Here is a 288358-nt window from a genome sequence, read left to right as displayed (position 1 = left end):
GTGCCAGAAATTCAGGCCAGATTCACAAGAAGGCGTGGAACCAGGGATATCATTTCTGATGTCAGATGGATCTTGGGGGAAAGCAGAGAATACCAGAAAGATGTCTACCTGTGTTTATTTACCATGCAAAGGCATTTGGCTATGTGGATCGTAACAAATTACTGATAACATTACGAAGAATGGGAATTCCAGAACACTCAATTGTTCTCATGAGGAACCCGTACATAGATCAAGAGGCAGTTGTTCAAACAGAACAAGGGGATCCTGATTGGTTTAAAATTAGGAAAGGTGTGCATCGGGGTTGTATTCTTTCACCATACCTATTCAATCTGTATGCTAGCAAATAATACGAGAAGCTGGACTATATGAAGAAGAACAGGGCATCAGAATTGGAGGAAGATTCATTAACAACCTGCATTATGCAGATGACACAACCTTGCTTGCTAAAAGTGAAGAGCGCTTGAAGCACTTACTGATGAAGATCAAAGACCACAGCCTTCAGTATGGATTACACCTCAACAAGGAACACAAAAATCCTCAGAACTGGACCAACGAGCAACACCATGATAAACGGAGAAAAGATTGAAGTTGTCAAGGATTTCATTTTGCTTGGATCCACAATCAACACCCATGGAAGCAGCAGTCAAGAAATCAAAAGGCGCGTTACACTGGGCAAATCAGCTGCAAAGGACCTCTTTAAAGTGCTGAAGAGCAAAGATGTCACTTTGAGGACTAAGGTGCACCTGACTCAAGCCATGGTATTTTCAATCGCCTTATATGCATTTTTTTTTATATGCATGTGAAAGCTGGACAGTGAATAAGGAAGACTGAAGAATATTTGTTGTCTTTGAATTGTGGTGTTGGAAAAGAATATTGAATATACCATGGACTGCCAAAGGAAAGAACAAATCTCAGAAGAAGTACAACCAGAATGCTCCTTAGAAGCAAGGATGGCGAGACTGCGTCTTACATAATTTGGACATGTTGTCAGGAGAGATCTGTCCATGGAGAAGGACATCATGCTTTGCAAAGTACAGGGTCAGCGGAAAAGAGGAAGACCTTCAATGAGGTGGATTGACACAGTGGCTGCAACAATGGTCTCAGGCATAACGATTGTAAGGATGGGGCAGGACCAGACAGTGTTTTGTTCTGTTGTGCATAGGGTAGCTATGAGTCAGAACTGACTCAACAGCACCTAGCAACAACAACCACCACCAGGAGAAGAGTAAACCAAAGCCATTACCACATTTTTGGAGGGATTATGGAGATTACTGCCGCCATCAAGGACTTGAAGGATGCAGGGGTGGTAATTGCCATCACATTCCCATTCAACTCACCTATTTGGCCTGTGCAAACAAAAGATGGATCTTGGAGAATGACCATGAGTTATCAAAAACTTAACCAGGTAGTAACTCAAATTGCAGCTGCTGTTCCAGATATGGTTTCATTGCTTGAGCAAATTAATAAGTCTCCTGGTACCTGGTATGCAGCTACTGAGGTGGCCAACGTCTTTTTCTCCATACTTGTTTTGAAAGACCACCATAAGCAGTGTGCCTTCAGCTGGCAAGGTCAGCAATACACCTTCATTTCCCTACCTCAGAGGTTTATAATCCCTCCATCTCTATGTCTTAATTTAGTCTGCAGGGACCTTGATCGCCTTTACCTCCCACAAGATGTCACACTGGTCCATTACATTGATGGCATTATGCTGATTGGACCTAGTAAGGAGGGAGTATCTATGGCTCTGGACTTATTGGTAAGACATTTGCATGCTAGAGGGTGGAAACTTAACTCCACAAAAATTCAGGTGCCTTCCACCTCAGTGAAATTTCTAGGTGTCCAGTGGTGTGTGGCTTGTTGAGATATTCCTTCTAAAGTGAAGAAAAAGTTGTTGCATATGACCCCTTCTAAAAAGGAAGCACAGCACTGGAGGGCCTCTTGGATTTTTGAGGCAGCATATCCCTTATTTTAGTGTGCTACTCTGGCCTATTTATCAAGTGACTTGAAAAGCTGCTAGTTTTGAGTGGGGCCTGAAACAGGAGAAGGCTCTTCAATAGGTTCAGGCTGCTGTGCAAGCCAGTCTGCCACTTGGACCACATGATCTGAGGATCCAATGGTGTTTGAAGTGTCATTGGCAGATAGAAATACTGTTTGGAGACTTTGGTATTGGTTAATCACAGCACAGATCCTTAGGACTTTGGATCAAAGTCCTGCCCTCCTCTGCAGATAACTACCGACCTTTTGAGAAACAGCTTTTGGCTTGTTACTGAACCTTAGTAGATACTGAAGGTTTAACTATGGGCCGTCAAGTCACCATGTGGCCTGAGCTGCCCATCATGAACTGGGCATTGTTGACTCACAGAGGCATAAAGTCAGAAGTGCACAGCAGCACTCCATCATTAAATGGAAGTGGTATATACGGGATCGTGCCTGAGCAAGATGCATAAGGAAGTGGCCCAGATGCCCATGGTCTCCACTCGTGTCACATCATCTTCCATCTCCCAGTCTGCACTTATGGCCTCATGGGGTATTCCTTATGACTGAGGAAGAGAAAACTAGTCCCTGGTTTAGAGGTAGTTCCAGGCAATATGCAGGCACCACTAGAAAGTGGGCAGCAGCAGTAAAATCCCTTTCTGGGACCTCCCTGAAGGACTGTGATGAAGAGAAATCATCCCAACGAAGAGAACATCTAGCAGTGAATCTGCTTGTTCACTTTGCTTGGAAGGAGAAATGACCAGAAGTGCGCTTGTATACAGATACATGGGCTGTGGCCAATCGTTTGGTAAGATGGTCAGGGACTTGGAAGGAATGATTGGAAAACTGGTGACAAGGAAGAACGAGGAAGAAGTATATGGATAGACCTCTCTGAATGTGCCAAAGAAATGAAGATATTTGCATTTCTTGTGAGTGGTCACCAAACGGTTATCTCTACAGAGCTAAATTTTAAAACAAGTGGATAGGATGACACGTTCTGTGGAAACCAGGCATTCTCTTAACCCAGCCACTTCTGGCATTGCCCAATGGGCCCATGAACAAAGTGTTCATGCTGGCAGGGATGGAGGTTATGCATGGGCTCAGCAACACGGACTTTCACTCACCAAGGCTGACTTGGCTACAGCCACTTCTGTGTGCCCAATCTGTAAGCAACGGAGATGAATACTGGCTCCCTAATATGGCAGCATCCCTTGAAGTGGTCAGCCAGCAACTTGGTGCAGGTTGATTACATTAGACCGCTTCCATCATGGAAAGTTCAGTGTTTTGCTCTTACTGGAATAAACACTCTAAATACTGATTTGCCTTCCTGGCACTCAGTTCTTCTGCCAAAGCTACCATCCATGGACTTATAGGATGCCGTATCCACTGTCATGATATTACACACAACATCACCTCACAGCAAATGAGGTGCAACAATTGGCCCAGGCTCATGGAATTCACTGGTCTTACTATGGAAATATGGAATGGCCTTAAAGACACAATTACGGTTCCAGCTAGGTGGCAATACTTTGCAGGGTTGGGGAAATGTTCTCCAGGAGGCTTTATGTTCTTTAAACCAGCAACAATATATGGTGCTGTTTCTCCCATAGCCAGGATTCATAGGTCCAGGAATCAATGGGTGGAAATGAGAGTGGCACCAACCCACTATTGTCCCTAGTAACCCACTTGCTGAGCCCTGGTGGTAGGTAAGAGCTCAGCTGCTAATCAGAAGGTCAGCGGTTTGAACCTGCCAGCCGTTCCTTGGAAACTCTATGGGGGAGTTCTACTCTGTCCTATAGGGTTGCTATGACTTGGAATTGACTCAACAGCAACCAGTTTGACCCACTTGCAAAATTTTTGCTTCCTGCCCTCATGACCCTATGCTTTGAGAGTCTAGAAGTCTTAGTTGCAAAGGAGGGAACACTCCCACTTAGAAACACAGCACAGATTCCATTTATCTGGAAGTTAAGAATGCCACTCGGCCACTTTGGCTCCTCATACCTCTGGATTAACAGACAAAGAAGGGAGTTATCATATTAGCTGCTAAGATGGATCCTGATTGTCAAGTGAAAGTCAGACTGATATTATATGTCGGAGGTAAAGAAGAGTATGTGTGGAACGCAGGAGATCCCTTAGGGCATTTCTTAGTACTACCGTAACCTGTGATTAAAGCCATTTGTAAACTACAACAACCCAATTCTGACATGACTACTAATGGCCCAGACTCTTCAGGAATGAAGGCTTGGGTCACCCCACTAGGCAAAGAACCATGATCAGCTGAGGTGCTTGATGAGGGTAAACGGAATATGGAATGAGTGGTGTAAGAAGGTTGTTTTAAATACCAGCAATGACCATGTGACCAGTTGCATAAATGAGGACTGTAATTGTTACAAATATTTCTTCCTTGTTTGTATTCATCAAATGCTTTTGTTTTCTTCACTTATGAAATATAAGATGTAAACAAGGCTAGTGCATTTTCAGTTGTGTGCATGTTAGTTGTATCGTGTTAAACTCAAGCATGACTTTATAATTGGCTTTATTTAGAGATTAAGCATGGCTTAAGGAAATGTGTACAGGTGCCAAGTTGACATGGAGTGGACTGTGATGGTTAAGGTTGTGTGTCAACTTGGCTTGGCCATGATTCTCAGTGGTTTGGCAATTATGTAATGATGTAGTCTGGCAGTTGTGTGATGATGTAATCACTTCCATGATGAGATCTGCTATGAGCAGCCAATCAGTTGCAAGGATGTTTCCTTGGGAGTGTGGCCTGCATCCAAAATATATTTATATAGGCTTTCTGGCAACGCTTGTTGGCTTTTGCTCCCTCTGGATCCTGCATCCAACTTATCATCATCTGACCTCTGGTTCCTGAGAACTTGAGCCAGTGGCTTCCTGTATTTCTGTATTGTATTGCTGTATCGCTGTATTGTGTTGTTGATTATTCATTAGCCCCTGAGGCTACGTGAATCTGTAGAAACCTCCAGGCTGACACCTGACCCATGGACTTGGGATTTTCCAGCTTTTACAACTGCATGAGCCATTTTGTTGAGATAAATATCTCTCTATATATCTACCTATACATATGCTTTATATATATATGTGTATATATATATATATATGTGTATATATATATTTACACATATATAAACTATATATATTTACACATATATAAACTATATATGTATGTGGTTATGTATAGATATAGATATATAAATATAGATATATGGTTTTGCTTCTCTAGAGAACCCAGCCTAAGACAGATCATATCTCAAATCAAGGGAGTACAAAGTAGAATTCTTAAAAAAATGTTCTTGAAACAACTGGATAACAGAAAAAGTAAAATTGGATCCATACTTCACTCTGTGCACCCATGTAAATTGCAAATGTTGCAAAATTGTATCTGGGATCTAAATGTGAAAAAAATTGTAACCGCACAAGTGCTGGAAGAAAATATGAGTAAGCCTGTCTATCATTTGGAGTGAGACACCTTCCCTAATTATGACTCAATATTCAAATTCAGAAACAAGACAGAAAAACAATAACCTTATTTTAAAAAAGGGAAGATATGTCAGTAGAGAGTTTATACAAAAAAAAAAAACCAAATGTGCAGCCACCACCCGTCTGTCAGTGGAGCTTCCAGATTAAGTTGGAGTAGGAAGAAAGGCCTGGTAATCTTTCAGAAATCAGCCGTTGAAAACCTTATAGGCTACAATAGTCTTATCCAAAACCGATCATGGGGATGGCACATGACAAGGCAGCGTTTTGTTTTGTTGTGCAGGGGGTCACCATGAGCCAGCGAATGACAAAAAAAAAAAAACAGCAACAACATATGAAAAGATGTTCAACCTCACTCAAACTAGGAGAAAAACAAAACTAAATGGAGATAGCATTTCTCACCTGTCAGGTTGACAAACGTCCAGAAGACTGACCACATAGTATGTCTGAGAGGCCACAGAGAAGCAGGCACCACAGTATTTTGGAGGTGGTGATGAAAGAGAAGGACGTTGGACATTATCAAGCAAGACTACACATGCCTTTGCCCTTTGACCCTGCAATAACACTTGCAGGAATCTGTCTTAGAGATGCACTTGCAAAAATGTGAAGTGATGTATGCACAAGGTTATTCAGTACAGCAAAAGACAGAAAATAGTCCAAATATCAAATGAACTGGAGACCAGTTGAATAAACTGTCACCACTATGAAGCTATAAAAAGGCAGGAGGAATCTGGACAGTGATTATGTTGAAGTAGGTTTTACTTTTCCCTTAACTTTTATATCTGCAGAACATTTTTCACAATAAAAAATTAAATAATCCCCCACCCACCAGAGATTGGCCCAGAGGGAAGTACAGTAGACAATTTTTTTTTTTTAATCAATTCCCCTGAGGGTCCGTTTCATTAATGCAAAGATTTGAGGGTGGCCTATGAGTCTTCAGGAGCTTGCAACACCCTTTCCTGGTGGCATAGTGGTTAAGTGCTACGGCTGCTAACCAAAAGGTCAGCAGTTCGAATCCACCGGATGCTCCTTGGAAACTCTATTGGGCAGTTCTACTCTGTTCTATAGGGTCGCCATGAGTTGGAATTGATTCGATGACACCGGAGTTTTTTTTTTTTTTGAGTTTCTAACATTTGAAAGCCACTGCTGTGTAAAGACTCATGCCTGGATACCCCACAGAAAAATATTTCGTTGCCATCACAATTCTTTTCCACTCTTCAAATTTATTAGTTTGGCCACCCTTCAGACTGCTGTTGGCCTCATTGCTCTCCAGCTGGTCTTGTCCTGGGCTGCCCGTTAGCAGCCACAGTTCACTGCCAGTGTGTTAGCTTGTGTTTTGTCTTCTTTTTCATTACTGCACAGTCCCACAGCCCTTCTTCCTGGGCCCTTAGGTAGCCAAGCAGACTGAAGATACAATGTTACCAAGGCGTGGCCCAATTGCTGGCTGCCTTTTCACAGACAAAACACCACCCAGCACTGGAAAGCAAGCTTGCAAATCAATAAACAAAACTAAATGTGGTTATGCAGCTGCCTAGGAAAAAAAAAAAAAAAACTAGAAAGTGCTTGGGAAATGGTCAAGTGCTAATCAGATGCGAGGTGTGTTATGTAAGAATATGAGCCACATGGCTCATAGCTTACTCCACCCAACCCACAAACAATATGAATAAGTGTTTCTGTTACAGCCCAAGCAGACTTCCCCTATGCTTCCCAATTCTCTATTTCCTTCCCCAAGTTAGCAGAAGTAGATGGGAGGTAGAAATTTTAGCATCCTACAGGAATTCTCCAACTAACTCACTTTTTAAAAATCTTGGCACCTTGTGAATCTACACACACTTTTCTGCATTGAAGGTATAAAAAAGACTCTGAAGGCACAGTAAAACCTGCTTCTTTCAGCCCAAGATCAAAATTCCTTAAGCTCAGTGCCAGGGGATGGTGGGGATGGAGGTGAGCTAAGCGGTAGGGGTGGGGTCTTCAGGTCTGATACCACTGCTGGGAGAGACCAAGCCTGAGATCTTCCTCTCTTGCCCTCTCCTTCCCCAGCTCCCTCTCAGACTGGGGTGGAGACAGATGGCAAGGGCAATGAGGTGAGCTTTGGGCTTTAGGGCAGATGCCTTTCTCATTCTACCTGCCACCAGTCCCTCACCCCTGCCCCAGTGGGCCATGCCTAGGGCTATACCCTAAGTCTTGTCTCATTTCCTCTCTCCTGGGTAGTTATTTTCTTTCATTACCCTCTCTGACACACATACCCCCTCATATCTTCCCTTTAATTTGCTTTATATGTTCTCGCCAGAAAACTCTTTAAAACTCAGCTTCAGAGTCAAAATTCCTTAGTATTCAAAACTGTTTAGGAATCATGAAATATTCATTTTCCATTATTGGATAAATAAAAAATAAGCAGACGGATAGCATCTAGTTGTTCAGGATTTAGCAAAATCCACCCACTCCACTGAGGTGGTACAGCATTTCCGAAGAAGGGCTGTAGCTATTCAAATTTAAATGCACATTCCCTTTGACTGAGAAACCAGCTCCAGGAATCTGATCAGTACAAATAATTCACCCTGGGTACAATAGGTGTAAATGTATGGTTATCGTCAGGTTATTCTCAATAGGAAGCCAGTCAGGATGATCCAAAAGCTTATCAAAAGTGAAATTGTTAAATGCGTCTTAGAGAACACCACAGAGTTAATACAAAGGGTCAGACAGGCGATATGTCCTGCAGGAAAGCTGTCCTGTATCGCACACCACCGTCCCATGATAAAACTCATAGCCACTATTTATGTAAGAAAAACTTACACCCTTATGGGGAAGACCAGACCTCATTAAGTCCTTTTAGTGGCATCAAACACTGAAACAATTAAGGGGCTTCATCCCCTTGTATAATAATAATTAAAAAAAAAAAATTTATAACGTGAGTGTAAGGAAAACCAACAAAGTTTTGCTTTCTCCTTTTACCTAAAACGTTCTCATTTTGCAAGCTGAGCACCAAGCACATGAGTCGCCTTCTTCCTGAAAACCTAGGCCTTGGGGAGCAGGTGGCAAGCCTGTGGGGGGTGGGTAAAAGAGGCTTCAGCTTTTATTCTATGGTTTCAGTGTTGTTGGGATGTTTATAATAAGCTTATATCATACTTCTTTTGCAGTTTAGTAATATATATTTCCAAAGATCCTGTGCCCAGGTCCCACGTTTATCTCAATCCCCCACCCCAGTGCTGTCCTAGTCAGACTTCTAGGATCTCACAGATAGCCTTACAGGCAACAGGGGCCCTGACTCACCAGGCCCAGATGCCTATTCTCACTCCAAAAGACCAAGAAGATTTCAAGATTTTACCTTAGAAAAGAAAAAGCTATACCTGGAGGCCAACAAAAAGGGAAAAGTTACAAAAATACAGTGGCCTAAGGTTCACTGTATCGGGCACAGCAGACACCAAGCAGAGCAAGGGTTAGATGGGAATCAAGAGTGACAAAAAGAGAACCCAGGAACTTCAAGTGCAGACTAGGAACTAGGTATTTCAGTGACAATATGAGTAATATATTAAAACACGTAAAAAGGCCAGTTCTAAAGTATCCAAAGAAAGAAGTTTGCCGAGGATCAATTGTGGGTAAAGCATGAGGGGAGCCAGTATATGCAAGAAGGGTAAACAATCATCTGGAGCAACAACTGCAAGTATTAAAAATGCAAATTAAGGCAAAAAGTACAATCTTATACTGATACATTAGCAAGCACATAATGATGAAAGCCCCAGGCTAGTGAGGCTTCATGGACTCCAGTGGGTTGCTTTACTGCTGCACCCCTGTGGATCCCCAGTCTTTTCCCCTAGCCCCCCCAACATCCTACACCTTTCCTGGTAGGTGGAGAAAGCAGAAACATTGACGTCTTAACAGACACTATATGGTGACATAATATTTTTTTGTTCACCAAGGATGCTCACCACCCTGTCTGTCCCCACGGCCCTTCTCCCATTTCAGCCACGACCTGGAAAGCCCTGTCTGACTATCTCAGGGAAGGTTGGCAGGACAGCAGTAGGGACCTAGCTTGGAGTTTTCAGCATCTGAATTGCAAAAGAAAGCAGATTGAGAGAGGTCTTGGAGTAGGGCATGTTAAGGGTGACTCCTGGCCCACCCCACCCTGGACTGGACAGAGATGCCAGAGTCCAGAGAGAAAAGAGAGGGGCAGAGGGCAAGCAAAGGAGTTAGACAAGATGAGGGATCCATGCAGGCCAGGCCAAGGGGGTGGAAGGGAGAACCTTGGCGTTTCTCTCGCTCTCCCCCAGTCTCTTCCTGGGTTCTTCTTACCCTGGATTGTTTTCCCCTTTTACTTTGCTACGTCTATGTTTGTTCACCCACATTTCAGTCCCAGCCCTATCCTCTCAGGCCTGCTGTCTCCTATTCCCCCTAACCTGTAATTGCTTTATGCTATTATTCTTATTACTTGATGATGATTGTAGTGATGATGTGTGTGTGTGCACCCGCATGTGCATGTCTGCGTTAAATTTCTCAGTCCCCTTTCTCTACTATCTCATTCATTCACCCTTCAAATATTCATCAACCCCCTACTGTGTGCCAGGCACTGTTGTAGGCACAGAGCTACAGGAGTGAACAAAACTTACACAATTTCTATCCTTCTGTTCTCACAGACTTCATGGTCAAAAAGTTTGGGGTGGGAGTGGTATACGGTAAACAATGTTGACACATAAACCCTAATGTCAGGATGTTATGAGTGATTTGAAGATAAATAGATCAGGGAGAATAAGCAGAAGGGAATACGCAGGAGTGTCCTGGGGGTCCAAGGAGCAGTAAGGAGGTGGTGTTGCTGTGGAGGAGGGAGAGAGGGGTGGAGAGGAAAGAGGTGAGGCCACACAGACACGCAGAGGGTAAACCAGGCTGGGCCTCGTGGACCACCGGGGGCGAGGACTGTGGACAGACAGCCAAGAGGAGGAACCTCACCTGACTCATGTACTTCAGCTTACCCCCCTGCTGTGAAGGCAGCCACTCTAGTGGTGGTTTGGGGGTGGTGAGTAGAAGCAGGGAGACACCTCGGGGCTATTGCAATAGCGCAGATGAAAGGTGATGGTGGCTAGGACTAGGAAGTGAGGTAAAACTGAGGCATGTTGGACTCGGTGTATTTTGAGGGCGGAAACTGTAGGAGTGTTGGTATGCTGGATATCGGAGATGAGAGAAAGTCAGCTCTCTCCCTCTCTTTGGGGTCTTCTTACCTGTTTCACTTCCTCTAAGTTTCTCTTCTCTGCCCCTCTTTTCTTTTTTTTACTCAATAGATCATAATGTGGAACTGAATTAAGTGTTATTTGTTAGCCTTCCTGAAAAAAGCTTCACACCTTCTTAATTTTAAATGTCGCTTTTGAACATATAACTCATCCAAAATGAAAATAACAAACTTACTGTTGTGGAAGGATTGCCTTTTTATTTATGTGTTGCTCCTTTTTTTTTTTTTTTTTCCCTTGGTGTGCCAGTAATCGTTTTTCTTCTTATTTTTCATTCTAAAAAGATTTTCTTTCCTTATACAAAAATGAAAGGTATTTTTATAACTGTACATTCAGGAAGTGAAAGCAATGACCATTCAGGTAGCAATGAACATTCTATCACCCAGACTGTAGTTTCTGGACAGAGTCAATTCTTGTTATTCATGGTTTATGTTCCATAAAGTTGTGGCAAACCCTGAATTAGGGAATACTTAGCCATTGTTCCTAGGACAAATACAGGGTTTGGTTCCTGCAGGCCCCTGATCATAACATTTCCATCAACTGATCAATACATAACTTTGTTTTATGTATTTCTGTTTAGAGACATCTAATATGTATTTCTTACAAATAATTACTTATGTGCTGTATTTCTTTACAAAAAAAAAAAATTAGCCAAGAGCAATTTAATATTTTCTAGACCCTGGATAACAAGACTGTACATTTCTTTGGCTTTTGGCCTTACAACAATGCTGTCCACTACGCTTTTTATTTTTTTAAATCCATTATCATCTCATGAATCCACAAATTTAGCTGTTTTTCTGTAGCTTCATCATGCACTATAGATACTACTTTGGCACTTACTGGAACAGTATGATGTACAGATTGACAAACGCTCTCTTCCTTTTTCTGGTTGTACCATATTGTTAATTCAATAACATTGAACTCACCACCAACAGCACTGTAACTTACGCCTGAATGAAACTTATCTAACACATGTATTTTCTGCAAAAGTCACATCACAGCCTTCTTGTGCTTAGGAATTCTAGACAGCTCTTCAACACTATGTTTGAGAGCTATTTTAAACAGCAAAACCACCAACAAAAAGCACCAAAAAATTTTAAAAAGACATTTTTTTACAGTATGACAGCTGAAACAGAAAGGCAGAGCATTGACTTGTTCAATCAAAATTGGGAGCGTATTAACCAAAAACCCAACCCGTTGCCATGGAGTCGATTCTGACTCATAGCAACCCTATAGGACAGAATACAACTGCACCATCTGGTTTCCAAGGAGTGGCTGGTGGATTCAAACTGCCAACCTTTTGGTCATCAGCTGAGCTTTTAACTACTGTGCCACTAGGGCTCCAGGACTGTGTTAGATGACTCATATTTTTCACCGTTCTGTACATGGCAGCAAATGAGTATAAAAGCACTGTGAGTATTGATTACGGGATTAGAAATAAATTTTAGCAAGTAAACAGATTCTCAAATACAGAACCTTTGAATAACAAGGACTAACTGTATCACTTTCCACACTGTAGTCAGGGCTCTGGGGAGAAATGGCTTAGTCCAGGCTGAAGGAGGGAACGTACCTGATGAGCCCGGACATCATGTTACCAAAAGATTAAGGAAGCTGTCAAAAATGACTACCATTTCAAAAGACTCAAGAACCAACTCGAGAAGACTTCTCACTGCAGTGGGAGACAATTGGAGCTTCAAGATAATGACTTCAGTAGATTGAGGTACATCAGATATGTCGAAATCCATTAACTCATTGAAATATAAAAACAACCACCATTGGGGGATGCTATGGAACCAACTCATTCTGCAAACTAGCAGACAAAAGGAAATAACATAGCATTTACAAAAGAAACGAACTTGAACGTCAAAGTATTAGGAGAGGTCCTTAGGAAGGATGGTTCAACCTGGAGCACTAACAGTAGCAGTTAAACTTGGCTAAGCAGACTCCAGGACCCAAAATGTCAATGTTTACAATTCTGCATATCACAACAGCATTAGAGTGAGGATATACTTCACAACCAAAGGCTGCTTCAGAGCGAGGGATCCAGAGAGGTCAGGGGCAGGCCCCTTTGTCCTCCCTCTAAAAGGGCTGTGGCCAGATGAACTTTCTCTCTAGGATAAGGAACAATTTAGCTGAAGAGACATGTGCCCAACAGGCTGATAGATAAATGAGAAGCCAAGGTACAGAGCCAAACTGGACAGGTGAGATGCAGAGAATGACAGAAAATAAGGCCAGGTTGCAGAGGCAAGAAGGAGCAAATCCTGCTGACCTAGAGGCAGTACCTTGTGCTAATGTGCCTTAGGTATCTTGGTTTATCTTGGTGTATCTATGCAATGGAGCTGGAACAGGTCAGCCATCTCCACTTGGCAGTCAGGAATTAAAACAAAATAATTTTGTGCTATTGTGAAGAAAAGAGATCTGAATAAGAGGTTCTTGGCTTCATCAAGCCATTTAGGCCAATTCCCTCCTGGGAAAATCACATTTGGGCACCGTATAATTCAAGAAAGCATGCTGCAGCCTGTCCCTCGCAGCTTTCAGCAGAAGGTAGGTCTTCATCAAGCATGGAAGACAGGATTCAGGAGTTGCCCAGGGAAGTGTCTGAGTTGGACCAAGCAGAATGACACCAGAGGAAGATAGCAAATATGGGTGGTATGTCTTCTAATCTTATTAACAACCTATGACGACACAACCTTGCTTGTTGAAAGTGAAGAGGACTTGAAGCACTTACTGACGAAGATCAAAGGCTTCAGCCTTCAGCGTGGATTACATCTCAACATAAAAAAAAATAAAAATCCTCACAACTGGACCAATAAGCAACATCACAACAAAAGGAGAAATTGAAGTTACCAAAGATTTCATTTTACTTGAATCTACAATCAAAACCCATGGAAGCGGGTGGAGCCAAAATGGCAGAATAGACAGACGCTTCCATGGAGCCCTCTTTACAATAAAGACCTGAAAAAACAAGTGAAACGAGTATATTTGTGTGACAAGCTGGGAGCCCTGAGCATCAAAGGCAAGCTTAGACAACGAACTGAGGGGCAGGGGAAGGAAGAGGCCATTCAGAAGTGGAGAGGAGTTACTGGACCTGAATTGCAGGAAGCCCTCAGGCACCATTCCTGGAGTGGCAGCGGCAGGCTGGTCTTAGCGTTGGGCCACAGTTTCCTCAGGGAGAAGCAGCCAGCCACACAGCCCACTCACACCTCCGGAACTTGAGGAGAAGGGCGCTCTCGGCAAAAGCTAAGTACTTGCGTATATTTTACCTTGCCTCCCCCCCCCACTCCCAACCCAGCTTCAGCGGCTGAATCCCTAGGCCTGAGATAGACCCTGGTGAGCCCCTGGAGCCGTTCTCCCAGCCTTGGGGAAGGAAAAAAATGCCAAATGGGGTGAAAAGATAATTTGCTATCTCCTTATTAACTGGGAGAGCTCAGGACAGAAGCGACTCCTGTCCAGGCATAAACCGTCCATGGACCTTGAGCACCTGTCCCTTCTGCATGGACCTGTGTGGGCCTATTTTGGGAGAATAGGCTCTTGTTGGCAAACTCCAACCATTTCAGTGGTGTGGTGGGGAGGTGGGTGTTTGGCATTTGACATTGCTTTGCCTATTAAACAAGGTCCTCACCTACCCAAAACAGGGACCTAAGGACTGGTGGCTCCACTTGGGTCACCCAGCCACCCACGACAGGGGCCCAGGGATAACTGGTACCTCCCAGTCCTTACAACAAAACCTTTGGGTGCCCATGGTCAGAGACATGTTTTCCTCAGAGACACTTGGGGGTTGGTTCTCAGCCCCCTGCCTTGTTCAGAGTGTGACCCCTGCTGCAATCAGATACGGGTATATACACCAATCACCCCTGCCCCTCTAAGACTGTAGGACAAAGCCTGTACCACACACTTGATATCAGCTACCTGGAAACCTGAGCTGAATTCATACAAGAAAACTGAATGGATTCCTAGACTGATATACCTGATAACAGCTCTAGCCAGCTGGCGACAGGATACCAGAGCTCCAAAGGTGAAAATAATCAAGCTAGCTCACTCAAGCAACCCATAGGGGTATACCAAAACAAAACAAATCAAGCAGCTACGACACAGTAAGCAAGCATAAACTAATACAATAACTTATAGATGGCTCGGAGACAACAGTCACTATCAAGTCACATAAAGAAACAGGCCATAATCGCCTCAACAGGCTCTCAAAACAAAGAATCCAGGGATCTTTTAGATGAAAGTGCATTCCTGGAATTACCTGATGCAGAATGCAAAAGTTTAATGTACAGAACCCTTCAAGACGTCAGGAAGGAAATGAGGCAATATGCAGAACAAGCCAAGGAACACACAGATAAAGCAACTGAAGAACTCAGAAAGATTATTCAGGAACTTAATGAAAAGTTTAATAAGCTGGAAAAATCCATAAACAGACAGCAATCAGAAATTCAGAAGATTAAAAATAAAATTACAGAATTAGATAACTCAATAGAAAGCCAGAGGAGCAGAATTGAGCAAGTAGAAGCTAGAATTTCTGAACTCAAAGATAAATCACTTGGCACTAATATATTTGAAGGAAAATCAGATAAAAGAATGAAAAAAAAAAATGAAGAAACCTTAAGAATCAAGTGGGACTAAATCAAGAGAAATAACCTACTAGTGATTGGAGTACCAGAGCAGGGAGGGATAACAGAAAATACAGAGAAAATTGTTGAGGATTTGTTGGCAGAAAACTTCCCTGATATTGTGAAAGATGAGAAGATATCTATCCAAGATGCTCATCGAAGTTCACATAAGGTAGATCTTAAAAGAAAGTCACCAAGACATATTATAATCAAGCTTGCCAAAACCAAAGATAAGGAGACAATTATAAGAGCAGCGAGGGATAAAAGAAAAGTCACCTACAAGAGAGAGCCAGTAAGAAAAATCTCGGACTACTCGGCAGAAACCATGCAGGCAAGAAGGCAATAGGATGACATATTTAAAAATCTGAAGGAAAAAAATTGCCTGCCAAGAATCATATATCCATCAAAACTGTCTCTTAAATATGAAGGTGAAATTAAGACATTTCCGGATAAACACAAGTTGAGGGAATTCATAAAAACCAAACCAAAACTACAAGAAATACTAAAGGGAGTTCTTTGGTTAGAAAATCAATAATATCCAATAACACCCCAGACCAGAACACTGGGCAGAACAACCAAAAGTCAACCCAGACAGGGAAATTAAAAAAAAACATAAAACAGAGCAAGATAAAAAAAAACAAAAAAGCCCAACACAGGGTAACAGTGATGTTATTATATAAAAAAAGACAACATTAAAATAATAAAGAGGGACTAAGAAATGTAATCATACACCTTCCATATGGAGAGGAAGATACGGCGATACAAAGAAATAAAAGTTAGTTATAAATTTAGAAAAATAAGGGTAAATAATAAGGTAACCACAAAGGAGGCAAATTATCCTACTCATCAAAATAAAATACAAGAAAGAAATAGACTCAGCAGAAACAAAATCAACAACGAATATGAGGAAAGGACAATATGTAAAGAAAATCTCAGCACATAAAATCAAGTGGGAAAAAGAAGCTGTCAACACACAAAAAAAGACATCAAAATGATAGCATTAAATTCATACCTATCCATAATTACCCTGAATGTAAACGGACTAAATGCACCAATAAAGAGACAGAGAGTGGCACAATGAATTAAAAAACAAGATCTGTCTGTATGCTGCCTACAAGAGACACACCTTAGACTTAGAGACACAAACTAAAACTCAAAGGATGGAAAAAAATATATCAAGCAAACAACAATCACAAAAGAGCAGGAATGGCAATATTAATTTCTGACAAAAGAGACTTTAAATCCATCAGAAAGGATAAGGAAGGAAACTACATAATGATTAAAGGGACAATACACCAAGAAGATATAACCATATTAAATATTTATGCACCCAATGACAGGGCTGCAAGATACATAAAACAAACTCCATCAGCATTGAAAAGTGAGATAGACAGCTCCACAATAATAGTAGGAGACTTCAACACACCACTTTTGGTGAAGGTCAGGACGTCCAGAAAGAAGCTCAATAAAGACACGGAAGATCTAAATGCCACAATCAACCAACTTGACCTCGCAGACATATACAGAACACTCCATCCAACAGCAACCAACTATACTTTCTTTTCTAGTGCACATGGAACATTCTCTAGAAGAGACCACATATTAGGTCATAAAGCAAGCCTTAGCAGAATCCAAAACATTCAAATATTACAAAGCATCTTCTCTGACCATAAGGCCATAAAAGTGGAAATCAATAACAGGAAAAGCAGGCAAAAGAAATCAAACACTTGGAAACTGAACAATACCCTGCTCAAAAAAGACTGGATTATAGAAGACATTAAGGATGGAATAAAGAAATTCATAGAATCCAATAAGAATGAAAACACTTCCTATCAGAACCTTTGGGACACAGCAAAAGCGGTGCTCAGAGGCCAATTTATATCAATAAATGCACACATTCAAAAAGAAGAAAGGGCCAAAATCAAAGAACTATCCCTACAACTTGAACAAATAGAAAGAGAGCAACAAAAGAAACCCACAGGCACCAGAAGAAAACAAATAATAAAAGTTAGAGTTGAACTAAATGAAATAGAAAACAGAAAAACAATTGAAAGAATTAACAAGACCAAAAGCTGGTTTTTTGAAAAACTCAACAAAATTGATAAACCATTGGCCAAACTGACAAAAGAAAAATAGGAGAGGAAGCAAACAACCAGAATAAGAAATGAGACGGGCCATACCACAACAGACCCAACTGAAATTAAAAGAATCATATCAGATTACTATGAAAAACTATACTCAAACAAATTTGAAAACCTAGAAGAAATGGATGCATTCCTAGAAATACACTACCTATGTAAACTAACACAAACAGAGGTAGAACAACTAAATAGACCCATAACAAAAGAAGAGATTGAGAAGGTGATCAAAAAACTCCCAACAAAAAAAAGCCCTGGTCCGGATGGCTTCACTGCAGAGTTGTACCAAACTTTCAGGGAAGAGTTAACACCACTACTACTAAAGGTATTTCAGAGCATAGAAAAGGATGGAATACTACCAAATACATTCTGTGAAGCCACCGTATCCCTGATACCCAAACCAGGTAAAGACACCACAAGAAAAGAAAATTGTAGACCTATATCCCTCATGAATGCAGATGCAAAAATCCTGAACAAAATTCTAGCCAATAGAATTCAACAACATATCAAAAAAATAATTCACCATGACCAAGTGGGATTCATACCAGTTATGCAGGGATGGTTCAACATTAGCAAAACAATTAATGTAATCTACCACATAAATAAAACAAAAGACAAGAATCGCATGATTTTTATCAATTGATGCAGAAAAGGCATTTGACAAAGTTCAATACTCATTCATGATAAAAACTCTCAGCAAAATAGGAATAGAAGGAAAATTTCTCAACGTAATAAAGGGCATTTATACACTAGAAAAAGAAAAATACAAAGCCAAAAGCCAACATCACCCTAAATGGAGAGAGCCTGAAAACATTCCCACTGAGATCGGGAACCAGACAAGGATGCCCTTTATCACCACTCTTATTCAACATTATGCTGGAAGTCCTAGCCAGAGCAATTAGGCTAGATAAAGAAATAAAGGGCATCCAGATTGGCAAGGAAGAAGTCAAAGTATTTCTATTTGCAGATGACATGATCTTATACACAGAAAACCCTAAGGAATCCTCCAGAAAACTACTGAAACTAATGGAAGAGTTCAGCAGAGTATCGGGATACAAGATAAACATACAAAAATCAGTTGGATTCCTCTACGCCAACAAAAAGAACATCGAAGAGGAATCACCAAATCAATGCCATTTACAGTAGCCCCAAGAAGATAAAATACGTAGGCATAAATCTTACCAGAGATGTAAAAGACTTATACAAAGAAAACTACAGTACACTTCTGCAAGAAACCAAAAGAGACTTACATAAGTGGAAGAAAATACCTTCCTCATGGATAGGAAGACTTAACATTATAAAAATGTCTATTCTCCCAAAAGCGATCTCTACATTTAATGCAATTCGGATCCAAATCCCAACGACATTCTTTAATGAGATGGAGAAACAAATCACCAATTTCATATGGAAGGGAAAGAGGCCCCCAGGTGAATAAGGCATTACTGAAAAAGAAGAACAAAGCAGGAGGCCTTACTTTACCTGATTTTAGAACCTATTATACTGCCACAGTAGTCAAAACAGCCGGGTACTGGTACAACAACAGATACATGGACCAATGGAACGTAATTGAGAATCCAGACATAAATCCATCCACATATGAGCAGCTGATATTTGACAAAGGCCCCAAAACAGTTAAATGGGGAAAAGACAGCCTTTTTAACAAATGGTGCTTGCATAACTGGATATCCGTCTGCAAAAAAATGAAACAAGACCCATACCTCACTCCATGCACAAAAACTAACTCAAAATGAATCAAAGACCTAAATATAAAATCTAAAATGATAAAGATCATGGAAGAAAAAATTGGGACAATGTTAGGAGCCTAATACATGGCATAAACAGTACAGAAAACATTACAAAGAATGTAGATAACTGGGAGCTCCTAAAAATCAAACACTTATGCTCATCCAAAGACTTCACCAAAAGAGTAAAAAGACTACCTACAGACTGGGAAAAAGTTTTTAGCTGTGACATTTCTGATCAGCGCCTGATCTCTAAAATCTACATAATACTGCAAAAACTCAACTGCAAAAAGACAAATAACCCAATTAAAAAATGGGCAAAAGATAAGGATAGACACTTCACTAAAGAACACGTTCAGGTAGCTAACAGATATATGAGGAAATGTTCACGATCATTAGCCATTAGAGAAATGCAGATCAAAACTACAATGAGATTTCATCTCACTCCAACAAGGCTGGCATTAATCCAAAAAACACAAAATAATAAATGTTGGAGAGGCTGTGGAGAGATTGGAACACTTCTACACTGCAGGTGGGAATGTCAAATGGTACAACCACTTTGGAAATTGATTTCGCGCTTCCTTAAAAAACTAGAAATAGAACTACCATAAAAATCCAGCAATCCCACTCCTTGGAATATATCCTAGAGAAATAAGAGCCTTTACAAGAACAGATACATGCACACCCATGTTTATTGCAGCACTGTTTACAATAGCAAAAACATGGAAGCAACCAAGGTGCCCATCAACGGATGAATGGATAAATAAATTATGGTATATTCACACAATGGAATACTACGCATCGATAAAGAACAGTGAGGAATCTGTGAAACATTGCATAACATGGGGGAACCTGGAAGGCATTATGATGAGTGAAATTAGTCAGTTGCAAAAGGTCAAATATCGTACAAGACCACTATTATAAGAACTTGAGAAATAGCTTAAACTGAGAAGAAAACATTCTTTTGTGGTTACAAGAGGGGGGAGGGAGGGGAGGTGGGAGAGGGATATTCACTAATTAGATAGTAGATAAGAACTACTTTAGGTGAAGGGAAAGACAGCACACAGTACAGGGGAGGTCAGCACAATTGGACTAAACCAAAAGCAAAGAAGTTTCCTGAATAAACTGAATGCTTCAAAGGCCAGCGTAGCAGGGGCAGGGGCCTGGGGACCATGGTTTCAGGGGACATATAAGTCAATTGGCATAATAAAATCTATTAACAAAACATTCTGCATCCCACTTTGAAGAGTGGCGTCTGGGGTCTTAAATGCTAGCAAGTAGCCATCTAAGATGCATCAATTGGTCTCAACCCACCTGAATCAAAGGAGAATGAAGAACACCAAGGACTCAAGGTGATTATGAGCCCAAGAGACAGAAAAGTCCACATAAACCAGCGACTACATCATCCTGAGACCAGAAGAACTGGATGGCGCCCGGCTAGAACCGATGACTGCCCTGACAGGGAACACAACAGAGAACCTCTGAGGGAGCAGGAGAGTTGTGGGATGCAGACCCCAAATTCTCATAAGACCAGACTTAATGGTCTGACTGAGACTGGGAGGACCTCAGCGGTCATGGCCCCCAGACCTTCTGTTGCCCCAGAGCCAACTCTTCAGACATGGATTGGACTGGACAACGGGTTGGAGAGGGATGCTGGTGAGGAGTGAGGTTCTTGGATCAGGTGGACACTTGAGACTATGTTGGCATCTCCTGCCTGGAGGGCAGATGAGAGGGCGGAGGGGGTTAGAAGCTGGTGAAAAGGACACAAAAAGAGAGAGTGGAGGGAGAGAGCAGGCTGTCTCACTAGGGGGAGAGTAACTGGGAGTGTGTAGCAAGATGTATATGGGTTTTTGCGTGAGAGACTGACTTGATTTGTAAACTTTCAGTTAAAGCACAGTAAAAATTATTAAAAAAAAAAAAAAAACATGAAAGCAGCAGTCCAGAAATCAAAGGACATATTGCATTGGACAAATCTCTTTAAAGTGTTAAAAAGCAAAGACGTCACTTTGAGGACTAAGGTGCGCCTAACCCAAGCCATGGTATTTCCAATAGCGTCATATGCGTGGGAAAGCTGCACAATAAGCAAGAAAGACTCAAGAAGAATTGATGCCCTTGAATTACAATATTTTCAAAGAATATTGAAAATGCCATGAACTTCTAGGAGAATGAACAAATCTGTCTTGGAAGATGTATAGCCAGAGTGCTCCTTAGAAACAAGGATGGAGAGAACTGTCCTCACTTTGAACATGTTATCAGGAAGGACCAGTCTCTGGAGAAGGATATCATGCTAGGTAAAGTGATGGTCAGAGAAAAAGAGTAAGGCCGTCAACAAGATGGATTAACCCAATGGCTGCAACAATGAGCTCAAACTCAGCAATGATTGCAAGGATGATGCAGGACTGGTCAGTGATTCATTCAGTTTTACACAGGGTTGCTATGAGTAGGAACTGACTCAATGGCACCTAACAACAACAGCAATATGTCTTCTAAAGAGTTTTCTGATTTTTACCTTATTTTTAAATTAAAATGTACATTCAGAAAAGTACAAAAATTTTTAATGTACAATTAAAGGATTATCACAAAGTAAGTACATTCATGCCAAGAATAGAACATTGCTAGCAGTGCATCTTCATACCCCTTCCCAGTCACTGCCCCCTCTCCTTCCTAAAGTTAACCACAAATGCAAAATCTCATGTAAACCACATTCTATCCAGTTATAGAATATTTACATAACCCAACAAAATTCTGTTGTGACCCTTTCCAGTCAATCCCCCCACTCCAGAGTGAACCCCTGTTCAAAATTTTTTCAAGCTACACTAAAAAAAATTAGTTTTGCCTATTCTTGAACTTCATCTGAATGGCATCATGCATTATGTAGTCTTTTATGTCTGGCTTCTTTCACTCAGCATAATGTTTTGAGAGTCATCTACGTTATTGAACGTATAATTTTTATTGCTGTATAGCATCCCATTGTCTGGATAAACCACATTTTGTTTATCCATTCACTAGTAGACATTACAATAGTTTCCAGTTTTTAGCTATTTTGAATAAAGTTTTAATGAACAGGAGTTTTTGTGCACGTATATTTTTATTTCTCTAGAGTAAATGCCTAAAATTAGAATTGCTGTTAATAGGATCCCAAACCAAATCAGTTGTCATTGAGTCTATTATGACTCTTAGCAACCCCACAGGACAGAGTAGAACTGTCCACAGGGTTTCCAAGGATGTAATCTTTACAGAAGCACACTGTCACATCTTTCTCCCACAGAACACTGGTAAATTTGAACTGCCAACCTTTAGGTTAGCAGCCAACCACTTAACCACTGCGCCACCAGGGCTCTTTGATAATAGGGTAGATAATGTTTAATTAAATAAAAAAAATTATCAAATCTCTTTCCAAAGTGGTTGTACCATTTTCACACTCCCACTAGCAGTGCACGAGAGTCCTAGTTGATCCTCATCCTTGTCGACATTTGTTGTCGTCATTCTTTTTCATTTTAGCTATTCTAGTGTGTGTGAAGTTATATTTCACTGTAGTTTTCATTTGAAGTTTCCTGATGATTAGTTAGGTCGAGCACTTTTTCATATGCTTATTGTCTGTCTTCCTTAGTGAGGTGTCTGTTTAAGTAGTTTGCCCATTTTAAAAAATTGGGTTATTTGTCTCTTTATTATTGAGTTTTGGATTTCTTTGTATTTTCAGAATATAAATACTTTGTCAAAAATTTTGCAAATATTTTCTTTTAATTTGTTATTTACCTATTCTTTTTCTTAACGGTGTCTTTTTCATGCACAGAACTTTTAAATTTCAATAAAGTATACATTTATCAACATTTTCTTTCATGGTTATTGCTTTCTGTGCTAAGAAGCTTTTATACCTAAACCAAGGTTGTGAAGATATTCTTATGTGTTTTCTTTTAGAAGCTTTATACTTTTAGCTTTTACATTTAGATCTATGACATATTTCGAGTTATTTATTTATTTTTGTATGGCACGTCTTAAGAGTAATTAAAAAAATTTTTTTCCTCATTGTTTAAGCCCCACTTGTAGAAAGAATCCTTTCCTCATTGAATTGCATTGGTGTCTTCGTCATTTTTTTTTATTGTATAATTGTGGATGTATTATGAAACTCTCTGTTCTGTTACGTTGCTCCATGTGTCCATCTTTATGTCAATACAACACTGTTTGAGTGCTGTAGGTTTGTAATAAGTCCTCCAACTTTATATTAATTTTGGTAAGTTGTGTTTTTCAAGGAAATTGCCCATTTTGTCTGATATGATGAATGTACTGGCATAAAGTTATTCATAATGTTTCCTTATTACATTTTTAATATTTATAAGTTGTGGTGATAGTGTAATTTCATTGATCTCCCTCTATCTTTTGTGTTATTGTTGCCATGTATTTCAACTTCTCCTTATTAAATTTCCACTTATACACAGTTAGACCACTTCATATTGTCCAATAGATCAATGAATCTGTACTTACTGTTTCAACCATTTTTCCCTCCTTTTTCATGTTGGATAATTTATGTTTACCTATTTTCATGTTTACTGAATGAGTCTGCTATCTTCAATCTGCTGTTAAGTCCGTTCAGTTGAATTTTTTAATATATATTGTAGTTCTTAGTTCTAGAATATCAATCTTTTTATAGTTGCTATTTTTATGTTGATATCCCCATATCTAAATCCATTATGACCTTGTTTTCTTTTAAGCCTTTGAACATATTTATAATAACTAATTTAATGTCTTTGTGTCCTAATTTCAAATCTGAGTCATAAAGGTTGGTTTCTATTGACTTTTTTTGGGCGGGGTGGATCTCCCTTTAGAGACTTTACTGTTTTCTTCTGGTATGCAGTTAATTGACTGGTGGTTCAACTTCATCAGTTGAGACTTGATTTTAGATGTTGATGTTGTGGGTTTAGAGTAGCTCTTACTCTTTGAGGGATGTAGATGTAATTGTGTCTTTAGAAGGCTGGTGCTTCAAGATCATGAGGAACATGTTAAGACTGGTGAATTCCATGGGCATGGGCATAACGCCTCACTTCATTCGCTGTGAAGTGAGCCCCTTGATCCGAAGCGATAGTGTGTGGGACACTACAATAGTAGATAAGGCATTCTGTAAGTGCACAGATGGTAGTTTTGGCAGAAGCATTGAGTGAAAGGAAGGCAAATCAGTTTCAGAGTAAGTGTGTCTATCCCAGGAAGAAAAAAACACTGCCCTTACCATGAGGGTAGCAGTTCAATGTAATCAGTCTGCCACCAGGTTGCTGGCCGATCACCTTGAAGAATGGTGCCATATGTTGACCTCTGCTGCTGGCAGATTGGGCACTCAGCAGTGGCCATAGCCAAGTCAGACTTTATGTATGGAAGTTCATTTTGCTGAGCCTATGCATAATAACCCCCATCCCTGCCATCATGGCCACTTTGTTCACGAGCCCATTGGGCAATGAGAGGAGTGGCCGGGGAAAGAGGGTGACTGGTTTCCACGGAATGCATCATCCTATCCACAAGGTTGTTAGACTTCTCCCTTGCTGACGTCACCCTTCGGTAAGCAATCACACAAAACATAAATATCTTCACTTCTTTGGCCCATTCAGAGAAGTCTATCCACATACTTTTTCCCTCTACCTCCTTGTCACCTATTTTCCAATCACCTTCTTTCCAAGTCCCTGACCATCCTTCCAAACCATGGGCCATAGACAATGAATCAATATACAGTCGCACATCTAGCCTGCTACTTATAAGGTTTTCACTGGCTGATTTTTTCAGAATTAGACTGCCAGGTCCCTCTTTCCAGTCTGTCTCTGTCTGGAAGCTCAGCTGAAACATGTCCACCAATGGTGACCCTGCTGGTATTTGAAATGCTGTTGGCAAAGCTTCCTGTATCAAAGCAACACACAAGCCACCACAGTGCAACAAACTGACAGACTTGGTGGAGAAGATAAAGCACTTAGGAAAAAATATAACCAGAAACACAAAGGACCTATTTAAAGAAAACTACAAAACAATACTGCAAGAGACCTACGCAAATGAAAAAACATATGATTGCTAAAATGTCAATACTACCCACAGCGATCTACAGATACAATGCAATCAAAATCCAAATTCCAATAGCATTCTTTAAGAAATGGAGGAACAAGTCATCAACTTTATATGGAAAGGAAGAAGCTCCAGATAAATAAAACATTACTAAAAAAAAAACAGAGTAGGAGGCCTCATAATACCTGATTTTAGAACCTATTATACAGCCATGGTAGTCAAAACAGCCTGGTATGGTACAACAGACATACAGACAAATGGAAGAAAATTGAGAACCCAGACGTAAAGCCATTCATCTATGAGCAGTTGATATTTGACAAAAGGCTAAAGTCCTTTAAATGGGGAAAAGACCGTCTCTTTAACAAACAGTGCTGGCATAATTGGATGTCCATCTGTAAAAAATGAAACAAGACCCATATCACACCATACACAAAAACTAACTCAAAATGATCTAATGACTTAAATATAAAATCTAAGTGATAAAGATAATGCAAGAAAAAATAGTGACAATGCTAGGGGCCCTGACATACCCAAACCAAAACCAAACCCATTGCCATCAAGTCGATTCCAACTCATAACAACCCTATAGGACAGCATAGAACTGCCCCATAGAGTTTCCAAGGAGTGCCTGGCAGATTTGAACTCCCCAACCTTTGGTAAGCAGCCGTAGCACTTAACTGCTATGCCACCAGGGTTTCCCCCTAACATACAACATAAATATTATATAAACCAGAAGTAATAGTGCACAAACACCAAAAGAGAAACTAGAAAACTGGGAGTTCCTAAAAATCAAATACTTACATTCATCAAACTTCACAAAAGAGTAGAAATAGAACCTATAGACTGGGAAAAAATTTTTGGCTGTGACATACCCAACAGAGGTCTAATCTCTAAAATCTGCAAGTTACTTCAACACCTCAACAACAAAAAGACAAATAACCCAATTAAAAAATGGGCAAAGGATATGAACAGAGACTTCACCACATAAGACATTCAGGAGGTTAACAAACACATGAGGAAATGCTTGTGAAAATTAGCCATTAGAAAAACGCAAATCAAAACTACAATGAGATATCATCTTACATACAATACTGGTGCTAATCCAAAAAGCACAAAATAACAAATGTTGGAGAGGTTGCAGGGAGATTGGAACTCTAGTGCACTGCTGGTGGGAATGTAAAATAGTACAACTGCTGTGGAAAACAATATGGTGCTTACTTAAAAAGCTAGAAATAGCAGTACCATACTATCCAGCAATCCCACTCCTAGGAATACATCCTAGAGAAATAAGAGCCATCACATGGATAGACACATGCACACCCATGTTCATTGCAGCATTATTCACAATAGCAAAAAGATGGAAACAACCTAAATCTCCATCAACAGACGAATGGATAAACAAATTATGACACATACAGACAATGGAATTCTACACAACAATAAAGAACAATGATGAATCTGTGACACATCTCGCAACATGGATGAATCACAAAAGGACAAATATTGTATGAGACCACCATTATAAAAGCCCAAGAAAAGGTTTATGCACTGAAAAAAAAGCCCTTTGATGGTTATAAGGGAGGAAGGGGAAATCAACAGATAGTAGAGAAGTGGTAACTTTGATGAAGGCAAAGACAACACACAATATAGGGAAAATCAACACAATTTGACCAAGGCAAAGTCATGGAAACTTCCTAGACACATCCAAACACCTTGAGGGGCTGAGTTAATGGGGCTGAGGGCTGGGGATCATGGTCTTAGGGGACATCTAGGTCAAAGGGCATAACATAGTTCATAAAGAAAATGTTCTGTGTTGGTGACTAGCATCTAGTACTTAAAAGCTTACAGGCAGCCATCTAAGATATATCTATTGGTGTCATCATGTTCAGAACAAAGGAGAATGAAGAAAACCAAAGACACAAGGAAAATACTAGTCCAAAGGACTAATGGACCACATGAACCACAGCCTCCATAAGCCTGAGCCCAGAAGTCCTAGATGGTGCCCAGCAATCACCACCAATAGCTGACAGGGATCACAATAGAAGGTACTGGACAGAGCAGGAGAAAAACGTAGAACAAAATTCAAATTAAAAAAAATCAGACTTACTGATCTGACAGAGACTGGAGAAACCTTCAAGACTATGGTGCCTGGAAACGCTTCAATTTCAGAACTGAAACCACCCCCGAAGTCTAACTTTCAGCCAAAGATTGCTGTTGTTAGCTGTCTTCAAGTCAATTCCAACTCATAGTTACCTCATGTACAACAGAACGCAACACTGCCCAGTCCTGTGCCATCCTCACAATTGTTGTGATGCTTAGGCCCATTGTTGCAGCCACTGTGTCAATCCATCTCATAGAGGGTCTTCCTCTTTTTCGATAACCTTCCACTTCACTTAGCATGATGTCCTTCTCCAGGGACTGTTCCCTCCTGGTAACATGTCCAAAGTATGTGAGACAAAGCCTTGCCTTCCTTGCTTGCAAGTAGCTTTCTGGTTGTACTTCTTCTGAGACAGATTTGTTCGTTCTTTTGGCAGTCCATGGTATATTCAATATTCTTTGCCAACACCATAATTCGAAGACATCAAATCTTCTTCAGCCTTCCTTATTCATTGTACAGCTTTCACATGCATATGAGGCAATTGAAAATACCATGGATTGAGTCAGGTGCACCTTAGTCCTCAGAGTGACATCTTTGCTTTTTAACACTTTAACGAGGTCTTTTGAATCAATTTGCCCAATGCAATGGACCATTTGATTTCTTGACTGCCGCTCCAATGTACATTGAATGTGGATCCAAGTAGAATGAAATTCTTGAAAACTTCAATATTTTCTCTGTTTATCATGATGTTGCTTATTGGTCCAGTTTTGAGGATTTGTTTTCTTCATGTTGAGGTACAATCCATACTGAAGGCTGTAGTCTCTGATCTTCGTAAGTGCTTCAAGTCCTCTTCTTCTCTTTTGGTTTTTTATTTAACTCCAGGTCTTTGCACATTTAATTATAATACTTTACTTTGTCTTTTCAAGCTGCCCTTTGAAATCTTCTGTTCAGCTCTTTTACTTCCTTGTTTCTTCCATTCACTTTAGCTACTCTCCATTAAAGAGCAAGTTTCATAGTCTTTTGTGACTTCTACTTTCTTTTCTTTTTTTACTGACTTTTTAATAAACCCTTGCTTTCTTCATATACAATGTCCTTGATGTAATTCCACAATTCGTCTGGACTTCGGTCATTAGTGTTCAATGATTCAAATCTATTCTTGAGATGGCCTCTAAATTCAGGTGTGAAATTATGCAAAGTGGCGCCCTGGTGGTGCACTGGTTAAGAGCTCAGGCTGTTAACCAAAAGGTCAGCAGTTCAAATCCATCAGCTGCTGCTTAGAAACTCTATGGGGGCAGTTCTACTCTGTCCTACAGGATCTCTATGAGTCGGGATTGACTCGACTGCAATGGTTTATACTCAAAGTCATATTTTGGTTCTCATGCACTTGTTTTAATTTTCTTCACCTTCAACTTGAACTTGCATATGAGCAATTGATGGTCTGTTCCACAGTCAGTACCTGAAATTGTTCTGACTAATAATATTGAGCTTCTCCATCATCTCTTTTCACAGATGTAGTTGATTTGATTCTTATGTATTCCATCTGATGAAGTCCAATGTATAGTCACCATTTATATTGCTGTAAAGAGGTGTTTGCAATGAAAAAGTCGTTGGTCTTGCAAAATTCTACCATGAGATCTCCAGTGTTGTTTCTACATCATCAATGCCATTTTTTCCAACTACTGATCCTTCTTTGTTTCTACCTTTTGGATTCCAATCACCAGTAATTACCCTTGCATAATGATTACATGTTTGATCAATTTTACACTGCAGAAGCTGGTAAATATCTTCAGTTTCTTCATCTTTGGCCTTAGTGATTGGTGTGTAAATTTGAATAATTTTAGTATTAAGTGGTCTTCCTTGTAGGCATAAGGATATTATGCTATCACTGACAGTGTTGAACTTCAGGGTAGATCTTGAAATGTTCCTTTTGCCAACGAATGCGATGTCATTCCTCTTCAGTTTGTTATTCCCCGCATAGTAGACCATATGATTGTCTGATTCAAAATGGCCCGTTCCGGTCCAATTCAGCTCACTAGTGCCTAGATATTGAAGTTTACTTCTTCCTTTTCATTTTTGATGTCTTCCAATTTTCCTGGATTCATCCTTTGTACATTCCATGTTTCATCTACTAATGGATGTTTGCAGCTGTTTCTTCACATTTAGAGTCATGCCACATCAGCAAATGAAGGTCTCAAAAGCTTTATTCCAGCCATGTCATTAAGGCTGACGTTACTTTGCTCTTTCCCAGTCGTATTTCGAGTGCCTTCCAATTTCAGTGGCTCATTTTCCTGCACTATATCAGACAACATTCCACTGCTATTCATAAGATTTTCACTGGCCAATTTGTTTCAGAAGTAGACTGCCAGATCCTTCTTCCTAGTCTGTCTTAACCTGGAAGCTCCCCTGAAATTTGTCCACCAAGGGCAACCCTGCTGGTATTTGAAATACTGGTGGCATAGTTTCCATCATCACAACAACATGAAAGCCACCATAGGAGGACATGCTGACAGATGAGTGGTGGAGCTAAAGATTAGACAGGCCAATTAAACAAACAGTAACACAAGTGAGGAAAGTGCTGCTTAGTTCAATCAAGTATACTAGACCGTATGCGCAACACCTGCCCAAAAGCAAAGACAAGAAGGCAGGGAAGGACAGGAAAATTGGAGGAGTGGAGACGGAGAACCCAGGGTAGAAAAGGAAACGGGGAGAGTGCTGACACATTGAGGGGATTGCAATTAATGTCATAAAACAATTTATTTATAACATTTTTGAATGAAAAATTAATTTGTTCTGTAAACTTTCACCTAAAACACAATAAAATTTTTTTAAAAAAAGGCTTCTGCTGATTAGGTTCAAGTGCTACCTTCGGCTTTGTCAGCACATAACCCCTTGAGTCTAGGATTTAAAATGCAATCAGTAAACCCAGACAAGAAATAGATGTGCAGTATTAACGACACCTGCCATCTGATGCAAGAGATCCGGGTTAGATTGTAAATTCACGTCACGCACAGCCAGGACCCGTTTGTCAGTGTGTGGCTATGATGCTGAACAGGTGTCAGTGAAGCTTCCAGACTAAGATGAACTAGGAAGAAACATCTGGTGATCTACTTCAGAAAACTAGCCAGTGAAAACCCTATGGATCACAACGGTGTGATTTGCAACCAATCATGGGGCTGGCACAGGACGGGGTAGTGTTTTCATCCATTGTACATGGGGTCACCATGAGTCAGGGCCTGACCTGATGGCAGCTAACAGCAACAAGGCATGTGTTTTTCATGTCCAGGTTGTCTGCAGCAGGATGCAAGAATATCTGGGACCCATAGCAGTCAGAGAATGAGGAAGAAGTTCTGGTTGGTAGCTAGAGAGCAAAGGTAGTTGGCAGATTTATGTTACTTCTCATCACATACAGGATACCGAACAAGCATGCTGATGTAACTCCAACAAGTCGTATTTTACCTGACCCACTAACCCTGCCTTTCCTCATCTCTCACTGCACCCCATCTCACACTCTGAATTCTAGATGTACCAAAGTTCTTGCAGAGGCACACACATATTTGAATATTTTACCCTTGCTAAAAACACTCTTTTTGCTGTGTCCCAGTTTTCCTTCTGTTTGGGAAATTCCTGCTCTTTCAAGACCTAGTTCAAGGATTACCTCTTCTTTGGAGCCTTTCTTGATCACTTCTTTAGATAGTATTGACCTGTCTCTGGCAGAAACTTATCAGGTTTCTGTCACTGCATTGGCAATACTTTGAAGCACTTAAGTGTTTACAAGTAGGAGAGGGTAAGATATAAATATGTTGATTTTCATGATTTTCATTTTCTGCTCCTCCATGTATGAAACTTGATCATATAGGAGCAGAACTGATAGAAAACCAAAGACAACCATGCCAGTTGCTGTCAATTCCAACTCATGGTGACTCCATGTGTTGCAGAGTAGAACTGTGCTCCGCAGGGTTTGTAAGACTGTGACCTTGAAGATAGTCAGGGCTTTCTTCCAGGATGCCTCTGGGTGACTTCAAACAGCCAAACTTTCAGTTAGTAGTCACACACTTAACTGTTTGTGCCACATGGGTGTTCATGCCCTTGAATCATCCCAAACCCCTTCTACACACTGAATAGGGATGATCTGAGCAAGCAACGGGATACTGAGGAAATTACAGTGTGTGTCTTCCAAGGCTTGGTCACACCAGACATTGTAGTTCCTGCCTCTCTTCTTCTTGGGTCACTTGATCTGGGGAAGCCAACTATGCCATGAGGGCATTCAAGCAGCCATATGGTGAGCTCTGCATGGAGAGGGTGTGGGATGATACAAGGGCGTGAAGACCGGGAGATGGGGATCAGTCATTGGGGGCCATCATGGAGGCTGATCATCACAACACTGAGCCCCTGTGATCTCACCAATGGCTTGCATCCACCCAGGTGTTCCTTCCTTATACCAGTCACCTGCCTCCCTTCACTCAGAAATAACCCCATCATAAATTTCCTAAATTTTACATTTATCATTCCATTGTTTTTAATGTATGATTAAAAAAAACACTTTATTTTGATGTAATTGTAGATTCACATGTAGTTGTAATAAATAATTCAGAGAGATTCCATATACCCATCACTCAGTTTTCTCAGATGGTAACATCTTACTTAGCTGTAATACGGTATCACAACCAGAAACTGAACATTAATATAATCCACCTACTGTTCACAGATTTTACCAGTTTTACATGCACTCATGGGTCTGTATGTGTGGGTGTGTAGTTTCATGCAATTTTATCACATGTATAGATTTGTGTGACCACAATCACAGTCAAGATACAGAACGGTTCCATCAGAAGGATCCTTCCTGCTACCCTTTTATAGTTACAGCCATCGCCTTCACTTTCCCACCCATAACCGTTGGCAACTACTAATCTGTTCTTCATCTCTATTATTTTGTCATTTCAATAGTGCAATATTAATGGAATCATACAATATGTAACCTTTACGATTTGCTTTTTTCACTCAGCAAAATTCTCTTGAGATCCATTCAAGTTGTCACGTGTATCAGTAGTTATTTGTGGTATTCTATGGTATGTATGTACCACGTATAGTTTGTTTAACTATTCACCTGTTGGAGGCATTTGGTTTGTTTTAGTTTTTGATTATTATGAGTAAAGCTGCTGTGAACATTCATGTAGAGGCTTTGTGTGAACACAGGTTTTCCTTTTTTTGGGATAAATGCCTAATGGTGCAATTGTAGAGTCATATGACAAGCACATGTTTAGTTTTGTAAGAAATGGCTTTACTATAGACATGAACAGTTAGCATTATTTTGCTTAACCTTGTTAGCCATTTGTGCTCTGTAAAAACATTATTGTGCCATATGTAGTCTTCTGTAACTTACTTTTTCATCTAACATTGGGTTTCCAAGATATTGTTGCACATGGCTGCATTCCATTCGCTTTCAGCGTTGAGTGCGTTTTTCACTCGGTGACCGTCATTTTGTGAACAAGGTGTGCCATCTTATGAATGAGGGGTTCAGCTGCATAAGTTTTTGGGGGCACATTCTTAGGCCTGGGGATGCTACATTTTAAGGATTTTGAACATTCCGCTTTCAAATGAAATACAAACTGTTCTACAAAGTGGTTTCACCAATTCTCGCTTCCACCAGGGATGTTTAAGAGCTCCTTAGGGTTGCTACGAGTCGGAATCGACTTGAGGGCAATGGGATTTTTTTTTGTTTGTCTTTTTCTACTCAACGTCTTCTCAAGTGTTGAGTATTGTTTAACTTTAATTTTTGTCATTTAGAGTTTTATTATTTTTCTGTCTCCAAGAAAGAAGAGGGTTTGTGTGTGTGTGTGTGAACTTATATTCATTTACTATTTTAGCTACTTTATATTCAACTTGTTGAGTTGAAAAAGTAAATCCAATTGGAACTAGTTTGGAAAATGCACAAATCAACAGGTTAACTTGACAGTGTCGTCATCTTTATAATTCGAGTTTTTCCACTCAGGAACACTGCCTAATTTTCTATTTTATTCAGGTCTTCCTTTATCATCTTTAGTAAAATTTTAAGTTGACTAGGCATATAATTGCTTGGTAAAATACAGGGTCAGCAGAAAAGAGGAAGACCTTCAACGAGATGGAATGACACAGTGGCTGCAACAATGGGCTCAGGCATAACAACGATTGTGAGCACGGTGCAGACCCAGGCAGTTTTTCGTTTGTGGTACATAGGGTCACCATAAGTCGGAACTGACTCTACAGCATGTAACAACAACAGCAGACATGTAATGGTATATTTCTCATCTGTAATACTGGGATAAAAATTCTTCCTGCCTCGTGGATGGCAAGGAGGAAGGAAACAATGACTAGAACATGACTAGCATGTTACCTGCCATGTGTTATGTGCTCTACAAAAGTTAAATATTGCTAACACCAAGTCCCTTGGGTATACCCCTAGCAGTGGAATTGAAGGGTCATATGGTAGTTCTATTCTAAGTTTTTTGAGGAACGACCACTCTGTTTTCCATAAGGGCTGTATCATTTTGCATTCCCACCAGCAATGGATAAGTGTTCCCATTTCCCCACACTCTCATTAACATTTGTTATTTTCTGTTTTGTTTGTTTGTATTTAATATTCTTAGCTATCCTAAGTGGGAGTAAAATGGTAGCTTATTGTGGTTTTGATTTGAATCTCTCTTATAGCCATCAGCGCATCTTTTCTCGTTTGGTGGCCTTTTGAATGTCGTCTTCGGTGAAATGTTCATTTAAGTCCTTTGCCCATTTTTTATTGGGTTGTATGTCTTTTGGTTGTTAAGTTGTCAAAATTGTATATATATTTTGGTTATTAGATTCTATCAGATATATAGTTTCCAAGCATATTCTCCCAGTTAATAGCTTGTCTTTGCATGTTTTTAAAAAAGCCTTTTGATGAACAAAAGTTTTTAATTTTTAAGAGGTCCTATACCATTTTTTTTATACCATATAATTCATATAATTCAGCTATTTCACTGTTAGGAATATACTCAAGGGACTTGAAAGCAGTGACATGAACAGACATATGTACACCAGTGTTCACTGCAGAACAATTACAATAGCCAAAAGGCAGAAACAACATAAAGGCACATGGACGGATGATGAATGGATAAACAAAATATGATTCATACATACAATGGAATACTACTCAACCAGAAAGAGAAATGAAGTCTTTATACATGCTGCAACCTGGATGGAGCTTGAAGACACTATGCTGAGTGAAATAAGTCAATCACAAAAGGATAAACATTGCAAGACCTCACTTATATAAAAAGACAAGAACGGCAAATGTATAGAGACCTAAGTTTCATAGTGGTTATCAGTGGTGGAAGGGAGGGGGAGGGGGATTATTGCTTATGGAGAACTGAGTTTCAGTTTACAGTGATGGAAAAATCATACTGATCTAGGATAGGGTTGCACAGCCGATTAATGTAATTGCTGTCAATAAGTTACACACCTGTGAAAAATGAAATTGGCAAAAGTGTGATTGATATATATACAACAACAATAAAAATAAAGAGCAGCTGCTGAGGCTGGTTACGTACAATCAAACACTTCATGGGATTTGGTTTCTTGGTTTGGAAGTTTAGGGTTGTGGTTTCATGGGACATTCCAGTTAATTGGCCTAGAAAAATGTTTAGTGCTTTTATTCTACCTAGTTTGCTGCATAGTGTCTGAGGTCTTAAAAGCTTGCAAGCTGCCATCCAAGGTACAACAATTGGACTCTATTTGCCTGGAGCAACCGAGGAAGAAGGAGAGTCAGGAACTGGAGAAGGAAATGGAATGTGGGCTAACCGCCTCCATGAGCAACTGCCTACTTTGTCATGAGACTGGATGAACTGAATGGTGCCAGGCTACTGTTTCTGAACATTTTGATCAAAGATTCTACAAGAGAATTCTGATCAATAGAGAGAAAATGCAGAACAGAATTTCAAATTCTCATGGACTCTAGACTTTCTGGAGCCACGGAGGTTGGATGAATGCCCAAAACTATTGCCCTGAGATAAACTTTAAACCTGAACCTTAAACCAGAATTATCCCCTGAAGTCTTCTTAAAATCAAAGAAGAGTTTAGCTTAACTTGTAAAAATGTTTGCCTTGAGCATTGTGCGCCTTTAAGAACTATCTGTATAGGATCAAACTGGCCACAGCCACTGGAAAGATTACATAGAAAACTTAAGGAGCAGTGAGTTTATGTTAATGGGAAAGGAACCATTTGGAAAAGCAGGGTGAGAATGATTGCACAACTTGAAAAATGTAACCAATGTCACTGAATTCTACATGTAGAAATTGCTAAATTGGTGTGTGTTCTGCTATGTATATTCTCAACAACGCAAAAAATAAAATAAATTTAAAAAATATTGCTAACATCACTGCTGTTTATTGTAACTTTTCATGTACATCTTGAACTGATTTTGGTTGCTTATCTCTTGGTATTTATGTTATCCTAATTATTTTTCCATTACATTTTCTAATTGTCTATTGCTTGTATATCAGAAACCTGATGATTTTTATATTTTTGTCTTATAACTGGAGCACCTGGGTGGTGCGAATGGTTAGTGAGCTCACTGCAAATTGAAAAGTTGGTGGTTGGAGTCCTCCCAGAGATGCCTTGGAAGAAAGGCTGGTAATCTACTTCTGAAAAATCAAATCATTGAAAACCCAATGGAGCACAGTTCTACTCTGATACATATGTGGCTACCAAGAGCTGAAGTCAACTCGACAGCAACTGGTTTGGTTTGGTTTTTGGATCTTATAATTAGCTACATTACTGACTACTAGGTAAACAATCACAATGCTGCCAATAGTGATAAATTTTGCTTCTTTCTTTTCTGATATTTAGCCCAACATTTGGCCTGTAGTTCCTCTGCAATTCCACTTCTGGTATTAACAGCAGGTTTTGTTAGCCCTACAGAATGAATTGAGAAAGTCTCAACAGCTTTCTATACTATAAGTATAAATATACTATAATGAGAAGCCCTGATGGTGCAGTGGTCAAATTGCTCAGGTTTTAATCTATCAGCCACTCCATGGGAGAAAGATGTGGCAGTTTGCTTCCCTAAAGATATACAGCCTTGGAAACCCTATAGGGCAGATCTACCCTGTCCTACAGAGAGTCACTATGAATCAGAGTAGACTCAACGGCAGTGGATTTTTAAAAAATCAGTACAGCTTTCTATACTACATTATAGGTATTATAAGCCTAAGTACTATAATATAGTATAATTATAATATAATAATTATAGTATTATAATGTAGTATAATATAAGTGTTATATTAACCTGTAAACTGTTGGCATGGAGTCGATTCTGACTCATAGTGACCCTACAGGACAGAATAGAATTAATTGCCCTGTAGGGTTTCCAAGGAGCGGCCAGTTGATTCGAACTGCCAGGCTTTTCATTAGCAGCCAAACTCTTAACCACTGAGCCACCAGGCTTCCAAGTATTATAGTACTATATTATAGTAAGTATTAATATAAGAACTGTATTAAAATAATTAACTATTTTGAAGTTTCAACAGGCTTTGTAAAATGTTCTCCATTGTATGCTTTCAGAGAATGGGTTTGTGAGGACCATCTTAAGATCTGGGAATTGTTAAACTATTCAAAATGTCTACTTTTTTCTCAGGCATTTAAAATTATATTTTCCTGATTCTATGAAATAGGAAAAGGAGATATATATATATATATATTTAGATGCCATAGAGTCAGTTTTGACTCGTAGGGACCTATGTACAACAGAACAAAACACTGTCAGAACACTATCAGGTCCTGTGTCATCTTCCCTATTGTTGCTATGTTTGAGCCCATTTTTACAGCAGCCTTCCTATTCGTTGTCCAGCTTTCACACTCATATGAGGCGATTGAAAACACCGTGGCTTGGTTCAGGCACACCTTAGTCCTCAAAGCGAAATCTTCGCTTTTGAACACTTTAAAGAAGTCTTTCACAGCAGATTGCCCAACATAATACATCCTTTGATCTCTTGACTGTGGCTTCCATGGGCATTGATTGTGGATCCAAAGAAAATGATACACTTGATAACTTCAATCTTCTCTTCATTTATCATGATGTTGCTTATTGGTCCAGTTCTGAGAATTTCATGTATATACATATATATACACACATATATACAATGCATATACATATGCATTTTGTGTTTATTATGAAAAGTATTAAATGATGAGATAATTTTCTTTCTTTCAGAAAACAAGTGTGAGCCATTGACTTTCCGAGCCTTTGAATATCTGCAAATGCATTTAATTGTCATCATAGTTGAGTATCAATTTGGCTAATATGGAAGTCTATGTTCAAAATCTACTTCCCTCATAATTGTGACTATATGTTCCCGTTGTGTAATGAAGATGAATATTCATCCATTGAATACTTAATAATAGTCCACTGTGTACAGTCACTTCTAGGCACAGGGTACACAGCAAAGGACAAAGCAGATCCATCCCGGCCTCGTGAGAAGTGGATAGAATAGTGGGGTGGGCGGTGCAGGAAGACTGTTCTGGGCCTAGCAGTGCCTTCTGTTGGGGTCTCTATTTCCTTCCTCTCCTGGGTCTTGACGTCATCATTGTCACTGCCCTTTTAGCTCTCTGAGGCTTTCAAATATCTTTTTTAATTTTTTGTCTGCCTCTTCTAAAAAAAAAAATTTTTTTTCTTTTTTTATGTCCTCTCTTGATGTTGGTCAAATTTAACTTGCCTGTTTCTGGTCATTGGCACAATCTGTCCCCTTTAAATCGCATAGATTTTGAGAGAATTCCCTAGAGACAGCGCCTACATTTGTAGACTCTTCTATGCATTTCCTTTTCTTCATCCTTGTGCGCTGCATTCTGAAGGAGTGCTTCAGTTTGATCACCCAGATGACAAATGTTGCCCCTCTACTATGTTTTCTAAAAAGATACTACCTGCCATGCTTTTCACTTCCAAGAATTATTGACTTTTCCTCTTTTGCCTCTTTTCCACAGCAATTTTATGAATATGCTGGTCTTTTGGATTTCTCTGAGGAAAGTAATTTTTTTTTTTTTTTTTTGTACTTTAGATGAAGGTTTACAGAACAAACTTGCTTCTCATTAAGCAGTTAGCACACATACTGTTTTATGACATTGGTTATCAACCCCACAACATGTCAACACTCTCCGTTCTCAACTTCGGGTTCCCTATTACCAGCTTTCCTGTCCCCTCCTGCCTTCCAGTCCTTGTCCCTGTGCTGGCGTGCCCCTTTAGTCTCATTTTGTTTTATGGGCCTGTCTAATCTTTGGCTGAAGGGTGAGCCTCAGGAATGACTTCATTACTGAGCTAAAAGTGTGTTTGGGGGCCTACCCCTGGGGTTTCTCCAGTCTCTGTCAGGCCAGTAAGTCTGGTCTTTTTTTGTGTGTGGGTTAGAATTTTGTTCCACATTTTTTTCTCCAGCTCTGTCTGGGACCCTCTGTTGTGATCCCTGTCAGAGCAGGGTAACCAGGCACTATCTAGTTGTACTGGACTCAGTCTGGTGGAGGTTATGGCATTTGTGGTTCATTAGTCCTTTGGACTAATCTTTTCCTTGTGTCTTTAGTTTTCTTCTTCTCCCTTGCTCCTGACAGGGTGAGACCAGCAGAGTATCTTAGATGGTCACTCACAGGCGTTTAAGACCCCAGACACTACTCACCAAAGCAGAATATAGAATATTTTCTTTATAAACAGAAAATAATTATGATTTTTAATGTTATTTTCTGTGTTTTTCATTAGCTGTGCTCAGAGAGGAAAACTTCACCTCTGTGGTGTGTACTTTCTTTCTTTGATGCTTCTAGTTCTAAAATAATTTGGCGACTCTTGACTGTAAGTTCATATGCATAAATGTGGACACAGATTCAAGTTTCCTAAACCCAGCTGCATGTTAAAATTGCCTGAGGAGTTTTTTAAAAAAAAATTTGTACTCAGGCCTCATCCCTATATATAAATGGTCTGGGGACAAAGCTTGAACATTGGTATGGCTTTCAAAGACTGCCTAATGTGTAGCCAGGGTTGAGAGCAACTTGTCAGAACAGTCAGTGCTAGCCCTGGAGTGGCTTGGTTATCTCATCATCTCCCCAGCTGCCCCTGGGTGATTGCTGCTCCCAGGCCTGCTCTCGAAGATTTTGGGCTTTCTTAGAGGATATGTTTGCAAAACTCTTTTTTTTTTTTTTAATATTCTTGGTTACTTACACACATAATGTATTTGCTTATATTTGTTGGATTTCACCATCATTCTACTTTCATTTGTTTAATTTCTTCCAGACACCCCTCAATAACTTCTGACGATATCTTTTTTCGTCTTCTGAAGATGCTTTACCAGTTTTCCTGTGTAAGTATGTATTTATTGCTCACAACTATATATTTATCCTTAATATATATATATATATCTTTTTAAGGGGAATTTGGTTTGGACGAAAGGAAAGCATCTTGGCTTCAGTCTGTAGCATTTGACATTCTGGGATTTGGACAATTACCATGAATTGAGCTTATTGGGATCATTGGCAAATTAATATATCTAATTCCTTGCGGCTCTATAATTTGGTAGTATTTGAATGAATTTTAATTCTGATTGTCAATTAATGGGTAGCATCTGTGCTTCTTCATTTACAGATTTCAGAATCTCAAATGCCCTTTTTAGAAGCAATCACAAGAGTAACTGTTAAACAAGCACTGTCTAGTTGAAAGTCCCTGGGTGATCCAAGTGGCTAACACACTCCGCTGCTAACCAAAAGGTTGGAGGTTCTAGTTCACCCAGAGGTGACTCGGAAGAAAGCCCTAGTGATCTATTTCTGAAAAAATCAGTCACTGAAAACCCTGTGGAGCACAGTTTACTCTGACATACATGGGGTCATCATGTGTAAGAACTGGCTTGAAGTCAACTGGTTTTGTACTTGTCAGGTTGAAAAGTTATAGCCTGTGATTCATACTTAGCTCCTAAGCGTTTATTAAGCAAGAGTCATACCACCAAAGGAGCTGATTCCTGGCATATGAAAGCTGGAAGCAATCTTGATGATCATCTCATCCAATTCTCTAAGTTTTCCGTGGGAAAAGTAAAACTCAGAGTTCTTCTATGCACTCTATTGACACTCTACCTCTGGGTAAGATCTTCTCACCCTGGAGCTGTAGATCATAGGAACTTCTCCACCTTGCGCTAGTCTATAGCCTTGCCCTGGTCTCTTCTGTAGCATCCCACTGCAATCTTGCCATCTCCACTTCAGTGTCGAATAAGCATCTCAAACTTAACATGGCTTAAGCTGAGCATTAGATTTTCACACTCAAACCTGTTCTTCCCAAGTCATTAATTAAACCCTTAGGTTTAATTTTTTTTTTTTTAATTTTTATTGTGCTTCAGGTGAAAGTTTACAAATCAAGTCAGCCTCTCACGTAAAAACTTATATACGCTTTGCTACTTACTCCCAATAGCTCTCTCTGTAATGAGACAGCCTGCTCCCTCCCTCCACTCTTTCTTTTTGTGTCCATTCTGCCAGCTTCTAACACCTTCTACCTTCTCATCCCCCCTCCAGAAAGGAGATGCCAACATAGTCTCAAGTGCACCTAATCCAAGAAGCTCACTGCTCACCAGCATCCCTCTCCATTCCATCGTCCAGTCCAATCCCTGTCTGAAGAATTGGCTTTGGGAGTGCTTCCTGTCCAGGGCCAACAAAAGGTCCGGGGGCCATGACCACTGGGGTCCTTCTAGTCTCAGCCAGGCCATTAAGTCTGGTCTTTTTATGAGAATTTGAGGTTCTGCATCCCACTGCCCTCCTGCTCCCTCAGGGGTTCTCTCTTGTGTTCCCTGTCAGGGCAGTCATCAGTTGTAGCCAGGCACCATCTAGTTCTTCTGGTCTCAGGATGACGTAGTCTCTGGTTTATGTGGCCCTTTCTGTCTCTTGGGCTCATAATTACCTTGCGTCCTTGGTGTTCTCCATTGTCCTTTGGTCCAGGTGGGTTGAGACCAATTGATGCATCTTAGACGTCCACTTGCTAGCGTTTAAGACCCCAGAAGCCACTCTCCAAAGTGGGATGCAAAATGTTTTCTTAATAGATTTTTTTATGCCAATTGACTTAGATATCCCCTGAAACCATGGTCCCCAAAACCCTGCCCCTGCTACGCTGGCTTTCAAAGCATTCAGTTCATTCAGGAAACTTCTTTGCTTTTGGTTTAGTCCAGTTGTGCTGACCTCGCCTGTGTTGTGTGTTGTCTTTCTTTCACTTAAAGCAGTTCTTACCTACTAATTAGTGGATACCCCTCTCCCACCCTGCCTCCCTCCCCCCTCTCATAACCATCAAAAAATATTTTCTTCTCTGTTTAAACTATTTCTCGAGTTCTTATAATGGTGGTCTTATATGATATTTGCCCTTTCGGACCTGACTAATTTCATTTACCATAATGCCTTCCAGATTCCTCCATGTTATGAAATGTTTCACAGATTCATCACTGTTCTTTATTGATGCGTAGTATTCCATTGTGTGAATATACCGTAATTTATTTATCCATTTGTGGGCACCTTGGTTGCTTCCATCTTTTTGCTATTGTAAACAGTGCTGCAGTGAACATGGGTATGCAAATATCTGTTTGTGTAAAGGCTCTTATTTCTCTAGGATATATTTCAAGGAGTAGGATTGCTGGATCGTATGGTAGTTCTATTTCCAGCTTTTTGAGGAAGCGCCAAATCGATTTCCAAAGTGCTTGTACCATTTTACATTCCCACCAGCAGTGTAGAAGTGTTCCAGTCTTTCCATAACCTCTCTAACACTTATTGTTTTGTGTTTTTTGGATAAATGCCAGCCTTGTTGGAGTGAGATGGAATCTCATTGTAGTTTTGATTTGCATTTCTCTAATGGCTACTGATCGTGAGCATTTCCTCATGTATCTGTTAGCTAACTGAATGTCTTCTTTCGTGAAGTATCTGTCCATATCTTTTGCCCATTTTTTAATTGGGTTATTTGTCTTTTTGTAGTTGAGTTTTTGCAGTATCATGTAGATTTTAGAGATCAGGCACTGATTGGAAATGTCATGCCTAAAAACTTTTTCCCAGTCCGTAGGAAATCTTTTTACTCTTTTGGTGAAGTCTTTGGATGAGCATAGCTGTTTGATTTCTAGCAGCTCCCAGTTATCTACATTTTCTTCTGCATTGTTAGTACCGTTTTGTGTACTGTTTATGCCATGTATTAGGGCTCCTAACGTTGTCCCTATTTTTTCTTCTATGATCTTTATCGTTTTAGATTTTATATTTAGATCTTTGATCCATTTTGAGATCATTTTTGTACATGGTGTGAGGTATGGGTTTTTTTTCATTTTTTTGCAGTTGTATATCCAGTTATGCCAGCACCATTTGTTAAAAAGGCTGTCTTTTCCCCCATTTAACAGATTTGGGGCCTTTGTCAAATATCAACCACTCATATGTGGATAAATTTATGTCAGAATTATCAATTCTGTTCTATTGGTCTATATATCTGTTGTTTTACCACTACCAGGCTGTTTGGACTACTGTGGCAGTATAATAGGTTCCAAAATCAGGTAGAGTGAGACCTCCAACTTTGTTCTTTTTCAGTAATACTTTACTTACCCGGGGCCTCTTTCCCTTCCTAATGAAGTTGGTGATTTCTTTCCCCATCTCGTTAAAAAATGTCATTGGAATTTGGTTTAGAATTGCACTAAATCTATAGAGTGCTTTTGGTAGAACAGACATTTTTATAATGTTAAGTCTTCCTATCCATGGGCAAGGTATGTTTTCCACTTATGTAAGTCTCTTTTGGTTTCCTGCAGAAGTGTATTGTAGTTTTCTTTGTATAAGTCTTTTACATCTCTAGTAAGATTTATTCCTAAGTATTTTATCTTCTTGGGGGCTACTGTAAATGGCATTGATTTGGTGATTTCCTCTCCGATGTTCTTTTTGTTGGTGTAGAAGAATCCAACTGATTTTTGTATGTTTATCTTGTATCCTGATACTCTTCTGAACTCTTCTGTTAGTTTCAGTAGTTTTCTTGAGGACTCCTTAGGGTTTTCCGTGTTTAAGATCATGTCGTCTACAAACAGAGATATTTCTACTTCTTCCTTGCCAATCTGGATGCCTTTTATTTCTTTATCTGCCTAATCACTCTGGCTAGGACCTCCAGCACAATATTGAATAAGAGTGGTGATAAAAGCCATCCTTGTCTGGTTCCCAATCTCAAGGGGAGTGCTTTCAGGCTCTCTCCATTTAAGAGAGTGCTGGCTATTGGCTTTGTATAAATGTTCTTTATTATGTTGAGGAATTTTCCTTCTATTCCTATTTTGCTGAGAGTTTTTATCATGAATCGGTGTTGAACTTTGTCATATGCCTTTTCTGTATCAATTATAAAATCATGTGATTCTTGTTTTTTGTTTTATTTATATGATGGATTACATTAATTGGTTATCTAATGTTGAACCATCCATGCATACCTGGTATGAATCTCACTTGGTCATAATGAATTATTTTTCGGATATGTTGTTGAATTCTATTGGCTGGAATTTTGTTGAGGATTTTTGCGTCTAAGTTCTTGAAGGATATAGGTTTGTAGTTTTCTTTTTTTGTGGTGTCTTTACCTGGTTTTGGTATCAGGGATCTGCTGGCTTCATAGAATGAGTTTGGTAGTATTCTGTCCTTTTCTATGCTCTTAAATACCTTTAGCGGTAGTGATGTTAACTCTTCTCTGAAAGTTTGGTAGAACTCTGCAGTGAAGCCATCCAGGCCAGGGCTATTTTTTATTGTTGGGAGTTTTTTGATTACCTTTTCAACCACTTCTTTTGTTACGGGTGTATTTAGTTGTTCTACCTCTGTTTGTGTTAGTTTAATTAGGTAGTGTGTTTCTAGGATTTCATCCATTTCTTCTAGGTTTTCAAATTTGTTAGAGTACAATTTTTTCATAGTAATCTGATATGATTCTTTTAATTTCAGTTGGGTCTGTTGTGATATTGCCCATCTCACTTCTTATTCAGGTCATTTGCTTCCTCTCCTATTTTTCTTTTGTTAATTTCGCCAATGGTTTATCAATTTTGTTGATTTTTTCAAAGTATCAGCTTTTGGTCTTGTTAATACTTTCAATTGTTTTTCCTTTTTCTATTTCGGTTAGTTCTGCTCTAATTATTATTATTATTTTTTCTTCTGGTTCCTGAGGGTTTCTTTTGTTGCTCCCTTTCTATTTGTTTCAGTTGTAGGGGTAATTCTTCAATTTTGGCCCTTTCTTCTTTTTGGATGTGCTCATTCATTGATGTAAATTGACCTCTGAGCACTGCTTTTGCTGTGTCTCAAAGGTTCTGACTGGAAGTGTTTTTGTTTTCATTGGATTCTCTGAATTTCTTTATTCCATCCTTAATGTCTTCTCTAATCCCGTCTTTTTGATCAGGGTATTGTTCAGTTTCCAAGTGTTCGATTTATTTTCTGTGCTTTTTCTTTTATTGATTTCTACTTTTATGGCCTTACGGTCAGAGAAGGTGCTTTGTAATATTTCAACGTTTTGGATTCTGCTAAGGCTTGCTTTATGACCTAATATGTGGTCTATTCTAGAGAATGTTCCATGTGCACTAGAACTGAAAGTATACTCGGCTGCTGTTGGGTGGAGTGTTCTGTATATGTCTGTGAAGCCAGGCTGTTTGATTGTGGCATTTAGATCTTCCGTGTCTTTATTGAGGTTCTTTCTGGATGTTCTGTCCTTCACTAAAAGTGGTATGTTGAAGTCTCCTACTATATTTGTGTTGCTGTCTATCTCACTTTTCAATGCTGATAGAGTTTGTTTTATGCATCTTGCAGCCCTGTCATTGGGTGCATAAATATTTAATATGGTTATATCTTCTTGGTATATCGTCCCTTTAATCATTATACAATGTCCTTCCTTATCCTTTCTGATGGATTTAACTTTAAAGTCTATTTTGTCAGAAATTAATATTGCCACTCCTGCTCTTTTTGGATTGGTGTTTGCTTGATACATTTTTTTCTACCCTTTGAGTTTTAGTTTGTTTGTGTCTCTAAGTCTAAGGTGTGTCTCTTGTAGGCAGCATATTGACAGGTTGTGTTTTTTCATCCATTCTGTCACTCTCCGTCTCTTTGTTGGTGCCTTTAGTCCTTCTACATTCAGCATAATTATGGAGAGGTATGAATTTAGTGCTCTCATTTTCTTGTCTTTTTTGGTGTGTTGTTGACAGTTTTTTTCCTACTTAATTTATGTGCTGTGTAGATTATCTTTATACATTGTTCTTTTCTCGTATTCATTGTTGTTGATTTTGTTTCTGCTGAGTCTGTATTGTTTTCTTGTATTTTATTTTGATGTGTAGGATAGTTTCTCTCCTTTGTGGTTACCTTACTATTTACCTGTATTTTTCAAAATTTAATCCTAACTTTTATTTCTTTTTATCGCCTTGTGTTCTCTCCGTATGGAAGATCTATGACTACATTTCTTAGTCCCTCTTTATTGTTTTAGTGTTGTCTTCTTTTACACAATAACATTGCTGTGTCCCTGTTGTGAGCGTTTTTTTTATCTTGATTTCTTTTTTTGATTTCCCTGTCTCGGATGACTTCTGATTGCTCTGCCCAGTGTTCTAGCCTTGCGTGGATACCTGATATTATTGATTTTCTAACCAAAGAACTCTGTTTAGTATTTCTTTTAGTTTTGGTTTGGTTTTTATGAATTCCCTAAACTTCTGTTTATCTGGAAATATCCTTATTTCACCTTCATATTTGAGAGAAAATTTTGCTGGATATGGGGTTCTTAGCTGGCAATTTTTTTCCTTCAATTTTTTATATAAGTCATCCCTCTGCCTTCTTGTCTGCACGGTTTCTGCCAAGTAGTCCGAGCTTATTCTCATTGACTCTCCTTCATAGGTGACTTTTTGTTTATCCCTAGCTGCTCTAAAAATTCTCTCTTTATCTTTGGTTTTGGCAAGTTTGATTATAATATGTCTTGGTGACTTTCTTTTAAAATCCATCTTATGTGGAGTTCGATGAGCACCTTGGATAGATATCTTCTCATCTTTCACGATATCAGGGAAGTTTTCTGCCAACAAATCTTCAACAGTTCTCTCTGTATTTTCTCATATCCCTCCCTGTTCTGGCACTCCAATCGCTCGTAGGTTACTTTTTTATTTCTCTTGATAGAGTCCCACATGATTCTAAGGTTTCTTCATTTTTTTGAATTCTTTTATCTGATTTTTCTTCAAATATGTTAGTGCCAAGTGATTTATCCTCAAGTTCAGTAATTCTGCCTTCCACTTGCTCAATTCTGCTCCTCTGACTTTCTGTTGAGTTGTCTTCTTCTGTAACTGTATTGTTAATCTTTTGAATTTCTGATTGCTGTCTGTCTATGGATTTTTCCAGCTTATTAAATTTTTCATTATGTTCCTGAATAATCTTTTTAATTTCTTCAATTGCTTTATCTGTGTATTCCTTGGCTTGTTCTGCATGTTACCTCATTTCCTTCTTGACGTCTTGAAGGGTTCTTTATATTAATCTTTGTATTCTGCCTCTGGAAGTTCCAGGAAGATACTTTCATCTAGAACATCCCTTGATTCCTTGTTTGGGAGCTTTTTGAGGCAATCATGGTCTGTTTCTTTATGTGACTTTATACTGACTATTGTCTCCAAACCATTTATAAGTTATTATATTAGTTTATTTTACATTTGCTTACTATGTCATGGCTTCTTGCTTTGTTTTGTTTTGATATGCCCAAATGGATTGCTTGAGCAAGCTGGGTTGATTCTTTTCACCTTTGGATCTCTGATGTCCTGTCCCCAGATGGCTAGAGCTGTTATCAAGTATATCAGTTTAGGAGTCCATTCACTTTTCTTGTATGAATTCAGCTCAGGTGTCCAGGTAGCTGATCATCAAGTGTGTGGTACAGGCTCTGTCCTACAGTCTTAGAAGGGCAGGGGTGTTTGGTGTAGGTACTGGTATCTGGTTGCAGCAGGGGGTCACGCTCTGAACAAGGCAGGGGCTGAGGTTCGTCCCCTAAGTGTCTCTGAGGAAAGCGTGTCCCTCTTCCCTAGAGCGTACAGGTGGGTGGGTTCTGCAGAGGGACCATAGATACCCAATGCTTTTGGTTGTAAGGACTGGGAGGTACCAGTTATCCTTGGACCCCTGTCATGGGTGGCTTGGAGACCTGAGTGGAGCCGCTAGTCCTTAGGCCCCTGATGTGGATAGGTGAGGACCCTGTTTAATAGGCAAAACAATGTCAAATATGAAACACCTGCCTCTCCACCGCTCAGCTGAAACAGTTGTAGTCTGCCAACAAGGGCCTATTCTCCTGAAATAGGCCCACACAGGTCCACACAGAGGGGAAAGGTACCCTAAGTCCATGGACGATTTATGCCTGGGCAGGAGCTGCTTCTGTCCTGAGCTCCCAGTTAGTGGAGCTAGCAAATTATCTTTTCCCCCAATTGCAAATTTATTCCTTCTCCAAGGCCAGGAGGATGGCTCTAGGCACTCAACAGGGCCTATCTCAGGCCCAGGGATGTCAGCCACTGCAGCCGGCTTGTGGGTGGGGTTGGTCCATGGTAAAATATACACAAGTACTTAGCTTTTGCCGAGAGCGCCATTCTTGTCTGGTTCCAGAGGTGCGAGTAGGTTGTGGGGCTGGCTGCTTCTCCCTGAGGAAGGTGTGGCCTAATGCTAGTACCAGTCTGCCAACGCCACTCCCAGGAATGGTGCCTGAGGGCTCCCAGTGGTTCAGGTTCGGTAACTCCTCTCTGCTTCTAAACTGTCTCTTCCTCCCGCTGCCCCTCAGTTCGTTTTCTAAACTTACCTTTGATTTTCTGGGATCCTAGCTTGTCATAAATATACTTGTTTCACTTGTTTTTTTAGGTCTTTGTTGTAAGAGGGCTCTCTGGAAGCATCTGTCTCTTCTGCCATCTTGGCCCCGCCTCCCACCCTTAGGAGTTGTTCTTGATTCATCTCTTCTCCTCATTAAAACATCCAGTGCATCAGTCAATCATGCTGGCTCTATCTGGAAGGTACACTTTCAATTTGTCTACTTTTGTCTATCCCACCACCATGTCTAAGCCACCTGGATGTGCAATACCTGCTAATTCATCTCCTCACCTGTTTCCACTGTGTTTTAGTAATTACTTTATACATAAGAGGTATTGTGACTTTTTTTTATTTTTGGTGAAAATGTGCAGAGCAAAACTCCCTTCCATTCCACAGTTTCTAGACATAATGATCAGTGACATTGGTTACATTCTTCACATGTGTAAATATTCTCATTATTTCTTTTCTACTTGTGTGACTTCCATATACTTAATCTTTCTGCCCCACAATCTTCTCATCTGTGCTTTAAAATCCCTGTTGACCCTTTGGTTTTATATAGATAATTTTTTTTTTCTTTTTTAAGAAACACAGTACTCAAGGGTGACAATCTTTACTCTTTGGGCTAAACTGTTACCTAAATTAAAGGTGACTTCAGAGAATAGTTTCAGTTCAAGGTTTGAGGAGCAACTCAGGGTCATAGTCTCTGGGACTCCTCTAGCCTCAATAGGCCTGGCAAGTCTGGATTCTTTAAGAATATGAAGTTCTGTTCCATGTTTTTCTCCCCTTTTGTCAGGATTCATCAATCGTGATCCTGATCAGAATGTTCAGTAGTGGTAGCTGGGAACCATCGAGTTCTGGTCTCAAGTTGGAGGAGGCAATGGTTCATGTAGAGAATTAGTCCTGCAGTCCAGTTCCTTTTCTGATTCTTGGGTTTCTTCTTTCTCTTTTGTTCCAGACAAATAAAGATCAACTGTTGTATCTTAGATGGCTACTCATAAGCTTTTAAGACCCTAGACACAACTCGCTATACTAGGAGGTACAGCATAAACTTTAAGAACTACGTTATGCCAGTTGATTGGATTGTCCTGTGAGACCACAGCCCTAAGCCCCCAAACCAAGAAAAGTGATCCCATGAGATGATTGGTTATATCTAATTAGTACCAGCATTTGTAGCCCCATCTTGCTCTTTTTTTTTTTGACTATTGTTGCTGTTGCAAAACCATACAAACCAAAAATGTTGCCATCGAGTCGATTCTGGCTCATAGCAACCCTAAAGAACAGAGTAGAGCTGCCTCATAGAGTTTCCCAGGAGCACTTAGTGGATTCGAACTGCTGACCCTTTGGTTTGCAGCTGTAGCACTTGACCACTATGCTGCCAGGGTTTCTGCAAAACCATACACAACCCAGCATATGCCCATTCATCCCTTTTCCTTATGTACAGCTTATTGACATCAGTTACTCCAGTCACGCTGTGCAAATTTCAGCCACATTCAGTGCCACCTTTGCCATTTCTATAAACAAAATGCGACTGCTACCTAGAGAGTACTTCTTCCTCTTCACCCCCTCCCCACCTCTGGTAACTGTTAATGAACGTTAGTTTCTGTATATTTACCTATTCATGTTATTTCATAAAAATAAGAACACACAATTTTTGGTTTTTTGTGTGACTGACTTATTTCATTCAACGTAATTGTCCTCCAGGTACTTCCACTTTGTAAGATGTTTGGGGAACTAATTTTTCTTTTTGGCTGAGTAGTATTCCACTGTATGTATGTACCATATTTTATTTATCCATTCATCCATTGATGGTCAATTAGGTTGTTTCCATCTTTTTGCTATTGTGACTAGTGCTGCAATGAACATAGGTGTGCATGTCTATGTCACTTTTATTAGACCCCCAGGATAAATACATAAGAGTGGAATTGCTTGGTCATATGGTAGTTCTACTTCTGGTTTTGTGAGGAACTGTCAGACTGTCTTCCACGATGGCTATACCATATTGCATCCAACCAGCCATGGATGAGTGTTCCAATTTCTCCACATTCCTTCCAACATGTGTTATATTTTGTGCATGAGTTTTTTTGTTTTTGTTTTTAAATCTCAGCCATTCTAGTGGGGGTGAAATAATATCTCATTTGTGGTTTCGATTTGCTTTTCTCTGATGGCTACAGTGATTATTTAAAGGGAAAAACCCTATAGCCTTCTCTTCTTCCTCTGCTTTGGCAGCACTTGTTTTCCTGTTGCCTTTAGGACATAACTCAGAGGCCCCTCCCTTTCCTCAGGCCCCAGGAGCCCTGCATGCTGCCCCTCTGCCTCCAGCTACACATCCAAGCACCCGCCTCCCCATCAGGCCACTGCTTTCCTGATGCGCAGGCCCATATCTCCAGGCAAGTCCTCTCCACTGAAATCAAACTCAGGTCCTTCTTCCTCCCAGATGTCTGGGCTCAGTTATCCAGTGTCACCGCCCAAACTGCTCTACCTGCTGTCTCCCCATCTCAGCAAAAGGAAACTCAAGTTTGCGGTTGCTTGGGCCATACTCTATCCCATTCTTTCCTTCATACTATACACCCAATCCAACAGCAGATCCTCCTAACTCCGCTTAGAGCTTAGGTCACTCCTTAGCCTCCACCAGGACCAACCTGGCCACTTCCCTCCTCTCCAGGATTACTTCAGTGGCCTCTGACCATGTCTCCTTGCATCTGCCCTCGCCTACTGTGTTTTCTTTCCCACTTTGCAGCCAGAGTGACCTTTGACATCATGAGTTAGATAATGTGACTCCTCCAAAGACTCCCCTTCTCACTCAACATACAGTTAAAGTCTCTGAAATGATTGAAAAAGCCATTTGATATTGAGTGGACTCTGACTCATCGCAACCCCATGTGTGTCAGAGTAGAACTGTGCCTCATAGGATTTTCAATGGCTGATTTTTCAGAACTAGCTTTCCAGGCCTTTCTTCCAATGCACCTCTGGGTGGACTCAAACATCCAACTTTTCAATTAGCAGCCAAGTGGTTTATCATCTGCACCTACCCAAGGGCTCTTCTGGAATGATCTATAAACCCCTAAATGACTGGGTTTTGGGCTCCATTTTTGCTTGTCCACTGGGATCCAGCCCGGAGGCCTTCTTGCTGGGCCAGGGACCCCCAGTCCACTCCTTCTCTCTACTGCACTTGTATATCTCCCCCCAGATATCTGCACGGAGTTTCCTCAGGCCTCTGCTCAGAGCCCTCCTGGGAAGTCCCCTCAAGGGCTCTACATATCCAGGGTACACCTCTCCCAGCCCTGGTTTCCTACTCCCTGACTTCCTTGTTTCTTTAGTGTCTGTTTTCCTGAGAGCTGGGAGTATAGTGTTCACTGCTATGTCCTGTTCTCTGAGCACATTTCTGAGAACACAGTCCCTACCTGTTCCTTGAGCACACCACACCACACCAGACTTCCTCCTGTATTGGGATTTTTACATGGTTGCTCCTTCTGCCTGGAAGTTTCTTCTACAAGGTCTAGCTTCTTCTCCTTTTTTTAATTGTGATACACACACACACACACACACACATACATATAGACACATACACACACATATATACACACACACACATATATATACACACACACATACATATATACACACACATACATATATATACACACGTGCATATGTATATACACGCACACACACATACATATATACACACACACAAACACACATACATATATATATATAAACCCACCAAACCCATTGCCATTGAGTCGGTTCTGACTCATAGTGACACTATAAGACAGGGTAGAACTGCCTCATAGAGTTTCCAAGGAGCAGCTGGTAGATTGGAACTGCTGACCTTTTTTGATTAGCAACCAAGCCAAAAGGTCAGGAGTTTAAATCCACCAGCTGCTCCTTGGAAACCCTATGGGGCAGTTCTCTCTGTCCTATAGGGTCACTATGAGTTGGGATCGACTGAACGGCAACCAGTTTTTTTTTTTTTAAATGTACATATGTATATAAAACAAATGATTTTATATATATATAAATCTTTCTATATATGTATCTATATATACCTATCTTGGCTTTTTTTATATCTATCATCCATCCATCCATCCATCCATCCATCCATCCATCCATCCATCCATCCATCCATCCATCCATCCATCCATCCATCCATCCATCCATCCATCCATCCACCCACCCACCCACCCATCCATCCATCCATCATCATCATCTATCATCTATCTATAGAGACCCTGGTGACATAGTGGTTAAGAGCTCAGCTGCTAACCAAAAGGTCGGCAATTCGCTCCTTGGAAACCCTATAGGGCATTTCTACTCTGTCCTGTAGGGCCACAATGAGTTGGAATTGACTTGATGGCAACGGGTTTGGTTTTTTGGTTTTCTCTATATATAAAACAAAACATTCACCATTTTAACATTTTTAATGTACAATTCAGTAACATTAATTACGTTCATCATGTTGCTCAACCATTGCCATTATCAGTTTCCACATTTTTCCATCACCCTTAACAGAAGCTCATGTCCTATGAGCACTGAGTCCTCCTTTCCCCCTCCATCCAGCCCACCCTTGGTCACCACTAATAAACATTGGTCTCTATGCACTTGCCTATTCTAGATATTTCACATAAGTGGGATAGTACAATATTTGTCCTTTGAAGTCTGACTTACTCCACTCAGCGTAATGTTTTTAAGGCACAACGATGTAGTAGCATGTATCAGAACATCATTTCTCTTTATGGCGGAATAAAATTCCATTTTTTTTTTTTTTTTTTTGGTCTATCCATTCATCTGTTGGACATTTAGGACACGTTTTCTATCTTTGAGCTATTATGAATAGTGCTGCAGTGAGCATTGATGTACAAGTATCTATTTGTGTTCTCACTTTCAATTATTTTGGGTGTATAAATATACCTAGGAACAGAATTGCTGGATGGTGTGTTTATTCTACGTTTAACATTTTGAGCAACCTCCAAACTATTTTCCACAATGGCTGTACCATTTTGCATTCCCACCAGCAATGGATGAGGGTTCCAATTCCTCCACATTCTAATACCTGTTGTTTTCTGTTTTTTTAAAACCATAGCCATCTCAGTGGAGGTGAAGAGCTATCTTATCATGGTTTTGATGTGCATTTCCCTAATGACTAATGATACTGAGCATCTTAGCATGTGTTTTTTGGCCATAAGTATTTCTTCTTTGGTGAAATCTCTAAGTCCCTTGTTCATATTCTCATTTGGTTGTCTTTTTGTTGTTGAATTGTAGGAATTCTTTATATATTCTGGATATTAAACCCTTATCTGACATATGGTTTCTAAAAACTTTCTCCCTATCTGTAGTTCGTCTCTTTGTTGATAAAGTTCTTTGATGACCAAAAATTTTCAACTGAAATCCAGTTTATCAATTTTGTATTTGTTACTCATGATTTGGTGTCATATATAAGAAGCCATTATTAAAAACTAGGCCCTGAAGGGTTACTCTTATGTTTTCTTCTAAGAGTTTTATAGTTTTAGTTCTTACATTCATGTCCTTGGCCCATTTTGAGTTAGTTTTTGTATATGGTATCAAATACAGGTCCAGGTTTATTCTTTAGCTTGTGGAAATCCAATTGTCCCAGCACCATTTTTTTAAGAGATTATTCCTTCCCCTCTCATTCAGGCTTTAATTCGTGTCACCATCCAGAGAGGCCTTCCTCATTCTCCCTCTTCCCACCACCAAGCCCCACTCACGACTCTGTGAACTATTTCTTACTTAATTGCTGTCTCTTCCCACTAAAGTATAAGATCCATGAGACTGTCTGTTGTAGTCAGTGCCTGGAACAGTGCCTGGCTCACAGTGGGTGATTAATTAGTATTTGCTGAGCAGTGACAAGTGATATCTGGCAGTCATAAGAACTCAGTTGTCCACACTGCCAGCCCAGAATATTGCCCTCATCTTGGCAGTCAAGAGCTTGACAGTTCAGCTGGAACAAGACTTCCAAGCTCAGAACCCCTAATGATCCCTCTGAAGGAGCTTTACGAACAACGACACACACATAAGAATGAAAAGTAATTCAACAAGATTAGAGGACCACTCAGTTGAGCTAAGCCCTAAAGAAAATAATGAATTCGGATTGGTGAAGAGCAGGTGGGAAAAGATTCCAGCCATACAGGGCAGTGTGACTCATGGAATCTTGGAACCTGAAAGTGGAATGTAGATGGAAGTGAACAAGGCCTGTTCTGAGAAGGGTAACGATGCCCATCGCCCCAGGGCTGGGCTGGGAGTCGTGGAGTAAATCCAGCAATTGGTGCCCAGCTTTCCCCAGGACCTCAAACCTCTGCCTGAGGAGTCAGAATTTGACTTTATAAGCAACAGGGGACTTCTGTAAGCGCTGGGGGTAAGGACATGAAAAGAAAGGACACAGTAATTACTTTGGCAGCATGTGTGGAATGGCAAGAGCAAGGCAGCTGGGTGGCTGAGGGGCCCATAGGGAGGCTTTTGAGGATACCTGGGGATACTTGTCAGGACCAGGGAGTTGGCTGTGGCAGTGAACCCAATCAGTAGGCTTTGGGGTCCAAGTGGGTTTGATGAGAAAGGAAGAGATGGAGCCATGAGTCCTCAGGCTCTGGAAACCAGGGCAGTTGCAGTCATTCCTCATTGTCATTGATACTCAGTTGAGGATGTCATTGGTCTGTGTGAAATATGACTTCTTTCCCTGAGAATGCAGGTGTTCTACCAGATCTTTCTTTGGTCTGAGCCTCCACCCCTCAACATGGCCCCCTCGCCTCCTGTGCCTGGTCTGGGCTTGCCCCATGGTAGGTATTGTTTTCTCAGTGCTGGTCACTCTACTCCCCTGGTGCTGGATTGTACACATAGTGTGGTCTCTGGCAAAGCTCTCCCTAGGAATGTAAGAGCCTGGCTTAGCAGGGGGATGTAGGGCTGGGGGCAGGACGGGGTGGGGGGCAGACAGAGAGGGGGACTTGCAGGCAGTGATTTGCACAGAGACAGGGAAGTGCAGGTCTATAGGCACCTGAGGGAGGAAACTGGGCAGTCAGTGAGGGCTGTTACAGGGAGTTGTGGGGGTCTCAGCAGGTGAGGAGTGTCTCAGTGCAGGAAAGTGTCCTCTTGCAAGCTGGCCTGCAGGAGGAGGATTAGGCCAACACATTCCCCACTCCAGAGAGGCAGGAAGGAGTCAAAGCGCCCCTCCTACAAAACTCCCCAGTCCAAGGCTTCCAGAGGAAAGACTCCCCTCCCCCCATGCTCAAGTCTTTTCTTCTAAAGTGAGCACAGACATGCAAGTCATTGAGCTGGGTGTGTCTGGGGAAATCTTACTGCAAAATTGGGGCTCTTCAGCTCTCTCTGCTTTCCCCAGGGAATGCTCGCCTACTGCCCACCTTCAGCCCACTCCCCTCTCTGTCCCCTCCCCCCATGATTAAGGAGGGGACCCTTTGCCTGGGCACTTCTGCCTCACCCTCCTGGAGCCCCCTCTGCCCCCCAACAACCCTCCTCAGCTTTCCTGCCACTTGTCTGGACCACTGCCACCTCAGAACATAGGGTATAGTTTGGTCCTGCAGTTCATCAGGGAGGGAGAGGTAGAAGTACCTTAAAACCAAGCTGCCTTTGCTACAGCAACGTGTTCCTCCCCAATTAACAATTCACATTTGGGGGAGTAGGAAAGGGAGTGAAGGTCATGGAAAGGAGAAAAGGTCTAGTTCACAGGGGACCTGATTCTGAAATAGGAATTGCTGCACAGGGGGTGCTGCTGGGAAGGTTGCTAGGGCATGGACCCCTGCCTTCCTGGGACTGTCCAGGAAGTAGATGCCCTCAGTAAATGCAATGTAAACCGCCGAGCATTGGCATGCCCCGGCCTATGTGGACGTCAAATCTAGCTGATTCCAACAAGACGATCCTATTCTGGGTCCCCCAGCACCGTTTCCCGGTCTGGGCCTAAGCGGGTCTGGTAGCGGGAACAGTCCTGGGCTGCGAGGGAACTGCAGGATTTGTCCTCCCACACTTCCCGCAGCTCCCACTCTCCGCGGGCCGCGCGTCTGCACTGCTCCTGGACCCCACCAATCTTTCTCGGAAACGAAACTAACTCGCTTTAAAGTTGCCATCTCAGGCACTTTGGGTTTCCCGCCCTCTGGGCTCCTGGCTGAGCGGCGGAGGGGAGCAGCGCGCGTCGGCCCGGCCCGGCCCGGCGGCTGCCCGACGCGTCGGACAGCGGGCGTGGGGGCGGCGCGCACAAGGGGGCTCTCGGCCCGGCCCGCCTGCGCGCTGCCCGGGCGGCGGGGGTGACGCGGGGGACGCGGGCCGGGCGGGGCCGGCGGCGCGCTGACCGCCGTCTCCGTGCGTCCCGCAGGCGGGGAGCCCGTGCCGCAGCGCCGGGCAGCTGGCGATGATCACCTAGGGGCGGGCGCGGCGACACGCGGCCATGGAGCGCGAGCCGGCAGCGGCCGAGGGGCCCCCCGAGAAGGCGCGGCGGCGGCGGCGGCGGCGGCGCCGCGAGGGCCGGACGCGCGTGGTGCGTTCCAATCTGCTGCCGCCCAGCGCCGAGGAGCCTGCGGCGGGCGCGGCCAAGGGCTCCCGGCACCTGGCTGACAACCGGCTCAAGACCACCAAGTACACGCTCCTGTCCTTCCTACCCAAGAACCTGTTCGAGCAGTTCCACCGCCTGGCCAACGTGTACTTCGTCTTCATTGCGCTGCTCAACTTCGTGCCGGCGGTGAACGCCTTCCAGCCGGGCCTGGCGCTCGCGCCCGTCCTCTTCATCTTAGCAGTCACAGCTTTTAAGGACTTGTGGGAGGACTACAGCCGCCACCGCTCGGACCACGAGATCAACCACCTGGGATGCCTTGTCTACAGCAGGTGAGCTGGCGGGAGCTCCTGGAACTTGGGGCTGGGCACAGGTGAGAGGCCCTGAGGGGCTGGGATGGCCTCGAGAGCGGCTTCACTCCTTCCAGGGCGCGCGGGGCTCCCAGGACCTTGCGGCCCCTGACCTCCCCTGACCGGATTGTCACTCCAACCCTGTGTCTGAACCAGAACGAGGGGCGCCCCATAGCTGAGTATACTCACCCCCAACAGCTTTGCCTTAGAAGTAAAAAGGAGGGAAATGCTCCCCCGAGCACAGTCGCCTAAAGTTCCTGCCATGGCCCTTGGCCAGGTCCCATGGACCAGGATGTGTAACAACCAACAGGGGAACATAAAACTCAGCCCGAGATAGCAGCTCAGCCTCTTCTGGAGACTGCAGAGTTAACTGCCACCACGCTCGGATCAGAGACGGCCTAGATGATAACAGCAGCTCCATCCACTGAGCTAGAAGTGAACAGGCCACAGAGCTGAGCACCGGTCCATGTTTTCCCATTTAATTTTCTTAAAATGAACCTCAGCTTCCAGATGGAGAGATTGAGGCTTGAGGGATTTGCAGACTCTGCCCACAGTTAGTACCTGGGTGTGTAGTTCTGGTGCCCGCCCCCCCCCCCGCCCTTCCTGGGAGTGTTGGGGCCTCAGGCTGGGCCTGCTGGGGATGCCTGCTGCCACTGCCCCCTTTATGCCCTTACCCCAAGAGAGGCACTGTCTGCAGATGGGTCTTGGAGCTTTCTTGGACCCTGGCAAGGCCTTACCAATGGGGAGGCAGATGGTTTTAGACTCCATCTAAAGCTCAGCCCATCTTGCCCCTCTGTTGCACTTTCCTGGACTCCAGGTGCAGCAGCTGAGATGGGCCTCCACTGTGGAGGACATCAGCCGAGTCCTGCCTTGGTTCCCATGAGTGGCCTGTAAAAAGCCTCTTGTATTCTCAGTGACAGATGGTTCCCCTAAAAGGTGAGGGCCATGGGTGCCCCTGACTCCTAGGATAGCTCAGATGAAGACCATGAGTGTGTGCACTGGTGCTTGATTCCATCTTTGCATGAGTAAACACAGGTTCAGAGCGGGTAAGTAATTTGGCCATGGTAGTGGGACTGGGATTCCAAAGCATGTTCACTATTTCTGTGCTTGTGCTTCTCACACTTATGTAAGAATCACTTGAGGACCTTGTTAAAAATAAATTTCTCAGGCCCTAAGCCCGAAGCTTCTGACCCAGCAAGTCTGGGGTTGGGCTCAGGAATCCTGTGTTTGATTAGCATGGAGGTGATTCTTATGTACAGGCCACACTTTGAGTGACACTGCCCTGCTTCCTTTCAGAGGTGCCCCGTTGGCCTTTCAGCAAGCAGGATGCTGGGGAAAAGCTGTGGATGCTGCTCACCTGAGTTGCAGAAGAGGGCAGGGGGTTCCCCTTACAGACACCCTCCGTGTTCCAGGAGTAGGGGCTCCTGCAGCCATACCTCTGTCCTCTGCGCTGCAGAAGTCCAGTGGGGCTCAAGGGTATTAGTCTTTGAACATATTCCTTTAGCTCTGGTGGCTTCATTTTTAGAAGTATTCAGTGTTCGAGAAATAGTTTACCTTCAGTTGGCAAAGTGTTTTCAACCTGCTGTGTCATTTGATGTTATAACAACCATGTGATAGAGGGATTATTATTACCCCCATCTTCTGGATGGGAGAACAGGTTGGGACCCAGATCAGTCCTCTTGACTCTGGAGCCTAAGACCTTGTAAGGCATCATGGGGTTCTGGAACTTTCAACTTCCCTGTGGACCACACAGGAGTCTGTCCAGCTCCCCTCTCCTCTGCCCCAGTAAGGATTTCTAAATGCTCAGCACAGCCCTTGGGGGGTTTTTGGGGATGAGGGTACTTTCAGGAGTTCTGCAAGTCAAATTCCTTGAATGTTTTACTTGGGAGAGAACAGCCTTCTGCCTGGAGGGTTTGTAGGTAGTCATTGCTGGGGGGTAATTTCATGTACACAGCGAAGTGGGAACTTCCTTGAAGCTGCTTAGCTCATGTTCAGGCCCTTTTCTTACGTACCTACCTACCGCAGACACTGTCAGCACACTTGACTCACCAGCCATCTGTAGGACAGCCGTCCCAGTGCCCCTCTTCTACTCAAAGGTCCTCAGAAAGCCAGGTCAAGTTCCTCCAGTTCCAGAAAGTTTGAGATGGGGGTTTCCTGGACTGGGCTGTGACAGTGTGGATGACCGAGCCCTCCCATGTCCTCAAAAGCGGTGAGCAGCTCGGGCGCTGATGGCCTTTTAGGCTGCATGGAGCTCAATTGCTGTACTTACCTACCCCTGTCCACCCACTTGCATGGACATCCTGAGCCACTCCTCACTGAGCCAGGCCCAAGAGATGGATGGAGGAGGAACCCGGGACCCCTTGAGATGACTGTGGGGACCCATTGCTCGGTGGGGCAAATCCTTCTGTGGAAAGCCAGGCACTGAGTGGACTCCTCATGCAGGGATGCACTAGCGTTAGGAGAGGCCTCCTGGAGTGGGGCAGAGGCCCAGGGCTGTGAAGAGGAACCAAGGAGGATGTGGTCAGGCAAGGACAGGGAGGGTAGGGGCTGCGAAAGAGGGAGCCCAGGACAGGGGGAGGCATGTGACCTCAAGGGTGTGACCAGGGCACAGTGTGGTGCTTGGAGGCAAGGTGCTATAGGAGGCCCAGGACCTCCTGTCTCCTGTTCAGCCTCGGAGAGCTCACACTGGGCAAGCCACTCAGCCAAAGAATGCAAAGCTTGCTGGGTGCCTTTGGTTACTACAGGAAGCATCAGAAGCACAGGGGAGTATGTCTGGGGCTGTTGAGTGCCATGGAGGCCAGCCTCTGCCAAGCACAGTTGCCCAGTTGACATGCAAATATGTTAATTTGTGCACATTTACACATGATGTGTAAGAGTGAGGTGTAGGTGTGCGGAGAGAGATTTCTCCCTGACATGCAGCCTGCAGAGTGCCAGTTATTGGTACTGGTATTCCTGTGGCATTTCTTAATAAAAGGGTCCTTGGGCCCTCTATGAGAATCACCTGTCACGCATGTCAGAAAGTGCAGCTTCCTGGGCCTCCAGACAAAGGATCCAGAGTCTCTGGATATGGACACGGGGGTTGGGGCTAGGGGCCTATATCACCGATGAGCCCAGAGATTCTTTCGGTAGGCCTCTGTTTCCGTGTCCAAACCCGTTTTATCCTCCTGTGGAGTTCAGACTACGTTTAGGAAAATCCTTCCAAAACATTCTCAATGTGAAAGAGCAAGAGAGGGAGGCGATCCTGGGGATCAGGGCAGCCTGGGGCCCTGCCTGTGGCTACTGCCCAGTGGACAGAGCCTAGGCCTAAGATTCATGTGGTGGTGCTCGGTTGGGACAGGTATAGAATGTAGGGTGCAGGGTGGGTAGCCCGCTGGCCTACCTCCTCAGCGCCAGCAAAACCAGGTGCTGAGACTCCACCTCCCTCTGGGCCATGGTCAAAGGCACAGATACTCGAGCCTGGTCCCACCATGCGCAGTGGTGAGCAGAGGAAGGAACCAAGAGTGCATTTATTTTAAAACACGACCATCCAACCCTGAAAAAATGTGGGCAAGTGGATAACATTGTACCAGGAACAAACTGTGGCACTGTATTCTGCATGGCCTGAGGAGGGAGACTTCGGCTTGGGTTTGCGTCCTGCCATTTGTGGCCATGGGACCCTGGACAAGTCACATTCCTTGCTTGCCCTCCTTCATTACCTAATTTGTAAAATGGTGGTGCTGGGCCCCAGTTCCACACAACCTTTCAGGTTCTGACCCCAGGGACTTGGGAAGGTGTCATAGTTCTTATCCCCAGAGAGATAGGCCTTGGCCTTCATCTCTCTGCTCAAAACCATGGCCTGGGTGATGGTAGATATTCTTCTCTTTTTTCCCTTTTTCTTCCACACACCTTATGATAGCTCAGTATGTTCTTATTGACAGCTTCAGTGTTTGTCTCCAGGATGATGTAAATAGAAGCATTTCTGTATGAAATGACCTGAGGTGACTTCTCTCCTGAATCTTTTGAACTCCGTATTTGGATTTGAGTGTGTCTTGGTACCTTTCCATCATTTTTTGGGAAAACAGGTAGTCAGGGAGTAATGCTTATTTTGGAATTACTCTACCTTTTATCTCTTCCCTTTCCTTTGATTCCCATGCCATTTTCCCAGCTAGCAGTGTTGTCTACCTAATCTGGTTACCCTGTGCTTCACGACTTGTTGTTTCAGAAGAACTTTGGAAATGACAGTGTGGGATCTTCCAGAACAAAGGTCTCCTGTTTCTTTTCTTACCAGGGATCTGCATTTAGTTTACCTTGTCCCTCTTCTTCCTCCTCTGCCTTGTCTCTTTCCCTTCCTTTCTTGGTGAGCCACACCCCTTCCTCTTTCTTGTCCTTGGTCCTTGCTAGGCATGTTCCTTCCCCAGCTAGTTCAGCAAAGATACCAGAGACAGAAACACCTTTCCCCCTGGGAAACACTGTATCCTTTTCTTATTTGGAGTAAAAGATTTGCAAAAACAGAGACATCAAGACAAGGCCAGGAGACACTAAGGCACAAAGATAATGCAAGTTCTCTTTAAGCTGGTTTTATGTCACTGCAGGTATACGAGGCCATGGGAACCTTCAGGAATCATAATTCAACTTTGCCATTCATATATTTTTTTAAGAATAGTTTTTCTTTTGATACCTGTTATGTGTCATATATCACCGGGATCCTGGGGTCTAGTCGTAGTAGAAAAAGAGCCCCTCCTTTTTCTTAAACTCTTGGTTGCTGTCAGAGACAGTTTTGCTCACAGGGCAACAATAGTGGTGATTCTTTTCTTACTTGTTAATATAGGCCAGATGTTTTATATGTACTACTCTACCTTATCCTCACAAAACAACCCTATTAGTTTTCATATCCCATATCACAGATGCAGAAACTGAAACCATACACAAAATAACTTGCTTATGGTCACCCTGTTAGTAGGTGGTAGCACCACAATTTGAGCCCAGATCCACCAGCTCTTAGCCCATATTTGTAGTGATTCCCCTACTTGCCAGCCTCCTCAAAGCAAACGATTTTTATTATAAAAATTTCAAACATATAATGAAGTAGACATGTCATGAACCTCTGTGTACCTATCATCCAGTTACTCATGACCAACATTGTTTTATCTCTGTGCTCAGCTCCTCTCCCTCCCATGTTGTTTGAAGCAAATCCCAAACTTGACATTTATTTCTAAATATTTCAGTATTTATCTTTTAAAAAATGAGATTTTAAAACTGAATTACCATTACCATTGAGTCAATTACCATTATCATACCTAAAAAAATGAACATTTTTGCACCTAACTTTTTTTTTATCATTAAAAAAAACCCCCAGTGCCATCGAGTCGATTCCGACTCATAGCGACCCTATAGGACAGAGTACAACTGCCCCATAGAGTTTCCAAGGACTGTCTGGTGGATTCAAACTGCTAAATTCACTGAAGTATTAATAGATATTAATACTATTAAATACCTGGTTTGTGTTCTTATTTTCAGCTGTCTCATAAAAATCCTATTTTTTTTCCCAGTTTGCATGTTTGAATCAGGATCCAAATAAGGTCTACCCATTGTTATTGGCTGATGATGTCTTTTAAGTAGTCTGTTGATTTCCCTGTCTAACCTACTTTCTCTTTTTTTATTTTTTTCCTTGTAATTTATTTTAAAGAAACTGGGTTACTTGTCCTGTAGAATTGATCCTTCCACTGTCTGAATATTGCTCCTGGCTTCTCTGTGTACCATCCGATGTGTTCTGGAACTTCCGTCATGTGTACTTTGGTACACTTGATGGTGTCTCACAGATCTCTGAGGCTCTGTTCAGATTGTTTTATGCTTTTTCTCTCTGCCTCTCACACTAGATAATCTTAATTGATCCATCTTCAAGTGGGTTGATTATTTATTCTGCCAGTTCATATCTGTTCAAAATTGTCATTATGATTATTGTACTTTTCAATTCTAGAATTTCTATTTGGCTTTTTTTTTTTTTTATAATTTCTATTTTTTATTGGTATTCTTATTTGGTAGGACATGGTTATTATGCTTTACTTTATGTCTTTAGACGTGGTTTCTTTTAGGTGTTGAACATATTTATAATAACTGATTTAACGTCTTTGTCTAGTAAATTCAACATCTGGCCCTCTCAGGGACAGTTTTTATTGCCTGCTTCTTGATCTGTATGGGGTGGATACTTTCCTGTTTCTTTGTATGTCTCATAATTTTAACATTTTAGGTGATATAATATGGCAACTCTGTAAGTTAGGTTCCCCTCCCTTCCCAGGGTTTGTTTTTTTAATTGTGTTGATGTTTACTGATTAGTGACTTTCCTGGACTAATTCTGTGAAAGCTGTATTCCCTGTGGTATGTGGCCACCAAAGTCTCTGGTTAGTTAGCTTAGTGATTAGCTAATTTGTCAGAGATTTCCTTAAATACCTTGAACCAGCATTTCTTCCACCCTCTGCTGAAGCTCTGTGTGTGTGTATGTTGGGGGATTCTTTTATTTTCCTGCAGATTACAGCCTTTATTAGTACCTCAGGGTCTTTCCTGGGTGAGCACACAGCCCTGAACATGTGCTTAGCCCTCTAAATCACCAAGAACATGTCAGACTTTTCAAAGCCCCCTATGGACATCTTGCTTCCCACATCTTCCTTTTAAGTTTTTTACTGGGCTCTTCTCTGCCCCAAGTGCCTTAGGCAGTTGTACTGGTAAACAGTTGGTGCTGATTGTTTTCAATACATGCCCTGGAGATAGGACTTCTTCCTTAGAGTGAGCTCTGAGTAGGTCCCACAATGCTCTGGGGATGGAGCTTTTTGAGGAACTCCAAACTCCACCTACCCCTTCTGGTGGACAATCACACAGTACTGGAAATTATGAACTAGCCAAGTCGACACACATTTTTGGGGGGGACACAATTAGATAACGAAGACAGTTGTTGACAGGTGCTGTTGAGTCAGTTCTGATTCATAGTGACCCCATGTACAACAGAACGAAACACTGCCTCGTCCTGCACCATCCTCACAATCATTGCTATGTTTGAGCCCATTATTGCAGCCACTGTGTCAGCCCATCTCTTTGAGAGGTATCTTAGTTATCTAGCGCTGCTATAATAGAAATACCACAAGTGGATGGCATTGAGAGATAGATTTGTTCTCTCGTAGTCCAGGAGGCTAGAAGTCTGAATTCAGGGTGCCAGCTCCAGGAGAAGACTTTCTCTCTCTGTCAGCTCAGGGGGAGGGTCCTCATCATCAGTCTTCCCCTGGTCTAGGAGCTTCTCAGTGCAGGGACCCAGGGTCCAAAGGACATGCTCCCTTCCTGGCTCTTCATTCTTGATGGTAGGAGGTCCCTCTCCTCCCTGCTGAATTCTCTCTTTCATATCTCAAAAGAAATTTACTCAACATACAACCTAATCCCGTGGATTGAGTCCTGCCTCAGTAACATGACTGCCTCTATCCACCCTCATTAACGTACTACTAAACCCAGGATAGAGGCTAGGATTTACAACACATAGGATAATCACATCAAATCACAAAATGGTGGACAACCAAACAATAGAGGGAATCATAGCCTACTGAAGTTGACATACATTTTGGGGGGACACAATTCAATCCATAACAAGGGTCATCCTCTTTTTCGCTGATCCTCTACTTTACCAAGCATGATATCCTTTCCGAGGGACTAGTCTTTCCATTCTCATGATTAGATTGAGGTTTTTTGTTTGTTTGTTTGTTTTTTTGGAGGGTTTTTGGCAGGAAGACCCCAGAAGCGATATGTCCTTCTCAGACCATGATATTACATAGTGTTTGCATGTTTTATAACTGATATTAACCATAGCTGCTTGGTTAGGATGGTGTCTGGTGGGTTTCTCCACTGTAACATTACTACTTTTCTCTTTGAATTTAATGAATATCTTGGGGGAGATCCTTTGAAACAAGTGTCCTGTTTCTTCTCAAACTTTTGCCCAGTAATTTAACATCCCTTGTTGGATCTTGTTTTGGTAGTGATTGCTCTGATGTTCGAATGGGAATTTTTTATTTCCCTTTCTTCTGTATTTGTGTAAGGAAAAGTCACCCTTCTTCTTCATTTATTTACCTGTATAAGCATGGGCTAATGGATATTTATTGTATTCTGTGGGTAATAATAATTCAATACTATGGTAATTGTTTTGTTGTTCACGTCATTCTGGCATTGGCCATTGGGATCTTTCAGGCTGGCCCCTGTGTCTAGGACAAGCCCCCATCCTTTCTTCAGCTCTTTCCCATTTTCTAGCTCTGCATGATGCTCTAGGCTTATTTTGTTTTTTTCCTGCCACAGCTCAGGAATCAACCACTTTTCCTGGGAGCCAGTTAGCTGTTTTTTAAAGAATATTATTATGAGTTTCTTTAAAATATTAAATGTAAGATTATGAATTTATGCATTAAAATATAATTGGTTGGCTTTAGTTCCTTGTAGTTATTACTGCAGTTGATGTTCTTAGCTCATAGTTGACAATCAAGTTGGCTCCTGAGTCCTTTTGACATGTCTGCGGATCATTTCCTCTAGTCTATGTCCCAGGTTCATCTTAATCATTCCTGCCTTACACTGGAACCAAAAGAATGTTCATTATTTTTAATATAATTCTTTTGTAGTTTTCAGCAGCTTCTGAGTGTACCTTTGCCAGGTTCTCCATACAGTGACTTAGCTTGGTCTGCATCTGCTGATCATTCATTATGGTCATTCATCATCAGCTTTGCAGATTCCATCTTTCCTGGAAGGGGCAGGTGGTCCCATCTGAGCACCAGTACTGCCTTCAGGTGTGCCTGCCAATGTTAGTCACCACAGTCACTGCCAGTGTTTCTGTCCCCTTGATGTTCATGGGCTAGGCTCCAGAATGGGCTGTGATGTCCTTGCCTGCTCTAGACAGTCCCACCCATTAAAGAACTGCCCTGTCTGAAGAGCTATCAGGCTCATATTGGAAAACACTTTTAGAAGAACATTCTAAAGACAAAGGTCATCCACATTTCTGGATCCTTGACTTGGGAAAATTGAGACTTGACTGTGTGATGGTTAGGCTCCTGCCTTTCTTGTTGAATTCCTGGAACAGGAGAGCCCCATGTACTTATTTGTACAAGACGTGCCTTACTATATATAGCACATTGAAAGAACTGACTCGAAAAGTGAGGAGGCTATTTTGATTTCTACTTTTTTAGAATCTTCTTGGCTTGGCTGTATTTGCTTGCTTTGCATTTTTCGAGAGTACAGTTAATGTGCATTGTCCTCCAGGGCCCTCTGCCTATTTTTCCACTGTGGATGCTGTGTTTTAAATACTTTGCTCCACCAAGCTGTGTTCATTAGGTAATAACACATTATTTTTTCCACTTTTAATTAATCAAGGACATTTCAAACCTTGTCAATGAGGTGGAATGCTTGTCAGCAATGAGATGATTGGCAGGGCACTGTTCTCTCTCAGTTTCCCCTCAAAATGCCAGGGAAGAGGGCACCTCTGGGCTGGCTGATTGAGTAAAATAAGGCAAAGCTCAGAGGGGAGCATGCAGGGCTAGCATGCACTTGTGAGAAAGGTTACCTGCAACTCAGTATTGGTACTCTATTATGATGATGGGAACCCTGGTGGTGTAGTGATTAAGAGCTGTGGCTGCTAGCCAAAAGGTCAGCAGTTCAAATCCACTACGCTCTCCTTGGAAACGCTGTGGGGCCATTCTGCTCTGTCCTATAGGGTCGGTATGAGTCATATTTGACTCAAGGGTAGCTGTTGTTATTAACATCTTTTATCAATGTGTTCTTTAACAATGTTACTACATTGACGTAGATATAATTCCAGCCAAAACACAGGGGTTTAGGTGTTATGTAGCTTGTGTAGTTTTTATCTCAGGTAAAAGAACATTTTTTGAAAAACATTTTGAGATGTTGAAAGTAGGTTGTGAACCCCATTGTTAACTTTATGGGCCCCCTCCCTAGAAGTCCAGGGATACCCTAGATTGGATCTAGTACCTTCCTAAAGTGCATCTCACTGAAAAAGCCCTAGGGAGAAACGGTAAGATTGAGAGGAGTGCACGTTATCAATCCAAAGGGATTTGGTAATTTTTTTTCTTTGTTTTAAAAACATAAAAAAGTGAGAGTTTAATTCATCAGCCTATTTAATGCTGTTTTTGAAATTCTCACTTTTCTTTATCAGCAATTGTAAAAATAAAAGCCTAAAGTAAATCTTTGGTTTTCAAAAGGAGAATAAACACAGACCTGCATTGGGGCACTCCCTCACAGAGATGTCAGTGAGAGACTTCTCACAGAGTGCTTTTTCAGAGAGCTGTGGTTTTAGAATCATAGGGAACATCAAAATCAGTTCTGGGATCTGCCTTATTTTTTTCTTCAGCATCACTTTTGACTCTTCAAAGAACTGTAAGACTTTCTAAAAAGACCTGACATGTGAACAGACACGGAGGGCAGGGTGGGCTGTGTCTGCCCTCACAGGGCCACCGTTCCAAAACTCTGCCAAGCCCTCTGGAATCCTACTCCCACCAGCCTCTCTGCCTACTTCTTTTTTTTTTTTCCCCCACTTCTGCCCCCCCAAAAGCCTAGCACATGACAAGTTAATGAAACAAAACTGAACCCAAACTGTCACCTGATATCTAAAGATGACCAAGATGAGGAAAGCAGGTGGGTTTTGTAGCTGGAACAGCGATTACTTCCAATTTGTCGGATTTTAAAAAACTTGGTTACCATTTTATTCTGCCCTCTAATTGTTCTTATGTACTTCTAATGATAGTTAAGAAAAAATGCAGTTCAGCACAGTTAAATTTTTGTTCAAGTTTGGTCTCCAGTTAAATATGCCCCTGCTGTGCTCATGATGTGTTCAGAATGTGCCAGCATGGATCTGAGGGTAGAAGTGGCAGGTGTTTAGGTGGCTTTGGCCCCTCTGTAACTGCACATGGCTCCTCTCCCCCAAGCCACGGGCATGAACCCCAGACCTGGCTCAAGCACTGGGAGAGTCACCAGTGGCTGGTAGGTGAGTGGCGTGAGGACCAGGACGAGGTTGGTGTAGGGGTTCCCGGGCCCTGGCTGTTAATTTCCCGGCAGTCCTAGTGTAAGCACTGAAGTGTGGGTGGGGAGACTGCTGCCCTGTGTCCTACCTGCCCTCTCCTGAGGGCCATGTCCCCCCTCTCGGCTCATCCCTGGGGCCCAGGCAGAGGCCCCACCACACACAGATGCACCTTTCCTTTTGCGCTTGGCCAGATTAGAAGTCTTTTCTGCTCCAACTGCAAAGTCCATCCACTTTCCTCATCTCAGTCATCTTCAGTGCACAGTGGCTTGGGGAATCTATTGCCTTGGCAAATTCAGAGAAAGTGGATGGAAAAAGACGATATAGGAAGAGAACAAGTTGTCAGGAGGTGGCTTCTCTGGGAGGCCCTCTTTCAGTTTCTCTCAGAACCAGCCACGTTGAAACATGAGTCACAGTGATTTTTCAGATTGTCTCATGTACACAAATAAGGGCCACAGATGTTTGCCTCCCCTGAACAGTCTCAAAATAGACATGGCATTTATTTATTTTCTAGGAAAAAGAGTATTGTTATTAGATAACATGATATTTCATTATAGACATCTTGTTCCTCACAACTGATTGGTAAAAACCCAGGCAGTAGCATTTCAGATTGTGGTTGTTATTATTGTCATTATTTCATGTCCCTTCATTCTTAATTCATGCCTCTATACCAGGCTTTAGTTGAACCAAATGTGTGGGATGTTCTCTTCCTGGTACTTAGCTGGCATGGTGACCAGTATTGTAACATTTTCCATTTACAGTTTCGTTTTGTTTTTGGAAAGAATACCATTGCTTTAAAGTACAATGGAAAGTTTGATTCATTAAATCAAAATGTAGTTGCTGCATTGCAGGCTCTGACATTGCGGCAGGCATGCTGTATGCTGCGACCCTGTGCTATGTGTGATGTGGAGCTGTGATCATGTGCAAGTGACCCAGTCCATGGACTGGGACACCTCTAAGTGTCGTGCACACAGTCACGGCCTCTCTGTTCACCTGGATGTTCTGTTCTCGCTGCCTGCCTTTCTCCTTTCGTTTCCCTTCCTGGGAATGTATCTATGAAGGGTCTGGCTGCCTTTGTAGGATTTCCTCCATAAGATGCCCCTGGGGCTTGGGGAAGGGGTGAAGGAAGGGGAGAGGTGGGAGCCCTACAGTCCTTGCTCCTTTCAGTCCCTACTACTGTCTGCAGTAACAGCTTAAGTCAGCCTGTTTTGCTTCTCATCTCCAGGGCTCCTCCCTTGGGCCTCCTCACCTCCCTTATTTGACTCATATTCCCTCTATACTCTCTTCCTGCTTGTGCTAGCTCCTCGTACCCACCCACTCTCCTTATCACCACCAAAGCTGCCCTCCTCAGCTTATAAACATGTTAAGCCCACATTTTTTGAATCTTGGAACTCCAGACTTTGTCCCCTCCTTGGGTGGCAGCCCTGGACCACCACACAGTGGGTCCCGAGAATTGATCTCCAGTGTTGTGCGTGTTCCTGTGGTCTGCACACCAGCCCTACTCTCCAAGGCCTCCTCTTCCTACCCTCCCGTCCTTCTCCCTAGATGTTAGTGCCCTTGTCCCTGCTCTGGCTTCACCCTTGGGCAGTGTGTGCCTGCCTGGTTCCCTGGAGCTATATCTGGTAGCAGCCAGTCTTTCCATTCCTCTGGTTCCTACAGCGGAACAGGGACGCAGCATCTCTGATGAATGAACGATGAATGAATGAACTACTCCTTTCACATCTGAGTCTTGGCACAGTGAATCCTAAAGATGTCTGCATCCTAATCCCCAAAAACTGTGAAGATGCCACCTTACATGGCCAAAGGGAACTGAGGTTTCTAATCAGCTCACCTTGAGTTTGAGAAATTATCCTGCGTTACCAAGTGAGCACAATCTAATCACATGAATCTTTAGAAATGGAAGAAGAAGGAGTAAGAGAGGCACAGTGTAGGAGGGACTCAGCCCACTGTTGCTGGCTTTGTGAATGGAGGAAAGGGCCATGAGTAAAAAATGGAGGCAGCCTCCCAAAGCAGAAATGGCAAGGAAACTGATTCTGCCCTAGAGTCTTCTGAAGGAATCAGGCTTGCCTACACCTTGATTTTAGCCCAGTGAAACTCATTTTGGATTTCTGTCCTCCAGAACTGCAAGGTAACTCATTTGTGTTGTTTTAAGACATAAAGAAGGAGCAACAGTTAAGCTCTAACTGGAAGTTGGCTATTCCAACCCACCCAGCCAATCTGTAGGAGAAAGACCTGTCGCCTGCTCCCATAAAGATAGCCTAGAAAACCCTACAGGGCAATTCTCCTTTGTCACACGGGGTTGCTATGAGTTGAAATCGAGTTGACAGCACACAACAAGATACTAAGTATAATCATTTGTTGCAGCAGCAGTAGGAAACTCATACATGCAGTGTTCACGGAAGGATCTAACAAATACTAGGTTCTCGAGCTATGGCTCAGCTTTTTCTGTGTTAAAATTGATTTAGGTTAATTTCGGTTGAAAACTGCTGTAGTCATTTGAATTGTTAACTGCTGTGTGCAGCAGAATGAAATGTTGTTCTGTGTCGTCCTCACGATGACTGGCATGTTTGAGTCCTTTGTAGTGGTTGTGTCAATCTATGCCCTTTGGCCCTCTACTTCACCAGACATGACGTCTTCCTCTAGTGGCTGATCCCTCCTGATAAAAGTCATTTGAATTAGCTGAGAATAAATGGAATAGCTCCAAGGAGCTAGTGAACTCAGGAAGACATGATGTGGTGGAGTTTGGCTGGTTGTTGTTTTTTCAGTGGAAGTATTTAATAATAAAACATTGTGGTATTTCGCTAGCATTGTATGGTTCCAGAACTATTACGAACTTTCATGGTGTGAGTTCTTATCCAGCACTGTGAGGTACTTGTAAGTTCTTTGAGGAAATGGCAGTGCAGAGAGGGAGATCTCAGCTCAGAGGGTGGAGCTGGGGAGCAGGGCAGGTGGCCCTGGGGTTCTGGAGCCTCAGGTTATGAGACCATGGGCAACTGGCTCGCTGCCTGCTATGTGCTACCCAGCGCTAGAAGCCTGCCTTTGTTTGATCTTGGACATATGGTTTAAATGCTTCTAGCTTTTGAGAAAGTGTCTCAAGCCAGATGGTCATCCTGACCAATGCCAGGACCCAGAATTTACCAGGGATAAACTAGCAGAGGCCTTATGCATGTTTTTTCAAAAATTTAAATGGTATGGGCATGGTTTTTGGTGTTGCTGGTTTGAGTAGCACAGTGGTCTTCAGACTTTTTTTTTTCTCTCATCCCACATCCCAGTCATTAAAAAGTATTTGTGCAGGCATCCCCAGTGTGTGTGTACTTACTTGTTTATAGATTATATGTATGAATTGCATGAATATATTGTGTTGTTGTTATTGTTGGTTTCCATTGAGTCAATTCTGACTCATAGCAACTTTATGTGACAGAGTAGAACTGCCCTAAAGGGTTGTCTTGGCTGTAGTCTTTACAGGAGCAGAGCAACAGGTCTTTCTTCCACAGAGCAGATGAGTGGGTTTGAACTGCCAGCCTTTTGGTTACCAGCTGAGTGCTTAACCATTGCACTACCAAGGCACCTTATTTATTATATCCATTATTTGTTATAAAATAGAAGTTAAAGAGTAAAAGAATAAGATAAATAGAGCTACAAATAAAACTCTTGGTATCTTTCTGCACCCCGGCAGTGGTGTATTTTGGGGGATCTGAGCGTACCGTTTTAGGGACCATCGCGTCCTCGTTGTGCACCGTTGTAAACCATGGGAAAAGCATTGCATGCTTCCAGCTGCACGTCAGTCCTGCCCATCCTGTGGTGCCTCTTTTGTCAAGGGCTGCTTATTAGGTTTTAAGGAGCCTGACCACCACGGGGCCCAGCTGGTCCTCACCCAGTGGGACCATGGGTGTCAGCTCCTGCGGGCTAGTGCACAAAGGGCTAGATGTTTGGGCTTTCACACTTCTAGGCCTGTTGGATTGCTCCACAGATGAGCTGCTTATCTGTGGATTTGTCTCAGCCACATGGTGCAGTCTGGATGGCTGCTTCCTGGGCCTTGAGCTTGCTCCGCCTGCGCTTTACATAACGGAGACATTCTACATGGACTTCTTGCATGTGCCCTTGCCAGGAGCTGCATCCGGAAAGGTAGAGTCGTGAGTGGTGACCAGGGCAGCATGGACTACGACGACTTTTCCCACCATTAGCTTTTGTGTTGCTCTCGTGAACACTAAGATGGTTGTTTCACTCCCTTAACTTGAGGTGGTGCTGTCTATAGGCTCATCCCAGGGGTGCCAGCTGGGCCTTTCTCAACAACCTGGGTAGGCACAGGCAGGGAGCTAGGAGGTTGCTGCAAACTGAGGTCGGTTGCACTGCTTAGGTTCTCATTGCCTAGATTTCTCCCATCCTTCCTCTTCAGATGCTGAGCTTTTCCTTGAGTCTAGACTGACTCCCGATTGCTTGCCCTGTAGGGATAGCTGTGGGCTTGCTGCAGAGTTGGAGATACAGAGCCCCGGGGGCTCGCAGAGGTGAGTTCACCCATTACCACGAGGGTGATGGTGTAGCAAGGACCACCTGTGCGTCCCTTTGTTAAAGGGCCAACTTCATTGCTTTTTTCAAGTATGCTGCCTCTGTCTCCCTTCAATGTGCCCTTCATAGACCATATCCCCTTCTTCTTTGATTCCTGGCTGTCAAGCAGTGGGAACTTGCTTGCACATCTCCCCCATCGATCCTTAGAAACTGGCTAAGGGATGCAGGCGCTGAGGACTTGCTTGGTGAGTGTTCCCCACGACACCTATGGCCACCTCCTCCCTGGATTCTCTGACCTTAGCTCTAGGGTGAGTACATCGCTTTCATAAGGCTCTTGGTCAGGGCTGTATCCATTCAGCAAAATCAGAGGCATACGGTGATATGTCATTTACGACAAGGAGGAGTTGAGATCATTTCATATGTCTCTGGAATCCCTGAGTGGCACAAATGCTCGCTACTAATTGAAAGGTTGGCGGTTTGAATCTACCCACAGGCGCCTCAGAAAATAGACCTGGTAATCTATTTCTGAAAGATCATAGCCAAGAAAACGATACGAAGCTGTTCCACTCTGCACACATGGCGTCACCACGAGTCTGAATCAACTCAATGGCAACTCATTTGTTTTGTTTGGGCCTAATGTGTCTCCCAACCCCCATATCCCTGGGGCCCTCCCCTCTCATTGTACAGATGGAGGACAGCCTCACCTAAGGAGGGTGAGTCTAAAGTGGTGTCCACAGCCTGGACATGCTGTAGCTGGACTGGAGCCAGATTTGCTCCAAGGGATGGCTGAGACATGGCCTCCTGGCACTCTTTCTCTCCTCTCTGATCTCTCGGGAATGTTGGGTGGGGCAGGAGGGAGCATGGTGAGGGGGCACTGGGGGCATTGGCAGCTGCATGCAGGCAGTTGTCCTCTCCCTTGTCCCCCATCACTGTCACCATGGGATTCGAAAGATCCCCTTGGAAGAGGGCGGCTTTACACCCACTTTGATTGATGAATAAGTGCTTACTCGATACACATTTTAAAAGCCCACGGGGAAAAAAAAAATTATTGTTAAAGGAATGTAATTTAAATTATTTACATCATTTTTGATTACCTGAGAAATTAATGCATTGTCTTAAAAATATGACATTCTAAAAATGAATATATTAGGAACATGATGATAAGTAGAAAACAATCTTTACAAACATCATTTCTCTAAACCAGATCCTCAGTTTTGGAAGGCCCACTGAACTGCCTTTGATTTGCATCGTGATGTAACCGAGGCTGCGCTTTGTTTATCCTCCTCTTGTAGAGGCTGCAGCTGCTCGAAGGTGTAATGTGGAGAGAAATCTAAGACCTGTTATCTCAAGGTCATTTCTACTAAATGACAGATCTTCTCCCCTCTTTGTTAAGACTTCCAAAGTGCAATAGTATGACATACAACCAATGTTAAATAATAAATGTTATTAAAGTACATGGCAGAGGTCTTTTTATATCTACATGTTTTTATGGTTTTGCATTACTTGTTTCTGATATGGTGACCCCTTCATGTTAGTTGAGGTGATAATAAAACGTGTCGTCTCCTTTTGGTTTGTCTTGAGCAAGCTTCTAGTATGATTCCTTTTGTGGTAATTTCTGCAGAGGGCGATTTTCTATTTTAGGCAAATAGGTAAACACCAAACCTGTGCCTAGGGACCATGGAAAGGGGAATATAGGAGACCCCAGCCTTTTCTGACAGTGCCTGTTGAGCATTCGTGAATTTAGAATTTCCAGTATTAACCAGAAAGAGTGCCCAGAAATAGCTTCTAGAATTAGTGGAAGTAACTATGGGCATGGCATGATTTGCTGAAAAAGCTCAAAAATTGGGAGTTTCACATTGGTGGCCATATCTCTGTCTTTATATTGGGGACCAGTTCTCCTTGAATATTCTGAAAGGGACTTTTCTATCCTGGATGCCTGGATGAACTCTGAGTAGATGGGAATCTACAAGGTTAAGGCTTAGGGAGGGAAGTTAGAAAGAAGCTGTGTTCATAGATGTTTAACAGGAATAGTGCACATGCCTGTGGGAGTGTGTGTGTGTGTGTGTGTGTGTATGCTGTAATGGGGGATGCAGACAAAAAGTCATCACACTAAATCTGGGCTCTAGGTTAGGAAAATCTACCTTTCCGTCTGTATACAGGCAGAGTGTACATGTATATCACCCAACCATGTATATCACATCTCTCTTAATTTGCATCAGTGAGGGAGAGTTTCTCTCCATCTCTAGTCTGTGTTTGAAATTTAACAGCCGTGAATCTGTGCCCTGTATACACTCATGTGGGTTTGGGTGGTGATGAAAGGCTTCGGTGAGCTGTGGCCACACCTGGGGACAGTGGGGAGTTCGAGAGCAGAGGATGGAGTTTCTTTCTAGCTCTGGCACAGGGAAGCACTTGGATGTGCACAGTTTAATTTATTACCTTCTCTCCATGTGAGCAGATTAGAGTACTGGGTTTTGAAATCCTGGATGTTGGAGTAAGGTAGTTTTAAAATTTAGATAAGACTACTGCTCATAGTGTGAAGAACTTTTAGCTGTAAAAAGAGACCTTCTAAAACCAGAGATATATAAAGAGACTTTATAAAATCAGAGGTAATGTTTAAGACTGAAGTTTAAAAGGCTGTTTGTTGACTTTAATCATATGTCTAGATTATGCAAATTCTATTCACAGTAGTATGAAAATAGCATAAACGTACCTCACATATATTAAGTACAAATTAATATTTTAGTTTCTTGAGAGTTAATCAAAACATAGTAGAAAAAACTTCAAAATATGGACTCCCAAAAAAAGGTGGCATACCCTTGTCCCATTTCCTTTCCTGTAAATACAACTAAATATCCCAGAAATAATTTAGCAGTTAATTATAAAAGCAACAGTGGGCTCAAACATAGCAAAGATTGTGAGGATGGCACAGGACCAGGTAGTATCTTGTTCTGTTGTACATAGGTAGCTATGAGTCAGAACTGACTTGACGGCACCTAAGAACAGCAGCAATAATAAAAGGACACTGAAAGCTAGAAAGAAATTTGGTTGACTAGGGATCTGAGAACATGAGAAACGGCAACACTGGGCTCCCTGGGTTTTCTTTGTATCGCCCATACCCTCCCAGACAGCTGGTGGGGAGGCCTGTAACTTGGAACGGCCAGCCAGCGTGTTGTTAGTTACTGTTGAATTGGCTGCAACTCATGGCGGCGTTATACACATAGGAGAATGAAGCACTGCTGAGTGCATTGACGTTTCCATGATTGTTGGAATGTTTGGGTCCATTGTTGTGGCTGTCCATCTCGTTGAAGGTTTTCCTCATTTTCACTGACTGCCTACTTTACCAAACACGATACCCTTCTCCAGCAATTGGTCTTTCCTGATGAAGTTGTCCAAAATAAGCAAGTCTAGCCAGCCTCACTTCTAAGGAGAATTCTAGTTGTTTTTCTTCTAATACTGAGCGGGCATAGGTCAAAACAAAACAAAAAAGCCTGCCCTTGCTAGTCAAAGTCCCAGAAATGTAAAGCTCAGAGAGACCTAGCAGGGAATCCCAAGTCCTGCTTGATAACAGGGCTCTGGTGGGCAGTCTGGTCTGATCTACCCACAAAGGCAGCTTCAGAGCTTCCATGGGTGTCCCAAGCCCCACGCCACACTGAGCCTCTGTGGGGTGGCCTGATCCACTGCAAAAGCAGCATCAGTGCAGTTCTGTGTCTCTCTGCCCTCTACCTAGTAGCAGTAGGAGATCCAGGCCTAGAGGCTCCAGCTTCCCAGCACCCATGACAGAAGCTGACCCAGCACCACCAGATGGTGCAGGGCAGTGCCTTCTATACCTGAATACTGCACGAGCAAGGATTGAGAGGGAGGGAGCCTAAGCAGAATCAGCAGACAAGAATAGCATCTCAAGGGCCCAGGAACCTAAACTGTCATCGGAATTACATATAGCCCACAAAAATAGGGCAGAACCTACACCTTAAACCTAAACAGGGAGACTACCTGCTAAAACAGGAGATTGACGTTAAGACCAAGATCCTAACATAATAACCAAAATGCCCAGAACACAATAAAAAATTTTTTGCCATACCCAAACCCAGGAAAATCAAAATCGAAATGACAAAAGGCAATCAACTGACAGCAATACTGAAATGAGTCAGATGCTGAAATTATCAGAAAAGAATTTTTGAACAGCCATTATGATGTTTCAGTAAGCAATTACAAATTCTCCTGAAACAAAGGAAAAAATAGAAAATATCAACAAAGAAATATGTTATTATAAAATATAAAAGATCCAAATAAAAAGAATAAAACTGAAAAATTCCATAACAAAAATAAAAGGCTTGCTGAATGGACTCAATAATACAGTGGAGATGACAGAGGGTAGACTCGTGAATTTGAGCACAGATCATTAGAATTTGTTGTTGTTGTTGTTAGGTGCCATTGAGTCGGTTACCACTCATAGTGACCCTATGCACAACAGAACAGAACACTGCCCGACCTGCGCCATCCTTACAATCATTGTTATGCTTGAGCTCATTGTTGCAGCCACTGTGTCAATCCACCTTGTTGAGGGTCTTCCTCTTTTCTGCTGACCCTGTACTCTGCCAAGCATGATGTCCTTGTCCAGGGACGATCCCTCCTGACAACATGTCCAAAGTATGTAAGACGCAGTCTTTGCCGTCCTTGCCTCTAAGGAGCATTCTGGCCTCACTTCTTCCAAGACAGATTTGTTCGTTCTTTTGGCAGTCCATGGTATATTCAATATTCTTCGCCAACACCACAACTCAAAGGCGTCAACGCTTCTTCGGTCTTCCTTATGCATTTTCCAGCTTTCACATGCATATGATGTGATTGAAAATACCATGGCTTGGGTCAGGCACACCTTAGTCTTCAGGGTGACATCTTTGCTCTTCAACACTTTGAAGAGGTCCTTTGCAGCAGATTTGCCCAATGCAATGTGTCTTTTGATTTCTTGACTGCTGCATCCATGGCTGTTGATTGTGGATCCAAGTAAAATGAAATCCTTGACAACTTCAATCTTTTCTCCGTTTGTCATGAAGTTGCTCATTGGTCCAGTTATGAGGATTTTTGTTTTCTTTCTGTTGAGATGTAATCCATACTGAAGGCTGTAGTCTTTGATCTTCATTAGTAAGTGCTTCAAGTCCTCTTCACTTTCAGCAAGCAAGGTTTTGTCATCTGCATAACTCAGGTTGTTAATGAGTCTTCCTCCAATCCTGATGCCCTGTTCTTCTTCATATAGTCCAGCTTCTCGGATTATTTGTTTAGCATACAGATTAAATAGGTATGGTGAAAGAATACAGCCCTGATGCACACCTTTCCTGACTTTAAACCGATCAGTATCCCCTTGTTCTGTCCGAACAACTGCCTCTTGATCTATGTAAAGGTTCCTTATGAGCACAATTAAGTGTTCTGGAATTCCCATTCTTCGCAGTGTTATCCATAGTTTTTTATGAAACACACAGTCGAATGCCTTTGCATAGTCAATAAAACACAGGTAAACATCCTTCTGGTAGTCTCTGCCTTCAGCCAGGATCCATCTGACATCAGCAATGATATCCCTGGTTCCACATCCTCTTCTGAAACTGGCCTGAATTTCTGGCAGTTCCCTGTCGATAACTGCTGCAGCCGTTTTTGAATGATCTTCAGCAAAATTTTGCTTGCGTGTGATATTAATGATACTGTTCTATAATTTCCACATTCGGTTGGATCACCTTTCTTGGGAATAGGCATAAATATGGATCTCTTCCAGTCAGTTGGTCAGGAAGCTGTCTTCCATATTTCTTGGCATAGATGAGTGAGCACCTCCAGCGCTGCATCTGTTTGTTGAAACATCTCAATCGATATTCCATCAATCCCTGGAGCCTTGTTTTTCACCAATGCCTTCAGAGCAGCTTGGACTTCTTCCTTCAGTACCATCGGTTCCTGATCATATGCCACCTCTTGAAATGGTTGAATATCGAGTAATTCTTTTTGGTATAATGACTCTGTGTATTCCTTCCATCTTCTTTTGACGCTTCCTGAGTCATTTAATATTTTCCCCATGGAATCCTTCACTATTGCAACTGGAGGCTTGAATTTTTTCTTCAGTTCTTTCAGCTTGAGAAATGCTGAGCATGTTCTTCCCTTTTGGTTTTCCATCTCCAGCTCTTTGCACATGTCATTATAATACTTTAGTTTGTCTTCTCGAGAGGCCCTTTGAAATCTTCTGTTCAGTTCTTTTACTTCATCAATTCTTCCTTTTGCTTTAGTTGCTTGACATTCTACAGCAAGTTCCAGAGTCTCCTCTGACATCCATCTTGGCCTTTTCTTTCTTTGCTGTCTTTTCAGTGACCTCTTGCATTCACGGATGATGTCCTTGATGTCATTCCACAACTTGTCTAGTCTTCGGTCACTAGTGTTCAGTGTGTCAAATCTATTCTTCAGATGGTCTCTAAATTCACGTGGGATATACTCAAGGTCATATTTTGGCTCTCGTGGACTTGCACTGATTCTCTTCAGTTTCAGCTTGTACTTGCATATGAGCAATTGATAGTCTGTTCCACAGTCGGCCCCTGGCCTTGTTCTAACTGATGATATTGATATTAACAGTAAATAACAAAAACAATAGGCTGGGAAAAAGAGAACAAAGACTCAGAATTCTGTGGGACAGTAAGAAAAGTCCAACATTAGCATCGTTAGAGTCCCAGAAGGAGAAGAGAGAGAAAGTGGGAATAGAAAAGTATTTGGCAAAAGACAGAAGTCTACAGTTTGAGGAAGCTGAGCAAACCATAAGCGGCCCTAGTGGTACAGAGGTTAAGCACTCAGCTGTTAACTGAAAGATCTGTGGTTCCAACCCACTAGCCGCTCCATGGAAGAAAGATGTAGCAGTCAGCTTCCATAAAGGTTGTTACTGTTATGTACCATCAAGTTGGTTCTGACTCATAGTGACCCTGTGTACAACAGAATGAGACACTGCCCGCTCCTGCGCCATCCTCACAATTGGTGTTATGCCTGAGACCATTGTCGTAGCCACTAGGTCAGTCCATCTCGTTGAGAATCTTCCTCTTTTTCACTGATCCTTCTTTTGCTCAGTGCAACACGTCATTTGATGTCTTCACTGCTGCTTCCATAGGCATTGATTGTGGATCCCAGTAAAATGAAATGATGTCTGCAGCTGTTTCTTCTCATTTTGAGTCATGCTGTATTGCCAAATGAAGGTCTGGAAAGCTTGACTCCATCTGCCTCATTAAGGTTGACTCTACTTTGAGAAAATGGCTCTTCCACACTCATCTTTTGTTTTTTAATTTTTATTGTGATTTAAGTGAAAGTTCACAAATCAAGTCAGTCTCCCACACAAAAACTTATATACACCTTGCTGCATACTCCAAATTGGTCTCCCCACTCTCTCTTTTCCTGTCCATTTCATCAGCTTCTAACCCCCTCCACCCTCTCATCTGCCCTCCAGGCAGGAGATGCCAACATGGTCTCAAGTGTCCACCGGATTCGAGAAGCTCACTCCTCACCAGCATCCCTCTCCAACCTATTATGCAGTCTGATCCATGTCTGAAGAATAGGCTTTAGGAATGGTTCCTGTCCTGGGCCAACAGAAGGTCTGGGGGCCATGACCACCGGGGTCCATCTAGTCTCAGAAAAACCATTAAGTCTGGTCTTTTTATGAGAATTTGGGGTCTGCATCCCACTGCTCTCCTGCTCCCTCAGGGGTTCTCTGTTGGGTTCCCTGTCAGAGCAGTCATCAGTTGTAGCTGGGCACCATCTAGTTCTTCTGGTCTCAGACTGATGTAGTCTCTGGTTTATGTGGCCCTTTCTGTCTCTTGGGCTCGTAATTACCTTCTGTCTGTGGTGTTCTTCATTCTCTTTTGATCCAGGTGGGTTGAGACCAATTGATGCATCTTGGATGGCTGCTTGCTAGCATTTAAGAACCCAGACACCACTCTCCAAAGTGGGATGCAGAAAGTTTTCTTAATAGATTTTATTATGCAAACTAAGATGCCCCCTGAAACCATGGTCCCCAAGCCCCCGCCCCTGCTACGCTGGCCTTCGAAGCATTCAGTTTATTCAGGAAACTGGCCTTGCCTGTATTGTGTTCTTTCTCGTTAACTAAAGTAGTTCTTATCTACTATCTAATTAGTGAATACCCCTCTCCTAACCTGCCTCTCTCCGTACCTCGTAACCATCAAAGAATATTTTCTTCTCTGTTTAAACTATTTCTTGAGTTCTTATAATAGTGGTCTTATACAATATTTGTTCTTTTGCAGCTGACTAATTTCATTCACCGTAATGTCTTCCAGATTCCTCCATGTTATGAAATGTTTCACAGATTCCTCACTGTTCTTATCGATGCTTAGTATTCCATTGTGTGAACATACTGTAATTTGTTTATCCATTCATCTGTTGATGGGCACCTTGGTTGCTTCCATCTTTTTGCTATTGTAAACAGTGCTGCAGTGAACATGGGTGTGCATATATTTGTTTGTGTAAAGGCTCTTATTTCTCTAGGATATATTCCAAGGAGGGGGATTGCTGGATCGTATGGTAGTTCTATTTCCAGCTTTTTGAAGAAGCGCCAAATCGATTTCCTAAGTGGTTGTACCATTTTTCTTTCCCACCAGCAGTGTATAAGTGTTCCAGTCTCTCCATAGCCTCTCCAACATTTATTGTTTTGTGTTTTTTGGATAAATGCCAGCCTTGTTGGAGTGAGATGGAATCTATTGTAGTTTTGATTTGCATTTCTCCAATGGGTAATGATCACGAGCATTTCCTCATGTATCTGTTAGCTACCTGAATGTCTTCTTCGGTGAAGTGTCTATTCATGTATTTTGCCCATTTTTTAATTGGGTTATTTGGCTTTTTGCAGTTGAGTTTTTGCAGTATCATGTAGGTTTTAGATATCAGGCACTGATAGGAAATGTCATAGCTAAAAACTAGGAGGTGTTTTCATTCTCATTGGATTCTCTGTATTTTTTTTATTCCATCCTTAATGTCTTCTCTAATCCAGTCGTTTTTGAGCAGGGTGTTGTTCAGTTTCCAATTGTTTGATTTCTTTTCCCTGCTTTTTCTGTTATCGATTTCCACTTTTATTTTCTTATGGTCAGAGAAGGTGCTTTGTAATATTTCAATGTTTTGAATTCTGCTAAGGCTTGCTTTATGACCTCATATGTGGTCTATTCTAGAGAATGTTCCATGTGCACTAGAAAAGAAAGTATACTTGGTTGCTGTTGGGTGAACTGTTCTGTATATGTCTATGAGGTCTAGTTGGTTGATCGTGGCATTTAGATCTTCCGTTCTTTATTGAGCTTCTTTCTGAATGTCCCGTTCCTCACCAAAAGTGGTGTGTTGAAGTCTCCTACTATTATCGTGGAGCTGTCTATCTCACTTTTCAGTGCTGATAGAGTTTGTTTTATGTAACTTGCAGCCCTGTCATTGGGTGCATAAATATTTAATATGGTTATATATTCTTGGTATATTGTCCCTTTAATCATTATATATTGTATTTCTTTATACTTTGTGATGGATTTAACTCTAAAGTGTATTTTGTCAGAAATTAATATTGCCACTCCTGCTCTTTTTTGATCGTTGTTTGCTTGATATATTTTCTTCCATCCTTTGCATTTTAGTTTGTTTGTGTCTGTAAGTATAAGGTGTGTCTCTTGTAGGCAGCGCATAGACGTATCGTGGTTTTTAATCCATTCTGCCAGTTTCTGTCTCTTTACTCGTGCATTTAGTCCATTTACATTCAGTTTAATTATGGATAGGCATGAACTTATTGCTGTCATTTTGATGTCTTTTTTGTGTGCTGTTTACAGTTTCTTTTTCCCACTTAATTTTATGTCCTAAGTAGATTACCTTTATGCATTGTCCTTTTCTCATATTCGTTGTTGCTGATTTTGTTTCTGCTGAGTCTTTATTTTTTTCTTGTATTTTATTTTGATGAGTAGGATAGTTTGTCTTCTTTGTGGTTACCTTATTATTTACCCCTATTTTTCTAAGTTTAAACCTAACTTTTATTTCTTTGTATGGCCGTATCTTCCTCTCCATATGGAAGGTCTATGATTATATTTCTTAGTCCCTCTTTATTGTTTTAATGTTGTCTTTTATATAATAACATCACTGTTACCCTGTTTTGAGCTTTTTTTTTTTATTTTTTAATGCTGTTTTGTTGTTTTGATTTCCCTGTCTGGGTTGACTTCTGATTGCTCTGCCCAGTATTCTAGTCTTGGGTTGATACCTGATATTATTGATTTTCTAACCAAAGAGCTCCCTTTAGTGTTTCTTGTAGTTTTGGTTTAGTTTTTATGAATTCTCTGAACTTTTGTTTGTCTGGAAATGTCCTAATTGTATCTTCATGTTCGAGAGACAGTTTTGCTGGGTATATGATTCTTGGCTGGCAATTTTTTTCCTTCAGTTTTTTAAATAAGTCATCCCATTGCCTTCTTGCCTGCATGGTTTCTGCCGAGTAGTCCAAGCTTATTCTTATTGGCTCTCCTTTGTAGAAGACTTTTTGTTTATACCTAGCTGCTTTTAAAATTCTCTCTTTTTCTTTGGTTTTGGCAAGTTTGATTATGATATGACTTGGTGACTTTCTTTTAACATCCACTTTTTGTGGAGTTGATGAGCATCTTGGATACATATCTTCTCATCTTTCACGATATCAGGGAACTTTTCGCCAACAAATCTTCAACAGTTCTCTCTGTATTTTCTGTTATCCCTCCCTCTTCTGGTAGTCCAATCACTTGATAGAGTCCCCCATGATTCTTAAGGTTTCTTCATTTTTTTAAATTCTTTTATCTGATTTTTCTTCAAATATATTAGCTCCAAGTGATTTATCTTTAAGTTCTAGCTTCAGAAATTCTAGCTTTTTCTTGCTCAATTCTGCTCCTCTGACTTTTTATTGAGTTATCTACTTCTGTAATTTTATTGTTAATCTTCTGAATTTCTGATGGCTATCTGTCTATGGTTTTTTCCAGCTCATTAAATTTTTCATTATGTTCCTGAATAATCTTTCTAATTTCTTCAATTGCTTAATCTGTGTGTTCCTTGGCTTGTTCTACATATTGCCTCATTTCCTTCCTGATGTCTTGAAGGGTTCCGTATATTCAACTTTTGTATTCTGGCTCTGGTAATTCCAAGAATGCACTTTCATCTAGAAGATCCCTTGATTCTTTGTTTTGAGAGCTTGTTGAGGTGATCATCATCTGTTTTTTTTATGTGACTTGATACTGACCGTTGTCTTCGAGCCATCTATAAGTTATCGTATTAGTTTATTTTACGTTTGCTTACTATGTTGTAGCTTCTTGCTCTGTTTTGTTTTGATATGCCCAAATGGGTTGCCTGAGTAAGCTAGCTTGATTATTTTTGCCTTTGAAGCTCTGATGTCCCGTCCTCAGATGGCAAGAGCTGTTATCAGGTATATCAGCCTAGGAGTCCATTCATTTTTCTTGTATGAATTCAGCTCAGGTGTCCAGGTAGCTGATCATCAAGTGTGTGGTACAGGCTCTGTCCTACAGTCTTAGAGGGGCAGAGGTGTTTGGTGTGGGTACTGGTATCTGGTTGCAGCAGGGGGTCACACTCTGAACAAGGCAGGGTGTTGAGAACTGACCCCGAGTGTTCTCTGATATAGCTTGCAGCATCACAGCAACATGCAAGCCACCACGATATGACAAACTGACCGATGCAATTACAGCCTTGGAGCTGTAAAGATGGCAGCTGTAGAGATTACAGCCTTGGAAATCTATGGGGCAGTTCTAGTCTGTCCTGTAGTGTTGGTATGAGTTGGAATCAACTCAATGGATTTGTTTTTTTTTTTCTCTTTTTTTTTTTTTGGTGCAGACCACAAATAGGGTAAATCCAAAGAGATCCATGCCAAGATACATCATAATTAAACTTCTGAAAACTAAATAAGAAGAAAAAAATTTTTTTAAAGTGCCAGAGAAAAATGATGCACTATTTAACAATTTGAATGACAGTATGTTTCTCTTTTGAAACCCTGGATGCTAAAAGGAAGTGGCACAAAGAAAGAAAAGAACTGTCAACTGTGAATCATATATTTGGTGAAACAATCCTAGAGAAATTAAGGAGAAATAAAAACATTCTCAGATGAAGGAAAAGCAAGGGAATTTGTCAGTTTTTTTAGTAGTAGTACCTTTAAAGGAAGCTCTGTAAACAGAAAAAATAACAAAGGATGACTGGGCTTTCAGAAAAGACAGAAGAAGGAGATGGGTAAAAATAGTGGTAAACATTATAGACTATCCTTTATCTCATGAGCTTTTTAAGTTATATCTTATGATGGACACAAACATCATACCATGTGGTGTGGTGCTCAGTGTGTGTAGACAATATGCTTAACAGCTTTATATTTAAAAAGCAGGGAAGACAAAAAGACCCTAATGGAAATAGAATTTCTACATTTCACTCAAAGTGGTAAAACTTTAGCACCAGAAGGCTGTGATAAGTTACATACGTATATGCTAGTACCCAGTGCAGTCACTAAGAATACTATGCAAAGTGATATACTCAAAAGCATAAATGAAATGAAGTTCTAAAATATGTTTAAATAGCTCACAGGAAGGCATGCTGTATGAATAAATTTATAAAATGTTGATGAAAGAGATTTTAAAAAAGCCTCAACAAGTGGCGAGACATATTGTGTTTATGGATTGGAAGATTCAGCATAGAGAAGTTGCCGCTTTTCCCTAAAATGATCTATGGGTTTAAGACAGTTCTTATCAGAATCCCAGAAATTTTCTGTAGATGCAAACAAGCTTACTCTGAAATATTCATGGAAACACCCTAGAATAGACAAATCAATTTTGAAAAAGAAGAATAAAGTGGAAATAATTATTTCCTGATACCAGTGCTCACTGTATGGCTGACGCCATCAAGGCCATGTGGAACTGTGAAGGAACAGACAGAGCAGAGAAACACAACAGAGAACCCAGGAATAGATTCACACCAATGTGTCCAGTTAACTTTTTAGTAAGAAATAGGCAAATCAACTAATAGTGAAGAACCATCGGGCATCTATAGGCAAAAAAAAAAAAAAAGCCTCGTCCTAAACCTCACATATTATACAAAAATTAACTCAAATCAGATCATAGGTTTAAATGTAACTCAAATAAGATCATAGAAACAGAAAAAATCTTCAATACCTCGGGCTAGGTAACAAGTTCTTAGACTTGACACCAAAAGCGCGATCCCTAAAAAAGTAAATAAATAAATAAATAAGTACTTTTGCTCTGAGAAAGACCCTGTTAAGGAGACAGAGAGACAAATTAGAAACTAGGAGAAAATATTTGCAAATCACGTATCTGACATAGCAGTTTATCCAGAATATGTAAGGGGCTGTCAAAATTGAACATTAACAAAACAAACAATCCAGTTTGAAAAGGAGCAAAAGATGTGAGTAGCCATTTCACTGAAGGGAATGTACTGATGGAAAGTAAGCATGTGAAGAGATATCCAGCATCCTTAGCCAGGAGGGAAATGCAAGTTAAAACCTCAATGAGATATCATTATACACTTTTCTGAATGGCAAAAACAAAAATAGGGATAACCAAATGCTGGGGACTATATGGGAAAACTGGATCACACACACACTGCTGATCTAAGTGTAACATACACTGCTTCAGAAAATAGTTTCAAAGTTCCTTTTAAAACAAAATTAACTGTGTGGTTAACCAGTTGCAGTCTTGGGCATTTATCCCAGAGAAATGAGAATTTATTTTCAACCAGAAACTTTTACACAAATGTTCATAGGAGCTTTATTCATAATAGCTCCAAACTGAAAACTACTCCCCATGTCCTTCCCTGCGTGAATGGGTAAACATGCTGTGGTACATCCATACCATGGAATGCTGTTTAGAAGTAAAAAGGATCACATGATTGATGCACTTAATAACTTGAAAAGACCTCAAGGAAATGTTACTGAGTAAAAAAAGCCAATTTCCAAAGGTTGCATACTGTGTGATTCCATTTACACAGCGTTCGTGAAATAACGTAATTATAGCAATGGAGAACAAACTAGTGGTTGCTGGAGCCCTGGTGGCACAGTGGTTAAGAGCTCGGTTACTAACCCAAAGGTCAGCAGTTTGAATCTGCCACCTGCTCCTTGAAAACCCTATAGGGCAGTTCTAGTCTGTCCTATAGGATCGCTATGAGTTGGAATCAACTTGAGGGCAACAGGTTTAGGGGTTAGGAACGAGCTAGCCTTGGGTGTGGCTATAAAGAGGCAGCACAAGGGAACCTTGTCTTGATTGTACAGGTAAGTATCATGGTTGTGGTGCCGGTTACAGGAACCTACACGTGATAAAAGTGCATACCCACACAAATCAGGGCATATGTAGAGTGAAATCTGAATAAGCTATGTTGATTGTACCAATGTCCACTTCCTGGTTGTGATATTGCACTACAGTTACGCAAGATGGTAACGCTGAGGGAGACTGTGGGAGGGGTGCACGGGACTTCCCTGTACATTTCTTTGCAGCTTCCTATGAATCTATAATTATTTCAGAATAAAAAGCTAAAAAATGGCCACTATGTCATTAAGTACCATACTTACTAATATGAACAGGAGATAAAGAAATTCCTTGTGCCTAACGTGCCCATCAAGTGGAAAAGCCTGAGGGTGCCCTGGAGTAGGAGTGGTGGCTGCCAGAGCCATGGCCTCAGGATAGAACTCTGGTCCCTTGAGAATGCTCTGCTCCAGCCCCCTCTGATAAGATTGGGAGAGAAGGGAAGCCCTGCCACTTTTTCTAGTAACAAATAGCATCAGAAATTCCCACTCTTTCCGGTAGGGAAGAGTGTTTAGGTAACAGCGTCTTTTAGGGTTGTGGGCAGAATAGAAGATACATGAATGACTGTAATTGAGGGCAAACAGAGGAACCTTGGTGTAATTCCAGACCTGACACTTAAAGAGACACAATTCTGTGGTTATAAGTGATATACAAAATATAAGCTCAGGAATATGAGCTTATATTAATGCCTGGAAAATTCTACCAGTACTCCATCTTAATGCACTTTTATTTTATTGTGATGAGTATTTGGGTAATGACAACGATAAGGAGTGCAGTAATGCATGCAGGTGCAGTTATTTATTATCTGTCACTTACCGTCCTCATCCTGGGAATGGTGGAAATTGGAATCGAAATAGGAATTGTACCTGGATGCTAAGAGGGCACCAGTGTGTTCTAGAAAGAATGGGTGTTGTATGAAAACACATTTTAAGTAATAGTCAACACATAGGTGAATATGCATTTTTAACATATTTATGAGAGATGGATACTGTAGAGAAGTATTAGGTTGCTAACAGATGCTCCTGAAATAAACAAGCTTGTGGATAGATACATTGTTAATAGGAGTCGAGTACACACTAAACATGGTGCAGTGTCTCACACCTATACAGAAAGGTGAGGACTTTTTCGATAGGAAACACTTCTGAAAACTCACCGCTTGCTAACCGTAAAGAAAGGCTGCATCTAGAAATGAAGTCAAACCCTGAAATTTGCTCAGGGGAAACAAGTTTTAAGGCAGTGCCACATGCAATATCATAGCCACAAGGGACTTCACTGCAAGGCCAATTTAAAGAATGCAGACAATGGAAATTTGCTGTGCACTTCAGTAATGAAATCCAGTTGTTGGGTTAATAAAATATTATTGTTCTTAGAACACGAAGATGAAAGAGTGACTTTCAGCCCTGTTGCAACCTCTGAGGTTGTGATTTGGATGTATTATACCAGCTAAGTTGGGGGAAGGTGCACAGGTTTTCCCAATGACAGTGTGCATAGGAAGGCCATGTCAGGGAGGAGGCTCTCCCTGGATGTTAACTTGCCGGTGTTGCCTCGGCTCTACTTACAATATGTTCCTTCTCAGGCTCCTCTGGAACCGAGGATTCCAGTGCCTCTCTCCCATCTTCCGGAAGGACGCGGAGGCTGTCCGGGAGCCTGTGCGTGCTTCTGGTCGTAAGGCTGGTTTCTGCAGGCAGTTAGCCTGAGCTGCAGAGTGTATTTTTCACTGTTGTTCTTACTGTTGTTAACTGCCATAAAGTTGGCCCCTGCCTCAAGGCAACCCCATGCACAGTGGAACAAAACACTGCCCCGTCCTTTGTCATCCTCATGGTGAGTTGCAGATCAGACCATTGTGATGCATAGGGTTTTCAGAAGTAGATCGCCAGGCTTTTCTTCCTAGTCCATCTTGGTCTGGAAGCGCCACTGAAACTTGTTCAGCATCGTAGCAACACACAGGCCTCCACTGACAGATGGATGGTGGCTGCACATGAAGCACATTGTCTGGGAATCGAATGCTGGTCTCCCAAATGGAAGGTGAGAATCCTACCACTGAACCACCACTGCCCCACATTTCAGCGTTACGTTTCCTAAATTTTGCATTCTGGGCAACATGCCCTTCTTTGCATGTGTTGGTTTTACATTGAAAAAAACAAAGGATTGCAGTTTGTTAGTTTAAATCAGATCAGTGCATACCCCCGAACCTCAGAGAAAAACTCTTATCTCTGGATGGTACGCACTCTGTTAAAGGGGCTTCCCACGTGTTGCTACTTGGTACTGAGCGGTGCAGATTTCTGGTAGACCTGGATGCAGAGCAAACTAGGTCACACTCCTATCTTTCATTTCCAAATTACATTTAGATGTGCCGACTGTCTGTTTTGATGTCCCTGGCTTCTTTTTCTTCCTCTGGTTACCTCCTACGGCATCTTAGTACTTTTTGCACATTTTTATATATCAGTAGATTCTCACTCAGCTTGAGGGGGCCTTGGTAACAGAACAATCCCCCTCCGCAGCCACCATCCCTCTGAAAGTTGAAGTCAGTTTGAGAGTTAATGAAAGCTGTTACTGTACTTTTACAATAATGTACAATCTTAGTATGCATGAATTTTTAATAAAACAATGCATCCAATAGTCGTGTACATTGATTTATTCAAACTTGCATTCTCAGCAGAAAGGGTGAGCAAATCCTCCTAGGGTGACCATGCCAGAATCACCAGGAGGCTTTCTCAAAGGTGGTTTGTTTCCCCCTGTGAGTACTCCCTACAGTCCATGTGCCCTTTACTGCCTTGGCTGGAACCATTGCAAGGGCTGGACTCCTACAAGGCCTTACAGTGGACAACATGCTTGCTTCCTGCCAGCTTGTTCTTACACCCACAGAACAGAATGAGGCCTATTAGAGAAGGAAGCAGACAACCACAGGAAGTTCACATCTTTGGAAAGCAGTTGAATCTGTGCGGTTTGCACTCAGAAACCAAAGCAGACCCAGTTTTCATTTCGCTAAATTTAGAGCTTCACAGAAATACCAGAGGTCCCTGGGGGGCACAAATGGTTTGCACTCATCTACAACCTAAAGTTGGTGGTTTGAACCCACTCAGTAGCACTGCGGAAGGAAAGGTCTGACAGCCTGAGTCTGTGGAGATTATAGCCAAGAAAATCCTATGAAACAGTTCTACTCTGTAATGCATGAGATTGCCATGAGTAGGAATCGATTCAATGACAGAGACAACAGCGGCAGAAACACCAGCACGAATTCTCCAAAAGTCAGGACTAGAATCCTTCAAGTGCAGAGGTTTTCAGAGTGGGTCTTCTCACCAGCAGCACCAGCATAACCTGGGAACTTGGTAGAAATGTGCTTTCTAAGGCCCTGTATCACAGAGTCGGGGTGGGCCCAGTGATGTGTATTTGAGCAGGCCTCCAGGTAAGGGTGACACATGTTGGATATGGAGGACCCCTGCCCTAAAGCAGTAGCACCCTTGAGTCTGTCCTTCTCTTCCCCTCACACAGCATGAAGTAGCCTTCCCAGGCATGCACTGTCACCTGGGTCAGCCCTGGTACACCCTTTTTCCTCCCTTTAGCCCCTGACTCATGGTGACTCCATGCACAATGGAATGAAAGGCTGCCTGGTCGTGCACCATCCCCGTGATCAGTTGTGAATCAGACTCTGTGGTCCATAGGGTATCCATTGGCTGATTTTCAGAAGTATATCACCAGGCCTTTCTTCCTTGTCCATCTTAGTCTGGAAGCTCTGGTGAAGCCTGTTCAACATCATAGCAACATGTAAGTCTCCACTGGTAAATGAGTGGTGGTGCCTCCGGAGGTGCATTGGCTGGGAGTCAAACCTGGGTCACCTGCAGGAAAGAGGAGAACCCTACCAGTGAACCACCAATGCCTTGTGCATTGTAGAGGAAGAGCTAAAGCTCCATGAGAGGACAGGGAGGTGGGTCAGCATGGCTGCACCCCAGGAACACTTCCTGGAGAAGGTGGGACTTTACACGGGCCTTGAAAAGGATTGCTATTTGAACAGGCAGGAACGAGTTTCATAAGATGTGTATGTACTTGGTCGCCTTGTACCAGGGCTGGCAAGCATAGGCATTTCCCATGTTCATGTTGGCCCAGCACTCTTGTGGTCAGGGGTGCAGACTTATAGGGTATTTGGTTTAGACAATCCAAGGAGAGGAAGTTAGAAAGGGAAGAGAGTTGACATACAGAAAGACACTTGGACAGAACGAGATGCGGGGGTGTGCTTGGGAAGGGGGGGGCGGAGGGGGAGCAGAGTAAAGGACAGGGGAAGAGAAAGTGGGGTAGGGTTGAGGGAAGGTGGGGTGTGCTTGGGCCCTGTGACAAAGCTTGCTTTGACGGGCCTTGACGATGTGCCGATGGCTGCACCTCAGTTTCCTGTGACACAAAGCAGAGGGGTCTTGAAAGCGGCTGCTAATGCTGCTTCGTGAGTACTGCATCCACACCCGCTGGCGGGAGCAGCAGGCTGCTACGGGGAAGTCAGGAGGCCCTCCTCAGGGATTTTTTTCAATCTTTGACTCCAAAGTGAAGGGAAATGTTTGGTAGAAAGATTTTATTGTTAAAAAAACAAATCCAGTTGCCGTTGAGTTGATACTGACTCACATTGACCCTTTGTGTGTCAGAGTAGTACTGTGCTCCATGAGATTTTCAGTGGCTGAGTTTTCGAAAGTAGATTACCCCTGGGTGGATTCAGATGGCCAATCTTTTGCTTAGTAGCCAAGCATTTAACCATTTGTGCCACTGTTAAAGGACTCTATGCACAACAAAAATGAGGGTTATAACAAGAAAATCAGCATGAGCTGCTCCCAGAGCAACCCAACCTGGCTCTATAGAGGGAGGTTTCCCTGGTGGCTCCTGGCTCTATAGAGGAAGGTTTCTCTGATGTCTTCTGACTCTATAGAGGGAGGTTTCAATAATGGCTCCTGGTTCTATGGAGGGAATCCTCAACACCCACTGACACATCCCAGTCCCTGTGGGGAGATGATTTTTTTAAATCCTGAAGATTCCATTTTGGTGATGAATAATAAATTTTTAATCAGTATTAGAAGGAAGGAAACCCTGGTGACATAGTGGTTAAGTGCTACGGCTGCTAACCAAGAGGTCAGCAGTTCGAATCTACCAGGCGCTCCTTGGAAACTCTGGGGGCAGTTCTACTCTGTCCTATAGCGTCACTATGAGTCGGAATCGACTTGACAGCAGTGGGTTTGGTTTTTGGTTTATTAGAAGGAATACAACCAGGATGCTCTTGAGAAGTGAGGGTGGTGAGACTTGTTTACTTTGGACACGTCATCAGGAAAGACCACTCGCTAGAAAAGGACATCATGGTTGTGTCAGTGAAAATAAGGAAAACCCTCAATAAGATTGATTGACATAGTAGTGGCACCCAAACATACCAAGGATCATGAAGATGGCACAAGGCTGGGCAATGTTTCATTCTGTTTTACATGGGTTCACAATGAGTCAGAGCCAACACAATGGCAACTAACAACAAGCAACAGTGAAGGGTTGTGTGGTTCTTTGGAAATACGTGGTCATGTTTACTTCTTTATGGACCAAGCAGTTAGGTGTTGTACATAGAAGCCAATCTGTCATTCTCCTGCCTTCTCTGAGGGTGGGGGTTGGGAGTGGTGGTGGTCCCACCAGTCATTGCCAGCTTCCTATGACTGGCAGATTATATAGGCTCAGTTAGGATTTGTGGGTAAATAATGACTCCAAATACACTGTATTCTAACCCACGTGGCATTTGGAAAAAATCTGTGAAGACTCTGTAATTGCCAGGCATTTGCAATTATTTGGCAAGTATTTGGAGAATATCGCTAAACCAGCATTGGTCATTTCAACTTTTGTCTTTGTTGCTCAGCGTGTCTCATAAGGAAGGAATCACGAAAGCTCCCCAGCCACACGCAGGTTTGGGAGGCATTTCTTGCCCTTAAGAAAGGAAGGCATGGGCAGCGATCCCAGACCTCCAGACAGAGAACGTAGAGGGGACACCGGGCAGGACCAGGCCCAGCCTGCCTGCAGAGGGTGTGGTGGGCATGGGGTGTGGTGTGGGGGATCGTTGCATTTCATTACAGATTAGCCATTGAAACCCAAATGTAATTTTGACTTTGGTTAATGCAGACTGGCAGACAAGCGAAAGGAAGTCTGAGTCTGGCACACCTGTGAGCTGCGAAGCCAGGGAAGCACTGATGTCTCACTCTGACAACACTTTTAGCTCAACTGATTATGTTCTGGTTTCTCTTCAAAGTGCGAGAAAATGAATTACTTACATTTGAAATAGAGATTCCCTGAAACTGTTCAGTTTTGAAGGCCTCATCAGGTCAGTAAATCTCCTAACGTCACACACACAAAAATGGTCTAAGAACAAAAATGAAAAGAGACAAACATTTGATCCTAAGGTGCCTTGCCTTCACGGGACAGCTCAGATATAGGAAAATTAGTTAGGATTTTAGAGTTGTGAATCTAAAGACCCCAAACCACAGTAAGAGCAAAGTGTGGGGAAGGACTGTGCAGAGCAAATCTGTTGGAGAGAGAGCCAGTGGCTGCCAGTGACTCGGACTCCCCAGCACTGAGTATCTTCATAAGAGCCATTTCTGGAACTTCTAGATCTGTGACCTTGTAGCGTGATTTTCTTCAGGAAGAAGGAAAGCATAAGTAATTAAGGCCAGACCAATTTCTCACGAGAGAAGGGATGTAACAAAGAGTGCTGAAAATACACATGAAGAACGTTGAAATGGGAAATGATGTGTTACGTATGTATTTACCACAATAAAAAAAAGAATTTTAACATTTGCCCCTCTTTAGCTGAAATGCTGTATCGTTTTGGGGAGTTTGAATTTGAGTTTCAGATGCACGGAGGTATGCTGAAGGGGTCGTTCCACCCCAGCCACTTCTAAGTGGGCTTCTGCAGAGAACGCTTTAGCAGAGCAGAGAGGCCTGGCTTCTCTGCAAACTTTCTGAGACAGAGGCAGACACATCTGGGCAGGGCAGAGCACAGCCCTGCTGCACTCTTTCATGCACGTGGCCCACTGAGTACCCATGCGTTGAGGTAGCTCACCCTTATGCCTCTGTCTTCTGAGGTCAGTCCAGAGCTCTGTTGGTTTTGCCCTCAGAACCTGGCTGCACCCCCACTTCTTACCACCTCCATTGGTGCCATCATCTCTCCTGACCATGGCCCAGGCCTCCCGACTGGCCTCCTGCCTTGACCCTTGCCAGCTCCTGCCTCCATCCCTGGCCCTCAGCACACAATCGTGTACCCTCTACCCAGTAGCCAGAGTGAGTCCAGAGGACCCAAATTGTGATCTCTCACCCTTCCTTTCTCTTGCACATTTCCGGCATTATGCGTGATGTTGAACATAGCTTTACTGATAAGATGGCCAGAGGCCACCAGACATAAAAACACCTATGTTTGAGTGAACAATTCCATTTCTATAACTCTGTCCTGGGAAAGGAAACCCTGGTGGCATCATGGTTAAGTGCTGTGGTTGCTAACTAAAAGCTCAGCAGTTCGAATCCACCAGGCGCTCTTTGGAAACTCTATGGGGTAGTTCTATTCTGTCCTATAGGGTTGCTATGAGTCAGAATCGACTCGACAGCAATGGATTTGGTTTGGTTTTGGGTTTAATATTCCATCAAGTGACTACCATAATTTATCTAACTACTAACTAGTATCTAACAACTATGTTGTTTCCAATATTTACTGTTATAAATATTGACCATATTTAATCATGAATCTTCGACTGCATTAAAGATTATTTTTCCCAGGATACCTAAAAAAAAAAAAGATCCCCATACTAGGGATCTATTAAGTTATATGATTAAATACTTTTTAATAACATGGAAATGCCTGTAAATGTAAAGATTGGATACAAATGATATTAAACACAAGATGTTTGTAACTATAGATTTTTCTCTGAGCACTGTTTGCACAGAATCCTTTAAGTTTTGGTATGTTGTGTTTCTGTTTTCATTCATCTCAAAGTGTTTTCTAATTCATTTTATGTTTTTTTCAATTTATTGTTTATTTAGGAGTATGTTGTTTAATTTCCGTATATTTATGAATTTCCTTGTGTTATTGGTTTCAAATTTCATTCCCTGTGGCTGGAGAACACATTTTGTGTGATTTCAACCCTTTTAAATTTTTTGAGACTTGTTTTATGTCCTAACATATGGTTTATCATGGAGAATGTTCCATTTACACTTGAGAAGAATGTGTGTTTTACTATTGTTGGGTGGGATGTTCCCTAGATGTCTGTTAGGTCTAGTTGGCTCATAGTGGTGCTCAAGTCTTGCATTTCCTTGTTGATATTCTGTCTAGTTGTTCTATCCATTATAGAAAGTAGGGTTATTGAAGTCTCCATTATTGTTGAATTATCTGTTTCTCCCTTGAATTCTATCAATTTATAGTTCATGTACTTTGGGGCTCTATTCTTAGGCACATATGTATTTATAATTTTTATATCTTCTTGATGGATTGATGCTTTTAACATTATGAAATGTCCTCCTTTGCCTCTTGTACCAATTTTCCCTTAACATTGTTTTTGCTGTTGTTTGTTTAAGGACTTTTCTTAATTCTGTAAAGTCTGTATTCTTTGTTGTGTGTGGCCTCATGCCATGCCACAGTGATTGATTAGCTTAGTGGTCAGATAATGATTGGGCAGAGATTTTCTTAGATGCCTGGAACCAGTAAATCTTTGCCAATGGACCCTATGAGTGTTGGGGAACATCTTCAGCACTCAACCAGGCAATTGATAACGCTACCTTAGCTTTCACTTCCTGCTTGCACAGAGCCTCACCATCATTCAGAGGTGAGTGGTGGGGACATTTTCAGGTCTTTCCTGAGCACGTGCATAGCCCTGTGTATACGCGTGGCCTTCTATAACCAAACCAAACCAAAGCCATTGGCTTATAGCAACTGCATGTATTACAAAGTAGAACTGCTCTATAGTGTGTTTTTTGTCTGTAATCTTTATGGAAGATTGCCAGGCCTTTTTTTCATGATGCTGCTGGGTGGGTTTGAGCCACCAACCTTTTCGTTTGTACTCGAGCAGACAGCTGTTAATGCCACCCAGGGACCATAGCCTCCTATTCCCAGGAATATGTTAGTACTTTTCAAAGTCCCCTGTGGACACCTCATTTCCCAGGTTTTATTTTTAAAGTTTTTGGTTAGCTTGTTGTTTGCCCCAACTGTTATCCACTGCTTCAGGCAGTCTAAACAATTGCCTCTAATTGTTTTTAATAAACATTCCCAGGGAAGAGGCTTTTTTGCACTGGGGGATTATCAGTTCAGGTCAAATGAAAACAGCCTTGACATTGAGGTCTTCACGATCCACTGCTATAAAGACTGTTGCTGTTGTTATTTGTTGTTAGGCACCATCAAGTCAGTTCCAACTCATACAGACCCTGTGTACAACAGAAAGAAACACTGCCCCATCCTGTGCCATCCTCACAATCATTGTTATGCTTAAGCCCATTGCTGCAGCCACTGTGTCAGTCTGTGTCATTGAGGATCTTCCTCGTTTTTGCTGATCCTCTACTTTACCAAGCATGATGTCCTTCTCCAGGGACTGATCCCTACTGACAACATGTCCAAAGTATGTGAGATGTAGTCTCACCATTCTTGCTTCTAAGAAGCATTCTGGTTGTACTTCTTCTAAAACAGATTTGTTGGTTCCTTTGGTAGCCCACGGTATATTTAATATTCTTCTCCAGCACCACAATTCAAAGACATCAATTCTTCTTCGATCTTTATTCATCATCCAGCTTTCACATGAATAGGAGGTGATTGAATACACCATGGCTTGGGTCAGGCACACCTTAGTCTTCAACGTGACATCTTTGCTTTTCACCACTTTAAAGAGGTCTTTTGTAGCAGATTTGCCCAGTGCAATGTGTCTTTTGATTTCTTGACTGCTGCTTCCATGGGCGTTGATTGTGGATTCAAGTAAAATGAAATCCGTGATGACTTCAATCTTTTCCCCATTTATCATGATGTTGCTTATTGGTCCAGTTGTAAGGATTTTTGTTTTCTTTCTGTTGAGGTGTAATCCATACTGAAGGCTGTGGTCTTTGATCTTCATGAGTAAGTGCTTCAAGTCCTCTTCACTTTCAGCAAGCAAGGTTGTGTCATCTGCATAATGTGGGTTGTTAATGAGTCTTCCTCCAATCCTCATGCCCCATTATTTTTCATATAGTCCAGCTTCCCAGATTATTTGCTTAGCATATAGATTGAATAGGTATGGTGAAAGGATTCAACCCTGACACACACCCTTCCTGACTTTAAACCATGCAGTACCCCCTTGTTCTGTTCCAACAACTGCCTCTTGATCTATGTACAGGTTCCTCATGAGCGCAATTAAATGTTCTGGTATTTCCATTCTTGGCAATCTTGTCCATAATTTGTTATGATCCACATAGTCGAATGCCTTTCCATAGTCAATGAAACACAGGTAAACATCTTTCTGGAATCCTCTGCTTTCAGCCAGGATCCATCTGACATCAGCAATGATATCCCTTGTTCCATGTCCTCTTCTGAATCCAACTTGAATTTCTGGCAGTTCCCTGTTGATGTACTGCTGCAATTGCTTTTAAATGATCTTCAGCAAAATTTTACTGGGGTGTGATATTAATGATATTGTTTGATAATTTCCACTTTTGGTGGGATCACCTTTCTTGGGAATAGGCATAAATATAGATCTCTTCCAGTTAGCTGGCCAGATAGCTGTCTTCCAAATTTCTTGGCATAGATAAGTGAGTACTTCCAGTGCTGCATCTGTTTGTTGAAACATCTCATTTGGTAGTCCGTCAATTCCTGGAGCCTTGTTTTTCATCAGTACTTTCAGTGCAGCTTGGACTTCTTTCTTCAGTACCATTGGTTCCTGCTCTCATAGTACCTCCTGAAATGGTTGGAATGTTGAGCAGTTCTTTTTGGTATAGTGATTCTGTGTATTCCTTCCATCTTGTTTTGATGCTTCCTTAGTTTAATATTTTCCCCATGGAATCCTTCACTATTGCAACTTGAGGCTTGAATTTTCCCTTCAATTCTTTCAGCTTGAGAAATGCACAACATGTTCTCATTTGGTTTTCCATCTCCAGGTTTTTGCACATGTTGTTATAATACTTCCCTTTGTCTTCTTGAGCTGCCCTTTGAAATCTTCTGTTCAACTTTTTTACTTCATTTCTTCCTTTTGTAATGAAGAAGTCATTGGTCTTGCAAAATTCTATCATCTGATCTTGGGCATCGTTTGTCACCAGCGCCATATTTTCTAACTACTGACCCTTCTTCTTTGCTTCCAACTTTCACATTCCAATCTCCTGATTGCATGTTTGATCAATTTCAGACTGCAGAGGCTGCTAAAAATCTTCATTTTCTTCATCTTTGGCATTAGTGGTTGGTGGGTATGTATGTCTGAATAGTAGTCGTGTTAACTGGTCTTCCTTGTAGGTGTATGGATATTGTCCTTTCCGTAGTAGCATTATACTTCATGATATATATATGGTAGACCTTGAAATATTCTTTCTGATGATGACTTTGTTGCCATTCCTTTTCAATTTGTCATTCATGGCTTAGTAGGTCATATGATTATTTGATTAAAATGTCAAATATCAGTCCTTTTCAGCTCACTAATGCCCATGAATCTGTCAGTTTGTCATATTGTGGGGGCTTGGGTGTTGCTGTGATACTGGAAGATATGCCACCAGTATTCAAATGCTAGCAGGGTCCCCATGATGGACAGGTTTCAGCTGAGCTTCCAGACCAAGATAAACTAGGAAGAAGGACCTGGCCGTCTACCTCTGAAAAAAAAAAAAAAATTAGCCAGTGAAATCTTGTGAATAGCAGTGGAACATTGTCTGATATATAGTGCTGGAAGATGAACCGCTCAGGTTGGGAAGCACTCAAAAGGCCTCTGGGGAAGAGCTGCCTTCTCAAAGTAGAGTCGACCTTAATGATGAGGATGGAGTCAAGCTTTCAGGATCTTCATTTGCTGATGTGGCACAACTCAAGATGAGAAGAAACAGCTGCAAACATCCATTAATAATTGGAAGGTGGAATGTAGGAAGTATGAATCTAGGAAAATTGGGAATTGTGAAAAATGAAATGGAATGCACAAACATTGATATCCTAGGCACTAGTGAGCTGAAGTGGACTGGTATTGGCCATTTTGAATCAGACAATCATGTGGTCTGCTATGTCAGGACTGACAAATTGAAGACAAATGGCAAAATGAACATTTGAAAACCTATCCTGAAGTACAGTGCTGTCATTGATAGGATAATATCTGTATGCCTACAAGGAAGACCAGTTAATTACGACTATTATTCAAATTTATGCACCAACTACTAATGCCAAAGATGAAGAAATTGAAGATTTTTACCAACTTCTGCAGTCCGAAGTTGGCCAAACATGCAGTTAAGGTGCATTGATAATTACTGGTGATTGGAATGCGAAAGTTGGAAACAAAGAGTATTTATAGTTGAAAAATATGGTCTTAGTGGTAGAAATGATGCCACGATCATGTGATAGAATTTTGCAAGACCAATGACTTCTTCACTGCAAATACCTTTTTCCAACAACATAAAAAGCAGCTATACACGTGAACCTCACCAGATGGAATACAAAGGAATCAAACTGACTACATCTGTGGAAATAGATGATGGAAAAGCTCAATATCATTAGTCAGAACAAGGCCAGGGGCCAACTGTGGTACAGACGATATGCAAGTTCCAGAAGAAGCCGAAGAAAATTAGAACAAGTCCACTAGAGCCAAAGTAAGACCTTAGTGTATCCCACCTGAATTTAGATCTCAAGAGTAGATTTGATGCATTGAACTGTAATGACTGAAGACCAGACAAGTTGTGGAATGACATCAAGGATATCATACAAGAAGAAATAAAAAGGTCAATTAGCAGACAAGAAAGAAAGAAAAGACCAAAATGGATGTCAGAAGAGATTCTAAAATTTGCTCTTGAATGTTAAGTAGCTAAAGCCAATGGAAGAAATGATGAAGTAAAAGAGTGGAACAGAAGACTTCAAAGGGCAGTTTGAGAAGATAAAATATAATACTGATACGTGCAATGACCTGGATTTAGAAAATCAGAAGGGAAGAACACATTGGCATTTCTCAAGCTGAAAGAGCTGAAGAAAAAATTTGAGATGCAGTAGTGAAGGATTCTATCAGCAAAATACTGAGTGAAACAGGAAGCAGCAAAAGAAGATGAAAGAGTCACTGTACTAAAAAGAAAAAAAATTGGTCGACATTCAACCATTGCAGCATATAATTAAGAACTGATGGTACTGAAGAAAGAAGTCCAAGCTGCACTGAAGGCATTTGTGAAAAAACAAGGCTCCAGGAATTGATGGAATAGGAATTGAGATGTTTCAACAAATGGACGTTGTGCTGGAGGTGCTTACTCGTCTTTGCCAAGAAATTTGAAAGTCATCTACCTGGCCAGCCAACTGGATGAAATCCATATTTATGCCTATCCCAAAGAAAGGTGATCTAACAGAATGCAGAAATTATGGGACAATATCATTAATATCACATGCAAGTAAAGTTTTGCTTAAAATCATTTAAACATGTTTGTAGCAGTACTTCAACAGGGAACTGCCAGAAATTCAGGCCAGATTCAGAAGAGGATGTGGAACTGGGGATATCATTGCTGATGTCGGATGGATCCTGACTGAAAGCAGAGAATACGAGAAAAGATGCTTACCTGTGTTTTATTGACTATGCAAAGGCATTCAACTGTGTGGATCATAACATCCTATGGATAACATTGTGAAGAATGAGAACTCCAGAACTATTAATTGTGCTCCTGAGGAATCTGTACATAGGTCAAGAGGCAATTGTTCAAATAACACAAGGGGATACAACATGATTTAAAGTCAGGAAAGGTATGTGTTAGGGTTGTATCTTTTCACCACATTTACTTAATCTGTATGCTGAGCAGATTATCTGAGAAGCTGGACTCTGTGAAGAAGAGCTGGGCATGAGGATTGGAGGAAGACTCATTAACAATCCACACTATGTAGATGACACAACCTTGCTTGCTGAAAGTGAAGAGGACTTGAAGCACTTACTCATGAAGATCAAAGACCACAGTCTTCAGTATGGATTACACCTCAACAGAAAGAAAACAAAAATCCTCACAACTGGATCAGTAAGCAACATCATGATAAGTGGAGAAAAGACTGAAGTTGTCAAGGATTTCATTTTGCTTGCATCCACAATCAACACCCATGGAAGCAGCAGTCAGGAAATCAGAGGACACATTGCACTGGGCAAATCTGCTACAAAAGACCTCTTTAAAGTGTGGAAAAGCAAAGATGTCACTTTAAGGACCAATGTGCACCTGACCCAAGCCATGGTGTTTTCAGTCCACTGATATGCATGTGAAAGCTGGACAATGAATAAGGAACATGGAAGAAGAATTGATGACTTTGAATTATGGTGTTGGTGAAGAATATTGAGTGTACCATGGATGGACTACCAAAAGAACGAACAGATCTGTCTTGGAAGAAACACTGCCATAATGCTCATTGGAAGCAAGGATGGTGAGACTTCATCTCACATACTTTGGGCATGTTATCAGAAGGGATCAGCCCCTGGTGAAGGACGTCATGCTTGGTAAAGTAGAGGGTCAGTGAAAAAGAGGAAAACCATCAACAAGATAGAGTGACACAGTGGCTGCATCAATGGGCTCAAGTATAGCGTGATCACGAAGATGGTGCAGGACCTGGCAGTGTCTCATTCTGTTGTACATAGGGTCACTGTGAGTTGAAACTGACTCAACAGCATATAACAGCAGCAACAAAAATGCCTAGGTTATTCTTCTTCATGCATTCCATTTCATTTTTGACAACTTCCAATTTTTTTAGATTCATATTTTATACATTCCATGTTCTGATTACTAAAGGATGTTTGAAGCTGTTTCTTCTCATATTAACAGGTGCGACATCAACAAATGAAGATACTGAAAGCTTTTTTCATCCACATCATTAAGGTAGTCTCTACTTTGAAGAGGCAGCTCTTCCCCAGTTGTCTTCCGAGTGCCTCCCAACCCGAGGGGGTCATCGTCTGGCTCTATTATCAGACAGTGTTCCACTGCTATTTGTAAGGTTTTCATTGACTAATTTTTTTTTTTTTTTTTCCGGAAGTAGACCACCAGGTCCTGCTTCCCGGTCTGTTTTAGGCTGGAAGCTCAGCTGAAACCTGTCCAAAATGGATGACCCTTCTGGTATTTCAATACTGGTGGCATAGCTTTCAGCATCACAGCAACATGCAAGCCCCCACAGGATGACAAACTGACAGATGCGTCGTAGCTTTAAGAGTTACTGACTTCCATCTGCCCAGCTTTAAGAGAAACATAAATTTTCCAGAATAACTTTAAAGGGTATATGGGGGAAAATAAGGCTCCAGTCACTGTGGACTGTGCTGAGGATGAAAGGGCAGTGAAGACTTGAACTCCCCTTCCAGTGATGTCAATCAGCAGGTGTCACAGGTGAAAGCAGACAGATGAGCATGTGCACCATTCCTGGTGCTCCCCATTCCTTTGTGGAAGAAAGGATTCCATCTGGCATCATTTTACTTCTGCCTGAAGGACTTCCTTTAGCATTTTCCATAGTGCATGTTGAGCGGTGAGCACTTCTTCCCAGTTTTCTCAGTCTGAAAAAGTCTTTATTTCTCCTTTTTTTTTTTAAAATATATTTTCACTGGGTATAGAATTCTAGGTTGACAGTTCTCTTCTTCCAGTAAGTTAAAAATGTTGCTGTACTGTCTTTTTTCTTCATTCTTTCCGGTGAAAAGTTTATTATCATTCTTATCTTTGCTTCTCTGTGCAAAATGTACCTTTTTCCCTGTTTTTATGGTTTTCTCTGTCACTGGTTCTAAACACTTTGAATATGATGTGCCTTAGTGTATTTTTTTTTTTTCTTGTTTCCTGTGTTTGGATTTGTTCAGTGTTTTGGATCTGTGGTATTATAGTTTTCATGAAATTTGGAAAAATTTTCACTGCTACTTATTCAAATATTTTTCTGCTCCCTACTATGGGACTGCAATCCCAAGTATATTAGGCTACTAGAAGCCATCCCCCTGCTTATTGATACTCTTCATTCTTCCCCATCTTTTTTTTTTTTTAGTATACATTTCATTTGGATAGTTTCTATTGCTGTTTTCAAGTTTATTGTTATTATTTTCTTTTACAACATCTAATCTGCTATTAGAGCCCTGGTGGTGTAGTGGTTAAGAGCTTGGCTGCTCACCAAAAGGTTAGGCAGTTCAAATCTACCAGCCACTCCTAGGAAACCATTTGGGGCAATTCTACTCTGTCCTGTAGGGTCTCTTTGAGTCAGAACCGATTCAATGGCACCTAAAAACAACAACAACAATCTGCTATTAATCCCATTCAGTGGATTTTTCATCACAGGCATTGTAGTTTTCAACTCCAGATGTTTTATTTAGGTCTTATATAAAAAAAAAATCTGTTCCATATCTCTACTTAACAAATCCAGTCTTTCCTCTAGCTTCTTGAAGATTTGGACTACAGTTATCACAACTGTTTTGATGTCCTTGTCTTCTAATTCTACCATTTGTGTCATTTTCTGGACCTATTTCTATTAATTGATTTTTCTCCTTGTTACAGGTCATATTTTCCTACTTCTTTGTATACCTGGTAATTTTTGGTTAGATGCCAAGATATTGTGAATTTTTCCTTATTAGGTGTTGGATTTTTTTGTGTTCCTATAAATATTCTTGAGCTTTGTTCTAGATGACAGTAAAGTTACTTAGGAACAGTTTGGTCCTTCCAAGGCTTGCTTTTGACCTTTGTCAGGCAGAATCAGAGAAGCCTTTAGCCTAGGGCCCATTTTTTCTGACTACTGAGATAGCACTCCTTAGATTACTGTACCTAGTGCCCTGTGAATTAAGAGGTTTTTTACTCTGGCTGGTGAGAGCAGGAACTATTTCTGGACCTGTCTGAGCTCCGGGGATTTTTTCCTTTGCCTTTTTCAGGTGGTTCTTTCCCTGACCTTGGTTAGATTCCTGTGTGCATTACTGATTGATACCCAAGGGGGACTCTCTGTCTTCTCTAATACTCTGCCCTGCAATCTCTAGCCACTCCGGCTCCCTGAACGCTCAGATCCATCTTGTCCCCTCAGGGAGACTTCCTGGCCCACCTGAGTGCCCCTCCCTGCTCTGCAGCTTGGAATTTTTCTCCAGACAATTAACTGAGGCAAATGTAGGGCTCGCCTCTCGTCTGTTACCCTCTCACAAGGATCACTGCCCTGAACTCCCTGATGTCTAAAGGCCACACCATTTTTTTTTTTCATCTATTTTCTCCAGTTTTTTACTTGTTTCATGTGGAAGGACAAATCTGGTACATTTACTCTATCTTGGCCAGAAGTGAAGCTTGTGATCGTGTTTGAAAATGAAATTATACTTTGTCTTTTCTACACTTCGGCTCAGAGACTAACAATGTGTTCTTATACCCTTCCATAGTTAAGATAAAATAATAGTGCAGGGTTTCAAAATAATGTATTTCCCTGTGTTCAATGAAAAATAAAGACAACTTGGTAACAAAAAATACCTTGGTTTAATTTAAAGTGAAACAAAATGAGTATTTTTTCCTCTGTGTTTAAGTCAGTTTGATTGTAGATAAATTAAAGAGCTTTGATATCATCATCAAAGTATTCTTATCAGCTTAGGAACAAACACAAGTGTTCTTGGAAAAGGTTTTTGGGTGTCCTTGTTATTTTCCTTTGCTTTGACTGAGAAAAGAAGCTTATTTATTTTTATAGTAATGTTTCCTCAAAGTAATTGTGCAGCAATCATAAACCGTACTTGCATTACAAAGCAGAAACAAATAGAGCTTTATGCTGGGCACAGGGTATAATATCCAAACTACAAAAGTGTTTTTAGCACTGTGAGTGTCTGACTGCGGTTCCTGTTTCCTGACTTGTTGTTTTTAAGTATGCTTGATACCATTCTCTTCACCAGAGAACAGTCAGAAAGCAATGAAACGATTAATTTAAAAAAAAAAAACTAAAACAAAGCCACTTTGGTTTTAGCTCCTAGGTTTCAGTTTTTAGAGTGCCAAACCAAGACCACAGCTGTCATTTATGGTATTACAAATGCTCACTCCTGTTTTTTCATTGTATTTTGGTCTGTTTCAGAGGAGCCATGTGGGGAGAAGCAGAGAGCATACGTTGAGTAAGAAGGAATCTTTCACGGAGTCCCTGGGTGGTCCAAATGATTAACATGCTTGGCTGCTAATGGAAAAGTTGGAGGTTCAAGTCCACCCAGAGGTGCCTCGAAAGAAAAGCCTGGTGATTTACTTTTGAAAAATCAGCCCCTGAAAACCCAATGGAGTACAGTTCTACTCTGACACCCATGGGATTGCCATGAGTCTATTGACTCGATGGCAACTGGTAAAGACTCTTTTACAGATTCCTAGAGAATGCTCTGTGATGCCAAGACCTGTAGCACTCTGCCCTGGCAGCTTACAGCAACATGCCTCAGTTTCCTCTGACATCAGGGAGCAGGGCTGAGCTGTTTCGGTCCTTGTTGAATGAGGAGCAGTTTGGGTGTAGCTAGGCAAGGACAGAAATGCAGTGGTGAGGACAAGCCGCAGTCCAAAGGAACTGAGGAAATGCTAGAAGCCATAGTGGGACTAGGCATGGTTCCCATGTGTCTGTTGAGTGCCTGTGGGCCACACCCCTGACTTTGGGGTGTTTCTAGGCCTACATTGTTTTCTTCCCACAATCTCACAAGTGCTTTTTTGCTTCCTATCTGGTAAATTTTTAGACGGGTTTTTCACTTATTCATTGGTCTTTCCACAAACATGGAACAAATAACCTGGGTGGGCTCATGGCATAGCCCCTCACAGGAGCTTAGTCTCTGGGTGTCTTGGCTTCTATTCGGGGCAGTTATCGAGGGCTTCTGGCATGGCCCATCCTATTCATTTTACCTTCCCTGGTGGTGCAGTGGTTAAGAGCTCTCCTGCTAATGAAAAGACTGGCAGTATGGATCCACCAACCACTCCTTAGAAACCCTATGAGGCAGCTCTTCTCTGTCCTATATGGTCGCTATCAGTCGGAACCGACTCAAAGGCAATGGGTCTCTCTTCCCTATCTGTCCTCATTTCTTGTTCCTTTCTTAATTTTTTTTGCTCCTTTCTTCCAACTCTGCCGTGTATCTTCGTGAGATCCTTCACTTCTTGGTGGCCAGCAAAGAACTGAAGAGCAAGCAAAGTGTGCCAGTGGTCTTCTTACAGGCCAGCTCCTTCATCCTTCAGCACTAAGAACCTCCAAGAGCATTGGGTTGTCCATTTTTCTTCCCAGTCTCAACATGGCGGCTCCCTTGTCGGGGCCAGGCAGTGTCCTGTGATACCAGCTTTTCCTCCCTCCAGTCTCCTGTGCACACTTACCCATCTGTTATGGATTGAATTGTGTCTCCCCAAAATATCTGTCATTTGGCTAGGCCATGATTCCCAGTATTGTGTGATTGTCCACCATTTTGTCATCTGATGTGATTTTCCTATGTGTTGTAAATCCTACCTGTGTGATGTTAATAAGGCAGGATTGGAAGAGGTTATTTTAATGAGGCAGGACTCAATCTACAAGATTAGGTTTTGCCTTAAATCAGTCGTTTTTGAGATATAACAGACAGATGCAAGCAGAGATGGGGGATCCCATTACCACCAAGCAAGAAGAGCCAGGAGCATGCATCCTTTGGACCGAGGTCCCTGTGCTGAGAAGTTCCTTGACTGGGGAAGATTGATGACAAGGACATTTCCCCAGAGCTGACAGAGAAAGAAAACCTTCCCCTGGGGCTGGCACCCTGAACTCGGACTTCTAACATTCTAGACTGTGAGAAAATAAACTTCTCTTTGTTAAAGCCATCCACTTGTGGTATTTCTGTTATAGCAGCACTAGATAACTAAGACACCGTTTATGACCTATTTTTGCTAGACCCTATTGTTGGGTAACTTAAGGATGCTAACCCATTGTCATCGAGTTCATTCTGACTCATGGTGACCCCATGTGTGCAGAGTAGAACTGTGCTCCAAAGGATTTCCGGTGGCTGTAAACTTTGAGAAACAGATCACTAGGACTTCCTTCCAAGGAACCTCTGGGTGGTTTAGAACTGCCAACTTTTTGGTTAGTGGTTGAATGCTTAATTGTTTGTGCCACCCAGAGACCCTAAGAATGTTTGTTGTTGCTGTTTGGTGCCATAGAGTAGGTTCCAACTCATAGCGACCTATGTGCAACAGAATGAAACACTGCCCAGTCCTGCACCATCCTCACAATCATTATTATGCTTGAGCACGTTGTTGCAGCCACTGTGTCAATCCATCTCGTTAAATTTCTTGCTTGTTTTTGCCGACCCTCTCTACCTCAATAAGCATGATGCCCTTGTCCAGCAACTGGTCCCTCCTGATAACACGCCCAAAGTACATGAGACAAAGTCTCACCATCCTCGCTTTCAAGGAGCATGGTGGCTGTACTTCTTCCAAGACAGACTTGTTCGTTCTTTTGGCAGTCCATGATATATGCAATACTCTTCACCAATACTGTAATTCAAAGGCTTCAGAGGCGATCGAAGACATCATAGCTTGGGTCAGGCACACTTTAGTGTTTAAAGTGAAATCTTTGCTTTTTAATGCATTAAAGAGGTCTTTTGCAGCAAATTAGCCCAACACAATAGGTCCTTTGATTTCGTGAGTGCTACTTTAGTGGGTGTTGAATGTGAATCCATGCAGAATGAAATCCTGGGCAACTTCAATCTTTTCTCCATTTATCATGACATTAGTTATTGGTCCATTTGTGAGGATTTTGGTTTTATTTATGTTGAGGTGCAATCTTAGGCTGTGGTCTTTGATCTTCATCAGTAACAGTTCAGGTCCTCTTCACTTTCAGCGAGCAAGGTTGTATCATCTGCATATAGCAGGTTGTTAATGGGTCTTCCTCCAATACTAATGCCAACTTCTCCTTCATATAGTCCAGCTTCTCAGATTATTTGCTCAACATACAGATTGAATAAGTATGGTGAAATGATATAAACATGATGCACACCTTTCCTGATATTAAACCATGCAGTATCCCCTTGTTCTGATCAAACTACTGCCTCTTGTTATACGTACAGGTTCTGCATGAGCCCAATTAAGTATTCTGGAATTCCCATTCTCTGCAGTGTTATCCATAATTTGTTATGATTCACACAGTCTAATGCCTTTGCATGGCCTATAAAACACAGGTAAACATCTTTCTGGTAGTCTTTGCTGTCAGCCAGGATCCACCTGACATCAGCAGTGATATCCTTGGTTCCACGTCCTTTTCTGAATCCAGCTTGAATTTCTGGCTGCTCCATGTCGATGTACTGTTGCAACTGCTTTTGAATGATCTTCAGCAACATTGTACTTGTGTGTGATATTAATGATATTGTTAAATAATTTCCACATTCTGTTGGGTCACCTTTCTTTGGAATGGGCACAAATACTGATCTCTTGTAGATGGTTGGTCAGGTAGCTGTCTTCCTAATTCCTTGGCAAAGACAAGTGAGCACCTCCAGTGCCACATCCGTTTGTTAAAATATCTCAATTGCTATTTCGTCAATTCTTGGAGCCTTCTTTTTCACCAATCCCTTCAGTGCAGCTTGAACTTCCTCCTTCAATACCATTGATTCTTGATCATACAATACTTCCTGAAATAACTGAATGTCGACCACTTCTTTTTGGTATGGTGACTTTGTGTATTCCTTCCATTTTCTTTAGATGAACTTGGATATGAGCAATTGATGGTCTGTTCCAGAGTTGGCCTCTGCTCTTGTTCTAACTGATGATACTCAACTTTTCCATCATCTCTTTCCATAGATGTAGTTGATTTTACTTCTGTATTTTCCATCCAGAGAGGTCCATATGTGTAGCCACCATTTATGTTGTTGAAAAAAGGTATTTGCAATGAAGAAGTTGTCGGTCTTACAAAATTCTATCATGTGATTTCCTGTGTCATTTCTATCAGCAAGGCCATATCTTCCACACACAGATCATTCTTTGTTTCCAACTTTCACATTCCAGTCACCAGTAATTACCAGTGTATCTTGATTACATGTTTCATCCAATTCAGACTGCCAAATTTGGTAAAAATCTTCAGTTTCCTCATCTTTGGCATTAGTGATTGGTGCATAAATTTCAATAATAGCAGTATTAATGGGCCTTCTTTGTAGACATATGGATTTTTAATGGCATTGTACTTCAAGATAGATCTTGAAATGTTCTCTTTAATGATGAATGCGACGCCATTCCTCTTCAATTTGTCATTCCCGGTGTAATGGATGGAATTGTGTCTTCTCAAAATATGTGTCAACTTGGTTAGGCCATGTGTGGTTGTCCTCCATTTTGTGGTTTTCTTATGTGTTATAAATCATAATCTCTACCTGTGGTTAAAGAGAATTAGGGTGGGATATAAGACCCTTGCTCAGGCCACATTCCTGATCCAATTAAAGGGATTTTCCCTGGGATGTGGCCTGCACCACCTTTTATCTCTCAAGAGATAAAAAGGGAAGCCAGCAGAGATTTGGGGACCTCATACTACCAAGAAGACAGTGCCGGGAGCAGAGTGTGTTCTTTGGACCTGAGGTTCCCGTGCTGATATGCTCCCAGACTGGTGGAAGACTGATGCATCACAAGGACCTTCGTCCAGAGCCGACAGAGAGAGAAGCCTTCCCCTGGAGTTGATACCCTGAATTCAGACTTCTAGCCTACTGGACTGTGAGAAAATAAATTGCTCTTTGTTAAAGCCATCTGGTTGTGGTATTTCTGTTATAGCAGCACTAGATGACTAAGACATCTGGCATAGTAGACCATATGATTGTCCAATTCAAAGTGGCCAATACCAGTCCATTTCAGTTCCTTAATGTGTAGGATATTGACCTGCTTGTATTTCATTTTCGATGACTTCCAATTTTCCTAGATTCATACTTCATACATTCTGTGTTTCAGTTATTAATGAATGTTTGCGGCTGTTTCTTCTGTTTGATTTGTACCACATTGGCAAATGAAAGTTCCAAAAGCTTTATTCTATCCATATCGTTAATGTCGACTTGACTTTGAGGAGGCAGCTCTTCTTTAGTCATGTTTCGAGTGCCTTCCAACCTGTGGGGCTCATCTTCCTGCCAGTATCAGACAATGAATGTTCTGTTACTGACCAACTCTTTTAGAGGTAGGCCATCAGGTCCTTTTTCCTAGTCTGAATTAGTCTGGAAGCTCCACTGAAACCTATCCACCATGGGTGACACTGCTGGTATTTGAAATAACAGTGGTAAAGCCCCTAGCATCACAGCAACATGCAAGCCCCCACGCTATGGCCAACTGACAGACATGTGTTGGCCAAGGATGAAGTAAAATTTCTGCTGAAATGCTATCCAGGTCATCTGTTACCCTCAGCATAGACATGGTTCCTTCACCTAATTAAATATTATTGTTCTGTATCTAGAAGACTTCTGCTGACTATCAAGTCAGGTCATCATTACTTTCTCTGCTGTCATAAGGTTGTGGTCAGAGGGAGAAGATGTAGTATGCCCTCCTCTTAGTTTTTAGACATAATTTAGGGTGTTTGGGTCTTTATAGCTGCTCACCTTCATGGTTTTGAGGACAAATCACTAAACACCCACAGGTCTTCCAGTAGAGGCCCAGGAGTGGTATTTCCTGTGGAAGGTTTGACTTCAGAGTCTGGGCTGCACATGCCCTATAGTTCTGCCATGCTGGCTGCTTAGTGTTCAGGCTGTGGTACAAACATGCCTTGTTGATCTTGTTCCTGTGATAGGGAAGTATAAGAAAAAGCCATGTTTGACATACAATGTGAGTTTAGTGTGGCTATTTTCTTTGGCTATCTTTTATCATGTAATTTTTACTTTTGTAAAACAGCACATGAGCCCAGGGCCTCTTGGCATTGACTGCACATTGAAAACAAATAAATAGATACATAAGCATCTGTTTCCTAGAACATCCTCAGAAAGAAGCAATCATGAAATATGCAGCAAGAGTATTGGTCTGTTCTTAAACTGTCCTTTAGGACCACCCACAGGCAGTTGTGGATGCTCGTCTGTGCCAGCACCTCCTGCTTCTGCTGGTGCAGTTGTCCTACCACCCATGCTCCTCCCTGTGCACCCACCCTGGCATCTGCACTGTTGGGTGATCATGCATAGGGAAAGAGAGTGAAGCTTGAACAGGCACTCTGGACTTCTGACAGGAGATCTTACTAGAAGGATTGGGGGAGATGAGGTTGACAATGGTTCCCTGCTCTGGCCCCCAAGGAATGGGGCTATTCCTTGTCCCCATCATTGCCGTGGATCACTGGGGATTCATGGTAGTGTCTTAGGTAAGCAACAGTGGAGGAATCTCAGTGAGTCTTCATCTCATTTGATGACACTGAATTTCAAGACTAAGCTTCCAAATAAATGCTCTTTCATTTTTTCAGAAAAAAAAAATTATTGATTTCTTATGTTCAGATAGTTTACCAAACATTTCCCAGTTCTGCCCTGAAGGGCTGAGAGCTGTCCAGGTAGAGTGGCTCAGAGCAGAGGCTGAGACAGGCCACTGCCCTAGTGGATGACTAGCCTGGCTCTAAGCACCCAGATGGGGACAGTCCAAGGTGGAATTGAGAGGAAAGGCCTCTTAGGAAGCGGTGTGTTTTCGGATCCTTTCTCATGAGTCATCTGCTTCAGGATTTTTAGTAACAGGTAGCACATGTGCATTACAAGGTGTTGCTAGAGACTAAATATTCAGTGCAGTCAAGAAGGGATCTTTTTCCTTCCTAGCAAGTCCGGCGTGATCGCACATTGTACAGGTACTGAACTATGAAAGAGTTTGAGGTTTTCACAAGAAGAAAAGGAAAATGAATAAAAATGAAATATTTTAATCAAAATGTAATCATTTACTACTTTAAAGATAGGTAAATGTTGCCTGTAGCCCTGGTAGTGCAGTGGTTAAGAGCTCGGCTGCTAACCAAAAGGCTGGCAATTCGAACCCACCAGCCACTCCTTGGAAACCCAATGGGGCAGTTCTACTCTGTTCTGTACAGTCGCTATGAGTTGAATTTAACCCAACAGCAATGGATTTTTGTTTGTTTAAACATTGCCTAAAAGCACTGTAAGTTTATAGTGTATACTGTATTTGCACTTAAATTGTTAGGTACCATCTTGTTGGCTCTGACCTTATGAATAACAGAACAAAATGTTGCCTGGTCCTGCACCATCTACATGATTGTTGAGATGTTTGAGTACATTGCTTTGGCTACCGAGTCAATCCATTTCATTGAAGATTTTCCTCGTTTTCAGTGACTCTCTACTTTCCCAACCATGATGTCCTTTTCTTGCAACTGGTCTTTTCTGATGACATGTCGAAAGGAAGCAAGCCAAAGTCTTGCTTCTGAGGAGCATTCTGCTTGTTATTTCTTCTAAAGCTGGTATATTGTGCTCACAGCAAATTTACTGTGAAGTGGATGGATTTCTTTAATATTTGATGCTCTGTTTCATTTTTTTTTCTTTGCTTTTAAGATAAAATTCATTCCTCAGAAAAAATAATGCCCCCCATTGCTCAGACACACTGTGATCTTTCCTGGTGGCTTGGATAGTGCACACCCTCACCCTCAATCCAGGCCTTACCTCCTCCCACCCAAACTCACATTTCCTCCTGTATCCCATTTTATGGTTCATGATACTGTGATACTTCCAGGGCCCACAGTGTCCTCACGCCCTGTGGGGTCTTCCTGGGTGTTACTCTGCCCTTATCCCACCATCCCATCCATAGCCACCAGGCATGCTCTTATTCAGAGTGGATAGTCTGCAGTGCTCAGGCCACAGAGAGCAGTAGCCACACTTCCCTCATGTAGCGCCATGTCTCCCTCCCACAGTGTGTCTTGAAGTCTGTTAGCACCTTCAGTCCTCTTTGGCTCTTTCACACACCCTGCACCATCCCCTGCCTCTCCCCTAAACCCACCAGTGAGCCACAAATGACTCATTGAGTGAACACCTGTGAGCTAGCTCACTCTCCATTCCTAAACTCCAATTCCACCGCTTCCAAGAAACTTCTCTTCTCTCCCAAAGAATGCAAAGCTTTTGATATAAAATCTGTGACTTTTGTAAAACATATGAATTGGGAGTTAGCAGTTACTCATACAACTCTTTTCACAGCTGAGAGGGAAGCTGGAGAGTGTTTCCGTGACAGCTGCTGATAAATTGTGCTCAAGTACACCTTTACTGCTCATTTAACCACCAAGTCATGAATAGCTGCTAAATCCAAAAGTCACCCTAATGTTCAGGGGCTATTTGTGGCAATGGTAGTTTCATATTTCAAAATGTAAGACCTTGTTTATGGGGTCCAGTATTGGAGCAAAGAGTTACACTAGGCAGCAAGCGCTACCATCCCATGGGTATATTTGCTACATGTAATTCTTCTTTCACGATTGCTTATTGCTTTTTTTTTTTTTCCCGTACCAATGTGTTCTATTGTGCTGTTCCTCAAAGAAATGACTCAGTTTTGCTTTCTACCTTGCTCTCCAAAATAAAGAACCACACAGTTCGCAAGGAGGTCATTTCAGAGCCCCAACTGGCACTGGTAAATGCATTTTTCTTTTAAAATATTTGGTTAATTAGGACTTTATTTAAAACTATTGTCATACAAAAAGTATTCTCCTATTCCAGAGGCTTTCAGAGTTTTCATTCATTCAGTGAGCTTGCTGCTCCTTTGAGGTTTCCTTGGGCTGAGTGCAGGACAGTGGGGTAATGACGCATGGAAGGATATGGCCATGCCGCTGACCCCACCATGCCTGGAATGGAGGTCCAGGCACCAGTGACAAGTTCACCTGGAACTTCAGTGATACTTGAGGGAGGAGAAAAGGGGCATCTGAGCTGATTCTTGAAAAATATGAGGACTCCACCAAGGGAAGAAGAGAGTGAATGGGTTCCCAATTCTCATTCCCCTGCAGACACTCTCTGAAAGTCTTGGAAGTGCCCTTTCCTCTCCCTCTGCTGTTGTTTCCACCCTAAAGAGCTACACTGCCAGCTGCATGGGGCCATCCACATCCATTTAAGAAAACACAGGGGTGGGGTGAAGTGTAAGTAGTGATCAGAACTGCTTGATTTAGATGCACTGTAGAAAAACGTGTATACTTCAGTCATCTCAGAGAAAGAGAACCAATTATGGTTTGGTGTAAGAGAACATTTTTTTGTTGTTGTTTGTTTGCTTTTTATTGTGCTTTAAGTGAAAGTTTACTATTCAAGTCACTGTCTCATACAAAAACCTGTACACACATTGTTATGTGACCCTAGCTGCTCTCCCTACAATGTGACATCACACTCCTTCTCTTCACCCTGTATTTCCCATGTCCATTCAACCAGCTCCTGGCGTAAGAGAACATTTATGGTAGGGGACGAGGAGAAGAAAAGGTATTAAGAGTGACTGTTTAATGTAGAAAATGGAATAAATGAAAAATCACTTGTTCAGTGTGTGAGCAAGAGAATGTTTAATGTTTGAACTATAAAATTGTCATGTTTAGCAATTGTTGCTATGTTGTAGATCATTGTCTCAGCCACTGTGTCAATCCATCTCATTGAGGGTCTTCCTCTTTTTCTCTGACCCTCTGCTTTACCAAGCACAATGTTCATCTCCAGGAACTGGTCCTTTCTGATAAAATATCCCAAGTTCATGAGACAAAGCTTTGTCATCTTCCCTTCTAAGGACCATTCTTACTGTACTTGTTTCAAGACAGATTTGTTCATTCTTCTGCCAGTCCATGGGATATTCAGTATTCTTTTTCAGCACCATAATTGAAAGGCATTAATTCTTCAGTCTTCCTTATTCATTGTTCACCTTTCGCACACACGCGAGGTGATTGAAAATACCATGGCGTGGGTCAGGTGCACCTTTGTCCTCAAACTGACATTTTTGCTTTTGAACACTTTGAAGAGGTTTTCTGTAGCAGATTTGCCCAGCATAATACATTGTTTGATTTCTTGACTGCTATTTTCATCGGGGTTGATTGTGCATCCAAGTACAATGAAATCACTGACAACTTCTGTTTATCATGATGTTGCTTATTGGTCCAGTTGTGAGGGTTTTTTTTTTTTTTTTTATGTCGAGGTATAAGCCGTACTGAAGGCTGTAGTCTCTGATCTTCATCAGTAAGTGCTTCAAGTCCTCTTCACTTTCAGTAAGCAAGGTTGTGTTATATGCATAATGCAGGCTGTTAATGAATCTTCCTCCAATCCTGATGCCAAGTTCTTCATAGTTTAGCTTCTCGTATTAATTGCTCAGGGTACAGGTTGAATAAGTATGGTGAAAGGATACAACCCCGACTCACACATTTCTTGATTTTAAACCATGCAGTATCCCTTTGATCTGTTCGAAAGACTGCCTCTTGGTCTATGTACAGATTCTACATGAGCACAATTAAGTATTCTGGAATTCCCATTCTTTACAATGTTATAATCCACACAGTCAAAAGCCTTCGTGTAGTCAATAAAACGTAGGTAAACATCCTTCTGGTATTCTCTGCTTCTAGCCAGGATCTACTTGACATCAGTAGTGATATCCCTCGTTGCGTGTCCTCTTTGTAAACTAGTTTGAATTTCTGGCAGTTCGCTGTTGATGTACTGCTGCAACCGCTTTTGAATGATCTTCAGCAGTGTTTTACTTGTTTGTGATATTAATGATATTGTTAAATGATTTCCACATTCTGCTGGGTCACCTTTCTTTGGAATGGGCGTAAATAAATAGGTCTCCTTCAGATGGTTGGTCAGGTAGCTGTCTTCCCAATTTCTTGGCATAGATGAGTGAGCACTTTCAGTGTTGCATCCATTTGTTGAAACATCTCAATCAGTATTCCGTCAGTCCCTGGATCCTTGTTTTTTGCCAATGCCGTCAGTGCAGCTTGAACTTCTTCCTTCAATACCATTGGTTCTTGATCATACACTGCCTCCTGAAGCGGGTTAACTGTCGACCAATTCTTTTTTGGTACAATGATTCTTTTGATGCTTCTTGTGTCATTCAATATTTTGCTTATAGAATCTTTCAGAATTGCAACTCAAGGCCTAATTTTTTTCTTCAGTTTTTTCAGCTTTAGAAATGTTAAGTGTGTTCTTCCTTTTGACTTTCTAAATCCAGGTCTTTGTACATTTCATTATAATACTTCTTCTCAAGCCACCCTTTGAAATCTTCCATTCAGCTCTTTTACTTCATCATTTCTTTCATTCACTTTAGCTACTCTATGTTCAAGTGCAAGTTTCAGAGTCTCTTCTGACATCAGTTTTGGCGTTTTCTTTTTTTTTTCCTGTCTTTTTAATGACCTTTTGTTTTCTTCTTGTATGATGTCCTTGATATCCCACAACTCCTTTGGTCCTCGGGCATTAGTATTCAGTGTGTCAAATCTATTCTTGAGATGGTCTCTAAATTCAGGTGGGTTATACTCAAGGTCAAACTTTGGCTTTTGTGGACTTGTATTTAATTTTCTTCAGCTTTCCAATGAATAGTTCTTCGGTCTTGCAAAATTCTATCGTGCAATCTCTAGCATTGTTTCTATCACCAAGGCCACATTTTCCAACAACTGATCCTTCTTCTTTGTCTCCAACTTTTGCAATTCAATCACCAGTAATTATCAGTGCACCTTGGTTGCACGTTTGATCAATTTTAGACTGTAGTATTTGGTGAAAATCTTCAATTTCTTCATCTTTGTCATTAGTGGTTGGTGTGTAAATTTGAATAACAGTTTTATTAACTGGTGTCTTCCTTATAGGTGCACTGGGTGTTATCACTGACAGCACTGTACTTCAGGATAAATCTTGAAATGCTCTTTTTGACAATGAATGCAATGATATTCCTCTTCAATTTGTCATTCCTGTCGTAGTAGACCATATGATTGTCTGACTCAGAATGGCCAATACTGGTCCATTTCTGCTCACTAAAACCTAGGATATGTATCTTCAAGTGTCTTACTTCATTTTTGATAACTTCCAGTTTTCCTAGATCCATACTTTGTACATTCCAGGTTCTGATTATTAGTGGATGTTTGGAGTTGTTTGTTTTCATTTGTTCATGCCATATCAGCAAATGAAGGTCTCAAAAGCTTTACTCCATCTAAGTCATTAAGTTGGACTCTACTTTGAAGAGGCAGCTCTCTCCCAGTCGTTTTTTTAGTGCCTTCCAACACGAGGGGCTCATCTTCCAGCACTGTATCAGACAATGTTCTGCTGCTATTCATAAGGTTTTCACTGCCCAGTTGTTTTTTTTTTTTTTAAATAGATTGCCAGATCCTTCTTCCCAGTCTATCTTAACCTGGAATTTCCACTGAAATCTGTCCACCATGGATGACCATGCTGGTATTTGAAATACCAGTGGCATAGCTTCCAGCATCAAGTAACATGCAAGCCACCACCGTGTGACAAATTGACAGAAGAATTGTGGCTGTTTGTAAATAAGGCCCTCTTTGTAATAATTAAAGGTAAATGGTTTGGGAATACCATTCCTAATAAATAGCAGGAGTGCCTTCTACCTGTGACTTTATAGCAACTTTTCCTCTGGGTTTGTGAATTACAGGTTTTCTTTTTCCATGCTTTTTTTTTTTTTTTTTTAAAGTAGAGGCAGGAACTTGTTTCCATGGAGCAAGTTGTGAAATGTTTGGGAATCCCTAGACTTAGGTGAGTTTTGGAAAGGAAAATGCCCAAGCTGTCTTTTTCCCTATGTTTTCAGCAATTCCTTTGTCTTTAGCCCTCAGAGAAGGAGCACAGTTCTCCTATCTGTGGGTCCTGAAAGGTGCTAAGGAACTTGATTGGCACAAAGGGTCTCCTTCTGGCCTGAAGGTCCTGTGTTCCACAGTGATCTTGTGGTGGAAACCAGTTTATATCTGCTGTCAAGTGCTCTACCCAGGTCACGTGGCTAGGGGTCTTCGGTGACCAGGACTGGAGAGAGAACCATTTGATCATAAAAATTGGGAGGAAGTAGATCCTAAATAAGTTGCAGAAGTACTTGGGTATCTGCATGTATCTAGACTAAAGAGGCAGGAGCCTTGTGGAGCTAGGCTGTGCCTTTAAATGAAAGCAGACCCTACCTATCAGTCTTTCATTAGGAATCTTCCCTCCCTCCCCCCAGTGGAAACTCTAAAAATAATTGAAGTCAGTGAAAAGAACAAGATTTGGAATACATGTCTTTAGGAAAATGTTTCTCCAAAAGCTTGTTAAATATGTAAAGTGTATGTGCAAGGGCACGCATGCATGAGTATGTATGCATATGTGTGTACCATGAGGAATGTGTGAAAGAGTGCATACGTGCATGGGTGTGTGAGGGTGTGTGTGAGGGTGCCTACAGGCAGTGTAGATCAGACTCTAGGTCTGCAAACTTGGTATACTGGGCTTCTCCCATGGGTCTGCCAGCATGGAGTTCTCATCTACTAAGTACTATTGAATTATGCTGTCAGCACCTCTCCCTTGTGGGCCTGATGATCTCCTGCAGAGCAAATTACCAGCATGATGAGCACAGTTGTCCATTGGGCTGCCACTAGGGGTCTCCAGAATGTATGAGAAGACTGACTTTCGGTAGTCCTAACTGACCTGGGGCTGGACCAAGTCTGGGTTTGGAAGAGTCTCAAAGTAGTGAGCAGCAGTGACAGAGGGATGAGCTGGCGCCCTGACAGGTCAGACGGACCTCGGTTTACCTCTCTACATAGTGGTGAGGGGATCTCTGTCCTCTGCCCTGATTGATGCCCCCTCCTGGGTCCCAGCTTTTTGTCCGGCAAATCACACCATTACAAAATACTAGGCTTAGAAAGAACTGTCCAGAGCACTTGGGCCAACCTCAGTTCTTCAGTAGGGAGCAAAGGCGCTGAGAGCTGGAGAAACTGTTCCCTAGGACATCTGGTTGGCCTGACCTCCAGTGGTCCTCTAGCACCTCATGAAATAAATTCTCTATGTGGAACCACTTTATGCTGCCTCCCCACGGTGATGGAAGTGGGTGAGTGGGGGTCATTTTTCAGCCTTTTCCAATGAATTAGAGGTCTTAATTCGGGCTACTCAGAGGAGGGCCGAATGAAAGGTGCACTTCTGAGTCCCTGCAGGGGGAGTTCTTTTATTAGGGAGTTTTTTTTTTTTTTTTAACCTTTTTAGGCTACAAGACTTTGAATTTGATTTGGGGCCTACTTATATGTTAATGCATTATTTTTCCCATCTAAATCTATAAATAGCCAATTCGTTACTGTTCTCAGAGGCAGCACAGAAATAAAAGCTATATGTGAAGTGTGCTGCAATGGGGGGGGGGTAAATTTTTTGATAAATGCTGCCATTGAAAAATTGATTGATGATAAAACTTTTTTTTTTTTTTTAGTGAAGACAGCATCACTTTTAATGGATCTCGAGCCTCAGGCATAGTAGAATAAACTTGAAAACATGCAGTTGGCAGCATAGTTCCTATCCTTCATTAGGCTACTGGAGGCCAGTATATAATTGGAATGGGATAGGCTCCTACTTTCTTCATGTATGATGTCCTTGATGTCATCCCACAACTCGTCTGGTCTTGGGTCATTAGTGTTCAGTGTGTCAAATGTATTACTGAAATGGTCTCCAAATTCAAGTGGGATGTACTCGAGGTTGTACTTTGGTTCTCGTGGACTTGTTTTAATTTTCTTCAGCTTTAACTTAACCTTGCTTATGAGCAATTGATGGTCTGTTCTGCAGTCAGTCCCTGGCCTTGTTCTGACTGATGATATTGAGTTTTTCCATCATCTTCTTACACCATACCGAAACTCATTGCTGTCAAGTCAATTCCGGCTCATAGTGCCACATGTAGCCTATTTGATTGCTGTTTACCATTCGGTGAAGTCCATGTGTATAGTCATCATTTATGTTGTTGAAAAAAGTATTTGCAATGTATAAGTCATTGGTACTTCAGAATTCTATCATGCGGTCTCCAGCATCATTTCCATCACCAAGACCATATTTTCCAACTACTGATCCTTCTTTGTTTTCAACTTTTGCATTCCAGTCACCAGTAGTTATCAATGCATCGTGATTGTGTGTTTGGTCAATTTCAGACTGCAGAAGTTGGTAAAAATCTTCAATTTCCTCATCTTTGGCATTAGTGGTTGGTGCATATGTACCTTGAATAATAGTTGTGTTAACTGGTGTTCCCTGTAGGTAGGTGTATGGATAATTATCCTATCACTGACAGTGTTGTACTTCAGGATAGATCTTGAAATGTTCTTTTGGACAACAAATGCGATGGCATTCCTCTTCAAAGTCGTCATTCCCAGCATAGTAGACCATTCAAAATGGTCAATACCAGTCCATTTCATCTCACTAATGCCTGTTATCGATCTTCTGACATTCCATTTCATTTTTGACAACTTCCAATTTTCCTAGATTCATACTTCATACATTCTGTGTTCTGATTATTAGTGGATGCTTCCAGCTGTCTCTTCTCATTTTGAGTCATGCCACGTCACCAAATGAAGGTCCTGGAAGTGTTTTCTTCTACATCATTAAGTTTGCTCTTCCCCAGTCGTATTTTGAATGCCTTCCAACATGAGGGGCTCATCTTCCAGCACTGTAGCAGACAATGTTTCGCTGCTATTCCTAAGGTTTTCAATGGCCAATTTTTTCAGAATTAAACCACCAGGTCCGTCTTCCTAGTCTGTCTTAGTTTGGAATCTCTGCTGAAACCTCTTCACCATGGGTGACCCTTCAGGTATTTGAAATACCTGTGGCATCACTTCTAGCATAACAGCAACACACAAGCCACCACAGTATGACAAACTGAGAGATGCTTGTCTTCATGTATGATACCATTAAGGACATCATACATGAAGAAAGCAAAAAGGTTGTTAAAAAGACAGGAAAGAGAATACAAAAAAGGATGTCAGAAGAAGCTGCCAAACTTGCTCTTGAACACAGAGTAGCTAAAGCAAATGAAAGAGATGATGAAATAAAAGAACTGAACAGAATGTTTGGAAGGACAGCTTGAGAAGACAAAGTAAAGTATTATAATGTAATGTGCAAAGACCTGGAGTTAGAAAACCAAAAGGGAGGAGCATACTCAGCATTCTCAAGCTGAAGGAACTGAAGAAAAGATGCAAGCCTTTAGTTTCAATTTTGAAGGATTCTATGGGCAAAATATTGAATGACTAAGAAAGCATCAAAAGAAGATAGAAGGAATACACAGAGTCACTGTACCAAAAAGAAATGGTTGACATTAACCATTTCAGGAGGTAGCATGTAATCAAGAACTGAAGGTATTGAAGGAAGAAGTTCAAGCTGCACTGAAGGCACTGGTGAAAAACAAGTTTCCAAGAATTGATGGACTATCAACTGAGATGTTTGAGCGAAAGGAAAAAAACACTTCAAGTGCTCACTCATCTATGCCAAAAAATTTGGGAGATGGCTATCTGGCTAAACATCTGGAAGAGATGCATATTTGTGCCCATTCCAAAGAAAGGTGATCCAACAGAATGTAGGAATTGTTGAACAATATCATTAATATCACAGGCAAGTAAAATTTTGCAGCAGTATGTTGAGGAGGAACTGCCAGAAATTCCAGCCGGGTACCTAATGACAGCAATCAGTCGACTTTAAGACAAGCAGGTTATCCTGGATTGTCTGAGTGGGCCCAGTGTAATCACAGAATTCTTAAAGTTAGAAGAGGAGTTGTGAGAGGGCACCAGAGAGATGGCAGCAAGACATGGAAAGAGAGATATCATTGTTGACGCCAGATCGATCATGGCTGGCAGAGAATACCAGAAAGATGTTTACCTGTATTTTATTGGCAATGCAAAGGCGTTCAACTGTGTGGATCATAACAAATTATGGATAACATTGTGAAGAATGGAAATTCCAGAACACTTAATTGTGCTTATGCGGAACCTGTACGTAGACCAAGAGACAGTCGTCCAGACAGAACAAGGGAATACTGTGTGGTTTAAAGTCAGGAAAGGTGTGCATCAGGGTTGTATCATTATACCATACTTATTCAACCTATATGCTGAGCAAATAACCCAAGAAGCTGGACTATATGAAGAAGAACATCACGGCATCAGGATTGGAGGAAGACTCATTAACAACCTGAGTTATGCAGATGATACAACCTTGCTTGCTGAAAGTGAAGAGGACTTGAAGCACTTACTGATGAAGATCAAAGACCACAGCCTTTAGTATGGATTACACCTCAACATAAAACAAAAATCTTCACATCTGGACCAGTCAGCAACATCGTGATAAATGGAGAAAATACTGACGTTGTCAAAAATTTCATTTTACTTGGAGCCACAATCAATGCCCAGGGAAGCAGCAGTCAAGCAATCAAACGATGTATTGTGTTGGGCGAATCTGCTGCAAAAGACCTCTTTAAAGTGTTCAAAAGTAAAGATGTCTCCTTGAGGACTAAGATGAGCCTGACCCAAGTCATGGGATTTTCCATCACCTCATATAGATGGGAAATGTGGACAGTGAGTAAGGAAGACTGAAGAAGAATTGATGCCTTTGAATTATGGTTTTGACAAAGAATATTGAACATACCATGGACAGGCAGAAGAACAAACAAATCTGCCCTGGAAGAAGTGCAGCCAGAATGCTCCTTGGAAGGCAGGATGGTGAAACCTCATCTCATGTACTTTTGACATGTTATTAGGAGGGACCAGTCCCTGGAGAAGGCCGTCATGCTTGATAGAAAGTCAGAGAAAAATAGAAGGCCCTTAAGGAGATAGATGGACACAGTGGCTGCAACAGTGGGCCCAAGCATAGCAATGATTGTGAGGATGGTGCAGGACTGGTCAGTGTTTCATTCTGTTGTACCTAGGCTCTTTGAGTCGAAACCGACTCAAGGGCACCTAACCGCAACAACAACCAGTTGACTTTAAGATAAGCAGATTATCCTGTATTATCTGAGTGGGCCCAGTGTAATCATAGAATCCTTAAAGTTGGAAGAGGAGTCAGAAGAGAGAACCAGAAAGAAGGCAGCATGAAAAAGACTTGACCACCATTTTTGGCCTTGAAGATGGAGAAAGGGTCATGAGGCAAGGAATATGGGTGCCTCTAGAATCAGGAAAAATCCAGGAAGGATGTTCTCCCCTAGAGGCCCCAGACAGGAGTACAGCCCTGCCAACATCTTGGTTTTTGCCCAGCGAGGCCCATATGTGACTCCTGGCCTCCGAAACTGTGAGAGAATAAATTTGTGTGGTCCTAAGACTCTCAGTTTGTGGCTCACAGCAACCACAGAGACTCAGTACACTGGCTAAGTCACCCTGGCCACCCCTGGGAGGCTTGCTAGTCCTGGAGAATTTGCCTTGATGTTTGTTCATGGGGCAGATGGCAGATACGGCCTGTAGAGCATGGCCTGTAGGCGTGCAGAAGGAGCACGGCCACGGGAGTCTGCAGAGGAGGATGTCTTGTGCTCTGTAGCCAGTGCTAGGCTGGGGTGGTGAGAACCACTGCTTTTGCTCTGTTCCCCTTTGCAGGACAGAGCTCCCACGGGACACTTCCGCATGTTGGCACTGCTCTCAGAAGAAAAGCATCCAGACGGGAGTTCCCACAAATTCTGGGCCCAGAAACAACATTTACTGACTTAAAACAGGAGAGTCATTTTAGGAGTCTCTGGTGAACAAAGATAACTTTGTATTTGGTACTAAGCTGATGAGGCCACAGTTTCCGTTGGGGAGCAGCATTTTCCTGAACTCCTGAGCAGACCCTCCACCCTGAACACAGAGAAGTTTCCATCTTCTGCCGTGTGGGTGCAGCTAGTGCTTACCAACCTGGGCCAAGTGTTAGTGTGCCGAGTCAATAATGGGGGAACCGTGTGCTCTGTCAGTCAAATCAGGGTTCAGGCATGAGTACTGGGGAGATCCCAGGTTGTAGGCAGCAGTGACATTTGTGCCCACAGTGCCAAGCTAGTAGAGTTTGGGCCAGGTGAGCCATCAAAGCAGCACCATCAGAGTGTTTTATATACCACTGGAATAAAACTGTTCCATGTCAGACTTCACAATTGTACGAAACCGAGCAAACTGAGGCCTGATAGATGGGCCTGAGCGTTAGCTGCCTAGTGGTTGGTTGAACAGAGTCAACGTTCGAAAGCTTCAAGATTTCATACTCCCCAGGGTAATCATACTGGCAACCCATTCATAGCCTAAAAGTGATGCAGCCACCCCTTCCCATGGCCTACCATGCAGTTTTAAAATATAGTTTTAAAAATATAGTTCTTTTTACAGTTTTAAAAATGTAGTTCCTGATGGTGTAATCCCATAAACTCCATTGCCATTAAATTGATTGGGACTCATAGCGATGTTTTAGTACTAGTTATAAAACTGAAAAATAATAATTAAGATAAGAAATAGGTCAGTAAAATGTTGGAACCAGCAGAGGAGGGATTTAAAGCTGTTTGCTGACCAGGCGGCTAGTGGTTCGAATCCACCACCGGCTCCTTGGGGGCCCTGTGGGGTAGTTCTGTTCTGTTCTATGGGATCGTTACTCAATGGCTACAGGTTTGGTTTCTTGGTTATTATAAATATACTGAAAGAGTTAAAATATTATTACAATAAATGACAGGTAATCTTAGCAGAGAAAAGGAAACAATAGAAAGCATTAACAATAAGGTATTCAGGAAAGGGCAAAATATTTAGGAATTAAACAACACATTGCCAAATAAGCCATGGGTAAAAGAAGATATCAAAATAGAATTTAGAAAATAGTCTGAATTGAATGACAGTAAAAATAAAACATAGCAAACTTAGTAAGATGCAAATAAAACAGTGTCTAGAGGGAAATTCATGGTTTAAAATATACGAAAAGTTTAAAAATCAATATCAAAGTTTCCACCGAAAGAATCTACAAAAGATGAACAAAGTTTTAAACCCAAAGAAAGTAAAAGTATGGAAATATAAAAGGCAGAAAGCAATGGAATAAAAAATAGACAAGCGAAAGAGAAAATCAACAGTACTAAAGATTGTTCTTAGAAATTAATAATATTGGCAAATCCCTAGGCAACACTGATAGACACACACACACACACACACAGAGAAAGGAAACAAATCAGCAATATAAAAATGGAAAGAGAGGATATCATGACAGTTCCTATAAACTTTAAAGTGATAAGGGAATGTAAAAAAAAAGAAAAAAATAGGTCAGTAAAATAGTTTATTTTGTTATAAAATAAAGATATGAGCACTGGTGTTTGAAATAAAGCAGGTTTAATTAGGATGAGTGAGGAACCTCGGTGATTGTTCTAGAGTGGACTGCTAAGCAAATCCTTCCAAGCTACACGAGGCTTAATACGCTTCAGAGGGGCACGTGCATCACCAATTTTCCTCATTCTGCCGTGATGATGTCAATTACTGCATTGGAATGCAGGTTCCCCTGCGGTAGGCATTGTTTCTGTTCACTGCTATTTCCCCAGCGCTGAGAACAGGGCCTGGCAACGGTAGATATTCCCCCAGTGTTTCCCCCAGTAAGTATGTGTTAAAAGAAGTCAGCCTTTTAGCTACAAATGGTACCTATTACTAAGCGAAAGGAATCCCTGGATGATGAAAATGGTTCATACACTTGGTTGCTAACCGAAAGATTGGAGGTTCTTCAGAGGTGCCTTCAAAGAAAGGCTTGGCAATCCACTTCCGAAAAATCAGCCATTGAGAACCCTATGGAGTGCAGTTCTACTGTGACGCACGTGGGGTCACCATGAGTCGGAATTGACTCAATGGGTTTTTAATGAGAGGAAAGGGAGCTGACTGGTGACTTTGAGTGCCAAGCACATGTTGCTGTCAGCACCTCCAGGACGCTTTATGTGGAGTTTCCGTTCTATCCAGGGCAGGCCTGTGATTGCCAGAAGAAAGGCTCATGTGCCTCATTCTTGATGCAGCTCAAGTCAGTGGAAGGAGGGAAGCCAGGTAGTGCTATCTGCTTGTAAGGAGGCAAAACCCACCCGATGTGGGGGTGTCCTGAATACAGGTGGGAGGGATGCGGTACACCCAGGCCAGTGTGGGAAATCTCTGTGAAGGAAGGAAACGGTGAGTTCTTGTCCGAGGATAGGCCAAGGCTGGGGATTGGGGGAGGTTACGCTTGCTAGTACAGCATATCTGAAAGCCTTGATGAAGGGCCGGGGGAGCCTTGTTGACTAAAGGAAAACTCAGTAATGCTGATCCCGTCTGCCTTTAAAATTTGAAGATTGTATTCCTCTTGGATTTATTTATTTATTTATTTATTTTGCATTCATTTCGCCTTTTTAAATATATTACATTAAAAACACTCACCCTTCCCTGGTCCCCACCCTGGCTTGCTGTCAGAATGACAAGGTCCTTCACAGCATTGCCTCATTAACTGGACTGTGGAATCAAAGGTGTCCATTAGTAGTTCTTATTAATGAAGAATTGTTGCCAACATTGTAGTTTCCTGGCCTTCTTTTTTCCTCTGCACATCAGGAAGAGAGAGATTATGTCCCAGAACTTTTAATTAATTTATAAATGGACACATTGGATTAGATGCACTCACAGTGATGTTCATGAGCCATGTGTGCTTTGGGATTGTAGAATTTTATTTGTCTATTGAACGTACTAATGTTGTTTAATTTAGGTTTTTTTTTTTCATGAAGAATTTTGCTAACCGCTATTTTGGTTCACTCAGAGCGGCAGGCGGTCTGAGAACACCGTTCCGCCGTTGGTTTGTTTACAGGACTGTGGGGCAGTGGAGTTTCTTGCAGATCCCAGTGGCTACAGTGCTGCAGAGCGAGAGGTCAGGTCTTCATTGTGGTGCTTCACTTGACTTGCTCCTGTGAGATCGGTCTGCTGCGGTTCTAGAAGAGAAGGGGAAGGGGCACTGGTCAGACTGCCCAGGACGCTCAATAGTTTGTTTTTTGTTCAGTTTGACCCTGATCCAGTTCACTTTGGCCATGGGGCCTTGGAGCTGTTTCACCAGATTGGAATCTGGCACTTTGCAGGAAGGAAAAAAAAAAAGGAGCCCTTTCTTTACTCCTGTTGATTTGAATCTTCTCATTGTTATGCGCTGCCTCTGATGCCTCCCAGCCGTTTTCTAGGGCATCCACAGGTAGGCTGCAGGAGGCACTGTGCCTCGCCCTTCAACTCAGGTTGGGGGTTAGTTGTCTTCACATACCAGTTACCACAAAGCAAGGGGCCCTGAACTGCCCATGGCCCTGGAGATGCCAGGCCCCAGGTCTCCCACCTCCCCTGTGGAGAGGCCACTGCAGAGGAGGAGGGAGCTTCCCAGGCCACTGTCCAGAGCTATGAGGGCGCCTGCTTCCCCTGTGACCTGGGGAATGGGCTTTGGAGGAGGGAGCTCTTGTTTTGAAGTTTAGGCTCTTTGAGTGCCAAGCACATGTTGCCGTCAGCACCTCGAGGACGCTTTATGTGGAGTTTCCGTTCTGTCCAGGGCAGGCCTGTGACTGCCAGAAGAAAGGCTCATATGTGTGAAAGAGAGAAGAGGGTAAAGGGCAGGGCCAGCTGAAGAAGTTGCATTCCAGACTTGTGAGCCAACAAACTCTACATAGGTGATATTTTTAGAAATATAAACTAAGTATGTCATAGCTAAAGAAGTCTTACATTTAAGTCTCTTCTTACAAACCTACTTACCGTAGGAGAAAGGTCTTTCTGTGCAGCACTTTTCAGTTACCCCCTGTGAGAGGTCCTGGGTGGTACAGTCAACACACTCAACTGCTAAACCAAAGGTTGGAGATTTGAGTCCACCCAGAGGCACCTTAAGAGAAAGGCCTGGTGATCTACTCGTAAAAAATCAGCCATAAAGGCTCTATGGGGCAGTTCTACTCTGACACACATGGGGGCACCATGAGTCAGAGGCTTTTTTTAAACTTCCGTGGAAGACATGATGTGGATGGGTGAACCAGGGTGACTTGGAGATGAGGCATATGTCTGTGTTAACAGGGCATGAGCAAGTGTGACTGCCCTGCAGCTCTCTGTTGGCCCTCTCAGGACAGTACTTCTGAAGGGTTCAGGGCCAGCCCTGGCAGGAGTAGGAGGAAAGGATTCTATAGCCATCCCCCTGGAAAGGACCTGGTGACACCTGAGTCTGCCCCTCTGAGGCTCACAGGGTTGTCCCATCCCTACAAGAAGAATGTCCATAGTTTAAAACAATAGACACACTAACAACATAGGAAAATGAAGCAGAAAGTAAAAGGGCCTGCTTTCTGGGAGCACAGAGCTGCAGGCAAGCGGAGAGACATCATAGAGGGCCTGTGGGGAACTTCCTTCCCCTCCAAGGGCCACAAGTGGCAAAAACCACTGGAGAATCACATTTACAGAGACTTGTCATCAGTGAATGCGGTTCTGACACTTCCAGTGTAGTAACTTTCCAAAGCTGCTGACGCCAGCCTGAGGAGCAACGCCTCTCCAGTCCAGCTCAGATGACTGGGCTGCCCTGTAGCTGGCTCACTGTCCTGTAGCCAGGTGCCCCATTCCAGAGGGACACCAGGCAGGTGCCAGGCAGAGAACACCTTTCTAGGCCATGGTTGCTCCAGCCACTAATGCCCACGTGGCCATAAGGGCCACCGTTGAGTGCATCTACTCCTGTAGGGGCTGTTCCCTGGGGTATAGGAATCCAGGGGTGGATAGCATGAAGTTCATGAAGTCGGGTGACTGCCCTCCGGTGACTGTTAGCACTGAACTCCTGTGTTAACAGATGCATCCTTTCACAGCCCCGAGCCAGTGCCCTCTTCCAGGGATGTACAAGCCCTGCTTGCCTGGTACACAGCGGTGTGCCCTACGTCAGAACTGTGTCAGGGTTGAGGAGAGAGATCAAAGTACACCTTATATTTACTAACCATGAAACAAGCTATTTTTATATGTTGAGTTTTCCCCAGTGAATTCCATCACCCAGCACTCCAGAATTAAGGAATGATGTAATGCCAAAAGAAATATTCCAGGAAGAAAGTTCAGGACCCGTGCTACTCTAACATACCTTTGGGAATGCATACGTACTGCTACTAGTAATGATAGTCACACACTGCAAAACTCAAAAGCAGAAATCTAAATCAATGGCGCTAGGCACAATTAGAAATCTAAAATCATTAAAACCATTTTTGTTCCTATTCATAAGCCCTTTCAATCCCTGGTCCCTGGGGGAGGGCTTAAGGAAGAGTTCTGTCACTCCCTCAGCTAAGCAGGCCGCAGCAAAGGCCCAAAGCTTTCATATTCTGTGTTTAACTTGGGCCAGAGGGCCTCCCGAAGTAGGAAAGTTGACTCAGCCCTTCCCACCGTGGGGCCCTGGATGAGAGTCTCAAGCTCAATGTCACCCTTCTCAGTGGCACCCAGGCTGGGAAGGGCGGGTCTCAGCTGTGTGGCTGCAATATGGTGGCAGGGTGGGAGAACCCCCACTGACTCAGTTCCTCAGGAGGGGCCTTTCTTTGCTCAGACTGCTATACGAAACCAGTTGTAACCCAGTACATTTCCTGAAGAAGAAAAAAGTCTTTTTTTTTTTTTTCCTTCCTCTAAATAGACTGCATTTATTTTTTCTCCCTGTGGTGAAATGAGTTCCTTTATGTGGCCTTTTGCCTTGCTTCTTTGGAAAAACAGCTTGGGAATTTTTTTCCCCTAATCCCTGAAGAGTTACCTTTGCCCTCCTTCTTTGGAGAAGCAACTTGAGGAGGAGGGCTTCCAGGTTGTTTTCTACCCCAGAGGGTGTGTTACTTTTTGTCCAGTTGGAGTGATATTTCCCTGGTAAGCTGAAACACCTCTATGGTTTGATACTTTTCATCTAGCGTTGAGCTTTAGTCTTCCCTGTGATTGGTCTATTTTATGTACTTTGTAGGGATTGGTCAATTTGCTATACAGATAGTGGTTTGAAAGTCCATCCAATAGGATTGAGTGACTTTCAGGGACTGGTCAGTTTGTGGTCCTACTGGGAGGGCCATGCCTTGAAATTGAAAAGGAGTTTGTTTCTATAAGCAGCCAACCGCAGGGAGGTTTTTAAAGGCAAACAGAAAAGAAAGAGGCAAAGAGAGAGGAGGCAAGGAACCTCTTAAAAGAGCTGTAATACATGTCAAGGGTGGTAACATTGAAGAGGGTGAGAGGCCTGGAAAAGGCACCGCAGCAGAGCTGGCGGTATGGCAGAAGGCTGCTGCTAGGAAAGCAGCTAAGAGAGCTGAACAGGCAGCTACACTGTACATGAGCTGGGCCAATTATCAGTGGAGAGGCTGATGGTGGGAAGGCCAAAGGGAGAGAAACCTGCATGACCAAGAATGGAGGCCTGGACCCAAGCCTCTTTCTACCACCAACTCCACACTCCTGAGTGACATGGCTGCTGGACCTCTGGGCATCTGGTGCAGGGCAGGCCTGGTGCTCTGTGCACTCCCTGTGGAGAGAGTGTTGCAGGGCTTCCCCCCAGGGGCACTTTGAGACCAGCACCAGAGAGCTCTGTGGTGAGAACCACAAAGCAGCGTGTCTTAGGAAAGGCCTGGCCCTGAAGAGGGCTGCGGGCCCCCAGCACGGAATGTGGCCACTGGTGCACACAAGGTGTTGGGACTCCCCTTGCCCTAAAGCTGGGAGAGTCTGCCAGGGAGGCCCAGGTGGCGCTTCATGCTATCCCTCTCTTGAGAGGCCACTTCACCTTCCGCAATGAGGAAACCTGCAGTCACTTTAGAAAGTTGACCAAAGCCCAAGAGTGCTAAGCAAGAACAATAACCATTCATCGGGGGGAAGATTATTTGAAGAAACAGAACTCACACCCAGTGAAGCAGAGCTGCTAGGAAGTCCTGTGACCACTTAGGGAACTAATTATAATAATTTGTGGAGCGATAAGAACATAGGAAAGGATTGGGGTAGATAATCTACCAACAACAGGAACAAAAACAGTGAAATGAACAAATTTAACAAGAGAGGCCCAGGACCCTCATGAAGAAAATGGTAACATTTCTTGAAAGACTTAAGTAAGCCCTGGGCAAATGTGCAGCCCCTGTGGGCCTGGATGGGAGGAGTACACGTCAGTACTGTGCCCATTCTCCTAAGATGAGCGTGTATGTGTGCAATGCATTCTACTCCAGGGGTTTTCCAAACTGAATAAAATGCCCTTAAAGTGTCTGATGCCTCCAAACAGCCAAGATTTTTTAAAAAACAAGATTAAAAAGGAGCAACTTTTCTCACCGAGCATTAGAACCAGGGCTGCATCATGAAGTTGTGCGTGAAAAAAAAACAGCATTGCAGAGCAGGAGCAGGAATCCCTACCCCTTCTGGCATGTACCCCGCTTGCTAAGCCCTGGCCCTGCCTTGGGGCTCCTTCTACCTAAAGGGGGGACCTTTTTCAATTTGTAGGAAACCTTCTCTTAGGTTAGTGATGGAGCTGATCAGGACATACTGCCAACTCAAACCAGTATGGCATTGACAAAAAAAAAAATCAGGAGAAGGCAAGAACATACTGGATAATCCCAAAATAAATGATAATATATGTAGGAATTGTGTGTATACAACAGTGAGATTTAAGTTCAGTGGAGAAGGGATTATTTAATAAATGATGCTTATACAACCACCTATCTGGAGAAAATAGCATTGGATTGTACCAGATAAAAATGAATATCAGTTTATTTGAAAGCTTAGATGTTAAAAAACAAACAACAGCAACACTCTGCACTCCCCCTAAAAAAAACAAACAAGAAAAACTAGGAGGTAATGTGTACAATCCAAGGGCAGAGGAGACTTATTTAACCAGGCCTAGACAAGTCAGACATATTTAACCATATAAAATTATTATATGACCAATAAAGCAAGCCTTAGCAGAATCCAAAACATTGAAATATTACAATGCATCTTCTCTGACCATAAGGCTATAAAAGTAGAAATCAATAACAGAAAAAGCAGGGAAAAGGAATCAAGCACTTAAAACTGAACAACGTTGTTGTTGTTGTTAGGTGCCGTCGAGCTGGTTCCGACTCATAGCAACCCTGTGCACAATAGAACGAAACGCTGCCTGGTCCTGCACCATCCTTACAATCGTTGTTATGCTTGAGTTCATTGTTGCAGCCACTGTGTCAATCTACCTCGTTGAGGGTCTTCCTCTTTTCTGCTGACCCTGTACTCTGCCAAGCATGATGTCCTTCTCCAGGGACTGATTCCTGGAGAACTGAACAATACCCTGCTTAAAATGACTGGGTTATAGAAGTCATTAAGGATGGAATAAAGAAATTCATTGAATCCAATGAGAATGAAAACACTTCCTATCAGAACTTTGGGATACAGCTAAAGTAGCACTCAGATGTCAATTTATATCAATAAATGCAAACGTGCAAAAAGAAGAAAGGGCCAAAATCAAAGAATTATCCCTACAACGTGAACAAATAGAAACAGAGCAACAAAAGAAATCCTCAGGCACCAGAAGGAAACAAATAATAAAAATTAGAGCAGAATTAAATGAAAATAGAAACCAGGGGGAAAAAAATTTGAAAGAATTAACAAGAGCAAAAGCTGGTTCTTTGAAAAAATTAACAAAATTGGTAAACCATTGGCCAAACTGACAAAAGAAAAACAGGAGAGGAAGCAAATAACCAGAATAAGAAATGAGATGGGCGACATTACAACAGACCCACCTGAAATTAAAAAGAATCATATCAAATTACTATGAAAAATTGTACTCTGACAAATTTGAAAACCTAGAAGTAATGGATGAATTCCTAGAAACACATTACCTACCTAAACTAACACAAACAGAGGTAGAATATCTAAATAGACCCATAACAAAAGAAGAGATTGAAAAGGTAATAAAAAAAACTCCCAACAAAAAAAAAGCCCTGGCCCGGATAGCTTCACTGAAGAGTTCTACCAAACTTCCAGAGGTGAGTTAACACCACTACTGCTAAAGGTACTTCAGAGCATAGAAAAGGACGGAATACTACCTAACTCATTCTATGAAGTCACCATATCCCTGATACCAAAACCAGGTAAAGACACCATAAAAAAAGAAAATTACTGACCTATATCCCTCGTGAACTTAGATGCAAAAATCCTTAACAAAATTCTACCCAGTAGAATTCAACAACATATCAAAAAAATAATTCACCACGACCAAGTGGGATTCATACCAAGTATACAGGGATGGTTCAACATTAGAAAAACAATTAATGTAATCCATCACATAAATAAAACAAAAGATAAGAATCACATGATTTTATCAATTGATGCAGAAAAGGCATTTGATAAAGTTCAACACCCATTCATGATAAAAACTCTCAGCAAAATAGTAATAGAAGGAAAATTCCTCAGCGTAATAAAGGGCATTTATACAAAGCCAACAGCCAACATCATCCTAAAAGGAGAGAGCCTAAAAGCATTCCCCTTGAGAATGGGAGCCAGACAAGGATGCCCTTTATCACCCCTCTTATTCAACATTGTGGTGGAGGTCTTAGCCAGAGCAATTAGGCTGGACAAAGAAATAAAGGGCATCCAGATTGGCAAAGAAGAAGTAAAAGTATCTCTATTTGCAGATGACATGATCTTATACACAGAAAACCCTAAGGAATCCTCCAGAAAGCTACTGAAACTAATAGAAGAGTTCAGCAGAGTATCGGGATACAAGATAAACAAACAAAAATCAGTTGAATTCCTCTACACCAACAAAAAGAACATCGAAGAGGGAATCACCAAATCAATACCATTTACAGTAGCCCCCAAGAAGATAAAATACTTAGGAATAAACCTTACCAGAGATGTAAAAGACTTATACAAAGAAAACTACAATACACTTCTGCAAGAACCCAAATGAGACCTACATAAACATACCTTGCTCATGGATAGGAAGACATAACATTATAAAAATGTCTGTTCTACCAAAAGCGATCTTAAAATTTAGTGCAATTCTGATCCAGATTCCAATGACATTCTTTAATGAGATAGAGAAACAAATCACCAGCTTCATATGGAAGGGAAAGAGGCCACGGGTAAGTAAAGCATTACTGAAAAAGAAGAGCAAAGTGGGAGGCCTTACTCTACCTGATTTTTGAAACTGTTATACTGCCATAGTAGTCAGAACAGCCTGGTAATGGTACAACAGATACATAGACCAATGGAAGAGAATTCAGAATCCAGACATAAATCCATCCACATATGAGCAGTTGATATTTGACAAAGGCTCCAAAACAGTTAAACAGGGAAAAGACAGCCTTTTTAACAAATGGTGCTGGCATAACTGGATATCCATCTGCAAAAAAATGAAACAAGACCCATATCTCACACCATGCACAAAAACTAACTCAAAATGGATCAAAGACCTAAAAATAAAATCTAAAGCGATAAAGATCATGGAAGAAAAAAATAGGGACAACGTTAGGAGCCTTAATACATGGCATAAACAGTATACAAAACATTATTAAGAATGCAGAAGAAAAACCAGATAACTGGAAGCTCCTAAAAATCAAACACCTATGCTCATCCAAAAACGTCACCAAAAGAGTAAAAAGACTACCTACAGACTGGGAAAAAGTTTTTAGGTATGACATTTCCGATTAGCGCCTGATCTCTAAAATCTACATAATACTGGAAAAACTCAACTACAAAAAGACAAATAACCCAATTAAAAAATGGGCAAAAGATATGAACAGGCAGTTCACTAAAGAAGACATTCAGATAGCTAACAGATACATGAGGAAATGGTCATGATCATCAGCCATTAGAGAGATGCAGATCAAAACTACAATGAGATTTCATCTCACTCCAACAAGGCTGGCATTAATTCAGAAAACACAAAATAATAAATGTTGGAGAGGCCGTGAAGAGACTGGAACACTTCTACACTGCTGATGGGGATATAAAATGGTACAACCACTTTGGAAATCAATTTGGTGTGGCCTCAAAAAGCTAGAAATAGATCCAGCAATCCCACTCCTTTACACAAACAGATACATGCACACCTATGTTCATTGCAACACTGTTTACAATAGCAAAAAGATGGAAGTAACCAATGCCCATCAACAGATGAATGGATAAATAATGGTATATTCACACAATGTAATACTATGCATCAATAAAGAACAGCGATGAATCTGTGAAGCATTTCATAACGTGGAGGAATCTGGAAGGCATTATGCTGACTGAAATTAGTTGCAAAAGGACAAATATTGTATAAGACCACTATTATAAGAACTCAAGAAATAGTTTAAACAGAGAGGAAAATATTCTTTGATGGTTACGAGGGGGGAGGGAGGCAGGTTAGGAGAGGGGTATTCACTAATTAGATAGTAGATTAGAACTACTTTAGGTGACAGGAAAGACAACACACAATAGAGGTGAGGTCAGCACAACTGGACTAAACGAAAAGCAAAGCAGTTTCCGGAATGAATGCTTCAAAGGCCAGTGTAGCAGGGGCGGGAGTTTGGGGATCATGGTTTCAGGGGACATCTAAGTCATTTGGCATAATAAAATCTATTCAGAAAACATTCTGCATCCCACCTTGGAGAGAGGCTTCCGGGGTCTTAAACCCTAGGAAGTGGCCATCTAAGATGCATCAATTGGTCTCAACCCACCTGGATCAAAGGAGAATGGAGAACACCAAGGACGCAAGGTAATTATGAGCCCAAGAGACAGAAAGGGCCACATAAACCAGAGACTGCATCAGCCTGAGTCCAGAAGAGCTAGATGGCGCCCAGCTACAACCGATGACGGCCCTGACAGGGAACACAACAGAGAACCCCTGAAGGAGCAGGAGAGCAGTGGGATGCAGACCCCAAATTCTCCAAAAGGACCAAACTTAATGGTCTGACTGAGACTAGAAGGACCCCAGTGGTCATGGCCCCCAGACCTTGTATTAGCCCAGGACAGGAACCATTCCCGAAGCCAACTCTTCAGACAGGGATTGGACTGGACAATGGGATAGAAAAAGATGCTGGTGAAGAATGAGCTTCTTGGAGCAAGTAGACTCTTGAGACTATGTTGGGATCTCCTGTCTGGAGGGGGAGATGAGAGGACAGAGGGGGTTAGAAGCTGGTGGAATATACACGAAAAGAGAGTGGGGGGGGAAAGGAGTAGGCTGCCTCGTTAGGGGGAGAGCAATTGGGAGTATGTAGCAAGGTGTATATAAGTTTTTGTGTGAGAAACTGGCTTGATTTTGTAAACTTTCACTTAAAGCACAATAAAAATAAAAAAAAAGTTTTATGTCAAAACATACGGAAAGGCTTTAAGTAGTATTATTTTTAAGTATCACTTTGATATCATGAGCTAGTATATTTTCCAGGAAAAATTCATTTATTCTGACTACTTGATGGCTCACTTTACAGTAGTGGATAAATTGCATGGCTCCAACATAGTACAGTGTATCCATGTCTCTGAATGAGACACCCATTGTGGCTTCTTAATTTTAAAGAAGCAAGAGGCACTCATAACCTGAGGACAGTTCTGCCGGGACAGTGATTAGCCCTTCCTAACTTCAGAATAGTCGCTATTTTATATTCATCTTTTCTCCTTTGAGCGATCTCCTCAAAGTGCACCCACACCCATGTGCCACATGCCTTATAGCTCATGTAGCTTCTAGAAGAATGCAAAGTGTTTTAGAAAATACATTCCATACACGTTTTAAAGTACTGTATTTTTGGTAAATTTGCTATTGAAAGATTCCCTTCAGAAAAAATCGCCCTCAGTGTCATCCATTGCTGCCTCTGACATTGGTCTTAGGTTCAGAATCCATGAGCATGTTACCAAAGGAACAGATGTTTCGGTTTATGGAGGAAAGAGGATGGATACATACTGGACGTGGCTCAACATACTTAGCTCAAGTTCTTACTGAGCATGTTGCCATTTCTGTTTCGGTGCTGAGTTCTTACCTGTATGATTTTTAAAATACACTGGTCCTGTAAACATCTGCTTAATAATCCATTTTCGAAGGTTTTTGTCCTGGTTGCTTTAAAGCGGTGGTTCTCAACTGGGAGTGATCCTGACTCCAGGAGACATTTGGCAATGTCTGGGGATATTTTGGTTGTCATGGCTTGTGGGGAATGTGCTACTGAATCTGGTTGGAAGAAGTCAGGGATGCAGCTTAACACCCTGCAGTGCACAGGACAGCCCCCCGCCGTAAAGAGTTATCCTGCCTAAAATGTCAGTAATACTGATGTTGCTCTAATGCTACTGTTGTTATTGTTGTTGTTAGGTGCCGTCCAGTCGGCTCCGACTCACAGCGACCCTATGCACAACAGAGCGAAACACTGCCCGGTCCTGCACCATCCTTACAGTCGTTGTTATGCTTGAGCCCATTGTTGCAGCCACTGTGTCAATCCACCTTGTTGAGGGTCTTCTTCTTTTCCGCTGACCCTGTACTCTGCCAAGCATGATGTTCTTCTCCAGGGACTGATCCCTCCTGACAACATTTCCAAAGTATGCAAGATGCAGTCTCACCATCCTTGCTTCTGAGGAGCATTCTGGTTGTACTTCTTCCAAGACAGATTTGTTTGTTCTTCTGGCAGTCTATGGGATACTCGATATTCTTCGCCAACACTACAATTCAAAGACAACAATTCTTCTTTGGTCTTTCCCTAATTTCTGGTCTTCCCACTTCTCTGCCTGTGGTGTAATGAGTGTATATTGAAGTCTGGATAATTTTAGATTCTCATTTGCTCTTTTTAAAATGATGTAAAAAAAAATCTCACATTCGCCCCACACGCACACAGGCACACTTCACTTGTCTACCCATCTACAAAATAAATTCTTGAAAGGTTTTCTTATCCCAGAGGAATCAGGCCTTGGCAGTAACGATTAATCCACTGGATTCTCGTATATCTTGCCTCATACATGCCGTTTAGGGCCTGCCTCGCTGTGTCCTGGTTCTTGGTTTGCTCTGCTTGTCTAAAAAAGCTCTGTGTAATTCTCTCCTTAGCTGGCCAAAGGCTCTTTCCATTGAACCTGGCTTAGAGGACCTCAGTCTAGATGGTTTCATTATAGGTTAGTTTCCTTTTTCTTAATAATGTGTCTGTGGATCTTTATAGATACTTAAGTTTGAACTTACCTGGCCTTGAAACTTTTGGAGGAAAAGAAAATGCATCAACTGCTTTGTCTTTAAGACACAAAGCATCCAGATATTTCTGGCCAAATATATTTCTGTTGGTTTAGTAAATATAGCACTACTTTTGTAGGGCCATCCCTGGCTTATCCAGGGGGTTTACCAACAGAACATGTGATAAACTGACAAGAGGCCAAATGCAATTTGATCTTTGAAAAAGAGCTTTCTCTTACAGGGATTAATTATTCTGTGTCAATAAAATGATATAGAATGGTACAAAACATGTATTTTATATAAAAACACCTTAAGCAGTACCTATGTGTTCTATTTCATTGAAACCCCGTGAAACAATTACATTATTTTTCTAATAATAAAAAAATAACAATTCTTGTTTTACTTCCAAACCGTAAATCCAATGTAAGATGTAACTTGCTGCTCATTTGTAGTATTTTTAATTTTATTAGTCAAAATCACTTACTTCAAATAATACTGTGAAAAAATCAAGCACAAAAAATGGAAGAGGCCTTCACTCGGCTTCTCCGCTCTCTCATGGGTGATCTGGGATAGGCTGGGCTCTCAACATGTCTGCTTTCAAATTTGCAAATGGGAATATCACGTTAGGATTGTATGAGGCCCAGTGAAATGAAGAATCTAAAATGCTTTGCACAGTGCCTGGGTTGTTGTCATGAACGATCAGTGGAGCTGGAGTTACCGTCTCTGGTATTGATTGTTATTTTTAAGATGAGGATGATGTCTCAATACAGGCAGGGATTGGTCAAAAAACTTGCCGCAAGCCCTTAAGCATTCAAAGAACAGAAACAGAAGGTCCCCCTTTGAAAAACATTTCTCAGTTTTTCAAAAGAGTAAGCTCTCACTGGATGCTGGAAATGAAATGTGCTTGAGTGGTTAACAAGTCCAGAGGGAAATGAGTAAGTGCAAGGAGTGTCTGGAAGGCGTACGTTTTATCTTGATGGGTGGGGCACGTTGAGATATGTAACACTGGAAGTTGCAATTCAAAAACAAAGAAAGAAAAAGACTGGTTACTGCAAATGCCATGGCAGTTTTTTCAGATGTGTTCCTGGGAGGAGAGGGCAGCGGTGTCGAGGCAGAAGATGCAGAGTCCTGGACTCGCTGTGGGTGGTGGGTGAGCACCCTGGAGGCCCATGGCCACCTTCATTCTGTGCAGTCATCCTAGTGGGTGTGTCTAGAGCAGTCCCTTTCAACTGGCCCCACCCTTCTCCTCCCCCACACCCTCTCCTTCTCTGACTACAGGACACTTGGGTCTCCCCCACCCTCTTACCACCACCCCAGCCTGTTCAGCCCCCTCTGCTGATTTCTTCACTCTGCACTTATTTGCTCTTCACAGCTGGCTGGCATCTCAGCTCAGCCATCAGCTCTTCTTTCCACATACTCCCTGGGGACCTCCGTGACCACATCTATACCAGGGGCTCCTTTCACCTTTGTGTTGATGGGCCCCAAGTGTGCATCTTTGTCTGCCTTTGTATGCAAAGCCACAGACCTGAATTCCAAGTCATTTCCTATGCATCCATCACGCAGGGCTCCACTCACTGTCCCCCTCAGAGCAGACTGGAGTGAGGTCGGTGGTGTCCCCACCCTCAGTCACAGGACAGTGGGCCCCTCCTCCCTATTGACCTCTTCTAACCATTCAGCTGTCAGAGCACATAGATAACATATTTGCCTGCCAAACCCATCATTCCTGCCTCTATTTCAGGTTCCCAGGACCTGCCACTCTAGATGGCTTTTGATCTGTCCCTTTATCTTTGATTTCTCACCCCTTCCCCCAAATTCCACTCTTTCATCTAAGTGGGTTTTTTTTTGGCCCCAGATGGAATGTGACTTGGACTAAGAGATTCTCTTCATCCTTCAGGATCTAGCTCATATGTGCCCCCTTCTAGGAAGCAGTTCCAGGTTGCTTAAACAAAATAAGTGTTCTTCCTGACAGCATGTTCATTGTACTTAAAAAAAAAAAAAAAAATTGTGCTCAGATCTTAAAAACCTCAGTCTCCTCTTTCTCCACCTCATTGTCATTCCTGGCCGTCCTACCCAAGATACAGCTCTTGTTTGGCTGCTCTTGTGGAAGGAAGGGCAAGTTTAAAGGGGGAGGTGCGAGGGAGGCAAATGAGATGTGCTTTCCTGTACCCTAGTCCACGCTGACCATTGCAGTACCTCCAACAGTGTGTATGGGGTAGGTGGTGAGTGGGTGGGGTCGGGGCGTGGGGGCTCAGGATTCCATGAATAGTTGTGAAAATAACACGCAAATAAAAGCAGGCATTTTGGGGACATGGGAAATTATGTAGTAAAATATGGTCACATCAAGTTGTTAGATAATGTAACGGTAGGAAAATCAAATGTGCGTGCAGGTCACAAACATTTTGACCTTCTCATTCATCCTCTAAGTTAACAAAAAGTAGACAAAACAGGCCTTTAGTTGCAAGATGGACTTGTGCCCAGCCGGCTATGGCCCCATGAATGTGTGCACACGGCATTTCATGGGTACATCAGCTAGTGTGGGAAGCAGGCCACTGGAAATGCTAGCTTCTGTTTATGTTGATAGCAGTGTCACTGAGCTTGAAAGATCACACCACGTTACTAGTGATGCGTAATTGGCTATAAGTGCAGTCAGAAATTAGACACTTCTTCCTCTTGTGTCCTCCTCCTCTAGCCCCAAAGGACTCTTCCAGACAGACAGATCTCATTCAGGAATTCATAGCCCAACCAGAGATCAGGGAAAATAATGGTTGTTGTGACTGCTTCTCTGTCAGGTAGTGGTAATGGGTTACCACTGTCTTATCTTTGGGTGAATTGCTTTCCAGGGATGTTAACTAGTTGTGGGTAAAGTTAGAATCTGTTACCACCTTAAAGGACTGTTTTGTCCCTTTATTATTAGGGAAAATTATAGCCAGTAACATAAAAGAAAGCAATGCACTTAAGATGAAAGTACAATTCTCTCATTCCCTGCATATGTTTCTCCTATTTTTTTTTTAACTCTAACTTTGTTTGGTTTTAGGAAATAAATATTCCCTTCCCCACATTGGAAAGATTTATAAATACTTTATACTTTGTAGAAGGACCTTAGAGATTGTAGAGACACCTGAGACATCAGAGGGGATAGTGAGACAGAAACAGTGACCGTTCTGGTGTGTTTCAAGGAATAAAATATTAACACAACATTTTGAGCAGTAGTCTTTAAGCCTTGCATTAATGAAGACCTACACAGAACTAACGTAGTGTCGTATATATATATATATATGTATGTGTATATATATATATATTTTTCTGCCCAATAAAATCTTTTAACTCTGACTTATTGATCAGATTTTTCTGAAGAGGCTATGTTAGTTCTGTGTAGGTCTTCATTAATGCAAGGCTTAAAGACTACTGCTCAGAATGTTGTGTTCATCAAATATATATATTTGAGAGTAGGGAGCAGACCTCCAGAGAGATGAGCGCATCACATTACGATTTGATCTGCTTATGTATAGTACAAACTGTTAATGGATTTCCCAAAAGGGAACTTTAAAATGATCAGTTGTCATTCACTTAATTGGCAGGTAGTAGCTTGGATTGGTTTATTAAGTGTGCATGTCTGAATTCTGCAGCCTAGTTATGGCTTATCTAATTATTTAAACTTTTCTCAGAACAGTCTTTTTCATGAGTTCTTAGTTTCTGGGAGGGGTTAAGAGTTAAGTTTAGGCCTGGTGGTGCAACGTGGTGGAGTAGTCAGACGCTTCATGTTGTCCCTGTTCACAGCAAAGAACCGAAAAAACAAGTGAATAGGATATATCTGACAATTTAGGAACCCTAATTATCAAAGAAAAGGCTGAAGAATCAGACTGTGTGACAAGTAGAAGGAGAGACAATTCGAAAACAGTGGAAATGGAGAATTATGGATCATTGACATCCTGTTAGTGAACCTGCACAGCATGAACATACCGGGACAAGTGAGCAGCATTCCCAGCCAAACCCACCCCACCTCCAGCTAAGCGGGAGAACTCTGCACACACCTCCAGAGCAAGCCAGGAGTGCTTTTTGCCCTGTGAAGCTACACGCACTCAACCCGCCACACGCACCCCAGCTCCCCATGCCAGAGCTCCATGGGCCTGAGGGGCACTCCCGCCCCACTCACACACCCCTTCTCCCTGCTCTTGATGCCAGTCAGGTGGCATTCAACACTGCCACGCCCCCTAAGCCGGGAGCTCACTACGCCATCCCAAGGTGCCTACCCTTTGACCCAGCCACTGGCGCAGGGGTTCCACAGACTCACAGTGCCTTCTGCCCCCTCCAGTTAACTGCGTCAGCACCCTGCTGGCTGAGCCTGCACAGTGTGGTCATATTGAACAAAGCAAGCCTCGCTCACAGCGAAAACCCATTCTACCTGGTGCAGACAAGCAGGAGCGACTCTGCACTCACAGCCAGAGTCAAGCAAGAATGCCTCATGCCCTGTGAAAGTTAACTGCACCCACCCCTCTCACTGGATACAACCCAGCCCCCCATGCAGGAAGTCTGCAGGACTCGGCAGCATTCCCACCCACCTCACCCATTCCCCCTCCCTGCTCACAACTGCAACCTGGTGGCATTTGGCACTACCCAGCCACCTGAGATGGCAGCTCACATTGGGGGCCTTAGGGCCAGCGATGCCACCCACTCCAGCCAGCCACCTGTGCAGGGGGACCTGGGAACCAGTGGTGCTTTCCAATCCCTCCAGGCAGTGGTACCAGGTGCCCGAGGACCAACTTCACAACCTCCCTCGTGACACACTCTAGCAGACAGTGTCATACCCTCTAACCAGGCACCCGTGGGCAGGTGACATCCCCTGCTCCCACACCCCATGTATCACCCCCTGCCACTGCAACCAGAGGCTTATGCCCTCCTGAGCCTGTCAGTAAGAGTCTCTGCACCACCCAACTGGTGACTGACGACCTGGGCACCTTTGCCCAGACCAACCAGCAAGTGGCAAAGTGCACATAGAACACCCAATCCAATGACCAGGGAGAACACCACCTATATCACAACCATGTGACCAGCAGGAAAGATACAACACCTCACCAGAAATGCCACCTACATCTTCAGCAGCCCAGCAAAACCAACAAACAGAGACCTGTGCCCACAGACCCAGTCACTGCACCACCCACCCAGAAACAGGAAGTGAGAGCTTCAGTGGAGACAGATTAGTGACCAGAGTAGCACACACACCCAGTCTACTCAGATATATCAAAACAAAACAAAAATTCAGGATGCAGCAAGCAAACATAAAATAAGTAAATAAATATGATAACTTCTTGATGCCTCAGAGACAACAGGCAATATCAAATCACATAAAGAAGCAGGACAAGATCGTTCCAGCAAGCGACCAAAATAAAGAGCTGGAAAACCTTCTGGAGGAAGATAAGGGAATGGAACTACACAATAAAGAATTCAAAAGACTAATATACAGAACTCTCCAAGAGATCAAGAAAGAGATCAGGGAAAACACGGACAAAGCCATAGAAAAATTCAGGACAATAAAAGAACAAAATGACAGAATAAATAGGCTATTAGAAACCATGCAAAAACAGTAACTAGAAATCCAAAAGATTAACAATAAAATTTCAGAATTAGACAATCCAATAGAATGATATAGGTGTAGAATTGAAACAACAGAAGACAGAATTAGTGAAATTGAAGACAGATACCTTGACACCAATTTGTTTGAGAAAAAAGAATGAAGAAAGCCTAAGAATCATGTGGGACACTATCAAGAGGAAAAACTTACGTGTTATCAGAGTTCCAGAACAGGAGGTAGGTGGGAATCAATGGAAAACACAGAACTGTTGAAGATTTACCAGCAGAAAACTTCCCTAATATCATGAAAGATAAGAAGATATCCATCCAAGAAGCTCAACTAACCTCATATAGGATAGACCCCAAAAGAAAATTGCCAAGACGTATCATAGTCAATCTTGCCAAAACCAAAGATAAAGAAAGAATCCTGAGAGTGGCTGGGAAAAACAAAAAGTCACATACAAAGGAGGATCAGTAATACTAAGGTCTGATTACTGAGGCAAAACCATGCAGGCATGAAAGCAATGGTGTGGCATATGTAAAGGCTTCAAGGAAAAAAATTGCCAGCCAAGAATTTTATATCCAGCAAAATGTCTCTCAAATAAAAAAAAATACAGTGGTGAAATTAAGGGATCTGTAAAAAAAGACCAAACTTACAAGAACTGTTAAAGGAAATCTTCCAGTTAGAGAACCAACAACATTAGACAACAATCCAAGATTAGGACACAGGACAGATGAACCAGATACCGATCCAGATAAGGAATTCTCAAACAATGAAGCTAAAGACTGAAAATAGAGAACAAGAGACATTAATATGTAAACGCTCACAACATCAAAACAAAAAAAGGGGGAATAAATGGTGTAGTTACAGAACTTCCATATGATGAGGCAGTCAGGGTGATATCAGGAAATAAAGACGGGTTTAAACTTAGGAAAATAAGATAAATTTCAGGGTAACTACAATGGAAACCAACAAACCTACTCATCAAAATAAAAAAGAAGAAAAACAAAGACAATAGTAAACACAAAATCAACAATAACAAAAGAAATAAAAATTCATAAACAAAAAGAACTGAGCACAGAAAATTAAGCAGAACAAAGAAACCATCAACACCACACACACAAAAAAAAAACAACAAAATGAGAGCAGTAAACTCATTCTATTGATAATTACGCTGAATATAAATGGCTTAAATGCACCAGTAAAGAGACAGAGTGGCAGAATGAATAAAAAAGCATGATCTATCCATATGCTGTCTACAAGAGACATACTCTAGACACAAAGACATAAACAAATTAAAACTCAGAATGGAAAAAAATACACCAATCAAATAACTAAAAAAAGGCATTAATCCAAAAAACACAAAATAATAAATGTTGGAGAGGCTGTGGAGAGATTGGAACACTTATACACAGCTGGTGGGAATGTAAAATGGTACAACTACTTTGGAAATCAATCTGGCATTTCCTTAAAAAGCTAGAAATAGAACTACCATACGACCCAGAAATCCCACTGCTCGGAATATATCCTAGAGAAATAAGAGCCTTTACAAGAACAGATATATGCACACCCATGTTTATTGCAGCAGTGTTTACAATAGCAAAAAGCTGGAAGCAACCGAGGTGTCCATCAACGGACAAATGGATAAATAAATTATGGTATATTCACACAATGGAATACTACGCATCGATGAAGAACAATGATGAATCTGTGAAACATTTCATAACATGGAGGAACCTGGAAGGCATTATGCTGAGTGAAATTAGTCAGATGCAAAAGGACAAATATTGTATAAGACCACTATTATAAGATCCTGAGAAATAGTTTAAACTGAGAAGAACACATTCTTTTGTGGTCACAAGAGGGGGGAGGGAGGGAGGGTGGGAGAGGGGTATTTACTGATTAGATAGTAGATAAGAACTACTTTAGGTGAAGGGAAGGACAACACTCGATACAGGGGAGGTCAGCACAACTGGACTAAACCAAAAGCAAAGAAGTTTCCTGAATAAACTGAATGCTTCGAAGGTCAGCAGAGCAAGGGCAGGGGTTTGGGGACTATGGCTTCAGGGTACATCTAAGTCAATTGGCAAAATAAATTCCATTAAGAAAACATTCTGCATCCCACTTTGAAGTGTGGCGTCTGGGGTCTTGAACACTAACAAGCAGCCATCTAAGATGCATCAATGAGTCTCAACCCACCTGGATCAAAGGAGAATGAAGAACACCAAGGTCACAAGGTAATTATGAGCCCAAGAGACAGAAAGGGGCACATGAACTAGAGACTACCTCATCCTGAGACCGGAAGAACTAGATGGTGCCCGGCCACAGCTGATGATGGCCCTGACACAGAGCACAACAGAGAACCCCTGAGGGAGCGGGAGAACAGTGGAATGCAGACCCCAAATTCTCATAAAAAGACCAGACTTAACGGTCTGACTAAGACTAGAAAAATCCTGGCAGTCATGGCCCCAAAACCTTCTGTTGGCCCAGGACAGGAACCATTCCCAAAGGCAACTCATCAGACATGGATTGGACTGGACAATGGGTTGGAGAGAGATGCTGATGAGGAGTGAGCTACTTGCACCATGTAGACGCTTGAGACTATGTTGGCATCTCCTGTCTGGAGGGGAGATGGGAGGGTAGAGGGGGTTAGAAACTGGCAAAATGGTCACGAAAGGAGAAACTGGAAGGGCTGGGGTCTTAAAAGCTTGCAAGTGGCCACCTAAGATACATGTATTGGTCCCAACCCATCTGGAGCAAAGGAGAATGTAGAAAGTCAAAGACACAAGGAAAGTATCAGCCCAGATGGGTAAAGCACCACATGAACCACAGCCTCCTACCAGCCTGAGCCCAGAAGAGCTAGATGCTGCACAGCTACCACCACCAACCACTCTGACAGGGATCATAATAGAGGGTCCTGGACAGAGCCGAATATAAATGTGGAACAAAATTCAAAATTACAAAAAAGATCAGACTTAAAACTTGGCTGACCGAGACTAGAGGAACCCCCAGGACTGGGGGTTCCTGGACGCTCTGCTGACTCAGAATTGAAGCCACTCCTGAAGTCCATCTTTCAGCCAAAGATTGGATAGTCCTCTAAAACAAACAGTAACAAACATGAGGAATGTGCTTCTTAGTTGATTCGAGTATGCAAGACCAAATGGGCAACTCCTGCCCAAAGGCAAGACGAGAAGCCGTGAAGGGATAGGAAAACTGGACCAATGGACATGGTAAACTCGAGGTAGAAATGGGAAGTGTGCTGACACATTGTGGGGATTGCAGCCAATGTCACAAAACAATTTGTGTGTAAATCTTTGAGTGAGAAACTGATTTGCACTGTAAACTTTCACCGAAAGCACAATAAAATTAAAAAAGAAAAGAGTTTAAATAAGTGGGAGCATTTGCTTTAACAATAGCAACGTTTCTGGGCAAAAGATGCTTTTCTGGTACTTAAGGCAATTCCTTTAAATTCTGTGGGCCAACTACCTCCTCTTATAAATTATTTGCTTAATAACCTTAAAAACATAAATAATTAGTATAATAGTTTAACTCAGCCTAAGCAAATGAGCAAAAATTATGAATTAAATTAAAAGATCTTAATTTTTTTTAACTGTGCCTCTAAATAAAGTATGTCATTAGTCATCCTGATGTTTCCTTATTCTTTCACATTTGCATTATGCTGTTTTGGAACAAAAACAAAAAAGTTCAAATGAGAACTGTATGTTTGGCATGATAGATTATAAAATGTTAACAGATTTCTGAAAAAGAGGAAGACTAATTACATAAGCTTCCTTCAGAATCAACTGTTTAGCACCCTCACTTTGCAGTTGAGATATCGGAGGCCCAGAATGAGGTGCTGGCCCAGGAACACCCCTCAGGCCAGTGGCACAACCAGCTGGCCTTCTGCCTCAAGTCTTGGAGGAGGGAGTGGGCATTTCTATAAAAGATTTGTTTTTGCCTGGGTTTCTTCTGAACATAAGAAATTGTTATCACTACCTCTTTCATCTTGGTTTTTCTATCTCAAAAGAAGCACACATTTTCCATAAATGCCTTCCGAATTCTTGGATCAGTACTCTGAGTGTAGATCACTGAGGAGTTGCAGGTGGGGAATTTTGACTTATCAGAGATCAGCCTCCCCTTCTGTGGAGTAGCCAGCCCTGTGTTTGAGATTTTTATTAAACAGCCCAGGCCTCAAGACTGTCCGTTCCAAGGTCCCCACATTTTAATTTGTATTCATACCTTCTGCTGTGCTTTCTCTTTGTGGGCAAGATTGATTCAAATTTGAACCTGTCTTACCTACATTCTTTTCTTGTGAAGTAGTTTTTTCTCTGGTATAATAAATTTTTTTTGTTGTTGATATTATAAATCAAGTGCTCAGTGTTAAGACTGAGTAACTCTTGCTTCTCTGAAGAAAATGGAAGTGGTGAGCTTTGATTTTCTATTGCTATGTAACAAGTTACCTCAGAAGTAGCAGCTTAAGACAATACACATTTATTCTCCCACAGTTTCCCTGTGTCAGGTGTCCAGGCATGGGTTAGCAGGACCCTCTGCTCAAGGTCTCCCCAGGCTGTAATCCAGGTGTTGGCTAGGAATGTCCTCTCATCTGAGGCAGGAGATCCTCTTCCATGCTCATTCAAGTTGCTAGCAGAATTCAGTTCCTTCCTGTTGAAAGACTGAGGCCTCATTCTCTTCTGGATGTTAGCTGGGGGTCTCTCTTAGCTCCTGGAGGCTGCCCTCAGGTCCTAGCCACATAGCCCTCATCATTTGTCCTCTTACACTCAGAATCTCCGACTTCCTCTATCTCTGACCTCTAGGCCCAGACTTGGGGAAGTTCTGGGACTAGGTTAGGTCCACCTGGATAATCTCCCTTTTGATTAATCTGAAGTCCACTGATTGTCGTTGTGCACTGTCAAGTCAGTTCTGACTCATAGTGACCCTATAAGACAGAGTAGAACTGCCCCATAGAGTTTCCTAGGTGTCATCTTTACAGGAGCAGATTGCAAGCTCTTGAGGAGCTGCTGGTAGGATTGAATCACTAGCCTTTTAATTAGCAGACAAGTGCTTAACCAAGTGCTTGAAAAAGTTCAAATAAGAGCTGTAGACTTAGCATGACTGATTAAAAAATGCTTTTAACATGTTTCCCCAGAAGAGGAAAACTAGTTATATAAGCCTCACATTACCACGTTGTTGTCCTTGTTTCAAAGAAGCATTCTTGTCGTACTTCTTCCCGGACAGATTTGTTGGTTCTTTTGGCAGTCCGTGGTATATGTATATTCAGTATTCTTTGCCAACACCGCGATTCAAAGGCATCAGTTCTTCTTCGACCTTTCTTATTCACCTTCCAGCTTTCACGTGCGTATGATATGATTGAAAACTGGCTTGGGTCAGGTGAATCTTAGTTCTCGAGGTGACATCTTTGCTTTTTAATACTTTTAAAGAGATCTCTTGCAGCCAATTTGCCCAATGCAATACATCTTTTGATTTCTTGACTGCTGCTTCCATAAGTCTTGATTGTGGATCCAAGTAACATGAAATTCTTGACAACCTCAATCTTTTCTCCGTTTATCATGGTGCTCCTTATTAGTCCCACACTATCATAAAGAAACCACACTACTGTACCAACCTTAATTACATCTGCAGGAGTGATAGGTCATCATACTCCCAGGTCCTAGCCTCACTCGAGGAAGGGGTTGTACAGGGCGTGTACACCAAAGGTGGGGAATGATGAGGCCATCCTACAATTCTGCTACCACATGGGGGTAGCAGCGTCCTTAGAAGAAATGTTATGTGAGAGAATACACAGTGAATTTAAAACTACTTACTGTAAGCATACTATTTTAAGTCTTGCCACTTTTACAAATACAATCTGTGAGTCTTAGGATAAGTCTGTGGCCTTTAGAAGAGTGTAGGCATTCCCTGATTAGGGTTAAATTGAGAGCGTTTGCATAGAGTCCGGAGAGTACAGGGAGCTGCTAGGGCTTCTCCAGTGGAGAGGAAGGGTCCCATCCACCGAATATTATACACAGTAACCTCAGGAAATAGAAGAAGTCTCAGATCATTTATTGCACCTGCTTCTAGAGGCCTGAAGAAGAGTGTTATTAAGAGTCCAGGGTCATAGTGTAGCACCAGCAAGGTCTGTTTCTCCTGGTGTTTTTCCTGTACCTCAGTGTGAGTGTGGTGGGGGATGTGGAGTAAACTGCAGGCATGTTGATAACTGCAGGCTGGTGTTCCTTTTACCCACTTCCTGTGCCCAGCCTACTTTTTCTGTCCATAAAGCCTGGAAGCTTGTTCCTTTCAGCCACTCGTTAGGAAAGACTGGGAAAAACAAATATCATACCCCCCCACAAAAAAAAAAAATGAAAAAGGAGAGCTACTCTGTATATGGAGCCCTGGTGGCACAGTGGTTAAGAGCTTGTTTGTAAACCAAAAGGTCAGCAGTTTGAATCCACCAGCTGCTTTTTGGAAACCCTGTGGGGCACCTCTGCTCTGTCCTATAGTGCTGCTGTGAGTTGGAATTGACTCAACAGCAATGGGGATTTTGGGGGGATTCTGTATATATCTGTGAGTCATAAGAATAAAAACAAATGAGAAAAGTGAGGCAGTGATGTCCAGGGGTGATGTGGACCCTGCACTTGGCACTGGGTCTCCCACCCCAACAGTCTAAGACCTTTGGTCCTAGTAGGGAATATCACCCATGTGGTCCACTGAAGTGACAAGGGGCTCCGTGATGCTGTTCTTGTGCAAATTCCTCCTGAGTCCGGGGTTTGAATGAAGGCTTTGGGGACGCCCTTCCCTTAGCTTCAGGCCTTTTGCCCAGGAAGCCAGTGTTCTTTCCAACTTCCTGAGCAGTGCTGCTCTCAAGTACGGGTGACACTTACTGGACCGCAAGTGAACCTCAGTAATACAGGAACTTCAGGCCACCTTAGGCGCTGCCTCCTGTGGCCACATGGACCCTCCACCAGGACATCTCCAGGGATCCAGGCGCAGCCCCAGATCAGCTGCTTCCAGGAGCCTCTGAGGCTGGATGAGAGCTGCCAGGGAAAAAAAAAAAAAAAGCCAGGGAAGGAGCTCCTTAAAAAAAGGGCTCTGACGGGGTGAGCAAGCTAAAGTTTTCAGATTACAAAGCAGATGGCAACTGACTTTATTTTCAGTGAGGTTTATAAATGGAATGTCCTTAACATAAAGTGAGTATAGACAGTGGTGTGGCAGCCCTAGAGTGCCTCTTCCCCCTCCTCGCCTTCTTCCTGCCCCTCGCCCGTTCCCCTCTCTCTTCTGCCTTTCCCTCTCTCACCTCCACTCTTCTACCCCCACTTCTGTCCTTCCTCCTCCCACTTCTCTCCCTTTCCCCTCCCCTGTTCTCATCCCACCCCTTCTCCTCTCCTCTTCCTCACCACCATCAGGCACCCCATCCACACTTTCCTAGGTGAGTCTCACCCCTCTGACAACTCCCCGTTCATTCTCTAGAATAAGTGACTGAAAACTCTTATCTTTTGGAAACTCTTTTGAAAGGGCCCCCTGAAACCCACTGCAGTGGAGTAGATTCTGACTCATAGCGACCCCATAGGGTTTCCAAGGCTGTAATCTCTGCAGAAGCAGACTGCCACATCTCTTTCCCGTGGAGCTGCTGGTGGCTTAGAACAGCCAACCTTTCGTTTAGCAGTCAATGGCTTTAATCACTGCTCCACAAGGACTGCCTTTTGAAAGGGCAGGCCCTTTCAGATTCCTTTGTACTTTCTGTAGAAACTCAATCAACGGTAATGATAAGGAAGAAAGACTAAAAAGCAAGTGCTTTTGATGGTATAAAGTCAAGGTTTGACCTCGGGAAAAGGAAATCGGAACATAGTTAAATTTTGTTTTCATCTACCAAATATCAAGGCTATGTGTCTCTCCATTCTGATAAAGGGGAATATCAGCATACTTGACAGTGAGCAACCCAGACAGTGGGTGCCACTTCTGTTTCATATCTCAGAGGCAGCTGACCTCAGCTGATGGGCTGGGCCAATGGTGTGACCAGTGGGCTAACCCTGATGCTCCCACTTGGCCAGCAGGCAGCAGGGCTTGTCACAGCCAGGCTGCAGCTTTGAGGGATTCCCTGGCATTCTGGAGAGTGTTGGGTTGCAGAGGGAGAATGCTTTTGTGATCACATTGGGGGCTAGTGCTAAAGCCACCAAAGGCACTCTCTAATGGTTTGTCTTGTTTTTGATTTATTGTTGAGGAAAGGCTATATCTATTTTACTTGGCTTGCCCTGCCATGCCTAGAATTATGTTTGTGTATCTTAGATGAATACAAGAAAATACAGGGGTACTTCTCTCTATAGTATCTGGGCAGCTGATTGCTAGGAGCCCTTGAAGCTTGCCAGGAGCCTCCTCAAACCCAAGCTGTGAACAAAATAGATGTGTCACATGGGTGGCTGCCAAACTCTTCCAACTCTTCATACTCCTTATCCAAAGTTTAGGAATCAGATAGACATGACCAGCACAGTCCACCTCAAGAGAGAAACTAACTGCCTAAATCCCCGCTATCTGGAAACTCAGGAGAGGAGTGATGTTTAATGGGGGAGACCAGCAAGAAGGTGACAGTTAACGTGCAATGAGTTCTAGTGCTGTTTTTTGTTTGTTTGTTTTGTTTTTTGCTCTCCTTAACATCACCCAGAGGATTCCCTGATGAGCTCATACAACATATTATGTTGACATGAATTTCTGCTTCTTTACTCATTTAAATATGGTTAAAATTGCCTTCAAAGAATTCTTTAAAATGCCCTTTGTAGGTTGAGCTAGAAAAATTTCCCAAGGTGAGGGAAAAAAAAAAATCTAGAGAAGAAACCTACAAATATAACGTCCTCATTGTTGAAGGCTATCTGTGATGGGCATTGTTCTAAGCAAGTGGTGTGCACTATTCCTGACCTTGAGTGGTGCTGAGTGGATGGGCCTGTTATTATCTCAGTGCTGCAGGTGAGGAAAGGGAGCCAGAATTCAAATTTAGGCCACCAGACTCCTGTCCTAACTCCAAAGTGGTTCATGTTGCAATTCAAACCCAGTGTCACATGGTTCAAATGTTTTAATTATTCTTTTTATAGTGGTAAGATACACATAACATAAAACTCACCATTTTGACCTTTTTAAAGTGAACAGTTAAGTGGCATTTAGTAAATTCATAATGCTGTGCAGCTGTCCCCACTATCTAGTCTCAGAACATTTCCATCATCCCAAAAGGAGATGCTATACCTCTTGGCAGTCACTCCCATTCCTCTGCCCCCACCACTGGAAATTTATTTTCTATTTCTATGGATTTGCGTCTTCTGGACATTTCATATAAATAGAATCACACGTACATGGCCTTTATGAATATTCTTTTTTAAAAAAACCTTTTTATTATGGAAATTTCCAACACACAAAATAAAAAAAGACATGTTAAATGAGCTCCATGCATCATCACCCAGATTTGAAGGTCACCCGCCTATGCCAACCTTGCTAACGAGCGTCTCCTCACCAGGGAAGAGAAGAGGTACGTGAACCGATACTGGAAGGAGCTCCACGTGGGGGACTTTGTGCGCCTGCGCTGCAATGAGATCATCCCCGCAGATGTCCTCCTGCTCTCCTCCAGTGACCCCGATGGGCTGTGCCACATCGAGACTGCCAACCTGGATGGGGAAACCAACCTGAAGCGGCGCCAGGTGGTGCGTGGCTTCTCTGAGCTCGTAAGTGTGTGCCCATGTTGCCTCAGTGGCCCTAAGGGTTGTCCCCCCCCCCGCCCACTGCCCAGAACTCCGCCAGGAGGCTGCCTGTCAGGCTGCTCTCTTGAGCTTAAGGGGTGTAAGCTCGAGGCCCCAAGGACGTGGCTTGCCCATGGGGTGCAGGGGAAATAGAACTGTTAGAGACACTGCCAGGCGCGTCCTCAAACCCAAACTGTGAATAAAATAGATGTGTTGCATGGGTGGCTGCCAAACTCTCCAAACTCTTCATACTCCTTATCCAAAGTTCAGGAATCAGATAGACGTGATCAGCACAGTCCACCTCAAGATCCAAACTAACTGTCCAAATTCCTGCTCTCTGGAAACTCAGGAGAGGAGTGACGTTTATTGGGGGAGACCAGTAAGAAGGCGACAGTTGAGTCTCTCAGGATGGTGGTTGGTGTCCCTGTAAAGGCATCAGGATGATGACCAGGGGACACTGACATTTACCCAGCTCAGTTTAGTTCACTAAACGCAGCATGGTGAGAAGGGCTGGCTGTCCCATCAGGTAGCTCGCTCAGCCATTCTCCTCCCCGGGGGTTCTAGCTCTAGCACAGGACCTCCAGGTTTGTACCCTGCCTTAGGCCAGCACCTGGCCTCTGCACAGGGCAGTATCAGCAGTGACAACTGCAAAAGGAAGTGTGAGCTGGTTTTCTTGTGGCAGAAAAACTCAAACCCTATTAGGTGTACGTAATCTGTCCACATTTGAATGAGATAGGGCTCCCCTCTCCCCACTGCCAGGTCTGTGCAGAGCATTTGGTGTGCTACATAGATAACTGCCAGAGAGTTGGCTCCAACTCATGGCAACCTATGTACAACAGAATAAAATGCTGCCCAGTCCTGCACCACGCTCACAGTCATCAGCATGTTCTAGTCTGTCGTTGAAGCTTTGTGCCAATCCAAGGGTCTCCCTCATTCTCGTTTGTGCTCTACTTCACCAAACATGATGTCCTCCTTCAGTGATTGATGGTTCCTGATGACATGTCCAAAGCAAGCAAGTCAGACAGTGTTCTTTTGTATCCATAGGGTTTTCGTTGGCTGATTTGCAGAAGTAGATCACGAGACCTTTCTTTCCAGTCTGTCTTAGTCTGGAATCTCCACTGAAACCTGTTCGGCATCATAGCAAGATGTAAGCCTCCACTGACAGAGGGGTAGTGGCTGCACTTGAGGTGCACTGGCCAGGAATTGAACCCAGGTCTCCCTCATGGAAGGCGAGAATTCTACCACTGAACTACCACTGTCCCCATAAGTTTTAATAAAAATAATTAAAAAAAAAAAAAAAAAAAACAGCATTACCACTGAGTCATGCAGCCCTTCCCACTAAGCTGTAGTCATCACATTCAGACACTATACGGGTAACATTTGTAATATTTGACATGCAAGTGTAACATAAAACACAACATTTCACATATAAGAGTCGTATCTGTAACATTTTCAGTCATTTTTTCAGAATTAGAAGTCCCCTAGCTGTGATGCTGAGCAGGTTTCAACAGAGCTTCCAGACTAAGACAGACCAGGAAGAAAGGCCTGGTGATCTACCTCCCAAAATCAGCCAGTGACAAACCTGTGGATTACAACGATTAGATCTGCAGCTGATGATGGGGATAGTGCAGGACTGCACAGCTTTTCACTGCATTATGCATGGGGTTGCCATGAGTCAGGGCCAACTGACTGGCAACTAACAACAGCCTGATAATTTTATATAAAAATAATTTTTCAGAAGCCCATTTTTGTTATTTTTCATTCATTCAAACAAAATTTACTGAGGATCTGCTCTGCTTCAAACATTGTTCTAGGCATGGCATTGATGGAAACAAACATCTTCCCCTCAGGGAGCTTGCATGGTTCCTGTGAATGATGTAGATGGTTGGACAGTGATAAGTGCTCAGGAATAAACCATACAGCGGGGAAGGGGGCATGGCTACCAGGTGGGGCTGGAGTTTCCTAACTGCTTGGAGCAGAAATTTTAGGCTTGTGGGGAGAACGCAAACAATGAGCCTGCTGTAACTCGTTCTTCATGGGTGTGTGTATGTGTGCGAGTACATGCATGTGTGCATAGGTGTGGGTTCCAAAGAAGAAAGCGAAATGAAATTCCCCAGACTGTCCTAGTGTGGGGAATGTTTGAGAACCCTTACTCTAAGAGATGTACATGATTGGCCAAATCTGCACTGACTCTCAGACAGCGATTGGCTTTCCCTTTATTTTGCATTTGTATTTGAAGTTGTCAAGGATTTCATTTTACTTGGATCCACAATCAACGCCAATGGAAGCAACAGTGAAGAAAGCAAACGACGTATTGCATTGAGCAAATCTGCTGCAAAAGACCTCTTTAAAGTGTTAAAAAATGTTATGGATTGAATTGTGTCCTCCAGTAATATCTGTCAACTTGGCTAGGTCATGATTCCCTTGTATGATTGTATGATTACCATTTTATCATCTGATGTGATTTCCCTATGTGTTGTAAATCCTATGACTATGATGCAATAAAATGGATCAGTGGCAGTTATATTGATGAAGTCTACAAGGTTAGATAATGTCTTAAGCCAATCTCTTTTGAGATATAAAAGAGAGAAGGAAGCAGAGACAAGGGGACCTCATACCACCAAGAAAGCAGTGCTGGGAGCACAGCGTGTCCTTTGGACCGGAGGATCCTGTGCTGAGATGCTCCCAGACCAAGGGAACACTGATGGATCACAAGGACCTTCCTCCAAAGCTGACAGAAAGAAATCCTTCCCTGGAGCCGCTGCCCTGAATTCGGACCTCTAGCCTATTTGACTGTGAGAGAATAAACTCTTTGTTAAAGCCATCCACTTGTGGTATTTCTGTTATCGCAGCACTAGACAACTAAGACAAAAAGCACATATGTCACTTTGAGGACTGAGGTGCACCTGACGAAAGCCATGGTATTTTCAATTTTATATGCATGTGAAAGCTGGACAATGTATAAGATCAAAGAAGAATTGGTGCACTTGAATTACGGTATTGGCAAAGAATATTGAATACACCGTGGACTGCCAAAACAGCAAACAAATCTGTCTTGGAAGAAGTACAGCCAGAATGCTTCCTAGAAGCAACCATGGTGAGACTGTGTCGTATACTTTGGACATGTTATCAGGAGGGACTAGTCCCTGGAGAAGGACATTATACTTAGCAAAGTAGAGGGTCAGCAAAAGAGAGGAGACTCTCAAGGAAATGGATTGACACAGTGGCTGCAACAATGGGCTTAAGCACAGTAACAATTGTGAGGATGGCCCAGGCTGGGCAGTGTTTCATCTGTTATTCACAGGGTCACTGTGAGTTGGAACCGACTCGAGGGCACCTACAACAACAAAATGTTTACAAAATTCCGGTGCTTTCAGGCAGTGACAAAGAACAGGTTTCCTTTTCAAAGGAGAGTCAGCCCTCCCCCAAGTTACTTGACAGAACTAAAGGAGCTCAGAAAAATGACTTCAAAAGTCCAAGCATGCAGGAGACAAAGTGAATTTTTTTCGTTCCTACTTGACACAAGTTTCTAAAATTACCCACCACAGGAAAACTACAGGTAAACAAGTATAGTTTGCAAGACACTCAGTTCTTATACCCAAAATTATTTTTCCTTAGCTTTTCAAGTTGCTAGTCTTTAATTAAATTAGTCTTTTTCACATTTTCTGATATGGAATTAAACTTGACCACATAAACTGTCAGTCTAAGTGGAAAATGAAGACAGCTTACTTTATGTTTTAATTGGATCGATCAATAATATTAAGTCTTTAGAAAATTTATACTTGAGGCATTCTCATTCTCAAATTTAGCATCACATATTTTTGTTGAAGGATATTAAATACATTAACAGGAAAGACTGTTGGAAAGAAATAACTTTTAGAACACAATGCCTTTATTTAGTTTAAATTTTATTTCCAGCAGGTGTGAATATTCCAAACAATTAGGTAGGGGATATAATTGTTTCAAACATGAAATGTTTTATAATATCCACTATGTGTAATTCATGGGAATATGTAAGTTTGGTTGTACTAAGATTTGTTTGTTTGTAATCCTGGTGACTTTTCTCTGTCTTGAATCGATGGTCCGTCAAATCACTGCTTTGATAGAAAAGTTCTCTGATCTTAGTGAAAAAAATGCCAGGGGCTTGATGATATTAAGCTAACCTGAAATGTTTAACCAAAAAGTTCTTTAGAAATTTGACTATTTTTTGGCATGCATTTGATTTCTCTTTTTGTTGTATGGTTGGAAATGTTATTTTGTGCTTCCTGTAGCAAAAAGATGAAACAATAAGAGGTTGCCATGGACTGAATTATGTCTCCAAAAAAAAATGTGTGTGTCAGTTTGGCTGGGCTGTGATTCCCAGTATTGTGTGGTTGTCCTCCATTTTGTGATTGTGATTTTTTTTTTCCCCCACCTTGGCTGATTTTTTTTTTTAACTTTTATTGAGCTTCAAGTGAACGTTTACAAATCAAGTCAGACTGTCACATAAAAGTTTATATACACCTTACTCCATACTCCCGCTTGCTCTCCCCCTAATGAGTCAGCCCTTCCAGTCTCTCCTTTCGTGATAATTTTGCCAGCTTCCAACTCTCTCTATCCTCCCATCCCCCCTCCAGACAGGAGATGCCAACACAGTCACAAGTGTCCACCTGATACAAATAGCTCACTCTTCATCAGCATCTCTCTCCTACCCACTGTCCAGTCCCTTCCATGTCTGATGAGTTGTCTTCGGGAATGGTTCCTGTCCTGGGCCAACAGGTTTGGGGACCATGACCGCCAGGATTCCTCTAGTCTCAGTCAGACCATTAAGTATGCTCTTTTTGTGAGAATTTGGGGTCTGCATCCCACTGGTCTCCTGCTCCCTCAGGGTTCTCTATTGTGCTCCCTGTCAGGGCAGTCATCGGTCGTGGCCGGGCACCAACTAGTTCTTCTGGTCTTAGGATGATGTAAGTCTCTGGTTCATGTGGCCCTTTCTGTCTCTTGGGCTCATAGTTATCCTGTGATCTTGGTGTTCTTCTTTCTCCTTTGATCCAGGTGGGTTGAGACCAATTGATGCATCTTAGATGGCCGCTTGTTAGCATTTAAGACCCAGACGCCACATTTCAAAGTGGGATGCAGAATGTTTTCATAATAGAATTATTTTGCCAATTGACTTAGAAGTCCTCTTAAACCATGGTCTCCAAACCCCTGCCCTTGCTCCGCTGACCTTTGAAGCATTCAGTTTATCCCAGAAACTTCTTTGCTTTTGGTCCAGTCCAGTTGAGCTGACCTTCCATGTATTGAGTATTGTCCTTCCCTTCACCTAAAGTAGTTCTTGTCTACTAACTAATCAGTAAAAAACACTCTCCCACCCTCCCTCCCTCCCCCCCTCAAAACCACAAAAGTATGTGTTCTTCTCAGTTTATACTATTTCTCAAGATGTTATAATAGTGGTCTTATACAATATTTGTCCTTTTGCCTCTGACTAATTTCGCTCAGCATAATGCCTTCCAGGTTCCTCCATGTTATGAAATGTTTCACAGATTCTTCACTGTTCTTTATCGATGCATAGTATTCCATTGTGTGAATATACCACAATTTATTTATCCATTCATCCGTTGTTGGACACCTTGGTTGCTTCCAGCTTTTTGCTATTGTAAACAGAGCTGCAATAAACATGGGTGTGCATATATCTGTTTGTGTGAAGGCTCTTATTTCTCTAGGGTATATTTCAAGGAGTGGGATTTCTGGGTTGTATAGTAGTTCTATTTCTAACTTTTTAAGAAAACGCCAGATAGATTTCCAAAGTGGTTGTACTATTTTACATTCCCACCAGCAGTGTATAAGAGTTCCAATCTCTCCGCAGCCTCTCCAACATTTATTATTTTGTGTTTTTTGGATGAATGCCAGCCTTGTTGGAGTGAGATGGAATCTCATCATACTTTTAATTTGCATTTCTTTAATCGCTAATGATCGAGAGCATTTTCTCATGTATCTGTTAGCTGCCTGAATATCTTCTTTAGTGAAATGTGTGTTCATCTCCTTTGCCCACTTCTTGATTGGGTTGTTTGTCTTTTTGTTGTTGAGTTTTGACAGAATCATGTAGATTTTAGAGATCAGGCGCTGGTCGGAGATGTCATAGCTGAAAATTCTTTCCCAGTCTGTAGGTGGTCTTTTTACTCTTTTGGTGAAGTCTTTGGATGAGCATAGGTGTTTGATTTTCAGGAGCTCCCAGTTATCTGGTTTCTCTTCGTCATTTTTGGTAATGTTTTGTATTCTGTTTATGCCTTGTATTAGGGCTCCTAACGTTGTCCCTATTTTTTCTTCCATGATCTTTATCGTTTTAGTCTTTATGTTTAGGTCTTTGATCCACTTGGAGTTAGTTTTTGTGCATGGTGTGAGGTATGGGTCCTGTTTCATTTTTTTGCAAATGGATATCCAGTTATGCCAGCACCATTTGTTAAAAAGACTATCTTTTCCCCAATTAACTGACACTGGGCCTTTGTCAAATATCAGCTGCTCATATGGGGATGGATTTATATCTGGGTTCTCAATTCTGTTCCATTGGTCTATGTGCCTGTTGTTGTACCAGTACCAGGCTGTTTTGACTACTGTGGCTGTATAATAGCTTCTGAAATCAGGTAGAGTGAGGCCTCCCACTTTCTTCTTCTTTTTCAGTAATGCTTTACTTATCCGGGGGTTCTTTCCCTTCCATATGAAGTGGTGATTTTTTTCTCCATCACATTAAAAAATGACATTGGAATTTGGATTGGAAGTGCATTGTATGTATAGATGGCTTTTGGTAGAATAGACATTTTTACTATGTTAAGTCTTCCTATCCATGAGCAAGATATGTTTTTCCACTTAAGTGGGTCCTTTTTAGTTTCTTGTAGTAGTACTTTGTAGTTTTCTTTGTATAGGTCCTTTACATCTTTGGTAAGATTTATTCCTAAGTATTTTATCTTCTTGGGGGTACTGTGAATGGTATTGATTTGGTTATTTCCTCTTTGATGTTCTTTTTGTTGATGTGGAGGAATCCAAGTGATTTTTGTATGTTTATCTTATAACCTGAGACTCTGCCAAACTCTTCTATTAGTTTCAGTAGTTTTCTAGCGGATTCCGTAGGGTTTCTGTGTATAAGATCATGTCATCTGCAAATAGAGATAATTTTACTTCCTCCTTGCCAATCCGGATGCCCTTTATTTCTTTGTCTAGCCTAATTGCTCTGGCTAGGACCTCTAGCACAATGTTGAATAAGAGCAGTGATAAAGGGCATCCTTGTCTGGTTCCCGTTCTCAAGGGAAATGCTTTCAGGCTCTCTCCATTTAGAGTGATGTTGGCTGTTGGCTTTGTATAAAAAAAAAAAAAAAATTTTTTTTTTGTATAGATGCCCGTTATTATGTTGAGGAATTTTCCTTCAATTCCTATTTTCCTGAGACTTTTTATCATGAATGGGTGTTGGACTTTGTCAAATGCCTTTTCTGCATCAAATGATAAGATCACGTGGTTTTTGTCTTTTGTGTTATTTATATGGTGGATTACACTAATTGTTTTTCTAATATATAAACCAGCCTTGCATACCTGGTATAAATCCCACTTGGTCATGGTGGATTATTTTTTTGATAATTTGTTGAATTCTATTGGCTAGAATTTGGTTGAGGATTTTTGCATCTATGTTCATGAGGGATATAGGCCTGTAATTTTCTTTGTTTGTGATGTCTTTACCTGGTTTTGGTATCAGGGAAATGGTGGCTTCATAGAATGAGTTAGGTGGTATTCCGTCATTTTCTATGCTTTGAAATACCTTTAGTAGTAGTGGTGTTAACTCTTCTCTGAAAGTTTGGTAGAACTCTGCAGTAAAGCCATCCGGGCCAGGGCTTTTTTTTGTTGGGAGTTTTTTGAATACCGTGTCAATCTCTTTTTTTGTTATGGGTCTATTTAGTTGTTCTACTTCTGATTGTGTTTAGGTAGATAGTGTTTTTCCAGGAATTTGTCCGTTTCTTCTAGGTTTGCAAATTTGTTAGAGTACAATTTTTCATAATAATCTGATATGATTCTTTCAATTTCAGTTGAGTCTGTTGTGATGTGGTCCATCTCGTTTCTTATTCAGGTTATTTGTTTCCTTTCCTGTATTTCTTTAGTCATTCTGGCCAAAGGTTTATCAATTTTGTTAATTTTTTCAAAGAAGCAGCTTTTGGCTTTGTTAATTCTTTCAATCTCTAATTCATTTAGTTCAGCTCTAATTTTTATTATTTGTTTTCTTCTGGTGCCTGATGGATTCTTTTGTTGCTCACTTTCTGTTTGTTCAAGTTGTAGCGACAGTTCTCTGATTTTGGCTCTTTCTTCTTTTTGTATGTGTGCATTTATCGATATAAATTGGCCTCTGAGCACTGCTTTTGCTGTGTCCCAGAGGTTTTGATAGGAAGTATTTTCATTCTCATTGCATTCTATGAATTTCTTTATTCCCTCCTTAATGTCTTCTATAACCCAGTCTTTTTTGAGCAGGGTATTGTTCAGTTTCCAAGTATTTGATTCCTTTTCCCTGATTTTTCTGTTACTGATTTCCACTTTTATGGCCTTGTGGTCTGAGAAGATGCTTTGTAATATTTCGATGTTTTGGATTCTGCAAAGGTTTGTTTTATGACCTAATATGTGGTCTATTCTAGAGAATGTTCCATGTGCGCTAGAAAAAAAAGTATACTTTGCAGCAGTTGGGTGGAGAGTTCTGTATAAGTCAATGAAGTCAAGTTGGTTGATTGTTGTAATTAGGTCTTCCGTGTCTCTATTGAGCTTCTTACTGAATGTCTTGTCCTTCTCCGAAAAAGTGGTGTGTTGAAGTCTCCTAGTATAATTGTGGAGGTGTCTATCTCACTTTTCAGTTCTGTTAAAATTTGATTTATGTATCTTGCAGCTCTGTCATTGGGTGCATAAATGTTTAATACGGTTATATCTTCCTGGTCAATTGTCCCTTTTATCATTATGTAGTGTCCTTCTTTATCCTTTGGGGTGGATTTAACTTCAAAGTCTATTTTGTCAGAAATTAATATTGCTACTCCTCTTCTTTTTTGCTTTTTGTTTGCTTGATATATTTTTTTCCATCCTTTGAGTTTTAGTTTGTTTGTGTCTCTAAGTCTAAGGTGTGTCTCTTGTAAGCAGCATATAGACGGATCGTGTTTCTTTATCCAGTCTGAGACTCTCTGTCTCTTTATTGGTGCATTTAGTCCAGTTACATTCAGCGTAATTATAGATAAGTGTTTAGTGTTGTCATTTTGATGCCTTTTTATGTGTGTTGTTGACAATTTCATTTTTCCACTTACTTTTTTGTGCTGAGACGTTTTTCTTTGCAAATTGTGTTCCTCATTTTCATAGTATTTGACTTTATGTTTGCTGAGTCGTTACGTTTTTCTTGGTTTTTATTTTGAGTTATGGAGTCATTATACCTCTTTGTGGTTACCTTAATATTTACCCCTATTTTTCTAAGTAAAAACCTAGCTTGTATTCCTCTCCTATATGGCCTTGTATTCCTCTCCATTTGGCAGTTCTATGCCACCTGTATTTAGTCCCTCTTTTTGATTATTGTGATCTTTTACATATTGACTTCAATGATTCCCTGTTTTGAGCTTTTTTTTTTTTAATTAATCTTAATTTGTTTTTGTGATTTCCTATTTGAGTTGATATCAGGATGTTCTGTTCTGTGACCTTGTATTGTGCTGGTATCTGATATTATTGGTTTTCTGACCAAACAATTTTCTTTAGTATTTCTTGCAGCTTTGGTTTGGTTTTTGCAAATTCTGTAAGCTTGTGTTTATCTGTAAGTATCTTAATTTTGCCTTCATATTTCAGAGAGAGTTTTGCTGGATATATGATCCTTGGCTGGCAGTTTTTCTCCTTCAGTGCTCTGTATATGTCATCCCATTGCCTTCTTGCCTGCATGGTTTCTGCTGAGTAGTCTGAACTTATTTTTATTGATTCTCCCTTGTAGGAAACCTTTCTTTTATCCCTGGCTGCTTTCAAAATTTTCTCTTTGTCTTTGGTTTTGGCAAGTTTGATGATAAAATGTCTTGGTGTTTTTCTTTTTGGATCAATCTTAAATGGGGTTCGATGAGCATCTTGGATAGATATCCTTTCGTCTTTCATGATGTCAGGGAAGTTTTCTGTCAGCAGATCTTCAACTATTCTCTCTGTGTTTTCTGTTATCTCTCCCTGTTCTGGGACTCCAATCACATGCAAGTTATTCTTCTTGGTAGAGTCCCCCATGTTTCTTGGGGTTTCTTCATTTTTTTTAATTCTTTTATCTGATTTTTTTTCAGCTATATTGGTGTTAATTCCCTGGTCCTCCAGATTCCCCACTCTGCATTCTAACTGCTCAAGTCTGCTCCTCTGACTTCCTATTGCGTTGTTTAATTCTGTAATTTTATTGTTAATCTTTTGGATTTCTGAATGCTGTCTCTCTATGGATTTTTGCAACTTATTAATTTTTCCACTATGTTCTTGAATAATCTTTTTGAGTTCTTCAACTGTTTTATCAATGTGTTCCTTGGCTTTTTCTGCAGATTGCCTTATTTCATTTCTGAGGTCATCCCTGATGTCTTGAAGCATTCTGTAAATTAGTTTTTTATATTATGTATCTGATAATTCCAGGATTGTATCTTCATTTGGGAAAGATTTGATTCTTTAGTTTGGGGGGTTGTAGAAGCTGTCATGGTCTGCTTCTTTATGTGGTTTGATATCGACTGCTGTCTCCGAGCCATCACTTAGATATTGTAGTGATTTATTGTATATTTGCTCCCTGAGTCTTATCTTGTTTTGTTTTCTTTCAATATACATGGATGGGCTACCAGATTGTGCTGTCTTGATTGTTGTAGCCCTTGACTTACTTATGACGTATTACCAGGTGGTTTGGGCTGTTACCAGATATATATGCCTGAGTCCATTCGCTATTCTTGAGTAGAATCTGATTTTGGGTCATCAAGTGTGTGAAGTACCCTGTCACCTATCCACCTTGAGAAGTAGTGGTGATAGTTGTGTGCACCAGATTCTAGTAGCAGCAGGGTTTCACACTCTGGCGGGGGGGCAGGATGCTGACAGGCTTCCCCCAAGTGTCAGTGAGGTAGGTGTGTCTCTATTCCTAAAGCACCGTGGTGGGTGGGCTCTGCAGCTGTACCTTAGGCCCCCAATGCAAGTACCTCTACAGATTGGTAGGTGTCACCCTCTTTAGACCCCTAAGGCAGGAGGCTAGGGGGAGCTTCAGCCCTCAGTTCCCTGTTGTGGGTCAGTTAGGGCTCTGTTGAATACGCAGAGATATCAAACCTGGGAAACTTGTCTTTCCAGTAAATCCGCTAAAACAAATGCAGTCAGATCCCTATCAGAAATGCCTTTGCATTAGTATAGCCACCTCGTTCCCTGTAGGGATGAAAGCCAGAGACTGTGGGTCACACATGTTTGCCTGGAGCTGGTTCTGTGTTTTTAGTCCAATTAGGGAAGGATTTTTGGTCCCTGGGTTTTTTGTGGTTGCTTCTCTCAGGCCAGAAGAATGGGTTAGGCAAAGACCAAAAAAAAAAAAAAGGAAAGGAAAAGAAAAACCACGGAGCAGCTCGTTCCCAGTAGGGATGAAAGCCCGAGACTGTGGATCACACATGTTTGCCTGGAGCTGGTTCTGTGTTTTTAGTCCAATTAGGGAAGGATTTTTGGTCCCTGGGTTTTTTGTGGTTGCTTCTCTCAGGCCAGAAGAATGGGTTAGGCAAAGACCAAAAAAAAAAAAAAAAGGAAAGGAAAAGAAAAACCACGGAGCAGTTCTCCCTCTGGCTCAGGAAATTCCAATGTTAATGAAGCCGCCTGGGGGGGGGGAGGGTTCAGAGAAATAGGAGAGAGTAAGTAGCACCCCGGAATATAGACAAAGTTACTTATCTTGCTTGGGATGAGTGTTTTATCTAAGATTCCCAAGGGGTGCATAGCCTGTGTGCGCTGGCTGGGTAGAGATTGCCCCTGAGGGTCAGGCCCGGCGTCCTGTACTTGCGCTGTCTCAGAAGCCGCGGTCAGTTCCTCGGCTGCCAGTCCAAAGCCCAGCGTCAAGGTTCCCCGGCTGGGACGCTGCACTCCCAGCTCCAAAAACAGTCACTGCCTCCCATTGACTTCTCCTCCCGCCAGCTGCGTCGCCCGCGCCACCCGCACAGACTGGCTGGGCCCCCTCACGGGGTCAGTTCAGGGGGGTAGGGCTGTGCCCCGTGTTTGCACTGTCACAGATGTCGTGCTCAGCTCCCCTGTGCCCAGTCCAAAGCCCGGCGCCAAGGTTACCTGACTGTGACGCTGGCTCCAGGTTCCGAAAACAGTCACTGCTTCCCCGTAGTTGTTCGTTCTGGGTCTCGGTCACTCAGATCAAGTCTTTAAATCTGTGTTTGTTGGTCAGGGTTTGTAGATTGTCATGTATGTGATCGATTCCCTTGTTTTTCCGAGTCTTTGTTGCAAGAGGGATCCGAGGTAGCATCTACCTAGTCAGCCATCTTGGCCCCCCTCCTTCTGTGATCGTAATTTAATGTTAAAGAGGATTAGGGTGGAATTGTAACACCCTTACTCACGTCACATCCCTGATCCAGTGTAAAGGGAGTTTCCCTGGAGTGTGGCCTGCACCACCTTTTATCTCTCAAGAGATAAAAAGGAAAGGGAAGCAAACGGAGAGGGGGAACCTCATACTACCAAGAAAGCAGTGCCAGGAGCAGAGTGCTTCCTTTGAACCTGGGGTTCCTGCACGGGGAGGCTCCTAGACCAGGGGAAGATTGATGACAAGGACCTTCCTCCCATGCTGACAGAGAAAGCCTTCCCCTGGAGCCCTGAATTTGGACTTGTAGCCTACTAGACTGTGAGAGAATAAACTTCTCTTTGTTAAAGCCATCCACTTGTGGTATTTCTGTTATAGCAGCACTAGATGACTAAGACAGAGGTTTTTATTCTACTTACAGTGGCATGCACTGCGCAATGCTATTTTCCTCCTTGATTTTATTTTCATTATAAAACATGGAATGTAATCAAATTTCAACTTTCCTAAATTTAGTTGAATTGTGTCAGCAATGGCAGAGGCTTATGGCTTTGCTTTGTGTATTTGTGTGTATGTGTTGTGTTATGTTCCTGGAGCAGGAATTTCATATACCAGTAGGAATAATTAACAATGTGAGACCGATGGCTATGTGTGTTTGTGCGTGACTGTGTATGTGTGTGTGTGTGAGTTTGTAACTGTGTGTGTTCCAAAGAAGAACACAAAACAAAGCAATATTGCTTTCTTAGGCTCTAATTTTCTATTATCTTTACGTTTAGGACAGAATATTCTTTCTTGGTCAAAGGTACGGTGTACTAGAGATGGACTGATCTGAAAGTGAATGTTCCCAGGGAATCTGGACGTTCAGTCTAGTATGAGCACCTCCTCTGAGTCAGTGGTGCCGAGGTGGTGGGTGGCCAAAGTAGCTGCCTCCGTTGGCAGGGTTCAGATTGCTTCATTCCTTGGAGGGAAGTTTCAGCCTATGCCAGTCCCCCTCACTCGTTTAAGCACCTCTGTTTCTCACAGGCACAGCCACATCTGCATTCACCACACCCTGGTTCCCACAGCCTTTTGGGTTCCTCGAATTATCCTAATTTTGCTTCTGAATTTGGAAGATTTTTTTTCTCCATTTCACCAGTGATTATTGGGAACATTGTGTAATGCTTTGGATTTGCATGTTTTCCTCAAATGGAAGGCAGTGTGCATTTCTTATTGTGGTACTCTTGCTTCTTAGAGCTCCATCCATCCAGGACTGAGGGAAATGGAAGCAGAGACACTCACACATTTGCACTTTCATAATAATATTAAAGTAAAGTAGAGCTCATCAGGGAATATACCTTTAAGGAAGGAAAGCAAGAACTCTACTTCGGAAAACACTACCTGCTTGTGTATGTGTGGAAGTGTGCTTCTTGATGTCTCAGTTGGTTGAAAGCAGTACTGAAATAGATTCAGGGCTTTTCCATCTTTCCTTATGAATAATTCATGTTGTTGAAGATACCAAAGAAGTAACTGAATGGCCCCAATGGGAGTTTTTAACTAAGCTGAGATCAAGCCTAAGCAAAATTTAGTTTGTCAGTGTTAAATTAAGCCATTTTCAGTAGTATATCTGTCAGAGAATTTATACTTCCCTTCCCTCCTCCAATATAAAAGGTCAAGAACTGTGGGTTTTCATTACCAGTAATGAGAATTATTCCACTTGGATTCCAAAGAGTGGATATTCAGGTATGTCTTGACAGGGTTTTATAAGTTAAGAATTGGGCGAAAGCTTTGAAATCATTATTTGTCACACACACACTCTCAAAAAAAAAAAAAAAAAAAAAGATTTAACCAAACAAAAATCTTTTCATTGACTCTCTTGTCTTTGTTTGAGGGGGGAAAAAAAAGTTCTCACTCCTCTGACTTTAATATCTGCCTCTGAAGAAGGCTAAATAACCCTCTCATTTGAGTGACAAAGAAGACTGACTTTCAGAGAGTTCCAAATTTGAGTTTGTTTTGGATAAATTTTCATTTGGTAGCTTAACTATAAGGCAGTAAGCCTGTGGGGCTGGTGTCAGCACATCACACCTGTATTGCCGTGGGAGCCTGATGGGGCATTTTGAGTGTTGACATGTGAAGGCTAAAAGTGGGTGGAGGCAGATTGTTGATGCCAGGCAGTGTTTTGTAGCTGATGTCAGGCTGTCCATTTCTAGCATAAAGGACAGGCAGGAAGCTCTGATGATCTTTGATGTCAACAGGCAGCAGCCTCCTGCTTCCCCTGTGTCCTCCTGCTTATGTGGAGAGTTGGGGTCGGTCCTGCAGAATCTGTAGACAGGAGACCCAGGGGCAGGCACACACCTGGGTTAAGGGGAGCTCTGGGTCTGCCGTGGCATTTGCTCAATAAGTGGAAGGGGGGAGAGGATGATGAGACACCCCGTTCCCCATAACAACAGCAGCAAATACCCATAGAGGACTCAGTGTGTGCAGGCCCTCTTCCGAGCCCTTCATGTGGCCTTGCTCATCTGATCCTCATTACCACTTAACAGACAAGGATGAGGCACAGGAAGAAAGCCTGTCATGGGGCAGGAGCGAGTAGTGGGTCTTAGTGCCTAGGGTTAAGCCCCCTTCAGTGCCAACTCCAGGGGTTGATCACCCTCACTCTGAAGTATTCAGTCCCATTAGGAGGAGGTTGGACTACTTCACAGCTGTAGTAAAGTCTGCAAGAAATCAGGAGCAACTAAAAGTGTTTCTGCCAATCAAAGTTTTACCTCCTACCATTGGCAATGGTCTCTGAGGCTCCTGAACACAGACTTGGTGCTTCTCACACACTGGCTGGGACATGGGTAGGGCCCTGTGGTAGGCTGGAAGGTTCAATTTGTAAATGCAGAGCAGGGTCTCAAAAAAAAAAAAAATGAACTCATTGTTATAGTGATCCTGTAAGACGGGGTAGCACTGCCCATAGGGTTTCTGAGGCTGTAATCCACTGCGCCACCAGGGCTCCTTAGTGCCAGGTCCAAAACCAAAACCAAACCCAGTGCCGTCAAGTCGATTCTGACTTAGCGACCCTATAGGACAGAGTAGAACTGCCTCATAGAGTTTCCAAGGAGCGCCTGGCAGATTCAAACTGACGACTCTTTTGTTCGCAGCTGTAGCACTTAACCACTACACCACCAAGGTTTCCAAGTGTTGGGTCAGGGGCATGGAATTCATCAGTGCTTGATTCCCTTACACCATATTAAGTGGGCTGCCTCTGAGTAAATAAAAACAGGCTCCTTGTAGGAAGGAGAGCCATGGTCTACACTTGTTAGTCTGCAGGGGTCAAAGGGAGTCCAAATGGAGTTTCAGCTTCAAGCCCCTGGGGCTCTTAGGGACTCCACAGGCAAAGATGCCCAAGGCTTTCTGGGGATTCTTTCCCTCCCTGGGATCCTGTTTGAATTTGCAGAATGAAAGAACAAGGGAAATAGATTACTTGGGTGGTACCATTCTTGAGCTAATCACCATAACTCCTCCCTCCACTGTCAGGAAAAGGAAAAGGCTTTCACTTGATGGGTTTATTGCTAGAAATTTGAGCCCTAGCAAGTTAGCCAAGGCTCTGTAGCTAGGTGGCTTTCTCTGCTGACTGCAGTGGCCAGGCAGCTAAGCACTAATACCTGCATGTGTTGTATATACTGAAAACTCTGTGAGTCACAGGTCATCAAAAAAGAATTCAAATTTTACTAAGGGGCAGATTTCAAAAATGTGATTAGAGTTATTTTAAGCATTGGTGTGTGTGTGTGTCAAGGTTGTTGTTTGTTGTTGCTAAGTGCCGTTGAGTCGATTCCGACTCATGTTCTGTATGAATGACTGCTTCTTGGTCTATGTTCATGTTCCTCATGAGCACAGTTAAGTGTTCTGAAATTCCCATTCTTCAAAATGTTATCCATGATTTATTATGACTCATACAGTTGAATGCCTTTGCATAGTCAATAAAACACAGGTAAACATCTTTCTGGTATTCTCTGCTTTCAGCCAAGATCCATCCGACATCAGCAATTATATTCCTCTTTCCATGTCCTCTTCTGAATTCGGCTTGAATTTCTGGCAGTTCCTTCTCTACATACTGTTGCAACCGTTTTTTAATTATCTTCAGCAAAATTTTACTTGCTTTTGATATTAATGATATTGTTCAATAATTCCCACATTTTCTTACCTTACCTTTCTTTGGAATGGGCACAAACACAGATCTCTTCCCTTGAGTTGGTCAGGTAGCTGTCTTCCAAATTCTTGGTAAGTTACTATTAGTCAATGCCAGGACAGAAACACTTGCTTCTAAATAATTTTCTTTAGATAGTGGGGGAAAGCCTTTCAATTACTGAGTAAAATCCTCTTTTGATCTTAGAGTTTCCTTCTAGGAAGAGGTACAGTAATTCCAGTAGATATGATAACTTGTGTTTTCCCTGTTCTCTTTGTTCATTTTACATTATAAAACGTGTAAAAAGGATATGGGGGCAGCATCTGACCTCCTCTAACTTCACTAGGAAGAAGGAGAATCAAGATCAACGGCCCAAAGCTGATTCATATGAGGCAGGGGGCAGACATGCCTTCTCTCTCTGCTATCTTTCCCAATTCTGACACCAACTGTCTCTCCCACGGCACTCTGTACTTCTTTGCTGGGCTTGATAATTCATTGCAATGGCCATGGAGAACTCACAGGCAATTATGGGGTTTGTTAGGGAAGTAACAGATTTCAATTCAGGTTCAGAACATTCAAGCATACAGTTCTTCCATCAGGACAACCTCTTCCCACCCTTGCTTGCAGGCATGCCTCTCCTTAGCCCTCAGCCTCTGCCCAAAGGCACTCAACTTTCTCACTCTGTAGGCTGGGAAGTCCACTAAGCTGTCTCCTGCAGGTTTCTCCTGCCAGTCTCTCTTCCTTGGTGGTTGTGGGCTCTTCTTTTTCCCACCTCTGGGGTGTCTCATTTCAAGCCCAATGGGATGGCAAAACTGACCAATCCTTTGGTGGACCACAATTACCATATCTGTACAGTCCTGCCTGATCGCTTGAATGGGAGTTACAAGACCCTGGCTTTCTAGGCCGCAAAAAAGTGATCCACCACACCACAAAACAAATGGTGGGGGGGTTGTTTTCCAAGGGTAGTAAAAAGAACTTCTGAGAGTAGCCTTTGGCCTGCCCTGCATGGTAGAGGGTGGGCATGGGTGGGTGGCACCCCTTGGTGCAAGTGGAGGGTGGTTCCTGTCCCCCTGGTTGTGTCTGCTTACACCTGGCCCAGACAGGGCTTCCCCTGTTCCACCTACAAGCTTGTGCGTCATATGCTGTGCCTGGGAAATCATGGAACTCAAAAACGCTTGCTTTTGTTTTAAACAGACAAAACTATTTCCTCCCTAGTTCAGCTTTCCACAAAAACATCCGCAATTCTGACAGTGAGCTGCTCTGGCAGGAGCAGGTGGGCTGGGAGCCCCTCCTGCCACTGACCCCACCAACTACTCCAGAGGCCCAGGGACCCCCCCCATCCAGACCCTCCTTTCTGTCTGGCTGCTCCTTTGTTGACTGTACTCTGTCAGTGGCCCGCTGACCCCCTACCTGCCCCTGTACTCTCTGGGCTCCCACCTCCAGTTACTGAGTCCTGTGGATTCTACCAGGGAATGTCAGGGACCAGAGCCTTTAGGAATGGGAGGAACTTTGGACACCTGAACCCCTGCTCACCGATGGCCAGTGAGGTCAGTGACCTCTAGTGCCTGTGCTTGGACCCGTGCCGTGCTTTTTTCAAAGAGGTGGTTTTAAAAAATTGTCCTTTGGGACCACACGGAGTAACTTCATTTCCCCTCTATGCAGGAGCTCTTCAGATTTGGAAGTTTGGTGGTCAGCGATGGGGATGACTGCAGCTAGCATTTGCCTGGCACTGTGTTAACATTGGCCTTACCTGGGTGTGGTGCATCCCCATACCACACTGCCATATGGGGATACCCCTGAAAGCTCAGGACTGACCCAGGGCTCCCATACCCCTGCACACTGATTTCATTGGCTTGGGCTTGCTGGTCAATGGGGTATTCAAGAATCCAGCCAGGGTAGGGATCATTGTCCTGGGAGGAGGGGACCTAAGTCCAGAGAGGTTCAGTGACTCAGCCTAAATCCACAGCTCACTGGGAGGACTGGACTGAGCCCTGGTACCTTCTGCCCCCACTTAAGCTCCAGCGTGTCGGTGTCACTCTCCAGGCATGCCACCCTGGACAAACTCGGCCCCCACAGACAGCAGCCTGCTGCATTCCCCACTGAGGGGGCTGTGTGTGTCCCACGCACAGCCTCACCCCACTCAACCCCGGCTGTGCTGCAGCTGCAGCCAGAACCATTTACCGAATCACATGTCTTACCTCAGCTTCTCTGGCCCAGAAGCCTGCAGTGACTGCCGGTACTTCTGGGCACTGACAGGAAGCGAAGTTACAGCTCTCTGGGCCAGAGCAGCAGAAAGGAATCAGTCCCTGTCCAAACTCTGCTGTGCTACACAGGAGAGCCGCCTGGCCAGAGGACTGCAGATTCCGAGAAAGCAGGGCGGGGTCCGTTCCCCAAATGCCTGTGTGTGGGTGTGTGCCTGTGTGTGTGCGTGCGCGTGCACGTGGACTCCACTTAGGATTTTGTTTGAAAAAAGAGATTCACTGGTTGAAAGCGTTGAAAAAACCTTGATGAGATCATTTCTAAGATGCCTTGGAGCCCTGACGCAGTCTGATTCTATGTCATATGAAGCTGAGCTCTTTTCGCTCCTAGATGCCTGGCACTCTCAAGGGTGTTGTCCTGGGGCACGGCATGTGGTGACTGTTCCAGTCTGCCCCTTCTCGGTCCCTTGATGCAGGCCAGGGGCCTCTGAGCCTCCATGTGGGTAAACGGAAATGTAACTGTCGGGTGGCTGTTGAGGTGATTGTGCAGGCCGTGGCCTATGCTGGCCCTCCGAGCACTGGGCAGACATTGGCCACTGCCATTGCTGGACAGTGGAGAGTGAAGCAGCCACCCTTCCACAGTGATCAGGCACGTGCAGCTCCTCCGGCCATGTGCTACCACAGCTTTGTTCTTTATTGGTCTGGCTGAGGTGTGGAGGGGGACCGAGAACCTACCTGAGTCTCATTCTCTCTCTTACCCTCCCCAGCTCCTGAGGCTGCCTGCTTCTGAAAAGAAAGTAGGAAGGAAGGCTTTCTGGTCCTCAGGCTCCTGTAGTAGCAGTAGGCCCCACCACAAGGCATGCTTATGCCCCAACGGTTGAGGGCTACATCAGGCATATAGTTAGTTGCCTAGGGGCTCTTGAGTACTGCTGAGCCCTCCCCTCTCTGTGAGTGTCTCAGAGAGAAGCCCAATATAGCAGCTACATGCAGGGCAGTCGAACTTTGTGGAGTCCTGCATCCCTTCAGAAACCCTGGTGGCATAGTGGTTAAGAATTATAGCTGTTCTGCCGACCCCAAATTCTCGTAAAAAGACCAGACTTAATGGTCTGACTGAGGCTAGAAGAACCCGCAAGTCATGGTCCCCAAACCTTCTGTTGGCCCAGGACAGGAACCATTCCAGAAGCCAACTCGTCAGACATGGATTGGACTGGACAATGGGTTGGAGAGGGATGCTGGTGAGGAGTGAGCTACTTGCATCAGGTGGATACTTGAAACTGTGTTGGCATCTCCCGTCTGGAGGGGAGATGGGAGGGTAGAGGGGGTTAGAAGCTGGCAAAATGGTCACGAAAAGAGAGACTGGAAGGAGGGAGTGGGCTGTCTCATTGGGGGGAGAGTAATTGGGAGTATGTAGTAAGGTGTATATAAGTTTTTATGTGAGAGACTGACTTGATTTGTAAACTTTCACTTAAAGCACAATAAAAATTATTAAAAAAAATAATAATAAAATAAATGATACTCAAAAAAAAAAAAAAAAGAATTATAGCTGTTAACCAAAAGGTTGGCAGTTTGATTCCACCAGGCCCTCTTTGGAGACTGTTCTACCCTGTCCTATAGGGTTGCTGTAAGTTGGAATCGACTCGACAGCAGTGGTTTGGTTTGTTTTTGGCATCTGTTCAGTTCATACATTGTGAAAAGCCAACTGTCCCTGGGGGTTTTGACATAGAGCTGTGGCCTCCCGTGTTTTAGGCTTCTGAGTTTGCCATGGCATGCCTGCCCCTTCTCTTGCTCCTTACTGACTCAGGGAACAGCAGTGTTTTAGGAGGGCCTTGGGCCACTAGAATAGATCTGGGGGGAGGAAGACGGCCATGGAGCAATTGGGAGGAGGGGTGTTTGGTCTTAGGAGGAGTGGGCTTAGTTAGGAGGCCTGGTGTCTGCCTGCCCACTGCACTCGCAGACGTGACATGGGTCCTCCATGGTACAGAGTCAAGAGCAGGCTTTGGGTCCTGCCTCTAGCATGAGTTAGCTTGTGACCCCCAGCTAAGCACAGGACGTTGCTGGGCCCCAGTTTCAACATCTGTCAAATCGGAATAATGTCACAGGCTACTTCTTGCCCTGAGTGCAGCGCCAGGCAGGCATCGGCAGTCATCAGGGTGGCTGTTCTGTGGAGCCTGTGGTGCTGTCAACACTGTCCTTGAAGGGCATCCTCATCAAAGGTGTTGCCACACCCACTTCTAAAGAGGGTGGGATGGCACACACGGTGCAGTTTTTCTGTAAAGAAGGGTCGGATAATAAATCCAGTGCATGTGTCAGGAGGCTGCAGAGTCAGGCACTCAGAGTGTGCGTGCCCTGACAGAGGAGGAGGGTGCGTGCCCTGACAGAGGAGGAGGCTACATTGCATTGACCTGGCAACCCTAGGGCCCTTGGGCATGACCTCAGGAATTTCCTGTCCCCTGTGCAGGAGAGCAGGTGGCCTGCAGAGCAAGGCAGTGCTGTGGAGCTCAGAGGTTGCAAGAACCAGGAAGGTGCCAGAACACCAGAGGAGAACAGAGGAGGACAACCAGGAGGGCTGCTGTGTTTACACCTTTGCAGGGCAAGGAGACACACTGTTAGTGGAGAGTTCCAATTTTAGAGGGAATTTTTGTGTCATACATTGCTGCATTGGCAGGGATTCCACAGAGGTGTGGAGGTCATTGACTTTAATGTGCTTGTGGCTGTTACGGAAACCCTGGTAGTGTAGTGGTTAAGAGTGACGGCTGCTAACCAAAAGGTCAGCAGTTCGTATCCACCAGGCTCTCCTTGGAAACTCTATGGGGGCAGTTCTACTGTATCCTATAGGGTTGCTATGAGTCAGAATTCACTTTTTTTTTTTTTGGTGGCTGTTACACAGAATCCATCTACAAAGCCAGGATTCTGCTGTTTTGCTGAGCTCAGCAGACCCTGCGGCACACAGATCCAGCACCGGATTCATCATAAATCTCCCCCTGCCCCCAGGCTAATGTCCTCAGAGATCCTCCACCTATGACTGTGGGAGAAAAAAAAACCCGTTGCCGTTGAGTTGATGGCGACTCAAAGCAACCCTATAGAACTGCCCCATAGTTGGCTCGAAGTGCTGACCTCTTGGTTAGCAGCCAGGCTCTTAACCGCTGTGCCACCAGAGCTTCTCATATAGAACAAATCTTAACTTACATCTAGAGTTCTCCTGCCTCCCACAAGCATTCACCAGGCAAACTGCAGGAAAGGTTTACAAACAGAAGTGCCTTTTGTTACCTTTTCTCAGTCCTGTTTCCCCACTGCACACGTTTTCTGGGTCCAATAACAGTATCCAGGATTATCCTGTGTCACTAACACAGCCAGAAGCTGCCAGCTCCTGGCCCTCTTAAATCTGAAAGTGAAGCCCATATAATTCCTAGTTCCCCAGGTAGAGCCACCCTGGGCAGGGAGCCCTCCAATTCCCAGTGAGGGGAAAGCACTGGAAAGGGAATTCTTTGTCCTAGAAGCCCATAAAGCACCTGGATCTTAGAAGGAAAATATTTGCATATAATTACTTATATTCATTAGTTCCTTGCTCCTGGCAGAATCAGCCGCCCGCCTCCCCCAGATCCACTGTGGCAGTATCTGCATTTTGATAAGCTCCTGGGAGATTCTCTGAGACTTCGGGTTTCTGGAACTCTGCACTGCAGGGCTGTAAGGCTGTCACACACGGGCATATTCTTCTCTAAATGTTTCCTGTTTCCAGAAGGCCAGTGGGCCCTTGAGTCTGTTCTTGCCCTCCTGAGAGAAGTTGTTGCTATTTCCATAATTTACTAGTTAAGACACTTCTTTTTTGAAAAAGGCACAAACATAGATTGGTTTCTGCGAAGGATGTGCTTTCCAAAAGCTCTGAGTAAAATCAGACTGAATAACACCCTCTGATGGATTTAATTTTCAGGATGCATTATTTACTGCTTGATCCACTCAGCTGACCGCTTGGATACACTGCTCCCCACACTTTATCTGCAAAGCAGTTATTGTTAACAGAGCTAATTTGTATAGGTTGATGCTTCGTGGGATGAGCCCTCTTGCAGCAGGTGCTGCAGAACTGTTACCCTTGCCTTGTTGCAGTCGTGGCCTCCGCTCCTCACGGCTCTCCCAAATGAGGAAACTGCCCACTGCCTCCTTAATGAGGCCACCCACCCCTCCTAAACGCTACCGTGTATGATCTGCTTGCCATCATCCAGCTGGCTGACCCACCTCCTCCAGGAAGAGGCTGGCCACCTTCCCCGCTTTACACACAGGCATCCCACCCACAAGTCGAGGGAACATGCTGCACTCACATGGTTAGGCTGGTCCAGGAGACCTGGGATTCACATTGCAATCAGTCTGACCTGGTGTGCGCCCTGTGTCGTCCCGGGTGAGTCAGTGGACTCCACACATTCTTGTGTGCACACCTGATTGGTAACCAGTGCTTGACCATGTATCTGCCACATCGTTTGTAAGGTACTTCCTTCTAAACTAGATTAGGCTGAACCATTGCTGATCTTGTAGGTCAAAATACAACCATGTTACAGGAGACCAAGTTGCAGGATGAGGTGAAAGTATCAGCAGGAGTCCTGCTGCTGTCTTGCTGCTCCCTGGTGGGTTATGCCGAATCCCCTGGAGGGCACATGCCCCCTTTGCAGCCATGGCCTCTGTTGGAGGCCTGTGTAGGGACACTGGGTGCCTGGCACTGGTTCCCACTTGTCTTGGGGGCAATGGGTATGTTAAGGGGCACAGTCGGAAACTTCATGCTCACCCTCTCCTCTGATCAAGCGGACCGTGTGAGAGTGGACTTACCAGGGTTGGGTAAGTTGCGCTGGTAGCAGGTTGGGGGAGTCCACCCACCTGTGAGGACAGAACTGAAGCTACCCCCCTGTCTCCCCTGCCAAAAGCTGGAGAGGGAAGTAGGAGGTGTCTTTGGCCAAGAGCAGAGTTTCTGTCTGACCTCAGATCATTGGGTTGGAAAGAAGACTCTTTCATATGCCTGGTTTTTTAAAGAGCAAGCTGTCACAAGGATTAGGGATTTGGGCATGCGAATGAGTGCTGCTGGTCAATTGAATGTGGTGTTCAGAGCATTGCTTTCAGTCAGTTGAAGCCACAGAGGCCACTGTTGTTGAACTCTCAGCCAAGCAAAGGGATGACACTGATCTCAGCAGGACTGACACTGGGGAGTGTGGTGAAGCCATGGGAGGCAGCACACAGAGTGTCCCCACAGCTGTTATCAGTGAGTGGGGTCTTCCCACCTCCATCTGGGTGCTGGCACGGGGTGGGGGACAGAAGAAGGACAGGGAGTAGTCGGACGGATGGGCCAGAGCAGAGGCTTCCTGCTGGGATCAGCCAGAGCCATTCGCATGGAGTCCCAAAGATTCCTGGCACGTGGAATGTGCTCAGTAAGATTGTAATTAGCAGTTGTCATTTGCCCTGACTCATGGTGACCTCATGCACAACAGAACAAAAAGCTGCCCAGTCCTGTGCCATCCTTACAATCGCTGTTATGCTTGCGCCCATTGTTGTAGCCGTTCTGTTGTACATAGGATCGCCATGAGTTGAAACTGACTGGACAGCACCTAACAACAACAACAACAACATGATTGTTAGTTGCTAGGTAGCTCTGCAAACACCAGGTGTATTGTGGCTGTTTGAGGGTCGGGAAGGACCACTGTGAGTGGGAGCTCTGGGCTCTGTTGGGGGATTTGGATGGGAGGGGGCAGGGATGGCAAAAGGAAACTGGCCATCTACTGTCATCTGGGATTATTCTCTAACATTCAAGACACAAATAGATAAGCGGATGTTAAATTAATGATCTAGAACTAAAAGGACACTGAGATCCAGTGAAAATAATTTATATCAAGAATTCCATGTGCAAGCAACTTACTTAGGTTTGCACCAGAAAAGCCCTTGCTCTGGGCAGGTTAATTGTGCTAGAGTATGAACTAAGTGCAGGTGAAGGAGCAATTATTTCCTTATAAAATTAAAAATAGGCTTGGAGAAGTCAGACTGCAGTGTAGTTCCTAAAGGACAGGTGATTCATTAAGCTGCTGTTTTTAGATACCCTGTCAGAACAGCACAAAAAAATAAAAAGGTAGGGAAAATTAATGTGCCACTAAGGAAAACTTTTTATCAATTTCAAACTTTAGATGCCCTTTAATTTTTAAACAGGTGTATTGAGATATAACTGGTACACAATAAACTGCATATGTTTATAGCATACAACTTGATAAGCTTGGGTGTTTCTTGTTGTTGTTAGGTGCTTTTGAGTCAATTCAAAGTCATAGCGACCCTATATACATTTCCTGGTCCTGCATCATCTTCATAATTGTTGTTATGCTTGAGCCCATTGTTGCAGTCCCTGTGTCAGTCCATCTCATTGAGGGTCTTCCTCTTTTTTGCTGATCCTCTACTTTACCAAGCATGGTTCCCTTCTCCAGCGACTGATCCCTCGTAATAACATGTCCAAAGTATGTGAGATGGAGTCTTGCCATCCTTGCTTCTAAGAAGCTTTCTGGCTGTACTTCTTCCAAGACAGATTTGTTTGATCTTTTAGCAGTCCATGGTACATTCAGTTTTCTTCGCCAACACCATAATTCGAAGACCTCAATTCTTCTTCGGTCTTCCTTTTTCACTGTCCAGCTTTCGCATACATATGAGGCAATTGAAAATACCGTGGCTTGGGTTAGGTGCACCTTAGTCTTCAAGGCACTGTCTTTGATTTTTTTCTCTTTAGAAGCACACTTTATTTTAAACTGGAGTGATGTTATTAAATTGAGTCATCAATCTTATTCACCAACCTTGGCTCTAAATGGCTTCAGGCTTCCTCTACCAGTTAAAATGACCCTAGGAAGTTGAAGAATTACTACTTTTTCTTTTTTTTTAATTGTGCTGTAGGTGAAAGTTTACAGCTCAAGTTAGATTTTATATACACATTGCTATGTGACCCTAGTTGCTATCCCTATAATGTTACAGCACACTCCCCCTTTCCACCCTGGATTTCTGTGTCCATTCAACTAGCTCCTGTCCCTTTCTGCCTTCTCATCTCATCTCTGGACAGGAGCTGCCCATTTAGTTTTGTGTATCTACTTGAACTAAGAAGCACAGTCCTCATGAATATCATTTTATATCTTATAGTCCAGCCTAATCTTTGAAGAGTGGGCTTCGGGGATGGTTTTAGTTCTGGGTTAACAAAGAGTCAGGGGGCTGTGTCTTCTGGAGTTCCTCCAGTCTCAGTCAGATCATTAAGTCTGGTCTTTTTAATAGAATTTGAATTCTGTACCCCACTTTTCTTCTGCTCCATCAGGGACTCTCTGTTGTGTTCCCTGTCAGGGCGGTCATTGGAGAGAGCTGGGTACCACCTAGTTCTTCTGGTCTCAGGCTGATGGAGTCTCTGATTTATGTGATCCTTTTTGTCTCTTGGTTGAATGTTTTCCTTTTGTCTTTGGTATTCTTCATTCTCCTTTGCTCCAGGTGCACTGGGACCAGTTGATGCATCTTAGATGGCCGCTTGCTAGCTTTTAAGACCCCAGGCGTCACTTACCAAAGTGGGATGCAGAACATTTTCCTAATAAACTTTGTTATGCCAATTGACCTAGATGTTCCCTGAAACTGTGGTCCCCAGACCCCCCCACTGCTGCTACTCTGTCCCTCAAAGTGTTTGGTTGTGCTCAGGAAACTTCGTAGCTTTTGGTTTAGTTCAGTTTTGTTGACCTCCCTTGTATCGTGTGTTGTCCTTCCCTTCACCTAAGATAATTCTCGTTTACTATCTAGTTAGTGAGTTCCCCTCTCTCTACCTTCTCACTGTTGTTAGATGTCCCCTGAAACCATGGTTCCCAGACCCCCACCCCTGCAACACCAGCCTTCGAAGCATTCAGTTTATTCAGGAAACTGCTTTTGGTTTAGTCCGGTTGTGCTAACCTCGCCTGTATTGTGTGTTGTTTTTCCCTTCACTGAAAATAGTTCTTATCTACTATCTAATTAGTGAAAACCCCTCTCCCTCCCTCCCTCCTTCTCCCTTCTCATAACCATCAAAGAATATTCTCTTCTCTGTTTAAACTATTTCTCGAGTTTTTATGATAGTGGTCTCCTACAATATTTGTCCTTTTGTGACTGACTAATTTCACTCAGCATAATGCCTTCTGGATTCATCTATGTTATGAGATGTTTTGTGGATTCATCATTGTTCTTTATGGTTGTGTAGTATTCCATTGTGTGAATATACCATAATTTGTTTATCCGTTTGTCTGTTGATGGGCACTTAGGTTGTTTCCATCTTTTTACTGTTGTGAACAGTGCTGCAGTGAACATTGGTGTGCATGTATCTATTCATGTGACGCTGTTATTTCTCTAGGATATATTCCGAGGTGTGGGATTGCTGGATCATATGGTACTTCTGTTTCTAGCTTATTAAGGAAGCACCGAATTGATTTCCAAAGTGGTTGTACCATTTCACATTCCAACCAGCAGTGCATGTGTTCCAATCTCTCCACAACCTCTCCAACATTTATTATTTTGTGTTTTTTGGATTAATGCTAGCCTTGTTGGGGTGAAATGGTATCTCACTGTAGTTTTGATTTGTATTTCTCTAATAGCTGATGACTGTTAGCATTTTCTCATGTATCTGTTAGCTGCCTGAATGTCTTCTTTAGTGAAGTGCCTGTTCATATCCTTTGCCCATTTTTTAATTGTGTTATTCGTCTTTTTGTTGTTGATGTTTTGCAGTATCTGGTAGATTGTAGAGATTAGACCATAATTGGATACATTGTAGCCAAACTTTCTTTCTGTCTGTAGGTTGTCTTTTGGTAAAGTCTTTTGATGAGCACAAGTGTTTGATTCTTAGGAGCTCCCAGTTATTTAGTTTCTCTTCTGGTGTTTGTGCATTGTTAGTTATGTTTTATATTCTGTTTATGCCATGTATTAGGGCTCCTAGCATTGTCCCTATTTTTTCTTCCGTGATCTTTACCATTTTAGATTTTATATGTAAGTCTTTGATCCATTTTGAGTTAGTTTTTGTGCATGGTGTGAGGTATAGGTCTTATTTCATTTTGTTTTTTGCAGAAGGATATCCAGTTATGTCAGCACCATTTGTTAAAAAGACCATCTTTTCCCCCATTTAAAGGACTTTGGGCCTTTGTCAAATATCAGCTGCTCATAGGCGGATGAATTTGTCTGGATTCTCAATTCTGTTCCATTGGTCTATGTATCTGTTATTGTACAAGAACCAGGCTGTTTTGACTACCATGGCAGAATAGTAGGTTCTAAAATCAGGTACTATGAGGCCTACCACTTCGTTCTTCACCTTCAGTAATGCTTCACTTATCCAGGGCCTCTTTCCTTTCCGAATGAAGTTGGTGATTTGTTTTTCCATCTCATTAAAAAATGTTGTTGGTATTTGGATGGGGATTGCATTGTATGTGTAGATCGCTTTGGGTAGAATTGAGATTTTCATGATATTGAGTCTTCCTATCCATCAGCAAGGTATGCTTTTCCACTTATGTAAGTCTCTTTTGATTTATAGTGGTGTCTCGTAGATTTCTTTGTACAGGTCTTTTATGTCTCTGGTTAGATTTATTCCTAAATATTTTATCTTCCTGGGAGCTATGGTAAATAGTATTGATTTGGTGATTTCCTCTTCAGAGTTCTCTTTGTTGGTGTAGGGAAGGCTTGTTTCCTGATAGTTTGCCAAAATCTTCTATTAGTTCCAATAATTTTCTTGTGGATTCTTTGGGGTTTTCTTTGTATAAGATCATATCATCTGCAAATGGGGATACTTTTATTTCTTCCTTACCAATTTGGATGCCCTTTATTTCCTTTTCTTGCCTAATTCCTCTGGCTATGACCTCCAGCACAGTGTTGAATAAGAGTTGTGATAAAGGGCATCCTTGTCTGGTTCCTGTTCTCAAGGGGAATGCTTTCAGACTCACTCCGTTTAAGATGATGTTGGCTTTGTATAAATGCCCTTTATTATGTTGAGGAATTTCACTTCTATTCCTATTTTGCTTTTTACCATGAATGGGTATTGGACTTCGTCAAATGCCTTTTCTGCATCAATTGATAAGATCATGTCATTCTTATCTTTTATATGATGGATTATATTAATTATTTTTCTAATATTGAACCATCCCTGTATACCTGGTATGAATCCCACTTGGTCATGGTGAACTATTTTTTTGATATGTTATTGAATTTTATTGGCTAGAATTTTGTTGAGAATTCTTGCATGTGTGTTCATGAAGGATATTTGTCTATAATTTTCTTTTTTTGTGGTATCATCACCTGGTTTTGTTATCAGGGTTATGCCAGCATTGTAGAATGAGTTCAGGAGTATTCCATCTTTTTCTATGCTCTGAAACACCTTTAGGAGTAGTGGTGTTAAGTCTTCTCTGAAAGTTTAGTAGAATTCACAAGTGAAACCATCAGGGCCAGGGCTTTTTTTTTTTTTTTGAAGTTTTTAAATTACCTCTTCAGTCTCTTTTTTTGTTACAGATTTATTTAATTGTTCTGCCTCTGTTTGTGTTAGTTCAGGTAGGTAGTGTGTTTCTAGAAATTTTTCCATTTCCTCTCCTTTTTGACACTTTAAAGGGCTCCTTTGCAGCAGATTTGCCCTATGCAATGGGTCTTGATTTCTTGACTGCTGCTTCCAAGGGGGTTGGTTGTGGATCCAAGTATAATGAAATCATTGATGACTCCAGTCTTTTCTCTCTTTATCATGATGTTGCTTATTGGTCCAGTTGTGAGGACTTTTGTTTCTTTATGTGAAGATGTAATCCATACTGAAGGCTGTAGTCTTTGGGCATATATATACAACATGAAACCAATACCACAATCAGATGGTGAACATGTCCAAAATTCATAATCCATTTATCTTCTTTCATTGACTATAAAAGATTTTGTATATTCTGGAGATTTATATAAATGGGATCATACAGTTTTGTACATTTTTTGTCTGGTTTATTTCACTCAGTATAATTATTTTGAGATTTATCCAAATTGTTCTTGTGTATATGATCAAATAGTTTTATTTTTTGCAAATGGATGTCCAGTTGTTCTCATGACATTTTTTAAAGACTAGTATTTCTCCGGAGCCCTCCTGGCCCAGTGGTTAAGCTGCTACGCGAAAGGTCATTGATTCAAATCCACCAGCCACTCTGTGGGAGAAAGATGTGGCAGTTTGCTTCCGCAAAGATTTCAGCTTTGGAAACCTTATGGGGCAATTCTGTTCTTTCGCATAGGGTCCCTACGAGTTGGAGTTGACCAGACAGCAGTGGGTTTGGTTTCTTTCTCCACCATGTTACCTTTGCACCTTTGTCAAGCATCAGTTGTATATATTTTATGTGTGGGTTTATTTCTGGACTCTCTTTTCTGCTCCCTTGTTTTTATTTGTCTATCTTTGTACCAGTACCATCATGTTTTGATTACTATAGCTTCATAAATAGTTTGAAATCAGGTGACGTTAGCCCTCAACCTTGATCTTTTTCAATGTTGTTTTAGCTATTATATGCCTTTCCATTTTCATATGGATTTTAGAATCAGTTTCTTAATTTCTGCAAAAATTCTGCTAAGATTTTGATTGATATTGCACTGAATCTATAAATCAACCTGGGGAGAATAGACATCTTGATATTGAATCTGCTGATCTATAAACTGTTTAACTCTCCATTTATTTTTGTCTCCAGTGTTTTATAGTTTTTAGTGTACAGCTCTTTTATATCTGCTGTGAGATTTATCTCTAAACATTTCATATTTTATGCTATTTTAAATTGTATTGTTTTTACTTTTAATTTTTATTTGTTACTGTTGTTGTTAGGTGCCAACCAGTTGGTTTTGACTTATAGTGACCGTATGTACAGTAGAATGAAACACTGTGCAGTCCTGTACCATCTCATACTCATTGCTCTGTTTGAGTCCACTGTTATAGCCACTGTGTAAGTCTATCTCATTACGGTCTTCCTCTTTTTCACTGAGCCTCTACTTTACCAAGCATGGTGTCCTTCTTCAGGGACTGGTCCCTCTTGATAACATGTCCGAAAGACATGAGACAAAGTCTTGCCATTCTTGCTTCTAAGGAGCATTCTGGCTGTATTTCTTCCAAGATAGATTTGTTCATTCTCCCGGAAGTCCATGGTACATTCAATATTCTTCAAAAGCACCATAATTCAAATGCATCAATTCTTCTTTCGTCTTCCTTATTCAATGTCCAGCTTTTGCATGCATATGAGGTGATTGAAAATACCATAGCGTGGGTCAGGCACACCTTAGTCTTCAAGGTGACGTCTTTGCTTTTTAATACTTTAAAGAGGTCTTTTGCAGCAGGTTGTCTGATTGCTTGACTTCTGCTTCCACGAGCATTGATTGTGGATCCAAGTAAAATGAAACCCTTGACAACTTCAATCATTTCTCCATTTATCATGATGTTGCTTATTGGTCCAGTTGTGAAAATTTTTGTTTTCTTTCTGTTGAGGTATAATCCATATGGAATGCTGTAGTCTTTGATCTTCATCTGTAAGTGCGCTTCCAGCAAGCAAGGTTGTATCATCTGCATATTGAGAATGCTAAGGCAGCAGATCCAGGAGACCAGCGGAAGAACTGCAGGCCTATGGAGTGAGAAGGCTGAGTGTCTTTGGGCAGGAGGCTTTCTGGCGCAGTGGTGTGCCTCTAGGCACTTATTGGCAGAGATGACCTACAGAGCGAGAATGCTGAGCACCTTATTGGCAAACCTAAAGAACTTTGTAACACTTGCCGGAGCAGGCAGTGCAGAGGCTGGGTGGAAGGGCTTAGGACCAGAGAGAGGTCTGCCTGTGGGCATGGCTGAGAAGAGGCTGTCCTGATAGAAGAACTGTATTGAGTCGTTTCCTGATCCTGAATTGTAACCTGTTACTTCTTTAATAAACCCAACAACACTGAGTATTGTCTGTGAGTTCTGTGTGGCCATTGCAAAGAATTATCAAGCCCAGCAGAGAAGTAGAAAGTCTGAGAAAGGGAAGACTGGTGTCAGATTGGTAAAAAGGTAAAAAGGTTGGCAGGAAATTAGCCTTGGGCAGTTGTGCCGTTGAACTTGGTTCTCCTCCCACCTTGTGAAGTTAGAAGTCAGATAATGCCTCAACCATGCAATTTTTACATTGTTGCTAGTATATAGAAATAAAATTGATTTTGTATGCTATAACTTTGACAAACTCACTCACCTGTTATTTTTAGTAGCTTTTTTGTAGATTTCACTGCATTTTCTGTGTAGACAGTGATGTCATCATCTGCAAATAAGTTTTTATTTCTTCATTTCAGATCTGAATGTGTTTTATTTCTTTTTTTGTTCTGGCTAAAACCTCCAGAACAATCTTGATTAGAAGTGATGAAAGTAAACATCTTTTTTTGTCTTGATCTTAGGGGAAAAGCTTTTAGTCTTTCACCATTTAGCACAAATGCCCTTTCTCAGGCTGAGGAACTTCCCTTCTCTTTCTGGTTTGCTGAGAATTTTTTTCAGGAATAAATGTTGGATTTTGTCAGCTGCTTTCTTTGCATTACTGAGATGAACATACGTTTTTTTTTTTTTTGTTGATATGGTGGATTATACCTTTGAATGTTAAACCAACGCTGTTGTTGTTGTTGTTAGGTGCTATAGAGTCGTTCCGACTCACAGTGACCCTATGTACAAGAGAAAGAAACACTGCCAGGTCCTGCGCCATCTTCACTATGGTTGCTGTGTTTGAGCTCATCGTTGCCCCCACTGTCTCAGTCCATCTCATTGAAGGTTTTCATCTTTTTTGTTGACCTTCTCTCAAGCATGATGTCCTTCTCCAGGGACTGGTCCCTCCTCATAATGCAGCCAAAGTGTGAGAGACAAAGTCTCACTATCCTCACTTCTGAGGAGCATTCTGGCTGTACTTCTTCCAAGACAGATTTGTGTGTTCTTCTGGCAGAGCTACATTCTGTTGGTTGTTTGGTGGATGGTTTTCTAAATGTGAATCAGTCACTTTGGTTGGTAGGGTTGTGCAGGTCTTCTATATCCTTGCTTATTTTCTGTCTACTTGCTCCGTAAATTATTGAAAAAGGGATTTTGAAATCTCTAACTATAATTGTGTATTTGTCTATCTCTCAGTGCGTATATATCAGATTTAGTTCATTTATTTTAAAGCTTGATTATTAGGGGGTGTTTTGACACCTTTTATCATTATGAAACAAACTTCTTTATCTATAATGTCATTCTTTACCCTGAAATCTATTTATCTACTGTTAATGTAGCCACTTCAGCTTTCTCTTGACCAGTGTTAGCATTGTATATCTTTTTCCACCTTTTTATTTGAAGTTAATTTCTTGTAGGCAGCCTATAGCTTGGTCTTGCATTTTTACCCTACCTGGTAATCTGTGCCTTTAATTAGGATGTGTAAAGTGGTTTTTTTGTTTTTTTACATTTAATGTGATTCTTGATAAGATTAGGTTTAAGTCTATCATATTGCTATTTGTTTTCCCATCTCTTCTTTGCTCTCTTTTTCTGCTCTCTCCTTTGTTGTCTTGTGAGCTATAACTCTTTGTTTTGCTATTTGAATGGATGCTTCAGTGTTTATAGTGTACACATCTTTAACTCTATCTCTCTGTTGTTAAGTTATATCTACCACTTAATATATAGTAAAAGAACTTTAGAATGGTGTACTTCCATTTCCCCCTGTTCTCAGACTTTATGCTGTTGCTGTCAAACATTATACTTGTGCCTATGTTGTACACAACATGAAACATTGTTATTGCTTTTGTTTAAATATTTATATATTAAATGTATTTAAATAATAAGAGAAAAAACTTATATACCTACCTACATAGTTACCATTTCCTGTGCTCGTCTTTCCTTTGTGTAGATCTATATTACCAAATAGTATAACTGTTGTTCTGCCTAAAGGACTTCCTGTACTATTTCTTGTAGTTTGGGTCTGCTAGGTTTTTAAGTTTTTCTATGTGTGAAAATGCCTTTTTAGCCTTCCTTTTTGAAAGATACTTTCATTGGATATAAAATTCTAGGTTGACGGTATTTTCATTTCAGTGCTTTAAATATGTTGCTCTACTGTCTTCTTGCTTGCATTGTTTCTCCCGTGAAAAATCTGCTGCTATCGTTAATTTTGTTCCTCTTTACATAACATGGCTGCTCTTAAGATTTTCTTTTTAGTGTTTATTTTGAGCAATTTGACTATGATTTGCCTTGTAGTCTAGTTTTCTTCAAGATTTTTGTACTTGTTGTTTATTGAGTTTCTTGGATCTGCGAGTTTATAGTTTTCATAACATTTGGAAAATTTTCAGCCATTATTTCTTTAAATATTTTTTTCTGTCTTTCTCCTTTGGGGACTCTAGTTGCATATATTTTCGTCTGCCTTAAGTTGTCCCAAAGTTCACCAACGCTCTTTCCTTTTTCTTTCCTCTCTCTGTATTTCAATTTGGGTAGCTTCTATTACTGTGTTTTTGTGATGTACTCACAGGTTGTCTCAGATTCCTGAATAGCCAGAAGGTCATTAGAAAAAGGACATTAATCATTAGTAGTGATTCCTCCATGAATATCACCTCCTTCCAGTCAGAGCTTGAACATGTACGGCACACCCAGAGCATTTGCACGTGGAAAGTAGCTTTCATTCCTTGTGACAAGAAGCAGACAACACACCAGAACAGAATATGGATCCATTTTTGAGTCAGCCCTCCCAGGACTTGAAAAGGTGATCCAATTCTCCTACACATACTCCACTTGCACCATAGCTAAGGGACTTAAAAAGGGGCCTACTTTCTGCCCCCACCCCCAACTGGGTAGGTGTAGTTAGGTGGGCTGCACAAGTCTGCTATGTGTTCTTCCACCCAGCACTATAGCCAAGCGACCCCAAAGCTCCCTCCCCCAGCCATTTTTATATTCCAAAGCCTGTGTGCTTTGTAGATTTGTTCCCACGTGGCCACCCTAGAAGGGGGTTAGGGATCGGACACCTTGGCACCAAGCCAGAAAGATATCTCTTTAACCCTGCTGAAAACATCAGAAGGTTGGGGGGGGTGGTTCTGAGGTCTCACTGTGCCCCCCTCCCCTTCATAAGGCCCCTTGCCAAAGTGATGGTTTGGGGACTCCCAACACACTTGCACATGTTTAACTATTGCCTAGTTGTTTTGGAAAAACAAAAAGCATTGTGATAGTTCCAGAATTCCAAAGTCTATTTTCAGAACCAGAGACAAAGTCCAAAGTGAGTTATTTGTCACACAGTTTTCAAGTTCACTGATCTTTTCTTTTGCAATTTCTAATTTGTTACACATAAGGTCCCCATGAGTTGGAGCATACCAACAATAACAACAACAAATCTGCCATTAATCCCATTAGATTAATGTTTATCTTAGATATTGTAGTTTTTATCTCTAGAAAGTTCAATTTAGGGTTTTTTTTTTTTTTTTTTTTTGGTATCTTCCCTGACTCTGCTTAAGGTTTTGAACATATAAAATCCAATTATAATTACTGTTTTAATGTCTTCTCCTCCTTATTCTAACACCTTTGTCTGTTCTGGGTCAGTTTCAGTTGGGTGCTTTATTCTCTTTATTATGGGCCTTGCTTTTTTGACTCTTTCCATGGCTGGAAATCTTTGATTGAATGCCAGACATGTGAATTTTACCTCATTGGGTGCTCGCTATTTTTGTATTCCTATAATATTCTTGGGCTTTGTTTTGGATTGCAGTTAAGTTACTAGGAACAGTTTGATCTGTTATGCAGGTTCGAAGCAGTGCTCATTTAGGGCTAAGGCTTTCCCTAGTAATGCCCAGTGTCCTGTGACTTACAAGTGTTTCTAGTGTGGCTGGTAGGAACAGGCTGTGCTCCAGGATTTCTGTGAGCACAGAGCAGAGCTCCCTCAAGCCCTTTGGGTTTGTTCTTTCCCGGCCTTAAGTAGTTTCCTTGTATGCTTGTGTCCATCAGTCCTCTGCTGAATGTTTGAGGGGGCCGACCACAGGTCTTTGGGGCTCTCTGCACAGCTCTCTCCTCCCTGGTACTCTGTCCTGCAAACTTCAGCTGTCTTGGTCTCCTTGGCCCTCAGCTCCAACTCAGGGAGTCAGCTTCCCGGCTTCCCACCTGCCCTCTGCTGTGTCCTATAAACTGTCTCAGGACAACTGGGACAAATGAGTTGGGTTCACTTCATTGGTTTCCCATCTTTCAGGGATCACTGACCTAATAAAGTTCACAGCCTTGAAGGTCTTTGTTTTATACATTTTGTCTTTTTTTTTTTTTTTAATTGTTTCAGGCTATAGGGTAAATGTGGTCCTTTACCATATCTCTACTGGTAGTATGAGTGCTAACTTTAAATTTGAAAACCTCCCTTTATCTTTACCTGTAAGCATTGCACCTGTCTTCCAATTTACTCAGTTACACTGGACCCCTTCCATCAAATAAGGCACTGATTGAGGTCTCTGATGTGTGGACATTTACAATCTAGGGTAGTATTAAGACAAGTAAAAATGGAGCTCTCATCCAAGCAGGAGTTAATGGTGGAAGAGGACTCAGGAGTCGAGGATAGAAGAAAATGGCTGTATACAGAGGAGGCGTTTGAAAATAACCTGGAAGGACGAGTTGGAAAACTTTTATGTTAGTGTAAAAAAAACTCACATCTTAATAGCATTTAACAATTGGCAGAGTTTCACACTCATTAATTCTCTAAATGAGGTAATATGGGAAGTTAGAGCAACTAGAGGGAGATCCCAGGCGTAGCATGCAGACTGGATGAGTGCACGCCTTTAAGGAAGCCTAGCATGTGTTCAGAAAAGAGGGAGTTCTCCAGTTGGGTCAGAGTACAGAGGAGGGTGGCACCAGGCATAAGCCCTGGAAAAAAGGGCAGTACAGTTTAGACTATTTTTGTCAAGGCAGTTAATGACAAGTAGAGGCAATTATACTTAATTTTTTAGGCAGCAGAGAGCGATTGAGGAATCATGGACTGAGTTATCAAAGCCATGTGTTCTGAAATTAACCGAGAAGTAGATGTGGCCAGAGTGGGAGCACAAACAGAAAAAGATAAGAAATCAAGACCCGTTTCTTCTTGATCCTTCTCACCAGTTTTCTTTTTGAATCCCTTGGAGTCTTGTTTTCTTGAAGCAGACCCCAAGAAAGGTATTTGGGTACAAGCAGTTTATTGGGAAGATGATTCTAGGAAACATAGATAAGGAGAGTACAAAAGTAAGAGTGGGGAAGGAAGGCAGCCCAACAAGCAAGTTACCACTTTGGGCAGGTGATCTCACAGATTTCCCGGGATGGTAAGGCAGGTGCAGTGCAGGAAGGAGGGCTCAGGAAGGCCATGAACCATAACTAGAGTTATTATACTCATAATTCTTAGAGACTCTTCATGACACAGGGCCCACATAGTGGTAGCACCCAGGCACAAACAGACAACAGGCTGGGATTGTAGGAGAGGACTTATGGATGGCAGGCAGGGAGGGGTTGGCTAAGTTGTGTGAGCTTCCTGGGGATTGAGTGTTCTGAGTAACTCTGCAGGCTCACGGGGCATAGGGGCTGTGCCTAGTTGTCAGGTACCTGGCCCTGGGGTGATTAGGACAGGTACATAGTGGCCCAGGAGTGTGAGGACCTGATAAGGGTGTAGTTGGAGAGCGGACTTAATCAGTTGCTCAAGGAGGGGTATGGACCGGCCTCAGCCAGAGCCTAAAACTATGCCAAGACAGCATTTTTAGAAAACTATATTACAGTGACTAGAGCAGAGGCTTAATGGGGTACTCTAGGAAACAATGTAGAAGAGCTATTTCATAGTTACCTGCTTGAAAGCCAAGGGAACTGGGGTGCTTATACTCCAGCACCAGTCATTCAGTGTTTGCCTGCCACTCCTAAACCAAAAAAAAACCCATTGCCAGCAAGTCGATTCCGACTCATAGTGACCCTATAGGACAGGGTAGAACTGCCCCATAGGGTTTCCAAAAAGCAACTGATGGATTCTAACTGCCAGCCTTTCGGTTAGTAGCTGTAGCTCTTAACCACTACACCACCAGGGCTGGCCGCTCCTGGGAGGTGTTCAGTCCCAGCACTTCCAGTCTGCACTGTGCTGGTAGAATTGGCGCTGTCTGTCCAAAGAAGTCCTCAAGTCAAGAGATGCAGGTAGTGGCAGTGGAAGCCAGGCCGGGGCACACTGTGAGGGTGGACCTGCTGTGGCACTAACAGTGCCTGCTGTGGTCCTCTGCCTACACCACTCACGTCCACTCATTCTCCAAGTTCAGTTTACTCTGTCTTGTCATTTACTCTTCTAAGGGCTGGTCCTGAGGATATAATTAATATTAATTATCTCCTTCCTCTACCACCCATTCTAGAGTCCCTTCACCCTCAAACAGCTCTTCTGCTAATCTGGGTTGTCTGCTTGATGGAGTGACCCAAAACTTCATGCCTGACAAGTCTGAACACCTGGTCGCTGTGCCCTTGTCAGGCTTTGTCGTTAATGCCATTGCCCATTCGTTATTACCAGTCATGGAAGCACCCACGAATGCCCTAGTGAATCCTCTAAACTTCAGACGTGCTCCTCTCTGCTGTCCCTCTTGTGTAGCAGCAACTCTATCCGTTCATGATATTTAGGGTGATTCTTTTCTTTGCCTGTTCATCTGTAGCTTCAGGTTAATGTAACAATCACTGCATTAGTGGAAGAAAATTATTCCTCACCACCCCTAGGAGCCAGGATTTTTAGTCCAGCAGAATCTAAAGCTCAAATTCCCTGTGAGGGTCACTGGAAAGGATTGGGAAAGGGACCATTAGACTTGCATACCCTTTTGAACTTTGTAGATAATGCCAAACAGTGATCCAAAGAAGGGGTTCCAATTTATATGCCCCGTTAGCAGTATTTGAGAGTTCTGTCTGATCTAGATCCTCACCCAACTCTTGGTACTTTCTTTTTTATTATAGCCATTCTAATGCATAGGTAGACTATCTCACTGTGGTTTTAAATTGCATTTTCCTAATTACCAAGGGTGTTGAGCACCCTTTCTTTTCTTTCTTTCCCCTCATAGAGATTTTATCTTTTGTTATACCACTTTTCAAGTCCCTTGTCTAGCTTTCTACTAGGTTAACTGTCTTTATGTAAGTATTTTCTAGTGATGTCCCTGTTCACATCTCTTATTCTTCTTTCTACTGAGTTTTTTGTCTTTCTGTAATTATTTTCTTGGAGTTTTTTATGCATTCTCTTATTTAAGCCCTGGGATATTTATTGCCACTCTGTGGTTTGCCTCTCTGCCCTTTTCATGGTGTCTTTTAATAGAAAGGAGGTATTAAGTTTTATGCAGGAAAATTTATTAGTCTTTTCTTTTATGGTTAGTGTCTTTGGAGTCTTATTTACTAAGTCTTAGTAAACGAGGATATTCTCTTAGATCATGAGGATATTCTCCTATAATTTTCTAAAAGCTTTATTGCTTTACCTTTCACATTTAGGTCCATAACCCATCTGGAATTGATATTTGTAGATAAGAGGAAGGGTTGAGTTTTGGGTTTATTTGTTTTTTCCCATATGGATACATAATTGTTGCAAAATCATTTATTGAAAAGATACATTTTTCCCACAGCTCTGTAATATCACCTTTATCTTAAGTCAGGTGACCAGAAATGTGTTCTCTGTTCCACTGGCTTATTTGTGTATCCTTATGACAACCACACTGTTTTAATTAAGCTAGCTTTATGATAAGTCTTAATACCTGGTAGGTAAGAGTCTTCCACTTTATTTTTCTTTTAAGAATGCCTTTGCTATTCTTGGTTGTTTACATTTCCATACTTTCAGTATGAGCTTGTCAAGTTCCACAAATAAAGATGATGGGATTTTTATTGTCATTACTTTGAATATACAGATAATTTGGAGAGAAGTGGGGAATAGATATCTTTATTATTTTGAGTCTTCTAATTCATAAATATGATATGTTTCTGCATTTATTTGGATCTTTTTTAATCTCTCAATGATAGTTTTTAGTTTTCAACATAGAGACTTTGCACATTTTTTGTTTGATTTATTCCTACCAAAGTGATTTTTAGCTTGTTATAGATAGTGTGTATATATAAATGCAATATGTGTGTGCATTTATAAATAGGATATTCACTATGCACTTGTGTGTGTATATAGCTGTGTATAGAGACAATCTATAAGAATACAAGTTTTCCGAAGATTATTTTAGATTTTTTTACAGGTATAATCAGATTTCCTGGGTGGTGCAAACAGTTAAAAATTTGACTACTAGCTGAAAGCTTGGTGGTTCAGACCCACTGAGAAGTGACTTGGAAGACAGACCTGGCAACCTGATTCCAAAAAGTCACATCCTTGAAAATCCTATGGAGTAGTTCTACCCTGCACACATGGAGTCAGAATTGACTTGCGAGCATCTAAAAACTGCATATGTATAATCATTTTATCTGCAAATGATAATAGCATTATTTCTTCTTTTTCATTTATATATATATATATATTCACACATATGTATGTATATGGAAACCCTGGTGGCGTAGTGGTTAAGTGCTACGGCAGCTAACCAAATGGTCAGCAGTTCAAATCCACCAGGCGCTCCTCGGAAACTCTGTGGGGCAGTTCTACTCTGTCCTATAGGGTCACTATGAGTCAGAATAGACTCGACGGCACTGGGTTTGGTTTTTTGGTTGGGTATATATATATATATATATAGAAAATAGAAAAAGTCTATAAGAATACTATATATATATGTATATATTTACCTTGGATGTCTGCAGCTGTTTCTTCTCATTTTGAGTTGTGCCACATCAGCAAATGAAGGTCCCAAAAGATTTACTCCATCCACGTCATTCAGGTTGACTCTACCCTGAGGAGGCAGCTCTTCCCCAGTCATCTTTTGAGTGCCTTCCAACCTGGGGGGCTCATCTTCCAGCACTATATCAGACAATGTTTCGCTGCTATTCGTAAGGTTTTCACTGGCTAATTCTTTTCAGAAGTAGACTGCCGGGTCCTTCTTCCTAGTCTGTCTTAGTCTGGAAGCTCAGCTGAAAACCTGTCCTCCGTGGGTGACCCTGCTGATATCTGAATACTGGTGGCATAGCTTCCAGCACCACAGCAACACACAAGCCCCCACAGTACGACAAACTGACAGAGCCGGAGATAGAAAATCAAAAGGGAAGAACACGCTTGGCATTTCTCAAGCTCAAAGAACTGAAGAAAAAATTCAAGCCTTGAGTTGCAATAGCAAAGGATTCTATGAGGAAAATATTTAACTACGCAGGAAGCATCAAAAGAAAATGGAAGGAATACACAGAGTCATTATGACAAAAAGAATTAGTTTACATTCAGCCATTTCAAGAGGTGGCATATGATCAGGAACCAATGGTACTGAAGGAAGAGGTCCAGGCTGCACTGAAGGCATTGGCAAAAAACAAGGCTCCAGGAATTGATGGACTATCAATTGAGATGCTTCAACAAATGGATGCAGTGCTGGAGGTGCTCACTCTTCTATGCCAAGAAATATGGAAGACAGCTTCCTGGCCAACTGATTGGAAGAGATCCATATTTATGCCTATTCCCAAGAAAGGTGATACAATCAATGCAGAAATTATAGAACAGTATCATTAATATCACACGCAAGCAAAATTTTGCTGAAGATCATTCAAAAACGGCTGCAGCAGTATATCAACAGGGAAATTCCAGAAATTCAGGCTGGTTTCAGAAGAGGACGTGGAACCAAGGATATCATTGCTGATGTCAGATGGATCCTGGCTGAAAGCAGAGAATACCAGAAGGATGTTTACCTGTGTTTTATTGACTATGCAAAGGCATTCGACTGTGTGGATCATAGCAAATTATCGATAACATTGAGAAGAATGGGGATTCAAGAACACTTAATTGTGCTCATGAGGAACCTGTACATAGATCAAGAGGCAGTTGTACGGACAGAACAAGGGGATACTGAGTGGTTTAAAGTCAGGAAAGGTGTGTGTCAGGGTTGTATCCTTTCGCCATACCTATTCAATCTGTATGCTGAGCAAATAATCTGAGAAGTTGGACTGTATGAAGAAGAACAGGGCATCAGGATTGGAGGAAGACTCATTAACAACCTGCATTATACAGATGACACCACCTTGCTTGCTGAAGTGAAGAGGACTTGAAGCACTTACTAATGGAGATCAAAGACCACAGCTTTCAGTATGGATTACACCTCAACAGAAAGAAAACAAAAATCCTCACAACTGGACAAATGAGCAACATCATGATAAACGGAGAAAAGATTGAAGTTGTCAAGGATTTCTTTTTACTTGGATCCACAATTAACAGCCGTGGAAGCAGCAGTCAAGAAATCAAACTACGCGTTGCATTGGGCAAATCTGCTGCAAAGGACCTCTTTATAGTTTGAAAAGTGAAGATGTCACCTTGAAGACTGAGGTGTGCCTGACCTAAGCCATGGTGTTTTCAATTGCATCATATGCATGTGAAAGCTGGACAATGAATAAGGAAGACAGAAGAGCTGACACCTTTGAATTGTGGTGTTCGTGAAGAATATTGAATATACCATAGACTGCCAGAAGAATGACTAAATCTGTCTTGGAAGAAGTACAACCAGAATGCTCCCTAGAAGCAAAGATGGCGAGACTGCGTCTCACATACTTTGGACATGTTGTCAGAAGGGATCAGTCCCTGGAGAAGGACATCATGCTTGGCAGAGTACAGGGTCAGCGGAAAAGAGGAAGACCCTCAATGAAGTGGATTGACACAGTGGCTGCAACAATGAGCTCAAGCATAACAACGATTGTAAGGATGGCGCAGGACCGAGCAGTGTTTTGTTCTGTAGTGCATAGGGTCGCTATGAGTCAGAACTGACTAGATAGCACCTAACAACAACAACAACATTTGCCTTATTGCAGTGGCTAGGAATCACCAACACAGTCTTGGATAGAAGTGGTGATAGGAGGCAGTCTTTTCCTGATACCCATCTTAAAGAGAAAGATTTAAACATTTAATCGTATTTTTCATTGGAGTTTTGGTACATCCAGAAGACTAATGATGACCCTTTTTAATATTAGCCTGCTAATACTTATGAATGGATGCTGAGTTGTGCCAAATGCTTTTACTGCTTCAGCTGAGATGATCAAATGATTTTTCTTCTTTTTCACTAATGTGGCAAATTACACTGATTTTTCTGTTATAAACAAACAAACGAAAAAACCCAAACCCACTGCCTTTGAGTCAGTTCCAACTCATAGCGACCCTAAAGGACAGAGTAGAACTGCCCCATAGGGCTTCCAAGGAGCACCTGGGGGATCTGAACTGCTGACCTTTTGATTAGCAGCCATAGCTCTTAACCACTACGCCACCAGGGTTTCCTTTTCCGGTATATCAACCTTAAATTCCTGGAATATATCCACCTTGGTAATGTATTATGTATTTAAATATGCATCTCTGGGCTTCACTTCTAAAGAACGTTCTGGCTGTGCTTTCTCCAAAAACTGATTTGTTCATTCTTCTGGCATTCCATGATATATTCCAAATTTTTCTCCAACACTACAGTTCAAGTGTGTCAATTCTTCTCTTCCTTTTTCATTATTCAGCTTTCACATGTATATGAGGCAATGGAAAAATCCATGGATTGGGTCAGGTGCACCTTAGTCCTCAAAGCGACATCTTTGCTTTTTAATACTTTAAAGAGGTCTTTTGCAGTAGATTTTCCCAGGGCATTACATTGTTTGATTTCTTGATTGCTGCTTCCATGGGCATTGATTGTTGATCCAGGTAAAATGAAATCCTTGATAACTTCAGTTTCTTCACCATCTATCATGATATTGCTGGCTTAGTAGGTACTATTTCTTCCTCAAATGTTCAGTAGAATTCACTGAGTCTGAAATTTTCTTTGTGGAAAAATATAAATTATGTATTTCATTTATTAAGGAGCCCTGGTGACACAGTGATTAAGCACCTGGCCACTAACTGAATGATCATCAGTTCGAACACACCAACCACTCCATGGAATAAAGATGTGGCAATCTGCTTCCGTAAAGATTACAGCCTCAAAAACCCTATGGGACAGTTCTAATCTGTCCTATAGCATTGCTATGAGTTGGAATCCAGTCGACAGCAACAGATTTTTTTCCATTTATTTGATGTTAAGGAACTATTCAGGATTTCTATTTTTTCTACTATAAATTTTGGTAACTTGTATTTTTCTAGTAATTGTGCTTTTTATTTAAAGTTTCAAATATATTGGTATAAAATTGTTCACAATACACTTAACATTTTGATATATGTAGGATCTATAGTGATACCCTCTTTTTTATTCCTATTCTTCACAATTTGCTCTCATTTTTGTCTAGATTCGTCTTGCGGGGAATTATTTTGTATATGTATTTTCTGCTTTTTTTTTTATCCTTCCTTTACCTTCTTTAAGTTTCATTTGTTGTTGTTTTTCTAATTGTTCAGGTAGATGCTCATTAATTTATGTCATTTAATCTTTTCTAATATGTGCAAGTAAGCTATTAATTTCTCTGAAACAAGAAACATCCCACAAGTTTTGATATATAGTATACTTAATAGTATTTAGATAAGTATATATGTTCTAATTTTCCTTGTCATTTTTTTCTTTGACCAATTGATCATTTAGACTTGTATTCCATAATTTCAAAACAAGTGTTTTTGTTTTGTTTTGTTTTTGTAATTCACTTCTTATTGTTAATCCTGGCTTAGTTATATTATGTATAAATTTAATTCTTTGAAATTTGTTAGTAGTTGTTTTATGGCCTCTTAGTTCTTGTTCCATGATGCCTTATGTTTTCTTGTGCCTGGTCATCTCTAAATATGTGTCTGACATTGAACTTGAAAATTTGGTTTTAAAAATAATTTGAGGCCTGTTGTGTTAGGTGCCATCAAGTTGATTCCAACTCATAGCGATCCTGTGTACAACAGAACGAAACATTGCCTGGTCCTGTGCCATCCTCGCAATCGTTTGCTTGAGCCCATTGTTGCAGCCACTGTTTGCCAATCCATCTCATTGAGGGTCCTCCTCTTTTTCACAGACCCTCTACTTTACCAAGCCTGATGTCCTTCTCCAAGAACTGGACCCTCCTGATAACGTGTCCAAAGTAAGCGAGACCAAGTTTCACCATCCCTGCTTTTAATAAGCATTCTGGCTATACCCCTTCCAAGACAGATTTTTTTGTTCTTCTGGCAGCCCAGGGTAGATTCAATATTCTTCTCCAACTCTTCTCCAGAACTGTAATTCAAAGGCATCAATTCTTCTTCAGTCTTCCTTATTCATTGTCCGGCTTTCACATGCATAGGCTTTCACACGCCTATCAGTGGATCGAAAACACCATGGCTTGGGGCAGGTGCGTCTTAGTCCTTAAAGTGACATCTTTGCTTTTGAACACTTTAAAGAGGTCTTTTGCAGCAAATTGGCCCAATGCAATGTGTCATTTGATTTCTTGACTGCTGCTTTCATGGGCATTGATTGTGGATCCAGTAAAATGAAATCCTTGAAGACTTCAGTCTTTTCTCTGTTTATCATGATGTCACTTATTGGTCCAATTGTAAGGATTTTTGTTTCTTTATGTTGAGGTGTAATCCATACTGAAGGCTGTGGTCTTTGATCTTCATCAAGTCCTCTTCATTTTCAGCAAGAAAGTTGTGTCATCTGCATATTGCAGATTGGTAATGAGTCTTCCTCCTGTCCTGATGCCACACTCTTCTTCATATAGTCCAACTTCTCAGATTATTTGCTCAGCATACAGACTGAATAAATACGGTGAAAAGATACAGCCCTGACACACACTTTTTTCCTGACTTTATACCGTGCACTATCCCCTTGTTCTGTTCGAAAGACTGCTTCATGGTCTATGTACAGGTTCCTTATGAGCACAATTAAGTGTTCTGAAATTCCAATTTTTGGCATTGCTATCCATAATTTGTTATGGTTCACACAGTCGAATGCTTTCAGCCAAGATCCACCTGACATCAGTGATGATATTCCTTGTTCCACATCCTCTCTGAATCAGGCTTAAATTTCTGACAGTTTGCTATTGATGTACTGCTACAACGGTTTTTGAATGATCTTCAACAAAATTTTACTTGTGTGTGATATTGATATTGTTTGATAATTTCTGCATTCTGTTAGGTTACCTTTCTTTGAGGCATAAGATGTATTATTTTTCTTCAGAGAAGACTTTGTTTTGTCCACTGTCTGGGGGTTCTCAAAATCTGGGATCACCCTCATCCGTTTTAGGGACTGAGAGATTCTGTGCCACTTACATGACTCAAAACTGGGTTGCAGTTTGCACAAAAGCTGATTTACTTCTAGTTCATCCTTCCTCCTGGGGTATAGTTCTTTATGGTCCCATCTAAAATTATGGCTATTAATCAGGCCCTTCTGTTGGTGGCTCTACTCTGTCCTATAGGATCGCTATGAGTCAGATTTTGACTAGATGGCAAGTGTTTTTTTGTTTGTTTGTTTGTTTCTGTTGGTGGAGCCTGTAGTAGACAGAGTAATGTCCCTCCCCCCACCACGATGTCCACGTTCTGATCCCCAGAATTTATGAATATTTTATGTTACATTGAAAGGGGTGATAAAATTTCAGATGGAATTAAGATTGCTAATCAGCTGTGAGTCGGAATTGACCCGACAGCACACAACACAACAACAACAAGAGTCAGTGAATTTTGAGATGAGGATATCATCCTGGATTATCTGGTGGCCCCAATGTAATAACAAGGGGGTGAAAGCAGGAAGTCAGCGTCAGACTGTTGGTGTGGCAGAGACTTGCGCTGCCATTGCTGCTTTGAAATGGAAGGTGGCCACGAACCGAGGAATGTGGGCAGTGTCTGCAAGCTGGAAAATGTAAAGGAATGGGTTCTCCCCTAGTCTCCAGAAGAATTGCAGCCTTGCTGACACTTTGATTTTAAGTCAGTGAGACTCATTTCAGATTCCTGGCCTCCAGGACTATAAGATAATAAACATGTTGTCTTAAGCTGTTAAATTTGTGGCTGTTTTTACAGCAGCCATAGGAAGCTAAAACAGGTCCTGTGCTTCGCATTTGCCTCACTAGTTCTGCTCAGTTTCTCAGCTACCTCTTTCAGAATTTTCAGACACCCATAAAGGAAAAGAGGCCCCAGACACCAGTCTCGCCTTCCTGGGTTTTTGTCTTTTCCTAGACCTTGACTTGATTATTCTTCATCTTTTTGTGAAATCTCTGATACCTTCAGGCAGGTATTTTTAGTATTTTGTCCACTGTCTCTATTTGCCCTCAGCCAGAGGTATGTTCCAGATCAATGCTGGACAATTTTCCCTTTAAATCCAGATGACTGAGCTCATCTGATTGTGTTGTAGAATTTCACGTTCCTGCCACTGGTTCGCTCCTGGAGCCATTCCCAAGTTAGTGCAAGAGCTTCTTAGCTGACTCTCGTTTCTAGCCCCGTGTCCTGTTTTCTTCTAAAACTGGCAACATACCTTTCTCCTGCATTGCTATTAGTGGACCCTGTAGTTCTTCTGGGACCTGGGCCTCAGGGCCCACGTCTGCTACGCTGCCTGGAGAGAGTGTGCTTGTCTCCAGCCAGGCTGCCTGCTCAGTGGCCACCAGGGGTAACAGGCTCGTTGCCCTTCACTACATCTTTGTTTATATCATCACCTAACGTATAGTGATGGAAGAAGGGTGCAGCCTGTGGCTGTGACAGGCTGACTTGGAACCTGGTTATGTGCATGAGCTCAGCAGCACTGCTAGAGGTACCATCATGTAGTAGAATCAAGTTGGAGTAAGTACTGATTCTTCTAAGGGGCAGCTTTAAAGAATGGCCTTCAATTAGGTTTTGAAGTTGCTTTTCTAAAGAACAACTCTTATTGCTTAATGTTTTAATGAACCAGTTCTTAAATCTCGTGAACATTAAATCAAAGGAAGAGTGGGCTCTGCTGACAACCAGCGCCCACTACTGGTGGTTTAGGCATCGTGGCCGAAATGGGGAGAAAGGCTTTTGATTTTGAAAATCCAGGCTTAAACTCAGCACTCGGAGCTTAGCCACCAAAAGCTTTCAGGCTTTTGAATGTGAGACAGCAAGGAGGTAGGGGAACAAAGGATGGAAATGCAGGGAAAGGGTGGTAGCTGACACACACGTTTTCAAGTTGGATTTAACAAGTGGAGCATTGTCTTCGAGTTTCAAACAAGGAAGGGGCCACTTGATCTTGAATGCTTGTACTTATGACAGGAAACCTTGGCAATTAGAGACACCAAACTTGGCAAACTCCACACCCCTTCGTGGTTTCTCTAAAAGCTGTCAAAGGGCATTGAGCTTCCAGAAGCTTCCTCCAGGATGCAGATGGACTGAGAGAGCCCCAGGGAAGTCTTGGCCCTGATGCCCTGCCCCCATCGGCCATTACACTTGAAATAGTGAAGGTGTCAGGAAGAAGTGCAGGTGAGTGTGGCAGCTTACACAACAGCCCTGTACTGCACTATGCCAAATGGAGTACTTTGTAATTGGCTGCTGTGCTGTGTGTGTACTGATACAATTACAACACCTTAGATAATATAACCACAATCTAATATATACTTATGTGCTTAAAAACCCAAAAAACCAAACCCAGTGCCATCAAGTCGATTCTGACTCATAGCAACCCTATAGGACAGGGTGGAACTGCCCCACAGAGTTTCCAAGGAGCGCCTGGTGGACTCAAACTGCCAGCCCTTTGGTTAGCAGCCGTGGCACTTAACCACTATGCCACCAGGGTTTCCACTTCTGTGCTTAAAAAAAAAAAAAGAGCACCTTAAATAATACAAGCGCAATTTATCAGTCAAGTACCGATGTACTTAAAACACCTTAGATAATATAACCACGATCTAATATATACTTATGAGCTTAAAACACCTTTAATAATACAACCACAATGTATCAATTGTGTACTGGTGTACTTAGAACATCTTAGATAATACAATCACGGCTGTTTCAATTGTAGGTTAAAGAGGTGTTTAGGTCTGTTTTGTGATCATTTCTGTTTAGTATTTATTTGTATCTGGGCATCAACTCTATCAGCAAAAGGTTGCTTTGACTGGCAGCCCCTTATTATTTTAGATGTCTCCCACCACCTGGGAGGAGTGCGTACAGGCTTATTCAAGTATTTATTCGTTTAATAAACACTGCTTGATCAGCCACTTTGTGCCAGGGCACATTGTGGTAAGAAAGACAGGCAGTGTTTCTTTTCTCTTTCAGATCAGTGGACTGATGATGTTGATTTGGCAATAGCATCTTTCAGTGAATAAGTTCATTCATGTATTCATTCATTCAGTGTTGGACTGCCTGCCCACCTTAGAATTCCCATAGCACCAATAGCATGTAGCAAATACAAATCAAATCAAAAGTATAAAACGACAGAGTTAGGATAATTATTCCATTAATTTGAGCTAAAATGCTTTGTCCAAATTAATTATGGCATTTTTCACTCTTTGTCATTAAGTAACTGGCTAGGTTAGAGGCTATGAAGAAATTATTTTATATGCCACCAAGTGAAAGTGTGCTTTCACTTGTAAAAGAGGGATTGTGCTTTCTGGAACACCTGAGAAGGGGTGTTTTCCAGAACTACTAGCCCTTCCTCGGCCGTCCCATCTCCCTGTGTGGAGGTTAAGGGGTGCCTGGCTGAGGACAACATAGTATGTTAGATCCATCCAGAATCCATCACTCTTGGCCATGTGCATGCCAGGCTCTGTGCTGGTCTCAGGAGACTGAGCTCTTGTCCTCAGGGAACCTGTGGTCTGGTGAAGGAAGGACAGCCAGCACCACCTGTGCCCAGGGAAGCATGAGCTTTGGTGTTTGTGAGGGGCCAGACAAGCTCAGAGGAGCAGCACCAGCCTACAGCCAGGGAAGCTTTTCCAGAAAGTATGCAGCAGGCATCACATCCTGAAATGCAAGAAGTAGTCATCCCAGTGATGGGATGGGATGGGGTCTCACAGGAAAGCTATGTGGAAAGGTGTGGGTCTGGACCTGGCCAGGTCATCCTGGGTGGCAGGAACAGTTACTTGGAGGGCCAGAAGCAGCAAGGTGAGCTCAGGGACTACTTGGGCAGAGGATTTCACCCTGGGTGGGAACAGCAGCCTTGAAGTATTGTTAGAGCAGGGTCCTACTATGGTCAGATTGGCTTTTTGGATCACTGTGGTCCTGCAGGGCCAGTGATGGGCCTGAGGAAGGAGTAAGACTAAAGCCCGGTAGACCAGTTGGAGACACTGCATATGTCAACATGGGAGCTCCAAAGGCCAGTAAAGGGTGATCCCGTTGCAGTAGGAAGGGGGAGGGGACCTTTGGGGACCTGCGACCTAGGACTAGCAGGACAGCCTATGCAAAAGACATTCTTAGGCAAGTTCCCAGATGCAGAGGGCAGAAGGAGCTGTGTTTTCCATGTCTAACTGTGGGTGGGGATGGTGGCCTTGCCTAGCTCCTGGGCAGGGGGGAGGGGAGTGGGAGGGTGGTGAGCATGGCAGCTGTGCTTAGTTAGATCCCTGTCTCACCAGACCCCATGTATCTGCGTGGTCTCCAGAGACCAAAGTAGGTGATGTCTCTGAAATTTCCACTCAGGAGATAGGACAGAGTCACCCACTGGCTGTGTACTAGTGAATGCCCCGCGTGTGCACGTGGGTTTACAACTTGCCGTGTGCTGGCCCAACAGTGGACACAATGTGAACTGGGTTAACCCACCACTCCTTTTTATGAAGCAGAGGAAGCTTACTGTTGTCTCTACCCTGGGTGTGCACATATCCCATGTCACATGATGGCTGGCGTAACATCACGGATGCAGTCATGAAGTCCTAGGGGCAGAATGTCTTGCTGTTTGAGAGCCACGCAGGCCGTATTTTCTGAGAAAGAATAATAAACAGAGACGAAGCATTTAGAGTCTGCCCTCCTTATCTGCCAAGAATAATCCTGGTGTGCGCTGGAACCCACTACCTTCATGGCCATCCTGGACTGCGGATCTGTGAAGGTCTGCCTGGGAACGCAGTGAGCTGGTTTCAAGATAATCTTCGTGGCTTTAAATAAATCAGCCTACTTGAAATGTAGCCTCATTCTGAAAATAGAGCATGAGGCCATTTCAGTCCAAGGAGAGAAGGGCTGATTTCTAATTAAGGCTTCAAGAAGAGCCTATTAAAGTAGCACTTTAATTTCAGCTATTGCATTGGGCTACTGTTTTCTAGTGAGTCCTCCTTTGAATGTGCACAATGCACTAGAAAACAGTGAAACTGAGTTCCAGAGTCATTACTTTCATGACTGTGTTCTATGCAGAGAAATGCATTGCTGTGGTATAGCAGTCAGTACCTGGGATGCTATAAACAATGGTTATGGCATTTCTGTGGTTTTTAGTCCCTTATGCTTTTTCGTGATGCTTATGTGAACAAAGACCCTTTGATTTTTGACTCTGTTGTGACACTTGAGAGAGAAAAGAGAATGACAGGCTAGAGAAGAGAGAGAGAGAGCTGACTAAAAAAAAAATTAAAAATAATTAATTGCACTGAGCTATTTATACTAAAGGTCTCTGGGTGACACAACCGTTTGCCCTCAGCTGCTAAGCTAAAAGTTGGTGGTTTGAATCCACTCAGTGTCTGCATGGGAGAAAGGCCTGGTGGTCTGCTTCCATAGAGATTATATCCAAGAAAACCCTATGGAACAGTTCTACTCTGCAATACATGGTGTCACCATGAATTGGAATGGACTTCAGAGCACCAGGTTTGCTTTTTTGGATTTATACTAAAGGCTTAGTTCCTATCTTTCCTTTCCCCACCCCTCTTCTTTCCCCACTTCTGAGCTTCTAATATATACAAAGCACTATTATATCTATCAGTGGCGAAATTTAGAATTAAAGATTTCCTTTTTGGTGAGCTGTTGTTTTTTTAATTGAGAAGAATAATAAATTGTTGCCTTACACGAGTTCTTTAATTCTTTTTCATCAAATATCTGTGAGGAATTTAGTGTAATTGGGGAAATAGTATTTTATTGTAAGTTCCTTTTTTCCCAGGTTTAATTTGCTTCTCTAAATATGTATAGAAAATTGGAAGGTTCCAGTCTTTCTTAGAAAACCCATTCATCCCTGGCCATTTTTAGTGGTGCACTTTGCTATGTCTCATATTCTCTTATTTTATATTAGAGCTACAGTCATTCTAGGCACTTACTAACCAATACTATTCTAGTAATTGTCCCTTATTAAGGAAGTATTAGTCATTATTTGCTACAAAAATGAAAAAATCCTGTGTTAAGTACTCATGTGTGATTGGCATTTTGCAAAGATTAGCGAGCAGAGTTCTTCCATGAGACTTTGCCGTGGTGCAAGACAAACAGACCAGTGCCTTTTAGAGTGGAACAGCCTGGCCCAGACTTCTCTAATGTGTGCATGCTATTATTTTAGGTCTCTGAATTCAATCCCTTGAAGTTCACCAGCGTAATCGAGTGTGAGAAGCCAAATAACGACCTGACTAGGTTTCGTGGTTGCATGTGAGTATTGTGCATCGGCCCGTGCCTGTCCTTGTGTTTGAGCTCTGTGTGTCTGTAAACACACACACACTGAAATATGCATTTAGTATTCTTTGCCATATGATATAGCCTTTTGGGAATGTTGCCCAGAGTGTAAACCACCTTGTCTGCTTATGGGACTGGTTTGTAAGATCCCATCACAAGAGGAGGTATCGAAGACACCTGTGATAAGAAGTTGCTGCTTGTCCTATCTCTACTGGCACTGGGAAAATGCAGGCAATGACAAGGGAAGCAAGGCTGGCTATACGTGCCCTGCTAATGGAAGCTCAGGGCCATGTAGGAGGACCCTGGGCTGACATTCATTCGGTCACTGGACAAGAACTTAATGAGCACTTACCATGTGCTAGGTAGTGTCCTAGGTCCTGGAGATTACGCAGTGAAGTCAACAGACAGAAATTCCTGCTTTCATGTTTATTTCAGTCTAGTGAAGAGAAAAGAGAGAAAATAAACAAAAAAAGTAAGTCATATATATATCCAGCACATCAAATAGTCCAGCCCCTTTCTCCAAAACAGAAAGAGACAATAAAAGGGTGGTTAAATGACCCAGATTGGACATAGGCTGGTACTTGTTGAAGCTTGGCTATGGTTACATGGGAAGGAATTATACTATTGTCTCTACTTCAGTGTATATTTGGAAATTTCCATAATAAGAAGTATGTGTGTGTGCGTGTATGTGTGTACATGCTCACACGCACATGTTTGTGCTGTGTGTGCCCAGTTGGTATGGAAAAAAATAAAATGAGAGAGAACAGGGAATGGCTTGCTGGTGTGGGGGTGGAGTGTCCGTTTGTACCTGAGGGCAGTCGGGGAGGGTTTCATGCAGAACGTAGCATGTGAGTGAGGGCCTGAAAGACATCAGGGTTGACCTGCCCCCAACTGGCTGCTAGACTTTTGTGCATCTGTCTGGAATCCTCGAGATGCAGTCCTCTTGTCTGGAAACTTGGGGCCTTCTCCTCTGTCTTCATGCGCTGCGGTGCGAGCTGACAGCAGACGCTGATCTCCTACCTCCTGACCCAGGCTCAGAGCAGCTGCCATAGACATGCAGGGGTGTACCATGGCTCTCGGCTTCAGAAAATGGGTCCGACTCTGAGAGTTTGGAGTGTAGGTTTGAATCTTCCGATTTCCTTACATATCCTACATCGCCAGGTAGTTCCCATCACACAGCAGTCCTTCAGGAGAGCTGAGTGTGAATCAATGAAAGAAAAACTGTTCATGGTAAAAGGCAACATTTGTCTGCAGCTGAGGGAAAGTCCCATCGCCCAGTAAAATTGTCATTATTCTTGCCGGGAGATTAGAGGTTGAAAAATGTTAAATCACCCCTTAAAGGACCTAGTTAAAGGAAGTCCAAACTCATAAAAAATGTTAAAATATAATCTATTAAGGCTTGGGGTGAATATTCAACTACCTACACGTAAGTGGTATGCTGTAAATTTTAGGGTCTCTCCCCTCTACAGGCTCCTTGTCCGCTTGTTCTCAGGAATACATCTAGATGCCCCCATTCCCAGTACCGGAACGGGTGCATTGGTCCAGGCCACTTGAAGGAACAGATGCTGGGTCTCCAAAGACACCATAACCCTAAATAATTACTGTGAATGGAGGCTTGACAACCTCTAGAACTTTCTCTGGGCATTCTTGCTTATGGGTAATTTTAGGGTGCCAACTCTACCAAAGAAAAAGGAGATCCACTGCTGGTAAGATTATAAAAATGGTACAACCAACTATGGAAAAAATGTATGGTCCTTCCTCAAAAAGCTAGGAGTAGAAACACCTTATGATCCAGCAATCCCACTCCTAGGTATAGACTATAGAGATCTAATATCAGTGACATGAGTAGACATATGCACACCTATATTCACTGCAGCATTATTCACAATAGCAAAACTATGGAAACAACCTAAGTGCCCATCATTGGATGAACAGATAAACAAATTGTAGTACATACATACAATAGAATACTAACCCCAAAAAATGAAACCCTTTGCCATTGAGTCGATTCCGACTCACAGCAATCCTACACAGCTATAAAGAGTAATGATGAGTTCTTGAAACATAGTATGGATCAGTCTGGAGGACATTGTGCAGACTGAAATAAGTTAATCACAAAAGGACAAATATTGTATGATCGCACTTTTATGAAAAAGACAAGAAATCAACATCCATTGGTGGTTACCAGGAATGGGAGGGAGAGGGAAGGGGAATCACTTTCTAGATAGTATTTACTTGTTATTTTTGGTGATGGGAAAGGCAATACCAAATGCAGGTGAAGTCTGCACAACGTGACCAAGACAAATGATAACACTAAGAAATACACAGGTATAAGGGACATTTATGATAAATGCTTTTATAACATATAAAATTTTGCAACAACAGCGATAACAATCAAAAAAATTTGTGTGGGGTTACACAGGTAAATATGTATGCATATATGTATATAGGAAGGCATATGTGAGTATATGTGTGTGCATGGATAGCTGTATCTGTGAAAAAAACTCATTGCCATCAAGTCGAATTTGACTCACAGCAACCTAATAGGACAGAGTAGAACTGCTTCATAGGGTTTCCAAGGAGTGGCTGGTGGATTTGAACTGCCGACCTTTTGGTTAGCAGCCAAATGCTTAGCCACTGTGCCAGGTGTATCTGTAGGTATATATATATATATTCATGTTTGTGTGGGCTACATATATAAATTTTTTTTTAATATATGTGTATGACAAAACTCATAGGGACACAGTTACAGATACTTCCTATACATAACCAAACACCTCGTGGGATTGCTTTACTGGGTTTGAAGGTTTAGGACCATAGTCTCGTGGGACAACTTGGTCAATTGGCATAATATGATTTATAAAATTTATATTCTACATGCTAATTTGGTGAGTAGTGTCTTAAAAGCTTGTGAACGGCCATCTAATATACAACTTATCAGTCTCTACTCATCTGGAGAAAGAGAGAGAAAGAAGTAGACCAAAGACTCAAAGAAGAAACTACTCTACAGGACTAATAGCTTACACAAACCATGTCCTCATTTATCCTGAGACCAGAAAAACTAAACGGTGCCTAGTTACCACTACAGATCGTTCTGACCAGGGACACAATAGATGATCCCAGATAGAATGGGAGAAAATTGTAGAACAAAACTCAAGGTCTTAAAAAAAAACAGACTTACTACACTTATGGAGCCTAGAGGAACCCCTGAGACTGTTGCTCTGAAATACCCTTTAAACTTGGAATTGTAGCCACTCCTGGAGGTTACCTTTCAGCTAAATAACAGATTGGATCACAAAATAAATAATATAATCAGTGAGCTCTTTTAACAAATCATCTAAATGAGACCAAATGGTCAAAATTTACCCTAAAGCAAAGATAAGAAGGTAAGGGTGGGGAGGGGCAGGGAAGCCAGATTAATGGAAGCAGAGCAACCAGAATGGAAATAATGAGAATGTTGACACATTGTGAAAAATGTAACCGTCATTGAACAGTGTGTATAGAAATTGTTCAATGGTAACCTAATTTGCTGTATAAACTTTCACCAAAAACACAATAAAATATTATTTTAAAAAAGTTTTTTAAAGAAAAAGGAGAGATGCCTTTATTTTCAAAGATTGTACTTCCAGCTCATGGTCTTTCTTTTTCCTTCTCCTGTGGAGTTCCCCTGGAAACCCTGGTGGCATAGTGGTTAAGTGCTACGGCTGCTAACCAAAGGGTCAGCAGTTCGAATCCAACAGGTGCTCCTTGGAAACTCTATGGGGCAGTTCTACTCTGTCCTGTAGGGCCACTATGAGTTGGAATCGACTCGACAGCACTGGGTTTGGTTTTTTTTGGATGGGGTCCCCCAGAACGTCCCCAAAAGATTCAGGGTTCATGTACTCTGACAGTTGTGCTGGCTGAGGATCTCTACCCCTCTTCTTGGACACTCCTTGCTTCCTCTGTAATTATTCTGACACTGAAGGGCTCGGTCATAAGTCAGTAGGGTCTTGTTCTGCCCTCAAGGAGGCACCTTGATAGTAGGGGTATTAAACAAGTCTAGCGAAGCACTGAGGCAGGCAGACTCTGGAGGCAGCTCTTCCCACCTAGATAACCTTGGGCAAACCACTTATCTTGACTCATCTGTATAATTGGACTCCTGTCATATTATTGTAACAGTTAACTGATGTAATACACAGAAAGCATTTAGAATGGTAGCCGTTTATTAAATACTGGTCACTACTATTGTTGTTGCTTCTGCTGTTGATGTTACTATTACATACAATAAAATAAACCAGAGTGAGTGAGAAGGTTCAGGAAAGAGGTGTAGGTGAGACCTGGAAGGGTCCCAGGGAAGGGAGATCCAGTTGAGGAGGCTGTTGGGCATGTTTGTCTTTAAGGTTCACATTGGGAGGTACTGCGGTGGGGGGAGGTATGGGTTGAGGCTTCCCACAAAAAGGCATTAGGGCAGCTACTCGGTTGCAAAAAATAAATGTAATCTTAAATTCAGTGGGGAGATGTGAGACCATGTTCGAAGTTGGGACTGAGGGTAGGAGAAGAAAGGAAGAGTGAAGATGAAGAAATCTGGTAGTTCCACCAATTAGGAGCCTTAGAAAATACTCACCAAGAAGATAATTAGGATAGGCTGGGGCGGAGGGATCCAGAGGAATTGTAGTGACGAGAACTGCTCTTTTTAGAAATGGGGCTCCAGGAGGAGCACCCCGGCCAGAGATGAAGGCCTCAAGAAAAGAGGAGAGTTCTTGTTCCAAAGATAGAAGTTAGGATGAAAGCCTGGCAGGTGGGCTCAGAGGGAGGGAGATAGGAGAGCGTGGGGACCAATCATGCATGGGGAGCTGGTGATAAATGAGAAGTGGTGTCTGTATGACCTGAGGCCGTCCCCAACCTATGCAGAGCTTCTGTCTCCTCCTGCACGCAACCATCAGCATTTGTCTACCCCTGGGCACCTGGGAACTGCCTCTTGAGTCAAGACCATCTGTCCACCCTGAGCCTGGCCTGATGGAAGGCTTCTCAAGATGAATGCTGGTAACAAGCATCCCCAGCAGGTAGGCATGTCCTCAGCTGCTAAGTTGCCCAGAAAGAAACGCTGGGAGAGAGGTTTCTTCTCCCTGAGTAAACCCCGCCCCACTCTACGTTCTAATCTTGCCATGCTTGCTTCTTACTTTTGGCAAGAAATCATCCTTCCCTAAGGGTTTTCCCCAGGGGCCAGGGCTTGCTGATGGCCTCTTTGCAGCACAGAGACTCTTGATCAAGCAGCGTCCTATACATTCAGGCTTTTGCATACTCTCTGTTTCCCAGGCAGGAGCATTTTGGATTAGCCACAGGGTCATCAAGGTAAGGACAGACCCTCTCTCAGCTGAGAGCAATGCAGGCAGGATCTCCAGAGGTAGGATGTTCTAGATTGGCCTGCAGCCCCCAACAGTCACGTTGAAGGGCACCACTGAGTGTGCAGAGGAGGAAGGGAAAGGGAGAAGGCAAATCTCATGATGAGGGATGCAGGACCAGTTCATAGACTTGGAATGGGCGGAGGAGGAGGCTGCAGCCTTCATTTTGGTCGTGATGGTCTGTGGAGGTGGACATGGATGGTGGGAGCTAAAGGCGAGTGTGTGGTCCAGACTCAAGAAGCTGATGAGCCATGGAGCTGATGGACTGATTTGTTGGATTGTTTGTTCCCTTTGCTAGCCCAGGCTGGCCTCTTGTGACCCTTGACAAGGCAGCTGCTGCAGGGAGGCCTCACTGATGCAGTGAGGAGCCTACCCTCTATACTGCTTTTGCACATGCCTGCAAGTCGTGCTGTTACTTGGACAAGCTGATCCAAATTTGAGACTGGAACCATTTGCACTTTAAGAACTGAGCTTGGCTTTGTCACAAGAAGGCCTGAGTATGAACTCAGGCACTCCCGCCCCAGGCAGGTGGTCTTAAGAAAGATGTCTTGCTTTTCTGAGTCATGGCTTCTTACTTTGGGAGATAACAAGGCCCACACAATCAACCTCAACAGCTGATGTGAGAAACAAGTGAAAGAATGAAGCCAGATAGAAATTGAATCATCCCTGCAAGAGTGAAGTATTGGATGTAGTGGGTGATTCCAGGTCTGTGACATACACAGAAGAGGAATTTCTATAGAGACGGAAAGCAGATTAGTAGTTAGCATGCGGTAGAGAGTAGAGAGGGGGATGAGTAGAGACTGCTAATGGCCGCTGGGTTTCTCTTTGAGGTGATGAAATTGCTCTAAAATTAGTTTGTGGTAATGATTGCACAACTCTTTGAGTATACTAAAAACCACTGAATTGTACAGTTTAAATGGATGAATTTTATGGTATGTGTGAATTGTGTCTTTTTTTACTGTGCTTAAGGTTTTTTTTATTGTGAAAGTTTACAGTGCAAATTAGTTTCTCATTAAACAATTAATACACAAATTGTTTTGTGACATTGGTTGCCAACCCTGTGATGTGTCAACACTCTCCTCTTCTCAACCCTGGGTTCCCTATTTCCAGTCATCCAGCTTTCCTGTTCGTTCCTGCCTTTTCATTTTTGCTTTTGAGCCAATGGGCCCATTTGGTCTTGTATACATGATTGAAACAAAAAGCACATTCCTTATGTATGTTATATTTAAAAAAAAAAAAAAGCCTGTTGCCATCTGGTTGATTCCAACTCATAACAACCCTATAGGACAGAGTAGAACTGTCCTATATTTTCTCCCACTCTATCTGAGACCTTCTGCTGTGATCCCTGTCAGAGCAGGCAGTGGTGGTAGCCAGGCACCATCTAATTGTTCTGGGCTCATTTTTTTTTTTTTTTTTTTCAGTCTGCTGGAGTCTGTGGTAGTTGTGGTCCATTAGTCCTTTGGACTAATCTTTCCCTTGTATCTTTAGTTTTCTTCATTCTTCCTTGCTCCCAAAGGGCTGAGACGAGTGAAGTATCTTAGATGGCCACTCACAGGCTTTTAAGAACCCCATACACTATTCACCAAAGTAGAATGTAGAACATATTCCTTATAAACTAAACCAGTGTCGCCGAGTCGATTCCTTATAAACTATGTTATGCCAATTGAGCTAGATGTTTGGAGACCGTAGTCTTCCGCCCTCAGCCCAGTAGGTTTGGATCTGTCTGTGAAGCTTCTGTGACTTTGCCTTGGTCAAGTTGCGCTGACTTCCCCAGTATTACGAACTGTCGTACGCATCATCAAAATTACCACTTATTTACTATCTGGTTAGTGTTTTCCCTCCCCACCTTCCCCTCACTCGTAACTATTAAAGAGCATTTCTTTCTGTGTATAAACCTTCTCTTGAGTTTTATAGTAGTGGTCTCATACAGTATTTGTCCTTTTGTGGTTGACTTCTTTCACTCAGCGTAATGCTGTCCAGATTCATCCATATTGTGAGATGTTTTGTAGGTTCATCATCGTTCTTTATCGTTGCATAGTATTGCATTGCGTGTATGTACCGTAGTTTGTTAATCCGTTCATCTGTTGATGGGCACTTAGGCTGTTTCCATCTTTTTTGCTATTGTGAATAATTAATGCTGCAATGAACATGGGTGTACATATGTCTATTTTTGTGGCAGTTCTTATTTCTGTAGGCTGTATTCTTAGGAGTAGGATTGCTGGATTGTATGGTATTTCTATTTCTAGCTTTTTAAGGAAGCACCGTATTGTTTTCCAAATTGGTTGTACCATTTTACATTCCCACCAACAGTGCATAAGAGTTCCAGTTTCCCCACAACCTCTTCAACATTTGTTATTTTCTGGTTTTTGATTAGTACCAACAATGTCAGAGTGAGGTGGTATCTCATTGTTGTTTTGTTTCATATTTCCCTAATGGCTAGTGATTGCTAGCATTTCCTCGACTGTCTGTTAGCCACCTGAATGTCTTCTGTGGTGAAGTGTCTGTTCATATCCTTTGCCTATTTTTTAAATGGATTGTCATTTTGTTGTAGAGGTATTGGATTTTCTTATATAGATTAGAACTTTGTCAAATGTCATAGCCAATTTTTTTCCCCCAGTCTGTAGGTTCTCTTTTAACTCCTATGGTGAAGTCTTTTGATGAGCAGAAGTGTCTAATTTTTAGAAGATCCCAGTTATCTAGTTTATCTCCTAGTGTTTTTGTATTGTTAGCTATGGTTTATATCCTATTTCTGCATATATTAGGGCGCCTAGTGTTGACCCTATTTTTTCTTCTACAATCCTGATTGTTTTGGGTTTTATATTTAGGTCTTTGACCCATTTTGAATTAGTTTCTGTGTATGGTGTGTCATATGGGCCCTGTTGCATTTTTTTTTTTAACAGGTGGACATCTAGTTTTGCCAGCACCGTTTGTTAAAAACTGTCTTTTCTCCATTTAATGAGCTTTGGGCTTTTGTCAAAGACTACAGGTGCATGGATTTTTGTCTGGGTTCTTGATACTGTTCCGTCAGTCAGTGGGTCTGTTGTACCAGTAACAGGCTGCTTTGACTACCGTAGAGGTCAGGTGGTGTGAGGCCTCCTTCTTTGTTCTTCTTCAATAAGGCTTCACTTATCCAGGGCCTCTTTCCTTTCCATATAAATCTAATGATTAGTTTTTGCATCGCATTAAAGAATGCTGTTGGTGTTGGGATAAAGACTGCATTATATTTGTAGATCACTTTGGGTAGGATTGACATTTGCACAATGTTGAATCTACCTATCCATGAGCATGCGGTGTTTTTCTATTTATGTAGTTGTCTTTTGTTTTCTTGCAGTAGTGTTTTGTGGTGTTCTTTGTATGAGTCTTTTACATCCATGGTTAAATTGATTCCTAAGGTTTTTTGTTTTCTTTTTTTAGGGTCTATTACAAATGATATTGCTTTCCTGATTTTTTTTCCTAGTTCTCTTTATTCATGTATAGGAGTCCAGCTGATTTTTGCATGGTTACCATGTAACCTACTACTCTACTGAATCTTTCTATTAGTTCCAGTAGTTTTCTTGTAGAGACATTAAGGTTCTCTATGTGTAGTATGGGGACCTGGTGACACTGTGGTTAAGAACTCATCTGCTAACCAAAAGGTTGGCAGTTTGAATCCACCAGCTGCTCCTTGGAAACCCTATGGGTCAGTTCTAATCTGATGGCATCAGGTTTGGTTTTATTTTTGGTTTATGTATAGTATCATATTATTCACAAATAGGGATAATATTACTACTTCTTTACCAATTTGGAAGCCCTTTATTTCTTTTTCTTGCCTTATTGCTCTAGCTAGGACTTCCAGCATAATGTAAATAGGAGTGGTGATAAAGGGCATCCTTGTCTTGTTCCTGTTCTCTTTCTCAGGGGCAATGTTTTCAGCCTCACTCCATTGAGAATGATGTTGGCTGTTTGGCTTTGTATAGATGCCCTTTATTATGTTGAGAAATTTCCCTTCTCTTCCTATTTTATTGAGAGGTTTTACTAGGAATGGGTGTTGAACTTTATCAAATGTCTTTTCTCCATCAATTGAGATGATCACTCGATTCTTTTGTTTTATTTATGTGGTGAATTACATTGATTGATTTTCTAGTGATGAACCATCCTTGCATACTTGGTATGAATTCCACTTGGTCATGGTATATATATATATATTTATATATATATCTATATATATATATCATCTATGTATATATGATGCTGAATGCTGTTAGCTAGAATTTTGTTGAGAATTTTTGCATCTATATTCATGAGAGATATTGTAATTTTCTTTTTTTGTGGTATCTCTGTCTGGTTTTGGTATCAAGGTTATGCTGCCTTCATAGAATGAATTCGGAAGTATCCCTTTTCTATGTTCTGAAATAAGTTGAGTAGTACTAGTATGAGCTCTTCTCTAAATGTTTGGTAGAATATCCCAGTGAAGCTATCTCTACCAGGACTTTTTTTGTTTGGGAATTTTTTAATTACCTGCTAGGCTGCTAACCAAAGTGTCGGCAGTTTGAATCCACCAGGTGCTCCTTGGAAACTCTATGGGGCAGTTCTACTCTGTCCTGTAGGGTTGCTATGAGTCGGAATCAACTCGACGGCACTGGGTTTGGTTTGGGTTTTTGGTTTTTTGCAATCTCTTCTCTTGCCATGGATCTGTTCAAATTTTCTACGTCAGTTTGTGTTAATTTAGGTAGGTAGTGTGTTTCTAGAAATTGGTCCATTTCCTCTAGGTTTTCAAATTTGTTGGAGTATAGTTTTTCATAGTAGTCTGTTATGATCCTTTTTATTTCAATTGGGTCTTCTGTAATGTCCCCCATTTCATTTCTTATTTGGGTTATTTGCATCTTCTTTTTTTTCCCCCCCCTCAGGTTAGCCAAAGGTTTGTTGACTTTGTTGATCCTTTCAAAAAAACTACTTTTGGATTTGTTGATTCTTTCTATTGTTTTTCTATTCTGTATTTCATTACTTCTGCTCTGATCTTTATTATTTCCTTTCTTCTGGTGGCTGTGGGCTTCTTTTGCTTTCCTCTATGTGTTTGAGTTGTGTAGCTAATGTTTTGATTTTGTCCCTTCTTTTTTGATGTGTGCGTCTATTGCTGTAAATTGACCTCTGAGCACTGCCGTTGTTGTGTCTCAAAGGTTTTGGTAAGATGTGTTTTCATTCTCATTTAATTCTAGAATTTTTTTTTATTACATCTTTGATTTCTTCTATAACCCAGAGGTTTTTAAGCAAGGTGTTACTCGGTTTCCATGTTTTTGACTTTTTTTTTTCCCTTGCTCTTCCTAATTTCTATTTTTATGGCACTGTGATCGGAGAAGATGTTTTGTATTATCTCAGCATTTTGGATTTCGTTGAGGGCTGCTTTGTGACCTAAGATGTGATCTGTTCTAGGGAATGTTCCATGTACATTGGAAAAGAATGTATACTTTGTTACTTTTGGGTGGCGTGTTCTATATATGTCTGTGAGATCAAGATTGTTGTTTCTGGCCTTTGAATCTTCTGTATCTTTGCTGAATTTCTTTCCAGGTGTTCCGTCCTCTACTGAGAGTGGTATGTTGAAGTCTCTTACTATTATTGTGACTGTCGGTTTCCCTTTTCAGTGCTGTTAGTTTGTTTTATGTATTTTGGAGCCCTGTCATTGTGTGTGTAGATATTTATTATGGTCATATTATCATGATGGATTGTCCCTTAGTCGTTATATAATGTCCTTCCTTGTCTTTTATTGTGGATTTTGCCTTGAAGTCTATTTTGTCTGAGATTAGTATTGCCACTCCTGCTGTGTTTTGGTTGCTGCTTGCTTGATATATTTATTCCATCCTTTGATTTTTAATGTATTTATGTCTTTGTGTCTAAAGTGTGTCTCTTGTAGACAGCTTATTGATGGGTCCATGTTTTTTATCCATTCTGTCACTGTCTCTTTATGGGTGCATTTAAGCCATTTACGTTCAGTGTGATTATCAGTACGTTGTGAGTTTATTGCTGCATTTTGTAATGCTTTTTTTGTGTGTGCTGTTGGCATTTTCTTGGTTCCTCTTACTGTCCTGTGTTGAGTTCCTTTTGGCTGTGAAATTTCTTTTCATTTTGTTATTCAAGATTTTGTGTTTACTGAGACTGTTTTTATTCTTTATTTTGATGAGTATGTTTGTTAACCTTCTTTGTGGTTACCTTGAAATTTACACTTACTTTCCTAAGTTTGAATCAGTCTTTTATGACTTGATATTGCCTTGACTTCATCTCCTTTTGAAAGTTCTATACCACACCGTGTATTCCCCCTTTTATTGTTGTAATGTTGTTGTTATTTACAGATTGATGTCTCTGGTTCCCTGTTTTAAATCTTTTAGCTTTGTTTTATTCTTAAGAGTTCAGTACCTAGGTTGGTATCTGGATGATACTGACCTGTGTCTTAGATTGAGGTGGTTGTCTGATGTCATTTGTTCTGTAACTGAAGGACTTCTTTTAATAATTCTTTTAAGTTTGGTTTGATTTTTACAAATTCCCTCAATTTCTATTTATCTAGGAATGTCCTAATTTTGCTGTCATATTTGAGTGATAATTTTGTAGGGTATATTATGTTTGGTTGATTTTTTTTTTTTTTAAGGTTTTATGTATGTCATCTCATTGCCTTCTTGCCTGCTGAGTAATCAGAGCCTAGTCTTATCATGTCTCCTTTGTATGTGACTTTTCATTTCTCTCAACCTGCTCTCAGGATTCTTTCTTCGCCTTTGGTTTTGGCAAGTGTGATTATGATATGTCTTGGTGACTTTCTTTTGGGGTCAATCCTATATGTGGTTCATTGAGCTTCTCGAATGGTCAGTTTTTCATCTTTCATGATATTAGGGAACTTTTCTGTGTGGATATCTTCAATGATCCTATCCATGTTTTCCATTTTCTCCCTTTGTTCTGGAACTCCAATCACACACAGATTTTTTGCTCTTGATTGTATCCCACATATTTCTTAGGTTTCTTCATTTTCCTCATTCTTTTCTCTATTTTTCCTTAAATAAAGTGGCATCCATGGATTTGTCTTCAATTTCACTGATTCTGTCTTCCATTGTTTCAAATTTGCTCCTAAAACCTTCTATTGCATTGTCCATTTCTGAAATTTTGTTGTTTATCTTTTGCATTTCTAATTGCTGTTTTTGTATGATTTCTAATTGTTTATTTATTTTTGACATTTTGTTCTTTTATTGTTTTCCTGAATTCTTTTATTGCTTTGTGTGTGTTTTCCTTGTTTTTGAGCTTGGTTTATTGCTTGTTCATCTGTGGGCACGATAGTTCTCACACCACCTTGTCCAGGTGTTCAGGGCTGATCACTCAGCTATGGTGCAGCAGGGCAGGTCCATCTAGGGGTGAAGGGGTTGAGGTGGCTAATATACGTGCACCACAAACTGGAACCAGGGACTGTTGTCCCCAGCAATTGGGGCTGCTGGGATGGTGTTGTTCTTGCTGCTATTCACCAGAGGGTTGGGGGTTGCAGGCATGCTCCTGTGGTTACTGTTTGAGAGAATCTGGGCTCCTCCTTGAGCTGCAGCCAACAAATGTGGTCTTGCTAAGCCCTGGATATCCCTGTACCATACCTCTATCTCCTATTGGGAATACTATGAAGGTGCCCTTCTACTTCCTTTGTGCGGAGTTTTGGGGTTTATTCCAAGATGACCATGCTGCATCATGACATTTGTCTGGGAACCTCCATTCTGTATCTCTGCTCCTTTAGTGTTTTCTGTCAGTTTCTTCTTCTCAGTGTCTTCCCATCTAATGCCTTATCCCTTCATTTAAGGTTCAGGGTTCCAGGATTAATGTCTGTGTCTGTGTTACTTAGTTTTTTGAATATTTGTTGCAGCGGGATGGCTTAGTGCATCTGACTAGTCTGCCATATTGGCCTCTGTGAACTACATCTTCAAAAAGCTGTGGGGAAAAAAGAGAATCAAGTGTTAGGAGCTTCATTATTCAAGTGCACTTTCAACACTTACTATTCCTTAAAATAAATTGCCATAGCTAAACACTAATGAAATCCTCAAGTTAGAAACCATGGAAATAAAATGTTCTCCACCACATCAGTTGCTCCCAGTTTCCTGTTCTCAGAGCCCCCTGCCCAGGTCATTTGATCCCAGAAGAGTCCCTGTTCAAGGAGACTCAAACCTGGGCCTGTAGCCATGTCTCAGCAGCTCCAGTTGCCCCTACATGGCTGTGTTTGACCAACTTCATGATGTATGTGTTCTTTGAAGCCACAGTCAACTGAACATTTTCACTTTTCCCTAAGGAATGAAGAGGTTTGCTGGTTAATCATTTGATGTAAAATATTTCAAATTGGAAAGCCAGTTCCCGTTACTTCAACCCAAGTTCTCCACCAAGCTGTATTCTGAGCTTTCCTTTTTGCATGCTGCCCAGTCTTACATGACCACACAGGGTCGGAGGTACCTGTTAGCCCACAGAGATGGCCTGGGTGGGGTTTTCATGGCCCCCACTTCTCCCCACCCAGTGTGGGAAGGAGCTGTTTGGATAGAGCTTTGTGTATGGTGTGTCCAAACTCTCCTCATTGCCAAGGAATGCGAAGTAAGATGAGCTGTAATCCCATCCACTAGACTCTTTAAAATTCGGATGTATTTATTTCACTTCAGCACCTTTTATTTACATATCTCAAGAAAACCCAACATCAGTTTGGTCATTTCCACATTTTTTTATGTCAGATAAACAAAAATCTGGATAAGCATTATTTTAAAGAAACTTCTGCCTAGGATTTGGCTATGAAGGAAGTGTCTAACATTCCTTTCTCCCTACCTGTGTCAGTCATGGTTCCCTTAGGAAACAGACCACTCACTCAAAATCGTATAAGCTGAGGAACAGTCCAGATATACCACTAGGCCCAGAGGTATGAGGGGAGGAGCGGCTACTGAGGAGTTGTGTTTAAGGCCAACTGGATAGACACAGTTGCCCTTGGTCAAGGGCAGAGCCAGCTCAGTATCCCTTAATAAGTGTCCTATCCTCACTCTGCTCCCTCCATTCCTCCAGTGTCCTTCCTCCAGACATTGAGTTAGATGTAAGGGATGCAACATGGAATAAGATTATAACAGTTGCTGTGGAGTTGACTCCAACTCACAGTGACCCCATGTATGTCACAGTAGAACTGTGCTCCACAGGGTTTTCAATGGCTGATTTTTGAAAGTAGATCATCAGGTCTTTCTTCCAAGGTGCTTCTGGGTGAACTCGAACTGCCAACCTTTTGGGAAGCAGCCACCCAGGGACTCAGGAATAAGATATAAGGAGCGCATATTTTAGAAATGCAGACAAGGACACACAAAAAAAATACTTCATAGTCTCCCCACTGGAAGGCCTAGGAGCTTACCCCAGAGATGTTCCTGAAAGCTGTAAAACCTGAGTGGTGTCTAAAAGATGGCTGGTAGATAGAGAGGCCAGCATGGGCTACTTGATACAGGCTGGACGGTACTGTGTGTGCCTAGAATAGAGAGCCTATGGTGGGTAGAACCTGAGGGGAGCTGCCAGGAGGGCAGGCCCATGATGCCAGCTCATTCAGAGACAGTGAGGGCCGTGCAGAGTGTCCCCTGAGAATGTGAGGTTTAGGTTTGCATTTTGGAGAGATTGCTTTGGTGGAAATGAACATGAGGGCCCAAGGCCAGTAGCCTCAAGGTAGGAGACGGCTCTGGAAGCCTGAACTCAGGTAGTGCTACACAGAGATGGCGAGGAGGTAGCTAGCTAAGGAAACAGCCAGTGAGGAGGTGAAACAGGGCTGGTATTTGGTGGGACGTGAAATGAGAGAAGGGCAGTCATGGTGGCCACCCAGGTCAATGGTAGGCTGCTCACTGGGACAGAACAGAGAGGGCCCAGTCTCTGGGGTTCCAGGAGGCCATGCATTTTGGGCATTTGCTCTCAGACTTCTGTCAGGAATATTGCATCATGTTTTGCAATGGCCTGGGTCTCTCCACCCCCCACCCTGCCACTCCCCATACACCTTGTGAGTGGTGGCCTCTCAGCCCTCTCTCAGAATGGGGTTTCTGTCCCTGGTACTGCATGTTTCCACATGCTGGAACTCACACAGTGGACACTCCAGTGCACCCCATTTCTTATAGAAAATGGGGTCAGCGGACACAGCGTGTTCTGAGAAAGGGCAGATGGTCAGGGCACTAGGAGCTAAGTACTGCCATTTCTAAAGAGCCTGAAGGTGGCAATTTGCAGGGCACAGTGGGTGTTGTCTTTCTTTGTCTCTGGAAGATTTTGACTTAAAGGTAGCTGGCTGGGTGAGTGGAAAGATGCATGATCTTGAACTGGCTCATCCTCAGTCAAACCAGTGCCATCCAATTGACCCCAACTCATGGCGACACCATGTATGTCAGAGTAGAACTACTTCTCAGAAGTAGCTCACCAGGCCTTTCTTCTGAGATGCCCCCAAACTTTTGGCTTATAACCTAGCGTGTCACCTGCACCACCCAGAGACTCCAAGTGGCTCAAGCCAAGTGTTAAAGGAGGTCATTCCTTCTCGTGCCAAGTGCAGCTCAAGGGTTCATTCTCTTACTGTGTCTGCATGTCATCTTCCATGTGCCTGCTTGGCCCTAGCCGAGTGGTAAGGCAGGCCTCCAGCATCCTCCCGGGACTCAGCCATTTGCTCAGGACCAGAGTCGCTGTCTCGGTCCCGGCCACCTGCCTCTACGGCCATTGTCCTTGCATGGGCTGGTGCACCTGGTGGTAAGGAGTCAGTTGAAAGCACTGTGATTGTTAAAAATCTATGTCATGTCAAAAATGCTTACTGTGACCAGCTTTCTTGCTTTTGTTTGGTTTATCTCTGCTCTTAGTAAGCATGACTGGAACTTTAATTGAGATGATGCATTCATCACCACTTTTCCAGTGAAATCCCATGTTTCTGTGTCTGGCTCTGCCCTGCGATGCCCACACAGCAGAAGTTCTCTCCCATCAACATCAGGCAGTGTGGAGCAAAGCTTTTTCATGGAATGTCTTGTATGTGCTGGTCTCTTGTTGTCTTCAACCTCTTTTTAAAGCAAAACCTGGCTCTGTTGGGATTGCTGAAGAGGCCATGGACCTGGTGCTGGGTGACGTGGTGCTGGCCATGGGGGTCATCACAGGCTTACAGGAAATGCATTCCCACAGCGAACATTTATCATTTATCTTCTCTTCTTCACCAAATGTATACACATTATTCCAGCTGTAAATTTGTATATATTTGTGTTTGAGGTTTTGAGATGGCACTTGCTCCTCATGCTGGGTGACCAGGGTCTGGATTGACTTTGGCCATGAGGACTGGAGTAGCAGGAGGTGCTTTTTCCAGAAAAACCCTGTGGCCACCTCTGTCTGCATCTCTCCAAACCAGCTCTGCTGCAGGGTCAGTGGGAACAATCGCAGGAATTGGTGGAGAAAGACCTGCAAATGCCCTTGGTGAGCTGCTTAGAGCACAGAGAGGGTGTTTGAGCCATGGGGGTGTATGGTGCTTGTGTGAAAGAGGGGTGAAGGAGGGGCTTCCTGAAAGGCAGGCCTTACAGCCGCACTATCTGGTATAGGTCTGCCCGAGCCCCTGCTCTCGTTCCCAAAACCCAGGATTGCCTCCCCTGTGAGCTGCGTGCCAGGCTTCTGGGATCATGCCCACCTCATTCACCATAGGTTCTAGTGTGGCTGCCTGGCCACCGTGGGCAAAGACTGAGTCAACTCCAGTGGGGCAAGGGGACAAGTCTGAAAACCAGTGGCTTAGACTTGAAAATCCTTCTGAATTTGAGTCATAAGCAAACAGAATTCTTAAAACTTCTTTGTAGAAGGTACCACATCTCAAATTAAATACGTTAATACTTCTGGCAACTTTATGACTCTTCATAATAAGGTAAAGAGGTGTAGAAAATGTTGCTGAAACCAGTGCCACCCTATTTTCTAGAGAAATGCTTGCATTCTGTGACAACACGAGGTTCTCTGCTGGGAGTCACAGTTCTCCTTGAGTCGCAGTAGATGCATAGAGATGGCAGCTTCCCAAACTCCCTAGCTGTGGTCAGTCCTATTGTAAAAACAGCCCAAGGACAAAGGAAACAAATATCAGGCTTCCCAGATGCTTCTCGTTGTACAGTTGGTAACAATACAAGCAGCTTACTCTCAGCTCTTATAGAGATCCACTGAGACAAGCCCCAACTCCTAGAGCAGCCTATCCCCACACCACCCCCAGGTCTCCTGTTCCCACTGCCTGCCCAGGCAGTATGATTCAGATGTGAGGCCTGCATGTACACAGGGTGACTCCTGCCTACTGTCCTTTGACAGCATCCATGAAAATGGGAAGAAGGCTGGACTTTATAAGGAAAACCTGTTGCTGCGAGGATGCACCATCAGAAACACTGAGGCAGTTGTTGGCATAGTCATCTATGCAGGTAGGCATGGGGTGAGAGTGAGGTGCTACGCTGTTTCAGTGATGTGCTTACCTGCCTTGTTAGTCACTATGTTCCTGAACATTTTTCTGTAGCTTTTTCTTTCAGATTGCACACCCATTGTAAAAATACACACACATATATATATCCACCCTAGAAAAAAATATATATATGCATGCCACACACATACACTCACTGTAAAAATGTGTGTGTGTATATATGTAAATGTATATGCATATATACCATCATAGAAATACATGCATATATATACCATTGTAAAAAACTAAACCGAGCGGAACCTGTTGCCATCAAGTGGATTCCAACTCACAGCAACCTTATAGGACAGAGTAGAACCGCCCCACAGGGTTTCCAAGGAGCGGCTGGTGGATTTGAACTGCAGACCTTTTGATTAGCAACCACTATGCCACCATGACTCCATATATACATACATTTTTATATATATATATTTTTATATATATATTTCTACAATGGTATATACATATATGCATATATACCCATTGTACAAATTTTGGTAAATCATGAAAATATAAAGAAATGAAAGATAAAATTCTTGTGATAATACCTCAGCCAGAAGTGTTCTCTCAACATTTCAGCATATTCCTTTGCATTCATTTCTCCATGGTGTTTACATATTTAAGGCGAATTTTATACCCTGCTTTCTCTACTGAGCTTATCGCGTTAAGTGTCATTTGATGGTAGCACACGCTTCCTTCTGCGGAGTCAGCATAACTCATCACTTGACTGTTGGGTGTTTGTTCACGACTCTCTTCGCCCTCCGGACAGGACACGAAACCAAGGCTCTGCTCAACAACAATGGGCCCCGGTACAAGCGTAGCCAGCTGGAGCGGCAGATGAACTGCAACGTCCTCTGGTGTGTCCTCATCCTCGTTTGCATGTCTCTGTTCTCGGCTATCGGTAAGTCCCGCAGGCTGAAGAAAAAGACCACAGGCAGGCTTTGCCCCCTTGCAGGAGAGGGTTGCTGGATTGGCAATGGTTGTCCTGATCCACTACTCTAGAAGTCAGACATTTCTCATGGACATGACCCAAGAGAGGTTGGCACGAGCACAAGATGCCCAGAAGAAAGGGCTCAGCAGAGTAATGTCATCTTTCTAATTGCCAAATTCTTGGATGGCCGAGTGGCATAATTGCACCAGTAGTAATGATTCCGTACAAGAAGTACCAATGAACTGACCATGATCTAGGAATAATAGCAGGAGAAGCACAAAGTGCTACTAACAAGAACCCCATGAAAAGGGGAAAAATCATTAGGATCCTAAGAAGGGGTGAGCAGTTATGTCATGTGTGTCCTTGCCACCCCCAGAGCTGCTGTGAAGCCTTGCCAAGCAAGCGTGCAAGGCCCCAGTAACACCCACAGTACGTCACCCATCTGACTACAGTCATGCACAAGGTGCTGCCCAGCGGGATGTGACTTGGTGTTAGAGAGCTCACTGACCAAAGAAGACATACCCTGGGCATGAGAAAGTCTCTCTTATCCAGTAGGTGTGGGGTCCAGCAGACAGCCTTCAGTGTATCCCCAAGGAAGGACACTAGCGGGCAGGGTTAGCACCTCCTGGCCATCTTTTTAACAAGCACCTCCTGAGACTGGTGTTTTCTGAGACACAAGCTGGGACAGCCCCTTCTCTGGGTTGATGCGGTCGCCTGCCTGCTTAGTCCACATACACATGTGTTCTCATCAGTGGTGGAAGTTGGTTCCAGCAATGGGAAACCACTGTGAGGAAGGAGCCAAGTTTCACCTCCTTCCTGCAATATGACATTGGATGCCAAGAGTACGGGGTATTTTTGCTTTCTTACATGGCAAGGCAGGCTAATAAAATCAAATGTACTCACATTGAGTAAGTCATCTTAAGGTTTTGCTGTAATTTACATGAGTAGTGTTCTTAGTTTTCTGTTACACGAATGACGTTTTTCTTTAAATGTTATTACAGGACACGGACTTTGGGTGTTGCGGTATCAAGAGAAGAAATCCTTATTTGATGTCCCTGAGTCTGATGGCACCTCTCTGTCCCCAGTCACAGCTGCAGTTTACTCATTTTTGACAATGATCATAGTTCTGCAGGTAACAGTCCTAAATGTACACAGAATGTGCTTTACTGAAGAGAACTTAAAGGCCTCATATTCTGCCAAGAAATTCTTCTAAGTTCTGCATCTGGGGGGACCACAGATATATTTGCCTAAAATGTTGCACTTCATTTTTGCCCCTAATTTATCAGTAGGTTCATTTCTTGGGTGGTTTTCAAGTTAAAATTCTCCTTTGCTGTTCTTAGAATTCGTATGTCTTTGAGGGCTGAGTTTTGATCACCATTTTTGTTTGCTTTTGTTGTTCATTCAATTACTTTTTTAAAACATTTTTTTTTTTTTTGAAGAATCTGAGATTTACAAAAAAGTTGCAAAGAATAATACAGAGAGTTCCTACGTGCCCTTCACCCAGCTTCCCCTGGTGTTGACATCTTAAGATGCCAGGGACGTTGTCAAGACTAAGGAAGCAACGTGGGTGCATTGCTATGAACAAGCTCCAGACTTCACTCGGGTTTCACTAATCTTGTTAATGTGCTTTTTTGTTCCAGATTCAGTTAAGAATATCACATCCTTTATAACAATAATATTATTATTGTTATTATTACAACAATGTTATTATTATTACTACTGTTCATTCATGTGCTTGCTCAACAATGCCTAGTCATTAACTGAGACTCTGTGTCCAGAAAGACCAGTTAAGGAGTGGAGAGGGACCCAGAGCCCTGAAGGGATGAGAAGAAGCAGTGAGGGTCACCGCCAACCTTCTTGGGAACAAACAGGGTATCAAACAGAGGACATTTGCCCAGCTTAAACCCTGATGGCGTAGTGGTTAAAAGCTACAGTTGCTAACCAAAAGGTCGGCAGTTCAAATCTACCAGGCGCTCCTTGGAAACTCTGTGGGGCAGTTATACTCTCCTAGAGGGTCGCTCTGAGTCCAAATCCACTTGTTGGCAAAGAGGGAAGCTCTGCTGCCTCTAATCTTAAGTGTTTCAAACAATAGAATTATATATGTAAATTTTATTCTAGCCTTGAGTTAATGCCATTCTAGGTATTCCCTCAACACCTGTAAGTTACCGGAGAATCTAGTTAGTTGGGGTATGATATCCTGAGCCCATACCCATCACTTCAATACTATTACTCTACCAAAAAAAAAAAAAAAAAATGTAAACATTACTTCTGTGGACTCAAATTATCAAGGCATAACTATGCATACTTTCTCAAAACCGTCTTCCTTTTGCTCTGTATTATATACGAGATCCCAGAAATTGCCCTTCAACACACAGACAGCATCAGAAAGGCTGTCTTTCTGTGTGAGGCTGCTTCGTGAACTTTGGGGTGTGTCAGAGGGGGTGCAGAAGCTCCCTGTTGGGGAGAGCACAGAGAAAGCCCAGGGCCCCAGTGCCACTGTGGGGTGAGGTGACTTTGCTTATGAGGACTCTGACTGTACATTGTGTTTTTTTTCTCCTTTCTTTCTTTCCTTTCCTAGCTTTCTCAAGTACAACTTAGTAATACAAAAGCGCTTGCTTCTCTCCAAGCTATCATATTTCCAGACAGAGAGTGGAGTTCTGCTCTGCAGCATCACCGTAGGCTGTCCTTGCTTAACCTCTTTGCCAATATTCTAGTACTTTCCCACTATTGACTCTAAACCATCCTATTTAAGCTTTGAAAGGTACAGTATAGCCCCTACTTATTTGTGGTTATAGTAATTTGTTGTTTAACTAGATTAGACTGTTCTGAAGCCCCCATCCTCATGATAATTCATGTCTGTGTGCCTTTGTCTTCTAGGTTTTGATTCCAATTTCCTTGTACGTTTCCATTGAAATTGTCAAAGTGTGCCAAGTGTACTTTATTAACCAGGATGTAGAGCTGTATGACGAAGAGACAGACTCGCAGCTGCAGTGTCGAGCCCTGAACATCACAGAAGACTTAGGGCAGATACAGTATATTTTCTCAGATAAGACGGGCACATTAACTGAGAATAAGATGGTTTTCCGAAGATGCACTGTGTCTGGAATAGAATATTCTCATGATGCAAACGGTGAGTCTGGGAGTGGGGGGCAGAGTGTTTCTATGCTGTCTAGACAAGAGAGCTGCTGCTGTATTCAAAGCTGCATGCACACACACACACCCCCACATCACACATAACCACAGACATGTACTCACATACCATGCACATCATACACACATGCATACAACACACACACATACACCATAGGCATGTCACACACCCAGCACACACATTGCATACACATACTACCACCACCATTCACACACACATCACCACACACACACACGCACATACCACCACACACACGCACATACCACCACACACATACACTACCATCACCACACACCACACACTACCACACACACACCACCACACACACATGCACATACCACCACACACATACACTGCCATCACCACACACACTACCACACACACCACACACACTACCACACATACACCACCACACACAGCACACACACCACCACACACACCACCACTACACACACCACCACTACACACACCACCACACAACCACACACACTACCACACACACACCACCAACCACACACACACCACCAACCACACACACACCACCAACCACACACACCACACACGTGCACATACCACCACACACATACACTACCATCACCACACACCACACACACTACCACACACACACATACACTACCATCACCACACACCGCACACACTACCACACACACACCACACACACTACCACACACACCACACACACATCGCCACACACACACTACCACACACATACACTACCACACACCACACACACTACCACACACACACCACACACTACCACACCCACCACACACATCACCACACACACATACTACCACACACATTCACTACCATCACCACACACACTACCACACACACCACACACACTAAAACACACACACCATCACACACACAGCACCACCACAAACAGCACACCACCACACACAGCACCACCACACACACAGCACCACACACACACCACCACCACACACACCACCGCCACACCACCACACACAGAGCACCACCACACACAGCACCACCACACCACCACCACACACACCACCGCCACACCACCACACACACAGCACCACCACACACACCACCACCACACACACACCTCCCCCGCACACACAGTCTCCCAGGGGTTACTGATTTTTAAGGGAGTATATTTTTTTTATAAGCATAGATATGGCCGTCAAAATGACTGTGGAGTCTGAGGTGAGGCCCTCTTGTCAGGCTGGCTTCAGTGTCTGGGGGTGATGAAAACCAGTATAAACACATGTTTTCTGCCAAACAAATGCAGCAACCAAACAGGACCCTCTTAAGGAGCTCACTTGTGAAGCTCCAGATTGCTTCACTGCCATATCCAGAGGCAAAGAGACATTTCTGTTTTCACCCATCTGTCCTCTTGTCATCAGCTGAAAGTTCTTGGAAGGGCGTTGAGTAGTTCATGCTTCATTCTTCTCCTTGGACACAGTGTCCGTGGGAGCTAAGAAGAGATGAATCGCCTCATTTTTGATTATCCAGGAGTGTGTGTAGAGTTTACTACTAGCTAATAGGTTTGATGAGCAGGTGAGCAGTCCTTCAACGACCACAACCCCTGCCCCCGTGGCTGTGCTGCCTCTTTGAATCTCAGGGACCCTCAGCTTCAAAGCTTTGGTGCAAATGGAGCTGGTGCCCAGAGCCAGGAGAGGTGCTGTGATAAGGACCCTGTGCCACAGAGCACTTCCAGAGGAGTACCCCACTCTATAACCAGGGTCACTCTCCTTCCTGCAGCAGCATCTGAGAACCCCAAAGAAACCACATCAGGAAAACAGAAAGAAATGTAAAATGGGGGGACAGGTGAAGGGATTGATAAAAAAGAAGCTGTTATTTAGAAAGACTTGGCAAGAAGGACCTGTTGGAAACATGAGCTTTGTATGAGTTTTGTAAAAGCAAGAATTATCATGACATCCATTAACTTCCTCCTTATACAGTTAAAGCAATCATATTAAACAGAGGCATGGGAACTTGTGCACTTTGGTTAATGTTTTATTTCCCACCCAAAATACGATGTTCCATCCGTTTGACCTGCCTCCTTTTTCCTCTCCATCCCCTTCTTCCCTCTCCCTCCCTCTTCTCTCTATCCCTTCCCCCACCCCCTTTCCTCTCTCTGATGGGACTTTCCAGGGGAGTCTCTGCTGCTGGAATTGGAAGTTCCTGAGTTACAAATCCTGGCTTTAGCAAGTGCTGGGCTTTGTGAGTGTGGGTGGGTGACTTCCCCTTCCTTAGCCTTGTTTCTGTCCTCTCCAAAGAAATGCATGTTGAGAGGTGATGAATAGGAAGGCCCAGCGCACAGAGTACTCAAAAAACAACTCAGTGCCATTGGGGCTGCAGAAATACTGTTTGCATGACAGACCCCATCATGGCACTCCTTGGATCCTGAGCCCTCAGCTGTCCCTTTCACGCCCTGTATCATGACACAGGAGACCCTGGCGGCACAGTGGTTAAGAGTTGGCTGCTAACAAAAAGGTGGGCAGTTTGAATCCACCAGGCTCTTCTTGGAAACCCTATGCGGCAGTTCTTCTCTGTCCTGTAGGGTCGCTATAAGTCGGAATTGAATTGGTTGCAACCGGTTTTTTTGTTTTGTTTTTATCATGACACACGCTCCTGCCCACTCTGGGCCTGCCGCAGAGCTTCTTAGGAAAGACTGGCTGGCAGTTAGGGAGCCTCATGAGTAGTCTTGTGGCTACTCATCTGTGATGAACAAATTGTCTTAATTGGGCAAAGCCAGAAAAACTCTCACAGAGCCATCCATTAATGGGCCCAGCAGTGCCGACACATCTGTACACGTGGTATACTGTGCAGTCAATATGGTGACAGGAACTGTGCTCAGCAGCACCACCAAGGCCTCTGTTATGGATTCAATTGTGTCCCCCCAAAAGAGAGGCCGAAGTGCTAACCTGGTGCATGTGACCTTATTTGACAATAGGGTCTTTGTAGGTGTTACCAGTTGAGTTAATGTGGGATCACATTGGGGTAGAGCAAGTCCTAATCCCATCTGAATGGTGTCCTTGTAATAGAGGAGAAAACACACAGACGCAGAGGGAAGACAGCCCTGCTATGCTGCAATTGCAAGCCAGGGAAGGCCCAGGGCTACCAGAACTGGGAGAGACAAAGAAGGGTCTTCCCCTGGAGCCTACGGAGAGAGGGCATGACCCTGCAGATGCACTGAATTTGGGCTTCTGGCCTCGAGGACTGTGAGAGAATGAGTTTGTCGTTACAAACTACCCGCATGCGGCATTCTGTTACAGCAGCCCTCAGAGACTAATGCGGGCACAGAGCTTCTCAGGGGGCTTCACTTGTCGGTCAGACCCTGGCTCCAGCCCTGGCTCCTTCCTGTTCCTTAGTGCTTCATCCATGGGAGAGACGGGGCCAAGTGCAGGTGGTGCCTTCCTCCCCAGCACAGGTGCTGTGCCAGGTACTCTCATAGAGTGAGGGCGGTCTGCAGTGGAGCCCTCATTTCTGTGCTGCTGGAGGGGAGACACACAGCATCTCTGGGATAAAAGGCAAAGCCTTGAGCCTCCTCGGTCTTCCCTGCCTTCCCTCAGCTGCTTGTCTACCCAACCTTTGTGTCCCAAGGCCCTAAGTGAACAGAAGGGACTGTCTGTGAGAGTCCATCTCTGCCTATACCTGCTTGCTCATCTGAGAGGGTGGGTAGTCACAGTGGCCTCACAGATAGGACCTGAGATCTGGCGCCCACATCCTGGGTGCCAACTCCCAGGTCACGTGACTGTAGCAATTTCCTTACGTTTCTTTGTGAAACGGGGCTGTGAGAGGGTGCAGTTAGATGACAGTGTCCTGGCCCTCAGACGGTGGCAACTCTTATGAAACCAGGCTTGGTGATTGGGTTGGGATATGGTGACCGCGCTGGGCAGCCTCACCTTGTGTCCTCACCTGGCATCATGCTCCTCTCCCCACAGCCCGGCGCCTGGCCATGTACCAGGAGGCAGACTCAGAGGAGGAGGAGGTGGCACCCCGGGGCACCTCACTGTCCCCGAGAGGGAGCATCGGGAGCCACCAGAGCATCCGGGTCACGCACAAGAGCCAGAGCACCAGGTCACACCGGCGCATGGGCAGCTGGGCCGAGGCCAAGAGGGCTAGCGTGCTGTCCAGACATACGGCCTTCAGCAGCCCCATGGTGAGTGGTGTGGCCTAGGGCCGGGCAGGATGGCAGCTTGCCTGCGTGTGGGCCAGAGCTGGGCCTCATGGCATCCCTTCCCAGTGCCGTTTCCTGGCTTCATTAGAGGGTCTGTATTTCAGAATGAAAAGGAGATGTGGCTGGGGGCGGAGGGGTGGGGGAGGCTTGACTCACTGGCTGTGGCTTAGTCAGCAGCAGTATTTTCTGGCCAGTACCTTCTCCCCACAATTGTGCCATTTCCAAAACACTGGCCAAGGCTTCTAAGGGCAGTGGCTGCCAGTGAGCCACCCAGAAAAAGTGAGAGGGAGAAAGCCCGTCCTGCCAAATATATGGATGAAACCACAGAACAAGGTGGCGTGCTGAGAGAGCAGAGCCAAACAACAAAAACGTATCTAATTAGGTGAGCCCACAACCGATAACACTCCATTCTTCCTGACTTTGGCATCGGCCCAGACACTGTGGATATTTCCGGAGTTATGATCTCTAAGGAGTCCTTTTGGTTCTAAAATGGTTTAACAACAGATGGACAGAATCCATTTTACTCGCTATGTGGCAGCTCGTTTTATGTTCTTCTAAACCCATTTAAGAGCTGCGATTTAAGAGGCGATCTGGAATGCTGGGTGCTGCTCCGCAGGTGTGTACAGGGCACCGGGAGAGGGCGCTCACACTGGGCAAGATGGAGGCTTTTTTGGGACAAGTTTTCTTGGCAACAGTTTAGCAATGTGGTTCAGGAGTATTAGAAATGTTTTAACTCTGACCTAGAATTTAGTTATTCAGTCAAAGATCTATGTTCAAAGAAGTATATCTGTGTGTTGTTCACGGCAGCAAAACAACGAGAGAAACTTAAATATCCAGTGATAAAGGAGTGGCCAAATGAATTATGTTACTTCTATTTTAAAAGGTGTGTTTTCAAATAATTTTTAAAGGCATAGGGAAAATGGAAACTGCCAATTTGTATATGTAATATTTGACTATGTAAAATTTTAAATGTATAGAAAAAAGACTGGAAGGAAACACAGAAGCCTGTTTTTCAAAAAGTCGTTATTGCTGTGTGGTGGTGTGATACAGATTGGTTAACTTTTCCATATTCTTTCTGACTTTAGCAAATTTTTTCTAGCATATGTTATTTTATGATAATATATATTCTTAGATGCCTTATTTTATAACAAAACACGTATACTTTATTATACATAATAAGAATATATACATTTATCTGATACATGTTAAGCAATTAAAATTATATATTATATAAATTTAAAATTATACAATGATGTTACTTATGTACCTGTATGTGTGAAGGCATGTTTACACCGTAAAGTCAAGTCAAATCAAGCATCAAGAAGCATGGTAGGTCCCTGGGTTAGACTCATCCTGGGCTTCCATTTTCTTGCAGGAGAAAGACATCACACCTGACCCCAAGCTCTTTGAGAAGGTGAGTGAGTGTGCCCGGTACCTGGCCGCCACACAGCACCAGGAGCACCCGCTGGCCCACCTTTCGCCCGAGCTCTCCGACGTGTTTGACTTCTTCATTGCCCTCACCATCTGCAACACAGTGGTCGTCACATCCCCTGATCAGCCGCGACAGAAGGCAAGTGCAGAGCAGCATCTCCGCCACCCTTGCCTTCCTGACCCTCACAACCATTGGTCAGCCTTCCTGGCATGTGCTCCTGTGCATACATGCAGGGCCCTGCTCAGCATGGCCTCTGGGGAGCTTAGCATGGAACGACACAGTGCTATTGTCCAGGGGTGTCACAATAGGCTGTGGGAGCGCAGGGGGCTGAAATTGTGGCCAAGTGTGGGACAATAGACCTGGTCTCCCTCCAAGGCTGGGATGAGGAGCATGAAGCAGGGGAGTGCAGGGGCCTTGGGAAGCCATGCCAGCCTTGTTGCATCCTCATGGTCTGGCCTCTACTCCACACGACTCCCCCAAAATGCAGGGTCTCAGACTCATACACAAGTGAGGTCACTACCAGGGCTAGGAGCCCAGATTCAGTAGATGCCAAGACATGGGTCCTGACTCTCCTGCTGACCAACTGGGTGACTCCAGGCAGAATCCCCCCTCCCTGTGCCTCAGTCTCCCAGTCTGTGCCATGGGTTGTGTGGGGAGGACTCCTGGAATGGGCTCAGCTTGGAGTATGGCACATAGTGTGTTTGATGCTAATAATAGTACCAGCGTTCAGATTCAAGGCAAGGGGAGTGAGACTCAATCTGAGCTTACTTAGGGCGGTAGAAACATTCTAATTCCCAGGTTAGTTTTTGTTTGTTTCAACATTAAAGTTCTCTCTGAAGAGAGTGAAGGCTTTATGCATGAAGGTATCCCCTTTAACCAGAGTGCTCTCAGAAAGTCTTCTGAGTGGGCCAGTGTGCGTGGGCAGTGCAGGGAGTATGGAGGTGTGCACCGCAACGCCAGACAGCTTTAAGCAGATAAAATCAAAGGTTCCAGGGTGAATGTGGGCTGCAGGCCTGCTCCCCTGGCCCTCTCTCCTGGTAGCTCTTCCAGCCAAGGCTTCACAGAGAAGGAGGGAGGCATTAGGAAGGGATGTGGGATGAACCCCACCCTCTCTGCTTCAGGCAGCAGCAGCCTGTCCCATCTGTCTCACTTCTTCCACACTGGCCAGCTGAGGGCCCTGACCACTCAGATTCCACAGGATCTGTCCACCAGCCCTGGGCCATATCAGTCAGGGTTCTCCAGAGAAATGTGATCATGAGGCTGGCAAGTCTGAACTCTGTAGGAAGGTGGCGGGCTGGAGATGCAGGCCAGATGTCTATGTTAGTTAGAGTCTTGGTACAGAATTCCTTCTTCTCCAGGAAACCTCAGGTTTTAATCTTAAGGCCTTCAACAGATTGAATGAGGGCTACCACATTGTTGAGGATAATCTTATACTCGGCTGACTGTAAATATTAGTCGCATCTACAAACTACCTTCACAGCAGCAGCTAGATCAGTGTCTGACCAAACAACTGGGAACCATAGCCTAGCCAAGTATAGGTGCCTTGTCACATTGGCCCCTATACACACATCTCCTTGAACCAAAAACCAAACCAGTTGCCATTTCTGACTCAAGGCGTCCCCGTGTGTGTCAGAGTAGAACCGTGGTCCACGGAGTTTTCAGGGGCTGATTATTTGGAAGTAGATCACCAGGTATTTCTTCCAAGGTGCCTCTGGATGGATTCAAACCACAACCTTTTGGTTAGTCCTTAAGCCTCACTTAGCTTCCAAAAAAAAACAGTAACAAAACCCTACTTCCGCCTAACATGATGCAACTATCTTTTGTAAACTGAAAATGCACTAACCCCTTTCCTAGAGAGGAGCAAAACACTTGGGTGACATTCACGCTTCTCCTTGATATCCTGTAACTTAAATACTATGGTGAAAGGTGAATACATCTTATGTTTTATGATGAGAAGAGACGTGGCTCAGAGGGCATAAGGAAGCTGTCTCCTGCTGTGCGCTGAGCTCTCAGCCACCTGGGCAACCCTCTCCTGGACTCTCAGCAGCTCCACCACCTGTGCTGTATATCTCTGCACTTTCCTTGTTCTAGCGTGCATCCTCAGAGGGTGTCTGCTGTCCAGATTAGACCATGTTTGACAGCTCCAGGCAATGTTTTGATTACAAGTAAGAGACTGCAGACGTAACAGAGGCGAGATCTGGAGGCCCCCTCTGCTTGAGTTCTGTGCAGGGAACAGAACATCTAATCACCCAAGATCACCTGCAAGTGAAGATGTCTCATGGTGCATGTCTGCCCCACATACATGTGAGCTCCACGTTCAGGGCCAGCAAAGCCAGTGGGGCTGCAGTGCAGGGCCCACATCTCTTGCCTGGCCCTAGGCCATGCCCCCCTGTGCCAGGCAGAGAAAGCCCTCCTTAAGCCTTTTATGAAGGCAGAGGGACACTCAGGAAGAGGATGGTATCAACAGGCACCACCAGCCCCACACTGCTCTGCATCAGTCGAGGGCCTCATTTGTGGCTACCCTCACAATCACGTCCTGAGAGAATGGATACTGCATAACCTTTTTTTAATAGATGTTCTTTCTTAGGGAGTCCCTGGTGGTGCAAATGATTGGCTACTAACTGAAAGGTTGGAGGTTCAAATCCATGAGAGATGCCCCCAAAGAAAGGCCTGGGAATCTAATTCTTAAAAATCAGCTGTTGAAAACCAATGGAACCCAGTTCTACTCTGACACACATGGGTCCCCATGAGTAGGAACCGACTGGATGGCAACTGGTTTTTATTACAGCAGTTTCAGATTTATAGAAAAACTGCAGGAAGTACCAAGAGCTCCCATTGGCCCCTTGCCCCCTGCACACTGTCTAACCTTTTTCTAAGTGGAGCAGAGAGGTCAAGAACAGTCTCAGGAAGGGGTACTGGCTCTGGTTGCCATGTTCAAGGTGGCACCAGAGGGGTTGTGCTGATGCTCCCACCAGGACATTGAGGCCAAGCCCCTGTACCTGCAGCACTCATAGGAGTCACAGTAGGGCCCCTCGGTGCACGACGCCTACCTCACCTGCCCTCGGATTACCTCTCTTCCAGGTGAGGGTGCGGTTCGAGCTCAAGTCCCCCGTGAAGACCATCGAGGACTTCCTCCGCAGGTTCACACCCAGCCGCCTAGCCTTGGGCTGCAGCAGCATCGGGAGCCTGGCCACCAGCAGGTCATCCCACAAGTCAGGCTCCAGCTTCCTGTCCTCCCTGTCCAACGATAGCACGCTGCTCCAGCTGGAGGAGCAGCTGGGCCCGCACGGGCCAGCTGTCACTGACAATGGTTTCCACGGCCAGGCAGCAGCGGGCTGGGCGCTCAGCGGCCGGGAGGAACACGAGCTGCGCTATGAGGCAGAGAGCCCCGACGAAGCTGCACTGGTGTACGCGGCGCGCGCCTACAACTGCGCGCTCGTGGACCGCCTGCATGACCAGGTGTCAGTGGAGCTGCCGCACCTGGGCAGACTCACCTTTGAACTGCTGCACACGCTAGGCTTCGACTCCATCCGCAAGAGGATGTCGGTGGTCATTCGGCATCCTCTCACAGACGAGATCTATGTCTACACCAAGGGTGCTGACTCTGCGGTCATGGACCTCCTGCAGCCGTGCACCTCAGGTACCTCTTGGCAAACCCCCACCAGTTCCTTCCCGCTGGGGAAGGTAAGGTGCACTCAGAATCTACTCACAATGGTTTGGTTTCGGTTTGCAGTGTGCCCAGAGGCATTCCATATGACTCCAGTGTTGTGATACAGGAATTTGAAACCACTGGTTGCAATGGGTGGAACTTGAGCCTCCAGCTACAAATGTCTTTGGGACTTAGGAGGGAAGTGCTCACATCTATGGGCCTGCACTGGTGAAAGGAACCTGGTGCCCCTCTACCTCCTTACTGGGAGGATGGGAGGTCTGCACATCCCACCTCTGGGGGAGAGAAGTGGGAAGGGAGGTGGGGAATGTCGTTGACAGATGGGTGGTAGGTCTCCTTGGCTCCTGCCACCTTGCAACCTCAGCGTGGCCAGGCAAGCAGCTGTCCAATTTGCCCTATCCTGAGAACAGCACAAATGCCTGTGAGAATCTGTGCACTGTATAAGCCCTTCCTGAGCTCTGGGACAGAATGAGGGAGTAACACTAGTCCTTGAGGCCCCTAATCTAGTGCTAAAGGAAGGGATTCCCAGCACACTCAGCCGTGGAAAAGCACATTGAGGATGTTTGCAAACAGGCAGTCCATTATCCCTTCATAGGTCTGCTGCCTCCAAAAGGCAGCTGAGCTAAATGTGCAAATGCATCTCTGAAAATAGTTTGGAGGACCTTTCCTAGTGCTAACCAAGTGGAGGGAGGATCCCCCCAGAGTGAACTCAGAACCCACTTAACGTGCTGTTTCTGCATTCCGAGAGGCTTTACTCAGAAACTCAATTTTTGTTTATATCCATACCAAAAAAGAAACAATTATGGGAATTATCCTAGCAGGTTCCATTGACTGCAAAGAATTCCAATTGCCCTAACCCACCAAAGAAAAAAAAAGGTTGCCGTCGAGTCGATTCCAACTCATGGCACCACCGTGTGTGTCAGAGTAGAACTGTGCTGCACAGTGTTCAAAATGGCTGATTTTTCAGAAGTAGATGCCAAGACTTTCTCAGACAACCCCTGTGGGTGGACTTGAACCTCCAGCCTTCCACATAGCAACCAAGCACTTTAACCTCGGTAGCACCCAGAGACTCAGTTCTAGCCCGAAGCTTTGCGTTAAACACAATGTAATGGACTTCTGCGTTTCAGGCTTTACCCCGTACCACAGGAATATATACGGTAGAAGACCAGGACCAGTTCTGCATGCAAAGGCCAGGAAGGGGTAAAGCGAGAGACCCCCCTCACTGCAGAGGAAACAGAAGCAACTGAGGGGACTATGACAATTGATGACACTTTTATTTTGCTAAACAATGTATTTTTTGAGTAAAAAAAAAAAGTCAAACTCAAAGACAAAAACCAAACAAGAATCTTATCACAAATTCTCACTAACACCAGTATTTCATAAAGAAAAATGTTTTAGCATGCCCTTCTTACCTCACCCCTTAATACTAGGACATCCCAGAATAATGGATGCATTTAAATTGAATAAATTTAGCATTATGAACTGCTCACTATATTCTCCCTGCTTTCCTCACAACTTACCTAAGTGGTAAGAATATTATGGGAGCCTGTACCTCACTGCTAAGGGGCAGAGGGGCCATGGCAGAGAGAGGGAACAGTAATGACAGTCTAGCCCCTAGGAAGCACCCCCCCCCAGCTTCTCTCGTGCAGCATCTGCAAGGCAGGGAGACCCTTTATGGGGTTACAAGAGCCTGCGGGCACTGTGGGAAGGCAGCAGCACCCCTTCCCCTTCTCTGACGAAGAGTCAGCCTGATGGTCCGGGTGGGGTCCCAGTGTGGGCTCGCAACCCTGCAGCCTCCCCATTGCCCCACACCTGTCCTGAGGGTGGCCTTACTGTTAAGCCAGCATCCTCTGCCCGCCATCCAGCTGGAGCTGAGGGTCCCTGAGAGAAACTTACCACCAATATTGAGGCAGCTGCAAGTCAGGAAGAGCAGGGCCCGAAATCCGCTTCATGTGGAAGAGATGGGTGGGAGGAGGACATTGCTGTAGCTCTTGCATTATTAAAGCCCTGACATGGATGGGGACAGATTAGAAATAAGGTATTTATTTATATCTCCCCTTCCTCTGGGAATTTTTGAGCAGTGTTTGAAGTCGGGTTTTGATAAGGAAGTTTGACATGAAAATCATGTAAACATTGGGCAACTCAAGAGTCAGGAGATTTAGAGGCCCCAGGGGTTTCCCAGACAGAAGCTGTAGAAGGGCTATGTAGGTCCTAGGATGGTCCTGAAGGTATCCGCTGGTGACACACCGAGGCGTGATGCACCAATTATTCAGGGGGATTACCACTCCTAAGAGATGTGCAGAAAAGGAGACTGACTGAGAGCGAACTCTGCCCCTGAAGGCGGCAGAGGTGTGGTTTAACCAGTCGCCCTGGAGCCTACCCAGGGACTCCACAAAGGGTACTTTTTTTAAATAACAGCTCATTTTTACTTTGAATTCTGCATGAAAACTTGTGTACTGTTTGCAACTAGTGAAATAGACTTCGGATAAAACACAGATGTTTCCCAAGTGCCCCTGAGAGGCTGGCTCTGTAATTGTCTCTCTAATTTTATTGAAGGTGGTTGGAGTGAATCACAATAACCAAGAACGCTCTTGTGAAATTCCTGTTTAATTAATTACAACAGATTCTGGCCTCACATGCCAACTTTGCCACCAGCTGGCATGAAGCAGGAAAGTGGGGATGCCTATTCCTTCCTGGCTCCTGAACATCTCACTTTTCCTTCTAACAAGCATGAACATATGTGTTTTTCGGTTCTCCCTCAGGGTTGTTGACCCCAAGAAATAGTGGTTTGCGGAAGGCGTGTGACCTTGCCATGAGCCACCCTTTGGTGAGGCTCCTAAGTCAGCCCCCCATGCAGGTGTGGGGGATGCCTGGCAGCTGGCAGCTAATCTCTTAAATCAGCTAAAGGAGACAAAACTCTTCTTGATTTTCTTTCTAAACCAACATTTGAAGTGACTAAATCAAATTAGACTTTTTATCCCAATACTTTCTATCTGTTGTTTTGAGTGGTAGGAATTGACTCAACTGCAACAAGTTTTTTTTTTTTTTTTTCCATTTCAGTGTAGCAGTTCCAGTGTTTTCTATTTAAAGCCTGAAACCACAGGGACCCCTTTTGTGTCCTCTCTCTGCTTCACTCAGCTCATTCACTTCACCTTGTCAACATTTGCTGCTACCCTCACTATGACTTTGTTGACATTATTATTATAACACTGCTTCTAAGTGATAAATAGGATGGTCCAAACCTCTGTTTTTTCCCTCAAAAACTTTATATTTTGATATTTCACATAGGTTTTAGTTGTTTTTAAGAGCCTCCTTTTCAGTTTATGATGATAAAATATTGTAGCAATTACAATATTTTCAAATGCTTTTCATAGTTCTGCCCCACTTCCTTCCTGTTCTCTACCCATCAAACACTCATGAAAACACACACTCAAACACACACACATACACTCATACATACGAACACAAGCACATGTACACAAACACACTCAGGATGTGAAGAACACAAATATTTTAAGAATAAAATCATAGGAACATGTAGACGTCTAAAATATTATCTTAGAATTTAAAAATGTGGCGTTCTCTCCAAAACATCAAAATGTTACAAAGCATCTTTTCTGACCATAAAGCCATAAAAGTGGATCAGTAACAGGAAAAGCAAGGGAAAAAAATCAGATACATGGAAACTGAACAAAACCTTGCTCAAAAACTGTTGGGCTATAGAAGAAATTAAGGACGGAGTAAAGAAATTCACAGAATCAAATGAGAATGGAAACACATTCTACCAGAACCTTTGGGACACAAAAAAAGCAGTGCTCAGAGATCAATTTACAGCAATAAATGCATACATCCAAAAAGAAGAAAGGGCCAAAATCAAAACATTAAACCGACAACTCAAACAAGTAGAAAGAAAGCTGCGAAAGAAGCCCTCAAGTGCCAGAAGGAAGGAAATAATAAACATTAGAGCAGAATTAAACGAAATAGAGAATGCAAAAACAATTGAAAGAGTTAACAAGACCAAAACCTGGTTCTTTGAAAAGATTAACAAAATGGATAAATCACTGGCCAAACTGACAAAAGAAAAACAGGACAGCAAGCAAATAACACTAATAAGAAATGAGATGGACGATATCACAACAGACCCAACTGAAATTAAAAGAATCATAACAGAATACTACGAAAATAGTACTCCAACAAATTTAAAAACCTAGAGGAAATGGACAAATTTCTAGAAACACACACTACCTACCTAAAACTAACACAAACAGAGGTAGAACAACTATAAATAAACATAACAAAAGAAGGGATTGAAAAGATAATTAAAAAACTCCCAACAACAAAAAAAGCCCTGGCCCTGATGGCTTCACTGAGGAATTCTACCAAACTTTCAGAGAAGAGTTAACACCACTACTACTAAAGGTATTTCAGAGCATAGAAAAGGATGGAGTACTCTCAAACTCATTCTATGAAGCCAGCATAACCCTGATACCCAAACCAGGTAAAGACAGCACAAAAAAGAAAATTACAGACCAATACCCCTCATGAAAATAGATGCACAAATCCTCAACAAAATTCTAGCCAAGAGAGTTCAACAACATATCAAAAAAAATAATTCACCGTGACCACATGGGATTCATACCAAGTATACAGGGGTGGTTCAACATTAGAAAAACCATCAATGTAATCCATCACATAAATATAACAAGAGATGAGAAGAACCACATGATCTTATCAATTGATGCAAAAAAGGCATTTGGCAAAGTCTAGCACCGATTCATGATAAAAACCCTCAGCAAAGTAGGAGTAGAAGGAAAATTACTCAGCATAATAAAGGGCATTTATACAAAGCCAACAGCCAACATCATCCTTAATGGAGAGCGTCTGAAAGCATTCCACTTGAAAACAGGAACCAGACAAGGATGCCCTTTATCATCACTCTCATTCAACATCGTGCTGGAGGTCCTAGCCAGAGCAATTAGGCTACATAAAGAAATAGAGGGCATCCAAATTGGTAAAGAAGAAGTAAAAGTATCCCTGTTGGCAGGTGATATGGTCTTATACACAGAAATTCTTATACAAAGAAATCTTAAGAAAGCTACTGAAACTAAAAGAAGATTTTAGCGAAGTATCAGGATACAAGATAAACATAAAAAATCAGTTGGATTTCTCTACACCAACAAAGAGAACTTTGAAGAGGAAATTACAAAATCAATACCATTTACTGTAGCCCCCAAGAAGATAAAATACTTAGGAATAAATCTAACCAGAGACATAAAAGGCCTATACAAAGAAAACTTCAAGACACTACTGCAAGAAACCAAAAGAGACCTACATAAGTGGAAAACATACCTTGCTCATGGATAGGAACACTCAACATTGTGAAAATGTCTATCCTACCCAAGTTATTTTTTTTTTACCCAAGTTATCTACAGATATAATGCAACCCCGATCCAAATTCCAGTGACATTTTTTAATGAGATGGAGAAACCAATCACCAATTCATATGGAAAGGGAAGATGCCCTGGATAAATAAAGCATTACTGAAGAACAAAGTGGAAGGCCTCACACTACCAGATTTTAGAACATATTATACTGCCGCAGTAGTCAAAATAGCCTGGTACTGGTATAACAACAGATGCATAAACCAGTGGAACAAAATTGAGTATCCAGATGTAAATTCAACCACCTATAAGCTGCTGATATTTGACAAAGGCCCAAAGCTGTTAAATGGGGAAGACAGTCTCTTCAACAAATGGTGCTGGCATAGCTGGATATCCATCTGCAAAAAAATGAAACAAGACCCATACCTCACACCATGCACAAAAACGAACTCAAAATGGATCAAAGACCTAAATATAAAATTTAAAACGATAAAGATCATGGAAGAAAAAATAGGAACAATGCTAGGAGCCCTAACACATGGCATAAACAGAATACAAAACTAACAATGCACAAACACCAGAGGAGAAACTAGATAACTGGGAGCTCCTAAAAATCAAATACTTATGCTCATCGAAAGACTACACCAAAAGAGAAAAAGACAACCTATAGACTGGGAAAGAATTTTTAGCTATGACATCCGATCAGAGTCTAATCTTGAAGTCTACAAAATACTGCAAAACTTCAACCACAAAAAGACAAAGATATGAACAGGCACTTCACCAAAGAAGACATTCAAGCTGCTAACAGATACATGAGGAAATGCTCACAATCATTAGCCATTAGAGAAATGCAAATCAAAACTACAATGAGATTCTATCTCATTCCAACAAGACTGGCATTAATCCAAAAAACATAAAATATTCAATGTTGGAGAGGTTGTGGAGAGACTAGAACACTTATACACTGTTGGTGAGAATGTAAAATGGTGCAACCACTTTGGAAATCAATTTGGCGCTTTTTTAAAAAGCTAGAAGTAGAAGTACCATACAATTCAGCAATCCCACTCCTTGGAATATATCCTGGAGAAATAAGATCCATCACAGGAATAGATATATGCACACCCATGTTCACTGCAGCACCGTTCACAATAGCAAGTAGATGGGAACAACCTAGGTGCCCATCAACAAATGAATGGATAAACAAATTATGGTATATTCACACAGTGGAATACTACGATAAAGGACAACGATGAATCTGAGAAACATAACATGGATGAATCTGGAAGGCATTATGCTGAGGGAATTAGTCAGTTGTAAAAGGACAAATATCTTATGAGACCACTACTATAAGAACTCAAGAAAGGTTTTAAACACAAAAGAAAACATTCTTTGATGGTTACAAGGGTGAGAGGGAGGGAGAGGGGAATTCACTAACTAGATAGTAGACAAGAATTATTTTCAATGAAGAGAAAGACAACACATGATACAGGGAAAGTTAGCACAACCGGACCAAAAGCTAAGAAGTTTCCTGAATAAAACCAAAACTTCAGGGGACAGAGTAGCAGGGGTGGGGGTCTGGGGACCATGTTTTCAGGGGACATCTAGGTTAATTAGCATAACAAAGTTTGTTAAGAAAATGTCCTGCATCCCACTTTGGTTAGTGGCATCTGGGGTCTTAAAAGCTAGCGAGCAGGAGAAAAGTGAGGTGCAGAACTCAAATCCTAGTAAAAGGACAGACTTAATGATCTGACTGAGACTGGAGGGACCCCAGAAGACATGGCCCTCAGTCTCTCTGTTAAGCCAGAACTAAAACCTTTCCTGTAGACAACTCTTCAGACAAAGAATAGACTGGACTATAAGGCATAAAATGATACTCGTAAAGAGCGTGCTTCTTAGTTCAAATAGATCCAGACTCAGACTTATTGCCGTTGAGTCGATTCCAACTCATAGCGACCCTACAGGACAGCGTAGAACTGCCCCACTACGCCACCAGGGTTTCATTCAAGTGGATACACGAGACTAAATGGGCAGCTCCTGTCCAGAGGTGAGATGAGAAGGCAGAAAGGGATAGGAATTGGTTGAATGCACATGGGAAACCTGGGGTGGAATGGAGGAATGTGTGGTCACATTTAGGGACAGCAACTAGGGTTACATAACAATGTGTCACATAACAATGTGTGTATAAATTTTTATATGAGAAACTAACTGAAGCTGTAAACTTTCACCTAAAATGCAATTTAAAAAAATAAATAAAAATAAAAATGTGGCCTTCCCCCTGGGAGCTGAGCCAGAGGCTGGAAGGGCAAGATTTCCTGCCCAGCACCTGGGAATCGCGCTGTCTAGAAGGCCGCCTAGTTCAGTGGTGCTAAGCTGCTGGCCCAGAGGAAGTAGAGCTGTGCTAACTTCACTGCAGAAGAGTTTCTGAAGAGGGCTTGCAGTCTTCAGGCATCAGGGGCAGCCCTAGGGCATTCTGCAGGCTCCGTTGTTCTCACTTATCAGCATTTCTGCTCGTACTCCCACCTAGATGATGCCAGAGGAAGACATCAGAAGAAAATCCAAAGCAGAACTCAGAATTACCTCAACCTGTATGCAGTGGAGGGCCTGCGAACACTGTGCATTGCCAGGAGGGTGAGTGAGGGCTTCGCTCTGTAGGCTCCTGGGGTGGCTGGGTCCCTCCCAGTCTCTGATGGCACTAACGGGGCACTTCTAATAGGTCCTGAGTAAGGAGGAGTATGCCTGCTGGTTACAAAGGCACATGGAAGCAGAGTCCGCCTTGGACAACAGAGAGGAGCTCCTCTTCCAGTCAGCTCTCCGTCTGGAGACTAACCTGCACCTTCTGGGTAACTGCTTGCTGTTGCATGCTGAGTCTGCACAGATGGCTTGGGCGGGGGGGTGGGGTACAGTCAGTGACTGTGCTGTCATTGCTGGATGGGTTGAGAAGCCACCCAGCTTTTATCTGATGTCTCCCCTCTGGGCAGTTTTCTTCTGTGGGACTCCACATGGCCTTGCTGGGTATCATGCCAGCAGCTGACCCACCTGCCCTACTGCAGCATCACAGACATCACTTTCCTACCAAAAACAATGAGTGAGGAGACGGCCTCTCAGTGCCCGATGGCTTAAAAGAGTATCCCCCCACCCCCCGCCCTGGGCAGCTGAGAGGAAGTGTTGGACCCCAGAAACTATTGCCTATTGTGTCTTAGGAATATTTCCCAGATTCACCTTGGATGAAAAGGAAACAGGCTAATTCACTAAAATGTGTCCATAGTTACTGTTTGTGTTAATACATTTTTTTAAAGTAATTCACTTTATTTTTGTTGTTTCAAGAATATACACAGAACATACACTAGTTCAACAGTTTCTACATGTATTATTCGGTGACACTGACTACAGTCTTCGAGTTGTGCAACCATTTCTCACTCTCCTTTTCTGAGTTATTCCTCCCCCATTAACATAAACTCACTTCCCCCTTAGTTTTCTATCTAATCATTTGAGTTACTGTTGTCAGTTTGATGCTATATAGAGAGATCTTAAAAGAGGACAATGCTCAAGGCAGACATTCTTTACTAGTTAGGCTGAACTGTTGTTTCGTTTTAAGAAGACTTCGGGGGATATTTATGGTTTAAGGTTGAAAGACTGTCTCAGTGCAATAGTTTCAAGGGTTCATTCATCCAACCTTCATGGCTCCAGAAAATCTGGAGTCCATGAGGATTTGAAATTCTGTTCTACATTTTCCCACTTTTGATCAGGATCCTGCTATAGAATCTTTGATTAAAATGTTCGGTAATGGTAACCTGGCACCATCCAATTCTTATGGTCTCATGCCAACGGGTGCAGTTGTTCATGGAGGCAATTTGACACACTCCATTTCCTCCTCCTATTCCTGACTCTTCTTCCTCTTCTGTTGCATTTGTATTTTTTAAAATAGTTGTGGAAGTACACCTGAAACTTTGTGTGACATGCACAATGTGTCCTCACAAGGGGTAAGTTGTGAGAATTCTATACATAGCCTACCCCCTATCTGGTTTTGCTGTGGGTCAGATGGTACCTATGAGGCATAGAACGGCAGGGAGTGCACCTCCTTCATATGACACAGAAAGGCTGTGATTCACTTTGTCCTATTCCCTGGGCAAAGGAGTTGGGGTGTTGTATACGTAGACATTATATAGACATATCTAAGGTAATATGTAACTGAGCTTAATTAATATTATTTGCATATATAATAGCATAATATGTACCACATGGAACCCTGCTGGTGTAAGTGGTTAAGCATTTGGCTGCTGAACAAAAGGCCGGCAGTTCGAATCCACTAGCTGCTCCTTGGGAACTCTCCTGGGCAGCTCTGTTCTGTCCCGTAGGGTTGCTATGAGTCGGAATTGACTTGACAGCAATTTTTTTTTTTTTTTAATGTGTACACGCACACACTTTATGTAATATTCTGTTTTGCCTAAGACATCTCACGGGAGGCCATGTACTACTCAGAAAGCCCCAGGATGTAGAGGCCCAAGGGTATAAGGAGCAGTATCACTGGGTGTGAATTAAATGAAACAGTTCAAAAATGTCCTTCTTTTAGGCTTCCAGTTGCTGTTGAGTCGACTCCAACTCATGGCGACCCTACATGGGTCAGAGTAGAATTGTGCTCCGTAGGGTTTTCAGTGGTGATTTTTTGGAAGTAACTCACCACACCTTTCTTCCAAGGCTTACCTGAGTGGACTCGAACCTCCGAATTTTCAGTTAGCAGCCAAGCGCATTAACCGTTTTCACCGCCCGGGGTCTCCTTAGGCTACCAGGCTTTTATTTCCTGAACTAAGGTTGCTCACATGGATGCAGACTTGTGGAATGGGAATATGGCCGGCTCTCTCTCCCAATGCTGGCCTGCCTGTCACCTCTCTGACCCTCTCTAATCCCTTCACTGCCTAGAGTTCTCCCCCTGGGATAGCTTTTCTTCCTGAAGAACTCCACCGTCTTGAATGGAGTGAGATCTGCCTCCTGGTGCCTTTTCCCAGTGGGTGCTGCCCCACCCTCAGGGCAATGCGGAGGAAATCTCTTCCCTTTCCACAGGATGAGACTTTAATCATGAGGACATGACTGTGAGTCCTCAGCTATGCCTGCTCACAATGTGGGTGTCAGTCACTTTGACCCTTCCTACTCTCAGCATCTGAGGGTCCTGGCTCTGTGTTCAGTCCTGACCCTGCCACTCACTGCCCACAAAAGCCTGGGCAAGTGGCTCAGTCCATTTGCACCTGTTTCCTCACCCGTTGAGTGGGGATAATAATACTGATGTCAGCAGGTTCTGCAATGCGGGGAGCCAGCACTCGGCAGAGGGTGGGGAGGGATCTCTGTCACTGCTTCCCCGCCGATTACACCCTGGCTGGCCTCTTCGTACAGATACTCTCTGGCAGTCTGGCATCCTTCACCTCCTTTGGCCTGGATGCTCTATCCCTCTTAACATGTGCTAAGTTTTTAGCCGTCCTAGTACTCCTGAGGCTCACACTGAACTTGAGATCAAATCAACCTGCCTCTCCAGGTGTTTTTCACAGGAATAATGTCGTAGCTTGGATTCTGTCATTCTCACTTGGACAACTACATACACATCTAAAAGCAAGGTTTTATATTATCCGTGTTCCAGTTCTTTCTGCTGGGGTTGGGTCAGTGCCCTGGTTCAGAATTCTGGTGCAGGCAGTTCCCTCTGGGGGTGTATTAAAATGGCTCTCAGGTGGGTTAGTTAAGAGACCGCTGTATTGCCCCACAGAGGGTGCCTGCAGTGTGCTGGAAGTGGCTCATACCCATTGGCCAATGCCCACTAATAAATTTACAGGAGTTTTGCAAGCCTTCTGATACCATGTCGGTAGGTTGAAATCAGCCAAATTGGGCATATTTACACCATGGAGATGGGCAAATGCAACAGATCAGCCCCCTCCCCCAAGCCAGTTGTTAAACACTGACCATCCTCTACCACCTGGAGTGTCTGGTACACATGCTGAGGCCTGAGCTGAAGAATATGAGAGTCACTGTCTTATGTTACCCATAGCCATATCCACAACAGAGCACTGGCGGGGTCTGTGTTTCCATTCCTCAGCTTCATTTTTGAGAAGAGGGAAGTAAGCCAATAAAATTTTAATTTTCCAAAGGCAAATGCCTGTTTCTAAATCTTTTCACTTAGGTACTTGTGTGATATAGCCTCAGAGAACCACAAATTAATATCTGCAGCAGAAAGGATGAACATTCACTCTATGTTCTTGAAATTCTCTTTTCCATGATGTTCTGGCCAAGAACCTAAATTCAAAGGACAACATTCTGTCTACCTTCCCCAGTGTTCTTGATAATTTATCTAAATGTCATCTTAAACTCTTCAGTTAATGGAACCCCCGCCCCCTGCCAATTAAAAGTCACCGGGCATCTGAGCACAGGGATCCATGACGACCGTGGCTTGACTCTGACCTCTATTAACTACCCTCATTGTGATGCTCGAAAAAGCTAGCTCTCCCAAGGATCACGTCACAAGGAGGGTGGAGCTTACTCAAAGTCGCAAATGTTATTTTACAAACAAGTTACCTTGGATAGCTGAAGAAAGGGCTGTTACTTCAGATTTTGTTGATCCTTGATATGTCATAGATCATGCTGAAACTGACATACTTTCTGTAACTGTTCCTAAGTTCATCAATACCCTGTGCTTGATTCAATCTCGCACCATTCTATGGGTGAGGGTCGGTAAGGGACAGCAGGAGCCCTTTGTGTTGGTCCTTAGCCTCCCTGCTTGCCATCTTGGTCAGCGTCTACCAGGTGGCCCTGGCTGAGTGGCTTGAAGGCCCTTTCTTCAGGGAACCACAGTCTCATGAAGGGGAGGACAACTGGTTTTCATTTGACACTAAGTACTGAAGTTATAACAGAGGCTGACAGTATGGCTTGGAGGTTTAGAGCATGAGCTTTGGAATCCAAACTTTGGGGGATCAAATGCTGTCTTTTTCTTGCTAACTCCACCAACCTGACCTTTGCTTTCCACGTCTGTAAAGTGGGGATAAGCGCAGTACTCATATCTTAAGGATTATGTTGGTGCCCTAGGGCCACCGTAACAAAGTACCATAGAGCACATGGTCTAAACAGCAGAAGTTTATTGTCTCACATTTCTGGAGGCTGGGTGCCAGAATACAGGGAGACAGCAGGGCCATGTTTTCTCTGAAGGCTCTAGGGGAAGATCTTTTCTTGTGTCCCCTAACTTCTGGTAGTCCCAGGCATTCCTTGGCTTATGGATGCATCCTCACAGGCCTTCCTTTTTCTGGCTATCTCTCTGTGTCTCTTATCCTCTTTTATAAGGACATCGTCCAGATTGGATTAGGACCCACCCTACTCCAGTATGACCTCATGCTAACTTAACAGATAACATCTTCAAAGACCTTTTTTCCAAACAAAGTCCTGTTCCCAGGTACAGGGGTTAGAACGTCAACTTTTTTTTTCTTTTTGAGGGGGGAATGCAATTCAGTCCATAACAGGGAGGTTGTGAAAATTTCGGCCTGGCAAATAGTAATCAGTCAAGGTTAGCCATGGTTATTATTTCTATAATCATTATTATTGTCATTAAGTATGAACAAGGTACTGTGAACAGCCAGAGGCAGGCCTGATTGTCCCCCCTTCTTTCCTTGGAGATCAGAGAACAAGTCACAGCAGAAGTGGCACTTAGCATGAGGGGAAAGATATGGACTCTATAGGGTCTAGAAGGTAGGGAGCCAGAGACCAGAGCACATGTTTTGTCCTACTGCTGGGGCCAGAGGGCTGGGGGAGGGAGAATGTCAAGGTCAGGTGCCCTCTCAGCTGCAGGGGTAGCCAGGGACATGCTAACAGGCAGCATGGAGCATTCAGTGGCTGCATTCCTAAGTAGGCCTGGTCCCCACACCCCAGCCTGGCCCCTGGCCCATGGGCACTCTGCCTTAGGGTTCAGAGCAGAGAGCAGCTTGGGTAGACCATCCCCTCCTCCTTCCTGGGCCCTTCGTAAGTTCCCACCTAGCTTTCTGGGTCCATCCCCCAGGTGGGACGCAGTCAATGTCTAACATGTAGCACCAGCTACATGAGATGGAAGAGAGAAGAAAGGCCACTTGCCCTGAGGGGTGTCTGGGGAGCTAGTGATGTTCTGTTTCTTGAGCTCAGGGCTGGTTACACAGGTGTATGATTTGTGAAAGTGTATCACACAGAATATTTAAGAACTGTGCACTTCTCTATGTGCATTATACATCGAGGAAGAGTTAAGAGAAAAAGAAACGATTCTATCACTTCCCTGCCCCCACTGCCATCCAGTTTTGTTCCAGGAGAAGGGGAAAGGGCACCCCAGCACAAAGGACAGGCTGGCATAGAGAGGCAGAGCTGACAAGGAGGATGTTGAAGCCCAGGGGTTTGATGGCCACCCTGGGCTTCTGGAGCCAGAAAGTCAGAGCTCATTTCACCAAGCTTTTTAACAGCCGAGAGCACAGAGGCGGGCCCAGAGAGCACATCTCTCATTTCTTCCTCTGGACTCTGGAGACCAATACAAGGAAAAATTTACCTCTTCTCTTTTGTGGAAAAAGCATCGTCAGCACAACGTGGCTGTGAAGGAACAGTGGTCTGGTAGCAGCCTGCTTAGGTAGCTGATTGTGGAGAATATACATTTTGGATTTCATTCACCAGAAGATTTATACTGGATGGGAAGTTTTTGAAAACACTGTTATCCCTCAGAATATGATTGTTTCCTTTTGGTTTTAAAGTTATCTGTCAAATTCTGTGAGCTGCATGGATCGACAGCATGGTAGCTGCAGGCAGGTCCTTGTCCTGCTGTCCAGTTGGCCTCTGACTCATGGTGACCCCATGCAAAATGGAACAAAATGCTGTCTTGTCCTGTGCCATCCCGGTGACTAGTTGTGGATCAGACTGTTGTGATCCATAGGGTTTTTACTGGTCACATTTTTGGAAGCACATGGCCAAGCCCTTCTTCCTTGTCTGGGTGGTGGCTACTCATGAGGTGCATTGGCAGGGAATCAAACCTGGGTCTTCTGCATGTAAGGTGAGAATTCTACCACTGAACCACCACTGCCTCCTAATAGGATGTTAGTTAGGAGGAATCTGAGGTACTTTGTTATAAAAACAGTGAAGGGTGCTCAGGGACTCACAGTTTTTCCTACCTCCTCTCAACTGTGTCACACTGAGAGAATGGTTTGAAGCGTCCACTAATGTCCTGACACACTGAATCATGAAATAAGGCTTGCTGTCATCAAGTGGGCACTTAGCAGGTAGAGTGGACAGAGGCGGAGTTGGGCCAGGCCTGGGAGTGCTCCACAGTCTGGTGTGTGGTGAGGAGGGGCTCATTCATTCCCTGGTGCACTCAATCAGGTGCCACTGGGATCGAAGACCGCTTGCAAGATGGAGTCCCTGAAACCATTGCAAAATTGCGCCAAGCCGGCCTGCAGATTTGGGTCCTCACCGGCGACAAGCAGGAGACAGCTGTCAACATTGCTTATGCCTGCAAACTGCTGGACCAGGACGAGGAGGTCATCACATTCAACGCCGAGTCTCAGGTATGGGGATTTGGGGGAGATCCCAGGCCAGGAGGCTGCCATTTGGAGCAGCTACTGTGAGCAGGATGGTGGCCTCCACTTTCTCTTTGCACCTGTATTGAATTCCTGGAGCTTGGAACCTACTTGTCACTGAATTCAAGGTGAGGCCTTTAAGGGCGTGTCTGAACATCAGTGGAATGCGCACGTGGGCTGTACCGATGCATAGTTCAACCTGCTTCTCTCTGATATACCACATCCCACTTGGCTGTCATGTCTCTTTAGGCTCCTCTTGGCTTTGATGGTTTCTCAGACTCTGGTTTTTGATTATCTTGATAGGTTTAAGGAATACTCGTCAAGTATTTTGTAGAATGTCCCAATATTACGATGTCTGATGTTTTTTCACATAATTAGACCAGGGTGATGGGTTTTTTTGGGGAAGACCACAGAGATAAAGTGCCATTTTCATCACATCTTATCAAGGGTACATACCATCAACATGACTTATCACTGTTGATGTTGACCTTAATTACCTTACTGAGGTAGTGTCTATCAGGTTTCTCCACTGCAAAGTTACTATTTTTTTTCCTTTTTTTTTTTTCATACTGTACTTTTTTTGGAAGGAAGTCCCTTTGTTCAGCTCACACGTATGAATTGGGGAATTATATTCTACCTCTTCAAGGGTAGAATATCTACATAAATTATTTGAAATCCAGGTTGTTTTGTTTTTATTATGGTTAATATATTTTTCATTTCTAAAATTTCAATTTTGTTGTTCTTTATATCCTCATCATTTTTTTTTTTTTTTTTCCTGAGACTTTCTGTTTTTCTAGTCACTTCCAGAATGTTTACCATTACTTCTTGGAGCATTTTTATGATGGCTGCTCTAAAGTCTCTGTCATGTAATTCTAGTATCTGGTTATTTTGGCACTGGTTTCTGTTGATCATCTTTTCCACATGAGTTGAGATTTTCCTGGTTCATTGCATGCCGAGAAATTTTGGATTGTATCATGAACATCTTGAATATTATGTTAACACTCTGGGTCTTTTTAAATTCTATGGAGAATATTGCTCTTTTTTTTAAGCAGGTAATCAATCCTGGTGGGTTCAGGTTGGATGTTTTGAGCGACCTCTGCGATGTTGGTTTCAATGTCAGTTATTTTAAAAGCCATTGCAGTACCGTTAGAATCTGTCTCACACATTTTTGACCCCAAGATCAGTTTGGAACCTGAGTGGTGGCCTACCCCTTTGCTAAGTTCTCAAAGTCTTTGTTATGATGTTTAGGATTCTGTCCATGCATCCACAGCTTATGGGTGAGCCAAGAATTCATTAAAAAAAAAAAAAAAATTATGGTGTTATTCAGCCAAGAGTCTCCCTTTTCATAATCTTTCTGCAACTTTCTGGTTCCCCAAGTCCATTGCCGTCAAGTCTATTCCAACTCAGAGCGACCCTATAGGACAGAGTAGAACTGCCTCATAGGGTTTCCAAGGCTGTAAACCTTTACGGGAGCAGATTGCCACATTCTCCTGCGGAGCAGCTGGTAGGTTTGAACTGCCGATCTTTGAGTTAGTAGTAAGTGCTTAACCACTACTCCATCAGGGCTCCTCTTCTGGTTCCCCAGGACTCCCCTTTTTTGTCTTCTCACAAGAAGTTGGGGTTTTCAGTTACCTTGCTCCACTTCATACTTTCTTGCACCCACACATGCATCCAGTGTGAAATAGTGGGGGGATAGAGAGAGAAAAACCAACAGTTATTCTACCCGCTTGAGACCACCGCTTCTCTGAACAAAAGGAAGGTTTATCTCCTTCAGAATCTTCAGCAGTAGCCAGATCTGCTGCCTCTGCTGTTTCTGCCACTGCCACCATAGCAAAATTTCCTGGGGTTGGTAGTCAAGAGAATGGAAAAAATAAAATAAGATGTTTTTTCCAGTTTCTTTGAGTGTTGAAAGTTCTCTGCTCCTCATGCGAAAACTAGGGACTTCTCCTGGAGTTCTCTCTGTCCATGCTTTGGCGCCCACTTCCAGGATCAGACCAGGAGGTAGGGTAAAAATGGAAAACTCACCACTGGGTCAGTGATAGTTAGAATTCTGGTCTTCTTACCCAGTATAGTTGCTACTGTTTCCTTTCATGGTCCTCAAGTATCTGCTCTATGAGTTCTGTCAGGTTTTGTAGGTGCATTCAGTGAGAGAGACAGGATGGCATATGTTGACTGCATCTTACCTGGAACTGAAATTCACCCATGGCCTTGTCAATGCTTTGTGCTAGGACGAGGGGACTCGTGGTCCCCAATGCAATAAGACCCTACGTTCTCTTTAAGGCCTTCCCTAGTTACTCCTCCCCCCACCCCTCCACCACCACCCTGCTGTGGAAGCACGTCTTTCCCTGTCTGTGTCCAGTGGCACTTTTGCATATCCAGGTCTCTGACTTGCAGTGGCTGTGGGTGCCATGCGTCGACTATCTGCCTGTCTCCCCAGGGGCAGCGACTGTGTCTTCTTGGTCTTCTTTTCTTCAGTCTTGCTCACTTTTCTGCATACAAGAGGCCCTTGATAAGTGCCAGTAGAGCACACCTAGGCTTCCATGGTGTGCTGTGGGGACCACATCCCTAACCTGGTGGACTTACTGTCCACGGGGAGTTTGCCCCTGAGTACCCTGCAGTGAGTTTGTTTCTTAAGCACGCTCTGTCCTGGAATGGCTGTTCCCTCTTGTGCCTCTGGTCCCTGACCTTGCTTCCTGTTGTGGGTTCCCCTACAGGTTTTCCTGCTCTATTCAGATCCAGTAATGAGTTTTGGATTTAGCAATTAGCAAGGTTACGGTCAGGGCTTCCGAGGCACTCCACCTCACCACCTCACCCTCTGCACTGGACGAGGGGCGATAAGGCTCCTAGGCCAGTCTCTTCCGTTCCACATGGAACACCATCCTCTCCAAGTAAACTCAGTTTCAGGAGGGAGGCCTTCTGGGTGGATGTTGCAGCTGTTTATAGGCGCTGGAATCATTCACATTTAAAGAGATGTTGAGGGGTCATATGGGCCTGCAGCGGCACAGCTTGGGGTGGTGCATGTCTACCTTGTGTAATTTCAGGAAGCATGTGCAGCCCTGCTGGACCAGTGCCTCCACTACGTGCAGTCCAAGGGCCCTGGCAGCACCAAGGAGAAGACCTCGGGGAACATCAGGGTGGCCTTCTCCCCACTCTGCCCGCCTTCCACGTCCATGGCCTCTGGCCCCAGCCCGAGCCTTGTGATAGACGGGAGGAGTTTGGCCTACGCCCTGGAGAAGAGCCTGGAAGACAAGTTTCTCTTTCTGGCCAAGCAGTGTCGGTCAGTCCTGTGCTGCCGCTCAACACCGCTGCAGAAGAGCATGGTGGTGAAGCTGGTCAGGAGCAAGCTCAAGGCCATGACCCTGGCTATAGGCAAGTAATGTGTCTGCTGCCTCCTCCTGATGCACCGTGACCTGCCCATCCCCTTCCAGTCTAAACTGGAAGGCAGGAGAGTGATGCCCTGATTTTTTTTTTGTAAAATCATACCCAGTGTGATCAAATAGGCAGCACATTCCACATGGAAGACACAACACAGAGTAACAACAGCTGCAAGTACATCTTGCTGTTAGTTGCCATTGAGTCCATTTCACGTGCATGGAGTAGGACCGTGCTCCATAGGGTGTTCAAGGATGTGAGCTTTTGGAAGCAGATTGCCAGGGCTGTCTTCCAAAGTGTCTCTGGGTGGGTTTGAACCACCAACCTTTTAGTAGTAGTCAAGTGTTTAACTTTTTATGCCACCCGGGGACTCCAGAGCACATCTTAGGAGGTCAGTAAGTTGCTAGTTTAAGAAGATGGAGTTTCTGCTGTCTCCTGGGAGCAGGGAGGGAGACTTGAGGCCTACCAGTCCCGGTCAACCATGGCCGCAACACAGGACACTGCCCCCAGGACAAGTTAGACAGATGGGCTGCAAGGACCCTGAGGCCTACCATCCCTGAAGCCTGTCTGTCTGTCTGTCTCTCTCTTTCACACACAAACACACCCTCATGCTCACACCTTTCCCTTGCCTATGCTTCATGGTGATCAGAATTCTCGATCCCTTTGCCAGTTGAACTTTGCTGAGTTTTCTGATTAATAAGCTTAGAATTATTCATCCTAAGAAATGAATAGCTGCTAACTCGTCATTCACTTAAAGGAGTGTGTATCTAACAGTGGTTTTCCTTGCAGGCCTTCTAGGCCCCTCTGCAGTGATTCAGTTTTGCTCCCCTGCCTCTCTCGTCCAGTCCAGGGCACTATCTCAACCCATACCTGGTTCTGGTTCTGATTCAGGCTCAGGCACAGGTTCAGAGAGTCAGCAGTGCCACCTCCTGGTGAGGGGCCTGGAAAGACTGCAGGTAGCACAGGGAAAGAGGTCATGGCCATGATCCCCATAGAGCAAACAATTGATCTCCCTGCACATAGAATTCATACCTAGGTGAGAGTTTGCACTGAAATAAAGTCTCCTCCCAGTCTATAATAATTACAACATTTTCTGCAGAAATTCTGTGACATCTATTCCTTGTTGAATTAGGATTGCCTCCTTCTCAAAATGGGCACCTAATCTTGCCCCCAGAGCCAGTGCTGAGGAGAGTTCATGGGGTGAGGAGAGAGCACTGTTGGCCTTGGTGTGGTTGTCATGGAAATGTGTTCTGCGAATGCTGGGAGGCTGTGGAGATGCTGAGGAGAGTTTGCAGATGGGTGCAAATCTCAGGCATGGCTGCCTGCTCCAGGTGGATGGAGGAGAGTCATTCTGGCCCCTCCCAGGGAAGGCTGTCCTGGACCATCTTTGCCTCATGTGCCTGGAGTGGCCTTCGGTTTTCCAGACAAGGGTGGAGTCTGCAGGCTGTTTTGCACCACTCACCATCCCTGTCCTCTGATCTCAGCGACCTCAGAGATAAAGTAAAGATGTCATCTGCCTTGTGAGGCTGACATGAGAGATGAGTGATAAGCTACATTCTCGGTGCTGTGCAGCACCTGGTGCAACCACATAATCACAGGAGCTTGATATTTACTTAAGAAATAGAGATAAAGCCTTGGCTGGTTAAAAAGAAAGGGGAAAAAATAGGCTCTCTAAAGAGAAAGGGAAAGGAATGGCTTGTAAGCACTTTAGCTGACTTCTGTGAACAGGAGTTAAAGCGCTGCTGTCACCCTCTCCTCCGTGCCCAGCGTTTGTACTGTAGGCAGCGTCTCTGCATACCATATTTCACTTGAATGGGATGTTCTGGAAAACACTGCAGAAATTTCTTTGCTTCCCAGAATTTTAATACAACTTACCACCCGTTGTCAGCCCACCCTGATAAAGGACAGAAAAGCCACAGGCAGAAGACACTCTGTAGCCATGCTGTGAGTCACTCCATCTCTGTATATCTGCACCTTTCACCAGTTCTGCAACTTGGGATGTGCTCAGTGATTTGGGCCATTCTGCTGCCCAGTTGCAAGAATAATCTCTCTCACTGAATGATAATTCCTTTATGTCTCTGCTTGTCGTTCCCCAACGTGCCAAGAGCCTGACCTATGCCCTGTGCTCCTGAGCAGTTTCTATCAGCAGCTTGCCTGAATAAGCAGAAGTTAGCACACCCACAGAGGGCCCGATGGTGACACAATAGCTAATTAGCTGGCTGGTCACTGGTGCGCAAGCAGAGCTCTGCAGTTTGCGGCACAGAACTTCACCTCTTGTGTTTAGTTTAGAAGACTGCTCACATGATTTTGAGCTGGAGGAGCCTTGGCACATCTGTGATAATGCCAGGAGTAGTCCTGTAACTGTAATAATGAGGAAGATGAGGGTAGCACCTTCCATTGTGCCAGGCTCCATAAGGGGTATACTGATATGTGGGCCAACACTGTGGAGTGATTACTACCTAAAAAGGTAGCTCAGCACTAGCCTGCATTCTGACATTCTAGGTGGCTGGCAGTTCCAAATCCCACACCTTGGTTGCTACGCCTGCCTAACCAGGGTGGACACTGCACTGACTACTCCCCACCCTTCCTTTCACCCTTTACCAGAACTCAGGCCCGCGGGGACTCCGGGAAGTCAGTTTGATTCTGTGCACCTCACTTACGCACTTCTCCTGCCTGTGCTGTTTCTAGGAGATGGAGCCAATGATGTCAGCATGCTCCAGGTGGCAGATGTGGGCGTGGGCATTTCTGGCCAGGAAGGCATGCAGGTAAACATCAGTCAGGCTGTCTGACGTGACCCAGGGTCTCTCACTGGCCTCTTATTCTGGAGGTGTGTCTTAGTTATCTAGTGCTGCTGTAACAGAAATACCACAAGTGGATGGCTTTAACAAAGAGAGATTTATTTTCTCACAGTCCAGTAGGTTACAAGTCCAAATTCAGGGAGTCAGCTCCAGGGGAAGGCTTTCTCTGTCTGTCTGCTCTGGAGGAAAGTCCTTATCCTCAATCTTCCCCTGGTCGAGGAACTTCTCAGGCACAGGGACCCCGTGTCCAAAGGATGCTCTCTGCCCCTGGTGCTGCTTTCTTGGTGGTATGAGGTCCTCAACTCTCTGCCTGCTTCCCTTTCCTTTTATCTCTTGAAAAATAAAAGGTGGTGCAGGCCGCACCCCAGAGAAACTCCCTTTATGTTGGATCAAGGAGGCGACCTGAGTAAGAGTGGTGTTACAATCCCTCCTAATCCTTTTAACTTAAAATTATAATCACAAAATGGAGGACAACCAGTCAATACCAGGAAGCATGGCCTAACAAAGTTGATACACACATTTTTGGGGGGACATAATTCAATCCATGATAAGGCGCCAAAGGAAGCAGCACCTGGCCTCCCTTTGGCTCTGTCCAACTAAGCTAAAGAGTTGGCCTGAAATATAACTGACGCTCATACACCTCCTGCTAAGCCGATAGTGGAGGATGAGGTAGAATTGCCTTTCATAGTTATACAGTAATGTGCCATAAACACACCCACCTCTGTCTACAAGGATATTTTTGAGAAACGGTGGTCCAGAGAGAGGCCAGGCAGGTCATTGCTTCCCTCCGGCTGTTCCTGGCCGTCCTTGGGAGGCATTTTTGTTTACTTTTCTGCACACCAGCTGTACCATTTGAAAAACTGGCTTCTCTGTAGCACAGTTGGAACCTGGTATCACCATGAAAGTGGGATGTAGCTATCTTGACTCACACTGAAATTCAGCTTTGCATTTTTCATTTGCCTTGACACTTGATCGAGACATCAAATAAATGAGTTAATTAAAAATGCACTTCTTTTGGATGTAGTATTAAAACAACTTCCAACATTTGATTAGCTTTGAATAACAAAATTTTGGAACTTGGTGGAGACTTTAGGGAACAGTTTTTCCAACTATCTTTTAAAAATCAGTATGTCGACTACCATTTATTTATTCATTGATTAATGGATTCATTCATTCAGTCAGTAATTATTTCTCGAGCACTTAATCTGTGCCAGGCTTGTGCAAAGCCCATTAATTTTCTTGCTTGATAGAAATTTAACAGCCACACATGCTGTTCCAAACTAGGAGCTCCGTGGCTCTGCCCTGCCCTGTCTTTAGCACTTCCCTTACTCTCCGCTGCCCGCGCCCTGACCTGAGTCACTGTGTGATGTTTTCTTGTGTGTGTGTTTTTTCTCCACGACACTGAAAGTGGAGTCTGTCCGACTCCTCTCTGTCCCTTCACAGTGCCCAGCACAGCGGGTACACTGAAGTCTTTAGTATTGCCTCTGTAGCTTTCTTTCCCTATAGTGGAAGGTTGATGGGGGCCATGCCTGGGGGCAAGTCTCCGTATCTCGTACCCAAGACCCTGATGTTGAGAATGTGATTGGGAGGGGCCTGGGCTTCAGCCGCTGTCCACCTCCTGAGTGAGGGAGGCTGGGAGCCATGGAGGTTTATGATCTGAGCAGAGAGGAATTACCCAATAAGCAAGGTACACACGGGCTTACTTGTGCTTCCTTACTAATCTATAGTGCACAATATCACCTGTTTTTCATCACATCAAAGGGGTCAAGTACTGTTGGGTATTAGGGATTCCGAGAGACCACACCTGCTATCCTGGCTCTCATGGAACTTCCAGACAAGTCTAGAAGACAGGTAGTTTACACTTACAAAAATAAACATAGTTGTAATACATGCCATGAAAGAGTATTTCACAGGAGGACCTAGCCTAGCGTGGAACACCTGGGAAGCACCTTAACAAAGGACAAGACTATGTTAGGGCATAGACTGGGAGGAGGGAAGACGTGGCAGAGGCCAGAGAGCCAGATGAGCCTCATCAGGAAGGTTTGTCTGCAGTTCCCAAGGGCTGGGGATTCTTCTTCAGAAGGAGCCTAGAGGTCTGCCATGTAGACTCATTAACTTCCTTTTAACAACTGACCCTTTTGACTGGATTTTTAGACTATCCTCCCTTGAAGACAGGAATGTGTCTCATGGTCTCTATGTCCCCAAGTCTGTACCTGGCAATAATAAAGTCTTAATAAATGACTTTTGAAAGTCATTTCAAATAATGAATAAATGAATGAGGGATTAAATAATACATAAAACCTTTTAAACCCCTACATGTGGACAAGATGAAGTGTAGAGACATTATTTGCTTTGAAATCCTTAACTGCTGGTTAAAAAATAGATATTAAAAAGTTTCAGACTTTTCAGTGGTGTATAATGATGCTGTTCTATTTCAAAGTGGGACAACATCACTCTTTTCTAGGTATTATTTAAATACAGGGACATTAGTTAAATTTAAAAAGCATATTGACATTTTTACGTGGATTAGCCCTCCAAAGATAGGCAGAAAATTTTCCTGCAGTTTGGTCTGATTTTTTTCTAAATAAAGACATTCACTATAAGGCAGATTTCAAGTTACTCTGGGAACAGAGGTCTCATTTTGATGCCATTTTATCTGGGCCACTTAGCTTTCTTGTGTGAAGCACAGTGCCCAGAAAAGCTAAGGGAAAGCTTCCACCCCCAGGCATTGTGGAGAACACTTGCTGTCCCTCTTCCTGCTGCTCCCTGCCCGCTGCCCTGCAGAGGGTGCTCTGGTGCTGGGCTACATGTGGAGGCCATCACTGGTGGCTCCTGGGAAGAAAGACCCAAAAGGCACCTCCCAAGATAGCAAAGACCTCTCCTTGTGCATGCAAAAGGAGGGCTGTGGTTCATCCTTGGGTTGAGATCATAGCCGATTTGGATGACTAAAATACCCTGGGTGAGGAGAGGGGTGGAGAAAGGCAGAGAAACTTCATGTATGTCTGTATGATTTAGCTTATTAAGAAAGCATGGAAGAAAGTAAACAAGCCCTTTTAAAAGCCGTCACTTACATATGTTTGAAACCTTAGATGAATTCTGTAAAGTGGTATTCCTGACCTAGTGTTGATTGAGGTTGAATTCAATGGTATTAATTTTTACATATTAATTGTAAAATTAATTGCATTAATTTTTACATATTAAGTGCTCAGTATATAATTAGCAAATGAGTGAATGAATCCATTTATCAATGAATAAATGGTAGTCAATATACTGAGTTTTTAGGAGATAACAAGAAGACTGTGGTAGAACCAGTCACACACTGTGCGCAGAACCAGTTTCTCCATCCATCTTTGGCTTGTATCTTGGGGAGGTGAGAGAGACCTTACATGAGCGAGTGTGTCCCCAGTAATATAAGCTCCTCTCCCTTTCAAGGCGGTGATGGCCAGTGACTTTGCAGTGCCAAGATTCCGATACCTGGAGAGACTCTTGATTGTCCATGGACATTGGTGCTATTCTCGACTTGCCAACATGGTGCTGTACTTCTTCTACAAGAACACGGTAGGTATTTGATGCTCGTCTTCAGAATTTCTGAATGGAAAGGTCTGAGATGCATAGGACCATTTGCCAGCATCTGGCCCAAGGGCACCCACATGGCCTCCCACTGGCTTGTCTCTCTTGTCCTTTGAGAATTTCCCCAGTCTTGGCTCCCTGCACCTTCTGGGCTCAGAGGCCTGACTTCGTTGCCTGTGAAAGCAGTGGCACCTCTGAGGGGTGGGTTAAGTTACGTGAGGTTGTAGATGCAGGTAGATAAAACCAGAAAGTTCACTTGTTACTGTAATGAGAAATGGACTAATACTGAGGTCCAGCGTTTGCACGCAGTCACACAGCCAGTGAACCCTTGAGGACAAATTCAAACCTGGTCTGTCTGATTCTAGCGCCTAAGCACTTAACCAGTCTGTGAGTGTGTTTCTTCGGGGTGAAGCAGGAGTTCTCTAATGGTGCATTCTCCCATGTAGACCAGGAACCTCAAATAGGGAGCAGAAATGTGCCTGTGCTCCTGGAATCAGGATGACAGGACTTGATCACTCCATGATTGTGGCATTTAAAGGCCTGTGTTGAGACACAGCCACGCTGGAAGCAGGCGGTGAGGCTGGGCTTCGAGAGCCAGCTCTGGCGCTGTCCATCTCCCCCGCCCTCCAGCTCACTCTGAAGCAGGCTGACCTTCAGTTAGGTCACCCTAACTGTCCAGAGTTATCTCCCTGGGGACTTTAAATAAAGAGCCTCAGTCCTTTTCTGTTGTCTTCATGTGTAACTCCTAATCCTGGTGAGGCAGGTTCCTCCACATTCCACTAGCACTGACAGTATGGCCATTTCAAAGCCTTGTGTCTCCCCTGGGCAGGTAAGGTCCCCACTACAAGTGATGGATAAACATTCTGCCGAGAAGCTGCTGGGTTGCTTGGCTCCTGCCTCAGACAGCTTGCAGTTGAAGGAGACAAAAATAAATAAACTCAGGCAATAAGTGGCCTCGCAGAGTAGTCCCATCAATCTAGTTGTCCAGGCAGCAGAGCACCAGTGCCAAGATCCTCCTGCCCTCTTCTGAAATACAATAAAATAAATTAAAGGAAACATTGCTTTTTTTCGTAACTCCATTTAAAAATCTCCATGTTAACCCTAAATTGCAATCAGGACAGCTCTTGTTCATGTTCTCCACAGTTTCCTCTTCAGACCTGAACTTCCTCAGTCCTCTTATCCTCCCCCGCCCCCTTACTTTCACCCATTTTTCCAATTATCCTCTAGCAAATAAATACAGAAACTGGGAGCCAGTCAGGTGTGTCTCATTTGACAGGCTTGGTCCTGGAGCTAATTCAGTTTGGATTCTGCCTGGGAGAATCCCAGGAAGCTGGGCCAGGCTGCCCTGTCCTTGCATATTCCTCCTCCCTTCAGCCACAGGTACCCAATCCCTCATGCCGCATCCGCACACAATTGCAAATTCTGGGTCCTCGCTCCCCTCCCAAAGGAGTGGATGGTGCTTTGCCTAAAGGAGAGTTGAATAAGGGCTAGGCCACGCACAGATGGGGGTCTGACAGGATGGAATCCTGGCCTAGTTTCTGACCCCAGTGAGCTGTGCTGTCCCCAGCAAGCTATCTGACTTCCCTGGATTTTGTTTTCTTTAATTTAAAAAAAGAGAAAAAACCATGGCAGTTGAGCCAGCTTATCTCTATAATTCCTAATTAAAATTTCTTAAATTGAGGGGATGAGAAGAATGATGTAGGCTGAATGATTCCACATTTCTGTTGCAAATGAGGGCAGAGTAGGCCCGCTGGAGTGGCCATAGTCCCCTGCCAGCCAAGGTGGATCTGGGCTTATTGAAGGGAGCTGGAAGGAGAAAAGGGTGCTGCATTTATTCCATATGAGACGGACGAACTTTGTTAACATGCAGTTAATAAACGTGCTTGAGGAGGAGTTCAAAGATAATCACTCTGCCTCCTAAAATGAGAAGTTCATTTTGCTTTAGGAATAGGCTGGCTTTCCTTTCCAGTGACAAGTAGAGAAGGAAAGTTTCTATAGCAACAGTGGTTTGGAAAGATGCTTTTTTTGGTACTAGATTAAAAAAACCACTCAGTTATACAAGTGCCTTTCTTCCTCTTTGTCTTGACTCCATTGCTCACCAATGACTCATTATGCTGCATGTGGGGGTGAATGCAAGAAGGTCCTAAGAGGAGAGAAGTACCAGATGGTCAGAGAAAAATCCAGGCCTACCAGGTTTCCCTCTGGAGAGGAAAGTGACATATTGAGAGATTTAATTCATCCATTGAAGCAGGATTTGGAGGATTTGTGTCACTGTAAGTTATACCAATATAGACCATCCGTCACATTTTCCGGTCTTCACACAAGCCAAGTCATTTTTAGGTCAGGAAACAGAAGCTCAGAGAGACTGAGTAACTGGTTCATGGTAGCTCCTGAGCCAAAACTCAGGCCTATGTGGTGGCCCTGAACAGAATGTTCTTCCATCATACCATGTCCCCTCTTGGGCCTATCTATGCACTCCAGGCTGTGACTACCAGGGACCCACCTGTGGTTGAGTAACTTGAGTTTATCACATCAACCATGACCATAGGGCAAGTCATTTAACATTTTGGAGTCTTAATTTCTTTTTCTGTAAATGGAGTGAGAATGCTGGCTCTGCTTGAGTCTCAAACAAGTGAAATAATGGTAGTAGTACTAACAAGAGCAAACCACAGGTGAGCACCTACAGTGTGCCAGGAACTGTTGTGAGTACTTTAATGGCCTTCATTCATTTACTCCTTATAACAATCCCATAGGTCAGTATCATTGGTGTGCCCATTTCATGGGCAAGGAAACTGAGGCAGAGAGGCCTTAAATGATCTGTGCCAAGTCACACAGCTGATAAGTGTAAGAAGGATTTGCAATCAGTAAACTGCCATGCCCTACGTAAATGCACCCAAACCACTGATATTCAAAGATTTAGTAATTATGGAAAGAGATCTGGCTCAGTAACTCCTACTGTGTGTGCATGAGCTTTGACCAGGCTGCTCAACCTCCCTGAACCTCACTTTCCTCTTGGGCAAGCACGAGCAGCCCAGTGAGCTAGCCGTAAGGATCAGAGATGATACCAAGAACTCCCTCACCTGACAGAGAGCTCAACAAACAGCCAAGGCTGGGTGGAGACAGCGGTGTTGGTGGTGTTGCCGACTTTGCTGCCACCCCGTCTGCCCCGCCCCTGCAGGAGTCGGTAATTGTCCACTGTCCCTCCTGGGGAACATTGCATCTAAAGAAGGGAGATGAGATCAAGGGTGCAGCCACAGCAGGTTTGTTTAGGGTCCCAGCAGAGGAAGAGAGCTAGAGAAGAAGCCTCAGGCCTCAGGTGTTGGTGTGCCCACCGAGCCCTCTTGAAGTGGGAGCAGCTTAGACCCCCTGCTGGGCCTTCATTTTGTTTACTTTTATTTTTCATCAGTGATCTGCAGGTCTTCCAGCACAAAAACTCATCTTTCCAAGGGCTGCTCCTCAGAATTCCCAATTTCCATTACTGGGTCTTCCTGCTCAAGAGAATGAGGAGTGGGAAAGGGTGGAAGAAGGAGAGGCTGAGGGCCCCAGCCAGCCTAAGGTTAGGGCTACCTTTGGAAAAATGCTGAAATGGCATATTTTCGTTGGGTATATTTTCACAAAAAATAAAATTTTAAAAAACCTGGTTCAACAGTAACAACATTTGGCAAAAAAAAAAAAAAAACCTAGAAAATAAAATAAAAGCCGTTTTTTGTTTTTTTTTTTAATCTTTACAGTGGAACTCTGGAGAGCCTCTAGACCCCTTGGATTAGAATCGGCAAGGACAACTGAAGACAAATTCTCGGCTGTCCTTCTTAACTGGAGCCTGTTCCTTTCTCGATTTCAGATGTTCGTGGGCCTCCTGTTTTGGTTTCAGTTTTACTGTGGCTTCTCTGCATCTGCCATGATCGACCAGTGGTATCTCATCTTCTTTAACCTGCTCTTCTCCTCACTCCCCCAGCTTGTGACTGGGGTGCTTGACAAGGATGTGCCAGCCGATGTGCTGCTGGCCCGGCCACAGCTCTACCGGAGTGGCCAGAATAGAGAGGTAAGGGCTCCCGATGCTCCCAGTAAATGGTGAACATTCTAGAACCTGACTTGTGGTAGGAACAGAACAAATCCTGCCTGCTAAACCCCTAGTGCGCTAAGTAAACTCAAGTGAAAACCATCTTCACACAGAATCCAGTGGGAAGCCAGCCCAGAAGCCCAGGGAAAGCTGAGGTAGCCATGTGGAGTCTCAGTCAGGGTCACATGGGATGCTGCAGCCAAAGGAGCGACTTTGCCAAAACAAACAAAACAAAGCAATTATTTTGAATGGGAATTAACAAGAAGACAAGCCTGTAGGGAAACTACTGAAAGAAATTAACACAGATATAAATATGTGTTTACACCAAATAGATTAACATACCAATTACCAACTATTCTCAGCCAACTACTCTTCTCAGCCATGCTTCCCTTTTGGCTGGTATGATTTATCATATGTGTGTACAGAGAGAATGGAGCTCATTTCTCTTATACCAAAAACCCAGTGCCGTCTAGTCAGTTCTGACTTATAGCGACCCTATAGGACAGAGTAGAACTGCCCCATAGAGTTTCCAAGGAGCGCCTGGCAGATTCAAACTGCTGACCCTTTGGTTGGCAGCCGTAGCACTTAACCACTGTGCCACCAGGGTTTCCAATTTCTCTTATAGTGAGCTCTAATTTGGAATGCATTTACTTAAGGGTCGACTTCCCAGGTCACCATACTGCTCTAGGGGTTCTCACAGCAACAGGCAGCCCAGGATGGGGAGATAGTCAGCCAGGCAGAGGAGGGCTGCTGCTCGCCACCAGTTGCCTCCCCACAGGAGAGTTACCTTAGCTAACTAGGCTAGTCCATGGGATATGCATACTAAGTCACACCTGTGGAAGTTTAGGTGACCAATAGGAAGTGCCCAGCAGGAAATGCCTGTCCTATCCCCTTCTTTCTTGCAGGCCACTGCCTACCAGATGTGCAGGAACTTAGCCAGTTCTTAATAAGGACACCCAAGTTTCATGAATATGAATTTGATTCCCAGATCACCAAGACTCTATTAATCTATATCAGGGTCACTGTGCCCATAACATATGTTATTGTTGTTAGGTGTCTTCAAGTTGGCTCCGACTCATAATGACTCTATGTACAACAGAACAAAACACTGCCCAGGCCTGTGTCATCCTCACAATTGCTGTTACTCTTGAGCCCATTGTTGCAGCCACTGTGTCAACCCACCTCATTGAGGGTCTTCCTCTTTTTCGCTAACCTTCTATTTTACCAAGCATGATGTCCTTCTCCAGGGATTGGTCCCTCCTCATGACATGTCCAAAGTACGTGAGATGAAGTCTCACCATCCTCGTTTCTAAGGACCATTCTTGCTGTACTTCTTTCAAGACAGATTTATTCTTTCTTCTGGCAGTCCATGGTATATTCAGTATCCTTCACCAACATCATAATTCAAATGCATCAATTCTTCTTCCATCTTCCTTATTCATTGTCCAGCTTTGGCATGCATATGAGGTGATTAAAAACACCGTGGCTTGGGTCAGGTGCACCTTAGACCTCAAAGTGACATCTTTGCTTTTTTAACACTTTAAAGAGGTCTTTTGCAGCACATTTGCCCAATCGTCATTTGATTCCTTAGCTGCTGCTTCCATGGGCATTGATTGTGAATCCAAGTAAAATGAAATCCTTGACAACTTCAGTCTTTTCTACATTTATCATGATGTTGCTTCTTGGTCCAGATGTGAGGGTTTTTGTTTTCTTTATGTTGAGGTAGAATGCATGCTGAAAGATATAGTCTTTGATCTTCATCAGTAAATGTTTCAAATCTTCACTTTCAGCAAGTAAGGTTGCGTCATCTGCATATCACAGGTTGTTAACGAGTCTTCCTCCAGTCCTGATGCCGAGGCCTTCATATAGCTTAGCCTCTCGGATTATTTGCCCAGCATATAGATTGAATAAGCATGGTGAAAAGATACAACCCTGATGCACACCTTTCCTGGCTTTAAACCATGCAGTATCTACTTCTGTTCAAACAACTGCCTCTTGGTCTATATACAGGTTCTATAATATATAAAAAAAAACTAGGCCATAGCCATGATCTAATGTTAAAAGTCAATATGCCTTTTAGAAACATCCCAAGGGGCCTTAACCACAAAGAGAGTAAAATCCTGGCTAAGTCCTAGTTGTTATCGTTGTTAGTCAGCTCTAATTCGGGGCAGCCTTATGTACGACAAAACAAAATGTTGCCCAGTTCTGTGCCACCTTCACAATTCTTGGTATGTTTGAGTCCATTGTTGTGGCTAGTGTGTCAGTCTGTCTCATGGAGGGTTTCCCTCTATTTCAGTGACCCTCTACTTTGCCAGACATGATGTCGTTTCTTAGCAGTTGGTCTTTCCCAATGATGTGTCCAAAGTAAGCTAGTCAAAGGCTTCCCTTCCTCACTGCTAAGGAGTATTATGGTTGTATTTCTTCTAAGACCAATTTGTTCATTCTTCTAAAAGTCCATGATGTAGTCAATACTCTTTCACCAGCACCACAATTCAAATGCATTAATTCTTCTCCTGTCTTCCTTTTCCCTAGTCCTTTTTTCTCATATATGAGAAGGGCTCAAATTGAGGGAAGAATACCACAAATTTCAGGTGCTATTCCTACCCCATGGAAATGTTCCCTTGCAGGATTTAGAAGGCGGTTTCATCTTTTAGTTATTGGCATAGATACTACAGCCAATCTTATTAAAGCAAGTGCTCCCAATGAGTTACTCTACAGCCATATGGTTCTACAGGTATTTGTTGAATTATTTTTTACACCCCGGCCTGTGGCGCCTTGCCTCTCCAAAAGTACTGAAACATCATGCTTTCCTCAGGTGCATGAATTGCACATTAATGGCTATAGCTTATTGGACAAAGTCACAGGAAGAGATGCAGAATTTTCTGTAACCTACTTGCTTATTTTGTGTCCCAGGAATACCGGCCACGTGCTTTCTGGACAAACATGGCCGATGCTGCCTTTCAGAGCCTGGTTTGCTTTTTCATTCCTTACCTGGTAAGTTGGCACCTGGGCGGTCATCTTGTCTGCTGTGTCAGAGGACCACAGACAGAGGACACTGCTGTCTTTCAGGCGTACTACGACTCGGACGTAGATATGTTTACCTGGGGCACCCCCATTACGGCCATTGCGCTGCTCACCTTCCTGCTGCACCTGGGCATCGAAACCAAAACCTGGGTAAGAGCACAGATGTAGGCTCATCTCAGGAATTCCCAGAGGCTGCTGGACCAGATTTCCTTGCAGATTCCATGAGATTTAGAAGGTTTTGAACAGACTGCAAAACCAGCCTCACTCTGATGGGAAGGAAAATGGAGCCACCAACCCGCTGGCCAGGAAACACATACCTGAGCCCCTGCTGTGGGAGCTACCCAGCCCCTCATCCCACACTTCTGGACACTGCTTAAAAAGTCAGGTGCCATGGAGTCAACTCAGAGACTCATAGCAATCCCATGTTTGTCAGAGTATGACTGTGCTCCATAGAGTTGTCAGTGAATGATTTTTCAGAAGCAGATCGCCACGCCCTTCTTCAGTGGTACCTCTGGGTGGACTCAAACCTCCAGCCTTTTGGTTAGCAGCTGAGCATGTTAACCATCCGTACCACCCAGGGCCTCCAGATACTACTTAGTTCTCCTACTTCTCCACCACGTTTTCCCTCTTTCTGTCCTGCCCCTGGCTTCTTTCTCTCACCTTATGTTCCAGGTGGGTCCACAGGTTTCTGAGACTTCACCCAGCTTACCCACCCTCAGTGCCAAAGACCCCTCTTCTAACTAAGCTTTAGAACATCAAACCCACCCATGAATGACTCATATACGTTTTTGTTGACATTGTTATTGTTACTTTCAAGTTGAAATAAAAGACCTTTTCTTTCTTTTCTCCTCAGACCTGGCTCAACTGGATAGCTTGTGGCTTCAGTATCCTTTTATTTTTCATTGTGGCTTTGATTTACAATGCTTCTTGTGCAACGTGTTATCCTCCGTCTAACCCCTATTGGACTATGCAAACATTAATGGGCGACCCCGTGTTTTACTTGACTTGTATCATAGCACCCGTGGCTGCACTGCTGCCCAGGTGGGTACCAAGGAGGGCATCCCCATGTCATAAGTGAGCTCAGACAGCATTTCATGTTTGTGCCTTTTCACTGTGTTACTCTTGGGAACACAAAGCCCCACCACAGCATTATCTGACTTTTTCTATGTGCTTTTTCCAGATTGTTTTTCAAAACCCTCCAGGGAACCCTTTTCCCCACCCAACTCCAGCTGGGACGCCAGTTGGCCAAGAGGTCCCCCAAGAAACCCAGCATTCCCAAAGACATCTTTGCTCAGGGACAGCTCCCAAGAGAACAGAGGAGCAGCAGCAGCTCTGAAGCCCCCTCCCAGGATGGCACCTCCCAAACCTCAATCTCCCCGGAGAAGGCAGCAGTGAGCAGAGAACACAGTGTGGTGCCCTTAAGCATGCTGCCCACAAGGACACCTTCCCAGGAGGACAGCCTGCTGAAGGGACTTTGCAACCAGGCCCTGGGGCCCTTCATGCCAGAGGAGGCTGCTCAGGAAGGGCATCCTCAGGACTCAGAGACAAAACACAGCAGTGCAAGTGGGGCAGCCTCCCTACCCCCCATCTTCAACCTTCCCAACCTCAGCTCGCTCAACTGGATTTCCTCCCTGTCTCTGGTCAGCGGGCTGGGAAGTGTATTGCAATTCTCTCAAAGTAGTTTACAGGTGGATAAGCAGGATGATGAGTTTCTGCCCAGCCCCCCTCAGCCCACTTGTGAGCTGCACACTCTAAGGGGACAGACAGCCAAATCCTTCTAGAAAACCTTCATGTGACCTTTTTATGTCAGTCATTAATATTATTTATGTTTATTATTTGCACAGAAGAATTCTAGTGAAATGTATTTTAAATGTTTCCAAGGCTAAAATGGAAAACAAGAGGTACCAAAGAGAGAAAGTTTATTTTTTAAAGTTTTAAGTAGAGTATATTGAGAAGAAAAATAAGAGCTTTAATGTACATAAAAATTTAAAGAAGAGTGACATGTGAAAATAGTGTTTAAATTTATTTTTTCATTTCATTTTATAAGAAAATGCAGTTTGATTTTTTTCTTCAAAAAGAGTGACCTTTGTTTTTACTAAAGTGTGAATGTGTGACTGAGTATCAGGAAGTCTGGGCATGTGTGGCCAGCCAGGAGGAGAGAGGACATGAGTGGGGAGCACGCAAGTGGCAGACTTCACCTCGTCTTCTGAGCGAACAGTGTGAGAAGGCTGTTTCTCTACCTTCAGCCAGAAAAGGGATGTGCCACCTCGAGAAAAATACATGTGCATTCTAAGTCTCCATTCTCTGCAGGCATTTCATAAGGGTCGCCTTTTCATTATTACAGCCCCTGTGTAGTATTTGCCTGTTAAAACTATAACAAGCAATAAACAACTTTCATTTTGCAAAGAGTGTGTCTGGCAGACACTGTTATACAAAATTATTAGTTTATGACCTAACGGCATGTTATGGCTAATGCAGGATATGTCCCTATGGGAGCATTTTTAGACACTATGAAAAACGTAGCTTAGCAAAGTACAAGCTGCGTCACAGCAGAGCACATGTATTACAAATCAGACCTGGCACCGAGTCATCTGCCCCAACCAGACCATCCCAGCAAACATTCAGTCTCATTATAAGTGTGTATCTTCAGGCATCTAGTTTGATTAGCCATTACTTCTGCCCCTTAAAGAAGAGAAGAAAGGGGAAAAATGATTAAAATCCAAGACAGTCTAGCATTTTCTCTTCAGAGCTCTCTCTTTCCAGTTTGTCAAACAGTGATCCCTTGCCCACTGTGCCAGACACGGAGCATACAGAGTCAGCAGGGTGAGCTGCCTACAGCACGAGTATACAAGGTCTGAGACTGCCTGTCCTGAGAACAGCAATGGAAACGGAGAAAGAACCTGACAACTAAGAAAACCCTGTGCATACCTGCCAGGGAAGAATGGCCAGGTATCCAGGGCATGGTTTCACTGCAAGTACCTGATCCCAATCAGACAAACAGGGCAGGTGTAAGCTCGATGACTGTAAGAGATTGGTAGGCCTCAGGGTGGCTGGACTCAGCAACTCAGGGCTTTTCTCCCATCTCCCTTCCCCAGCTCCTAGTCACTGTGTCATAGGGCTGGCTCTGATCTCAGTGACACAATGCATACATCCACACCAGCCCATCTAGGAGAGTGGGTGTCTTTCCAAATTCCAAGCAGGGTCCTGATTTCCTTCGCTTCACCCTGTATAGGTTACAGGACAGTTTAGAGCCAGGCACTGGCAAGTCAAGGGGAAGGCTCAGACTTGGGCTCTAACTGGACCTGGGAGGAACTCTAAGGACTAGCTGTGTTTTCTGAGAAATGAGAGAGAGGAGGGGACATGGCTTCAGCATCTAACACTGCCCACCCCAAAGGTGATAGCAGTCCCAACCCTGCTGCATTCCCATGACTGAAACACCAAGCGGGGCCCCTCATCTATTCTTGTATGTACCTGTAAGAAGAGGATTTCCTTTGGAAGGCATACAACTGTACTGTTTCCTAAATTAAGGTAATGGTTGTCATCCCAAAGTAAAAGAACTATAAGCATGTTTACCTGAGTATCTAAGAGTTCAAAGTGTGCCAGCTTCTAGATTTTCTAGTTCCTGCACTCCCAGCCTGCCCACCATCTTTCCAAATACCATCTTCCTCTACAGATCTACTTCCTCTTGAAAACGGGAATGATCCAGAAAGTGGCTTCTAGAATATGGTCAGTTCAGAGAAATAAAAATCATAAAGGGCATTGGCAATTATCTGGTCTTTAGGATGAAGAATATCCTACAATAATAATCCACCATAAACAACTAAGTGATCTCAAAAGGAACATATTTAGGAATAAACTTCTCTGATTATTTTTTTAAAAAACTGGGTAAAACATATTTCCTATTCCTAATAACAACTGTAAAATAAATAGGAATAGAGGATTAGTTATTTGTCATTGTAAAGCATGTTTATTTCAAAGCTGAAACCAATTAATTCTCAGTTCTTGGAGGTTGGATAGTGTGTTTCTTCACCCTGTATCCTAAACACTTAGCACAGAAGCACTTAGAATGTTTCAATATATAGTTGATAAATCTAAGAATAAATGTTAATAGTGAAACATTAAAGACATTATTGTTACCAATCAGTAGAAGAAAATTTCTTGTTATAACCTATTATTATTTAATATTTTTTCTGGAATTTCTGGATAATGCAATAAGACATAAATGTTTAAAAAGAATGAGTATTGGAATATTAGAGACCAAATTATTACTTACATGTGATATGATTGTATACCTGAGAACCCAAATTAAAAAATTAAAAAGCTCTTAGAACTAATAAGAGGATTCAATAAATTGACTGACTTATTGTGGTAGGGGAAAAGGACCCCAGACTCAAATTCAATCAAAAGAGAGTTTCATTAAGCCAACACAAAATCATTCGAGTGAGGGCACCATCAGTGTGCACTGCGCACAAAGACCAACCGATCCACTGAATCACAGTCGGAGCAGCTAATATACACTATCACAGAAGAAATAAGGAAAAATTCTGATTGGTTATTTATTGATACGTCACTGTCAAAGATGAATAACAAAAGTGGGATCATTATAATGAGTGGTTTAAAGAGCTTTTGTTGTCTAGTTACAACCTGGTGATCTGTGCTTTGTTGGCTAGTTACTGCTTAGTAACCATAGGGAACTTACAAGGGGGGTTTACAGGACGTTTGCCAGGCATTCAATTCTGGAGATGTTGAGGTTGCATAAGGCTCCTCGGGAACAAACTGACAACATCACTCTTGGCTTGGTTACAAAGAAAACATTTCCGTGGAAACCAGACAACAGGCAGAATTGCCCTAAGCAGTTCAGATTTCTGTTTCTATAGGTTTTCCACACAATGTGGGTTCCAGGCCTGGACCCCCACTTAGTTTCTTTTATGCTGGCCAAGCATTTCATATAGTTTCAGAGTCTCCATATCACTATGAAGAAAACAGACTATAGCTTTCTACAGAGCAGTAATAACCACTAATGGAGGGGCAGGGGAGGGAAAGGGAATAGATCTCATTCACCAGTACAGCACCGATACCAACAAAAATTAAAATGCCTAAGAATAACATCAATATGTATAAAGACAACTTACCAGAACCTAAGGTGTTAACAATGTCACAGCTACAAAGACACGCCTCATTTCTAGACCAGAAAACTAAATATTGTAAAAGTCCTGCATTCCAATTTCTGCAGCTTTTGTTTATTTTTAGTTCCTGATTGTTTCTTCCGTATGTTTCTTTTGCTTTTATTATTATTATTTAAATTAACAAAATGACTCTAGAGTTTATCTGGAAGGATATATAGGTGAAAATATCAAAGAAAATTCTAACTAATGGAAAGACTAGATTATAAAATGTTTTATAAAGTGTTAATTTTTTTAATACTTAAAATAATGTAATAATAATTCAAGAAAAGATAATAACAGACTAGAAATGACAAAGATGTATCCTGTTCTATATAAGAATTTAATGTATGCCAAAAACAGATCAAGATTAAATGAAAAATATTATTCACCAAATGACATTGGTATAAAGTCAATAATGTAGGAAAAAATTCGTTCTTAGCTTATGTACATACTATAAATTCCAATTAATTCAAAATTTAAATTTAAAATCCCAAACCATAGAAAAACTAAGAAACTAAAATCAAATATTCACCACCCTTCTGGAGGAGGCAACCTCTCAGGCACTCAAGTTCTCCTTGACTTTTTGTCTGGATTTGCAGAGCATGGTATTAGAGGGGAGAGAGACCCAGGCAGAGAATAGAACTAAGGTTCATAGCCAAGGGTTAGATTGCTCATGTGCAGAATAAAACTTTGAAAACCCTAACAGAAGAGGCTGAAGATACTAGAGATGATGTAGTACTGAAAAACATTGAACTTCTGATCTTAACAGAAAGGAGACACTTCTCTGAGTACCTTAGATGGCTACATCTTAGGAGTAAAAACCACACAGTAGGGTAAGGAACACATCCGAGGACAAGGAGAAAAACTGAAATAGATTCAACCTAAAATCAATCCTGAAAGGAGCAAAGAGGACCCCCTAGACTAATTTACCTGCCTGAAAGAAAACGCAAAGGAAGACAAATCTAGATCCCATTATGTCCCATTGTGATGTCAAGCATACCATGAGAAACCACTAGACACATGGCACAGGAAAACATGACCCAAAATCAAAAGAAAAAGCGGTTAATAAAAATCTCCTGAGAAAATTCAAATATTGGAAAGTATCAAGTATAAATTCTAGAATGAAGAACTATAATAGCTGAAATGAAATATCCATTAGATAGGTTTAACATCAGGTTTTACATTGCAGAAAAGAGGCAGTAAAATTGAAGACCTGTCAGTAGAAAGTGTCCAAAATGAAGAACAGATTGAAAAACAACAACAAAAAAATACAATCTCAGTGACCTATGGGACAATACTAGGCTAATTTTGGAGTCCCAAAGAAAGGAGAAAAACGGAGACAGAAAAGTAATCTGAAGAAATAGTGTCTGAAAAATTCAGAGTACATCAATGCACAGATCCTAGAAGTTCAGCATGTTTTCAAACTGCATGAATACAAAGAAAAACTACATGCAAACATCATAATCAAACTGCTGAAAACCAAAGATAATGATAAGATTTTGAAAGTAGCCAGATGAATAAATATACTAAGAAAAATGATGCCACCAGAAACAACAGAAGCTAAAAGATCATAAAGCTTTTTTAAAAAAAAAACAATATTTTTTTACCTTTAACATGAAACTCAGCATAAACAATTTAGATTAAAATTTTCAAGCAAGTAAAAAGCTATGGAATTTTAACTCAACATCGTCCAAAAATTATGTTTTATAAAGGATTTTATGATGTATTGAAATATTCTTTCTGTCATTCATTTTATGTCTTAAGCATTCTTCATACAAGAATCCTTTCTCTCTGAATACACTTGGGACACTTTAACTATCCTCTGTCACACTGCACTCTAATTTCAGACCCTGTTTTTAATGGTTTTAGAAGGTCAAATTGGACTGTGCCACAGAAACAATAGATTTAGTCTTCCTGCTTGTTTTACAACTAGGAGTTCTGTGTACTAATGAATCTGCTTTCTTCTTCACGTTTAATTTCTCTCTGTTGCTAATATGTTTTGAGATGCATGTGATGACCTTTTTGTTTGTTTGTTTTTTAAAAGTTGATGGTGTAGATTCCACAGGAGAAAACAGATTCTTTTGATTTCTCGTACTTCCGTAGGTTCCGTAACTGCACCCCTCACATTTGCATTTGCCATGTTTTCAGTGCTTGTTCTTTTACCAGCAACTAAAGCTGTCTTTCCAGGAAGATGGGGTTATTTCATTTTTATGATTCTTAAATTTACTTACAATTGGATCTATCATGAAAAGTACAAATGAAAAGATTCTTTCTCTTTTTGATTATCTACTATTACTTTTTTGAGTTTACCTACTGCACTGTTGACACATCTTTTTGCCTTTGGTTTAGTAGTTTCAGTTTGTTTTTTCCTGGCACACCTGGATTTTGTTTCAGTAACACTGGTGGAAAGCATTGGGCAGCTTTTAGATTATTTTGGTTGTAACTAGAAATATCCTGAACTGCAAAAAATGTAGGATGATTTTGTTTTGTAGAACTGTAGTAATTTGACTTTATTTCTACAGCTCTGGGTTGGTAAAAAATAACCTTGGAAGATTTTGAATCATTACATCCATGAGTACATGGAAAAACTTTATTTTCTCTGCAGATTTGAGGAGGCTGTGGAGTCTGAGAATTTTCATTTGATGATGGTGGTAATTTACATGTTTGCTGAGATGTACGTATATATGCATGTTAAAAAAAATTTATCTTTTACAAATTGATTTGGTGATAGAATGGGTGTAATTGACTCTGGTTCTAGATCCTGATTTAGTCCATAATTATCATTACAAAAGAATCTGGACTTAAAATAATTTATTAAATGTCATGTACTGTTCTGGATTCCAAACGCATAGGTTTCATCAGATATATTCATAATTCTACTTCATTATTAGCTACAGGGAGCCCTGGTGGCACTGTGGTTAAAAGGTACTGCAAGCTACTGCTGCTAATCAAAAAGTTAACAGTTCGAAACCACCAGCTGCTCCTTAGAAACTCTATGGGTCATTTCTACTCTGTCCTATAGGGTCACTATGAGTCAAAATCAACTCAATGGCAACAGTTTTGTTTTGATTTTTTTTTTTTTTTAAGCTATATGGCTATTATATACAAAGGAGTCTGGACTTAAAAAATTTCTTTTCCTTTTTGTAATATTCAAAATGGAAGAACAGTTTGGGGTAAAATATCATTTTTAAAGTGTTCAATGAATAACATCTCCTGGTTTGCATGTTGCTGGAAGCTATGCCACCAGTACTTCAAACACCAGTAGGGTCACCCATGGGAGACAGGTTTCAGCAGACCTTACAGACTAAGACACACTAGCAAGAAGGACTTAGTGGTCTACTTCTGAAAAAATTGGCCAGTGAAAGCTTTAGATGTGGACCTTCATTTGCTGATGCGGCATGACTCAAAATGAGAAGAAACAACTGAAAACATCCATTAATAATCAGAACATGGAATGTATAAAGTATGAACCTAGGGAAATTGGAAATCGTCAAAAAATGAAATGGAATGCATAAAGATCGATATGCTAGGCATTAGTCAGCTGAAATGGACAGGTATTTGTCTTTTTGAATCAGAAAATCACACTATGCCAGGAATGACAAATTGAGGAGGAATGGTATCACATTCATTGTCAAAAAGAACATTTCAAGATCTATTCTAAAGTACAATGCTGTCATTTATAGGATAATATCCATGTGCCTTCAAGGAATACCAGTTAATACAACTATTATTTAAATTTACAGAATAACCACTAATCCCAAAGATGAGGAAATTAAAGAATTTTACCAACTTCTGCAGTCTTAAACTGATCAAACATGCAATCAACATGCATTGATAATCACTGGTGATTGGAATGCAAAAGTTGGAAACAAAGAAGAAGGACTGATGCTTGGAAAATATGGCCTTGGTGATTGAAATGATGCCAGAAAGTGTATGATAGAATTTGGCAAGACCAACAACTTCTTCACTGCAAATACCTTTTTTCAATAACATAAATGGCAATAATACATGTGGACCTCACCAGACAGAATACACAGGAATCAAATCTACTACGTCTGTGGAAAGAGATGGTGGAGAATCTCAATACCATCATTCAGAACAAGGCCAGGGGTAGACCATAAAAGAAACCATCAATTGCTCATATGCAAGTTGAAGTTGAAGCTGAAGAAAAGTATAACAAGTCCACGAGAGTGAAAGTCCGAGCTTGAGCATATCCCACCTAAATTTAGAGACAATCTTAAGAATAGATTTGATGCATTGAACACTAATGACTGAAGACCAGACAAGTTGTGTAATGACATCAAGGACATCATACGTGAAGAAATCAAAAGGTCATTAAAAAGACAGGAAAGAAAAAAAAAACAAAAAGGATGTCAGAAGAGACTCTGAAAGTTGCTCTTGAATGTAGAGTAGCTAAAGCGAACAGAAGAAATGATGAAGTAAAAGAGCTGAAAAGATTTCAAATGGTGGCTTGAAAAGACAAAGTATTATAATGAAATGTACAAAGATCTGGCATTAGAAAACCAAAAGGAAAGAACAAGCTTGGCATTTCTCAAGCTGAAAGAACTGAAGAAAAAATTCAAGCCTCGAGTTGCAATAGTGAAGGATTCTATGGGTAAAATACTGAATGATGCAGGATGCATCAAAAGAAGATGGAAGGAATACACAGAGTCACTGAACCAAAAAGAAGTGGTTGATGTTCAACCATTTCAGGAAGTAGCATATGATCAAGAACCAATGGTACTGAAGGAAGAAGTCCAAGTGAAGGGAATGGTGAAAAACAAGCCTCTAGGAAATGATGGAATACCAGATGAGATGTTTCAAAAGCATGCAGCACTAAAGAAATGCCACATCTATGTCAAGAAATTTGGAAGACAGAGTCCTAAAGAGCCTACTGGAAGAGATCCATATTTGTGCCCATTCCATAGAAAGTCGATCCAACAGAATGCAGAAATTATTGAATGATATCATTAATATCACACACAAGAAAAATTTTGCTGAAGATCATTCAAAAGCAGTTGCAGCAGTACATTGACAAGGACCTGCATGAAATTCTAGCTGGATTCAGAAGAGCATGTGGAACAAGGGATATCATTGCTGATGTCAGATGGATCCTGGCTGAAGGCAGAGAATACCAGAAAAATGTTTAACTGTGTTTTATTGACTATGCAAAGGCATTCGACTGTGTAGATCATAACAAATTATGGATAACATTGTGAAGAATGAAAATTCCAGAATACTTAATTGTGTTCTTGAGGAACCCTTACATGAACAAGAAGCAATCATTGGAACAGAACAAGGGTATACCGCTGGTTTAAAGTTATGAAAGGTGTGTGTCAGGGTTGTACTCTTTCACCATACTTATTCAATCTGTATGCTGAGCAAAAAATACAAGAAGCTGGACTATATGAAGAAGAACAGGGCATCAGAATTGGAGGAATACTCATTAATATCCTGTGATATGCAGATGACACAACCTTGCTCGCTGAAAGTGAAGAGGACTTGAAGCACTTACTGATGAGCATCAAGGACTGAAGCCTTCAGTATGGATTTCACCTCATCATAAAGAAAAGAAAAATCATCACAACTGGACCAATAAGCAACATCATGATAAACAGAGATAATGTTGAAGCTGTCAAGCATTTTATTTTACTTGGACGCAAGATTGATACCCATGGAAGCAGCAGTCAAGAAATCAAAAGAAACATTGCATTGGGCAAATCTGCTGCAAAAGACCTCTTTAAAGTGTTAAAAAGCAAAGATGTCACTTTGAGGACTAAGGTTCGCCTGACCCAAGATATGGTGTTTTCAATCACCTCATATGCATACGAAAGCTGGGCAATGAAAAAGGAAGATCAAAGAAGAGTCGATGCCTTTTATTTATGGTGTTGGTGAAAAATATTGAATATACCATGGATTGCCAGAAGAAGGAACAAATCTGTCTTGAATAAGTACAGCCAGAATGCTCCTTAGAAGCAAGGATGGCAAAACTTTGTCTCACGTACTTTAGACATGTTATCAGGAAGGACCAGTCTTTGGAGAAGGACATTGTGTTTGGTAACACAGAGGGTCAGTGAAAAAGAGGAAGACCGTGAACGAGATGGGTTGACACATGGCTGCAACAACGGGCTCAAGCATAGCAACGATTATGATGATGGCAAAGGATTGGGCAGTGTTTTGTTCTGTAGTACACAGGGTCTCTATGAGTCGGAAATGACTTGACAGCACCTAACAACAAAAACAGTGAATAACAAATGTTCTTAATCCAAAATTCTGTATCCAGCAATAATATCTTTCAAAAAATAGGGTTAAATATATTTTCAGATAAATGTACGTGAGCACAGAGCTTGTGAGGAACGGCCCACCCTCAGACTTCTGTGTCTAGTGACTTCAGTGGTGGCTCTGTCTGGAAAACATTTCTCAATACCCGACTCCCATGTCAGGAACAGTGCCAGGAAATCTCAGCCTCCCAGCCCAGCCTTCTGCCCCACAGCCCTGAGCAGGCAATCCTGCTAATGCAGTGTGTCCCTAGGGGGCTTTTGTTAAAACAGCAGCTGTGATCAAGTGTCCCAATCAAGCTGAAGACCTGTCATATGGTTCCTCAGGGGACATATACCCTCTCTGTCTTGCATCCTCCCTCATGGTCAGAGAGACAGTGCTGCTGGAGTAACGTGAATGCCCAGGAGACCCGTCTCAGCCACCACACTCACGGCTGCCTCCCTTGCACGTGCACCACAACCATGCCGGTGACTCAGAAAGGACAGAATGACAGAACACAGTTTGGGGGGTGGAGCAGGTGGGAGAGAAGGCAGAAGCAGCCAGGCAGCCCAGTCATGTGGCCAAGAAAAGGCTAATTATCCAAAGAGAAACTATATTATTAAAGACACAGAGAGCAAAGCCTGGGCATTGCCACCCACCTACCTTCTTTTTAAAGACAAGGAACAGAGATCTCAATACTTTAAATGTGGCAGGCACATCAGAATCAACCCCAAACGTGGAGCCCAGGCTGGCAAAGCAATGTGAGAGGGCCCTTCTCTGGGGCCATCACAAAGTAAGGCAAGCCAAGCAGAGCAAGCCATCTTCTAGCAAAGCCTACCTGTGCCCTGGAGCTCCAAGATACTTTATCTTCCATTGTCTGAAATGTCTCTCCTGGTTGTTGAGCCCAGTTCATGATCTAGAAAGTCTTATTTGCATAAATACCAGGAGACGCTGGAATTGTTTGAAACATAAGAGAACAAAGTGCAAAGTGAGAATAATTCTTATAGAAATGTCTCTCTTTTCCTGCTGGCATTTAGCTGTAATCTGTCATAGTGGAAGTCTGGCATGACAGACACCTAGGAAGCTTCCATTCTTGTTGGTGGCCTCAGTTTGTAATTTTCCACCAAGGGGTTCTGTTAAAATGGAAAATGAGCCTGCCTTTTCCTCCTCCCTCCCACTGGTGTTATGCTTGTGGGTGTGTGTCAGGATGAGGACTACAGGTTAGTTCTTAAACCTATTGTACCTGTACACAGAAATCCCAGTGCATCTCATCCCAGGCCAGGGACCTGCCTCCCTCTCAAACAGCACGGTTTCTCTTCCCTCAACCTACACAGGAAAATGACAAATGTAATTTGTAAGAGTTCTTGCCTTTCTTTTCTTTTTCCTTTTTTTCCCCGGGCATCATTCATACCGAAATTGCCTAACAGACCAGGGCGCCCTGGAGAATAGACTTTGGATTAACTATCTCCACGGCACCAGGCGATGGGGCACAAACAGAGCAGCAGCCCGCACCACCGCTGGTTGGCCTGGACGGCTCCTCACCTTCGGACAATCTAAAAGTGTGTATGTTCACACAATAAAAGTGACAGCAAACACGCCTGCTCTCACCCAGGAAGCTCCAAATGCCTTTCTGCAACCTGTGTGTGTGTATTGTGGGGAGGGGTAAATCTCTAAAGTGAATTATGGCCCTCAGAGTTTGCAAACACTTTGGACACGATCTAGTGAAAAGACACTCTACTATTTTTAGCTTTTCCTTCTCCAAGAGAGAGGACCCCTTGTGGCACAGTGGTTAAAATGTCCAGCTCTTAATCAAATTCAGGGATTCGAAACCACCAGCCACTCCGTGGGAGAATGATGTGGCACTCTGCGTCCATGAAGATGTACAGCCTTGGAAACCCTATGAGGCAGTTCTACTCTGTCCTACGGGGTCACTATAAGTCGGAATTTACTCGACGGCAATGAGTTTTGGTTTTGGTCACCAAGAGAAAACAAAGAGCTTCCCCGAGCCTGTGGTGAACGCTGCACCACACCTGCAGCCACCCATGTACAGCCCTCTTCCCACTTTCTCAGGGTGGCTCCCATGGGGTGGGCACTCAGGCTCCAGAGAAACACCACCTCCAAGGGGCCTTCCCTGACCCAGAACAAACGCTTTTGCATACATCCACTTTATTTTCTACGTAGCAATTATCACCATATGACATTATCTTGTTCATGTTTTACTTGTGTCTCCCTCTTCCCCACAGTTCCCAACACACTACACACACACACACACACACCACAAACCACATCACACACACACCAAACAAATCGCATCACACACACTACACACACACATCACAAACTGCATCACGCATGCCACACACTCACAAAACAAGCCACATCGAACGCATACCACACGCACAGACACACATCACACATGTATACGTCGCACCACATACCACCCGTACAGGCAGACACATATGCATACATCATACATGTGCACGTTACACCACACACACACACCAAACACATATACTCTCCCACACCACACACACACGTACACATACCACACACATACACTCTATACTCACACACACAACACACACATACCCCACACCCTACACACATACACCACACATACTCTACATCCACCCACACATGCCACACACACAGAATATACACATGAAACCGCACAGCCCTACACACATCACACACACCACATAGACACACACCCTACACCATCTACACACAGCGTAAACATACACACAGACACATAAACACATCATACATATACACATCACATCACACACATACCACACACATACAGACACGTACACTTTATACACATGTACCACACATGCTCCACACACTACATGCCACACACACCACATACACACTTTACCCCACCACACTCCACACATCACACACATACACACACCACGCACTTACTGCACATACCACACACACAAATACCACACCCACATACCACCACACATATAACACACACCACATATAAACACACACACCACACATATGGACACACAGCCCTCTCCCCATGACTTAAGAGTTAAAATTGGAGCCATTATTCCTGTCCTTGAGCATAAAGAATGTGATCCAGCTGGAGTTGGACTCACAAGGGCACATCAACTGGGCCCTGGGGTATAAAGGCAATAAAAAAAAAACCAGGACAATCTTGGCAAACACCTTTGAGGGAAGCTTTCACATAAATAAATCTTAGCGCACAGAAGACCCACATATTTTCTGCTTTTTCTATTAGCTTTCAGTAAATACTAAGATTTGTTGGGCCAACAAAGAACTTTCTGACTGTTGTTACTGAAACCTGTACCAATGATTATTAAGGAAAACAATTCAAAATATAAAATTATGGTTATTTAGCAGTTTTTAGCCAATCTGGGAAAAGGTGAAGCTTTTACCGATTTTCCCCATTTGTAATGTTAATATATACTGACGATTCTATCACACCCTTTGGCCTTGGGTAGACTGGCTCTGGCAGCATGCTTGGCCATTGCCCACTTTTGCGTTTTGGAATATACGCCCAATAAAACCTTTCTTCTTGCTTTACTATAACTTCGGGGTGATTTTACTTTAGAATACCCATCACACACACACATACCACATCACATACCATAAAAGAAAGAGAAACAAAAAAATTATTTTATTACTGAGATGTTATTTTCATAGGTAATCAAACATGATTCTTTTTGTAGTTGACAAATATCATTATGACCTTTGATGTAGAACGTCTGCACCATTACAACAGGAAGCATAAACTTGTTCTTCAAGATTTTACATTTTTTTACAAATAAAAGTGCATATTTCAACAGCTTCCTGATGTTGGAAATGCTAGCTTTTCCAAACACATACAATTTGAGCATTTATAAATAGATTCAATAAAAGAAGGTTCCATATAGCGTGTGTCCTGAAAATGTGTAGGCTTTTAGAGATTATCCAGCACCACTTGTCTGGTCTCTCATCTTATTGAATCATGTTCTGGAAGCAAAACATGCAATTTAATTGCTGAATATAAAACATATTAAAAAAAAAAGGGGAGCGTAATGTTCCATTTCACTATAAGAAAAGCGAATATGATTCTCGGATGCACAGAAATAGGCAGCTAAACATGTATTCCCTTAAAAGGGAGCTCAACGTTCTAAGACACAAACTGCTTCTGGAAGTGTCTAAATACACAGAATTGGTTACTTTCTTGAGCACTTCGAGGAGAGTTCCTTGCAAATCACAGGGAATAGTCTGGCATTACTCTCTTGCAAGTATCTTATTGGGTTAGAAGGCAATGGAGTTATTAAAAAAAAAAAAAAAAGCCCAAGTCTGCAATGTTTCCCAGGCGCAGATTAAACCGGAGTCTCTGGAAGCCTGCAATTTTAGCAGTCTGCACAGAGCAGTCACATCACTCATAAACCTGGATTAGAAATTGTGCCTCTGGGCCAGCAGGGTATAAAAATCATGCCTCTGGGCCAGCAGGGTATAGGGCTTGGCTATTTTCAGCTTGAGTTTCTCAGGTGGGCTGGCCTTGGGGCTTTGCTGCTGTGGTCTACAGCCTCCCAGCTGCTGATTCTGTTGGAGGAAGCAGGATGAAGCCCTCTGGTGGTTCCCTCCTTCCCTCTCCCAGCTTCGAATGGGATTCCCAAATATGGCTGGTGTGGAATAATTTTTTGTGTGTGTGTGCTTTAGGTGAAAGTTTACAGCTCGTGTTAATTTCTCATACAAAAATTTATGCACATATTGTTATAACCCTAGTTGCAATTCCTAAAATGTGACTGCACACTCCCCTTTCCACACTGGATTTCCTGTATCCATTCAACCAGCTCCTATCCTTTTCTGCCTTCTCATCCCACCTTTGGACAGGAGCTGCCCATTTAGCCTCATGTATCTACTTGAACTAAGAAGCTGTCTTCACGAGTATTATTTTTTGTTTTATAGTCCAGTCTAATCTTTGTCCAAAGAGTTGGCTTCGGGAATGGTTTTAGTTCTGGGTTAACAGAGAGTCTGGGGGCCATCTCTTCTGGGGTTCCTCTAGTCTCAGTCAGATCATTAAGTCTGTTCTCTTTACATGAATTTGAGTTCTGCACCCCATTTTTCTCCTGCTCTGTCAGGGACTCTCTGTTGTGTTCCCTTTCAGAGCAGTCATAGGTGGTAGCCAGGCACCATCTCGTTCTGCTGGCCTCAGGCTGATAGAGTCTCTGGTTTATGTGGCCCTTTTGTCTGTTGAGCTAATATTTTCCTTGGGTCTTTGGTGTTCTTCATTCTCCTTTGCTGCAGGTGGGTCGGGACCAATTGATGCACCTTAGATGGCCCTTCGCAAGTTTTTAAGACCCTAGACGCCACTCACCAACGTGAGATGCAGAACATTTTCTTAATAAACTTTGTTATGCCAGTTGACCTAGATGTCCCCTGAAACCATGGTCCTCAAACACCCACCCCTGCTACTCTGTCCCTCAAAGTGTTTGGCTGTGCTCAGGAAACTTCTTTGCTTTTAGTTTAGTCCAGTTGTGCTGACTTCCCCTGTATTGTGTGTTGTCCTTCCCTTCACCTAAGATAATTCTTGCCTACTATCTAGTTAGTGAATTCCCCTCTCCCTCCCTCCCCGCTATCTTTACCATCAAAGGATGTTTTCTTCTGTGTTTAAAGCTTTTCCTGAATTCTTATAATAGTGGTCTCATAGAATATTTGTCCTTTTGTGACTGACTAATTTCACTCAGTAATGCCTTCCAGATTCATCCATGTTGTGAGATGTTTCAAGGATTCATCGTTGTTTATCTTTGGGTAGTATTCCATTGTGTGAATATACCATAATTTGTTTATCCATTCATCTGTTGATGGGCACCTAGGTTGTTTCCATCTTTTTGCTATTGTGAACAGTGCTATAATGAACATGGGTGTGCATATATCTATTCATGTAGTGGCTCTTATTTCTCTAGAATATATTCCAAAGAGTGAGATTGCTGAATCATATGGTACTTCTATTTCTAGCTTTTTAAAGTAGCACCAAATCAATAATTTCCTAATTAAAAATAGACAACTTACTTTTATTTCAAGGGGCATTTCTTAAGTCCACGAACTTAAAAATTCCTGACCCACAATTATTCTTGCCCACAGCTTCACTGGCCTGTTCTTTTTTTTTTTTTTTACCCAAGTTGCTAATCAACTTCTCTTTTCTCTTTAAAGAGCATTCAATAACAAAACCATTACCTTGTGATTTGACGAAAAAGACTCTGGGCTTCCCCAAATTTTAATTTCAGGAGGTTTTATAGCTAACAGTTGGTCAAACAAACAAACAAAAACAAACCCATTGCCCTCAAGTCAATTCTGACTCATGGTGACCCTAAAGGGCAGGGTAGATTGTCACATAAGGTTCCCAAGAAGCAGCTGGTGGATTCAAACTGTGACCTTTTGGTTAGCAGCTGAGCTATTAACCACTGCCCTACCAGGGTTCCAAAAATTTCAGGAGTCTGTTTTTAACAGTAACTCAGTGACCATTAACTACTGCATCACCATGGAAACTTGTATTCATCAAGTAAATTATTTAAGTCTCTGTGAATTCTCTAATCTCTGGAAGTAGGTTCCTCTTGCAGGAGGAAAACACTGCCCCAATTTGGAAATGTTTATTAAATTGTAGAGCAATCAAATATTGTGCTATTCTTTTGAATTAATAAAAGATTTTATTTTTTTTTACAAAATGAACACAAAAACTGACCATCACCATGGATTTTAGAGAGATCTCCTTACGGATGCAAGTGAACAAAAATTTGTCCCATATTTTCCTGAATATATATACTGTGACAATGTTCCACTGCTATTCATAAGGTTTTTGCTGACTAATTCTTTTCAGAAGTAGACTGCCAGTTCCTTTTTCCTGTTCTGTCTAGAACCTCAATTAAAACCTGTCTCCCATGGGTGACCCTGCTGGTATCTGAATACAGTGGCATAGCTTCCAGTATCACAGCAACACAGAAGCCCCCACAGTATGACAAACTGACAGAAACAAATACCTAGAGTTAGAAAACCAAAAGGGAAGAACACACTCCGCATTTCTCAAGCTGAAAGAACTGAACAAAAATTAAAACCTTGAGCTGCAATATTGAAGGATTGTACGGGGAGAAAGTTAAACGACGCAGGAAGCATCAATAGAAGATGGAAGGAATACACAGAGTCACTATACCAAAAAGATTTGGTCAACATTCAGCCATTTCAGGAGGTAGCGTAGGATCAGGAACCCGTGGTACCAAAAAAAGAAGTCCAAGCTGCGTTGAAGGCATTGACAAAAAAACAAGGCTCCAGAATTGACGGAATACCAATTGAGATGTTTCAACAAACGGATGCAGCTTGGGAAGTGCTGGCTCATCTATGCCAAGAAATTTGGAAGACAGCTACCTGGCCAACAGACTCTAAGAGATCCGTATTTATGCCTCTTCCAAAGAAAGGTGATCCAACAGAATGTAGAAATTATTGAAAAATATCGTTAACATCATATGCAAGTAATATTTTGCTGAAGATCATTCAAAAGTGGCCACAGCAGTATATTGACAGGGAACTGCCAGAAATTCAAGCTGGATTCAGAAGAGGACATAAACCAAACCCACTGCCGTCGAGTTGATTCTGACTCATAGCGACCCTATAGGACAGAGTAGAACTGCCCCATAGAGTTTCCGAGGAGCGCCTGCCAGATTTGAACTGCTGACCTTTTTTAGGTTAGCAGCCGTAGCACTTAACCACTAGGCCACCAGGGTTCCCAGAAGAGGACATAAAACCAGGGATATCATTGTCGATATCAGATGGATCCTGGCTAAAAGCAGAGAATAACAGAGATGTTTCTCTGTGTTTTATTGACTATGCAAAAGCATTTGACTGTGTGATGCATAATAAATGCTGGATAATATTGTGAAGGATAGCAATTCCAGAACATTTAATTGTGCTCTTGAGGAACCTATACATAGATCAAGAGAAGGGTGTTCAATCAGAACAAGGGGACACTGGGTGGTTTAAAGTCAGGAAAGGTGTGTATCACGGTTGTATCTTTCAACATACTTATTCAATCTGTATGATAAGCAAATAATATAAGAAACTGGACTGTGTGAAGAAGAATAAGGCATCTGGAGAAGCCCAGAGTCTTTGTCATTAAATCACAAGGTAATGGTTTTTCACTGACTGTTCTTCCTACAGGAAAGAAAAGTCCATTAGCAACTTTAGGTGAAAAACACAGGCCAGTGAGGCTGTAGGCAAGAATAATTGTGTGTCAGAAACTTTTTTAAAAAGTACATATACAAACCAATTGTTATTCTCAAACTTGGATAAAGTAAATTTTGTAAAACCCTCAAATACTTTAAAAGTAGTTTTCGTGGGACACAAATTATTTCAAACCATGTTTCATCTGGCTCCTACTATTTAATTCAATTCATTTACCTTTTAATTCTGTCATGGAGTAACCATCTGTACTCTGATTAATATAAAATTGAGAGATTTATCGAAAGAAAAGACACAGCTCGAGCTGGGAATAGACTGAACTCCATGTGATGAAATTCAGTAATTCCTCTCTTACAAACAGTATGGAAGATGGCTGCTGCTAGGGTGAAAATGGAATCAGCAAATAAGTCATTGAACCCAGTCCTCAAACTGGCCATTTCAGATTTTATTAGATACCTCAATTTTTTTTTTTAATTCCCTTACACAATTCACTCATTCAGCAAATGTTTATTGAGCACTAAGTGTATG

At 42.7% G+C, this 288358-nt stretch overlaps 1 protein-coding gene across 3 annotated transcripts; it reads left to right on the top strand.

The window, feature by feature from the left end:
* Positions 1–56356: 56356 nt before the first annotated feature.
* Positions 56357–272059, top strand: ATP10A (ATPase phospholipid transporting 10A (putative)). Of its 3 annotated transcripts, XM_049905514.1 has the most exons (22): positions 56357–56928; positions 152783–152987; positions 205186–205271; positions 222959–223065; positions 223867–223998; positions 225030–225160; positions 226906–227158; positions 231121–231338; positions 232732–232926; positions 235870–236428; positions 244361–244464; positions 244550–244676; positions 251188–251372; positions 254426–254753; positions 257445–257521; positions 260987–261112; positions 264966–265166; positions 268098–268178; positions 268254–268358; positions 269062–269092; positions 269225–269249; positions 269389–272059. In XM_049905514.1, the coding sequence occupies exons 1-22, from the start codon at positions 56495–56497 to the stop codon at positions 269987–269989; spliced, it is 4311 nt and encodes a 1436-aa protein (XP_049761471.1). In that variant the 5' UTR covers positions 56357–56494; the 3' UTR covers positions 269990–272059. The 3 variants fall into 3 exon arrangements, with proteins under 3 accessions (XP_049761471.1, XP_049761470.1, XP_049761472.1); XM_049905513.1 differs by having other exon boundaries at positions 269062–269249; XM_049905515.1 differs by lacking the exons at positions 56357–56928; positions 152783–152987; positions 205186–205271 and adding an exon at positions 221728–222097 and having other exon boundaries at positions 269062–269249.
* Positions 272060–288358: the final 16299 nt, after the last annotated feature.

The sequence above is a fragment of the Elephas maximus genome, chromosome 13 (assembly GCF_024166365.1).
Source record: "Elephas maximus indicus isolate mEleMax1 chromosome 13, mEleMax1 primary haplotype, whole genome shotgun sequence".
In the NCBI taxonomy this organism is placed as follows: domain Eukaryota; kingdom Metazoa; phylum Chordata; class Mammalia; order Proboscidea; family Elephantidae; genus Elephas; species Elephas maximus.
This window is presented reverse-complemented; position numbering and strand designations above follow the sequence as displayed.

Bases quoted from the DNA above. Each gene is read 5' to 3' on its own strand.
- ATP10A (XM_049905513.1), top strand. From the start codon at position 56,495: ATGGAGCGCGAGCCGGCAGCGGCCGAGGGGCCCCCCGAGAAGGCGCGG. The intron at 56,929-152,782 runs GTGAGCTGGCGG...TCTCCTCACCAG, and splicing joins GGATGCCTTGTCTACAGCAG to GGAAGAGAAGAGGTACGTGA. The intron at 268,359-269,061 runs GTAAGAGCACAG...TTTTCTCCTCAG, and splicing joins GCATCGAAACCAAAACCTGG to ACCTGGCTCAACTGGATAGC.